We start from the raw sequence: 258,406 nt of genomic DNA on the forward strand, positions 1-258,406 counted from the left end.
CAGCAAAACATGACCAAACCATACTCACTGTAACTGTCCAGTGTTGAAGTCATTTATGCAACCTGGTAGATAACGTTGAGGAGTTAGTAATTTGACTGCTTTACTGAGTAAGTGGAAACACCAGTAAGGAGACCTCCTTCCCACAAACAAATCTCAGATGGCTTTCAAAAGATCGCATGTTATTTTAGAGCTTATAAATAATTTTGGGAGCCAGACTTTTATAAATGCATCTGAGAAGGAAACGAGCATAATTTTGAAACAGGAAATAGATTTGCAATAGTATTGTTAAGAAATTACATCCCCTTTTTTTTTTAGCTCCCTGTATCACCACGCTACAGAACAGCAGCACTTTCAGACTATGGCCTTTGTACAACAGTTTTGCATGTATACACATATATGAAAGATTTAAGCGGTAGAAAAATAATATACATTAGGAAACTCCAGGAAGAACCCTTTTATGCAATCAATATCAGGAAATAAATTCTGAATCTGCATATATATACCTGTGGAAAAGAGTTAGTACCTTATCCTTTTTAGTCACAAGGAAGAAAGTATACCTCCCCTTTTTATGAAGTAGGAAAAATAATATGGCAGCTGAGAACGAATAATTCTCATTATACATTCTGCCTTTTGTGTCATCTTTTTTCCCCCAAAAGACAAGAGAAGCTGCCTGAGACAAACTATTACGTTGTGGTTTGCACTCACTGCACTTCATTTCTGCAATAAGCCATGTACATGAGCAACAGCACATAGACTCAAATTGTACAAGTCTGGGTTTGATACTGCCCAGTGAGCAACTGACTCCTCTGTCCTTTGATTCCATGCCCATAGGTTTACATTTGATTTAAATTCATGGCATTAAAAAAATGGTTTGGAAACTTTCCAGCCAGGCAACCAGATGTTCTGAATCTTTAGAGTCTCCCAGGATTCCTGCAGCCTATATTTCACTTGTCCTTGTGATGAACGTCGTAGATGCTAAAAGATTGTTATTTATTCACGTTACCTGAAAACTTCTGGGTTTTTTCAGTCCTTTGGGGATGGCACTGGCAGAAGCAATGGATTTCTGGAGGTACATGTTTAGTATTCATTGTAGGTTACCTATATCAGAGATCAGCTTGCCAATTACAGTCCCCTATATCCTTTCACCAGCAGAAGATGAGTACAGATCATCAGCACGTTGAAGGGGTAGCACTTTCCTGTAGTGTAAAATACTATGGTGCATATGTGCAGGGCTACTTTCAGAAATGATGTAATCTGGTCTAAGATCATGCTGTTGTTAAAAGGACCGTTTGTGGCCACGTATTCCTGTCCCCTCCATTTTTCTGCTGCTGCAGTCATGCAGCTGAGCAGCCAGTAATATCAGAAAACTGGTCCTGCGGTCAGTCAGGTCTTTTTTGTAGGTTTAAGTTTCTGCCAAATTAACCAGGCTTAACTAGAGGATGTAAAACGGACTCTTTTTTTTATTATTTGGGGATGTCTCATTGCTTTTATGTTGAGTTTTCATTAATACTTTTGAAGTGCTGAAAAAAGGGGCCTGAATGTGTATTTCCGATTTATTTCCAGCAAGCAATTTCTGTTTAGATCAAATTTTAACATGGAAGCAGGGGAACAATTTATTTCTGCAGAAAAATATGCTCTGGATGTAGGGGTGGGCAGACCCTTGAGAGTGGTTGCTGCTGGGACGCAGGGTCAGAGTGGGGATCTTGTCCTCCTCCATTTGGCAGTGCTTAGAGACGTGGGTACTTTGAGGTGAGTTCCGTTGCGAGACTGTAAGAACGTCCTTTCCCTCCGATGGAGTCACAGGCAACAGCTCTGCACGTGGAGAACCTCGTGGAAATCGAGCCCCCTCTTGTGGTTTTTTCCACGCAGAAGGCATGGATCGATTCAACTTAATTTCTGAATAAAAATACAGGTATCTGCAGCTTTTCTCTGAAAGTTGATACTGTTACTGCTATTTCCTCTCTTCTTAGGGGATGACAGGTATTAGTCTCAGGCTAGAAAATGATAATCTGTAATAATTTTTATTTGCATTTTATACGCAACTTGATAGCCATTTTCACCAGAACATGGGGGATTAGGGGAAAGGGCTATTTCTATAATCTGATTTTTCTTCAGATTGAGGGAGGAAGAGCCCTAAATACTAAAGGATAAAATAAAAATACTCTCCTGGTTGAATGATAAAGTTTAGAAACAAATACAGGCATCTGGTTGTCTTACAGTGATCTGCATTTTATTTTGGGTTGAACCAAATTGCATTATACTAACAAATACCGAGTCAGTGTTTGTTAGCGGATGAAGAACAAATGCACTGAACTTAGAAAACTGTTGAATGTCTGGCTAAAACCAAGCCATGATTCCAGTAGGCGCTCTGGGAGTTACACAGCATTGGCTTGGTCAGCCCTCACCACTTGTTCTTGCAACCTCCCTGCCTCCTCTGCAATACTGGCATGGCCTTTCTGTGCTTTTCTTCAGTTCCATTTATGGTTCACAGTGCAGAACACAGAAATCCAGCTGCCTTGTTTCTTTACAGCGCCCATTCTGGCCATATGAACAGCTGTTCCGGTGCAACGTGAGTAGCAGCTCAAGAATGGGAGTAACTGACCTCCGACGGCATCTGTTCCAGCAACCTTAAACAGCTTTGACAAAAGTTGAGAAATCAGTTGTATAGAGTGTAGTCTGACAGTGCAACTGCCTTGGTTGAGGCAGGTAGCTTTAAGATAGTGTAGAGCTCAGCGGTCTTAAATGCTGTTTGCTGCATTCCTGTCCCTTCCCTCTGCCCGGGGTCAAACAATGAGTCCAGACCTCAGCTGTGACAAGGAATTTGGGACTACATCAGTTATGAAGAAGGAAGGTGAAAGGTTTTGGAGTGGGAAGCCAGCTTGCTGAAGCAGCGGGAAGCAGCTGTTAGGACTCAACATCAGCAGTGGAACAGCTAATGCCATTCAGAGGAGAAAAAAATGCTAAATAATGCTAGCTATTTTGATACAACTACATTTTCAGTGTTGAAGAGGAAATATTTTTATTCTATCTATGTTTCTCTGAAGAGAGAAGAGATGCACTGAAGCACGTGAATGCTAATCCATGATATAGTTTAAGCTCTGTCCTGACCTAGTAAATGTATCATCATGTAAACTCATTTGCAAGTAACAGTGTTTTCAGGATGTGATACATTGTGAGTGGTGGCATTTCTCCATTAGTGTCTACTTTCGATACTAATCAGAAATCTGGAAGGACCACAGTTAGTTGAACAAAATGCCTATTAAAGTATGAGCAAAACCCAGAGCTGGTACTATCCTACACTGAGATATCGCTGTGCTTTCTTTCTGAAAAGAAGGGTATTTGCTTATTAAAAGTACAATTTGAGGTGACCTTCTCATACAGAGATATGTATAATGACTTGCAAGGCATTAAAGAATTGATTCTGGAAGTACTGAAGAGAGAGCTTTGCTATCCAACAAAGCTCCTTTAAGAAGTACATACAGGAAAATACAGCCAAGCACTAACAACCTCATATACCAAATTGAGCGCTGACGGTAAGAGAGTGTTTATAGATGGGGTAGCCATTAATAATTGTGTAATGAAAGTCATTGAAGAGGTATGTCTGGGAAAGAAAACATTGATAATGTCAGTTTTCCGCCAGTACAACTGCCAGACTGACAAAGGGAGTGGGAACTTGTTTTTCCAGCTCAAGAAAAGCATGAGACCTTTGAATGGTTTTCATTAATGCTGAATGCGAACACCAACATTTCACACACATCAAAACTTGTAACTTCAGATCAAAGAACTGGTGCAGTATTATTGTAGTGTTACTTGTATTTCAGAATATGGCAGAGGAAGGAAATACACTATCAAATACATTTTTCTGAAGTGTATGAAATAGTAAACTTGCCTCAGTTGTAATTTGAAAGCTGTGAAGTGCTGCGATACACGACGTGGGGTAAGCAACCAGAGCTCATACCCTGCCTATTGCAAGGAAGTGCAGCAGTTAAATGTGGAACCTTCCCCACTTACTCTTCGCCATTCCAGGCATCCGCAACCTTTCCGCAGTAAAATTTGGTTGTGGCGATCAACTACGAATGCCACTTCTGACCTGCACTCGTTCCATTCAGAACTGCAGCTTGAATCACTGCCATTGTGACCAAACCCTTTTCAGTTCAGAATTTGTTGATGTTTTGTACTGTAGAGCGGCCAGGCTGATCTCTGGGATTAGGGCTTTGAACCAGGGTGGTGTTTGCTTTTCTAAGTGTGACATGATACCTCTATTTTTTTCTTTCAGAAAGCTAAAACCGCAACTGTCTAAGCCTAAGAGGGTTTGACAATCTGAGGGGTTGGTAGCCATTACGGAGTGCAGGAATTATCTGCGCCTAATGCTGGAGATAAAGTGACTTCAGGTTTGTAAGCAATTTCCTGACATTTATGCGTTTCAGTCAAAACAGTGGATATTTTAGGAGGCTGCTTAAAGGGGACAACTCACACTGCCCTGCTGGCAAACATGGGTCTGAAAATACAAAATCGTGATGTCTTGTTCTGCAAATAAATTCACTGGAAGCGCCGAGAGATTCCATACACAATTCCGAGATCAATTTCAAGTCTGCCAAGGAGGCTGTTCTGCCAAAATCCATATGAAGCACATAAACACAAGGCGCATTTTATGCATTAGTTGCATTCAGAAGAGTCATAAGCAAACAGCCCCTTAAAGATATGTATGACCTAAGTAATCTCACCGTGGGTTTCCACAGATTTTTATATTCATTTGTAGATGTCCATTATGGTCCTTAATGATCATCTTGGTAGTACCTGGGAATGGACAGACTTAACTGAAAGAATGTTTTCTTTGATTTCAGTTCTTAGACAGATACTGTCAACATATAGAGGAAAAGATATTGAATTTCATAGTATTAAATTCTTGGTCATAAAAATGGACACAATATTCTCAAGGTGCAGCATCACCAGTGTAAACAATTCTAATGTTTGGGATGCACTTTTTCCTCTGCAGCTACAAATGAGCATTTTATTTTCCTGAAGTGCGGCTTTATTATTTATGGTTTTACTATTCCTTTAAAAGCCAGGTTTACAAGTAGTTCAGCCCTTAATATCATTCAAATACAGAACCTTGCTTGAACAAAACTGTTAAAAAATCCTGAAGTTTGTATGAGCTGTTGAGATCTAGCTCCTAATCTGCACTGAATGTCAGCACGCTTCCTTCCTGGAGACGTAATTTTGCTTTGCTTCCAGCAGCTAACTCTTCTTTTATAGAAGAAACTGCTGAGAGGCTCCAGATGGCCTAATGGATAGGAGATGGGTGTCTGCTGAATTGCCACTGTCTATTTAAGGGTCACCATCTTCCACAACTATGTATTGCGTTCCAAGACACTTGCAAAATGCTTAGCATCTTTAACATCCTTTGCAAAATTCCCCAGTTGGAAAAATCACTCAGTTGGGTATTTAGGCTACCAGGGATTTAGAACTGACTTGCGACCTTCCAGAAATACATGCGTACACCTGCATGCACAGGAACATTCACTGAATCCGAGTCCTTCCACAGACCGACTAGGATTCCTGGCACTGCAGAGATGCCAGAAACGTCACTGTGTGAAGGAACCTGTTTCTGGGAAGTTTCCCTCTCAACCTTTTTCCAGCTCTGTGTCAAGGATGAATAAACAGCTCAGGACAGTTAGCTGAAACCATTCCATTCTGGAACGGCCTGCCTGTTCCAGAAGATGCTTCTTAACACGGAAAAAAGTGGCTGTTTTGTAACTGCTGGTTATAAAATAACTCCCAGGCAGCGTTACTTACAAAACAAGTTGGCTGAGGAGAGCAGTGAGCTGGGCTGGGTGGGGCGCTGGTATGACTGCTCATCCACCAGCTAAATAACATTCACACGTGTCCTGCCCTTCAGCCCAGCACATGCCCCTCACACCAGGGAGACTCGGAGGACCCCGGCGCCCTCTGCTGACCGACGGCCCCGAAAACAGCCAACGCCGTGACGTCGGACCGTCGGCCAGGCGTAACGCTGACGTTTTACGCACGGCGGTAGGAGAAGGGCTCCTGCAGGCCTGAGTTAGTCTAAAACGCGTACTAACGCCAAGCGTTCCTGACCAAGCCTTACGGAAGCTGACCGGTCATACCTATGGAATGGGCGCCCTATAACGCACTTGCGCAACTTGAAAATTTTTCAAATGTTAACAATGCTTCGTTGGCGGAAGCTCCTCAGTTGGACTCGTACCCGCACCTCGGCTCACGGGGCGGGGGGAGGCAACCACTCGAGAAACGTGACAGCTGTTCCTGTAACGTCACCCTCACACGTCACGGTTGGTGAGACAAGGAGAGTGCCTCCACCCGGGCCGGCCGCCGCGGCGCGCAGGCGCAGTGAGTGCGGCCGGGCCATCAGGCAGGCGCGTGCCACCCGCCCCCCCCCCGCGCTGCTCGTGCTCGGCGGCCGGCAAGCCTCTGCGTGACTTTCACGCGCTACGTGACCTCCTGACGTCAGGGCGGCGCGGCGCGGCGATTGGAGGACAGCGTTCCGCGCCCCGCGGCAGGGCTGCGGCCGGCTCCTCGCTGCGCAGGCGCGGCGGCTGCCGGCGGCGGTGACTGGGGCCCGCCGGTCCCGCGGCGGGGTGGCGGCGGCGGTGGCGGTGGCGCTCTTGTCGCCATCCCGTCCCAGCCCCGCTGCCATCATGAAGATCTGGACCTCGGAGCACGTTTTCGAGTAAGCGCGGGGCGGGAGCGGCGTGAGGGGGGAAGCGGGGCTGCGCGGGGAGGGGAGGGGAGAGCGGCCGTCCCTCCGGCGGGCCGCGGGGCGCTCCCCGCTCCCAGACCATCAGCCCTGTCCCGCAGCCCGGCCTGGCCGCTGCCGCTCGCCCGCCGCCGGTGACCTTCCCCCCGCACACGCCCTTGCCGCCCGCGGGTGTCTCGCCCGCTGCCGGGCGGGCGGTGTGCGGGGCGCCGGCCGGGGGTTGCCGCGGAGGGGCGGGCGGTCAGGCCGCAGGAGCCCCTCACAGAGCGTTGCGGGGTGCTCGGGCCCGGCTGCGCTGGCGGCCGCCTCAGCGAGGGGCCCCGTGGTGCTGTCCTCGCCCTCCAGCTGCAGGGCTGGCCAGAGCCTTGTGAGCCGCTTCACCCTGTGGGCTCGGGTGCGCCAGAACACCCGCGCTGGGAAATAATCCGAAGGAAGTATTTGTTAGGGGAAAGTAACAGCTTAATAAATTACACTGGTGTTACCGAAACCTGAAACAAATTGCAGTCTTTCAGCATTATGTCACAGGGAGAACGTTCTTATCCAATTATAATTCAGAAGGGAGTTAATCAGGGCTGCTGAGTTCATCAGCTGTAGCTTATGTTTAACCTACGTGTACCACTGTCCCACCCACGAAATAGATGTTTCTCTCTAGGGAAGGATGTTTGCACAGTTGAGAACTGGAAATTGAACCGCTTTAAAAATTTATATTGATTGACGCCTTGTGTTCAGTTTTAATAGAAATCCTATTAAAAACCAAAGGTGTACAACTTAAAACTGGCTGGATGGCTGAGCCCAGGGATTTGTGGTGAATGGAGTTAAATCCAGCTGGCAGCCGGTCATGAGTGGGGTTCCCCAGGGCTCAGCACTGGGGCTAGTTCTGTTTAATATCTTTATCAGTGATGTGGATGAGGGGATCAAGTGCACCCTCAGTCAGTTTGCAGATGACACCAAGCTGGGCAGGAGCGTTGATCTGCTCGAGAGCAGGAAGGCTCTGCAGAGGGACCTGGACAGGCTGGATGGATGAGACAAGGCCAGTTGTATGAGGTTTGACAAGGCCAAGCGCCGGGCCCTGCCCTTGGGTCACACCAACCCCAGGCAACGCTCCAGGCCTGGGGCAGAGGGGCTGGGAAGTGCCCGGCGGAGAAGGCCGTGGGGGTGCTGGCTGACAGCCGGCTGGGCATGAGCCAGCAGTGCCCAGGTGGCCATGGAGGCCACCAGCCCCCGGGCTTGTGTCAGCCCTGGTGTGGCCAGCAGGAGCCGGGCAGGGATGGTGCCCCTGTACTCGGCCCTGGGGAGGCCCCACCTCAAATGCTGGGCTCAGGTTTGGGCCCCTTGGGACAAGAAGGCCCTTGAGGGGCTGGAGTGTGTCCAGAGAAGGGCAGCGGAGCTTGGGAAGGGTCTGGAGCACAAGTGTGCTGGGGAGCGGCTGAGGGAGCTTGGGGGTTTAGCCTGGAGAAGAGGAGGCTGAGGGGAGACCTTACAACTCTCTACCTGAAAGGAGGCTCTAGTAAGGTGGGGGTTGGTCTCTTCTCCCAAGTACTAAGTGATGGGATGAGAAGAAATGGCCACAAGCTGTATCAGGGCAGGTTTAGATTGGATATTAGGAAAAAATGTCTTCACTGACAGAGTGGTCAGACATTGGCACAGGCTGCCCAGAGAGGTGGGGGAGTCACCATCCCTGGGGGTGTTCAGAAAACATGTAGACGTGGCACTTGGGGATATGATTTAGGAGGCCTGGAGGTGTTGCGCTGGCAGTTAGACCTGATGATCTTAGAGGTCTTTTCCAACCTTAATGATTCTATGATTCTATTCTATGATTCTATTAACTTTGTTGCTCGATTCTTTCTTGGCAGTCACCCCTGGGAAACGGTAACGACAGCTGCCATGCAGAAGTACCCAAATCCCATGAACCCCAGCGTGGTTGGCGTCGACGTCCTGGACAGACACGTAGACCCTAGTGGGAAGTTGCACAGCCACAGGCTCCTCAGTACAGAGTGGGGAATACCCTCCATTGTGAAATCTGTATGTATTGCAGTGCAGAGCTTGAAAAGGTTGCTGGAGGGAGGGGAAGTGGTTGTAATAAACGTGAATTATTTCATAACTTTAATGGTTGAAAGATATAAGCATTTTTATATCAGTTCAGCTCAACAGCCGCACACGTAGTGACTAACCGCTAGTCAAAAACTGCATAGATCTTGGATTGCTTCCACCTTAAAACTGAGATGTACCTCAACTGAATAAGTTTTATTTTAAGCTAAACCCGAATCCTGTTGACTCAGCGTCCTTTCAATACGATAACCACTACTTCTGCATCTATAGGCACTACAAAAATTGCAGTTGTTTAGCATAATTAATTCTGTATATGTTTGCCTGTCTTCTAGCTCATTGGGACCTGCAGAACAAAGACATATGTTCAGGAACACTCTGTTGTTGACCCAGTGAAAAAAACGATGGAGCTTAAATCCAGTAATGTAAGTAGCTGTGTTTATGCAATTGAAATAGATGACAGGTTATAATGATGCCTTGCAAATTTGAAAAGGAAAATAATCTCAAAAATTACTTGGAAATTGCATTAGAACAGTACAAGTTATAGGTTTAAGTAAAGTGTTTATAGTTGCCCGGTTCTGTTTTTCAGAAGCTACTAGTTTTTTGAAACTTGTCAGGACCAAAGTATCTGAACATACCAATGAGCAGGATAGCGGTGGCTTGGGGGGCGGGAGGGGGTGCAGGTGTTAATAAAAAACAGCCATTTAGTGTCCATTGTCATAACTTCCTAGTCATGTAACATTTTGCTCCTTGTACTCCTCCATCTGTCCGATTCCATTGTTGAAATGTTCTTAGAAATGTGGTCGTTTATATTGGTAAATGATCCAAAAACTTAAGGAAGAGAACTAGATCAGCAAATGCTGAACCCAGAGATTTCTTGATCTTGTTCTACAACCCTAATACTTGCAGGAAAAGTGTAATGTTTGAATCGGATGAAAGCGTTAGTTTTGAATCTGCAGTTTTATTTGCTACATTCCTTTAATATTTTCATCACAGGGTAATCTTGTCTTATATTCTACAGATTTCTTTTACAAACCTAGTGTCAGTAGATGAGAGGCTTGTCTATAAACCGCACCCTTACGAGCCAGACAAGTAAGTACCTCTTTGTTCTGAGATTGCTGTGAAGTACTGCTTTGAGAATTCCCATGGTTTCCCCTGAACAGAAGATGAGATTTACATCACCTTTGTTATGGTAGCTTGTCTAAAGAATTAAATGGACTGTCGTTTTCTGTAGTGACGCTGCTTCTGCAGAGCACTGCTGGGAAACGTACTGTCGTGCTGTGATGGAATCCAGTTCAGATCAGCTTATCTGTGACTGAGTTTGTGTACATCTTCAGTTACCAGCTCCTTATTTCCAATCTCTTCATCAGCTTGAGCTCAGAACCTGCACTGGAGGCTTGTTTATCTGCCTTTAGTCTAGAATTTTGAAGGTCTGGGTTTTGGTGTTTGGGGATTTTTTTTTAAGGCAACTTTAGAGTTTGCTGAGTCTGTACTCCTGGAACTAGTGATAGTTCTGGAGGATCTTTTTGCTCTTCTTGTATTGTGAGTCAGAAATGTTAAATCCCTGTTGTTGAAGGGGATGTCTTAATGCTATTTTCCCAGTATACCTTCACTCCAGGTCTGCTGTTCCCACTCTTAACTTGCCACTGCTAAAGATGGAAATAGTTGACCAAGTTGAACACTTGGATTTAGCTGGGACTCGTGGTGTTTGTTTTACAAGTAGAAGCATCAAGCAGTTAAGCACTGTGGAAGTGGGCTGTGTTTATGGGGCAAGAAGTTCTGTGTTACGCAGTGAGGCTGATGAGGGAATATACTTGTTGGGGAGGAACGAGTTTCTTACAGCAATGCATTCTTTTTTAAACTACTTGGAATAACTCTGTTTCCTGCTTTCTGTTTCAGAACCGTTTTGACACAAGAAGCAATAATATCTGTAAAAGGTGTCAGTCTCAGCAGTTACCTAGAAGGGCTAATGGCAAACACAATTTCCTCCAATGCCAATAAAGTAAGTATGACCCTTGTGGGAAGTGTGTGACCACTGACTAAATGACAAAGGGAATAAAAATCTCTATTTTACTTCTTGGCTTCATCAACAATCTTAGGAAGGGTCCGCGTAGTTCTACTGCCTTAACTGTAGAGGCTGAAGGCTCAGCTTGCTGAACTTCCTCTTTGTTTTCCTCTTGTGAATGGAGATAAATTATTACTGGCAAAGCTCTCTGAATTCTCACTGGGAAAACATCTCCACTCACTTAACAGTCTGGCGCTGTCAGTCTTTTGCTGCCTTCTTGATGCAGTCTTAGTTTTTGCTATTGAAAAGAGATATACTTCTAGACAGATCTGAAGTAGTAACGTGGGAGTAATGAAGTGGTGTTTTAGTTGAGAATGTGTCCTCTGGGAATCCAAAATTGTCTTGAGTTCAGCCTCAAGAATGATAAAACAATGTGGATAAAAAGTCTTTTGTGGCTCATAATGCAAGCACTGCTGACATAAGGAATTTTTTCATGAGATGTAAGGCAGTACTCTGGTTATTGACGTGAGAAATATTGGAGGGGCATGTATTGCTATACCTTTTCTTCCTTTTTCAGCTGTTGTGTCTTTAGTCATTTTCAGTAAGGCAGGGCTTAATCTATTTACTTGTTTGCTATGATTTATATGCTGATAAACTTTCCCTTAACTGTAGGGCCGTGAAGCATTGGAATGGGTAATTAATAGACTGAACGCTGAAATTGAAGAGCTCACAGCTTCAGCAAGAGGAACCATGAGGAATTCAATGGCAGCAGCAGCATTTGTAGAGAAATGATAGTAAATATACCCGTCTTACTAATGAGGTTTAACAATCCAAAGCTCCTCTCCAAACCTAAACATGTGTATCCTTTGTTATTTAAAGGCATACCTGCGTACTAGGCACGTTTCAAATTTAATTTGGAGAAAAGCTGATTTCTTACTAATGAGGCTGATGCGCAAAGCCTAGTTAATATATTGGTTCAGCTGGACCGAATTTCGGTTACAGATGAAGAAATAATTTTTGAGTATAGTTCCTGTATTTACATGAACACTAACTTATAATGTTTTCAGATATGAAATAGCCTCATTTAGCGATGAGGCTGCATATGGTGGAGGAGAGTGGCATGTTAGGTTAACTTCTGTGGAATTTTTACTTTTGTGTGACTTATGGACTACCTCCTTTGGGACCAAGCCCAAAATGAAGCAGAATGGTTTGTTCTGTTTGTCAATTTTTGATAGTTGCGTGATACAACTTGGTTTAATAGAACATTTATTACTTGACGCTTGAAACACAAAAGAATGTACAAAATATTTTCTTATAAGCTTTTCAACTTGTTTGGCTGAACTAATGTGGTACTCAAACTGTTTTTCAGTCAATATAGGGAAAACATACAGTGTCTCTTACCTACTAAGACCTAAATTCTGTTCCTAAATGCGACATTAGTGAGCTGGGTGTGCAGTAACTTAAAATTTTGTCTTAAACTTCTAGAATAAGATCTCCATGTCTAAAAGCCCATTAAGTAAAGGGGTACAATAAGCACAGAGCCTCAAAATCTTGCAAGCTGCTCGAGCATTGAAGAATGGTAGGTGTTCACTTCAAAATTTCAAAGCAGCGCTTAAAGGACTAAAAAAACCTTTGTGAAGTTGGCTAAAGAGATACGTAACCCTAAGAGGAAGTGATATTAAAGAATGCTGATGGTACACTCATTAACTTGATTGTGCTCCAAAAATAACCCATTACATCACCTGAATATTGTGTTGTCCTTTAATTTAAACATGGTGTTCTACGTTCCAGAAGGTCCTTTACCTCTTGAACTAATTTGCTCACGACACAAGGTTCTTAATTTTAAAACCTTGAGCATAAAAAGTTTTCTACAGTTTGTGTTTGTTTCTTGGTACTCGCTGTAGATTCCTGGTACTGTCATCAGTCATGAGCTGTGGGAACTTAACGGTCGGACCTTGACATCCTTCCTCCCGTCCTCCACCAGCCTGCTGGTGGCCCTGGTGACTCCAGCAGAGGCTGGCTGTCCCATGAGGCTCCTTCCGTGTGAAGGAAAAATGGAAGGACACAGCCCTGAATTAGCTGATGCTGTGTTTTGTGCCACAGGCTCTTCCTGGAATTTCGATTCTGAGCTTACAAGTAATTTCAAGACCCTCTCTTAGCCTTCAAGAACTGTAATGTCACCTGCTCCGGCACATTTTCCGTTGCATGCCATTTCTGTTATATCAGAATTGCCTGTTGGGTAGTGTCTGCTATGTAGAGAATCAGAGCTTATTTTCAGTGGTAACCACATGGGAACACAATCTTCTGTAAGATTTGTGTAGGGGGAAAAAACAAGTATATCTATAACTTCTAAAAATGTAACTATTCTAACTATTTTTCTAAAAATAAATGGTTTGAGACTACCTTAATAAACTGACATCACTGAGGTTTGTCATGCTTTTACAGGTTATTACAACTGAAACAGCATTTCAATTTTAAGTGTATGTGAAACTTCTGCAAAACTTCACCATCATTTCTGATAAAAATGCAATGCTTGAAACTGACTTTAAATGTTTGTTTAGCCATTAGCATCACTTGGCATCTTAGAGTCAATTTTTTTTCTTTTCCTGATTTATCTGCACTAAGGCCTGTATAGTACGAACTCACAGTTTGCCCTTGCACTGAAAAAAGTTTAATTTTTGCAAGCATTTGACAACTTCTTGAAAGATCATTACTTTCTTTGTTCTATTTTATTTATATGCCTGCATTCTCACATTCTGTCAGGGAGTATGGCTTTCTGTATGTTGTGCTTTTTAAATAAAATTTTATCTGAGTTCTGGCTAGTTCCTGAAACTCTTTGATCTCTTTGGATCACTGCTAGGCGAGTAACCTAAAATGAAGAGAGTGAAAGTGAAGAAAGACTCTGGAGTTAATAGCTCCTTTTACTGAAATGCATATCCTGAAATGCACGTTTGCAGCTGCTGTGGTCTTTCTTGTTTCTTAGTAAATGCTTTTCTGCAAATCTGACGCATTAACTATCAACCACATTTCAGTTGGTTGGAGCCTGTGGAAAGATGTTCAGTCTGCTTGGACTGAGATTTGTATGCTACAATTTCCGCGTTAAGGAATGTGTCTCCGCACGTGGAATCTTAATGCTCACTATTGTTGAGAGCAGAAGAGAACAAAGCGTCTGGGTCCGCACAGCCCCCTAACAGCGTGCCTGTTTACCCACAAGTCTCGCAGCAGGAGACGGTACCTAAAGATGCTTTGCTCAATGCATGCAGCAGTTACAGAATGTGCTGGGCCATCGCAGGAGAAGGAAGTAGATGCCTGTCCTGTGCTGGCTGGGCATACGTGCTAGAATGGTTTCTTAGCGAGCCGCTTCAGCCAGTCGTGTGTTCCCTGTGGATCAGCTCCTCCGTGCAGTGCAGGGCTGTGTCACGTCTGGCAATGCTGTGATGAAATTGGGTTCTATGGGTGAGTGGGCCAAGGTAGTGCAGAGGAGCTGTGTGCTCTGGTGGTTAGAAGGAATGGAGGAGGTACGTAAGAAAGGAGCTACAGCTGGAGGGACAAAACTGAAGGACTAGGAAGAAAGGAAAAAGGGAGAGGAGGGGGCGGGAAGGGGCAGGGGTGGAGGAATGTGATGTGAGCAAATGGGTGGTGTGGCCTCTGGTATCCACCCACCTGCTTCAGCTTGCCTAAATGGATCCATGTTTTACCTCAGCTGCAGATTTAGGCTTTTAAATCAGTAAAACTTCAAACTTGCCCATAAAACTTTGCTAAGAAGTAGAACAGAAGTGAGTAAACTTCAGATCCGAAGCTCAATGGCCTGGAGAATGTTTTAAGAGGGCACTGTTAAATCTTTTGTTCTCACCGCTCACCTGAAGTTTTCATTAATAAATCATGAGGTTTCCTTGCTGTTCATTGTCTTAATTATTTTGGATGACTTTCATGTTCCTGTGACCCTTAAGTACTCCAGCACAGCTACCAAGGATGTCTGCCAGGAGGAGGGGTGTGCTGCAAGTCTCCAAAGCATTCGTCTAAAGCAAGTTGCATCCAGAAATGCTATTACAGTTAATTTTAAACCAGAAGTTTAAATTGCAGTAGCTGGAAGCTGGAGATCTTGGTAAGCTTAATGCCCTCTTCTGTTGAGACTGAACTCTTGCATCATCTGCTGGTTCTAATGGAAACACAGGGCTCTTGAATTCCCAAATGTTTGTAGGGACATAGCCATATCCCTATGGAAAGATTCTTCTCAATGAAACTGCTTCCCTGATTTCTATCTAAAAGTTGAACCAAGGAATGCAAAAATTACTTTTCCTCAGGTTTGGTATAAGAATTGGTCATACCGGAGTGGGATTTTGGTGTTAACTTAGTAAAGCATTATTTTACTCTAAATTACACTCACCTTGTCTGTCGCTTCTTGATTTAAACAGGCTCGGGATGGCTAAAGCAGCAGGATAACAGATTAACTTGTTTTACATTAACCTCAAGGCATTCTAAGAAGAAAAGATCTATAGGGTTTTAAATTTTTCCAGTGCTGTGTAGTTGTCTAGCTTCCATGTACTCATCTGTGCTATAAATTCATTAAAGACTTGTGTCTGTGCACCTTGCTAATTGCCTACTACACTCGTGTCCTGCAAGGTACTGGTTTTGACAGTCTGAAATTATGATAGCTGCTACCATGGAAGAAAGCAAAATCCTAAATTCACTGTGACACGGAAACAACGTGTGTCTATACAAACACTAAAACAATACCCCTTTCTCCAGTCAGCAATAGAAATGAAGTACTTTTAAAAAGGCTTAATTTACCTGGGAAGTATTTCTTCTTGCTGACAATGGGTGTCAGCACCTGTTCAGGCATAGAGCAGTTAACTATATGTGTAAACCAGTTGTTTGTTTTGGAAAAAACAAAACAATTCTCACCACCATTTCCTACAACATTGCTGATCTGTCTGTTGTGGTCTATGTGTGCAGTTAAACCGTACAGTCTAGCGCATTTCCACTAAATGTCATATACGGTAAAACTAAAGCACCCTGTGTCTAGTAACTGCAACCTTTCAGAGCCCCCGGCATTGACAGATAGTTGGTTCAAAGGAAAGATCCGTATCCTGTCGAGGTTCACGTTTACAGACCTGAGGAGTGCTGATAAAGAGAGCCTGTGTGGAAGCACTGAGTCATTTTAGCACCCTTCTGTCTCTCAAGGTGAGGGTTGTTCTTTCACTTGCACGGGACCGGTTCATTTTTTTCTCAAATAATTTGATAGCTTTGCTTTATATGTTGCTATAAAATGGAATTATTCTGAAGGTGAGGTTACATGTTACAACTGAGCCGAACTAATTGCTTACCTTCAGTGAAAGGGAAGAGTCCCCTGCCTGTCTGCCTGACACCTTGTTCCTGGCTCTGCTGTCCTACTTCTCCCCTTGCACTGAAGACAGTGGTCTTCACACCCTTTGTTGAGCCAAGTCAACTTGTTGGGCCAAAAAAACATGAATATGAGATGTGATGTAATCTTTATGCAGCCAGCAGCAAGGTGAGACACTGCAAGAGGAGAACTGGAGGATCTCCTTATCTACAGGAAGCTGTTAGGTGGGCTGACGCGATCCTGCCTCTGCAATGTGTACAACAATAATTTCATGTTGCGTCTACTAGAAAGCGCGTTTGATGCTGTAAACAATGTATGCTATTATAACAGAAAATACAGTTTTGTAGAACAGTAACATTTTAAGTTAAAGTATTTCTTCTCAGGTACATATCACAAGACATTCAACACAAGACGCTTTTTTACATTTTCATTTTCTCCAGAAAGGTTTGACAGTCCTTTAAGCAAAACATTTTGAAACACTGAACTAAAAAAATAGTATCAGCTAGATAATATATGTGTAAAATCTACCTGAATATAGCAGCTAGAATATTATAAAGTGAACAACATATGTAGTAAATATTTTCCTAACCAGGTACCCAATCCTTTTTTCACCAAATTAAACAATTGCCCCTGCTGCAAATGTAAATACTCCTAGAGCCTGTTCAACTTTGTGGATAGTCTGGTAAGGAATCTGGTTAATAATATGGCAAGCAGCACCATTTGGGTGAGTACTTGTCAACCAGGTTTTCGGGACTATGCAGATATTATTTACCTGTGAGAAAAACTGCTTTGGTTTGTCTAGATTAAAGCTTATTTACATAAGGCAGCTGCAACAAAATCTAGCGAGGATGTTGTGAAATTCAGGTAAGGAAGTGTGTATCAGAACACGTACTTGGAATATATTTATATTTTACAGTCATGTCATATTCCGAATGGCCTAGCTGAAGTACTAAAGCACTTAACCTTCTTAGCCTGAGACGCTATACAGCTTCATTTCCTCTAACTGCCAGCTTTGCGGGACATTCAGCAAGGTGCATAACTGCCCTGCTCTTCCCGTGGAAGAAAAGATAGGACAAATGAAAGCAGGGTGCTACTGCACAGATGATGTCATTCCCCTGTCTGCAAAGTGAGATGCGCTAATAGCCCTTATTTACCCAGGCTCCGAAGTCTCCCCTGTCTTTCAAAGAAGCCTAAGCACCCAGAAGACTTAAAATGTCCAAAAACAGGCTCCAGCCATCGAGGTCACCTAGGTGTTTTTAAAATGTTTATTCAATATTATCAACTGTGTACAGAATGTTTTATATTACCATGAGAACATTTAAAAGGAATCACAGCTAACAAAAGTTACTAAACACATTAAAACAGGAAGAAATGCACGAGATTCTTAAAACACAAGTGTACCTGAATTCTGCTCTGCAGATCCTGGGTCCCTGCAGAAACTATTTATGCTAGATTTTGTAGAACGGACAGCTGAGAACTTGGATGACATGGCAAAATTATTTTTACTTTCAATCCAGGTGTCTAAAAGTTAAGAATTAATGTCTTCACCTGCTTTATCAACTCACCTTCAAAATGTTGTCCTGTAATAGGAAACAGCACAGACCAGCAGCTTAATATTAAGATGGGAGCTGATTTTGGTGTACGTGTTCTGGTGGTGCTCTGTGCTGAGTGCTGCACTCAGACGAGAGGAGATTTAATAGATGTCCCGTATTGTCATCAGCATGGCATGATTTCCAGTAGCTGTAGAACAGATTAGGGTCATCAGCAGAGGGAACAGCAGAGCTTTACCAGCACAGCCCAGTATGGCTTACACAGGCAGAGAAAGGAGATAAATCCACAGCTATCAAAGGTAGGAAGCATTATTACTGACCCGTACATTTTATACGCTAGCAGCCATAATTCCATGTTTCTTGACAGTGTTATTTCATAGGAAAATGTGCAATAACTTTGCATTTTAAATGAAGGCAGAAGGAACGCAGTGAAGGGATGATGGAATTTATAGTCTGTTGGAAATCGTGGATACTAGCTTTTTATTGTATTGTAATTTGCCTTTTGTACAATTTATTTGTTCTCCCCTGTACAATGCACTTGAGACTCTCTGAAGAATGATAAAGTCAGTCACAAAATGATAGTGGTGTTAGATAGCGGGGGGGGTTTTAGGGGTTAATTATTTTTGTTGTTTTATTAAGAATATAGGTCAGCAAGCAAACTTGTAATTTCATCACATGTTAAGAAAAATTAATTTGTTTTATCTATTGAGCTATAAATGTTGTATTGATAGAATTACATGAGCATGAGCTCTAAAATTACAGATGCATTACAAATAAATATTAAGTGCATTCAGGATCTATTTCAGGTCTCATCATTGGTACATAATCAGCTTTTTTTTGTCGTCTAGTAATTTTTGTGTTGTGCTAAATCCCCACGATTTTAATATTTGCATAGTAAGACATCAGTCCTGTCAACTTCAGTCCATGTTCAGCAGACACCTGCTTCAGTTAAGAGGTGACCTCAGTGGGAGTTCCACCCATGGTGATTACGTTAAATCCATTATACACGCATCTGGACATCAGTTGTGTAACACCACGGGCAGAGCTTGGGTGTATTCACCTGAGAAGCTGCAGCCTCCCCTTGGTGCGTATCGTTCACTTTCTCAGTCCATAAAATACTTCTGTGATGACTCTCTGAAAAACTTTATGTGCATTCTTGTGCCTGCGTCTGGAAAGACAACAGCAGGTTTCAAGTGCTCGTCACTTTGCAGCACAGCCTTGAGACCAGAGAAGGCAGCTGTAGATCAGCCTCTTGATCTGCTCATACTATAATTAGATGCACCTTTATGAACTGAAATATAAGCTGTTCTGTTCCCTTGTTAATTAGATGTCTGCCTTCTAGCCAAACATCTCTTTAGTATATTTTTGTTAAACAATTCAAACTAACCACAAACTCAAAACTACTGTTTTTACAGTACTGGTTTTATGTCCAGAGGTACAAAATAAAAGAAATAAAATAAGACCGCTCTTTATCTGAAAAACAAGTAGAACTGAGGTTGCTGAAACATCTGTTTCTTAGTGACAGGATCAGTTTTGCATACTGCTAGTTTCCAAAAACAAAGCCTGCACACGCTGCACAGAAAAATACTCATTTCTTTGCCATTTTTTGTTAGCACCATCTGGAAGACCCACATTTTTCAGTTAGGTGCTATGAATCAAAAGGAAATCATCCCTCATACCTTTATAGTCAGAGGCCCAGTTTGACTTGTGGTTGCCATTTACAACTGTGTACTTTTGTTTTTTTATTTCTCTCCATGATCAGTAAGCAGCCTAGTATGTGAGTATCCTATGGTATCTGGAAAACAACAAAACTATTTTAATTTCCATTCTATTACATAACTATTATTTTATTCCAGACCTTCAGGACAGGGAGATGGCATTTGACAGGAGGGTGTTCTTTGTCAGGCTATCATAGATCCTAAAGCCTGGTTAGAGAAGGAGAGACGTGCCAGGACAGAAGAGAGGCTGCTATTATACATATCATTCTGTACTTGTACTGTACTGGTCCTCTGTGAAGGAGCAATATTCTGTGAACCTTTATTACTAGAGTTTTCTGCACCGTAAGAGAAACCGCTGAGAGGCATAAAGATTAAAACTGTATGCTTAGTTACTTTCAAAAGGAATATTATTTGGGTTCATTGTCTTTCTGTTTTGTTTTGGTGTGTTATTAGAGATCTTTAGTTTAAAATACTGCTGATTTAACACCAGTCATGTTGTGGATTTACTTGGCTTTTCAGTGTCATCTCTTCAATCCACCTGGACCCACTTGGTCTCACTTTTTTGGGCTCCCTGGACCCCTCCAGTGTCAAGACTTCAGCCTCCCTGGAACGCTTTAATATCCCCTTTTCAGATTCTTTGGATTTATCCAGTCTGAGCTCTTCATCCTCTGTGGAATTCTCCAGTCTCACTTCTTCATCTTCTCTGGACCTTTCAAGTCTCACATCTTCAGCCTCTTCGGATTTCTCCAGTACCTCCTCTTCAATCTCCCTAGATCTCTCCAGTCTCAGCTCTTCATCCTCCTGGGACCACTCCAGTTTCACCTCTTCTATTTCACTGGACCTATCAAGTCTCTCTTCATCAGGGTCTCTGGATCTCTCTGGTGTCAGTTCTTCAATCTCCTTAGATCTCTCAAGTCTCACCTCTACACCCTCCCCAGATTTCTCCAGCCTTACCTCTTCGTCATCTCTAGACCTCTCCAGTCTCACTTCTTCACCCTCCCTAGATGTTTCCAGTCACACCTCCTCAGCTTCCTTGGACTTTTCCTGTACAATCCCTCCATCCTCACTAGGTGTCTCAGCGCACACCTCCTCAACCTCGTCGGAATCACTAGATCTCACTGATTTCAACTATTACACGTTTCAGGGCTCCTCTGAATTACCCTCATCGACCTCTGAGGATGTTTCTAATCTCACCTCTAAACCCATTCTGGATGTCTCTACTCTCACCTTTCAGGATGCTTCTTCCCTCACTTCCTCAGTTTCTCTGGACATTTCTAATCTCACAGCTTTAGTTCCCCCAGACCTATCCACTCTCACGTTTCTGGATGTTGCTAATCGCACCGCTTCAGCTTCTCTGGATCTCTGCATCTAACCCTCTCAGCATACCCCTTTGTCTCACTACAACCCCTCCACACCTTCCTAAGCTTTCCTCCTTTATGTGCTAGTTCCTAAGTTGTCTTTCTGAAAGTTCTTATCTGAGGAAAGTTTAGCTCTTTACAAATATATCCAAGCATCTAAACAGAACTGGGCATGAAAAGAGGTTGTACCAGTCTATAATGGTGCCTTGTTTAAAACTGCATAAACATCAATATACATTCTGAAATTTTCGTAGGGTCCAATTCCTGTCACTAATCTAATTTTCATTCTGTCTCAGCATGGTACCGCTCCCAAAGCTTTACCTTTTTTAATTCATGCTGAATATTTATCTTTCAAGATCAAAAAACAGTAGATAGAGCTAAATGTGCAAACGATTGCATCCAAGTTGTGTATCTCCATTACGGATTTAAAGCTGAGCTCATTGCACAGAATTGCTGGCAGAGGCATTTCACATGGAGGTACAGAGAGAAATGTGGTAGAAAAAGAAAACCGGGGGAAAAGGTGAGAGTCAGGGGTAGGGAGGGGAACCGGAGAAGGTGTGGGGCGGGAACAGAGGCACATGTCACTGGAAGAAAGGTGTCTATCCCTGCTAGCATAATTTTTTTCCTGCCAAGCCATATTTGTGGCCTAGGCTGCCCATGAGGCTTCAAATAATCTTACTGATAATTATTTTACCTATCAAATCATCAGATGTTACCACTAAAACAGCATTTGTATAGAACATCCCTTTAGCAATACACGTAAGTAGTGCGGTAACTCATGTTGCATCTGGTAGCAGAGAGGGGCTTCCTTAAATCTTTGGTGCTTTCTTGTATCTTTTTCTTATCATTATTACGGTTGGGTCTTTAGAAAACAAGTATGTTTCATTTCAATATTGTATCACTGGCACCCTTTCTGCATTAAAATGTGGCCTGTCATAACAATCACACTTAAATTTGTTTCGTTTTTACAAGTTGGAAAGCTTTCCTCCAATATGCCACATATGTCTAAAAATTAGGGGGACAAAAATGGCTCACACAAAAAATAAATAAGGAAATAAACATGAAATAAGAATTATTTTCTGCCACATTTATACTAGTTATTTCTTTAAAATTAAGTAGGAAGGATTTTAGTATATGGATTTTAGAGATGTCCCCCAAGTTCAATAGGAGCAAAGTTGTTTAGCAGTTAATTGAAAAAAATCACAAATCATTGGTCCAGATGGAAGGAACTAGTGTCCAAAAAAAGCATCCAAAAGCGTCCACCTACAAAATGTTATCACAAGTGACACTAACTAGAGTCTTCTTCAGTAATCTCAGCAGAGTGATCAAGTAGGCAAATTAAGGACAGGAAATTCTTTCCATCTTTCCCCTCTTTCTCCCTGTTTGGTGTTCCTAGTAATTACACTAATAGACAATTTTCTCTTACTGTCATACGCTATCCTGGAGACAGGCTCCAACACATCTGCTGCACAGCTGCTCTTTTTGCTCTGGTGGATCTATGGTGACATTATGATGTGTGGGTTGTTAATTGCAGTGGCTCTGGACTAAGTGAGATCTCTAATAAAGCTGAAAATTATGCTGTGCTTTAACAATGTACTGTAAGTGAAAACACTGCTGCGTAGTGATGTGAAATCCCTGTGTGATTTCCAGGGATTTGCACTTCAGCAGATACCAAAATCAGCTGGAAGACACAAGGCCTCTGTGCAAAGAGGACTGAAGTCACCAGCATTTCCTCAAGGCCTGTGCAGCTTCTGAAGGGTTCTTATATATTTTGTGATGTGGTTTGGCTCTGGACAGAAGGAATAGCGAGAAGAGGTATACATATGTACATGCAAGGATTTAATAAAAACCCAATCCATAATCTTCTTAAATCCTTAGTCCTAATTATTTCAATGAATATTAGATTAGGACCAAATTGATTCCTTATCAACCATGAGTCAAGTCTTCTTGTAACTTTTTGCTTATTATATATGGAAAATTGTCTGATTTTTCCCTCAAGCAGCAACAGGCGGCGATAGCTTCTAGTTTACTATGTTGTCATTTATTCATCTGTTTAGAGCAAATGATTGAACATCATTTCAGGTGTATGCACGAACAGCCTTACATCCAAAAGAATCCCGTGCCAAGGCATCCTGTCCGATGGGGTAAAACTCTGAATACGGCACACTTGGCCACACATGGGTTAAAACTCCAAACTGAAGGCAGTCCGTGTCAAGGCCAGGTAGGATGGGGCTCTGAGCAACCTGGCCTAGTGGAAGGTGTCCCTGCCCATGGCACGGGGTTGGACTAGATGATCTTTAAGGTCCCTTCCAGCCCAAACCATTCTGTGGTTCTATAAAAATCATTGGCTCCACGTGCTTGTGAACATTTTCTTCTTTACAGTCTTACCTAGAAAAGGCTAAGAACTGATGGCATAGGCAGGTAAAGACAACTGATGTAGCTGGAAAAAGCATGCTTTTAACCACTTGCTTGGACCTAATGTAAGTGCTATGTAACTAGCCGTTGCCTCACAGAAAAGTCAGGCTTTAATTTCTGTTCTTTAGGTAACTGACGTGTAGTGTTCGTGTTTCTGCCGAATTACCGGCCCTGAATCGACTAAGACCCCATATAACACACACGCTCTCCGGACACCCCCGAGGCAGGTCCCAGCTGGCCACGCCTGGAGGCGGAGCTGGGGCCTTCCCAAGCAGGGAAGGCCCCGAACGGCTCCCAGAGAGTTCCTACAGAGGGGAGGACACCAGGGGAAAGCGGCCGGTGTGGGGTGGTGCCGAGTCCCCCGCCGTGCCTGCGGGATGGCGGCCCGCCGCCCCCCGCCACCTTCCGCCTCCAGCGCCCGAGGGGAGGGGCCGCGAGCCGCGTGCCTTACTCAGCCCTCTGATTGGTCGCTGCCGAGGGGGTGGGGAGCGCTTGTGACTGGAGGGGCGACTGGGTAGTTGCCATTGGTCATCCTCCCTGAAGTAATTCGGATTTCAATTGGCTGAGGTATCACGTCTGCTTGTTGATTGGCTAGGGCGCGGCGCCGCGGCCTTTCCCGTTCCGGCGGCGCTGACCTTGCCCGGGAGCGGAGCCGCCCGTCCGCCGCAGCCGCAGCCATGGTGTCCTACTGGCGGCAGGCCGGCCTCAGGTACCCGCAGGGCGGCGGCGGGGTTCCTCCCGCGGCTTCCCTGCCGTAGCCGCAGCGGCCGGAGGCGAGGGCCTCGCAGAGCGGGCCGGCAGGGTCGGGATGCCTCGGGAGCGGGTGGAGAAGCTTTTGGGACGCGTTTCATTCTCACCCCCCCCCCCCCCCCCCCCCCTTTCTATCCCGTCTTCAGTTACATCCGGTACTCCCAGATCTGTGCCCAGGTTGTCAGGGCGGCGATGAAGCCGCAGTACAAAGCAGAGGCGGAGAGGGCGGCGATGGCCACTGTGAAAACTGTGAAACCCAAGAAAGAATAAATTGTAAGTAAACTAAACGGGCTGGGGCGCCTTACTGTGGCTTTTTATGCGAGGAGTGTTGGTTTCCCGTGGTGAGTCGGGTTAGTGACAGTCTGCGACACCCTGGCTCGTTTTGTGCTATGTGTGGAAAACGGGCCCTGATGTTCATGCGTGAAGCTGGAGGGATTGCTGGCTGCTCTGGTGCAAGGGTGTGCAGGTGCCTCTGCAGCCTGGTTACGTGGGGCAGAGGAAGCTGCGTAATCTCGTTAGCTCACTAAAATGAGATGTTCTGTCCATCAGGCCCTGCTTTGAACTATTGGGGGTTAGGTCGAAGCTGTGATGGACTTATGGATGGCCATATTGTGGACTCGTAATCCTAACTAATACTAACACTAAACAGCTGAGTTTCTGTAACGATGTTCATAAGTTTCCTATGTTTTACAGTACTAAGCAAAGACACGGTCTCTCTGAACTAGTCTCCCCTCATCAGCAGACTTACTTGTGTAAGGGTTATCTACTGTCGAAGATAGATGCTACTTGTACGTTTATTTGTGACATTCCATACATTACGAGCAACTGAAATCTAAGTAGGACAGCTTCTATTCCTGACCCGAGATTAAATAGTAATACCTTTTGTTTGAAGCATACCTTGTACGTATTCTTGAACTGAATAACTTGTATGTTAAATCTCTCATAGGAACTGATCCGTGGTGAATACCCTGAACAGCAAACTGCAAAGCTGCAGGCAAGCTCAAGACCCTGCAGTACGTCACCACATTAACTGTAAAACTTGCCTCTGTGTAAATCAGCATGGTAATAAATATAACTTCTGTTAAATGTATGTGTCAGTGCTGTTCCCCTTGAAACAAAGGACTCCATTTTGCAGAGACATTTATCTTTCACTTGTGTTAAAATAGAACACTTTTTTTTTTTTATCACTGTCTACCATTCAGGAGCAACATATCTTTATTTTTAGGGCAAATCTGTTGGATTTCATGCTAGTATTTCAGGTACATCAATGACAGATTTAATTGTTGTTTAAAACTTTTTTTGCCTACTTCATTTTGATGATTACTTTGGAAAAAAGTTTTCTTCACTAAAACCTATGTCAACAGAGAATATAAGCATATAATTTCGATAATTAAAAATACCTGTCAGTTCTCTCTGCTGTAAGTGTTAGACTGTTGGTTTTAAAATCCTCTGTGGTCATGGTGTTCATCGTCCATTTGTGCTTAGAACAAAACTACCTCAGTCAAAATCAATTTGAAATCAATTTGATAAGGCTTGGCATTAAGACCAAACTGGAAACAGAATATTTCACCATGGATGTGCTGTACGGGATATAATCTCCAAAGCTATCTGGAACACTGGGCAATGAATTGGGAGATACAATGTGGCTTCCTGTGAGAGGTGGGGAAGGAGGTTGTCCTTGTCATTGCTTTGTCACTTGACTAGGAGGTGAAGGGGCACACATTCCCTGGGAAACAGTAGGAACGGAGGTGATGCTCCATTAGAATCATAGAATCGTTTAGGTTGAAAAACCGTTAGGATCGTGTAGTCCAGCTATTAACCCAACACTGCCAGGTCCACCACTAAGCCATGTCCCTCAGCACCACATCGGCATGCCTTTTAAATACCTCTAGGAACGGTGACTGGTCCAATCCCTGGCACCCCCTCAGTGAAGAAATGTTCCCTAATACCCAACCTAAACCTCCCTGATGCAGCTTGAGGCTATTTCCTCTCATCCCATTCCTTGTTACCTGGGAGAAGAGACCAACAATCCACCTCACTACAATCCCCTTCCAGGCAGTTGTAGGAAGCAATAAGGTCTCCCCTCAGCCTCCTCTTCTCCAGGCTAAACCCCCCAGCTCCCTCAGCCGCTCCCCAGCACACTTGTGCTCCAGACCCTGCCCCAGCCCCGCTGCCCTTCTCTGGACACGCTCCAGCCCCTCAAGGCCCTTCTTGTCCCGAGGGGCCCAAACCTGAGCCCAGCATTCGAGGTGGGGCCTCCCCAGGGCCGAGCACAGGGGCCCCATCCCTGCCCGGCTCCTGCTGGCCACACCAGTGCTGACACAAGCCCGGGGGCTGGTGGCCTCCTTGGCCACCCGGGCACTGCTGGCTCATGCCCAGCCGGCTGTCAGCCAGCACCCCCAGGGCCTTCTCCGCCGGGCACTTCCCAGCCCCTCTGCCCCAGGCCTGGGGCGTTGCCTGGGGTTGGTGTGACCCAAGGGCAGGGCCCGGCACTTGGCCTTGTCAAACCTCATACAACTGGCCTTGTCTCATCCATCCAGCCTGTCCAGGTCCCTCTGCAGAGCCTTCCTGCCCTCGAGCAGATCAACGCTCCTGCCCAACTTGGTGTCACCTGCAAACTGACTGAGGGTGCACTTGATCCCCTCATCCACATCACTGATAAAGGTATTAAACAGAACTAGCCCCAGCACTGAGCCCCGGGGAAACCCGCTCGTGACCAGCTGCCAACTAGATTTAACTCCATTCACCTCAACTGGTTTTTACCCAGCCAACAGCATGCCCATCCAAGCCATGAGCAGCCAGTTTCTGCAGGAGAATGCTGTGGGAAACAGTGTCAAAGGCTTTTCTAAAGTCTAGGGACACAACATCCACTAAGCAGGTCACTGTGTCATAGGAGATAAGGTTAGTCAAGCAGGACCTGCCTTTTCTAAACCCGTGCTGACTGGGCCTCATCACCTGGTTGTCCTGTTTGCCCACTAGCTCTTGGCTGGGGCAGGGAAGTCATACTTTCACCTGTGTTAGTCGGGGGGGATGTTTGCATGGTCCTGCCACTCTGTGTCTTCACAGCGATGCTAACATTGTCCTCCTGCACGGGAAGGAATGCAGCAAGCTTAGAGACTTGGCTTCAGGTTTGTGCTCATCTAGACACTTCTGCTGTTGACGCAGACATGAGGCGTTACTTTCATCACAGTGTAATAAACTTTCTCTTCTAAAAGCGTAATAAAACAAACTCAATTTTCTGGATGTACTTTAAAGTTACCCCTTACAAGAATAAACTGATTTTTGTCTATTCAATGTTTCCAGTCTTAGTAGTGGGGAATGGCAAGAAACATTTTTTACTGAAGTGAATGTATGTTATTGATCTAGTGATTGCCATTGAACTTACATCTAACTAGCTGCAAACCATTGCATCCATTTTCCTCTACTGGATGATAGGAAGAAAATTTAGCATAGTTAGTGGGGGGGGGGGGGGGAAATAACCACACCAAAACTTTTACACAGTGGTCACAACTATGTATGTTAATATAACTCAACCTATAGTTTCAAATCGAAACAAACCACACACTGATAATGAATACAAGCTCTGCAATAATATAAGCCAGCAGTGTTAGAAAACTATTAAAGTACTTTAAAAAAAACACAAAATAAACAGTAAGAATGTACATATTCAGTCTTTTGTCCCATGCTGTTTCCCCTCCCCCTGCAACTTAAGGAACTGAATTTGTCTGCGGATCTAGCTCAGTTTGTGGAGTGTGTAATAAAATAGATACTGCCTTATAATCCCGATACATACACACACAGAGGCTGTGTATTACATTCAGTGTCTGGTGATAATAATCTAAAAGTGAATATATTTACAGAAAGGCTGTTATGAGACACCTTGTCTTCATAGTGGCTCATTTTTGAGAGAGATTCAGTGTCAACAGACGTTTAGGAGCGTAAAACATAGCTGCCATTAATTTCAAAAGCATTGTGTTGTCATATTGGCTGTATTGGATGTTATTGGTATAATATTGGATGTCAACAGACTTATCTGGAGAATGTTTTGATAGTACCAATGTTTTTACAGTCCTTCCTTCTCTGGGCTGGCTCCCACTCCTACCTCTTCATATTCCTCAACATCTGCAGTGGCATCCTGGTACTGCTGGTACTCGGACACAAGGTCATTGGTGTTACCTTCTGCTTCAGAAAACTCCATCTCATCCATACCTTCACCAGTATACCAATGGAGAAATGCTTTTCTTCTGAACATAGCTGAGAACTGTTCAGAAACCCTGATGAAGAGCTCCTGAATGGCTGTGTTATTGCCAATAAAGGTAGCCGCCATCTTCAGTCCTCGTGGAGGTATGTCACACACAGCCACCTTGACATTATTAGGGATCCACTCCACAAAGTAGGAACTATTCTTGGTCTGGACAGCCAGCAACTGCTCATCCACTTCTCTGGTAGACATTCGGCCTCTGAAGATGCACGCCACGGTCAAGTAACGGCCACGACGAGGGTCACAGGCCGCCATCATGTTGCGTGCATCAAACATTTGTTGAGTAAGCTCTGGCACTGAGAGGGCTCTGTACTGCTGGCTACCTCGAGCTGTCAGTGGAGCAAAGCCTGGCATAAAGAAATGCAGGCGAGGAAAGGGCACCATGTTAACAGCCAGCTTCCTCAGATCTGCATTCAGCTGACCAGGAAAACGGAGTGAGGTTGTGACACCGCTCATCGTTAGGGACACTAGGTGGTTGAGGTCACCGTAGGTGGGATTGGTGAGCTTTAAAGTTCTGAAACATATATCATATAGTGCTTCATTGTCAATGCAAAAGGTTTCATCTGTATTCTCTATTAGTTGATGGATGGAGAGGATGGCATTATACGGCTCTACGACGGTGTCGGATACTTTGGGTGAAGGCACAACACTGAAAGTGTTCATAATCCTGTCAGGATATTCTTCTCTAATTTTGTTGATGAGGAGCGTGCCCATACCTGAGCCTGTGCCACCACCAAGTGAATGGATGAGCTGGAACCCCTGAAGGCAGTCACAGCTCTCACACTCATTCCTGACCACATCCATGACGTTTTCAATCAGTTCAGCGCCTTCTGTGTAATGGCCCTTAGCCCAGTTGTTTCCAGCACCTGAATTACCTGTAAACAGAATTACAGAAAGAACAGCCGCAAAGTTAACAAGAGAATTTTTAAAGGCTAAAAAGATGGGAGTTAAAAGGCTGCTTTGGGACGGTTGATTCCAGTTAATTTGCTGACAGCACACGGTACATACCATGAATAAAATTGTCAGGTCGAAAGAGCGGGCCTATTTTGCTAGACCGTACACTGTCCATTGTACCAGGTTCCAGATCCACCAAGATAGAACGGGGCACATATTTATGGGCTAGGACAAAAGAAAATGAAAGTGAATGATTGCTGTTAGAAGTCATAGAGACAGGCTTGTAATCTACTCTGAAAAATCCAACCCACCTACAGTGATTTGGAGATATATTTTCTTTTTAAATTACTTATATTAACCTTCATGTTGGCTCTGCAAATTGCTCTGCCAACACCCTAGAAGTGCTGCGCACTTACAGTAAGCCTCATTGAAGTACACGTTAATTCGCTCAAGCTGCAGTGATGCATCCCCACGGTAGTTTCCAGCGATGTCGATCCCGTGTTCATCACTTATCACCTCCCAGAACTGCAAAAGGCAAGAGGTTCAATACACTCCCAAAGATTTACTTTTTTATTCAGCACAATGTGTTCAGCATCAGCTCTGCTGTGCTTGTGCCTGGATGCACATAAAGTGGGAGCTGTTGTGCCATTTATGTGTTAGATCAGGGTGGGGCTCCTTTCCCCCCTCCCCAAATAAGTTAAAGGGAAAAGTTTAGCAGATCATTTATGCTGCTTGGCCACCACCCATGCACTGATAGGAGGCAGCTCTCAATTTGTTCCCTTTGTAGTAGAGGAAAATTTATATTAGTTTGAATAACACAGGTACTAGTTTAGTATGAGCTTAACAAAAAAGTCGGGGAGGGGGAGGGTTGCTTTGAGGCCCGTCATGCACAAGCGGGACTGTGACATGGCAAAGCTGGCTCAGACAAACTTGTGCGGGAGCAATGCTTTCCACAAACAGCTGTTGGTCCTAAACGTCCTATCTTGACAGTCATATGGATGTCCTGTACTGGGGCTCTTATCTAGGCAGCAGCCACAGCAGTGTTAATATAGACGCACCCACCCACTATAATGACCAAGCAATTTTAATTTTAAAGGTCTTCTGGTTTAGCAGCCAGCCTCATTTTGAGTGTACAAGTACACCATTGCCAACATGTGCATAGTGCTTTTGTGTGTGTCTGTGTGCGTACTTTTCTACAGGTCCTATTAGACATAAGTAGCTCAAAGCCAACAGAAAAAAAAATAAACTTTTCATCTATCACACTGGCTGTGTCTGGGTCTAACGTGACATGCCGTGGCCATCCACAGCTTCATGTTCCAATAAAAGGAATCAAGGTGAGATTTGTGGGAGCAAGAAATGGAGGAAGAACACAACTGAACAATCCTTCAGCTATCATATGTCCTCAAAGACCTCCCTGACCCAAATTAACCCAGATATGTTTTTCTGACAACTACCTACTAATCAATAAAAAAAAAAAACAAAAAACAAAACAAAACAAATGGACATCACACAGCAAAAAGCAATGTTGGGTTTTTTTTTCCTCCTAGCACACAAAGTCAGCAATAAGCAACTTGTCTCTAAGTAACAGCATGGCAGTGCTTGAGCTACACGAAAGTACCCCAATTGCCACGACGACCCCTCGCAGGAGGCCAGTCGGGCACCTTGTGGCACTCTGAGAAAAACCTAATTGGTCACTGATGGCACAGGTCGTTCTGTGGACTAATACAATCCCATAGTAATGACTATAATGTGGCAGCGTTATTGCTGTATGGCTGAACTAAACCACTGGCATCACAACTTTGCGGCCCTGGCATTACTGGTTCCTTTACTTGTCCTGGTGTTTTTCAGACCAGAGTAGTGCCCCTGGGAATGTCAGTCCCAGCAGGAATGCTCTGGAGCACTTACCAGAACTAATCACTGTGCCATAGTTCTTGCAGATATTTCATTCTTTGACAGTCTTAACGCTAACCTTTGCATGAGGAGCAAGCCCATCTTATGACCTTCACAGCAAAATACTCACACTGCATGCCATGCATCCTAGCATTGAGTTAACAAAGTAATCGTTGCCCCAAAGTCCCCATCCGTTAACGATCTCTGACCTGCTGCTGCTGCTAGCACATACTACTAATGGCCAATACTGAAAAGAGACCTTACCTTAGCCCCAATTTGGTTCCCACACTGGCCAATCTGAAGATGCACAATTTCACGCATTTTGTGTAGCTTAGACCTGTTGGCAGCTACAACCTAACGCAGGCTTTCCAGCTGCAGTCCCCAGGACAAGCCCTCTTTCTGCTGCTCTATCAGCTACACCCAGTGCAGCCCGCCCCGAGGGGCCTTTTTATACTAGTGGGATTATCACTCAGCCAGCAAGGGGAGTAGCCAGCAACCCCGGCTGCCCATCAAAGCATTTCACGAGCAGGCAAAGTGCCCATTCCCTGTCTGTGTGCAGGGTGCAAGAGCACAGGTACATTACCGAGTGGCTTGGAAAAGAAAATCGTCACACGCACCCCCTTACAATTAATTCCAGTTCTCAGTGCAGCAAATAGTACGATTCACAAATATCTGTGCACATTGTATTTGTGGTTCGTTATTTTATACATAATCTATATACAACTATATACACATATATAGAGATTATAGCCAAAAAAATCTTATTAATTACATGTGCTTCTGCCACATAATTTAAATTTTAACGTCATATGAGTCATAAAGGACAACATCCATAATAAAAATGATAACTTTTGAGCAGCAGCCTGCTATAATCACAACATCCAGGACACCGCCAGGCACATTTGCAGTTCACTAACCAGCATCATTCTCAGTGACTAACTGCATGAAGGAGGGGGACAGGCTCAGTAACACAAAGAAAAAAACTTTTTAAAACAACTCACAGAATCCCAGAATGGCAGGGGATGGAAGGGACCTCTGGAGATCATCCCATCCCACCCCCTGCTGGAGCAGGCACACCCAGAGCAGGGGCACAGGACCGCGTCCAGGCGGGGGGTGAATGTCTCCAGGGAAGGGACCCCACAGCCTCTCTGGGCAGCCTGTGCCCCTGCTCGGGCACCCGCACAGGGAAGGGGTTTGTCCTCATATTGAGGTAGGTGGAACTTCCCGTGTTCCAGCTTGTGCCCGTTGCCCCTTGGCCTGGCGTTGGGCACCACTGAAAAGAGTCCGGCCCCATCATCCCGACACCCACCCTTTAGATATTTATAGGTATTGATGAGCTCCCCCCTCAGCCTTCTCTTCTCCAGGCTGAACAAGCCCAGGTCTCTCAGCCTTTCCTCATAAGGGAGACGCTCCAGTCCCCTGATCATCTCGGTAGCTCTCCGCTGGAGATGCTCAAGCAGTTCCATGTCCTTCTTGAACTGGGGAGCCCAGAACTGGCCGCAGCCCTGCAGCTGTGGCCTCACTGGGGCAGAGCAGAGCGGGAGGATAACCTCCCTCGCCCTGCTGGCCACACTCCTTTTCATGCAGCCCAGGACACCATTGGCCCCCTTGGCCCCAAGGGCACGGTGCTGGCTCAGGGTCACCTCGCTGCCCCCCAGCACCCCCAGGGCCTTCTCAGCAAAGCCGCTTTCCAGCAGGTCACCCCCAACCTGTACCGGTGTGGGGGGTTGATCCTCCCCAGGGGCAGGACCTTGCACTTGCTCTTGTTGAGTTTCATGAAGTTCCCCTGGGCCCAGCTCTGCAGCCTGTCCAGCTCTCGCTGGATGCCAGCACAGCCCTCTGGTGTATCAGCCGCTCCTCCCAGCTCGGCATCGTGAGTGAACTTGCTGAGCTTACGCTCTGTCCCTTTGCCCAGGTCACTGATGAATATGTTGAACAGGACTGGACCCAGCACAGAGCCCTGGGGAACACCACTAGTGACAGGCTCCATCCAGACTCTGCCCCATTGATGACGACCCTCTGCGTTCTGTTGTTGAGCCAGTTCTCTGTTCACCTCACTGTCCACTCATCCAGCCCACACTTCCTCAGCTTGTCTGTAAGGATGCTATGGGAGACAGTGTCGAATGCCTTACTGAAGTCAAGATAGACAACATCCACACTGCTCTCCCTTCATTGACCCAGCCAGTCATGGCACCTTAGAAGGCTATCAGGTTGGTCAAGCATGATCTTCCCTTAGTGAATCCTTGTTGACTACTTCTGATAACCTTCTTGTCCCCTACATGCCTGGAGATGTAGGATGAACTGCTCCACCACCTTTCCGGGGATGGAAGAGAGGCTGACTGGCCGGTAGTTTCCCAGGTCCTCCTTCTTGCCCTGTTTGAAGACTGGAGTGACGAGTGACATTTGCTTTTCTCAGGCACCTCTCTTGTCCTCCATGACCTTTCAAAGATGATGGAGAGTGGCTCAGCAAGAATATCCGCCAGCTCCCTCAGCACTCACAGGTGCACCCCCATCGGGGTCCATGGGTTTGCGAGGCTCCAGTTTGCATAGGTGATCTCTGACCCAATCCTTCTCAGCCAAGGGGAAGTCCTCCTTTCTCCAGATTTCCTCTCTCTTCTCTGGGGGCTGGGATGCCTGAGGGCCAGCCTTAGTAGCAAAGACCGAGGCAAAGGCGGCATTCACTAACTCCAACTTCTCTGCATCCTGTGTCACCAGGGCCCCTTCCTTGTTCAGCAGTGGGCCCACTGTATCCCCAGTCTTCCTTTTACTGCTGATGTATTTAAAGAAACCCTTCTTGTTATCTTTGACATCCCTTGCCAGATTTTGTCCCAAGTGGGCCTTGGCCTTCCTCGTCGCATCTCTGCATACCCTGACAACATTCCTATATTCCTCCCAAGTGGCCAGTCCCTTTTCCCACATATTGTGAACCTTCCATATATAAATATAACACTGCACTCTCAGTGATATATGTTCCTTAAATATTAATAAGAATCCATCAATTTCAGCCAATCTAAAATCTGAACCAACTTGTGACTCACTTGCACAGATGCTCACTCTCTCTTTCTCGCTCTTCCTTTCCTGCCATTAAGAAATACAGTATTTCTTACATTTCTTATTTTCTTTTATCTGAGATGTAGTATTTCAGAACTTGCCAGGAAAATGCTAGATGTGAAAACCCAGTTCTACTAAAGTTAACTGTAATGTTCACTGTGTGAAATGTTTCACTGCATTAAAAAAAACAATGCAAGGCTGAGCAGGACACAACAGTCGTGTTGCCTGCTGATAAACAGGACTAGTATCACTGAGCAACAGAAACCAGAATGGACTGTCTTCTGGAAGCTTATAGTAGTTTTATTACATGTCAGATGACTGTCAGTGCTTTGCAAGTGTTCCTTTTAAGGATCGGAAAAGGAACTACAATTAGGAAAGCACCTTAAATTATTTTGTATAAAAAGATGACAGTGGAAAGACTTGACTCATTGAAAGTAACTACTTCACCACTTTATGGGTTGCTAGAGATAAGGAATCTCTGAGCTTCCACACTGTTCCAAAAGAAAAATCAGTTTATTCCAGACTTCCCCACCATAGATGACTTCCACTTCTTCCACCAGCCAACGGAGGAGCAGACAACTGTTCCTAAGACAAAGTTTAGCACCAGAAGAGCCTTGCCAAAAAGTAGCTAGCAAACATTCTATCATCCTCTGCCAAGCTATGAGCTGTCCTCAGTAGGGAGCAATAAAGGCAAGAATTTAAATGTAGGGAGATTAATTTTGTTTCCTTAAAACACAATAGTTTTATCATTTTCAAAAAAAGGAAGAGTATTCTCTGAACAGTCTAGTTTATGCAACAAGACAATGTAACAGTTACGTTCCGTCACCACATTGTAGATATTTTCTACAATGCAGTGGGTATCTTCTACAATTTCCTAAGACAAAATTCTGGAAGGATTATTTGGACATTTACTTTGAAAACAAATTCCATTTTATTCATGCACATTTCACATTTGCTTTCTCCAGCTATGCTTAGCTACAAGTAATAGCGCAATTCTGAGTTGTATATTCAACTGCTGTGTTCTGAATGGGAGCTGCGTTGACATGATGTGTCGGAGAGCTACTAACATTAAAGAAATACTACTTAAAATATGCAATGTATTAATCTACGATAGCCACAACTTACAAAGAGACTGAAGATGCTAATTCACTCTCCAAAAAATTTGGCAAAATAATTTTAGCAACTAATATACTCCCTGAGAGCATCACGCAATCAAAGGGGGGAAAAAAAAAGGGGAAGCAAAAGAAATATGCAATCACTTTTCTCTTGCTAAAAATAGCTCCCTGGAATCATGTGCCTCCTCTGAAACATTTCCTTACAGTCTTACAAATTATGGCACATGACACAAAGCACCTGAGGCGGTAGCAGAGGTGGGTTTGTGCCTCTTTTCCCTCTCCTCCCCAGCCGCATTCCTGTGAACCTCCGAGTCTGTCTTTATACCAAACCTGGTACTTGAAAAGCCTGTTTCCCTGTAGATTTTTGTCTGCAGGCCTGAGAAACCTCAAGGCTGCTAACAGCCCGAGCGCGCTTCCCAGGCACAGCCATTGAACATGTGCTGTTGCAGATTAGTGGTGTGCGCGTCACCAAGGAGGAGGCAGTGGTGGGAGGGTTGGCTTCGAGGGGCTTTTGGCACCGCGGCGATTAGGAGCAGCCTGGCACCGCACACAGCTATTACCAGCCCGTCCCGCCTGTTATCAGGCCGCCTACTGCTTCCATTGCCTTCAGAGCGGGCCCTAGATACCAAAGCTCCCGGCGATGGGCGTAAGCTAAAGGCCACAGACAAGCTAGTTTTTTTGGTTACTGGGGGTTTTTTTTGTTTCTCTTTTTCTTGGTTGTTTTTTTTTTTTTTAATGCCACCACAGTACCCACTGGCAGCAAATATGCATGTTCAGGGAGGCATTCTGGGACACTTTTTTTTAAATACGGTTTGCTTGGGCGGACCTAGCTTTCCACAGTAGCAGACAAGATTGTTGGGAAGAAAGTTTGTTCAATTTGAGATAAGCCTGGATACAGGCCACCAGGTAAACTTAGAGACCTGTGAATGGCTACCAGATGAGCTGATATCTCAGCTAATCTGAGCTAGCTACATAATCCTTAGGAATGCTACCAAAACCCACTGCATTCAACAGGCAATAAAGACTACCTACCCCACATTTTCATTTCAGTTAGTAAGAAAAACTACTTCAAGATTGCCTCCCTCTGGCAGACGGTCCCAAGGAAACAAGGCAAGACTGCCCCCACACTAAGTCACCATCAGCGTAATGAGCCTGTATGTTTAAACAAGTAGGTTTTGGAGCAGAAACCCGAGTAGTTCGTTACCTTCCCCACACTGCAGACCTACGACCTGGCAAAAACTTGGGCCTTGCAGCACGTGAATTCATCTGCTGGGTAGCGCCCTTACTCGGGCCCTGCTGCCACAACCGCCGTTACCGTTGGGTTCGGATCATTGGATGAATTGCCAAGGCAGCCAACTGCACAGCAGGCAGGCTCCGGTCTTGCTCTCCTGTTACTTTTGTCACGTTGGTTCTCAGTGCCTTAGTTTAGTCATAATGGGGAGCTAAGAAAACCTCACGCCTTTTATAAGAAGTGCTGAGAGCTAAGGAAGAAAAGCTACGAGCGAAGAACTGGCTGTGGTTTACTAAACCTGTTTACCAAACATGAAAGCTCTAGCCAATGTATGGGAAAGAGACCAGCATCCCACTCACACTGATACTTAAACCTTCTGCAGGAAAATTAGAAACCTATTTTTACTCTTGACTAAATCTTGTATCAGGTAATAAAGAATCTTCAAATGTCCTGAACCCTAAAGAACAGCCTAAAAAATGGACACAGGCCTGTATTCCTTTGTAAATTGTGGCATAAAAAGGCTTGAGAAATTCAAAACTTGTGACTAGCAAAAAAACCTGACCAAGCAAGAAAACCAGCCCGCCTGCTCTGCGCAATCATGCAGTCGCTGGGTGCAGTCTTACACGATGCTGATGCGTTAGGCCAAAGGTAAAGAAACCTGTAACAGCACCACGCAGGGTCTGCATCTGCCCCAGATCCGAGTCCTCTTGTCACAACCCGTGTTGACAGCAACTGCATATATTGAATCATCACTATATCTTAATAGCTTTTTCCTTTTCCCTTCTTTTTTTTTTTTTTTTTTTTTTTTGGGGGGGGGGGGGGAATATTAAAAATTGCTTCATTTTTGAGTGTGTGGGGCGGAGATTTCACCCAGGGACACCGGCGGGACACCTGCGGCCCCTGCAGTGACCCGGCAGGGCGGCCGCCCGTGGAGTGGGTGCTGCAGCTCTCACGGCCCACGAGCAGGGAGCCGATGTAAGGGCTCTCCCTATATTTGCTCCTTATCCCCTAAGAGATTAACTAGGAACCCTTCGGAAGGACCGAGCGGCGTTCGGGCTGTGCCTGGCGTTACTGAGCCCGTGCTTCCAGCACGCACACGCTGATACACACGAAATAAGGAACTCGTGGGGGGGTCCCGGGTCCCCCGCCCGCCGCGGCGGAGCACGCCGGGTCCCGCAGCGCCCGGCCCCGCCGCTCCCCGCCCCCTCCCGCCGCCCTTAAATGCCGGCGGCGGGGCCGCGCCGCGGAGGACGGTGCTGCCGCCCCCAGCATGGCGGGCCCGCCCCAGCGCCTCGCCTCCCTCCTGCTGCTCTGGGGCTGCCTCTGCCCGCCCGCCCGCGCCGGCCTGTACTTCAGGGAAGGGCAGCACTGCTACAAGCCGGCCCTGCGCAAGGCTCCCGGGCTGAGGTGAGGGTCGCCCCGGCCCTCACGGGGGCTGCGGCGGGGAGGGAGGGGGGCCCTCGGGAGGGGCTGGGCAGGCGCGGCCGCAGCGCCCGCCTGCACGGGGGGGTTTGCAAACGGGGGGTGGGGGATGCCCCGGGGCGCGCAGCCCTGGCCCCCGCTCACTGGAGGGGAAGGGGCTCACCGGGCAGGGGGTTCCCCGGGCGGGGCGGGGGATCACCGGAGGGGGGGGGTCGGCGGGAGGGGGAACCACCGGAGAGGGGTTCCCAGGCGGGGGGGGGGGGGGGGGGGGGGTATCGCGGGAGGGGTCGCGGGGGCGGGGGAGGTTCCGCGCGCCGCAGCAGTGGTCACGAGACCCCGGCCCGGTCACGCTGCCCGCTGTCACGTGATCCGCGCCGCTCGCCGGACACTGGCAGCCTCGCTACGAAACTCCGCGAAATCTGCCTTTCTTTAAAAAAACAAATAAATATAGATCCTCCTCATTTGCCCGCAAATCGCTGCGGGGGGTGGGGGGGCAGCAAGGGAGCTAGCTCCTCTTCCCGCCCGCAGGACCTACCCCCGCCCGCACGAGTACCTGGACCTCTCCACGCTCCCCAAGAGCTGGGACTGGAGGAACGTGAACGGCGTCAACTATGTCAGCACCACTCGGAACCAGCACATCCCCCAGTACTGCGGGTCCTGCTGGGCCCACGGCAGCACCAGCGCCTTGGCAGGTACGCCGCGCTCAGGGCTGCCCGTGAGCCCACCACGCTCTCCGCCCTGGTCGCTTATGGTGTTCGCTAAGGAAAGGAGGTTTATCTTCAGCTTACAAAATACCTGGTGTAAAGAAGAGGTGCCAAATTACTGCAGTGACTAATGCAGCAAAAATTGAGGCTGAGGTGTCTGTGAATGCACCAGGAGCAGTGGGAATTCCCGAGCTGGCAGCTGAAGGCAAGGCTTCCACAGAGAAAGCAGAGTCAGGCTGTCCCCACCCTCTCCAAATTGTGCAAGCGGTGAGCACTGGCGTGGTTAAAAAGCTGTTTGCAGGAGGAATCCGTTCACACTCCTGCCAAACTGCTGTTCAGGGCCTGGAGTAAGAACTGGGCTCTCTGCCCCTCTTCTCGGAGGCGCGGTGATGGCAGCAGCAGCAGATGCAAATGCAGTTACTGTGTCTTGTTCCCTTTTGTGGTCCCTCAGCCAGCTGCACTACATCTACAGCAGCAAGGGGCTGCTCCGGCGGTGCCTGGATATGGGGAAATGAAAGAAGCTGCCTCTGGTGGGAAGGGCCAGCAGGGTATTCGCTTCAGGAGCCCTGTCATCAAATGAACTGACTGCTACAGCACACAGACAGATCTCGTTTCAGCAGATACCGATCAGCCCTTTTCTTGGGAAAAGGGAGGTAGGGGTTTGCTTCAGTTGGAGAGATATTGTCTCTAGAGAGAATACATGATGATTTGCATGCAACAGAAACATGCTGCACAAGTACTGTTTGCAGAGGGAGGCTGTAGAGTATTAACTGTGAAGGAGAAATGGAGGAAATTGTGGAGAATTGGGAAGACAACTTAGGTGTGAGCAGACAGCAGGAATTGTGAAGGATCTTGTGTTAAGCAGTACAGAATTACAGACACGTGGCACGTATGAAACCTGCCATGATGTAGTAAAGACAGATAAAATATAGCAACTTATTATGTAAGTTAATTGAAACTTCATTGTGTACGCAGGTATGCCCGTATATGCATCTTTGTACATATAAAAAGTTGATTTTCAAAATCAGTATTTTTACCCTACTGCTGTGAAGAGTCAAAGCCTTTAAACTCGTTGCAGGAAGACTAGGCTGGGATAACGCCTCCCTGTTCTGTCACGTATAGCTGAATGTTGTTATTACTAATAGGATTAAAAGTACTGCAGAGGCATCAGTTAAGACTGTTAATGCCCTATGAGAAGCAGTCTGTACTCACGGGGAACCTTTTCTGCCAAGCATGCCAGTTGTTTCTGACAAAATAAGGCAGCGGCGTGGTGATGCCTATCTGAGATGGCAGGATAACAGCGAGATGCTGATTTAACAGTGAGGATATACTTCTGCAAGCTTTTCCCAGCTTCATGTTTGTGAAGACTGTCTCACAGAGGCCTGGGCTGCATGGGCTTATGACTCTGAGTGGGCTTACACATAGACCTTTACCGCTGTGGAAGAGGCTGGTGAGAGCTGGTTTAACTACGTGTACTTGAAAACTCTAGTCTCAAAGCCATGAAACAGATCTGGAAGTTCTAAGAAGCTGTGACTTGAAATAAGAGGTCTAGGGCACTTCAGGACGTTAAACACATCTTACTAATCTGTATAGTTCTTGCTGAGTTTTTAATGGAAAAAAACTTCTAATGGAAGCCCACAATAACGGCTCAGCCTGGTGGTTTGAGTTAGGTCATGCTCTGTGCCTCACTGTTGACAGTAGAGGCTCTTCCAACCCCAAGTACTGTTGTCTGCAAACAGTTACAGGTTCAACGAAGGAGAGACAGTTTTAACACTAATGAAAACCAATTTCTTTATCCTTACAGATCGTATCAACATAAAGAGAAAAGGTGCATGGCCTTCTGCCTACCTCTCTGTTCAGAATGTGATTGATTGTGCTGATGCGGGATCCTGCGAAGGTGGAGACCACTCGGGTGTTTGGATGTATGCCCATAACCACGGCATTCCAGATGAGACCTGCAACAACTACCAAGCTAAGGATCAAAGTATGATGCCTATTTGCTTTGCTGTAAGGCTTCATCCCAGGTTTAGCAGATTTTAATATTTAAAAAAAGACAGGTTTTTTGGGTTGTCAGTCTGCTTCCTGCCTTTCAATGTAGTACCTGCTGTTTGACTGACAGAACAGGTTTTCTTTACAGGCCTGTGTGTGTCTTCCCACTCCAGCCAGACAGCATAGCATTAAAACACGCCCAGGCAAGTTCGCACAGCTAAGCTGTTTAAACTTAATCTCTGAAGTCTGTGATATACAATCTCTAATGTACTGAAATATTTAAAAGTGTCACCTCAAGCTAAACAAAGAACTGCAACCTCTGTCTGGTCATGTGCTTCTCCACAGATACAGAAACTATTCCAGTCACACGTCTGAAACAGTTCCTCATCAAAGCGCTTATGCTCATGAAGTAAAGAGTAGTAACTAGTGATTGTAGAGACTTTACACATGGTTTCAAGAAAGGAGTTTAGTTCACCAGACATAGTAATTAAGTTATTACTATCTGCCTCAAATAAGTTAAAAGGATAGTGTGATATCATTAGTTCACTTGAAGAAAAACATTCTCTTGCGGTGATAATTTCACTTTTGTTTTGCAGAGTGTAAGAAGTTCAACCAGTGTGGGACTTGCGTCACTTTTGGAGAATGCCATGTGATAAAGAACTACACTCTCTGGAAAGTTGCTGACTATGGGTCTGTCAGTGGAAGAGAAAAAATGATGGCAGAAATCTACACTAATGGTCCAATTAGGTAAAAAAGAAAAATCTTGAATGGCAAAAAAGTTTATTTACTAGTAATGTTGGGATTGAAATACTTGAAATTCATTCTAATGACTGAAGCGTACTTCTCTGCTCTAGCATATGTTAGCAGCTCTGCTAATATGCAGGCTTCAGCTTGCTTGTAAGAAGTTCTGAAGTCAAAATGCAAGAAAACTGATTGTTTAAAAACAAGCCCCTGCCCTGATCTTGTATAAAAATGTTTTCTGTTTTGTTACAGCTGTGGCATAATGGCTACCGACAAGTTGGATGCTTATACTGGGGGACTGTATACAGAGTACAACCCCTCGCCCGTGGTGAATCACATTGTATCTGTGGCTGGCTGGGGTGTAGAAAATGGAACAGAATACTGGATTGTTCGTAACTCGTGGGGTGAACCCTGGGTAAGGAAACATGGGAACAAAATGATGATAGAATGACTGTAGAGGAAAGGTGGGGTTTTTCACTTGCCAACAGGGAGAAGCTGCAAAGCTAGCAAAACTTTCTTTGAACTAGATTAGGAATTAAAAAAATGAAACCTGAAGACAAGGATATTCAGCCAAAGTTACTTGAGTAATGTTAACTCAATCCCAAATGCTACCCTCCTGTGGACGTGCAGCTCCTGGTATGGGCAACTGTAAACTACTGTTAGTTGTAGGCAAAAATCAAGTCACACACCTGGAATACGACTGGGATGTAAATTCACCAAAGCAGACTGCCCTGTGAACGTAGTGTTATCCTTCGTCTTGACTGAACTCCTAGATTTGCTTGGAAATCAATTGTATTTGGAAGACAGAACAGAGTCAATAGCATGCCTTCTCTCTAGTTATGTTTTCTAATTCACAATGCAAATTAACTCCTTACAGGGTGAAAGAGGGTGGCTGAGAATTGTGACAAGTGCATATAAAGGTGGAAGAGGAGCAGAGTACAATCTTGCTATTGAAGAGGACTGTGCATATGGAGATGCTGTACTTCCTTGATTCTAGATTGCACATCTTTCTGTTTAGGAACTACTTTGGAAGCTTCCCAGAACAACCTTTCCTCTGTCTTAAAGAAAAGTAGTCTAGAACTTTCACAGTTCAATGTCATGAGGCAGTTCTGCAAAATTAGCCCAGATAGCAACACACAATGTCTTCAAAGTAAAATAAATACAGAATTGCCTTTAGGTAATTAGATACAACTTAATTTTTTTTATGGGTAAATTACTTTTGTCTGCCTTGATGCACTGTATTTAAATCAGAGTCACAGAAACTGTATATGTAAATCTCTATTTTTAACACAAATTATGTAGACATACTGGGAAGGAAAATGTCTACTCAATATTTGGGTCTAGAGCTTATATTTGCTCAGTACTGTTGGATTTTAATATCACAATGATGCAGATAAAAAAAAGCAAAGTCTGGCCATGGTATATTAAAAAAACTAAATCCCCTGTTGTTTCCTGGGCCTCCAGGTAAAACAGTGTTAGAAGTCTCATACAATTCAGTGGCTTTTATCCAGTCAAGATGATGTAACAGGAATTACTTTGATCAAAGACACTTAATTAGTCTTTTCTTTGCTCAAATTCCTTGCTTTAATATGTAATTGGCTGTGCCATTTTTCCCCTAAAGAGGCAAAGTATAAATTGCCTCAAGCCAGAACTCTTCACTAATTTGAAGAAAGGTAGCAAATTCTTTTCCTCCAAACTAGGCCAGTTACTAAGTGGCAAATTAGTGCCGTATCAATGTTACTAACTGGTATTGTTAATTGCATTTAATAAATTATGTTTTTTCTCACATGACTGTATGCTTATTGATACATGTTTTCAGTCATCTACTGCTATACCTAACAGTCTCCTGTGGCAGCCTAGTACCAATAAAGATTAATTCTGCCAAGCTGCAGCAACATAAGTTCCATTGAGATATGAACATGGTAGAACAACAGTACTGATGGCGGCACCATGGCAGTTTTAACTAGTTAAAAAAGCATCTATGTGGTTAAGTACAGAGGAACTCAAGTGTTTAGAGGAAGTGATACCAAGCTTGAACACAGACGAAAGCAAAAGTATACTTTGTTTGAACAGCTGGCAAACTTGCAATGGGCACAGGAACAAACTGCTCTTGATCATCACTAAAAGACAGAGAGCTACATCTCAAATGAAGCTCTGTAGGGTAAGTTGTTTCTGTAGCTAATTCCACTCAGCGAGGGGCTACAAAAAACCAAACTTGTACACTAATTCTACTTAAAATATTAAGAAAAGTAGGTCTCATGCAGGTTTAAAGGGTGACAGCTGGACTGATTGAACTTCTTTGTGTATCTTAGTACAGCTTCTGCAGAAGCAAACTACCTTTTCAGGGTGTGCTTTAAGCCGACTGAGCTTACTGTAACACTTACGAACGCTCTAGTCACTGGAGTATGTCAGCAAGGGACCAGCTGAGGAAAGCAAAGATGCACTCCTTTTTAAAAGGAGTGAAGAATCTATACAATTGGCTGCTGTTTCCAGAATTACCATGGCAGTTTAGAGGTCCCATTCGTGAATCACTGACAGCACAGAACAAACTGATTTCCTTTCTAAATTTACATCCAGTTGGACTCAAACATCACTGTCTTTTAAAAAGCAGGTTTGTCAGAAAACAGGAGTGCTTGGAAAAGCACAATGGGCTTGTCTATACCCCTTGCTTTTAAACAAATAGTATTTGCCTGCACAAAGAGAAATCCAGGCCAAGGAACAGAAAGACTGGTCTTAATGAAACTTTGAAAGACGTCTCTGGAAAAGAAAAAAACCCTTTATTTAAAGGTAAATTAGAATCTTGGGTGTACCCCCACTGTTTGGCATCAACCAGGACAGATTAGAGGTAAGTATAAAAACCAAGCCACAACAAGCAGTAATGAAATTTCTGCACACATTCATATTTTTGGACAGCAGTAGAATTCTGACATGGTAATGAAACTTACCAGTGACATTTGATGCATCTATTTAACAAAAAAAAAAGATTCTGAAAGATAATACACAAAGGGATTCATCTGTTAATACAAAACTAACCATGGTTGTTACAACTCCACTTGTGTTACACCAGACAGGTTGTTGGGTGTTTTTTTTTATAGCAGTGATTACACAGGATATTTAGAATGCTAATATAATGCAAAGGTGAGAAAGAGGCGCTGCAGCTTCTCTGCAGCACAGAGCTAAATCACACAAATTCCTTTTTTACAACTTGCAACATCAAAACCTACAGCACTCAAGATACAGTCTTCAGAGAACGGTCTGCAAAGTGTTTTTACGAGGAACTACCTTTCCCATTCTTCAGGTTTGATATATTACACAAAGGATCAGTGACAAATTCTGCCCGCATTCTTCAAAATAAGTGTTTCTCTCCTGCTGGCCCCTTCAGAATAGTCAGATTTATACTGCTTTATGTAACAGAAAATCCTTCAGTATTGTTCCATCTTCCAAAGTACATTAACAGTCCTCTGATATGAAGCTCAAGGTCACTGTGCAAGTCAGTCAGATGGCCTTCAGCCCTTTCTTCCTTGTTTTGGGTTTGTTGGTTTTGTTTATGGGTTTTTGGCTTTTTTTTTTTTGCTGCTGTGTTGCCCAGTTATAGAACCTTACTGGTGGAGAGTATGGCAGTGGTCATGTGCTCTGCCTTCTTGATATTTTCCACTGCTTAATTCATCATAATAAAGTTAGATTTGCAATGAGCTTAAAAGAAAAAAAAATAATGTTCAGTACATTACTCTTAGGTTTATCTGTTTGCATGTGAATTTCTGCATTATGTAAACAATTACTATTTTAGGGTCTGGACAGATGTTTTTGTTTTAGGATAGGAATGTATTACGACAGACTACTTCCCTTCCTATCCTTTCTTTACTACAGCGCTGGTTCTCAAAAAGCTGATTTGTCTCCAAGTTCCTCACTACTACCCAGAGATTCTTGCTTAAAAGGAAAATTGCTAAACCCATGCCCCTAAAGGGGAAGTTATCTGTGAAAGTGTCTGGCAGGGACTCCTATTTTTAGCAATCCTCCTCCTAACCATTATTTGCAAGTTGTAACAAATATAAAAGGAAGCAGGTATGCAATGAGTAAGCATGACTTACCTATAAACTCAGTGACAGGATCATGTTCGCCTTCTGTTTTAATAGTTCCTGCAATACTTTCATTCTCCAGGATTGGAAGAAAGAGCTGTACAAAGTCTGATGTATATGGAGGAGCAATCACATCCAGCACCTGAAACAACAGACAAAAAGGGGTTATTCTGCCAGTTAGAGGGGTAGCAGGGACAATATTTAATTCACAACACTAGTCTTGAAAGCATACAAATAATTGCATTTAAGACCTCTCGTTCTCCATACAAGTAATTATGTATTCTTGTGGTACTCTACCCAGTACTTTAATACTTTCAGGAGTCAGTAGGACTAAGTCACATCCTAGCAAATACTGATATTACATACATTGCTCAAAATTTGATCTTGTATCTTAAAACATTTTTTCATCTCAGGCAAGCTGATTTAATATCCAAAGACATACAACTGATACTAAAGTTTATTTCTATATGATAGTAAACACAGTTTTTGCTGCTGACCTCTGTAACAAAATATCTGATGAGAGAGATATCTGTATCTAGCTTCTCCAGGCATTTGCGGATATAGCTGACAACAGGTAGGACATATCCTCGACTCAGTAAGTGCACCATTCTGTCCAAGAGAGTCTTCTTCAATTCCAGCTGATGGTGGGTGTCGGAGTGGAGGAGGGGGAAGAGAAGAAACCAACTGATTAGAACTTCCTTTTGAAAGCATGCAAGTTTTATTGCTCATTCTTACCGATTCAGTATCTTCTATGTTACTTTTTAACCATACCATATTCCTAAATTAAAGTCTTAAGTCCTGTGACAGCAAAAGCTGTTATCTTGAATAAGTGTAACTGATATGAAGGAACACAAATACTGAATCCTTTGATAATCACCTGCTCCATTACATCAAGTTGCGAATGTTCTGTTTCAAAGAGCTTGACAAGAAGTTGTAGAACTTGGGGATGAAGCAGCTGATGGCATGTACTGATCTGCAAACAATCAAGAAAGTTAGATCCTCAGAACTTCCATTTAGAACCAATGTGCCACTCTTTATTAGTCAAGTTTACATTGATGTTCAGTGCCAGATGTAAGTTCTTTCAGAAAAGCATTCCACTGTTTCCTTCTTTGATCCCTAAGCTTTCCTTAGAGTAAATAATGTTGAGATGACAAAATCAAATAATTAACTCTGGATAGAAACAGATTAATCTCTGACTGTTTACTGACTTACTGCAAGTGACAGGCATCCAGTGAATTAGAGGTACTGCCAGTTGCAAGCGTCAGAAGTCTTTTTACTCTCCAGCAAGATTTTATACACGCTTTTACCTCATCCAATAATGCCAGATGTACTGGAGTGTGATCAGTCTGCAGCTGGAAGTACCGTGGTTCTGACACTGTCCAATCCACCCACTTTAATACACCCATTGCCACCACTGGGAACCTACAGAAGAAGAGATCACTTTAGCACAGGAGCATTAAAAAGAAAAACAGAACAAAACAACCCAAAACCCAAAAAGGCCCACCCCCCCGAAAAACCAAACCAAACAACCCCAAAACAAACAAAAAACCTCCCAGTAAATGTAAAAAAAATAATCTTTCAGTATATTCTAATGGTTGCTAGTTTCAGTTTAACTTACAGCAGAATTCATAAAGCTCAAAAAATTTTGTCTGAAAAGTTGCCAGCACATCAAGGGCAGGGCAGGAAGATAAAGACACTCCCTGATCGGCAAAAAACATGCAACAAAGTTCTTGTACACTCCAATTTTGTTCTGTTTTATTCAATGTCGCTATTTCATACCTTTAAGAGAAGAAAGGGCATATCTCTTGCTAGGAAAGCTTTATGAGGAAAACAAAATATTCCTCCATCTTTTGCCAGTGGCAGAGAAAAGCATATTCTGTGACACAAGGAGGACAAATTGTCAGTGAAAGCCAGAATCTATGTCCTCATAAGAGAGATTCCAAAAAGTCAGACGTACAATTTTGAAAGCTACTTTCAGACCACATCTTCACACATTCTACAATGAGGATGTTCTCAGAAAGCAGCCCACAAAGGCCTTGCCACTTTAGCAGTACTGCGCCTCCTAAATAACACTTTCCTTCCAACAACTGAAGCTTGGGACCGGTCTCCCTCCTCACCTGATGCACTGATAAAGCGTGCTCAGTTCTGCAACCAACTCTGATGCTCCTTTGTTCTCATTGCAACATAGATTGTGAACAGTTTCAATGGCTTTTGAAGTTGACTTGAGTTCATCCTTGTTTATGCTGACTCTCTTGTTCTGGAAAATTGCAAAGCTTGAATATAAGAGTCATGAATACACAGGATGCCTTTGGTTATTTAAGGAAAGGAATTGTAACCTGTGATAAGCCTAAGATAACATCATGTTTCTCAAAATGTAGGCTCAAATGCAAGTTTCAGGAGAACTAAGTATCAATGAGCTGAAGTACGAGGACATTTGCTTTATTTAATTCCCTAAGAATTACTTTATCCACTTCATAGAATTAAATACCTTCTTCCTCTGAAAAAGCACGTACAGTTCTAGGAGCAGAGAACTGCTACTGATAATGTCTGGGGGGAGGCGAGGAGCAAAATACTCAGTGCACCCAGACTTCTGTAGTACAGGATCTACACTTTTAGTCATTTCAGTTGAAGCCAGCAATATTTCATATTAAAATAAGTCAATCAAGTTAAATATATTATTTTAAACTGAGTAACTTTCATGACCATACATTTTCTTCAGCACAGACTGGCCATTGTAGGTAAAAATAACGTTATTCACAGAACTGAACATTACCTTTTTCCACATCTCTACTACACTAGCTGCATATGCCAGTATGTGAATGTATTTATGTTTGTGGTCCTGGTTGATCTTAGCACCCGGCTTAAACAATGACTGCATGAAGAGGTCCAGAAAGGCAGGTACTCGAATCTGTGAAGAAAAGGAATGGTTTATTAGAGCCTGAGAATTATGAGAGGTGACCAAAAATGTAATTTTTGCATCTGATACACCTTGCATAGAATGAGATATAACACATTGCCCCTTGGGAGTAGGTTAGACAGTTTTCTGAAGAGACCCAAACTTCTGACACTATTAAAAAAAGAAAGAAAGAAAGAAAGAGTTACAGACTATATTGCTACATTATCTAAATGCCACCATTTGTTACCAGAACGCACGTTAGAATGAGGCTGTGAGAAATGTGAAATGTGCCATTTAGGCCTACTTACAACAAATTGCAAAACTGAGTTGGGTTTTTTAATTATTTTTTAATAAAAGAAGTTAATTAATTCCTTGCCATCTTTATCTCCTATTGAGAGGTTCTTTATTTAATTTAATTATATGTAAAAAGACAACTTAGAATGATTTAAAAAATTAATCCACAAACTGATGCAAAATAGAATACAAGTAGTAGGTTCACATTTAAACATTACTTAAAATTATAGAGGGATGAGTCTGAGTGCTAAGTTCTATTGTGTGTCGCTACAACACTTCGCACAACAAGACCTCATATTTCTAAATGCTGCTGTAACAGAAGTAAGTTTCAGAGGTTATAAAAAGGTAACTACTAACCAGTTCTACTGGAGGTGGGTCCATACTTGTAAACATTTTGAACAGGACAGTGATATCTGCTGGATTCAGAGCTCCTTTGGACAACATTGCGCCAAGAGCCTGACATGCTCGAGGATAGGAGGCTGCAGTACCCAATGCTAAAGTGATCTGACTAGCATCATGGCCTCTAGATGAAGAGCAAACATACATAGCAATTTATTTTCTTAATTTGGACATTTTAGTTTTAGCCTTCCTGAGTCAATAGGGCACATCCTATGGAATACAATGCCTACAGGCAGAACCCCTTATCCTGGGTTATTATAGAAATAGGACTCTATTTCCCTTGTTTGTTTCCAAAATGTTCATCGAACAACAAAAATATATAATTTTTAATAGGTAGAAACTTCAATTCTTTGCTCTTCTTATTTCAGGTCTCCCAGTACAGGACGTTGAACTTTTCTGTTGTTCTACACATTAAAGCTTGCTACAAGAACTGCTCTGTTTGAGCTAAGAATTCTCCTTTTGCTGGTTAAAGGAAATCAAGAACGAGCAAAAGACAGCAGTTTACAAAATCCAGTGATTTACAGCTCACTAATATAACTCCCACTTACTTCTCATGAGCATATCGCTGAACCTCCTGAGCAATCCGTCTGACAGCGGACCCTCCTTGCTCTTCTTGGGCTAATATGGACATCATAGATTGAGCAAAGAGGTACGTATGTTCTCCATGGCACACCATCTTCTGTGAAAGCACACATCAAAAACCTTATCAGTCAACAAGAAATAGGCAAGTATGCTCTGTGATTACATTGCCTAAATAGCAAAGACTTCACCAAAGTCTACTAATCAAAAGGAAAAAAAAAGCCACAAACAACTAAAGAATAAAACCAAAACCCAACAGCGAATAAGAAAGTACAGAAAAGCCCAGTACCACTATGCATCGATACCCTGCAAGAAGAAATGGCTAAATTGAGAACTTTGTTTCTTAAATGCCAAAATTGAGAGGAAATTCTGTCCTACTCACACTCAGTACTTTCTCGCCAATATTTTAAAAGTAAGAGAAGTACAAAGCCATCCAAAAATCATTATGCTACTTCACAACACAGAACATATGCTGGGCTGATTCAGATGGCAACTTTCACACTAACGTGGATGATAAAAGAATTATTTTAATTTGCTGGGGGACTGACTACACTGATCCTTACATCTTGCATTAAACATGAAAGACAATATTTCAACCCTCACCTTTTTACAATCCATTTAATAAATATAAGAAGTGTCATGTAAGCAACCCAAAGAATTCTTGGTCACAGAATGATCAAAAAGCATAGACTTCTATTTTTTAACGCAGATATATCTTCTCTTCAGAAGATTTTGTACGACTTGATGTCAAGATCCTCTACAATCCCACAATTTGTATATCCTAACCAGAAAACACTATTTTCTTTCCACATAAAACGGAAAACAAAACAAATCAAAAAACTTACAGCAAACTCAGGGAGGTTTTTTTCAAGGTTTTCTTCTCCTCCATCTAATATTGTTGCCAGAGATGTACGCAGGACTCTGGAAAATACTTCTAGTTGCTGACATGCTGTTGAAACACTGGTTATTTCCCCTTGGTACCCAGCATCAGATATAAGCTATAAAAATAAAAACATCACAGAAAATTTGTATTATTTATGTTTATAATTCATATATATTTATATTTATATTTCAGGTATTTCTGGGCTCCTCAGTTCAAGAAAGACAGGGAACTACTGGAGAGAGTCCAGCAGAGAGCTATGAAGATGATCAGGGGACTGGAGCATCTCCCTTATGAGGAAAGGCTGAGAGACCTGGGCTTGTTCAGCCTGGAGGGGAAAAGGCTGAGGGGGGATCTCATCAATGCCTGTAAATATCTAAAGGGTGGGTGTCAGGAGGATGGGGCCGGACTCTTTTCTGTGGTGCCCGACGCCAGGCCAAGGGGCAACGGGCACAAGCTGGAACACGGGAGGTTCCACCTACCTCAATATGAGGACAAACCCCTTCCCTGTGCGGGTGCCCGAGCAGGGGCACAGGCTGCCCAGAGAGGCTGTGGGGTCCCTTCCCTGGAGACATTCACCCCCCGCCTGGACGCGGTCCTGTGCCCCTGCTCTGGGTGTGCCTGCTCAAGCAGGGGGTGGGATGGGATGATCTCCAGAGGTCCCTTCCAACCCCAACCATTCTGTGATATCCTATCAAACCCAAAAACTGACTGAAATGTTCCACTGCACCAGAAATCCAGAATTTTCAAATATAGACCAAAGAAAAAAACCAAAACAAAAAAATAAACTGAACCCAAACCCCAACAAAAATCCCACAACAAAACAAAACAACAAAAAACTCAAAAAGCAGTACTTCAGATTGGGAAACTAAATGTACTACTTGCAACCTGTAACACAACTCCTCCCACCAATACACACTTTTACTGTTCTGACGTTTGAATAAGCAGTATTATGCGGGAATACATAAAAAGATACAGGCAAGACCACAGCCAATATTTGATGTCAGAACAATTAGCCCTTTATGGACATTATCATTTAATAGGCTTGAGTATACTACCTTCACAGTAAAATTAAGCATTAAACAGTCGGGATGGGCTTCTGCCAACTTGTAAAAGAGATCTCTCCATGTAGTATGTGCTATCATTTGCTCAAGCCAGGCTGGAGTCTGAAAAGATCAGAGCAATAGAGAGAAATGTAAGACTATCTAGTTGTCAAGATCATTAAATGTAAGCCTTTTACCTCTCAGGAGTCCTGTGAGTTGTTACACAGGACTTTACTACAAAGGAGGATGCAGTCAAAGTTTCTAAGTTCTCCAAGCCTCTGAGGACTCCAGTGAAATACAGTTAGTTTTCTGAAACCAGATGTTTCTTAACAAAACAGCTTTGAAGATACAATTTCCCTTCCCCCACCATCTGCTACTCCATCAGATGAAGGCATCTATGTAGGATCCACTCATGTAAAGATAGCAACACGGACTCCATGCACACCTCTCCTTCCTCTGTAAAGATGGAATCTGCTTTCCGAGGGTCAAAATGCTTGATAAGTAAGCTCTTTAAATGGTTTTCTACAGTCTCCTGAACTTGCACTGGCTCAACACCTGTGTAGAAGGAACAAAAAACTTGGCAGATGCAATCCAATCAAACATAGCAGCAACATCTTAAATTTTTCAGCAAGAACAGAAACTATGCAGAAATTTATCAACATGCAGAAGATGAGAGGACAGCCATCGGTTCTACTATCAAGACACACTGATACAGACAGATTTAGAGGTTCTCAATCTTTTTTCCTAAATGCACACTGTTTAGGATCACAGACAGGTTACACCAGTCCTTTTCCTCTTGCTCTCTTAATCAGTCACGCAAACAGCAAGGCCAGTCACCTCACAAGACCGTTACGGGGCACGATACCAAAATGCATATATCTTAAACACAAAGGGGATTACCAGGGTTGGTGCACAAACCCACCTTACTACAGACTAAAGTCCATCCTTTTAATATATTGGCTATTAGTAGCTTTGATAGTATACTACAAAACAACATACAAAGTGGTGATAAGTAGTTCTATGTTTCTGAGATCAGAATATAATACTTCTCATAAAGTTTATACTAGGTAAGGGACAAAGATACCACAAGTTAATGCTGAACATGTCTTGCAAGAGGCTGCCGAAGAATTCATAAGCAGACTAGTACTACAGAGTTCTTGTCTCAGAGAATAGAGGCATCCCTATGAGAACCTTCCATCTAACCACTGACCCACTGAAAGGGAATAGTTACTAGTAATAAGGTAATTATTATATAATTAATATTGACAAAACTACTGTTACAAAATACCATATATTGCTAATACCATGTATGTAACAGTACCCTTGCCCTTGTACATGAAAGCAAAAAGAAACTACAGTTTATGCAGTTGCTTCAACTATATTACCCTTTATAATACAGTTTATGGCCATTTCAAAATGTTCATCAGCAGATCACTTATGCTCTGAGCAGAATAAATGCATTATTCTAAAGAACTTTGTCACATACACATACAGGATGACAACTTTATAATAATCCACTTCCTGAGTACAATCACATTTGCCACCAATTCGGCTATTGCTGATAAAAGAATGACTACAGACCCAAACTATACTGTATCATTTATTGTACCTGTTTGAATGAGCCACTCTGCCAGCAAATTTACAGTCTGTGCCACTGCAGTGTAGTTTTCAGAAAGGAGCTGGATCACGTTCTCTGGAGACCCTCCTGCTTGGAAATACCTGATGAAAGGATTGGAAGAGAGCTATTTGAAAGTTATATGAAGAAAACAAAGCCAACTGAAGCCTAGATGAAGGGAAAACAATAGCACCACTTATCCGTTTTCACAGACACTTCCGTATAAAGCAGTAACACTGCATCTGTAACAGCGGCACCGTAACACACGTGAGGTCACACTCACCTCTTTAACGTGTTAAATATAGACGGCTCCATTATATAGTCTGGGGTTGAAAATTTCTTCAGGCATTCTTGCTGGACTTCAGCATCATCTTCTCCCTCTCCATCTTCATCATCTTGCTATTACAAGCACAGTCGGGTCAGCCAGCTCTCGTCCCGCTTCCCCCCGCACTCCCATATTTAGGCTGTTTTTCCCCACAGAACCTCACACCCCTCTGTTTACCACAGCAAGAGACCCGCTCCCCAGGCAAACACGGCTTCTTCACAGAGAAGGAGCAAAACCAAGCGCCGCCTTGCAGCTGTCTTCCTCCTCTTTTAACCCCCTGAAGCGCCAGGCCCCACCGCAGGGCAGGCTCCCCCGCCCGCCTTCCAGCCTCAGCTCGGAGCCGCAGACGCGGCTCCCCCCCGGCAGGGCCAGAGGGCCCGGCAGCTCCGCCGGGACCCACCGGAGACCAAGCGGCGTCCCCGGGCGGAGCCCTCCGCTCCCGGGCGTGGAGCGGCGGGAACGCTCCCCCCCGCAGGCCGCCTCAGGCCCGCCGCCTCCCTCCCGCCGCACGCCCCGGCAGCCCCGCGCCGCCGCGAAGGCAAGGCCTCCTCACCGCCCCTCCGTCCGCCTCGTTCCCCCACTCCGCCGCGCTGCCTTCGAAGTAATCAGCGTCCTCCATGGCTCCTCCCGTCCCGCCCCGAACCGAAGGAGCCGCGGCGATGGTCGCAACCAGGCCGCGACCGCCCCCGTGGGCGGAGCGGGGCGGAATGGCGGGCGGCGGGGGGGCGGTGCTGCCGCCAGCGCCGGCCCGGGTGAGGAGCGGGGCGGCCGGTGCGAGAGGCCCGTTACCCTTCCGCGGCCGCGGGGTGGTGGGGAACGTCCTTCCCCGGACCCGCGCCCCGCGCCGGGACCTGCTGACTGAAGCCGGCGGAGCGCGGCGCCGGGGCGGCCGGCACCTCCCGCCTCAGCGCTGCTCCTTGCTGGAGCAGGCGGTGGGGCCGTTCCGTGGTGAATTGGGGCTGAAACCACCCACGATAAAAATGAAATGCGGAAACGTACGCGCTGGCCCCGTGGCGGTGGCGCCCGAGGAGGTGGAGGTTCGCTCTCTCCCAGTTCAAGCAGTTCACCCCCGGTTAGTCACGGCCGGCGAGCCAAGGCAGAAAGCACAGACAGAGGGGAAAAATAATGAAGTCAGAGGGAAAAAGAAGCCAGTGGAAATTTAAAAGCGAACTTCCCCACCCTGCAAAACCTCCCAGCGCAGCAGTGGATGCTGCTCGCCTGCCTGCGGTTCTGCAACGGCAGCATCCTCGCACTTCCCCAAGCATGAGGAGGGTGTTGAGCTGCAGCAACAAGTTGATAGTAATGATCAAATGATACGGTAGAATTAAAAAAACTAATAAGTAGGAAAAAAAAGTTAAAGACTAGGAAAGATAACTTTGGTGGAATGGAAGTGGTAAGATTTTTAGGACCAGATTTTAGCGCTAAAGTTTTAGGAGCATCATTGTGCAACTCCGTGTACCCAAAATTTGCCGGAGAATAACAGTAAATAACACTTCGGCCGTTTCTCATGGCAAACAACTTTTTTTGGGGGGTTACTTTTAGCCTAAGACAAAATCCTTAAGTCTTTTATCTAAAGAAATCTTAATAAACCAACTGTAGCCCCTGTAAACAACACTCTTGGGATTACAGTTGGTTTCATATCTGGGCAGCAGAGGTCTGTGCCGTGAGTCAGGTTCCCTGTTCCCGAGGCTCTGAGGCCGTCTGTACCACACAGGGCAGCCGGTCACACAGGGTTTGCTCCCCTGAACGTGATGCGGGATCCCCAGAGCGGTGGTTGTGCTGACCTTGGGACCTTAGTACAGCCCTTCTTGGGGGTGCTGAGAGGGGACCCAAAGGAGACCGGCTGAGCTGGGGTGCTGAGCGAGGGTAACAGGCCAAGAGGGCCCCCAGCGAAGGAAGTTACAGGCGAGTGAAGAAGGGATAGGCCTAAAATGAAGAGTGACCATATAATCAGACCTTAGGCAAGGAGATAGGCATTACTGAAACGGAGACCATGTCAAAGAGAGAGAGTCCCTTTGTCTCTCTTCAGACTCCCCTTCTTCAGTTGTATGAGTTTAACTGTGAGGAAGGGGAGAGCGAGGGTGTGTTCTGGGATTTGGAGGGCAGCCAAGAGCATTGCTGATTCATTATTTAAAAGGTCCTTTATTCTCATTCAGTTTCTAACTGAAAAATAGTAGAAAGAAATTGCATAGCCTTCCATGCAGTCCATGAAATTGCTTGGTAGGAAAGGCCAAAAAAACCCTGTTCAGAAATAAGTTGTAGGATCTCCAAGAGACAGTCCTTGTTCAAGTGTGATCACTGTACTAGTTAAAGGGCTTACTGCACTTAAAATTTCTGTGTAGAAAAAATACACCACCACCTGAACTGCAGCACAGCACAAGTTGTGCTGTCATGTGCTGCCCTACAGTGGTGAAGCAACCCTTTCTGAAACATTTCTTCAACGTTTTTGTGAGCCCAGGAAAATGTTCTTTTTGCTCTATCAACAGAAAGGAAAAAAGACCTTTTTTTAGACCACAAGGCATAGATTGAAGTAGAGGCACAACAGACACATTCTCTACCCGTGCTAGCCGATTGCTTGATTACCTGCAGTCAGGAAGAGAGTAAGGTAACATTTCAACGCTTATGGAAGCACTGGCCATTTTTTATGTGGGGAAAGAACTGGGGGTGAAGTGACAGGCTGAGGCTGGAGGCCAATGGAAATATCCTGGAGAAAAAGTTTTTGGCTTATCTCCATTTAGTTAACTGGCAATTTCCATCTCGTAGACGTGAGAAAATAATAGCATGCTCAGAACAGAGAGTGTGATTAACCAGTCAGAACTCCTAAGAAAATACTGGACCTGAATTTAATCTATCCCAAACCAAGAAAGTATTTTCTGAGAGTCGAATACGAAACATCTATACACCTCCTGTGCTTCATCAGCTCTTTTCTTTTTTGGCTTGTAATGATGTACAGGCTTATAAGATGTAGGACAAGTTCTCTGAAGGTGATTTCAGAGTAACTATTATATTGCCCCAACAGAAGGTTCAGAAAATTTTAAATTGGAAAAAAAGCAAGTCCAAAACTTAACTAACATTCTAGTGAAACTGGATTGGAAAACCACAAAGCTGAGACTTTGTGAGGCTTAGGAGGAGATCCTAGTTCTTCACTGAAGGCTCAAAAAAATACACTTTGTATGACAGATATAGGCAGGAGAGGCATCCTTTCCATGACTGAAAGTAGCTGCGCATCTCCTAGGTAGGATGTTTGGATCGGCAGTCTGGAGAATTTCATTGTGCCTGGAGCTTATGGCCTGAAATAGTACGTCTTAGCTTCAGTAAGGCATTTTCAGAGCAGGTGAAAGATTAGTCTAGTAACAACAGTTGGACTTGTAGGACTTCAATGGTAATTATGCTACAAAACTTAGTGCTTAGTTGAGTAGAAAAAGGGAACAGTCCATGGCACCAACTGCCAGCGAGAGATGCAGTGGTATTAGACATTAAAGATACTAGTATTTTCAGCATCTGAATCTTAAAGCTAGAAGTTATTTTGTCTTTATATATTTATATCTCTTTATTTTGATTACAGTAACAGAGAGGAATTTTTAAAATGTTTATATATAAAGAATGAACAATACTCAAGGCATTTACTTTCAGCTTTCCTTGAGGAGAAAACTTGGGACCTGCAACAGAGCCAGACATTTGCTGAGTAGCCCTTTGCAGAATTGCAGTATCCAAATTTTCCCCACTTCAGGTCAATAAACAAGAGACAAAGTCAGATCTAAACCAACAGTTTCAAGGTATCATTTAAACTGTGATGAAACACTACCTCTACCACAAATTGATTTTGCAAACTAAACTTTTACAGCTTTGAATGGAAACAATGTTAGTTGTCTTGTGTTTGACTGTGTTCTCCCATATGGATTTGTGTTTTACAAAGGTTCAGTGAGATGTTCATAAATAAAAGCACTTAGGCTTACCTGAATGTCCCTGATTTTATTATCCAGCAAATGAATGCAACAATTTTTTTCCCTAAGTGCATATTTGACTATATTTTTGTGTGTAAAATATTCTTGAGTCACAATTCCCATCTAACAAGATTGTGATGAGAGCATATTAGAAGATAAAATTTTGAACCCCATAAATACGCTATATGAAGGCCAGCCTCGGAGACGCTGCTGCATGCTCTGAAAAGCAGTACAGGCACCCTAGAAAGAAGATGTGTGTGAAGAAGAGCCAGTTATACAGAAATGAGGAAAACTACCTTCTTTTTTCTCTTTTCCTTTCTTTCTTTCTTTCTTTCTTTCTTTCTTTCTTTCTTTCTTTCTTTCTTTCTTTCTTTCTTTCTTTCTTTCTTTCTTTCTTTCTTTCTTTCTTTCTTTCTTTCTTTCTTTCTTTCTTTCTTTCTTTCTTTCTTTCAACAGAATTGAAGATTGGTTTTGTAAAGGTTGGGAATGGCCCTTCTAAGGGAGTAAAGAATAAACCAAGTACCAAATGCTGAAGTTTCAATTCCACCCATCAAAATTTGTTGATTTTTGAGCAAATTACTTAACAACTCTGCTTCAAGATTTCCTACCTAAAGAAGGGCTGAATATAACAGCTGATGCAATAATCCAATTTCATTTGGTTCCTTCCTAGAATAAAAGAAAGATCCCAAACAGAAGAGCTGACTTCCAACAAAACTGTTTGCCTTTTATTCATGTTTTTTAAAAATATCTGCCCTGACATTGTCTATATGCTAATTACTTCTGCTTCTTGCCCTCTACAAATTGTTTTAGTATAAATTTGTATTTTGTAATTGTTAGCCCTTTACACATCAGCCAACACATTCAACTAGAGACAAGGTAACAACTTTCAAATCGAGTAGGAAATTACAGCAGCACCAAGTTAGCTTAATGAGTTTTGGCTCAAGAGTTCGTCCTTCTCAAGCAGAACCTCAGGATTAAGCATTTGTGTTTGTACCTTGAGATTCACAATTACTGATTTAACAGTGTGACTCCAGACATCAAACACCATGACGCTCTGCTAGGTAACTGAGAAGGGTTCTGAGATGAAACAAGGTGGGTTTTAGGTTGCTGACATAATGTCATTCTAGTCTCCTTCAAACATCACAGGTGGAACTATATATTCTGTGGATTGGTTAAAAGCATAGCCTCACAAGGCCCCAGGTACTTTTCAAGACGAGCGTATAGTAGAAACATTTTCTTGCTTCAAAGCAAGTTCCAGTTGCGTTGCATACTGATCACTGAACTTCTACTTTGCTGAAGTATCTCCCGGTTCTGTAATATATGAGGTAAGCGCATTTTTTTGCAGTTCCTTAGTTGGAGATACCCAGGCCTTTTAGATAAATACATTCTTTGACCTTGAAAGTTTGCGTAAGGATCCCAGACTGGGCCACTTACCTGGGAAAGGAAGAATTTCCCCCATAAATACATTTTTTCAATGCCCAAGGTGATGGATTTAGGAGTCTTGTTTATCTAGCTTTCCCTAGTTCCTTTGACCTTTCGGTGAGGTGGTCTCATCGCTTCCTTTCATAGCTGCTCTATCCTCTCTTATCAACCACGTACGTTATGAGTAGGTGGGGTGGGGGGTGAGGACAGAAGGCAGCTGAACCCAAAGGTAGCAGGTTTTGGGCCATGATGTTGGGCAGAACAATTGGTCGTAAGCTCCCCGGTTTTAGGTCACAAAGAGGTTAATGAGAGCCGTTGCTTGTGGCAGCAGTGGGCTTCCAGACTCTCTTACACAGACGAACCTTTGTAGCCCGGCAGTGTTTTGCCCTGTGGGAAACAGAACTCAAGGTTAGCACCAAAACTTTCATGAATTCTGTTACTTAATTTTGGATGTTGTGCCTTCAAGCAAAAAGAGAATGGAAGTTAAAAATACGGAGATACATATGAACCACCACACGCGCTTCAGGAGAGACACGCTGTCTCCTACGGCTCTAGCTTAAGACAAGTTTGAAATACCTTTCATTAATACTCCGAGGTGTTACACAGTCTCGTATTTGGTTCTATCACCCATCCCCTTCATTTGTGTTTTTGCGGAAGCTCTTCCGATCCTGCCAACAAAAAACTGGTAACGTAGTGACAACGAACTAGGACGGGCCCCTCCCCAAGCAGGCTCACGGTCACGAGCCTGACGCGGCACTGCATGTCCCTCATACAGCAGCCTCTGCCGGACCCCTGCGGGCACTCCAGTGTTTCAGTTGCGAGAATGATACAATTCCAAAGTCATATCAAATACCGGAAAGCTCCAAACAGAAACGCCATACTTCACTATTAATAATTCACGTAAAATTCACAGCCTGAAAACATTAGTTTGCGTAACAGAACAGAACCGAGAGAATTCCCAACATTACGACCTCCACCCTAAGCTTGATCTTTCTCCAAACTTGAGTAGCAGTATATTTAAAAAACCAAAAGTATTGGCCAACTCATTTAATAAAGCAATTGGGTAAATTAAAGTGAAGTCACACATTCACAATTTTGCATTTGCTTACATTTGTCTACTGGTACCCCGGCCTTAGAAAGCATGTTATGTTACATAAAAAACCCTAATGCCAGCATCTTCTCCCTCAAAAATGTATCATTCTCTCTGTATTTGGGAATGTTTAAAGGCTTTAGTTTGTCCTGAAATTAAAATTTTTGAGGCAGACTTCCCAAGTGAAAAAAATTAGGAAAACCTGTAAATTCTGGTTTGGTGTTTTTTTTTGGTTTTCTTAAAATTATCAACTACATACGTGGTCAGTTACCCCTTGTTGCAGAGGTAGCAGCGAGCACTTGCTGTTGTTAACCTAGAGAAGAACCCCGTATTTTTTCTACAGAACCAGGCTGTTTATAGGACGCAGAAGGTAGAAACCCCCTCCCCACCTTATCGTGTTTAATGCAGTGAGAGATTAGTTTGCCTCCCACCTCCTCCCAAGTTGCTTTTCCAAGTAGACTTGTGCCTTAAACTGCACCCATTTTGCTCAGCTCAGTACATTAAAAGTAGACAGGGTAAAAAGCAGTTTTAACTTTTAATAAGATGAGAATCAGGGTTGAGAACAATTAATTACGAAGCCAGTATCCCGGCTGAAATTTTGGCCATCTCTGCAGTACAGTAAAATACTCTGAAGCCGTTTACCTACCCAGCAACTGAAGCACGTCCACTCACAGTATTTAAGCTGACCTGTCATGACCAGGATTAAAATAGGTTCGCACTTGGAATTTCTATCTTGTCAGTCACCAGAGAAATCTTTTCAGTGTAACAGCTTTCATCAGCAGAGGTTCAGAAATCCCTTTTGTAGCTTATTTTATTTACAAAGACACCAAAGTTTGCCATAGAAGTGCAAGACTTTTTCCCAGTGGATGACTTTTCAGAAATATCAAGCTGAGGAAGAAGGGTACAGTTTTGGTTTTGGACTGCAAGCAGATGTTTGCTTGTAAATATTTTTACTGTTATACAAACTCAACATGCGTTTTAGGGGTGAGGACCTGTTCCTGCTTGAGCTTTCCACTGACAGTAACCTACGGCCCTGATCCTGCTTCTTAAAGTTCGTAGACATTTCATCATCTACTTCCATGGAAAAGGTCTTATGAGCGCCACCATTGTTAGAAATACACAGAGCATATCAGATACAGTTGGGGAAAGAAGAGAACTTACTCTCTTCCAGAATAAGAATAAGGTACATAATTTTATAACTTACAACAACATTATCAGTCATAGGCATTTGTATAGCACCGATCGCCGACAGTGTTATCGCTAAGGCACTGGACTGGTACTCGGCTGTCACGGGGTCTGTCGCCGTATATGTGGCCAATTTCCTGCGTAATCATGTTGATAGCTTTTGTGTTTCCTGGTACATAAGTTTTGACATTGGAAAATAGGCTGTAATACAAAACATCCTACATCTTTTACAGGAATACTGTGCCACGACCAACAACAAGGTGCTCAGATTCTAAGGTGATGAACATTAATATTTCTGTCCAGAGATTTACTGGTAAAAGAAAATGATCCTGCAGGTATCAACTATGTGCAACAGACTGCACCACAATCAGCCTCGGTTCCTCTGCAGTTCATGACATACTCTTAAGTTAAATCCTATCCTCCATGCCACGATTCAAAACAGTTTTTAGATAAATGAAGCCCTCAGGGCTCCTGTCTGTGACAACTGATCCAGCACGCCTTCGTATGCTTTTGCATCAAAGTCTGCTCCTAACAACTTACAGAGCTCCAGTTTCAGCCTCTAAGAGAGCAGTTTTTGATGCTTTCAGAAGCAACTGAATCTTGTAGTGGATTTACCTCTCCATATTATTTTAAAAAAAGCCCTCCAGGAGGTATCGCTATTCTGTAGCATCACACTGGCTGCTGAGCATGTGTACTGATGTACAAATTACTAAAAGTTCTTGGGTTGAAATAAGTTACTGCAAATGCACAGTAGCTGATTTTGAAACCACAACATCTCTACAATTTATTATTATTTTTTACAAAATACCCAAAGTGATCAGACCATATTGTAGGTTACTGGCTTGCCAAAGGTTATGTTTTAAAATCAAAACCATTTCTGAGTTACAGAAGTGCCAAAAACAATCTTGAACCAGGTTTGTTTGTTGTTTTTGTTGTTTGCTTTAAACCAACCCCCATCCAACAAAACAGTTGTATAACTTAAAACAGAAACAAGAGTTTGTGTTGGAAACGGTTTAAAAACCAACCCACCAAATCATGCTTGAGCAGAAGCCTTGTATGGCAAAGATTTAGCTTAGGGCAATTTAGTGCCAAGATATAGACCCTCGATGGGTTTATAATGGAAATACTGACACAACCTCAACTATAGTGATGCAAATGTGCCCTAAAACACTGTATTTGCTTTTATTAATAAAAGTGGTAGTGTTTACATTTGCAGGTATCTTACACTTCAGCATCACGATGAATACTGAGTAGAATGAGTTAAGTTTTGGCTGCAAGGTCAGAAGTTTCCAAACAAATGAATGAGACAGAAGTGAAAGTCCTCAATCATGAAAACAAGAAGTTCAAATAAATAAATAAAACAAGACTAGGAAATACGGGTAAGCATTAGGTTGGAATGGTTCAATTAACTGCAAATTATGGCCACTAAATTAGAGACAGAAGAAAACACAGTTACTTATTAAATAGCAAGCATTAAAGCTTTATGGTTTTGTATTTAAAAAAAGAAAGCTGTTAAAAATAAGACTCGCATTTACCAGGCCACCAAACTGCATGGACTAATAAAGAGACTAACAAAGGCAATACTGAGACGTTAAGACACACACACACTCCATACTTGTGCAACTCAACCATATTCAAAACAATTGCCTTTTTCCTCACTTAAGAAAAAAAAAAAGCATCCCCTAAACATTTCTGTTCATATAAAGCTTTAGGTTTCTTAAACTGCTGCTGTCTTACATAGCTCATTGTTGTTATGTCTCCTTCTCGTTATCAGAGGAAGAAGCTTATTTTTTGAAATTATTTTGCATGGAGGTGCTTTGTTTCTCTCAGATGAGAGATTACATTCCTCACAGCACCACAGGTTTTCCCCATTTATACATTTGGCGTTTACACCAACTCCTCCTAGGCTTAAAAAGATAAGGGTTGGCCCTAAATTGAAGATTTTGGCTCCTGCAACTAAAATTAAGGCTCACAATGAATCTCCTTTCCACTACGCGTGTCCCATTTTTACCTAGTGGAAACGCCAGCCCTTGACCTACAGGCACTGGATACATTCTTATATCGTAGGGGGCTATTTTCGGTCATGTTCTCCTACAGTTCTACAAAGCTCAGGTGGCAACTTTCTAAACCTGTGAACAGGAAAGATCATTTTTAAAAGACGAGTAGTAACCGCAGCCCAAACTTTTAGATGATTTAGTGTCTTCTGGAAGATCACTAGTAATTTTGATTTAAGAGAGACGGGACAGTAACTCCATTGAGTCCCTGCTTTTCACGTGGAAGCGGACGAGGTGATTAGTTTTCATTTAGAAGTTTAGCCACAAAAGCAATGAAAACTCACGATTCTGAACAGTTGCAGTTCTTAGTATTAAAAAGGCATCTGATACCTGAAGCAAATCTAGCTGCACAGACATCACTGACCACACCCTGATTTTAATTTAAACTGGACCTCTTCCCAAAACAGAAAGTTAACGCGGTCTCTTGGGTGGAGGGAAGCTAGTGTGAAAGGCAGAGAGGCAAGTATTTTGGTGTTTGTTTTTCATTTTCTCTCTTTTGTTTTCTGCTTAAAGTCACTGAAGTAAGATCCAGATCAGTTTAGGGGTGTAAATGAAGGGGGAACAGGGGTGTTTGAGTAATATAGGCTAACACTGTTCTAGATGTGTTATTACAGCTGTAATTTCTGACTCTGTACAAATTGTACACGTAGGTTTAGACACATGAAAAAGTAACACACTCACAGAGACATAAAACACCTAGGTATAAAATATAAAGCAGTGTAGTAGTTACTAAAATTACATGCTCTCTTATTGCTACAGTGATTTTTGCTCTTTTTCTTTTTACTGTACCACATGTTGTTCTAAGCATATAATTTGCATAAATTATTCAAGTTTAAGAAAAATCCACACATCTTCACTTTAAGCTACTTATAGTTAATATAAAACAAAAAAAGGTTCTAAAGTATCTCTTTATTAAAAGAGAAATAAAAATGTCATTTGAAACTGGAATTCAGTGGCCAAATCCACGGGCAGTGCACACCGTGTCGCTCTGGTAGCAGTACGCCCACGCGGCGGCGGCGGAGGTTGGCGGGGTGTTTGGCCCAGCCTAGCGATGGTCACCAGACCTGCATGATGCCCTACGTGTCTGTTATTGTTCTGGTTTTGTCTTTAGCAAAAAGGACTATGAATGACCAAAGACTAACATTGATAATTTGTAGCAAAATTTGGTTTATGTAGAAACAAGCCATGTTTTGCATTTGGATAGAGATTTAAATGAATTAAAGCTAAAAATTAAAAAGCATGATGCTGCAACATCTGGTCACTTGTTGAAGACCTCACTTTTAAAGTGGTTAAGTTTGCACAATTTGTACTTTTTTCTTTTTTTTTTTCCTTTTTTCTTTTTTTTTTTACTAAACAGTATTTTTCCTTCTTTTATAAACCAGAAAAACTAAACTACAGATAAATTTTCCCTACCTTGAGCTAATGCTGCAGATAGGGTTGACAAAGCTGTACAGCGCAATCAAACATACTTACATCTTAGCTCATTGTACAGGTACAGCCATAATCAAGGCACAAAGATCTTCTACAAGTTATTTCTTTTTCAATAAAGTTGTACAAAATAATACATTTTACAGTCTGTACAAGAATAATAATCCAGCAGTAAAATAAAAAATGAGGGGAGGGAAGAAGAAAAAGAAGGGGAGGACTGTGAGGACTACAGTCCAGATAATGATTTTTATAGCAGACGGGATCATCAGTGGACAAACTGAAAACAGTGTGTGGTTAACTCTTTCTGCAATCACAGGCCATACGCAGTTCAATTCGTAAATGTCCATGGTTGTCTTTAGACCACCAAGACTGGTTTTAAAAATACCCTTCTGAAAGGTAGCAGTTGGTTTTTGCACTGTCTAGGTCTGTTGTAGAATTGTCAGTATTTCCGTTCAAAGCCACATTACAGTCAGAGAACCAAACTCAAGTGTCTGTCTTCAAACTTGGTCTGTGACTTGGCACCTTCTTTAGTCTGATGCAGTGAATGATACAAAGTGGAGATCACGGGTTATATGATTATGCCCACAACAGTGCTAAATTACCTAAAGTTTTCTCTCCCCAATTTTTGTTTTATGTTTTAATTTTTTTAATCCCAATTCTTTCAGGTGCTCCACATTCAGGGCTTTTAATTAATTAGTTTTTATTTCTTTTTTTTTTTTTTTTCTTTTTTGTTAATAACAGTGTTAGGGAATCCTCATGGGAATGGCCTTTTAAGTGTTAGGGGCCATCTCAAACTGTCCGAGGGGTACAGAAGCAAGCTTAGAAGTGCTGCTATTGTCCAGCAAGGAGAAAAACTTGAGGGGTGCAAATCAATGGGAGATTCAAACAGTTCTCTTCCACCCTATGTGGGCAAGGGTGTTTTTTTCTCTTTTTTTTAATAAGGAATAAGGAGTCCAAAACACAGAAAAAAGTGCTCTCCATCACAACAACTCGTATTGGCGAAGGTGCATGCGCTGAATAATGTCCCGACAGTCATTGAAAACCCTCCGGATGTTCTCTGTATCCACTGCACATGTGAAGTGAGGATAGCAATAGTGCCTTCCATCTCCACTTGCTGTGCTGATTCTCTGTTAAAAGTAAGAGAGAGATACTGGGTTAAAATTAAACTGGCTGGGAAAAAAAACCCATGTTCTCAAAACCCAGATGAACGAAGGTCAAGATAGAGATGCGGGAGCTGTGTTTTCGCAGGGTGTAACTAAGCGGCAAAATGCCCACAAGTTTTTGCTCTCTCACCTAAGCCAGAAAATCTAAAATTATCAGAATTATATGGTGAGGCCACGGCATACTGGGGAATTTCAGACTCGAATGAGAACTCAGAAAGCGCTATTATTTATATGCGGCTTTGGTGAATTTAGCCACACAACTCCTAGGCAATTTGCCCATGAAGAAGGTGGGATTTTGCCTCCATGTACAAGGCTTTTATCGCTGCTTTACACTTACAGAAAGCCTCCCTCAAAATTTTATTTTGCTCCATTTTAAAATGAATCCACAGTTTGATTGCCATGCTCTCCATTACAAGTAATTGTAATAATATTTTAAAAACAAAAACCTGTGCCTATTATAGCTTCAGCTGAACAGTAATGGGAAAGATAATATGAAAAGAACATTAATATTTTACAGATGATGCATCTTTTGACTAGTCTTTATCTTTAGAAATTGTGCATGGAATAAAAATCTGGCCCCCTTAATAACAGCAGGACTTCACTCATCATTCTGTTTGACATTTCTTAATTCTCTCCAATTCTTTTGCTGTTTAATTATGTACTGTGTCAACAAACAAATATCTGAAGAGCAGCTAATGGCGGTAAAGCTCTTAAAGGTAACAGTGTTTATGCAGTGTGGATGCTAAATATAAACACAAAAAGTGACACTGTTTTGCAACAGTAGAAGGTGCGCAAGAGCTTATATTTGAGAAGAATCACGTAATAAACACTGAAAGAAAGGAAATACTTACAAGAAACTCGTCTCTAATAAAATACTTGGCCCTTGTAACTCTGGGATCCTCACCAGGCTCTGGTGTTGCTGATTAATAACAAAATAAGTATCTCATTAAAACAGATGTTTTTTGGTGATACGCCTGAAAATTGTAACTTATTCTGTTTTCCGCTCACATGATAGAAACATACTTTGCAAAACTGACTCTGAGATAAGACAAACCATAAGATACTATTTAAACCAGCAAGATTTCAGGAGAATACAGGAATATTACAGTGGCCATAGCGCCAGGCATTTGGCAGGTTAGAGAAATGACCACAGATATGACTGGGGGGAGAGTCCAGAGGATGTATTTGTGACAGGCTGTACTGTGGTCTACACCAGCAAAGTAATAGGATTTTAGCATGATGAAATGTATATAAAGTATTATATATTAAATATATAAAAGACAGGATTCTCTCATTATTAATACCTAAAACTTCATGTTACAGTTTGGCTGAAATACAATGAAGATTACACCTACTTCAGAGTTTGAGTCTCAGCTGAAATTACCAAAAACATTACAAATGTGATTAACAAGGCGGTGACAAATTGCTAATAAAACTTAAAAATCTTACCATCATCTGGTGTAGTGTAGCGAGCAAATTCTGGAAAGTAGTCTTCAATTTTAGATTTCCCTGCCAAAACTTTCTCTGCTAGCAAATCTTGTTTATTCAGGAAAAGAATTACTGAAATGGTCCGTAGCCACCTGTAGAAAAATTGGAACCAAACACACTGAGAAGGCACAGCTACCATCCTACGGCAAAGAGAAATTTAATCTAGCTCTGGAGGCAACACTCATATGACACATTATAGTTCTTCTGAAAGGTTCCTTTTATACCTGAATCCAAAGGTGCAGTTCCAGGCATACACACCCCGAGTTCGGCTTGGGTGCTTCTAACGTGGGCAACAAAAGCTGCCCACTTCCTCCTGCTAATCTAAATACTTCAAGCAGGTGAGCATATCAATTTTTTAGTGTGCTACTCTATCACTGCTCTAATTACTGCAGCCTCAATATGGCAACTACCAATTTGTAACTCTCCAGAGTTTTCTTCAATTAGATGAGTGTATTAGACATTAACGCCTAAGAGGTAGGCAGTTGTGATCAAAGACTAGCTTGGACTGTGTGGTGAGAAGCACGTAACACAGGCCGGGCTGCTGTCGTGGGTTAACCCTGGTGGGCAGCGAAGCTCCACACAGCCGCTCACTCACTTCCCCCTCAGTGGGATGGTGGAAGAGGAAAGGAAGAATAAAAGCAAGCAAATTTGGGGGACAACATAAAAAAAAAAAAGTAATAATTGTTTACTAAGTTAAGGATAAGTGGAAGAGAGAAGAAAGGAAAACAAACCAAGTGATGCAAAGGCAATCACTTACCACCTCCCGAGGGTAGACCAATACCCAGCAAGATAGCTAACCCTCCTAATGCTCCTCTCCTCCCTTTCATTGCTGAGCGTGACATTGTATGGTATGGAACACCTCTTTGGTTAGTTAGGGTCACCTGCCCGCTTGTGTCCCCTCCCAACCCACTGTGCACCCCCAGTCTATTCACTGGTCGGGGGCAGAGCAAGAAATAGAGATGGCCTTGATGCTCTGCAAACACTGCTCAGCATCAGCTACAACGCTAGCGTGTCATCAGTACTGTTTGGGTCAAAATCTAAACCACAGCACCATATGCACTGCGATGAAGAAAACCAACTCTATCCTAGCCAGGCCCAGTACTCAAGTCTTGGCTATAGTATAAGATTACTAATTTATGTGATACGAACAAGGAAACTTCAATTCACAGACCTGTTGTTCCAGATACTCTTGAAGAGGTTTAGTGCTTCTTGAAGCCGATTGGTCTGATTGTCCTCTCGTATAACCATGTTGTAGCTACTGCTCGCCACCACAAATATGATAGCAGTCACATCTAAATCAATAAACACCCAACAGTTAATACCAAACTGCAGAAGAAATACCCAGGAATCCCAAAGTTCAGTAAAAAGCTGCCAGACTTCCAGCTTCATGAAGAGAACAGGCTGGAATGCTGTTGCTTTCTCAGTACCAGAAGTAAAAAAACACTCTCATAGCTGGCGAATAATGCACAAACTCCCCACCAAAAATCCCTAATTAAACGAACAGAGGGAAGCCGAAGAAAATGGACAAGCTTTGTTAGGTTATCAGACTTGAATTCCTTTCCACCTACATTCTCCCTAAAGATATTCTATGCAGTTACAGAGGTTTACATGTCAAGAAAAATTCCTTCCCGTATGACTGTTCAGTTAATTCCTTATCAAGCTACATGGAAGAGAAGATGGCTTTTGCACACTGGGAAAATTGAGATTGGGCATTAAAATTTTGCCGAGAACTATTTCATAAAACAAATTCTAATCATACCATTAAAACACTGGATCCATTTTCGGCGTTCGTCTCGTTGCCCTCCAACATCAAACATACTACGAAAAAAACATAAATCAAGTTAGAATACATTCTGTGTTTGGTGTCCCCCCCAAAATGCAAACAAAAAACGTAAGGAATTTTAGGACTTCCATGTCGTAGAGGCTAAAAGGAATTGAGGACTCTGAAAACCTGAACAGGTAACAGTCCACCAACATGTGCACCCAGAGCTTTCATCACAAAATAGAATTGTGTTTACTTCCACTAACACCTACACTTGAAGGTAGGAAATTCTGGTGCACATACATTGCAGATTAATTTTCACCCTTACGAGCTAAGGCGTCAAAAAAAGGCCCTACCAACAAGTCATTTGCTGAAACAAGCGTCACAGATCTAAAGTCAGCAAGACCAGACTAAAGCTCAGCAGTTTTTGTTCAGGCCAAGCAATCTTTCCAACCTGGGACAGCAAACAGAATATGCATTTTCTGTTACTTAGATATGTACAAAGTTTTTTTAGTCAACTATTTCACTATATAAACTAGCAATGAATCAAATACTCAGGAAAGGCACTAGTATAAATAGATTTAAAACATTTTGTTCTTTGCAATTTAAAATAAAAGCAGAAAATTGCACACTAATTTGGATTTCATTTTAAAGCCAGACTACTAAATTAAAAAATGCTTTCTATCCAAAAATCAACTTGAGAAGTACAGTGGTCTCAATGACTATATGGTAGACTGGCCTCTGATTTACCCTGGTATTTGTCTGCACTGTACTTAAAATAAAGAAAAAAAAGAAAAAGATACTTACTGAAAATTTACTTTATCCACCTGAAACTTGGTTTCAAAAATTCCTGATGTCAAAACTCTGCATCTTAGAAGATCCTAGGGCACAAAGGAAAAGTCATTGATTCAACAGAGATACTTCATAATTCTTCATATTATCCAGCAACAGAAACAAGAACCTTTTACCGAGTGCTGACAGTGTGCGCTTACTGCAAAACCAGGGAACGGAGCATTACGAAGCTGCTTTTAAGGCTTTGATCTTGAACACGCGTGCACACATATGGGTGTGCTCAACTTTTAAAGTACGTGTATTTTCACAGGCAGGTTGTAAGTGCCAAGCCTGGAATAGGAGGAAACATTTACAGGCCACTTAAAGCAAATACAAGTGTTCAGGACAGTGCAGACCCATCCCTAAAGATTAGATGATGCATTCACAGATTTCAGTGGGATTGTGGCACAAAACAGGATCTTTAAACTACCACCAAATAATTCCCAACCCCAGAAGACAGATCTCTCCCCCAGCTGGTCAGTGATTGGTGATTAAAAGAAGTGTCTGGGTCTTGGAATTTTCCATTTTTTTCCTTCGAAGAACCAGGAGCTCAACCACTTAAATCTTTAAAAGAATTGGGCTTTACAAAGATAAAATTTGAAATTTCCTGTAGAGACAAAATCGATGATAAGAAGTTGCGAGCTACAAACAACTGAGATTGTTATAAGTGCGACAAAATCCTATTAAAACCAAAGTGTATTGGCTTTTATTTACAGTGTATCGCAAAGCAGTGACAGCCATACACAGTGCCTCGCGGGTACCTGATCTAGAAGAACCTGATTTGCATAGGCTGCAGACCCAGTACACGGTCCAAATACAACTAACTACAAAACACCACTCTGAGTTCAACTAAAGGTTTTTTAAGTTAGGACTTGAAGTTTTGGTGTTCTCTGCAATGGGTCTAAATAGCAGATAAATTGTAACACAGCAGACAAGTTCATGTAAGCGGAACAGACTGTAAAAAGAAATTATATGCACAATAAAAGCTCTGTTCTTACTACACAGGTATCAAACTGGTTAGTCCAAGTCAAAACCACATAAAATCCAAAGGTTAGACAACACTGTTAAATCATTAAACAAAATGGCTACATTTTAACATCAGTTTTCTGACAGTAAATTATTGTTGTCTGGCTATTTTAATACTCATATACAAATACGCATATATGGAAACGTTGTCCTAACTTGTGTTTCAAACACTGAAAATTCAAACACCCCAATAAACAGAAGGGAATTTGGAAAACTGGACTCTGGAGCACTGCATCTCTAGAAATCACAACTATGATGGAAAAAAAAAAAAAGAAACAAACAAACAAAAACCCACAAAAAAACCTCACCCACTTTTTTCCCCCTCCACCAAAAACAAAAAAAAAGAAGAAAGGATTTGATTCTTACACTCTGGAGTTCTTTCAGGAGAAACACGTAACATCCCAGAGGAGAATCCAAATGGGCCTGCTTTACAGTATACTTGTGGGGAGTTTCAATGCAGCCGGTGGTCCCAAACAAGCACCCTAAGCACTTGTGCTTACTGTTACTTATGAAAGAATGTAATTACTTTACTCAAGTAACTACTTAAATACTCACCTTACTCAAGTAACTACTCTAAGTAAATTAGTACTATATACTAAGTACAAGTAAATACAAGCTAAACTCTTGACACCCTTAGCCTCCAATATAAAACTACTTGATTTAAAGCTTCATATCTGAAGATTTGTTGCTCTAAATTTCAAACAGAATAAACCTCGTTTAATAGTTTCTTTCTTGAAAATACAATTACTTCAGTGATGACAAAGCCTCATTTATAAAAAAACTTATATTTTTAAAATGATGAAGGATAAATTTATCCTTGAAGAACTTTAAAGGATACAGACTGCTCTCATTAATACTGTCTGTGAAAGTTTTGAGGCATTGATATGTTTTTTGTTTATTTATCCAATGAAAGTACACTAGATGCTTAATGCATTATTTATGGGCAGAAAGTAAGGAATATATTGTGATTTTTAGGTTAGGTTCTAAGAAGATCCTCAGATTATCTGTAACAAATGAAAACTACAGTTCCTACTCTGATTAAAAAAATATCTTCTAAATAAGGCTAATTTACCAAATCTGACTGACAGTGGGAGCCAGCGGGGCTGAGAAGATACCAACCAACTTTGCATCAAAGAAAGTGCACGACAGTTATTCAGCAAAGAGGGCAAATCATTACAAATTGCTCATTCAAGTGGGTATTTGTGCTTTAGTGTCACAGAAGCACGATGTAAGTCTGGAATGTAGGCAAATTTTCATTTCGCAGTACATTTACATGTATAAGCATAATCTCGATCCAAATGACAAAGTCATTTTTACTGGAATACTCAGTATGTACAGGACCCGGTGACACCCGTACTAGCGCCGCCAACGGCAGTTAGACAATTAATGAGATAGTTATCCTCAAAGACGGAGGAGGGGGCAGATAAATTGTGTAATTTCTTAATGAAATTGCCCTTACCTGGTCAGACGGTGTATATTCATTTTGTTTGACTATGTCAATCTTGTCTAGGAAACTGGGGAGAGGAAAGAAAAAGATTAACTTTTCATTCTCAAATTAGACAAACAAACTAGCTGATGCTTTAGTAACTGATAGGTTCCCAGATAAGTTTTGCTATATTTTAATGCACTCAGATTCAGAGAGTGCTAAATACACTTAAATCGTTCAAGGTACGTGCGCTAGTACTTAAAACATGCATTTCCTCGCACCACCCAGCAGAGGGCCAAATCCACAGTTTTATTAACCGGGTCTGGTAATCTCATTGCACCCCCCTCCCACTCTGCTCCCTCTGCTAACAAACGTACAAGTAGTTTAATTTAGGTAATTTATTCATATAAATTGTACAATATACTCTGCTACTGCTAACAGTAGAGCAATGGCTCAAATAAATTGCCTACATGTAATTTTCCTGAAAGACTAGTTGTTTTTTTTTTAAGTTTATCGTCACTATAATTCTTCTAATAAATGAAATTCCTAAACCAATTTCATTACAAGTTCAGTTAAGTGAGAGGAAATACCAATTTTTCTGTCAACTGTTGCCACCAGTTTTTCAGTTTACTTTCTGGAGAAGCAGCAGTAGTAGGCGAAATGGGTATAAAAAGGTATATTTTATTCAAATTCATTAGGCATTACCTAAAGAGGATATCCTGGAGTCTTTAAAATGCTTTTACTGATTAACTGTAACCTCCTAATTATCTTTCACTTCAACCGAAAGAGCAAAAATCTCAAGGAACCCATTTGTTAAGTCTGTTTTATTGTGGTGTTACTATGAGACTCAAAGACGTAGTAAACCAGCAGCTTCAGGGTGCAGATTTTATGCTGCTTGCACCCCCAACCCCATTGCCCAACTCCAAACATGCAGCAGAGCTACACCGTGCTCAGACACCTTCCGTTTCGGTATTATTAGCAGATCTAGCAATGCTTCTACAGTTAACTTTACCTGTAACCCTAATGATTAATCATAGTCTTAAAACCAATATACTTTAAGCTTCCTTTTAAATTCTTTTGCATGAATTCTTTATGAAGCAGAAGTCACAAAGAGGAGGCGAGTTTTCCCTTCGATCCCCACACATAGGCAGGTACGCTGAAAGGGCATTAACTACGACTGCAGGCAGCAATTTAAAGGGGGGGGGGGAAGGTAGCCACGTCCCACATTCACAGACCAGAAACCAAACCCCCACTAAAATCAGCAAAGGTCTTAGCTCTCAGTTGCAGCCCCGCTTCCCAACTGACTTTCTAAAGCACCTAGTGAAAAGCAGGGGGAAGGAGGAAAAATAACATTAGGTTTTAACAGCGGCTTCAGTGTAATTCCCTTTTCACCGGGAACTAGATGACCATCTTGTTTCAGAGACAAATTAAAAGTAATTTTTGTTTCATCGGAATTGCAGAATTTTAAACACAATAAAATGTATCTTAGCAAACACGCTACTAAGACCATGAGACAAAGCGTAAAGATCAGTTTCCATCATGAAAGGTGACGGGGAGACAGATATGCGAAGGTAACATTGATGACGAACTGCGTTCTGCAATTTGCAAGCTGGATTTTTTTCCTCATCTCTTCCAAGCTGTCAAGTAATTTTATTTTTCTTTTTTTTAATCTAAAGGAAGAGAAGTACAGCTCTTTGCTCAGTCCACAGAGGGTGTTAAATACGTACAACAGTCACGAATTCCAACTAGTACAAGTGTTTCCACATTATACTCTCCCCTAAGACCACAGCTTCAGAATCATGTGGCAATTTCACAAGTTGGAGGGTGCTTGAAGAATGTTCAGAACGTAACATGTTCATAAAGATATAAAGGTGATTAGTACAGTGACCCAGCCTTTCTGTACTGAATTTATCTCAGCATAACATTTTATGCAAGGTTCTGCAAGAGGTGGAATTTTGGTTTTGTGATTTTTGTTTTGTTTTGTTTTTAAACACTCTGCTGATCAGCTTAATGGATTTTGGAAACAGACAATCAGAAAATAACAACAAGATATTGCTAAAACCTGGAACTGAAAGTACAAACCTCTTACTGTTGTTTATGCAGACTATTTTTAGGCCTATGATTTCCTTGAAAAACATCAGCGACATAGGAGCAGCAGTACTGTACTTGAGATGAATTCCAATAGCAATGTTCATGCCAGGTAAAACAAGTTCGAATGGAATAAACATTTCTTCTTCCCCCCAAAACAAGCTCCAACATTAAGTAACATCTGATACTCGTAACAATACTTGTTCAAGAGGGAAGTCTTTCACTGTGTGATAGTTACCAGAAAACGTACCCTGCTTCCAGTGGCATTTTAGGGAAAACGGAGCAAAGCAATAACGTTAAATGAAGATTTCCTCCTGTGCATGTGCTCTTTCATAAAAGCCTGCTCTAGCAACTTCAGAAAGGGCTAAAACACATCAAAAACCAGTTTGATTTTTTGCTCAAGCATAAAGAAAGGGGATTATTCTTTCAGTTGGTCAACTGAAAAATAAATGTGCCTGTAAGGAGAAAAGAGTAGCAGAAATTCGATCTAGTCTGATCCATCTAAAATAAGGAGCAACAGTGGGAGCATGAGAGTTCAGAAAAGATCAATACACTATGTTCAGAGACTCCTAAGTCAATGTTAGTCAAGACCAAATAATTTATCCAGTAAATTAAACAATATCAAGTCAGATGAGAACAAACCCTAATTCAAAATAAAAACAAATTCACCATCATTAATTTCTATTTTTAATTCTTGTTATGCTCTACCCAAAACATAAGTGAGGCCACTTCAGTACTACTTTGTGTGCTGAATTCACTGCTGTTATAGATCGTTCTAAGTCTACTGGAGATACGCCATCTACTATGTCAGCAATGAATTTCACAGGGAGAAAGAAAAGTGACCTTGGAGAAATAATTCAAATAAAACTGTCAAACCACGAAACCAAATTTTATACTGCGAGCAAGTCTTGCACCAAGTTAAAAGTTAATTTTTTTCTTCTGTAAAATTTTCCCAGAGATTATATGGGAAAGCTATTTTCCAGAAAGCAAATCATTCATTCAGCATCGCTGCCAATTCTTACTTAGGGCCAGATTCTGGACATGACTAAATAACGGGATCAGTTATTGCTCTGCAAAATACTGTCACTTAGTACAAGGTACTTCTGCCTATGTTATAGAACATCGATACTGCTATGACACATTAAAAAAAAACAAAACACAAAACTTTGGGTGATTTGTAGTCAGCAACACTGGAGAAGCATCTCCAGCACAGCAGCAGACGTATCCCTGAGACATTAAAATGAACGGCACTAATAAAAACTAAAAATTATCTGAAATAAAAAATACGCTTTATTTTTGGGTCCCTTTCTTCAGCTTGGGGAAAGAAAAACACAGGTGAAATGTTTTAAACAGAGCTTTGTGAAGAATGCTTTAATTTTAAGGGGTGCACTAAGGAGGCACACTTCATAGATACACACACGGCAGCTTTCCTTAGCTCTTGCAGGTCAAAGTAATTAAGTCATACGCGTATCCCCCATTCTTTCAAAATTTTTAATAAGCCTATTATGTCAAAACCACGTCCCAGTTTTCAGACCAAGATATATGCCAGTTAGTGATTTATTCTGGAGTTCCTTCATACAGACAGGGTGGTTTTATCCCTACGTGGGGGGAACTTCCTGAATGAACAATGCTGCTGCCAGACCGAGAACTGCAGCCTGCACTCGATTTTTCCCCACTGAAAGGTATATAACGCATTAAATCTTCCACCTCAAGAAACAACCCAACTTCATCGCCTTGGGAAGAACGGGGAGGGGGAGCTCAGACCGCCTTTCCTTGAGCATTTCCTGACAGTCTTTTCAATAAAGGGTAACTTGAAATTTTACTCTTTGTGATCTGACAAAATGGTTGGCAGACAAGATTTTTTTTTTCTCCCTTTTTGAAGAAGGGCTTTTGTTTTCAGTCTAGAACAGCACTGGAAAGGTCTCTTCAAACTGACAACACACCTATAGTTGAAGAGCTTTATTTCCATCAGAGGTGTTTCTTTTTTTGTCAAGTCATAACCTGAATTTGTATACAAAATGTCTCTCTCAAAAGACACATTAAGATCTCTCCTTTAGTGTCAGCAAGACACTGCAAATCAAGAATTCAAAATTACAACCCCAACTAAATACAACATTTGTTTATAACTTATCACCCTCAACAGTACTACTGGAACTGTGTATTTGTGAAGTTTCTTGCCTCTGAAAGCCTCAAGGTATTTTACAGACAGTAAATCACACTCATTACTCCTGCTTGCCTTCATTCATGCTGCATTTCCTGCCTCTACCATCGCATCCTGAAACACACACCTTACATTAACCCTATTTTAAAGGTAGGCACAGAGGGAGTAAGTTAATTGCCCAGAGTCCCCTGAGTCAGTGGAAATGGAATTTTCATTTCCTCTGAGTCATGTGTTTTTATCAAGATATTACTAAGAATTAACCAGAATACTACCAAGAATTAGCAAGTTTTTTACTAAGAATTAAAGTTGTATTTACCCTGATGACCTCTAAAACGGTCTTTACAAGTCAGGCTTTTATGTCCAAAAGAAGTTAATATTTGTTCACTGATCTTCGTAAAGACCAAACTGTGCAAACTCCCAGCAGTTTTTTATTTATCTATCTATACCCTATCAGGACTACAAAGCTAACTAAAGCTCCCTGAAGTAGTTTGAAGCTGAAATTTAACTCAACATTAATAGTGTTTATAAACAAAAGCATATTTTTTATTTCTCAGAACAGATCATGCTTTACTTCTACTTTACTCCCTTTTTAGTCCTTGCCATAATCTTTTATGTTATTCAGCAACAGCTTTCCAAAAGCTAAACAGTTAACTATTTGATAAATTCTTTCCTTAGCTATTTGGTCTATGCTGAAGCCAGAGTCACAGAATTAGTACAAAGATATAATACTCTCTTTAAAAGAGCATTTGAGCTGAGAAATAGAGAAGCAGGTAAAGTTACAGGAACGATGCAAATAAAATAAGCAAACATCGAATGCGCTAGTATTTATGGTATCCTGCAAACATGGACAGTATATAAAACCAAACTTGTAATGTTTTTCCTCAAAATGATGTTAAAAATTAAAATTGGGACATTAATAGACTTTGTTTTTAAAGATACCCGGATATTTTCCATGATTTGCAAAGGTGGAGTTTTTACTGTTAAGGTGGTCATATTAGGCATGCCACAAACATGTTACTGAACGATTTTAAAATATTCAAAAAGGTATGGCTCTTTTCCCCCTGAACAAAACTAGATAAGGGGAGCGAAAAAAAAAAAATCCATTAAAACCTTTGTAATTACTTTAACTACTTCACGAAGAAAATTAAGGGAAAAAAAAGCCTTTAGAGACAGGCACACAGAGACAGTACTGTTACAAATATTATTGGTATAACGACAAGAGCACTATATTGCATGTAAAAACATGTCACATACAAGGTACCTGTAATGAAATTCTGCATGTCAGTGCTAAGACATAAGGACCCCATTCAAAACTAGATTAATATTGGAAATGAACTTCAAAATGTATTATAAGACTTGAAGAGGAATAAGCCAGAAGACAGCTCTAGAAAACTTTCCCAAGATGCAAATATTTTTTATTTCCAATTTCAAGTCAACCGTTTATTATTATTTCCTTATCTAAGTAGCAAGTCACACAAAAAGATTTAAGAATAGTCTGAAGCTCATAATTTAATTACAGATAGTATTAATGCGTACATATCCCAGAAAAGTGATTTTGAGAGCAGCCCTAGCTGTAATTACAGAAGAACCTCGCAGCATTCCAGCCACTTGGAGGCGGAGGGGCACCATGGGTCTAATTTTGAAGCAAATAATGAGAAAGCTCAAAAGTATGACTCCATATATTTGGAATCATCTTGTGGTAATCAAGGTTACAGTTCCTTATATGGTGTGGAGAACATGAAGCACACAGAAAAAAATAGAATATTAAAACTATGGGGTATAAAGAACTGCAACTATTGCAAAAACCCCTGCACGTACCCCAGCAGCCAGCCAGCAGAGCCCCCTTATTTTTGTGTTGCCATGAAATACAAACCTTGCTCTAAAAACAAGGCTGGTTACGCACGCTGCTTCCTAAACTGCATAATTAAAAAAGCATAATCCGCCAGGAGGCCGTGAGGCATGAATGAATTTTAGACAAATCCAGCAGAAGGCACACCATCCCTTCACAAACTGCTAGCGACCGAAAAGAGAAATGGGCAAAAGGTAGAAGAAAAAGAAAAAAAAAATCATCTATTTAAAGAGGTTGTAGTTGTCTCTTTTTCGCCCCCCCCCCCCCCCGCCTGTCTAAAGTTAGTCTGGCTTAGAGGATGCACTAACTTTCCCAATCAGTTTTACATTACAGCACAAGTCCAGAAATAGCTCCCAGCCGCCTTGGCCTCTAGCACGGTTGCCATGACAATGGAACCACAGTGCTATAAATAGCTCATCAGCACCAAATCTTGTGAGACACATCTGGAATGGGGCCAGCCCAGCCCCGGCCTGACAAATAAAAATAGGCACAGGCAGTTTCAAAGGCTGGAAAGGTACAATGCGGCTCGGCTTGTGCGGAGCGGCGGGCAGAGAAATGGTTTTGATTGCTTGTTAGCACGAGATTTATTTGATAGGAGATTGGGAGAAGTATAAAAGTTACTTTATTGCATACTAAACAGTCTTTCGCTAAGGTCTATTTTTCTTTCTTTTCCCCTAGTCTGCAGCAAAACCATACCACTTTTGAAACTGTAACAATGCAGTCTTTTGCCCAGGAGACCATTAAAATAAGGAAAAACAGAAGAAAAGAGATCTTCAAAACTTCCCCCTCTAACTATTTCTGTACATTTTTGGCTCCACTGTATTTAAGTGCTCCTGCGAGCCTGACAGGCATCCTGGATGGGATCCTGCATGGGCTGGAGCACTTTGCTCCAGTTAAAACCATTCACGGGCTGCTCAGTGCCTCCACGAGCCTGGTACGAGAGGAGGTTCCCCAAGCCCCTCTGCCAGGCTGCGGCGACGGCCGCTCTCCTCCTCACCCTCAGCATCGTCGCTCTGGACCCTCAGCAGGGACACAGCTGCGGCCGCGGACTACGCCGAGGTTGCAAACCGGCTGTGTCTGCACCCCAGGCCAGACCCGACCGTGCCTTCAGAGGTGGAAGGCAGAATCAGTAGTCGCGGCATAACCCAGCCCACTTCCCAACGGCTCTGCTTGACAAAACTGCCTTTTGAGCAAGCATTTTCTTTCACTTAGTGGGTGAGAAAATGTCGTATTTTTAGCACAGACTCTTGATCAACCCATTCAATTACATCCAAATTATCTGTGTGGGAACAGAATGTTATGTCAAAAATGTTATTCAGTATATTTGTCAATATTACCCAACAGAAGACATTTGTATAATCAGGAGATTCAATATTTTCTACAGCATATGAAAGCAACAGTTCAGGAATCAGACTGAAGTTGTAAGACTCTGCTATTTCACAGGCACTGGAAATAGTAGTCAGCATGATATAACACAGCAAACACCACTCCCAAAATATAAAAGCTTAGTTGCTCTATCAAAAACCAATAGAGACTACAGATGGTAATCGAAAAACTGCAGCTATAATAAGCATTTAAGCCACAGTAAAATATCTTCCGTATGCCATAAAGGCACCGAGCACACGCTCCACGCAAACTGCACCATCAGCCCACAGGATTCCTTTAGGTCCCTACATGGATATTTTCATTTCTAAAAATTGTAGAGTAACTTCCATCCAGGCTTAAAGCTGTATGTAAACTTCCCTCCCCTTCCCCCTTCCTTTTACCACATCCAGTTTGCTCATTTGCCATCCGAACAATGCACATTTCGAAAAACAGCAGTTTTCACAAAAGTATTTTGGAAAATGTACTTTATAACATGCAACGCAGTGCAATTCAGGATTTATTAGTTTTTATAAAGATACACCAAGTTAGTTTAGGAGCCTATAATCAACTGCAAGTTTTGACTTAAATTATATAATAAAGAACTACATATATGTTTTTTCTTCCTTAAGAAAACAGTTCATAAATTATTTAGATATAGCCCTTTCTGGTTCATATAATGAACAAACTTCCTGGTTTTGTCTGGGACAACTGTGAGAGGGAGAGGGCTGTAAAGCACAAAACTCCACAAGGTAACCGAAACCTGGCCAACACTCCCGCCCCTCGCTGGACGGGCCTCCCCAGCACCCCCAGGACGCCTGTGCAGACAAAGCCTGCCAGATCCCCTCTGCCGTTAACTCTTCACCTTGACCTGATGCTGCTTACGGATCCCTCCTTCCTCCAGCGACAGCTTTGGAGGGATGCCTCCCCCAGGCAGATCGCCTGTGCTCCTTTATGCTTCCCTCTGACCAAGGGCACGTTTTATCCCAAACGTTACAGCCTGTGACCATACTCAATTACCAATTTTCAAATGAAAACCATCCCGCACAGCTTCCCCCCACCGATAACCGACACAAACCCCAAACCCTTGAGGCTGCTCCAGCTGCCTTCACTCCACATTCTTACTCTCGCAAGTACTTTGCGAGCTTGTATGAAGGTATTTTCACACTCTCGCAACTACCAAAACAGACTGATTAAAACCAACTCACTACTGCGTGCCTCCGAGGCTCACCCCACAATACAAGCCTGTATATGTCAAATAACTTCAGAACAGCCTCTCACCCTGCCCCAGAAAATTACTTCACCATGCCAGGAAGAAACACAAGCTGATCCAAGGCCAAGGTTGGGTACAGAAATCAAAGGTAACGGTATGGATGAGATCACTATGTCGTGATCTGATTCCAGGGCAAGCCCAAGGCAGGAACATGGTGTGAGTGAGTGGGGAGGCACATGGCGCAATCCTTATTAACGTTTTTTTTAAGTAGGCCGCGAAAGAAGCCAAAAAACCATGGGAAAAGGTGAAGCAATTAAATGTTCATGTAACAAAATCTTCTCACTTTACTTTCTCCCCCTCTTCTCCAATTTTTCTTCTTGAATTTTGGTGGGCCAAACACACAGAGACTCAGACCTAACTAATAATCCTGCCTCTTGCAAAACACTATTGAATCTATTGCTTAGAAATGGGATGTTGTCCCTGCTCTACACTTTAAAACGATTTTGTTTGCCTGCCTTCATTTTTACTTACCCCTACTAGTGAATCAGTGTCTAAAATAAAACAAGTATGTTAATCAGAAATCAAAATATCAGCCGCCTCTCAACAATTCATGCGTTACTGGAAGCAGAATAAAAGGCAAGTGGTACATTGGGCCTGGAGAGTTCCCCAGGAAGTCAAACCCGGGACACGAGGGTGGGAACTGGGCACGGTGAAGGGGAGGGCTGATGCAGCAGCCTGCGCTCCTGGGCTGGTCTGTGACCTACCTGCTGTGATTTCTGTCTTTCCTGATGCTTGAAATGGTTTTAACCTCCTGTGACTCTCAAAACGTGTCATCTTGACAAATCAAACTCCTAGGGACTCCATCAAGCTTGGTATCTTTCAGTTATTTCAGCGAAAGCTCTGCACACTAAAGACTAAAATTTTTAATTTTTACACAAGGGATGAAAAGCTGAAGTCTCATACTTTATTTTAAGAAAATAACCACTTGTTTCCATGGTCTTTACTATCTATAAAGCCATCAAACTGGACTAGTGAGAACTCAAGCATGGCTGGTTGTGAACTTCTCTCCCACCCTGCCCCCCTTAAACATCCATATTCTTAATATATTTTGTGACGTGCCTGTTTTCTGGAAGGTAGAAAAAGGTCTGTGTCTACGAACAAGGTCAGGGATTTTCCTGTTGTGTGGCTGGTGTTAACTGTATGCTAAAGGCACAGACCTTATGTACAGCAGAAGACACCAACCTAACTGCATCACTGACTGCATCACTCCTGTGCTGTGGGGACTGAACTTGGATTAATAAAAATTTAATATTGTTTCAAAATCTGTTTAAAACAATCAGGTGCAATAGGGATCTTCCTGGCCAGGTTTAAGAATATTTGCTGCTAACTCATGACTAAGGAGACTGTTTAAGCAAAGTCATTTAGGCAAAAATCAATATGAGCAATTTTTAATGGAATTAAAGAGTGCCTCTACAGAAAATAAATTTGTTTGAACCCCCCCAGGATCTTTCCATTTACATCAGCAAATGAATACTTGTTTCAATTTCAGATGTCATTTTTAATATGGCAACAACCTGTGCATTTTATATGTCCCCTACTGTAGGCTGCTCCGAGCAATTAGAACAGGTGAACCTAATGGACATCCTTCCATTGTGTTTCAACAAAGTATTTATATGAACCTTGTCCTCATAGTCTTTAGGCTCCCTCCAGTGCCATCAAATCATTAGAATTGCTTTCAGTTGATAAAGACCATCACGTACATATAATTTTTAAATTGCATTATTCTGACAAAATTAGTGACATCACTAATAAATAAAATAAAAAATACGTTAATAATATAAAATGCTAATAAAAGCATATTCCCTCAATGACTGGGACCAAAAAACAGAGCCAGAAATAAAAATAAAAAAAAAAAACAACCACAAAAAGCCAACAAAACCCCCCAAAAAACAACAAAACCCCGAACACACACACACACACACACACACACACACACACACACACACACACACACACACACACACACACAAAAACAACCGAAGAGCTAGATCTGACATAGGAATAAAACCACACTATCTGATAGCCACAAAACGCTTTATAAGCATGACTTATTGGTATTTGCACCATCCCTTTCAGATGATAGAAGAATTAATAAACTAATACTTTATATTAGTTTCCATAATTTGAAGAAACAGAGCTCTCTGCAAAAACAGACAAATCAAAGGTGCAGCCCGTTCCCACATTTTTCAGCCTGTGTGTGGCTTGTACAACCTAATCCCCAAACGCTGAGGACACAGAAACAGGCACTTCCCCAGCTGCTATCTGAAAAATGGGCAAGATCATTTTTAACAGAAATTTTAGAGATGGAGGTAGGTGGAGCTGGCACAAACCCACGTGGCAGAAAAGGAATTTTGATCCCAGGACTGAGATTCCGCAGGAACTAGGGAAGCAGAGATAGCCCAGGGAAGGAATCGGGCCCCAGCTGAGCCCAAAACAATGGGAGGACAACCGGCTGCTGGGTTTTGAGCAGGGTGGTGGGGAGGACTTCACTGCCTTATTTAAATACACTTGTACAAAGGTCTTCAGAGAAATAGTTCACGTGTATTTGACATGAAGAATATAAAGCCAACGCTGGAATTTTGCCCACTTAGGCTCCATCCCGGCTGAGATTTTTGTTCAGTATTTTAGAAAGTTAGGTTCTTTTGCAAAAAGGCAGTAATTTTGACTGTTATCCCGCTTGCAGGATGCTGAAATGTTTCATTTCTTTCACGCCAGTGTCACACGTGATGCTTGCTGCAGGCGCTCAGGACTAGAACGGCAGTCAGTGTCTTCACAGGACTACCTGTCAATACCTGTTTGGGAGCTGACAGTTCAAACAACGCACAGCAGCTCACGTTTCAGTTTTCGCTTTTCTCAGAGGCTTTCCCACTCCCTGGCCCTTTTTCTTTTCTTTTTTAAACTATTTTTCTGACTTAGGAAAAACAACTCTCGGCCTCTGTAAAAGGAGGCACACAACCTGGTATCTAGTATTAAAAGCATCTGCAAAGAGCACACCTCTCGTTCTGAAGTGAGTTATAATATAAAAGCTATCCATCCCTTTTCTTGAAAACATTTGCTTGATCACAAAATTTAATACCAGACATACTTTAAAAAAAATAATTTTAAAACAAGCAAGTGATACAGAGCTCTGGTAACAATTTTATACTGTTAATTTTGAGCACTACGGTGACACTAATATGTGAAATAACTGTGAAAAGTTTCACGTGCAAATATCTGTTTCTGTGTTCTTTTGCCATACAACAAAATGAAGAAGTCAAATTTAAATGCTTGCCTCTCCCTGGTACACATTACATTCAGGCAGATAAAAGGAACAAGAAATCAAGCTTGAAGCCAAGTTCAAAGGCAAACAATAAAGGTGAACATACTACTTCTGTGGGAAAGCCATTTGCAGGGAGTGACCATGTTTCTGAAGAAGTGCAGCCCTCTCTTACTCTTGTAGAAATTTAACACATCAAACAAAAAGAACTGTCAGTCATCCAGTTTCATGATTTTGCTTTTTGCTACTCTTAAAAGGAAAACCTAAAACAGAGCCTCCACCTTTGCTTACTCACGCGTTGTTTGCCATAACATCAATACATAGGCATTACTATGGAATATTTCCCCAAACCGCATTTGAATATTCAGTGCTTTTAAGCTTATGGTTAAAGTGGACACCTCACAGAATACTGTGGCTTTACAACGGTTCACAAATAGCACTAATTTAGCAGGTAACACGATACGCCGTTTTAGAATTTTTAAAATAAAAATATTTTGGCCCTTCCCCCTTTTGTCCCCACTGACCTGCTAACTTGACTCAACTTACAGAGAAGCAGAATTTTAACCATTATAAAATTATGAACTCCTTTAAATCTCATCTCTCAAAACAGTAGACTGGCTATAAAAGACCTTAAAATAGTATTAAAAGCTCTAATCATTCAGCTGTCTGTAAAACAGACAGCAGCATATACTTTATATTTGCAAAACATATTTTAACATTTGCAAAATTTATTTTTTAATGTGGACTTTTCTACACTGCGTGCTTTTAAGATTAAAGAAACAGAGAATTTAGAATCAAGTATGCACAGGAAAAGTAAAATCCCTGACAAGGCACAACCGTAGCCCGTTTCCTCTCTCAGCCAAGAGTCACGTCTGCTGGTTTCGGCAGAAAGAGGTTGGTTTTCCAACACAGTTCCCTGACTCACAGACGAGCAGTCAGGTGCTGCAAAACGTGGAACCGCGACAGGACTGGAGTAAGCGTGCGGAGATGTGTGTGGGTGATGGCATGTCATGTGTGAGAAAGAGTTGTTGGGTGAGCGCACAGGAAAAAGGAGGTGAAGGGGAATTTTGGAAGGACTTTAAAATCCCTCATTCTCTGACTAGCTTAAGACAATGTTAAAACAAGGAAGTGATAATGCAGCTGCTTCAGGTGGAATTAGTTCTTTTAAACCAACTTTATTGACTCTATTACCATTACAAAAAAATTTGTGATTACCTAAACAATTACTAAATACATTATTCATAGAACATAAATTACTTCAGCATGGTAACTTTGAAAACACTCAATAGCAGAATGGATAGCTCTACCTTGAAATGGAACCTTATACTCAGGAGAATATTAAGATTCAGGAGGTACTAAAGGTGACACATACACACCGCCCTTGCAGTCTCAGCATCCTTACTGGCCTCCTTGGCAGCAGACTGTATACAGGGACCAAGGACTGAGAAAGCCTGGGCAGGGAGTTGTCTTCCACAGCCCCATCCTCCTCTTCTAACCTGGGTCTCTGTGCTCCCAGGCAGTGCCAGAAACTTGACCACAAACCACCCTTCTACCAAGGTTGAAGAGAACCTCTGTGCTGAGGTAGACTCATAGAATCACAGAATGGTTTGGGCTGGAAGGGACCTTAAAGATCACCTTGTCCAACCCCCTGCCATGGGCAGGGACACCTTCCACTAGCCCAGGTTGCTCAAAGCCCCATCAAACCTGACTTTCAGGGGATGAAGCATCCACAATTTCTCTGGGAAACCTGTTCCAGCGCCTCACCACCCTCATAGTGAAGAAAACTATATAAAACTCTGTTAAAGTTAAATTACTGCCGTGATCTTTGGAAACCTTAACTTTAGCTCCTCTTTCCTCAGGGGATGGGGGGAAGGAGAAAGAAGAAAGAAAGATTCTAGCCGTTACGGTGGTGAAGCAAGTACAAAAATGGTGTGGTGAGCTCTGGCTGTGCAGGAAGCATGAAAGAAACGCACTGAGAGGTGGAGAAGAGTTTAATCTCAGCAGGCATTAATTCTGAAACTCCAGTGCTGCTGGTTTATGCTTTTTCATTTTATTATACTGAAAAGAAAGTATCACAAATCTATGAATAACAACTTATTTTTGCACCACAAGTGGGTGGACTCCCCCACACACACACTCAAATCACAACCAGGCAGTAGGGAATCAGAGGGAAAGAAAAGCCAAACTGAACAGCCCAAGGTGGGTATTCAAGTTCCAGAAAATTTCCAAATTCCACTGGATGACTAAAAGCCGTGAGATTCCAGTAGAGGACACACACATCTTGACCATCTCTTTGTCTGCAGGGGGCAGTGTCTCATGTTTGCATTTTAAATGGCTGAAACCCTAAACCTAAATTATTTATTAACAGATTAAAAATTTCCTCTTCTATGAAAGGAACATTTACACAGTCTCAGGAGAAGGACTGAACTAAAACAGACACTAAAAATCATAGGTAGAATTGCTGCAGTGGGGAAGATGAGAAGGGGTTTAAGAAGGTACTTCTCTCCTCAAATGTAGTGCATATTCCCACATCAACATACTCTAAGGGGTTACAAACCCCTCTGGAGCTTTGGCCGCCCTTACAAAGCCGTGCTCAACATCCAACTTATTATTTTGCACAAAGACATAAACGCAGCAAGCCTCTCATAATGTCTTACTGCAAAGAAGCACTAACGGATGTGGAGCACCCTTCAGTGTTGCAGTCTTGGTTCAAAAACGTGCCTAAAACTTAGTGGGCATCTGATATTGACAGCCACAGATCTGTGATAAATGTGCAACTCAAAGCCGTGCCAGGCAGCAGAGGCATGCAACAGCTCTAGTGGAATGAGTGTGACCCAGCTGTAGCCTGGACTGGCTCACCTATTGCTCTGATACCTGGAACTAGAAACGACGTGATTTAAGAGTGCTGAAGACAATTCCAGGATTTTCATTTGTTCTGCATTACTATAATTAGAGTTTCCGGATCATGGTTTACACTAAGAACAGCAACAGAGACTGCAAGGTGGAAGAGACTCAGATCAGATGGGTCAGAGAGGGAGAAAGTCTGGAAAGCTCACTCAATGGTTCTGGTGAAAAGGAGGTGTGTGCTTACATTCCTTACACCATAGCAGGTGCTTATACACACACGGTCTATGAATATTAGAACCATATGTGAAACACAGCTTTTATCACACTACGGTATTTTAACTCCACTTCCCCTACTCAGCAGCAAATTGTTAGATTCACCACAAAAAAAGAGTGCTGAGGCACAGCAACTGATACATTACACAGAGTTAATAATATGCAACTACTAAATATAGCCATTCTCTGTTTTCTTCTACATTTTCCAAGCCTAAGACATTTTCGCAGCATCTTGAGCACACTAGCTGCCCTGTATTGATTGTGATGCTCAAAACTAGTGACAGGTGCAGAGCTCTTAATATGGCACTTTCCCCTCACCCCATCCCACCCACGTTTAGATCCTATAGCTTCAGCTTGTAGAGCTACAGTTATTTTCTTTGTATAAATGCACATGCACAGGAAGTCCAAGGAACAGACTGCCAACAAGCAGATGAAAAAATTAAAAAAGATCTGAGACGCTAATAAACCATGCCAGAATTATACACTAAATGCATCTAAATACAGGTTTTAAGGGCACATCACTGGAGTACTTCTGCAGATAAGCATATCCCCCATTTTAATTAAAAATAAAGAAAAGTTTCCTCCTTTGAATGAATGCACTTCCATTTGTGAGACCTAGGTTTTATTAACACATCTTATGATCTTCTGTTTCTTTGCTTAAAGACAATAGAATGGGGGGAAGGAAAAAAAATAAAGGCCGATATAATTTACATTCGGGTCACTGACTTTCTTGATTGTGGCTCTGAACACCAAGCCTTTCAAATTTCCTTTTGAAAGGAAAACCAGCCACCCGAGCCCCACACTGCTCTGCAGTAGAACTTCCTCCTGTTGCCTACATCCATTTTTATCAGCGTAAGCTGCAGATATTTAGGGGAGTTACAGCCAAAAGGTATTCCAAGGAAGGAAAAAAAATCTTCAACTAACATTACAATTGAAAAATGTGATTTTTCTAATGTATTACTGATTCCTAAGTAAGCATGCAGGGAACCTGCCATACAGTTACATAGACATATATGTGTCTAACTCCGGAGAGTAAAAATCTGTTTGTTTTCTGCATGTCCAGCGTTAGTCCATCGTGATGCTTTGTGGTATGGATGTCAGGAATAAATGTGAAACAGTTCAGAATTTAAAAGATACACTATTTAAATGTGGATACTACAACCTGATTTGCCCTGTAATCCATATATGTATAAAAACAGCATACGCCTTTACACATTCTGGTAATTACAGAGTTTTGTTTCAAAAAACCGCCACGTTTCATACAATATAAACATAACAATTATCACTTTATCTCCCAATCTACACTGTGATTTCAATTATGCACAACAAAGGGACTGCTCATGAGAACTGAACTGAGAGGGTAGATCTCACCCCTCATAATAGTAACAAACCTGTGTTCATTAGTGTTTGTTTGTTTGTTTTAGAAGGTATTTGTTGAATTATTACAAACATCGTTTACAGACTGGTGAAAAAAAAATGTACTGGGTGCGGCACCGATCTTTCATTTGTAAGACTTGTCTTGAGGGAAATCAGTTTCATGTTCTTTTACAGCCACGTGACTTTATCAGAAAACAACAGTGCACAATTTTGGCATAATTAGCAGGACCTTCTTAAATACAGCCCAGAAGAAAGCTCTGATGGAAACAAACACACTTCACATTGTCAGAGCTGAAACGGAGGTACCAGCCTCTGCACAGAACAGCAGAAATCCTACCTATTTTTAGTTCACAATTCCAATAAGAAAACAGTTGGGAGTCTAATGAAAATATCTTGGTGACAAATTTAATGGACTGAAAACTAAAGTTACTATTTTTAAATAAAGTTCCTAATTATCTCTCAAAACAAGAAGCAATTAAGCAGCAGTGGAGCTACGGCTTCCCAAGCGTCTGGCAAGGCTTGGCTCCAATCAGTTTGAAACTGGGAAATGGCTCAACACCTTTCTGATCCTAAAAATTGGTAGAGGGCCAGGCTCAGGGTTTGGTTTTTTTAAATTTTTATTTTTATTTTAATGAAAGCAGTTCTGCCTTGACCTGTCCAGTCCTGCCTTGCCCTGTTTTTCCCTGCCCGTTCCCCAGTCACCCCCCTTCCGAGCAGCGAATGCCTCTGCGCAGCTGCACGATTCGCAAACTGTCAGCACGAGGAGAAGGTGGGAGGAAAACAGGAACGGAGCTCATAATGTCTGAAGAGAGCTGGTGAAAACAATAAATGATTACAAACTGCTTGGATCTTAGCGTAGTTCAGCTCTGTGGAGGAGACGCGGGCAATGAAGCACTCCAGAGGCAATGGTGAAGAGTCATGGGTCTCGCCTAGCAAAGAGCTCTGACAGAGCACAGAGGAATTAACAACACGGAGCATATCGATATTTGCAAATTCACTGAATGGGCCACATATAACATAATCAAGTGAGTTATAATCTGACACGTTCTTCTCCAAATAGCTCTTTAAAACCAGACATTTTAATTACCGGTTCCCTTGATAGCACACTGGGACCACAATGAGGATATGTTATACTTGTAACCTCACATAAGTGTATTCCACACTTCATGCCTTATTTTTGAAACAAACTTAACTTTTAACAATAGGGTAGAGAATTAGAGTTAGCATTGAAAATACACAGATATCACACTAGTATCTATATTTTAGTGGGACATAGGAGGATCCTAAAGTCTGGAATGCCCATCTGGGGAATGTATCATCTATGCTGGTAAGATAAGAGTTTTCTAAATCCATCTTCTCACCCCTTCTACAAAAGCACTTCTTCGATGACATTGCAATACTTCTTGGCATTAGTACCATGGAAGATTGAACAATAACGTCTTTCACTCATCTGATTTCATTTAGAACCTCACACTATCCAAAAACCACCCAGGAGTTTTTGCAGACGTGAGCTTCTATATTCTTCTTGGAGACAAGACATATCACACCACCAATTTACAAATGGGGAAACTAAGTTTCACCCCAGTCTGGCCTTCAATAAGAAAACACATGGATCCAAAGCAGTTCAGCTCCACAGAATGGAGGTGAAGTCCTCCAGCAGAAGTGGTTGGTGAAGAGAAGCCATTCAGGCTGAACCAAGAAAAGAACCAAGACTGTACACCTTCACTGTAAAACCTGTTCTTCATGGCACACACACTGATAGGCAGAGCTAATGAAAAGACCAAAATAAAATAGCAATCAGTAGAATCAAGCAAGACTGGTTCACTCGAGAGTCAATTTAATGAAGGAATATCCAGAGAACAGCCACACACTAATCTAAGAAGATGGCCTTGCCAGATATGGAGCTTCAAGGTGCCTAACTCTTCCACGCTGTCCCCGATTTTGTAACATCATAAATGAGTAACTAAAATCTAACTGAGATGCCTTAATAGCAAAAGTGGTGGACAGTGTGTTCCAGGCATGGTCTTCAGTAACTTTGCAAGTATTACCAACATTGGCAATACATGAACAAAAATGGGAAATGAATACAATTCACGGGGATTTTGCTATTTTCATTTATTTATAAAAATTACCTAGGTTTCAGAAGGTTTTTTGTTGTTTTTTTTTTAATTGTAAAACCACAAATCTCTTGGCAAAGATCACACAGTGCCTCCCGGCCACCTGAAGCGGGCTGGATGTGGCTCCCAGCAGCACCCTGCTCCTTTGGCAGACCCTCCTCCAGGACCCAAGGCTCTTTCCCTCCCCCAGCTGCAACAGCCTGGCTAAAAATAGCCCTCCACTAGCTTTTACTCCGGCTGCAGTTTACATAAGCCCTTTGGGGGCAGGGGAACCTTGCAGAGTACCCAAGGCACTTCACAGCCTTCACAGAAAATTTACTGGGCAGCCAGCACGTTTCAAGTGTAAATTACCATCCAGACACTGAAAACCCTCACTTGCATAATGAATACACTACAGTTTAGCTTTATTGGTGGATATGCTTCTTGGAGACTTAATGAGTGGACCACAATACAAATATAGTTAACACTGAATTATATTTAACTATAACAACTGATTTTAACATCTTTCAGCTATGAAATCAATGTATAATATACTACAGAGTAATCAGTTCAAATATGGTATTTCAAATCACAAAACCTATCAATGACATCCTGCCTAAAAAATTCTTCTTAATCACATGTAAAATTAGCTAGCAATTTCTCTCAGTTTATTTAGGACTTAGTCACATGCTATAAAAAAATACTTAGAATACTTTAATACTTAAAAAATTACTTAAAGAATAAAGAATGAAGAGTTCAGCTTCAATTTGATTAACTCGTTCACCTAATATGAGCTTGATCTATTTTTAATTTTCAGCCTGCCTCTCCTAAAGTAAGGATTTTATGACCATGTTCTCCGCATGCAAGCACATGGTCTCCATAAACTTTTGAGCCTGCTGGTAAATCTATACAAAGTGTACTGCAGACATCTTTGTCTGGGGTCTCTCAAAAATAATAAATTCAGCAATACCTGTGAATGCAGGCAAGCACCCAGACAAAAGAAATTTAAATTTAAGTCCCCAGTGCAGGAAAGGCTTCAGTGTATCATCAGAGAGTGGAGTACACAGAAGAGGGAAAGGAGGGAGAGAACGTGCAAGTCAATGGCATCGAGTGCTCCCTCTCCCTGGGACTGGCAGTGATGTATTTGCAGTGTTTCAGCCCAGAGAGCAATTGGGAATCAAACCTGGTGCTTTCACACTGTACCAGCAAAGGTACTGGCCTCATTTCGTCCTTGGATGAGAAATTTTCTGTTGCCGCCTATTTTTGCACACTGTTGCTCCTAATTCCTTCTTTAAAAGCAAGACTTTAATGAGGTTTTACAGTATCTTTTTAGGTCTTAGTTTGATAAAAGTATTCTCCTAATTGTCATCTTCTAATCTTGAAATGTTCCTTTTCTGCAGCAATACATCATGAGTGATAAGAGCTCTCATAAAAAACCAAAGCAACCAACCCATGCTCCAAAAGCCGTGGTGCTGGCTGAGGGCGAACATCAGAAACAGCAGGTCCAAGGTCAGGCAAAAAGTTCCAGCAGCTACTCACCCACCAAGGGGAATAGACTGCAAAATCCCACAAATACCAGTCACACCTGCTCCAGGTTCGTGCTCTCAGAGCGCCCGGAGCAGCACACCGTTTCAGCAAGCCACTTCCTGCTGGAGCAGCGTTTACTGAGGCTTCCAGAGCGGCAGCGAGACCTGGCGGGTCCCCCCTAGAAGCGCCCCACAACCAGCCAACACTGCACCCCGCATCAGCTGTCCTGGCACTCCCGCTACCAAATCCACCCCACGACCGCCAGTCTGGCTGTTACGCAGGTAACGCAACAATGATGCAATCGATGCTGCACTCTCATTTCCTCAAGCATTTATTTATAGCTTGCCTTGTATTTTGCGCCTGCAATCTTCCTCCTGCAGAAGGGATTCCTAGTGAAGGCTGCTCCAGCCTGTATGGAAGTCTTTTATTCTGCTTGTCTCTGTATCATATTGAATTGTTTTGTTGGAATCATGGCTCAAAACAAACCTCTTGGGGCTTTTTCTGTTTGCACAAAGGGAGGTTGCAAAAGCATGGGAGGAAAAAATTCACTCTCAGGAACTAATGCAAGTTTTCACAGTTGCTTTGATTAATTCTCAACACCTGACAGCTACAATTGTTACACCGCTACAGTAATCCAAGACTATTAAGTCCAATACTAACAATTCAAGATGATGTCTGCTCTGTTTTGTAATAAAGTTATGGGGATTTTACAGTAAAGCTGAGCACATTTTTTAAATTAATGGGTAAAACGTCAATAAATACAAAAATCAAGTACACCCTAAGTGCATGACAACCTCACAGAGTTTACATAAACACAACTCCCTCTTATTTTGACTTGTCATCCTCAGTAATTCATTGTAACACACAGACTGGCTGCTACCTGTGTCCACACAAACCAGAGGATTTAAGGATTACAGCGCATACAACAATCTACTATTATACTTTTTCAAATTTACCCAAAGTATGTGTATATTTTTGAGAACCAAGTTACATGAGAAGTTTTACCTGCAGCAAATAGAGTAATTTTTAGGGTGAATTTGTTGCACTTTCCCCTCCCATAAAAAAGTATATTCTGTGCCTAGTTAAAAAAAGAAGGGCAATACCATCCATGTACAGTGAAGGCAGGCCAAATAATCCCGAGCCTTCAGCAGTCACGTAGCTCTGCCAATTATCCGACATTCTGAACGTGTCAAACCTCATGAAACGTCGGGCCTGTCTTGCAGTAAATGCACCAATTGTGTGTTTATCAGCTTTGCACTGCTAGCCCACTCTGGCATTTACTACAATAGTGAGATCCCTTCGCTCCAGGACTGCGTGGCATCGCTTAAAGGATGAGAGGCTGCTAGGCAGAACACCAAAGGTTCCATGCAATCAGCGATATTTGTGAAACACGTTGTTAATGAATTAACTCACAGTAGGAGAAACTCCATCTACCTTAAAAGAGTTCCTATAAGGATGATCCAGGCTATTGAATTTTTCTTCATCTTTACAATCATGAAAGAAAAACAAAATGTGTGGTAATGCTGTTGGTAGCTGCATTTAATGGTTTTGTGTAAAAATACGACATACTAATGTCCTAAACAAAATACTTCGTGTCAAGTCTGTAACAACACTGATTAATCACTCAAAATGGATTGCACATACATGAAATCCTGTTTACTAATATATTAGTTGTTTGAAAAATACTCGTCATTTTAAATACTTCAAAAATGACTTACGAAGTCTCAAAACTTAATAAATAATCAACGAAATAATCAACAAAAATCAAGTTTACACATGTCCTTGAAGCAATCTGCCCCCATCCTCAAAACACATCTTTAAATTAATTGACCGTATGGAAAGGATTTCAAAGTCCCCCTTGATTAAAGCTGGAAACACTACTTTTCAAGGTGGCAACGCTAACTATTTTGCATAAGTAACCCCAAATAAGTTTAGCTTTAGGTGTACACCTGCATACAGATCAGTGTTATCTGCAGAACAAGAACCCTGCCAGAGTAGTTCACTAATTCTCCTTCTATTACAAACCTGTGCCTATCAACAGAGCAAGAGACCAATACGATATTCACAGCATCTCTTCCAAAACCCTCAGTGGACAAAAGATGTTTTTTAATATATTTCTAGCATATTCTCTCACCCTATTAGTTAACAGCCCAACAAAAACTTTGAGTATGGGAAAAGGAAAGAGTGGGAAGAAATGGGGAACCTGTTGCCATTAAAATGCAGAAATTAGTATAAGTTTAATTAAAGGTTTTAGCTTGTGTTCCAGCTCCTGCTGTATTGCAATTCAACTCTCTCCCTTCACCCACAAAATAAAATTCCATTGCATTTGGAATTGCAGAAGCATGGACAGGTATCAGAAATATGTTGCCTAAGAAGTCCAGATACTACTGTACCAGACAGACTTGAAAGCAATTACAAAAATATGCATCTGATTTTCTCTTTTTGAATCAGAAATCTCAGAGCTTATGCACATTTTGTCATTTATCAGTATTATTCCTTTATCTAAACATTTAAAATCATTTGGTGATGCAGCATAAGTTTCTTCATCAAACACCACAGTTTGCCATTTCTACTGCTAGTAACAAGGAATCTGTTATTCTCGTTAGTGAATTATTTTTAACTCTGTGTTAATTAACTCTATGGGTATAGGCAAACCATCCAGAAACTGGGCTACGTAACAACTTTGTTTGCCTGCAGAATTCTGAACTGTAGGCAAGTACGTTTAGTACAGAATTATCTCATGAAGCTGCATCATTCTGAAGTTTATACTGTAGTAGTTACTCACACATTCACATTCTTTGATAACCTCAACTTTGGTTTTAAAGCAGACTATTGAAGTAAAATATTGGGTAAGAGATACTGAGCAAACTAGCAACTGGACTCAACAGAGTATTCCCTCACCAGTTAAGTAAAATGTCGATAAGCTTGTATTTAGTCCTGCCTTCATGACACTGTCTTGATGTGCTTTTGCCATTGAGAACGAAACTCAGCTGTCAGAGGAAAACAGCAACCTACTGAACAAATCACATGGATGTCTACTTACGATCACAGAGGAAATTTACTATTTTATGAACAAATTTTATTTAAATAAAATGTTAACATTCATGCCAAAGTTTCCAAAATACTCTTGAGCAAGCACGTGCCTAACCTGAGCAAGTCTTGTGCATGTGAATTTGTTTCTGAGAAAAAAACCCCAGCTGTTATACAAGCAAATGATCCATTTGCATGTGAAAGCAAATGTAACACGCTGAGAAATGAACATCCATTTCCACTAAATCAGGCATCCATGAACACTTGCAGTAGGGTTTTTCCTTAAGTCTTGCAGGCAATAGCAAGTAATACACTTAAACTAAAAGGTAAAGTATGACTATTTGGATGCAGGACTTGGTCAAGAAACTGGGGAAGAAGGCCCAACCCAGCTTTTTCATGCTGTCAGATCAGGTCAGTCCTGCTTCCAGCTGAAGGCAAATCCCTAATATTTACAACTAGACACTGAAAGGAAGTCGCATCTGCGGGCAAAGACCAGAGAGAAACTGACACGTTAACAGATGTGTGGAACAACGGAGAAATAAAAGTGGCAAATGCATGAAGGTGATGGGTGCGGGGGGGTTACCAGCGGCAGAGCGAGTGAAAGTGGAGGCAGAAATCGGATTCCTGGAGCAAACAGCCAAACCCTTTCACCATAATTCAGAATGATGCGGTGGGCATCAAACAGACCTCAAAGCCTGTGGTATGACTTCTTAAATTATTCACATTTTGGACTTGTAAAGGTCTTTCTGCCACTATGGCTCATCACTTTTAGTATTTTCACTTATCAGTGCTCCTAATTTGCAATACTCGAGCAAGCTATTCCAGGACACCTTTTGTTTTATCTTGCTTCATACTGGGATGTAATTTATTTTGAAGGCAGAGAAGTTTATCTGGGGTTGAGTGTAGCTTGAAACGATGAATTTATGATTGGCTGTGACAACAGTGGGAACATGTGTTGGATTCATAATCCATTTATTGGCTAAATTTAGGTAATCTGGTTTTCACAGCACTTGCCAGCAGGCACATCCCTGCTATCAACAGTCAGCAAGAAAGGGCAGACACATCGAGTACTTAGGTATAATTCAGCTACTTATATATTTGGACTCATTTTGTTGGTAGTGACTTCACCGAAGTCATGCTAAGACAGGAGTTACTGAGCTTCCCATCATCTACAGCAACCTATTTCTGCACCTAACACCCCACTGGGTTGCAGAGAAAATATCACCTGGGCTGTACTTTTTATTTTTTATTAATTGAAATTTAACCTTGTTTAAAACATGATCCTTTATTCCCTCAGGCTGAAGAAGAATAGGGAGAAGACCCTAATTCAGTTATGTCTAAGTGCTCTGGAATAAAGTAAGGTGGGTTCTATAATCAAGACTAAGGACTAGAGGTTAGATGATCTGGGTCTATTCCTTGGCTTGCCAAAGAATTCACACAGCTGTAGGCAAGCTCATTAGTTTCAGATCAGTGAAAGGGGACATGGATATTATTCTTCCTCATGGGAATGTTTAACAATATGATTGTTAATGTCGGTAAGAAGCTCATTTATGCCAGGAATATAGGCCAGGGAAATTCCTGTCCTGTTGAATGTGAATACGCAGACATAGCTTGCAGAGCTGGAGGAGACAAGAGCTACTACTCTGCCAAAACCACATCAAGTGGAAAGTAAGTAAAAAGAAAGAAAGAAAAAGTAATAAATAACATGAATAAGAAACTACACTAACAGTAGTACCACTGATAAATCAGCCACTATTTAAAAAGGTGAGTCTTTCAGCAAACGCACTTTACTACACGTTCCATGAAGGGAACTTTGTCATGAAGTGAAATCAACATGGAAGAAAATCATTAAGTGCTCAGATCGGGGCTCTTAATTGCTCTCTACAAGTCAGCAAATCCAGAAATAAAACACACCATAAATCTTAATAAAAATATAAAAAATTTACAACCCATAACAAATTAGAAATTAAAAAACCAGTGTGTCCACATCTGCTGATCCTTTAGCAGCCCTGCACAGCAGTTGGTTAATAGCTGCGCTCCCCCCCTTTCTTTGCTAAGTATTTTAAAAACAAACATCTTAAAAAATACTTCTCATAAAACGCTTCTGGAGCAGCCTGGCACAGTTTCAAGCTATCAGAGTGGCTCTGCTGGTGCTGAAGTTCGAGAAATGCAACCCTGCACCTAGACCAGCCACCTCCCCGTGTTTCTCCTTCCCTGAAATGGCAGGCGGCAGGAGAAAATCCGGAGCGGCCGGCAGCAGGAAATAGCGTGAGAATGGGCTCCCTCATGCTACTTCCAGCCCTTCCTGATATCAGAGGGTGTGAAATGGGTTGCAAAGACTGTCTCTCACATTATTTCCTTTTCCACCCCAGCCAAAACCGGGAAGCACCAGCTAGGAGGTACGCAGAGAAAGCATAGCATACAACGAAGGGCAAAATCAAACTGGTGGCCAAGGCTATCTAAAGCAAAAATTCAAGGATCTGTGGGCACAGCGTAGTATAAGCAAGTCTAGAAAAAGCACTGAGAGGCTTGCGCACCCAGGCTTCGCTTTCGATTTGCTACATAGCTAATCCAAAGGCTACTGCCACCAAAGCAATTTCCTTCAGCACATCCACAGCCTTTGGGTCAGACCTTACAGTACGGGGCTGGCATCCTTCGTGCCCTCGTGCCACAAACAGCACATTCGTATGGGAGAGATCCTGCTGACTCTACGTGCTGTGTATTTGTGAGGCTTTAAGAACAGAGCTCCTCAATTGAAAACTAAGGTAAAAGTATTAGCAACAACAGTGCTTCAGAGAAATCATGTTTGTTTATATTTGACAGAAGACATATATTTGACAAGCAGGTCTTGGCACATTACAGTGGAAATGGCTCCTATATTCTTAACATTAAGTAATATATTCTAAATAAAATGCAATCCTGTGCCTTCAGGGAAGAAATATGATGGATGGTAAATCATTTATCACAATTTGGTGTTTTCTATATTCTAGACACTTCTGCTTTCTTCTGTTTATTATTAGACAAGAGCGGTATCACATGGCAGCTTCAGCAAAACATTCCTTCTCTTCTGTGTACATCCCCACAAGATCCAAGACCAATGAAATTTGGTCTCCTCATAGATAATGCTCCCTCCCCACAGCCCAAATACATTCCTCTCAGAGAGAAACTGGTGACAATCTCGCAGACCACGTTGTTCTAAAAGCAGACTTGAAACTAATTACTTAGTAAGTCCAGTTAAGAAAAGGGAAACAGGCTCCTTTCCTTTCTCTGCCTCTCAAGACTGTAAAATATGCCTAGGCAGGAAGTACAGTAAAGCTTATGATGAGCAGAGGCAGCTACTCTTTCAAAATGAGCAGGGTTCCTCCGAAGTGACATTTTCATTTAGCCAGTGAGCTTGAGGATAAAGGGCAGGATACCAGAAGGGCTCTCCAGCAGATGAGGTTACTGGCCAGGCCTCCCAGCTTCACACCTCCCCAAAATCACAACTGCAGTTACATGGAGAGCCAGGAGGGTACCTGTGGCTTTCGGTAGTCATCTTTTCTGAGCCAATGTAACTAGGAAGTTGGTGGAGCAACAGTAATAGTGCATGTTAATGTTAACTTCTTATGGGGAGACACTGAAGAATTGCAGCAAGTCTGCAGGCAGCATTGTAGAATTTTAAGTCACTGCTCAGAAGCAGGTGAAAAATAGCACTTCCAGACTCTAAACACCTACATTTGAGTTAGGTAAGACACAACACAGGAGAGCTCCTGACTCATCAGCTAGTTCCCTTCTGTCCTCAGCACAAACTCCGCAAGAGTTTAAGCCTCCATCTCCCTACCATCTTTCCTTTCAAGATGCTCCAGCATCCTGCAGCTATGCCATAGAGTCCTTAACTCTGAAATAACCCTCTGCTGGGCTGTAGCTAAGCTGCCTACATGGCGAACCAGCTTTTATCCATGAAAAGCAGGACTGGAAAAGCAGCAGAACAGAAGGGACCCCACTGCCACCACCCCACCATTAACAGAAGATGGAAATAAGAGGAGGGAGAGGACTCGTGCCAGTTCCCAGCAGACGGTGGGCAGGATGCTGCCTGGAACAGCTGCCCCACAGGCAGAGCACAAGCCCTGCAACGTGCCAGCTCCGAGGGCCGGCGACGCAACCAGCCCCTCGACTCTTCAAGATCCCTGAAGAAGCTCTGCATACATTTCATGCAGGTTTGGCAGAAACAGAAATGGATTTCATTTTGATATTAAGCCAAACAAAGCCCTGTAAGATATACACTTCTCACCGTTCCCTGCTACAGACAGACAAAATTGAGTTTTAAACATTCGGCAGAGTCTCCTTTGCAAAGCTTCCTATATATAACTGTGTCACTTCCAAGAGTGAAAAAACCTTTTTTGAAAAATGCCAAATGTTAAATGAGCCCACACCAAGACAAACTTTACACTAAGGAAGTCACACTTCAAAAAATGACAGTTTAAAAAAATTAAAAATTTTACAACCAACTATAAAAAGTTAATTTTGTGAACAAGAAGCATTGTTGAGAATTTCAAAGTAATTTGCTGACGAACAAATCCACTAATATTTAAGAATTTATTCAACTTTCAAGACCAAGAAGGGATTTTTGGAAGCTGGATTGATCTTGAAAGAGGAAAGCCACTTTTCTGCCTTCCATTTTAAGTACGCTTTTCTTGTTTTAAACAGGGACTTCAAAAGGGGAAAGCGCTGAGAACCCAAGACTCTTCTCTGAAATAACTGACAACTCCAACACAGTGTGCTCAACTTTCTCTTGTAACTTCTATTAGCCCTAAAGACAGCAGCCTGCACATTCAAATTAAAATAGTTTTCACTTGGTAAATCTCAGCTACATTTTATATTTTGCCTTTGCTACTTTTTTTTTTTTTTTTAGAGTGTGCTCACCAGGTAATATCAAGATATCAATCGTCAGATTTTAAAGGAAGTAATTTTTGTCAGGTCCCTTGAAAATTCAACAGGATAAAACCAAGTTCAGAATTTCAAAGTGACATTAACCTCCAAGAAAACATTTTGCCATTAAAAAACCTCTCACTTCGCATATTCTGTTATTAAAAACAATGTCACTGCACAGTGAATAAGTGCCAGAAAGGACCAGAACTACCAAACCTAACAATTAGAAAGTTCCTTCTGCAAGAAAATAATGTCATATATTTTACTATTAGATTGAATAAACATTAGAATTATGAAGTATTTTTAGAAGGAGGCAGCAATGGTATCTTAGGGGGGAAAAAAATAACCTGTAATTTGTCAGCAATGTAAAAGGTTTATTTTTAGCTCAACAGCCCATGATGTAGAATTAAGTGTTCCACTAGATGGAGCAGGATGGTAAAACCATCCTGAAGGCCATCCCCCTTGCTGACCCATGAAAACATCAACGTCCAGCAATCAGGGACGATAAGAATTTTAGCCGCCTTCTTGCGCATTCAGGGCAGAACAAAACTTGTTCCTCTTCCAAAAAAGGGCAACACAAAACCCCCTTAGTGCTTAACAATATTTACTACTTCTCATCATAGAAGTTGACTATTAACAAATGCTAACCAGAAACAAACAGATAACCAAACACTGTCAGAAACAAAACTAGTTTTTCCCCATTTCTATCAGCTTCACACTAGGAAGACATAATTTACTGGACAGTTGACAGAAAATTAAAACCTCAGAGTATTTTTTTTATTTTGTAGCAACTGAACTTGCAAAAAGATCCATGCCAAACGATCAAACATCAGCCACCTAATGCAAAAGACATCGCTACACATCAAACAAAGCTACACCAGAAACAATGGCAAATCTTCAAAGAGGCTCCTAAAGATCTGGAGCTGTGCAAGTCATAGTAAAATTATCTCCCTGGTCTCTTTTCAAACAAAGCTCACTGTTGATTTACCTTCAACTCTACCTAAACAAACAAAAAACCAACCTTACGAGTTTCATTTCACCAAATGATCTCTAAGAGATGCAGTAGCAGGCAAACTGCAGTTGTCCATCATCATGTGAATGACAAACCTGTATTTCCTGGACCTCTCTCCAAAAGAAGTAGAGAGAGTATAAACTACCAATGAACAGTTTTAACCATTAATATTCCAAATTTAAGTCCTGCAACTCTTGAGTACACACAACAAAAATACCAGGAATGGTCACAATTATCACAAACATCTTGTCATTAAAAAAACCAACTCTGAACCATCCTATATTGCTATATGTAATAAATAACTGCAAACATGCAGCAGTCTCATGAAAATACTAATTATCACAGCAGTATGAATAGCAGAAGAGAATGAATCATTTTCAGATATGTGCATAAAGGCACACAAGCAGAAGTCTTGGTGACTGATCACAGGCTGCTGCCCGTGATTGTTGCTGCCATCTCTTTGCTTTCAGATTAATAAACAAAAGCTACAAACACTGGCATGTTTCACATCGACATATTTTCCAATTCACTAAAACCTGCTGCAGTATCTGAAGCTGTCATTTGGAAAGGAACTGGTCTAAGTGGAAGCAGCAGGAAATTTGGTCTTTGAGACAATACAATCATCCGCTGCATCAAGGTGTCAGACTGTATTAAGTCCATGTGAAAGCATCTACAAGGTTTTCGATATATTGTCTCACTGAACGCCAGTTTTTCCTACCTCTCTGAACAGCTAATTAGCAAGAATTCACTACGTAGCATACACTCCTTTTCCAAGGTAAGGAATAGTTAGCATCAGGACCATCCAAATCACTCTAACATTCAATAAAAAAATTTGTATATCGCAGTCAGTATATAGAAGAATAGAAACAGTACTTACTACTGTGCACAGTCAATCAGTTGATATTCATTAGATCTCTCATAGCAGGCTTTCACACCTTCATCTTGCCAAAGTGTTTTTGTATGTTCATAAAACTCCTGAAAGAGTAAAAACCGTATTAGCAAAATGGTTTATATATGAAGAAAATTGGCAAACGGTAACATGTCGTTACTACTGTAATGAACAGTATATGGTAGCATAGTTAAACTCCAAACAGTTTGTAGAACCTAACTGCAAGTCCAGTGGGCTTTCTTAGTTGTTTTGACTTACGTTTTGTAACGCTTGAAGAACTGCTTCCCAATTGTTTTGATTGAGCCCAACCATCTATTGAAAGAAGGGTTAACTTCTCGTAAGTGACAATTCTGTTGCCATTTTTAATAATTGATACAATTTGGCAACATTTGTTCTTTAACTCACCATTCCACTGCATGCTATATTTATTTGGCTGTCAAGATTTCTTTTACTTCAGTGAAACACTACTTCTCAGTAATTCTTACATAAAGGTAGCAATGATGATTAGGTTTTACTTGACTTTGCAAGTTAGTAATGATCTTTGGGGACTATACTGACATCTGTATCTTACTTAACTCTGTATCACAAAGTATTTGCAGAACTTATTATTTTACAGTGTAAAAGGATATCGACCTACAGAAGAAATACAGTGATACAAAGATAGATCGTATTTTGATTGTGTCAACCTTAAAAACTGTGAGCCAAGATATGAAAGAAGGCCAAAAATGTAATGCTTCGTTTGTTGACCCTGTAACACCAGGATAAAACACAGCAGAAGCCCATTCTTTCTTGCACATAAATGATGCACTTCAGCTCCAACGGGGGCATGTGCGATGTGTAATTGTGTTTCTGGCCATCAGTCTAAGCACTCTGAATAGACTTAGAAAGAACAGCAGCAACGTAGTGACTTAAATACACACACCACTGTAGGCATTACTTTTATCAACGACGATGGACTTTTCTTGGCTATCTCTCAGAGCTTTTAAAGTGTTTCGGAGTAAATACTTTTATTCTGATTTTACGTGGCTCAGGTAACTTATTCCAAATCATCTTTTTTGCATCCAGGACAGCACGTGACATTTAAAATAGTCTATTTCTCTCCTCACCCCTTGCTTTACAGTAGAAGTATTTTGAAGAAAAATAATATATTCTTTTAAATAGCCATTTTACTGCTTCAACGTTCCTCCAATAACTTAGCTTTGGAATTGCTCCCTCCCTTGGTATATCAGTCTCCCGCATTCTTCTCTATCAGTGTAGTACAAAGAAAGGGGTCACATCCAAATGTGGCTGCCAAGGCTTCACTTGAGAATATCTTTCTAAAAAATTCACTTTCCTTCCAGAATGTTAACTAACACCTGAACTGTGCTAGAACAGTAGATGCTTTAAACGGCACGTTAAAGATGCATAATGGCATCTTAAAGTAAATTTAGTGATGCAGATTTTCAAACCATCCTCTTTTCGGCAGGTAGATGATGCATATGCAACTGTGTGGTATTACAATTGTGAATACCAATGATGGAAACAGCCTGTCAAATGTAAATTTGCTCTTGATTTATTGCTACTGAATATTCACTAGCTACACATACACACAAATGATAGTAAATACACACTACACATCTAAAAAAACTCTCAATGATAAAATTTTTTCTAACTTCTTTTGAAGAGGTTATAAAGTTTACATATAGTATTTGATGTATCTTTTCAGTTGTTCCCTGCTTTTATAAACTGCTCATGAACAAAAAGACCATAAGTAGGTAAGAAAATTTTACTTTGTTTTTAGTATTTGTAGATTATACAACCATTTGCTGTTAAAAGAAGTAAAAGATGAATCAAGATCTTAATTCCAGTCCCCATTTTTCTTTCTCCCATTGCTGGAATTATGTTCATGTGATGCATTCATTTTGAAGGTTTCCAATTTTTTGGCAGTTGGGGAACTGTCAATTACCTTCGATCTTCAACTGTATCACAGCATAGTGAGGAAATCTCTTTCCAAAGCAAAAAGGAGTGGGAACAGAAAGTAAAGGAGGGAGGGGGAATTATCTGAATCTCAATGTATTTGAGCCAAACCTGTTCTGGGGTGGCTTTATATATTTATTTTTAGAAGTAACAGCAGTCTAATACAGAACATCTTATGACTCATTCAACTCATTACTACAAAGCTGGGAAATGAAAAAATTGAATCAATTGTATGGTGTTTTTTGCTGAAACAGCAGCTGGTTCAAATGGACACATACTATTTAAATTTCCCATCTAATCAAGACAACTTACACCAGACTTCAGATAGTTAATTGAACTATTTGGCAGAGATATGGTTCTAAAATAGATGTCTACTTCAAACTGCGGTCAGCATCTGCCAAGCCAATTATCTCCAAATATACCCCAAAATACTCGCTTCATCCTGCATTACAGTAAGTAAAGAAATAGCTAGGCAAAAATAAGTTTACAGAAAATGCAATAGAACCTAAAGATTCTTCATCAGCTACGCATTTAAAGTGAAAAGAGGCAGTGGCTGAATGAAAAGAAGTCATAGCATAGTAAAACTCCACAAAAATGAGACACAAAAGTCCTTCCTCGCTACTGTTTCTCACTCAATCTATGACATTCTGGTGGGGAACGGATATAAAGCAATTATTTCAAACAACTTATGAACTCCATCCTACCTTGTGGAGAAACATTTGGAGTAATTTCTGCAATCAGACTCTAAAAATAGGATGAAAAGTAAATCCAGTTCCTGGCCCTAGCATAAACACATTGATAATAAAAAGCCTAGGATTCAGTTAACTAGAACAGTTATACAAACTGTTCAGAAGAGTCCTCCCTGTATATTAAGTTCTTAACTTCTAAGAAAATATGTGGATTACAGTAATGGGATAGGGATCAGTGTTTGTGCCTTGTCAGGCCAAATTAGCAATGAAATACTTAATATTGCCCTTATGTCTGTCCTGCTAATCTGAGCTATAACCACCAATACTTACACGATCTTTTCGGTATGGTTATTAACTGTCCATGTGGAATGGAAGAAGAATTTGAGTCCATATTCTTTGAATTTTTTATTGGCATTTCAAAAATCAGGATCTACAACAACTAATAAGTAACGGATTATTATACTAAAACACAGTGGTTTTTTGGGGGCTGGGTTTTTTGTGTTTCTTTTGGTCTTTTGTTGTTGTTTCGTTGGTTTTGTTTTGTTTTTAAAACTGAACTACATGACTTGGGATAACCAAATATGAAGACCTTTTATTAGTATTTTGCCTTTAGGCCACATCAAATATACCTTCACACATTTTGGGACTAATGCTGGCCCAGCTTACACAACTGTAACGTAGGAAGGTGTTCACCACAGAAGAGCTGGAACCAGGCTCATAGAGTTCCATTCTTCCTTTATTAGAAGCCTACTTATACTAGCGACTGATTTTGGAATTAAGACATAGTAGCTAGTTGCAAAAAAACAGATTCTCCCTCCTCCACAATACACCTACACTAACCACAATTCTGAAATAATATTTAAGAAAAAGAATAACATAAGAAATCCTCAGCATCCCATCTGAGTCATGGAATGTAGCCTGGGGCTACTCTCAGGGAAGGCAAGTAAAACCACAAGATTTGTTATGTATGTAGGTAAAACAGGGGCTTCAGAGGCCACTAGAAAAATCAAGTTAGCAACAGGGGTTTGTTTTTGGGGTTTTTTGTTTGGTTGGTTGGGTTTTTTTTTTAGTTAAATAGGTCTAATTTGTATGAGATCTCTAAAAATAACGAGTTAGGAAACAAATTAACCAAAAGTAGCAGGCAAATTTCCTGAAAAGAAATAGCCAGAAAACTAGTCCTTACATGTCTGGTTCTTGTTTCCATAACACTGATTCATTTGCTGGCACATTCTAATATAACAGACTCTACAGCAGCATCAACACAGGTTTCTCTTCCACTATAAAATGGAACTCCTAACAAAACAGCTAAAATAAACAAATAATACTAAACAGCAGTTTGGTTTGAGATGACATTCCACAATAAACAGGATTTAAATGTTAGGTTCCAAACAATCCATAGTATTTGCAAAGTATGGTTGTATTATCCGTTCTTTCCCTATGCATACTTAAAACTGAAAAAATATTCTAGTTATGTCATTTTCTATCAAAAAGAAAAATGCTGCAGTTACACAATACACACCCAAGATCCTGTTTAAACTATAGCTGAAGCTGTGTAAAGCAGCAAAAGTCAACATAAGTGATGACAGCATGGCATCACTAAGGAAGGTGAGAAGTGAACTCTTCCTAAGAGTTATGTCAAGATTGTAGCATTTATTTACCACCAGACCAGACTTTACACTTTTCAAAGCACTAACATAACCCTAAAGTGGGAGAAATCCTTATGCAGAACACTTGGGGCAAACAATGCCAGTATAACAGAACAAACTGACTTTGAATGTGTTCAGGCTGGGCAGGGGCACAGTTTGAATTCTGGGCACAGTCCCTGACTAACAGGCTCGGCTTCTGTGAAACTATAAAAAACTCAAGAGAAAATCCACTGTCTGGGTAAACCTTCTCTGGCCTTAGATAACCGAAGTATCAAGGACCATGACTTGCTGACTGCGAGGAAGCCTCATGTCTCATCATTCCATAACACCACAATACTTAAAAGTTGTATTTATGTGAAAAGAAATGTATTTCGGCATTAATGTTTTATTTATTAGCCAACACTTTCTCCCAAGCCAACAAGTCAATAGGGAACATTTGTAAATCGTTTGTATTCACTTACAGGAATCTACACAGACCTCCAGAGAAAGGAAACCCATCAGCAGAAATCATCATGTAGAAGGGATCCTTGGAACACAGTACTTTTCCAGAAAGATCTTAACTGACAATTCTGGATTAGAAAAGGGGCAATGCAGAGCCTAATCAAGTTAAAAACCTACATGTATGAGAAAATTTCAGCAAACTGAATGAATGGCAGCAGGTGAACAGTGGTTTTATTAAAAGCCAAACCAGAGAAAGTGTTAAAGAACTTGGAGGCTGAACATTTTGGTTGTTAAAAAAAATAATCCTCAAGAGACAAACTCCAGGCCTGGGAAAAAATAAAGGAACCAAGATCAGCTTTTGAGAGGCATTCTAAAAGGATAAAATATTAGTAGAAAATGAAAGAGAAAAACTGGACACACTGCCTACAAGGTTTTGTTCCCTCCAGATATATAAATACTCAAGAGACTGCTAAAAAATGTTTATGAAGCAATGTTTTATAGGCATTAGGATGCTGGCAGGGAAAAAACACTGGCACAGTTCTTGCCACTACGACACCATGTTCACAGAACCCTAGCACGGACCTGCAATGTTACCTTTTCTTTATAAAATATAATGTAGGGAGAACAGTTTATTTACTAATTCCAGCAAAAGCCAATGCCACTGGAAAAAAAACCTTACCTGTTAAAAGGCGTGTACAACCCTTACGCAATGTTGTGGTTAAAACTGGGATTCAATTCCTGGGCAAAGTTCACTGTCCCATGGAATTGCACATTTCATAATAAGAGTTTTAAATAGGTTATCCACTTACAAACCTAATGGTTAACAGTCAAACCAGCTTCTAACTGTAAAACTGAATCCTGGAGGACATTTGCTTCCCGTCGAGTTCAGCTTTTAAAAATACCATTGACTATTGCTTTCAAACCCCTTTACAAACCTACTCTGCAAGGTAGGGGCATAGGAACTTTACTTTCATGAGAGTCAGGCAGTTCTGCTGCATTCCACTAACGAACCGCATTAGAATGAGACAAGGTCACAGGGCGGCAGGGCAGCACAGTGCATTCCAAGACAAACTGCACAAGTTGATTTTCTTCTTCCAGGATAGGTAAACGCAGGACAAACTGATTTATTTTTCATTGCTCATAGCTGAAATCAAGTGATTACTATTGACTGTAAGGCTACTCAGAGAAGGGAACTGATGGCATCTTGTCATTCTCCCTGTGTTTGGGCAGGGATACTAGAACGTGTTAAATTTGTCAAATCAGACAGTTTAATAAGCCACTTACTTGAATAGGGAAACATCTGCATTCTTAATGGTGTGAACAAGTCTTAATTATTGCTTGCTATTTTAAGGAAAATATGCCGATGATATCACAAAGGAAACGCATACCTACAAATAGTTGAAGATATTCTCCAGTTACTGGCATGTGTCCAGAGCTGAATACAAAACTCTTTGGGAGAGGCCAGAGTACTCAGCACTTCCCATAACTGAGTCAGAAATATTTTCAGCAAGGATTCAGTCTCATTATCAATAGTTTTTTTGCTTGGAAAAGAAGAACGATGCTGAAATATTTTGGGTTTCTGCTTACAGTATCTTCACATTTCTAGTAACACAAATTAAAGTGGATGTGGCTGCAAAGAATGGACAATGGGAAGGGAGTTTTAGATATGAAATTCCTGTAAAGTTTGAACTGTCATTTTTCCCCTTTGTTGAGAGTTTCAAAACACCCCAGTATTTGAGAAATGTGCCAACACACAATTCCATACCCATAATCTACAAAGTGCCTTTGGTTAGAAGGCCTCATTAGCATAATATCACAGTATTTCCCCTTTATTTCTCCTTTCACAAGCAGTCTAATCGCCACAGCTTAATCTGTTGATACTAGAACACTGCTCAGATTTAATCCTTTCGCACAACTCCTATTTAAAGCACATCACACTCAATAGGAAGGAAGAACTCACTTTTGGTAAGAGCACTAAGATGGAAGTTGGCAGATGTGGACCCTACTCCCCATTTCATCAAGAGTCCTCTGCAATTTTAAACTGCATTATCAATGTTGTTCTGCTTCTTCAGAGTATACTCATACACAGAAAGAAGGCAATTCATTAATGGACTAAACTTACTGATAGCATAAAAGGCTCACAAGGAAGCCTTCTATACCATTCCAGCTCTCTCTTGGGGCAGCAGAGAGCGGTAATACAGGCATTTCAACCATCAGCTATTTTTGTAGACCTCTGGCTAAGAATGAAGGTTTAATAAAACTTGAAGAAATTTCCTTTGAGCCTTAAATTAGGGTTTGGAAAATGTCTTTCATACTACGTCATTTAGTTGCTTTTTATGTAATGAATATATAATAAACTTAAAACAAATAGCCAGACCAAATGACCGTATTACCTTATGCAGCGCTAAGGACAAACACCATTTCAAATAATGGGTTGAACCTGGGACCATACTGCAACTTTGCTGTCCCCCTTCAGGTTGGAAACAAAAAGCCTGTTTTTGCCAGAAAATTCCATCAGCAGAAAAGGGTAAAAGATAAAACAGTTCCTCCTCGTTCTGTATTCAGACAAATCCCAAGGACAGATCACTAATCACCTCACAATCTTTCTGAAGAAGCAGAATCTGTATTCACAGACTCACAATACAGTCTACATGAAGAAATCAAGCTCACAGACACTTAAAACAGACTAATTACAAGTTCTGTTTATTTGCTGGGAATTTTTTTTATTAAGAGTAAAAAGCTACGCGGTTTCCTAGGAGCTTAAGAAATCTTAAAATTTTACTGGAACACTGAAGAAAAGTCAACTCGCCTTTGGAGAATACATGAAAACCCTGACAACGTGCTGGTTCTCTGAACAGCAGGGCACCGCCAAGAGATGTTTGCATTTAGAAAACACAATACCCTGAACAGCCCCAGTCAGCCACGGGCACAACAGGTCTGCGGCAAGATCAAAACTCGGAGTCACACACAAAGCAAACACAAGTAAATACCTGTTCATCCACACACCTTCATTCCCACACAAGCTCTCGCCAACTTCCATCCGAGTTTGACAAGGGAAGAGGCCTCTGCTTGTGGATCGCTCTCAAGATTTTGGGACCTGACATGTTTTTACTTCTATCATAACTTCATAAACTAACGGCACACGCCCTGTTGCTCTACTCTGTGTAAAAGTCTCCCTGCCGGAAAGTCACAGATGACTGCACGTAAAGGGTAACTTTGCGCAACTTTGCCATACTACAATATATTTTATTTTGTACCGCAATAATGAAAAACAACTTTAAATTTAGCACTGAGGGACCCGTGTAAAAAGAGCCAAGGGTATTCCACAAAATCAAAACGTAAAATAGATCACAATATTTTTCACATTTCTCTTTTGAACTACTTCCACGTTCACCCAAGCTCATCCTTTACTCATCTGACATGATATAAATTAAGATTCCAAAGTCGTCATTTTTTAGAAGCATGTTTACCACATTTCCAAGCCCTTGTACATTACAGAATTTGTATGCCCAAAGGCACTTTTTGTTGTACGACCAAAAAGCATGACCACAGGGCAATCTGCACATTTACATGATGCTTAGCCTTCATACAGACTCTCACAGAAGCTCTTCTCAAGCCATTGCAATACCAGGCAGGCTCACAGGCAAAATTTTATTTCACCTATGTGTACACCATTTTGTGATAGTCTCTTACTGTGATTAAAACCAGAAAATGCTTAAGAATTCCTATATTAAATTTATGCCTATTTCCTGTTTAATTCAGCTGACAGCTCTTCTATTTCAACAGAAATTGAATTAATCTATTCTTGTTCTTTAAGACTGCTCTGAGGAAAACAAAGAAGATGTATCAAAAGAAATTAAGTCACGGTTTCTTCAAATGAATTCCTAAATGTGAACTTATGAACCTATAAATATGGTATGATGGGAATTTACCGGATGATAAAGCATTTGCATTTACTTCAAATGCTAATTAAAAAAAAATTATAAAGCAAAATATAGCGAGGGTTTTTTGTACCATAAAAGTGACTGCACTACAGAAAAGATGTGCAGATAATGTCATTGTCTAAAGTCCTGGATTGTAGATTCCCCAGTTTGAGGAAATATTTTATGGGATTTCAACAAAACAACATAACACCTCAGTGAGAGCACTGCAGAATTCAAAGGGCATGTTCCTTTTACTCTCTAGTCAATTTACTTCATGCACAGAACATGTTTTATTTTATTGCATATAACAAACTGAAGCATAAGAAGTGACAGCATCCCCATTTTCACTGCAGTTAGAAACTGCTGTTACTGGCAATAAAATCTGGATCACCAGAAGGTGGGACAAGAGTTGTTCCTGCAGATGCTGCCACATTTAAGAATCGAATCAGGTGTAGCAAAAAGTACTGCAGCAAACAAATCAAGAGACTAATCACTATATAGAAGAGCAATGCTGATCAGTAAAGCTGCTTATCTCTTATATTTCATCTCATTGCTGTTCACAGAAGTCAGAAGGGAGACTGGCTCCCTCCCCTTCATTTTTAAACACACATGTACTCATTATTTAGGCTATATTTAAAGTCAAGGTACCGTAACATTACTGTTCTTCTGAAGGACTGGCCTAAATATGTATGTAATTGTACCGAATACATGCTTAACAATTTAAAAAATTCTTCCTACAGAGATGCTGCTAGTTGAAAACTTTCTACTTCCTTCAGAAAAACAGATTCCCAAGCTTTTTCCTACAAATTAAAATTCGGGAAGAAAAGAAACTCTAAACCAAGGTGAAAACTAGGGGACTTAACCTATATTTGAGGTTAAGAAGGACAAATAGACAAATCAACAAAAATATGCAGCCTTCATTACTAGACAGCAAGATAAACCACATTTTATATTAAAGAAAAAATATGAACCGTGACTTAAAATTACCAATATCAAACACACTATGCATAATATTTAAATTGTTATTTCTCAAAGCTTCACGCATTAAATATGCTGATCTCCTGACACATACATTTTTGCTAAATAGATCAATATGGAAGAAACAGATGCAAGAAATTTCATAACTTAAAATGTTTTAAAATTAGTGTTACTTTCTTCACTTCATCACCAGCCAGGCAGTGCCACTTTCTTATTGGCTACATTTTCTTTTTGTCCATGAGCTTTTCTTTTAGATGGAGACCACAGTTCCACATAAATGAAGAAAAACAGCATATTAACTTTATTTAATAAGTAATTCTAGCTGGATGCATGAAGCACAGCAAAATCAAAGGCTTACCAAAATACATTTTTTAAAAAGAAGCTTTTTTAATGCAGCTGGTGAATTAAGTAATTGTTCCCAGTCACCACAGCATTCCGCTTTGTGGAAGCAACGAGTTTGTACTTTTCAAGGATATTTTTTCTTTTTTCCAGTTTTAATATGAAATGAACCTATTTTTAATGTGTATTGTCCAATTACTGAATGGTATAGAAAACTCAATGAACTAGAGTGATTTCTTTTTCTACAGGATGCTACACTTGGTTCCTTCACTTCGAGAAAGCTCAGTTTCCTGCCTAATCAGTGCTTTGATTGCTGGGAAACTTTAGCAGTCAAACCACATACAGCAAAAATATTTTTTTACTGAATTTAAATAGCTTTACACTTAGGTGTAAAAAGGAAGAACTTCCTATATGAACATTTATTTACTGTATATGCACACACTGTTCATACATCTTACTAAAGAATTACCTTAAAAAAAAAAAAAACACACACAAACAAAAAACAACCAAGTTCTCCTCTGTAAATAAAAAAAAGCTTTGCATAAATTATGTACGCTCCTAAAGAAATCCCAAAGACGTTATCGTTTCGTGGACCAAAAGACACAGGGCCAGTAAAATGCATGGTACTGAAAGCAGCTTGCACTGAATTCACCCACCAGCTGCTCCCGGCCACAGACACCCCCGAGCCACAACGCGCACACCCCGGAGTGCGAGAGCCTCTCCACGATGCGCTGCAGGCAGCTGCTCCCAGCACAGCTACGGCGGCCACCTGGGACCACCGGGGAGTTCCTGCACATCCGAAAGCTTGCCATTCCAGGTAACAACACCTACGACAACTGCTGTCAAAAAAGATGGCCACCAGGAACGCGCTTGGGAACCTCAAACCTAAGTTTTGTAATAGTATTTGCTTCTACTTATTAAAAAAACATCTAGTCACCGCGTAAGTGAGATACCACTTTATGCTCATACTCAATATATTTTCATTTCAATTATTCGTGAAAAAAGCTTTGTGTCAACATAATATTTCTTAGTGTGATGCAATGGGCTAGTGCACAGCCTAACTAAAACACGGGGCGCTGCATAAGTTGAAATAAAAAAAGAAAGAATTTGCTAGATATTGCTATACATTCATAAGAATAAAACATTCGTATCAGGCATCTACCCATGTGGACAAGAATCAGAGGTTTCAGGAGATTCAGTGCAAAAATTTACTAGTTATTTCTAGTTATACATGTTTTATTATGAGAAACTGAAATGAAGTCAAGAGGCTGTCTACCTCAGAGTCCCTATACTAAAAGGCGTCTCCAAAAGAACCCTTTAGTTAATCTGTATTGAAGCATTTATTTCTGCTATTAAAGCACAGGAAAACAGCTTTATTTAAGTCCTGTTAAACTCTGATCAGGTAAACTCAATTGGATTATCCAGAAGTCCATTTAGAAGGAGCTGCTCTGTGTAGATAAGATAATGGAGATTTAAAAAAGAGTTAAGTAAGATTATTTCAGAGGATGTAGTACTACATCACTCCGCTGATGCTGTCTGTAATACTCCCCGTTCCTTTTTGTTAACATTAACATTCTTGAGTTAAAAATATTTCACATATCCACATTTTCTCCCAGTTTTGCCCCTCAAAATGCTCAAATATATCTTCAAGGTACACATGACTATTTTAGAGACTAACAAGATATATAGAGCATTAAAAAAAGTGACATTGACGACAGTGAGGTGACTTGCTCAAAATAATAACGCAAGTCTGGACAAGAAAGACCAAGAGCCCTGAATTTTCTCGCTGTGATAGCTGCCCAGCTTCCATACAACATTATCTAGACACCTAAGAAACCAGGCTCCATCTCCCAGCTTCCCACAGCTATACCCACCAGAGAAAATGTTTTCCCTCCTTCCCCACCCCAATATCTGTGACATTTAAGACAGCCTCATGGGAAATGTCCCCCATTAGAGCAAATATGTTTGTGATTACATTATAAAGCTAGTGATGCTGTCAAACCAGAACAGCTCTCTTCTTCCATGATGTATTTAGACAGGAATAATACTATATCTATCATTATACACATCAGGGTGATTATCTACAGGGACAGATAATTTTGTTCTGTTGCCTACATAATTAAGGAATACTTTTGGCAGCAGAGATCCCAGTTCACATCTTTTCTTACTGAGACGATATTCTCTTATTGTCTTCTTGAAGGTTTTGGTGTCAAAATCATTTTCAGGACTCCCACCCGCACCCCTGACCCTGCTGCGCATTAACATGTCACACAATTTGTACCACCTCATTTGTACCACGCTGCCTATGGGCCACGTTGCAAACCAGCCTTCAAAACCGATCCCTGTTAAAAATAACCTCCCTGAAATAGAAGAGAGAAGGAGTAAGGGTTACCAGGGTTATTTTTGACCTGGATCAGTTCAATGGTCTGATTTAGGCTGGGGACCCAATGGAGGTTTTTTTGGTGCAAGTGAGGGTGGCACGTCATGGCGTGGAGGAGAGGGAAGGGATGGCTGTGGGCAGAGGGGATGCTAAGATGGCTTTGAGGCTGAAGCCAGCATGTGGTAAAGCTCAGCCTCAAAGACACTACTCAGAAACCATAATAAAACTATTCAGCAGCACTGGTAGTGGGAGATTCAAAATAAGTACAATGGAGCAGTGTAATAAAAAAAATAAACTGGGACCAAAAAACCTGCAGACAATTTCATCAACACCTTATAAAAAACTATCCCATCTCTTCCAAGCATCTATTTTCCTGGATCTAGAGAGCCATAGGCTGGAGTGATTCCCCAGTTATTTTGCATTTCAACAGCTAATATTCTGATCCTACCACTTTCTGAATCCTAGCTTTCTGAAGTTACCATGGTATTTTCAAGAGACATCTTCCTCAGCTGAGTCTAGATCAATTCAAAATAGGCAGCTGTAAATACTGTTCTGCTATTTTGAGTATTTCATTAAAACCAGAGAATTATAAAGGGACTGTGACCCAAAATAAATAGGTTTTATTTGGCAGCCTGGTTCAAACTGTCGATCATGGAAAGAGAAATGTTCATAGAACAAGAGCATTTCCTTTCCTCTTCTAAAAGTAAGAGAAAAAAGAAAGGGATGAGAAAAAGGGCACTATTCTAGCTGGTACTAGGGATGGAGAAAATATCCTAACCACCGTCTGGTATGCAGAACAGGAATAAAAATATCACCTCTATAACCCACCTAACCCAACATCACCCGATATTTGAAACAGATATACAGCTAGTCCGAATTATTGAAAATACTTATGAGTTTGACTTTCGACACTGAAAACATACACATGCAATTGCGTTGCGCTAAATGCATTAAAGGACTATAGTGATAGAAATGCCATTTGGAAGCCTCAACTATGAGCAATATTTGTTTTATTTTCCATTTTAACTGATGGAATAGTTGTTAAAACCTGAAATTTTGATTTGTGAGGTCTTTGTTCTTACACACCACATTGTCCCTGTAAAGCATGTATTAATCTGGTTACATGTAAAATTAAAGAGCGAGAGTTACTCTTACAAGAGTTTAGCTAGTGGGAGGTAACTAACAAAGCAGTTCTAACACAAACTTGGGCAAGCTCTCGAATTTACTGCTCAGGCAAACCTTTTCTACTTGTTTCATTAGAGCGCCTCAATGATGAGAATAGTTCATTTTATAATTTTTAAATCACAACTTTCTTTTTTTGAAAATATTATTTATCATTATATAATCTTTAAACACAAGCCCAGCAGCAGTCATTACATGCGTACCTTCAGATCTGTACCAACACATCAACACAGGAAGATGACTACCTCATTTCTAAGGCTTTAGCTAATGTGCATTCACAATTAGCTCAATTATTAATTGCTTCAGCTATTTCAACTGAACTCAGTTTGATTAACTTGGAGGTTTTCTTACTTCAACCTCCTTTTCCTTTGCTTGAAGTCATCATGCTGGCCAGCGACAACTTAATTTCATTACAAAAACCCAACCTGAATAAAGGGAATGATAATGGTCCTCCTTAAATTATAATTTTTCATTAAAAATTGATGCTGTAGTTTTTAGAAAAAAACAGAGTTCTGCTTTCAGTACTTCTCTATGGAAAGCATGATCTCTGTTATTCTCAGTGTTCAATCAAACTAGCAGGGTTAGACCATTTTTGCATGACTTAGTCATTTAATGTCCTGTCATTTTAGCAAGAATATGTTTCCCAGCGACACAAAGAAAATACTACACACAATATTTATCAGTGCTATTTGTATTAACAGTAGCTTACATGGACCTGATTAGACTTCTGTTATTTCCATTCTGCTCAGCTCTAAGACAAGGCTGTACAATAAGCCTAATAATAAGGATAGGTTTTACCCCCAAAAGCAGCAAAGTATTTTGCAAAACTAAATCAGAATAGCACTCCATTACCCATAGAGGTGTGTCCTCAAGCTATTTTTGAAGTCCACAATGAGCTAAAACAGAAAATCCTTCACATAAAAACATAAACTTAGTACTTGGATGTTTTGCCTAGAGTATTCCTCATTAGCAGTCTCCATGGGTTTTCAACATGGTTATGTTTCTAGCCTTCATCAATCCACTTCAGTCACGTAGTTTTGCGTTTCTTTCTGCAATTTTCATTTTAGAAATTGCCCACTGAAAACATACTGAAGACAAAACAAACGGGACTATGGGCTCTAAGAGCGACCCCTCTAGGTTCTTGCCAATGGTATTTCAGTATGGTGAAACAACATGGAAGGACTACATAAGGAACTACAAATTTGATCCGCTAAATATTGCAGTACTTCAAATCATCAGCATGGTTACGTGGACAGAATTCCTTTCAGTAAGTACTACCCTTTTCCTTTCCCCATATGCTACTATTTGTATTCAAGAAATCTAATTGCTTGATATCAAGTGTGCTGAATTAATAAATTCCACCATCCTAATTTTTCAGTTTTAAAGGAAATGTTTAATCTAGCATTGCACTGGACCGACATTATTTTCAACTTGAGTTGGTTTCTTCTTTAATTCAATACAATGCACTCTACACAAATGACACACATTTCCTGTAAGTCAAAAACTCCAAAGCAAACAGATGGAGACACCGATTAAGAAAAGAATTAGAATATCAGAATACAGAAGTTGCTCTCTGAATCCTAGATATGTAGAGCCAGACTCCTACACTACCATCACACTGTAAAGCTCCTACATTCTTCCTTTACTTTCTTCTGCCTTTCACATTACACTGAACCTTGCTGTTCGGTAACTTGAATTCTAGCTCCACTTGTACTACAGGTAATTATAAACACAGATTTTGGTGTGTACTTTAAATTTCATTCAAAACACTCCTTCACGTACAGAAGAATGATGAAGCCTCTTATGTGCTGAAGATGATCTCCTGTAGCTGGAGAAGAAATAACACAACCCCAGTGCTAAACTCTCTCCCGCTATGCACTGCCTTCTGGAGAGCTTGTTAAATTAATGTTTAGAAAAGGTGAATGGGCATTTAAAGGGAAGCAAAACAGCCTTGTATGGCACTAAGTACTCACAGCCCTCAAGTATTATCTTCTCGGTACGGGAGTGTTCTTTCTCCCTACCTTCATGTCCTTCCTATGGCAGAAAAGAACAGCACCAAATACTATACTGAGGAAAGTATGGCTTCATAACAGCTGAAACCTGATTCCCCATGAAGAAAATGGGAGAGACAGAAAGCAAGTTCTACAACTCAAAGTAGACAGCATTACATACTTCTAGCATTGCTAAAAATTCCCCTCCCTTCTTCTGCATTAATATGCTCTATAGGAAAAGGTTTAGCTGCCCGTTCATGAAATTCTCCCATCAGCGTACTGGAGGAGAAAGAAGACAATAAAGATTTCCTTAGATATAAAGCATAATTAGCATAAGGCTATCATTTCCACTTAGAGAAAATTATTTTTTCTTCAAAGCACTTTTAATTAATCTATAACAAAGCGAAAATTATTTTTGTAGAGGTACCCAAGGATCGTGTATTTTTGATACTATGCACCGAGAGCTGGCATCTAGAGACATTCTAGATCTTAACTTGATTTAAAATACGTAATTGAAATGCAGGTTCAGTTTTTCAGGTACCGAAGGACTATAACCTATATTCAGACAAACTCAGAAATATATTAACTTATATAATCACCGAGGGCCAACAATATTCCTTCAAAATTAGTGGCTAATGTATATCCAGTTTAAAACCTCAACCCTACAGACATTTACATATTAAATAGTTAGTCATGCCAATGAAGTTAGCCACTCGTCAGAGTTATGCACGCGCCTAAACCTCTGTAGACTCAGGGCTTAAAAATTTAACACAATACCTTTGCTCAGAGAAGAAAAACAAGTTTTATTGGAGCACTGTTATTTCTGAAGTTGTGTGCCATTCAACACATCAAAGACTTCACTGAACTTGAAATTATTTATGGACCTGCTAAGTATATTTCTGTTACCTTAGACATCAAGGGCTTGCTACCATGTATCTTACTAGACATAATACATACTGAATATTACCTGCTTTTTATAGAAAAATTAACATAACACATACAGACTTGGTTTATTCACTTACCACTACACAAGTACCCCTTGCTTTCAGGAGAAAGCAAAAAAATAACTTCAAAAAACCACTGCATTCCAGCCAAGATAGAAGAGACAAGGAAAGTCAAGTATTTCAGCACAAGGTAGGTCACAGGAACTTGTTACGGTATTGTTACAGATCACAACCTGAACTATCACAAAACAAAGGGCAGCAGGAGAGCTGCAGGCATGCAGCCAGTTCAAAAGCACACAGGGCGGAGTAAGGAGCCACTGTCTTTTCTCTCAAATATTCTCCTACAACTATCTTCAAAGCACAGATTTTTTTGCCCCCCTAGCAGGAGAGATCATCCATCAAGGGACCAAATATTCCTACGATTAACACTGACAAGTGTCAAAATTAAAGAGGTGTCAAGTTAAAAATCTCAAACCCTCTAATTTATTTAAGATTGTTTAAGCTAAAATGACCATACACAAAGTATGTGGTTTTGGTTATTTGTCTTTTTTTCTTTTAATAAAGGCCAAACAAAGCAGAGAAATTCCCAGAAGCAGCACCAGTTGCAAAAGGTAACTGTCATTGGTTTCATAGACTAGCTTGTTCAATAATGTTTATAAAGCAGAGTTACGAAAACCTCGCCGTGGTGCAAACTATCCCACATCTTACTACTATTTGCATTTGCACTTTCCTTTCAAGCACCTGCAACTGACTACTGCTGGAAATAAAATCCTGGTGTAAATGCATCGTGATTTTGATAGATCGTTGTAATTCCTACCCTCAGCCCTCCACAACGGTGCACAGAGAGAGAATACCAGGTCTGAAATACTCCTGTACTACTGCAAGTATAAGGTACTTTATGGTAATTAATATCTTTTCAGTGTTTAAGAATTCAGTGTATGCAAACTGTATTTTCATAGGCTTCTGCCACTAGCCTGGTTGAGATACAGCAGAATAACAACAGTGAGTGGGCACAAAGTTATATCATCAAATAATTATACTTTCTGCACTTACTCTAGGGCTGCTGGCATTTTGAATGATTAACTAGGACTGGGAGGGTTGGGGCAAGGACGAGGTATGTGGAGTCTTTGCAGAAAGCCTGGCTGACACAGCTGTCGGAGAACATGTCTGAATCAGCAAGAAAATGCTACTATTCTTCCGTAAGAGAAAAATACAGTATCGCTAAATGCCAGCTAAACATCAACCCACCGCTGTGCATACGTCCACTCCTTTTGGGCAGGGCAATTCCCGACAATATCCAAACATTACTGCCAGCACTGCCCATCTTAACCATAGCTGATTATTTTGGTAGAGCACAAGGAAGGAGACAAGGATCTCTGTGTTCATAAAGGATCAACCTGAATAGTCTAGCTGTGTTGCTATATACTTTCGTTGATTAGCACTGACCAAAGACACCTACTGTAGTAATTCCCAAAAGAGCAGCTCACTGTTTTTTGTAAATATTTACTACAGTGCTGTGAAATATAATCATTTGCAAAAAAGCACAACTGCAGCCAGCTCGAATTATTTACTTACCGGTGGGAAATCAAAGTCTATCTGGTTGGCTAAATTTAAGATGTAGTCGATTCGAAACTGGTTCTCTGGATTGGCTAGTTCAACTGGAGGTGCCAAATTGCCCATTGCTGTCACTATTGTCTGCAAAGAAAAAAAAATAAAGAAATTGCAGAGAACATCTAAACAGCTGACTTTAAATAGTTAAAAACAATAGCTCATCAGTTTACCTCTATAGCTTCTTTAATATTGTTTTTAATATCCTGAATTTTCATTTTCTTCTCCCTGTAATAAAAAATACATTAAATTTATAAGCCATAAAAGCAAAGTATCTTTTTGAAACAGAACACGAACCTGAAAAATATTCTACCAAAACTGTATTATCACGGTTGGCTAAAGCACTCTCAGTCACTGAATATTTTTGCAGACAGACTTGATTAACTATCTCATAACTTCTCTATTTAAACAGTAAACATGTATTTGTATCCAAAAGTCAGTATCTAATTATGCTTAACTAAAATCTTACTGCGGTCTTAGACTGGGACTAAGACTTTCCACAAAATCAAACAGATTTGATTCATTTGAATGCAAAATACTAGACATATGTGGTAGTTATTTAGAAAAGCATAAACTGGAAACAAATAGAGGAAAAAAACGGGTAGGTTATTAAAAGTGGAAACAAAGGAAAGGAGTCGAAAGAACCTCAAAGTACAAAAAAATTACACCACAAAAATGATGTCATAGCAGAAAAAGCTAGAGCAGAAAACTCAACCTGACAGAGACACTCAAACTAATAGTTCAAACATAAAATAAAATAAAATAAGCTAATGCAAATATGTGAAATTACCTTTTAACTACAAGCAGAAGAGTAGGCTAAAAAACCCACTTGGAATGCTTTATATGAGCACTATCATTTGGGATTAACAGCAGCCAAATTAAAAAGCATCGAGCTCAAGAAAGCTAGAGTGTAAACCATTGCCTCTACTATATTTGTGTTGTATTTTATGTCAGATCTGACAAGTTATTTTCAATGCTAAATAGCGCACTCAAATGAAATGCACAATCAACATTTGGCATAACCAGGAATTAGCATCCTAAAGGTATTACACTAGTATTGAGTCTGTAAACTGTAACGTAATTGTAACGCACTATGACAACATTTTCACGTTATTAATTTCTTGCTATACACAGCATAAAATTACTACTTTGAGGTAAACCAAGTTAGCCATGTAATTACTAAAAAAACCCACCTAAATTGTCTAAGTGACCTTTCAATCTTCATTTAACTGTTTTTACAGAATGCTTTCATTATCGGAATATTTATACCAACTATTTTAAATTTTTTTCATTTTGAAAACTAACATTTTCCAGCACAGTATCCCAGAGACTTGAAACTACCAACAGGACGCTTTCTTTTTTTACCCTTTAAAAGGTAGTGCTCACACTTTCAGTTTACAGACCACAGCTTGAAAACCTCATTTTACTGAGTTAATTAAGTACTCACATTGCACATGCTTTTTATCACTTTTTCCTTTCTATAATCATTCACAACCAACAACCAAAACGAAACTGAAAGTATATTCACCAATCAAGAATACAGAATAGCAGGAAAAAAAAAGGTACTGCTTAAATAACAAGGCAGACACAGACATCCAAGGATGGTGGGAATTCTGTCAAATGAAAGATGAATGCAATTTTTGTAAAAGACAGGGTCAGGGAAAACACCACCATGCCAGCCCCACCTTATGCTGCTTTTTAGATATAGATGTGGTGGCTCTTACTATATGTTCTACAGTTGTGAAAGCATGATTGCAATGCAAGTGCTGCTCTTGCAGATGGAAGGCAAACTGCAGCACCAAATCATTGTGTGCGGGATGACTTAGCTGTGCAGAGAACACGTCTGAATTGGCAGCAGAACTCTAACCAAACAGAAACATGATTATCCCTAAACATCAGCTCCTCAGCACTGACCACGGCATATATTCTCAAAACTATGGGGCAGAGCGAGGAAGGTCAGTGAAGCTTGATGCAGAAAGAAAATGAAATGATGAAAAATCAGATGTAAATTCTTGGTTTCCCTAGACTTCTTGATCTACCTACAGACCACCTTATTCCTGAAGACTACCAGGTTTTTTGCTTTAGGGATTAGGCACCGCAATGGGAACAAGGCAGCGAGCCAGGAAAGGCCAAAAGCACCAAACTAAGGAGAACAGACAGGAAAAGAGAGGAAAAACTGAGGCCTTTTCACACTCTTCCTTCCCACCTTCAATGCTTTCTATTGCCCCAGGTCTTAAGAAACCCTCTATTCCACAAACCAAGCCTTACAGTAGGTGTACAAATGCTGTATGTTTCAGCTAGTGCACATATGGTTGCAAAAACATCAGCCGCTGTTTTTTAAAAATTATGCTCATTTATTTAAAAAAATGTAAATAATGGTCTGAAAGCAGGATGTGTTTATCAATGACAGTGTAAGCAATTTGTCTGGCTTGATTTTGCCTCCAGTTTTCAGCTGGCTCTTGAACTTAATGAACATGTATCCAGATTCTGCCCCACTGGGCTCAGACGGACAATTGATAGACTGAAAGTTAAGCAAGATACCAGTATTTTTGAAGGATTAAGTAAAGAAACAATATTCAGACATTTTACTTTGTTTTGGAACATCATTAGAAAGACAGACGTTTAGAAGTCTTGTGGTTGGTTGTTGGGTTTTTTTTTAAACGCAAACTGTAGTTATATTTTCTCCCTGGAACACTTGCAGATAACCGTCTCAAAGCATCAGCCAAGTCTACATTTACCTGACTCTTCCATACCACAAAATAAAATACATCATTTTTATTATAGATTTCAGTCAAACTTTCACATTTACACCTCTTCGCTGATCCTGCTGCTACTAGCGGCCCTGCAAAGTGATAGTGATTGTGGAGTGAGGTAAAACTCCAGCAATTAACAAACTGCTTGATAACCATCATCATCTTTACAACGAGAATACTCATAGTTCCTATTTCGGGTTTTGTTGCCATGGCCCTATAGCATGCCTGGTAAACAAGGAATCTTATTACACAGCAATGAATGTATCATGTCATTTTGTGTTTTGTAATGTTTACTAAGCATAAATTTTCCATGACAATGAGACACTTCATTCTTCTGGAACTCAACATGTTCATCAATCACCCATCCAACAGCTTACAAACAACTGTAACTTCTCTCCAAACAAAAAGAAAGGTGAAACTCTTATTCAGGGACTAATGAAGCGCAGTAAACAAAAGCTAAGCCCCTCCTCTGCTGCCCCTTTGCTCTGCCAGAATTGTTTTTAAGAAATCCCAGCCAGGTTGCACCCCAAATTTCCAAAAAGTAATTGAACTTTGTTTTCTCAAACCATGAAGTCTGAATATTCAACTTAGAAACAGATTCTTGCTTTCTTCTTTCTTATTCCTGGGTGTTGGCACGATGACCAAAACTACGAAAGAAAAAAGCTGGGCTCCTAAAATTTTTACCTCTGGAACAGCCTGAGTAGATTGGGACAGGCTGTCCTGGCTAACGATTGACTGATGTCTCCGCAGGCCTGTTCTGTGTCTTTAGATGCCATGGGTTAATAAGGTCATATTTTTAATCTTGTTTAAAACTTTTGCTTAGGCTGTGTAGGGCAGGCCAAACAAAGCATTAAACTCTATTAGTTGAGGATTATAAGAAAAATCTCAAATCCTGCTGTTTTCAATATTTAAATGGGCCAAAGCAAAGCTGCACATAGCTTTCAGGAAAACTAATAAAGTCTATTTTAGGTACTATAAAAAAAGATGACATTTTAATTCAAATAACATGAAATTAGAATGACATAAAAGGTCAGGAAAATCAAATATTCCTTGAAAACAAACCTAATCAGTATTTAGTAAAGAACTTCTCCACCTCTGGCTGGCTGAGCTTTACTATTAAAACGGCAACTTCTTACTCAGACCATATCAAATTTTATGCAATGAACACTTTACCAAACAGATTATCAGAAAGCACACTAAATTAATTTTTATGTTCATTTCTGGTTTACCTTCCAGATAATGCAAATAACCATTACTTGGAACTTGGAAAAAATATTTAAAAAGAACATTCCAGAGGACCAAGGATTCAGCTCACCCAGTATAAGTATCTCACAGGTAGAAAAGTTAAAAAAAATTTGTTGCTCAAATGAGTGGTCAAAACAAAACAGAATTTGAAAAAAAAAAAAAAATCCTGTGTCCCCTTTATGCCATTAATCTAAATTCCTGAAAGCAAAGAAGTTTGACTTTCTCGCTCACTAGCAACAGGTTAAGAAGCCGTACGCCTTGTTGCAAACTTCTGTTCAACAGGCAGAGTTCAGACAAGACTGAAGAGAAAAATACAGAGAACTACCGAGTTTTAAATCAGAATGTAGTTTATTACTCCTTTTTTCCAGAAAAAAAAAATATTTTATGAACAGAAATGGAGTGAAATGTTTCTTCAAACCCTATAAACCCATAAGACAGCTAGAAAAAAATCCAAAACATGCAGAGTGCAAAGCAACAATAAAATGTACTTTTTTGCTTTAGAAGGAAAGATAGACATGATCATACAGCACTATCATTTTAACATATATCAATTATCTATGTTGGTTGGGAAGCTCCCCACATCTTCCCCAAATACCCTAATTATATAGGAAACTCCATGCTTTAAAAGTAGGAATATTTCAGGAACCAAACACTAGACACGTCATGAAGAACACTGAAGAGGTGAATCTAATGTTGTGGGATGCACCATCTGACTGAAAGTAAAAAGACTTTGATCAGATAACATGCAACAGAAAAAGGCTTTTAACGAGGGTAAATTACGATTGCCAATTAATCCCACTATGAAGATGGCCTAAAAAAGGAACATGCCCTGGAACATGAATACTTACAATGCGAACACAAGATGTAGGAACGTTCTTCGCATATTGCGGATATAAATGCTAGCTTTCATTTTTGCAAAACGTCATTTTCTTTCTCAATTTGTTTTTTAACACTATTTCCTGTCTGCGGCTTTAGCTTAATAAATAATGCCACATAATGGTTTGTAATTTAATAGTGTGTATACATTATTTCACCACAAGTGAGCCTGTCTAGAATTCTGCAGGGTATATAAGAGCATAGCAGAGCACACCACGCGACACAAGGACACCTACCTAAAATGGCTGGGGTTTTATTACATAATAACCCCCCAAAACCATGTTAAAATGTTCTTTATTAATTATGTTCCAAATTTTCTGTAGTTCTCAGGATGCCGTTGCCAATAATAAAAAAGCAGAAAGTTTCTCTTTAAATTTGTATTGCAAAATGTACGTGCCTGGAGAGTATATACAGACCATTTTAATAGGGCATATTAAAACGTAATCACATCATGTTAATACAGAGTGTTAGCCTTTGTCGTCTTTACAAGGTTGTAAACAGCCTGGCTTCTCTCACCTTCAAGTGATTGGTATAATGCATAAATTACCTTTATTTCTGAAGCACTGTCAAACTTTGCTCACTCTTGACCTTGCTGACATAACTCTATCTAGTGAAAAGCTTCTCTTGCCTGTGCAAAGCACTGCCAGTTAGGTGGATGAATTTGCAAGTACAACAACCAGAATAAATATCTTACAAAACATTTAATCTGCCTCTGGCTTTTTACAGGAGAAAACGACATTGTTGCATTTCAAATCAGGTGCATTGGTTTGCTTTCAGGTATTACCAACAAACATGAACGCGCAGGGAAGTACCCACGGGCTGCCCCCTTTCCGCTCACCTTCAAAAGCCCATCGCAATTACACATTGAAAGCAAATGAAAAGTTAATGTATCGTTTTCATTTTAACACACAAATCAGTTCTTTGACAGGCAGACATGCACTTCACAGGCACATGGGCTGTAAACATAGCTATTCATCTAAATATGGTGGCTTTGACACAGTGAAACATGCTCATGGATTTCATAAACATTCCATAAAGTCTGCATTAAAATTTGTTTACTGCACCTTATGGAAGTTAACAAAAATGCAAACAGCACTACCTGCCAATCCACCTCATAAAAACAGAGCAGTGCAGTCGAGATCTTCAGGCACAGAACCACAAGCAAGGAAATTCAATTACGATTTTGCTACCAATCCACATTACAAAAATTCTGTGGTACTTTACAATTCAACAATAAAATAAATTTGGTTTAGAAGCCTGGGTTATTTCTAACAGAGCAACATGGCAATTATCTCAAAATGTAACAGCTAGAACCGCAAAAAGGGCAGAGGCCAAGTTAGAGGCACTTGAAAACGGGGCAAAATAGGTGCCTAGAGTACTCAGAGTGAAGCTGAAATAATTCATCTTAGACCTATGACAAAGTACCAATTCTACAAACAAAACTGCTAAAATGCAATAGCGAAACCCACTGAGTATCTTTTGCAAATCAAACTCTTCATTTATATCATACCACAGACACACCTCAGTTAATTCTGCCAACTTCAAAGAGATTTTCTATTTTGTACTGTTCAAGAACAAAAGGACAAGCACACGCAGTACCACGGGGTAGGAGCTACCATGCATCGGCTGCACAGCAGTAACTCCGTGCAGCTTTCAACAGGAAATATGATTTAGTTGGGTCCTACTTGCAGCAGAATTGAAAGAGATTTTCTAACCACATGAATAGTTTGTTCTTGATAACTCTGTCCCCTTGTAAGATGAAACAGTTACCCAAAGGCATAGCTAGCTGACAAAATGTAATCCCACTGAAAGCAACAGACCCTTGCTGCTGCTCGATGCAGAAATGTAGTCTCCCCTCTTCAATATTATGCTCTTCCTCTTACACCACCACCTTCCCCCAACATTAACTTCACTTTGAAGATTCTTGGTTTTATTTCTCCGAGATTCTGGGTAACTACAAATTGTACCATACAGCTACCAAAGATCATTTACTGTGAGAAGAAATAATAATAATAGAAAAAGAATAGCTGTGAGGATAGCCTATTTGCTTTCTCTGTAAATAACAGCTTTTGGAAAAAGAAAAACCCAACAGGTGGAATAATTTTGTCATGATATACTCTGATTTAAAGACACGGTTAAAAATGAATTATGCTGCAGAGACCTAATTGTGACCTAAATGATTTCGGAGAACTTAGTTCAATTATCCTGGGAAGCATAATCCCTTTCTCACACACACGATACAATATATAGAACAGAAAATATACACAAGCTCCCTTTTAAATATTGGAAAAAGCACTACAAACTGCTTTACCATGGCTTGTTTTAATACAATATTTACCTCCATGAGTTACATGCACATCTTACTATGTGGCCATGAGTAGATGAACATATGATAAATATAAGCACAAAGAGATACCTTCTATTTACAGGATGACAGAATCATCCTCTAAGTTAAAAAGCAAGAAATTACTGAAGCATTGATTAAAAAAATGCATCATAGCTCTGTGAAAGCAGAGATTATGTTATTTTTTTTATCATTATTTACACTGAAGCATTAGGGGCTGGGGGTGTGACTTGTTTCTTATCTCAGGGAACAGTACCATAATGAAATGATTACAAAACTCTAAAAAAGGCATCCTAAATATAAACCTAATTAACTCAATGTTTATGTTTATTTTACTTGTGCTCACTGCCATATCCCAGGTGTAAAGGTTCAAGGGTAACTTTATTCAGCCTCCATGGGTATCTGATGCAAAGACTGGTTGCGGGCAGGTTTGGCTCCTGGTGAAGTCCAAGGAGCCTGGAGGTGGCTGGTCACACGCCTGACGGCTCTGTCCCAAGGGCTGCTCGGGCAGGCGGGAACAGCCCGGGCACGCGGTGCCCTGGTCATACCATCTGCCCAGGTGGATGTGGCACAGAGATGCTATTCTGGCTCTGAGCCACCTTGGGGCTCCCCTTCGGCTTTGCAAATTCCTACCTAAAACCAGTTTAACTGGTTTACAGTCCCTTTATACCTTTAAGTAGCTCAAAGAGACCACCACAGACCCAATATTAAGCAGCATAATTCTGCTTATGCAGCTTCATTTACCTCAGCTAATTAACTAGCAATAGTTTACGTAAGGAATGAAAATAGAAGTGTTCACAAAGAGCTCTGATGTACGAGGTTGACAAAGGCCCTTTAATTCATACCATGCAATTAAACACCTCTGTAAATCGCAAACTTGGTCTCTAGTTCTTCAGGCATGCACACAGAGTGTGCATAACACACCAGTTTAATTTTCTTGCTCCAAGTACATTCAGGTAATGAAGCATATTACATTAAAAAATGTCCTCAAAAGTTCGGTATTCTCTCTACATATTTGATACAGCAAGTAGCAAGGCTAGAGTCTTCACAGCACACTTTGTGATTCTTTTCTGGTACAGAAGGACACCTCTCGCAACCAGCAGGAATAGGAGGATTCAAGTCAAACTTGCTGAATCACCTTGCCTTGTACAATTCGCTATTTTGAGATACCCATTTCAAACCGCTGTCAGGAAGCACATTTTTATTTATTTAAGCACTGTGAATGTGGTCATTATTAACACAGAAAAAAAAGGAAATATGCATGCCATCACCTTTTCGAAACATTTATGTCCAGCTGTGCAATTGCACTGAAATGCAGCACACGACACCTCTCAGGACATGCTCTCTGCTGTTTCAAGCTGTCTGCTTTTACAGCCATCCTTCACAGCAGATCCAATCTACTAGAGTCTCCTGAGTTACCCGATTGGGTCTATTGATCTATTCTTGTCCAGGAAAAAAACTACCATTGTGTGAGTACTTAATGACCAGACACTGCAGCATACGTGGATCAACAGCACCTTCTGTTAGAACTGGGATATTTGCTGTGTTGTTCATCGCTTCATCCTTGGTACTGCAGAGACTTTGCTCTAAAATACAGGCAGGTAATGGCAACGTTACTGGGGGTCTTGTTCTCGCCTTAGTTTTCAGACACTTTCAAAGCACTTTTGTCTAAATTCTGAAATACCGATTTGATGAGCACCTTATGAGTTTCATTTGCTCTGACACTGCTTTCTAAATGTCTGTATTCCAGTAATTTCTTCAACCAGCATTGGGTATGAAGCTTTCCAAAGACAGCAATCACGCTCCAGAGCTCTTCAGGGGTTCGTGTACAAGAATGAGAGGAAGAGCTCCTATAATGGCTTATGACCTCAATGCTACTTAAAACTAAAAAAGTCGACAGCTGGCTAAGTGCCAATGTTAAATGGAAAGAAGCCCTAAAATAAAAATGGCTGGAACACTGGATGCCAAGTAAGTGTACACAGAGCCCAGCCCAAGCAGAACGCAATGCGGTCGGGAAGACAGTAACAAGACAGGTGGAAGATGGTCAGTCCTGAAAATCCCTTGATTTTTTCAGTGATTATGATCTCCACTATCACCTGAAACACTTCTGGCATGTGATATTGCACACAGGTCATCCAGAAGATGCTTGCCTCTAACAGTAACAAAACCCAAGGTTTTTAATCCAAACCCCTGCACGTTAGCAGGAAAGACACAGACGTCAGAAGGACAGCAGCACAACAGAAACAGAAAAAGGGGAAGGCTCAAATTCAGACAATGTAGTCTCCTACCAGAAACAAGGTAGAGCCTACAAAACATGTTTCTACAAGAATTAACTGCAACTTTTGTCTGAATTACTTACTTTTATTCTCACTCTACCTTTCTAATCTCTTCAATTAATACGATTAAAGGGCATTAAAATATGCAAAGAGCTTCAAATGTCATAACAGAGCTTTCCAGTTTCACCAAGAGAACAACTGAACTAACTCCTTTTTTGCTTACTGGGGACATTGGTTGTTAAAAATAATGTTTGTGCAATCAAGGTTTGCTAACATAACATCTGGGAAAATTATTACAATATTCAAATGCACATGTGCTCATAGACACTCAAATTTAAGTGCAGTTGGATCACAAAAATGCTTACAGGTACACCTGACCAGGGCAAATAAAACGTGTCATTGAGTTGTCTGATCAGCAACAGTTAACAACAGGTACCTGCAAAGAGCTATTTGCTACCAATTCGTAGTTAAAAAAATGTTTGAGAGTTAGGACAGAAAATTCAAAATACATATTCCACCACGAAATATTCACTCAACTATTAATTTCAATCTAAATCTCAGCTCCAAATATTGATGAAGGAATGAAACAAAGAAGGCTTTCCCCTCACTGTGAAATGACCTGCAACACAACCACATTTTCCTGAAAATTTTGCTTTTGCTTTGCTCAAGAATCTTTCGCCATTTTTCCTGTTACTTTTTAAGAAGTCAATTAAATTACCAGTGACACAAACCTCTACATTTTCTAAATACTGCAAGATTTAGTATTGACAGCCTGTAAGTTCAGAATAACAGTCAGTCATTCAGGCAGTGAACGTAGACTTTCAGCACCCAAACAGGGGGGACAATTTGGAAAGGAACACAGGAATTGTTTATTAAACTGTGCAGCTGTCACTGAAAGCTGACCTTAGATTTCAGCGAGATAATAATGTTAAATGTTTTGTTTACCACATGTTTCTTACAGCAGCTTTAGACTGTGTTCACCGAATCAACTATTTTCTTTACAGCTGTAAATATGAAATTTTTACCACTGACAAAGTCTGAATCAAGGAAGACTTGCACAGTTATCTCCAAGGATGAAGAGCTGTCAGGTACATGCAATTTTAGTTATAAGCCTTAAAGAATTGCCTAAACGCTTACAAACTCAGCATTAGCAGCAGAAATTCAACAGCCACTGATGAACTTAGCTTTTGGAAAGTTCAAGTTCACAGTCATTCTTAAGAGTGTGCTGTCATATCTCAATGATGATTTCCATTATACATTTTATTAAAATTAGATTTTAACAGAAAGCCAGTTTTGTGTAAAACATTATAGACTTCATGTTTCCATGTAAACAATTAGCACAACATTCCCACTGAAATCCCCAGAAAAAGAAGCCTTGTGAAATTTGTGAAGTAGTTAGGTATCAAGGGTTGTAGTTGTGTATTTATACTTCCAGGGAGTGCATGAATTTACTATGACTGTGTACGTAAACTGCATTTTTAGAACACAGAGTAACTAACTATTGGAATGAGAAAACCTGTCCCTTAAAGATGCAGGCTAGTGCACAGGGAGGCAGGTGTAACACAGCACGTAACAAAGCAAGGTGCTGACAACTTTGGCTCTAATCCATCAAAGCACTTAAGCACATGTTTAATTTTAAGCACATGAGTAATTCTATCAACTTTAATAGGGCTACTCATGGTTTAAGTACTGTGATGGATGGGGGCCAGAATGTGCAGAACCTTTAAGAATGCTGCATGGCCCAAGTTATATGAAGAAAAACCAGCATTCTTCCACTAAACAATTAAGTTATAAAAGCTTTGGAAGCAAAATTTACAGTAAGTTGAACACAGCTCTGCTTATATAAACACAGAGCTGCAAGTTATTCCACAGTCTTTGAAGATAAAATGATGCGAGTTTTCATGTGCAAGATGTCCACATATCTTTGTGTTATGGCTGTATGTCACCTGTGTCCATCAAGCTTTCCTTTGAAACAGGTGGGGATCACAGTTACACAGCCTTATACGGGGGGGGGGAAAAAAAACAACCAAAACATAGCTACTAGTTACACTTCTTAAATAAGATACGACTAGATGCAGTTTGGAAACATTAGTGCTGCAGCCTCTCAGACATAACTTGTCTGTACAGACACCAGTGTAATATAGTTTCAGCAACTCCTCTGTAACATCGATTATTTTGGATACTCAAAGCTGTATGCATGCCTCTTTCATATACATATAATGTGTGGCAAATTCAGATAATTTTAAGTAAAAATATGATTTCTTTAAAGTATTTTATACAGGCAATGTTAAGGATGTTTTTTAAAAAAAGAAAAAAAAACAAAAACAACAAACCAAAACACCTGCTCTGCAAATTTCTAGCTAGGACAGCCTCTGTAAATCAGAGGTGACTTACCTGATCTCTAAACTACTCACTAGAAAATTCTGGATCTTGTTTTATCTGAACATGGCTCCAAAAATCATTACCAAGTTTTAGAAAGCAGTTTTCTAAAAAAGGAAGAGAACGGAACAATTTGCAAAATCCTTTACAGCCATTTTCCAGGAGTTCAAATCAGTCTCACTAAATAGTAACACACAAGTTTTATCCCTACACTTGTAGAGTAAGTCAGAAAAGCTCCAGAAAAGTTTTGCTTATATAGCCATATTGTTCCAAACATACAGTGAATTTTAACAGCTTCTAATGTAATATCAAGTAATACCTGCTTTGAAACAAACAATGGAGAAGTCATCAAAGTCAATTCAATGATCCCTGCACCCAGGGGCCAACTCTCCCCCCCATACCAAAGGTAACAGTACAGCTTTTGTCTGCTTACTACCAAATCCACAGCAAATAACAAATGTGGAAGGGAAACCCATGGCTAACTGGGAAACAAATGTCTTCTGCCAAACATTAAGAATTCTGATCTTTTTCCTCGCTTTAGAGTGGAATAAGGTTGAAGCTGTTAATTATTTGTCTTTCCTTCCCCATCATACCACATAAATATACCATATGATATAAACCCAAGGCAGCTAGGTAACTTGTTTTACTTGTCTTGCACTGTAAGTTAGGAGGACTCAAAACTTCTTTTCAAGTGCAGGGAAAAGGAAGGCCATGCAAGACCACCACTTGCAGGTCTGTCTTGATTCTAATGCTGTCTCAGACCTTTAAACTAAAATTTATTCCCTCCCTGATTGCTACCACTCAAAATTTGATACCGTATAGTTTTTGCTCTGACTGTTCCTACTAGAACCTAAAATTAACACAGCTATTTCACTCCTTGATTTCTCAACAAGTATAATTGAGAACAAATGTGTGTTTAGGTTTGGATTTTACTTTTTTCCTTTTTTTCCTTCTTGTTCCTTTTTTTTGGTTGTGCTTTTTTTTTTTTAACTTGCTGGTGAACACACAGCAAAGAGAACACAAAATAAATAGCTTTTGAGTGGATTATGTTTTTGGAGATATCTTCAGCAAGGGAATTATATACTACTTATTACATGGAATTTATAGAAAATGAAGTACACTACTAGCAGACTTTAAAATTCCCTTAAATACCATTAAAAGGGAATGCTTCGAATCTATGTCACGGCAGAGTCTCTAATTTTTCCCAGAATTCTCTGCTTATTAAAATACCGTGTCTAGCATGGTACATCAACACGTTTTGTGGTGCTACTACTGTTAACAGTTTTAATAGCAATTCTGACAATTTCTAACTTAAAAAGCTTTTTAAGTTATCACAATAGAGTTTTTTATGATTACTTTTGTACAATAAATGAGTTTGTCTTCTAGTACTTCTACTTCACCTGTGTACCTCTATCACAGCAGTACTGTGTGAGAGCACAAGCTTATTATCCTTGCAGGTAAGGGAATGGAGGCAAAGTGACTACATCTCCAAAAGCCAATTCAGAATAACTATGACAGAAGTAAGCTTTTCTCCAAAAAACATTCAGGAGATCAGCGCATCATACTAGGCTCCCATATATCAGGAGCCAAAAAACTAACCGAAACAAACAAACCACCACACACCACCCCTCAAAAAAACCTCTTCTATGAATGAATTCCCCAGCATCAAACACAGCTCTCAACTAAGCTTGTCTTTATTTCAGGTTAGTACATCCAATGCTTCCACAACATTTTCCCATCTTTAAAATAAGGAATGTACTTCACCTTGTGAATTTCCCTGTGCTCTCAGAGCTTCCATCAGGTTAATCAGGGCTCTGCTATTCTAGATTCAAACAGACAGCTTGATTCTGTTCCAATCTGGAATTCAAAGCAGCTTCTTCTTTATTCAGGATGGTTTTAAAATATTTTTTTCCAGAGTCCCAAACATTGTTAAATGATCTTCCCTTGCATCTAGCGTAAGTGTCAGTGAGCAGGTAATCCTCAACAGAGCAAGTACACCAACGATCACTAGAAACAAAACACCTAGCTCCGTTACCCCTAAACACTGCGGTATATTCTTACAGCTCACATGAAGCTTCACAGATTAACACCCAACCTCATGCTTATAAAGGACAGGTTTCTTAATGCCAGAGTCACACAACTTCTTGTTCATTTCTATGTAGTAAGCACCAGCTGTAGCACAACAAAAGACAATGAGAATTAAAACAAGCGAAGTTCAGTATGAGTTATTTCCATTAAAAGAGCAGTTGTGTCACAAAAATCAGAACTCCCGCATACTGAGTTCCAAGTAACCTGACTGCATTGCTATTTATATTGCATCTCCCGTATCACTAAAATTACTACTACATTTTTACTGAGATGAGACTGTGCCAAAACTCGAGGTTGCACGAGACACGGGCTGCATTGCTTACCATAGCTGGAAAGTGCCCAGACCAGCTACGACAATGCAATACTGCTGTGGGGACTGGGGACTGCACAAGACTTGCAACAGGGAATCCAGCAGAGAGAGTCTTGCACAAGTCTTAGCATCGTTCTAATAAAAAAATAAAATTCAGTAGCCAAAAGCTTGTTGGTCTAAACCAACATATGGTTTTTCTTATGAAAGGTTCCCCCGCCCCCGGTTCGCTGGGTGACATTCAGCCATCTGCAGACAGTAACTGCAGCAGCGAAGCTGTTCTAACACCTCCCGTAACCTCAGTTGAACAACGCTTTCCTCCAGAGGAACAGAAAACTTTACCCTCTAGATTAGCACGTTCCAATCCTAAAGGTCTGAGGTACAATAATGTTGGTTCAGTTACAGCAAAGGGTCATTCATATCAAGTTAACACTCCCTGTACATAAAAGAAGAAAGGTATAGTTTGTATCTGTTAAGTGAACAGCCGAAGTATTCACGTCTCCTGCACAGCTCATGGGAAACTTTTGTGATTATCAGTCTTAACCAAAGAGCTCAAGGAAGCACAGACTCTCCTGACACAAAAGGATGTAAGTTTTAAAATCTGATTTCTAATATTTTAAAATCTCCTATTGTTACAAACAATACCTATGTATCCTGAAACTGTAAAATTACAGGAGGAAGAGTTTCCATTTCACCGTACTTATGCAATTGCCAGCATTTGTGGACAACCAGTTTCACATTCTGAAAAAGTTTTCTGTTTTAGTTCCTCGCACAGTAGGATGAGTGAAAAATCACTTAAAGAAATTACGATTTTAAGAAATGCAGTCTCTAAGTACAGCCAAATTAAACTTTAAACTCATCAAAATTAAATTAGAATTGTAGCTGTTAGCACGCTTTCCTCTCGTGCTCAGTAAAGTTCCAATGTATTTACACACAGATACCTCGACACACTTATACAAGCAAAGTTACTCTCTTAACAGCCCAAGAACACACACAGAAATTGTTTAATTATAATCAAGTTTCCATGCAAAGAGAAGAACCATGCTGAATTTCAAAGTCAGCACTGGAAAGAGTAAGCATAAGGCCAAAGTGGAAAGAATCAAATTTGTGCATAAAGAAATTCTCCAGGAGCAACCTGACACCAAAGCCAAACCGGTCTCAAAGGCTACACTGGTAACAAGCCTGAACTCTGATCTTTTAGAACTATTTACCTCTGATGGTCTGGATTTTTTATTTCTGCAGGGTTTATGCAAGTGCCTTTATAAACCATTTCCCATACCTATGCTTTAGGGAAAAAAAAAAAATATATTTTTGCAATACATAGTTGTGTATCTAATTGCAAGCCCATGCAGAACTGCCACTTCGCCCCTGTCAATTCAGCAGAAGAGGTCTAGAAAAAATATGGCAGAGCATGCCACTCCATGTTAACACTGTAACCACCTCTGTTCGCAACCACCTGTATAAACGGTGTACTTAAACAGGTTAAAGCAACACTTCAGCTGGTTTTAATTGTTACTCAGCACTCCTCTCCCCCCACCTGGGAGGAGATAGGAGAGGAGCCACCAGGTGCTGCCAGCACCGGGAGACCCTCACAGGGCAGCTGACAGACTCTGGACTGCTTCGCTGATGGGCGGACGACTCACCCCATGGGAACCACCCCCCAACAAATCAAATACATAAATAGTTCCTGACAGTAACACAATGGTTTTTCTGAAAGCAGATTAGCAAGTAGTATGGCCCAGAGTTCAGTGTGTATCAGGCAATAGCTGCCTTTGAAGTATCACACTGATTTCTATGATTATATTTAATATGATATGAAATATTTTAATTTCTTTTTCCAGTTATTAAAAGTTTTGCACTACCAGAAGTGAAAATGATATAAGAAAAATATTTGGAAATAAACATGAAATATTACCAGGCAACAACAACAAAAAATACTCTCACTTCCTTCCAAGCACAGACAGAGTCATCATCACACTAAACCCATCAGTGAAATTCTTCAGTCAGCATCAGGGACTATTGTTTCAGGCAACAGGTTCCACCTGCCTGTTCTTCTTGCTGGCCTGACTTTGCAAGACACTGTCAACTAAAAGGCATCAAAAACATGTGTTTTATTTCTAGCCATCTAGGGCTCTGTTTACAGAAAAGTTGGAGTCAATTTACTGAAAGCAGCGCAAGTTTCTGTCCTGCTTCTTCTGAAATAATTTTGCTCTGGATTAAGTCAGTCTACATAAAACTGTACTAGAAGTTAACTGATGAAGTGTTTTAGTAACCAAATCCCATACATGTAACAAAATAGGGTGGGAAAATCCCCAATCCTTCCTCTTCAGTACAGAGAAGTTGTGGAAATGAATCTGACAACACAATACACATTTCCCTTCCATTACACCAATTCACTTAAACTGCGAAGTATGAGAACAATACTTTCACAGTTCAGTATTACAGTTTAACTGTGTCACAAGAAGCTATTTTTAGTTACAAAAGCTTAAGTGAATACAGTACACAGCAATGGTTTTTAGGCACACAGTTAGGACCGACTCCTGAACTCCTCCTAAGTTAGCCCTAAACAGATAGGTAGATACAAAAACCCTCTCTTCTCAGCTTGTTTCATGGCCCTACAAAATCTGCGTCTGTGCTAGGCAGTTGAATCTTACAAGATAGTATTTTCTGAGCCTTTTTTTTTTTTTTTTTTTTTAAGTTGGCAGAGTAGTTTTTCCACACATTTCCTTTTATGCAGGTTACTTCCCAACAAACACCAAGAGGCTGAGTCTTCACTCCTTGTGGAGTTATTTATATCCAAACAGAGCACAAAGTAGATACAGAGCATCTATAACCCGATTCATTGCCTACTTAGTTCCCGTTTATGCAAACTTAAGCCTGAACATATGAGGTATAAAAGAAGAGACTTCAGCAACTGCTCAGGTTAACAAATAGGTTGTTGAAAATACAAACCACCAAGACGAAAGTCTTTCCCATTTAAAGTATCAATGTTAAACCCCCAAAGATTTCAGAACATTTTTTTTTTAAATCTGCTTAGGAAATGCTGGAAGCAAAGAACATTCCCCACAGGCCACGATCTACTATGATCCTGGACTTCCAGGGAACCCCACCTTTAGTACCAGGAGGGTTCATTTAACCAGGACACCATTTAGAACCAGGAAGGTTCACTGATGTTTTGGACAAACATTCAGCGCCTTCTCCAATGCAACACCAATTAACTGGAAGAATTCCAAGCGGCTCTCACTGAGCAGTCTCGAAGTCACAATGGATGCAGTGAGAAACTTTCACTTTGCTGTACTCAACATCTACATGTACTTGGACTCAACCAGTAAGAAGAATGACCTTTTACTGTGCTTAAAATTGGAAATTAATTATACCTGAATAAGCACATTTATTATCATTTCCCCTGATAAAAGGGAAGTTATACTGCTGTAATTTAAATCAAACTATGACAATGGCACAATTATGTCCTGGCCCTGACCTGACATTTCTAAATGGTAACAAAAAAGTACAAGATACAGTTCATACCGACGGTTTATAATAAATGAGAATGTTAGGCCAAAAGTTACATGAGAAATAATCTGCTGATACTTAGCACATCAGTTAGAATATATAGCACTCTGCTATAATTTTCCAATTACTTTCAGAACATATGGTCCTTTAAATATTAATAATATTGTTTAAATGAGAAACTTACACACAGCTGAAGAAAATCTCAATACAGTGTGTATATTGCTATAACACCGCAAATTACTTGAACAGTATTGCTTGGGCACAATTATTGATCCAACCAGCTGCTACCTTGGCTGCAAGAAAAACATATCAAAAGCACTGAGAAGCTGGAGATACCTTGGCTCTACCTGAATCTGATCGACCTCGGTGGTGTCCCAGCTAAGGCGGAGGTATTAACCACACAGCACAACTAACCTGCAAGACTTGCATTCTATTCATAGACAATAAAATAAAATGAAAAAAGGAAGACAAGAAACTTCAAAGGAAAAAGCGGACTTTTTAGATTATTCAAGTACTAATCTTTTTAAAGAAATGGAAAAACATACTGAATGTGACTTAACTTCAAAACTTGTTATGAATCTTGCTTCTTGGAGTTCCTGAAGGGCCAGTGGCAGAAGCTGGCAAGAGACCTGAAGACCAATCACTGCGAATCTTTCTCTTACACTTTTTCTGTAATCCTCCACAAATGCCATTTCTGACACATGATACTGGACTACACAAACCATTGGTCTAACCTAGTGTGGCATGGATTCTTAGAAATTCTCTTCCTAGAAATTTCAGCAGACCAAGATGCCACTATGTTACAGAAAATGTGTGCTTAGTACCACTAATTTGATCAAAAAATTAATCTGGCAAATCATCAGTATCTGTAAAGTTCTAAAATATGTTATTTATCAGATACATAAAACAGACTATATGAAACATTTCTGTATTTAAATAGGAGAAGGAAGCTCCTTCTCAGCCAAGGGGTCAAACACAAGGTGGGGTGGAAAGGGAGAGGAGGAGAGAGAACAAGAGACGAAATAAGGCCTGTCTCCCTCTCTCTCCCCCTCCCCTTAAAAACAATAATAATAATAATAATAATAATTTTAAAATAACAACCGGCCTCAATAAAGAGCCAAAACATTTGTCTCTGGCTTGTACTTTTATATACCTGACCATTCAGAGCAGTCCAACGGCAATTTACTGAATGTTGCCAACCTTGTCAAGGGTATTGCTGTAATCTGGCTGCTGCAGCAGCGCAGTACAGCTCTTTCACTCAGTCACGGACAGCCACAGTTCTCACCTGTTTGTCAGCTTCCTGGAACAGCAGTTCTCAAACTGTTTTGTTCCTCCCTATTTCTGTTACAAGAACAGGCTGGATTGTACCTGGGGAAGGTACACTGTTAGAAAGTTGCTGAGATGCAGCAGGGAGACACAGCTTAGGGGAGCCGGCGCTGCTCTGGGGAAGCTGCGAGCCAGAGGGAAGGCTGGATGAGCAGGAGCCACCCTGCCAGCAAACGCTCAGCCTGTCGTGGGTCCCGCAGAGAGGCACGGGGACAGGCGCTGTGACTCCTGCTGCGCTCCTGGCCCTGGCAGACTGTGCTCCTTACAGATATATTCCCAGCTACTAGAAGAAGAAAGGGAAGAATGTACCCCAGCGTAGTAATCACTAACAGCAAGACAGACAGGGCTTTCTTCTGAAACGTTTAACATACAGAATTACAAAACCTCTTTCTCCACAAAAAGTTTAACAGAGAAACCAAGTTTATTCCCACAAGCTACAAGAGCATATTTTGAACACATGCAAATAACATGCAGAAGTGCCCTAAGAATCTGTTACCTGGGAAGCAGATAACATCACAGATCTACCTACAGCATAACGATATTCACTGGCATCTCCTTGTGTGCTCTCACGCAGGAATTAAGCAAGACTCTTCAGGAGTTTAGACCTCCCGTAGAACACAACATAACCAGCTGCATATGCCGCGCATTCCAAATACACTTATGAAATGTTTAAGTCATGTGTTTTAGTAGGTTATTAATACTTGGTGTTGGCAGAAAAAAGCTACATTTCTCTAAAAACATGAATCACGTAAACCTGGTCATAAACATTTTTATGAGTGTGGTTTTTTTATAAAGCACTGTAGTGACATTAGCTAGTCAATCCTCAACCTTTCTTAAGGGGTAGATTAAATATAAAAGTACATCCAAGGTGTGGCATCATATCAGTTTACTCTTAGTGGCAGTTGCACTTACATAATTAGAGCAAATTCTGCATCAACTTCATCACATGAAACCAGAAGCCTATGACAATGCTGTATTTTAGCAAGAGATACTGAGGAAAAAAAATCCCAGTGGACAACTTACAGTGAGAGTTGTGTAACTACACAGTAAGTCACTAGAGGGGAAAAAAAATAACCATTTTCACACTACATGATAATTATGCAATCTGCAAGTTATGAAGGTAGTAAAAACATTCTGTCTTGAGCACCATGCCTCAGAGAATACTTCAAATATTTGCCTGACCTAACTATGCATTTATCATTTCTGCATTAGCAATAGATGAAAAAGGAGCGCGGAGAGAATAACTGGGTAATAATTTCACCTTGGGCAATCAACATCCAGCATTAATATTCAGGAAATGCCCCAAGTCTCAATCATTAATGATTAAGTATCACCACGCCCTGGAATACTTTACTATGTATCTGTATTGACATCATGAGATCCAAACTTCAAACGTAATTGCCTGCCATTTTAAAGATCTTCTCGGAATTAAAGGATGCTGGCTACAACAGCATATATGAACTCCACCTCTGTGCTAAGGCAACAAACAACTGAAAGCTGGAGTCTCAACTTCCAACTCTTCAATGCTTTGAAGACATTTTAGGAGGACATTTTTAAATATAAGCAATCACCTTCTAGAAGCCTAAATTTAGAAAATTTAAACCTTAGACTAAGAGGGACTCCTTGCATGTAATGAGAAGCAATCCTTTACCATTTCACCTCACTTAGCATCATATATCCGGTACACAACTTTCCAAAATATTTACAGCCGCACTCCTGAGCTTACACAACCCAGCTTTTAGTGAACATGAAACACATTCAAATTGCTCTAGGAATCAAAAATACCCCTTGACAGCCAGCATTGCACAGGAGCCCCACGTTATAGTTCAGTGACAACTGCTTCAGCAGGCACCCAACGAATCCTTTATGCCACGAGCTGCTGGTGGGTACCTGCAGGTCCTTCATGGCTCCTCCCGCACCAGCTCAAGACACTGCCCCTGTAGACAAGAGGGGAGCCTGGACCCACACCTCGGACTGTACTCACACCCAGCTAACCTCTACAACACGCAAATGGCTGTTCAGTCCTTACACAGGCTGTGGTGAGGTCCTGAAAGAGGCAGTTTCTGAATGGGGTTTTAAGCCATCCTTCCAGCAGCGAGGGAAGCATGTGATGGCAGGTGATGCACTGCACCTGCCAAGCCCCTGCACATGCACCAGCTGCAAGGGGTCCTAAAAGATGCCTTCTACCACATCTTAATTTGTTAGATTTCCTCAACAGAATTAACAGAGAATTGAGAAGTCCAGCGACATTCAGACACGATTCCACTGTAATAACTTTTATACCTTCAAATGAAGCTTCTAAAAAGTCTAATCCAAGAAGTAGAGATTCCAAAGTTTAAATGTTTATCACCATATTATTTTTAAAGATACTGAAGAAAAATCTGAAACAAGTCATGTATTTACTTTCATTTTGCAAAAAAAGGACATTTATTTTTATGACAAAGATGTTCTCCATAAAGTAACTGGGTGTCCTTTTTTGTTGAAACAAAAGCTAAACAAAGAGAGAAAAGCAACAAGCGAAGTGTGAATACTACCAAACCAGATGGCACATTTGCTTAAAAACCTAAAGTTTAAGGCAGCGCAGTCATATTGAGTACCATTCCATATACAGCTACTATACAAAGGGTTAATGTACAGTATGTAGCAGTTAATTGTCACAGATAACAATAGTTAGAGTTCAGTAAATTAGAAGGATTATAGTGCAGTTTTATTACTACCTCCAACACTTTTACTGATGTGCTCATTACTTTTTTTTTATAGCATACTGCTCTTGAGCAACCAGTTTATAATATTTACCCTTTTAAAACTAGGTATACAGAGAATACATATATGTAAAAAAAGGGCAACTAAGTTTACATGGCAATACTGGTGCAACTGCTAACACAACACATACATATATACAGTAATTACACACATCTTGCATGGACAAATCTATTTCTAAGCCTGGAGGCAAAAAGGCAGCTGCCAAAATCCACGCATTTTATGCATTACAAAAAAGCATGAACTAGGACTGGTCTTTTTCTCTTAGAAGATGAGGATAAAAATACCACCACTACAAACAGTTTTTGTATACACATCACACACACAGACACACACAGAGACTACTTTTCTGTCTCTAAATTACCTCTATTAGCTTCAGTATGTCAAAAGAAATTTGCATCCAACACAAATAAACCTTGGATGTTGAAAGTGGTAGAAATACTACATAACACTGGCATGTTTCTTCATTATGTTTTAACCATTTCCAAGTGTAGTTCTTTTGTATGCCTTCATTACTTCAATCTATCCTTAAACCTAGAATTATCTAGTATTCTTTTTATTCCCCACATTAAAAGCAACAAATAACCTACCACCAGCTGACTTAAATTCACTGCAACTGCAGTTGGTGAATAACGTACCACCCCTCTCAAACATACGGCAAAACCCCCCTCTTCTCAGGCATGCACTCCTTTGGGTCTGTGATGCAGACAGTGAACATACAGACTGGAATTCAAAGTGTATACATTCTCTCAGTAACAGCTTAAAGTATCGTATTACCTCTAAAACATCTTACACTCCTGCAGAAGCAGGATAGCAGGAAGTCGCCTTGCAATGATAAGCTGTGAATCTGCACACGGAGCATTCATTTTTGTGTTTATCTGCATCACACAGAAAATGCCTCCTATATTATACTCCTTATTCTTGTTCATTTTATCCTGAACAATGGCAAAATGGAAGCCTCTTGACAAAACTCCCTATTGGGACATCCAGTGTGTAAACACAGACTTAGCACAAAACACTCTGCATATAAAAGCCTCGCTATGTCTGAAGCATGTCCAACATGTGTATGCCTTCCATGGACACTGGATGCGTAATTCAGAACACATCCTAGTTTGTGTATAAATCCAACCAGGGGCTTGACATATCCCCATTTCTGACACATTTGCAGTACATCCCTTTTTTAATACTCTCACCCAGAGGTGGAACAAGTATGTTTCTAAGACCACCACCTTCAAAACAAAAAAACCTGAGCAGGAAGGAAAGCACTAAATATTGACTGGGACCAGCAGTCCTCCAAACCAAAACTTGTGGGATAGTTTAATGGCACACAACTCGGTAATTCCAGACAGACCGTGACTGAGGCAAAGTGAGCATTCACAGTGTCAGAACCTGCTTTAGAACTACTTACTGCTTTTTAGGAGTTAGCTACAGAATTTAAGACCACCTTTTCATATAGGCAGTCATTGGCAATGGTGTCCTGAATTAAAACGAACTCAAATTAAGGCAATCTTAAATCAGATACTTTCTAACTTATTTTTGTCCTCAGTAATGTTGTTTTAGTCATTCTACATGTAATAGTTTTCTTTTGAACTAAAACAAAGCTATCATAGAAGTGTAACAATCTAAACCCAGAATAATTTTCCCAACTCAGATTTCATTTTCATTCTGATATCCTTTGGTACGGTAGCTTGCTGCTCAGACCACATTTCACACAGGAGAAAGAATATAAAAATAAGCTCTATTTACTGCTTTATAAGCAATATATTTATATAAAAATATATCTTTATAATTATATTTATATATTAAAAGATTGTAATTATCTATTTAGAATGCTTTATAAGCATTACCAAGTAATAAAGGACCTACATAAAATCTATCATACTTCTAGTTTGGAAGGCCTTCCAGGTGATAACTATTTTAATGAAATGCAACACACTGCAGGCACAACAGCATGAAATGAATAGATAGTGATAGCTATGTATCAGCAGACACACAAACATCTTCTAAAACCTTCCAGTTTATCTGCAGCCCAACTAGAAACACAGGAAGTCAACAGAGGTTAGAGAAAGAAATATATATACTAAAGTAACTCCCTGCCCTCTTGGGACTAAATCCTGCCCTCTGCTCTAGGAAGCATAAACAATTCTGCTTCACTCACTTGAAAGGAGAAAATTAGTCTTTAATAATCACAGAATCAATAAGGTTGGAAAAGACCACTAAGATCATCAAGTCCAACTGCCAACCCAACACCCCCAGACCTCCTAAACCATGCCCTGATTTGCCACATCTACAGTTTTTGAACACCCCCAGGGATGGTGACTCCCCCATCTCTCTGGGCTGCCTGTTCCAAACACTGACCACTCTGTCAGTGAAGACATTTTTCCTAATATCCAATCTAAACCTGCCCTGGTGAAATTTAACGCCATTTCCTCTACTCCTACCACTCGTTACTTGGGAGAAGAGACCAACCCCCACCTCACTAGAGCCTCCTTTCAGGCAGCTGTAGGAAGCGAGAAGGGCTCCCCTCAGCCCCCTCTTCCCCAGGCTAAACCCCCCAGCCCCCTCAGCCGCCCCCCAGCACACTTGTGCTCCAGACCCTGCCCCAGCTCTGTGGCCCTTCTCTGGACACGCTCCAGCCCCTCAAGGGCCTTCTTGTCCCGAGGGGCCCAAACCTGAGCCCAGCATTCGAGGTGGGGCCTCCCCAGGGCCGAGCACAGGGGCCCCATCCCTGCCCGGCTCCTGCTGGCCACACCAGTGCTGACACAAGCCCGGGGGCTGGTGGCCTCCTTGGCCACCCGGGCACTGCTGGCTCATGCCCAGCCGGCTGTCAGCCAGCACCCCCACGGCCTTCTCCGCCGGGCACTTCCCAGCCCCTCTGCCCCAGGCCTGGAGCGTTGCCTGGGGTTGGTGTGACCCAAGGGCAGGGCCCGGCGCTTGGCCTTGTTAAACCTCATACAACTGGCCTTGTCTCATCCATCCAGCCTGTCCAGGTCCCTCTGCAGAGCCTTCCTGCCCTCGAGCAGATCAACGCTCCTGCCCAGCTTGGTGTCATCTGCAAACTGACTGAGGGTGCACTTGATCCCCTCATCCAGATCATTGATAAAGATATTAAACAAGACTGCCCCACAATTATGATTGCTTGATTAGTGCTTGGAAAATAGAAAGCACTACTTAAGTGCTAAATATTATTAGCTTTTTCAGGACATCAGCTCCAAACTCACCACCCCCCAGTTTTTCCTCTCATAATTCTTTTCATTCATGGCACCAGAAGACATCGTATTTTCAGCAACAACTACTCACTTTTTTTTTTTAATGCTGCTGGATGTGCAGAACTACTGTTGAGGTTGCTTGGCAACTAGTGAGACATATCAGAAAGAGAGATAAGGTCCAGAATGAATGGAATTGAAGAGAGCTATATTTGGTTTCATTAAGAGATACTAATGCACTCAAACTATACCAATTTGAATTATCCACACTAAGGTGAAGTTTTGCTATTTCTTTCAAAATACAGATATCCATAATCACGGAGTCCCACTAAACCCATTAAGCCACTTCCTCAGGCGCATCTGCATCTGACTGTACAGAAGAGACTTGTGCCTGGGTTACCAGTTTGGTGCAGCAAGGAACAATCAGGTAACACAGACGTTTAGTATTTTGAAGAATTTTAGGCCAGAGAGGATAGATGAATACTTCGGTCTGACTTTCAGTGTACCATAAGCCACTGTGCTTCTCCATCAGCAAGCTGAAATTTCAAATGAAACAATCTCCTGAAGGACACAATTTGAAACAAGATGAGATTGAGCACCCAAGATTCCTGCAATGGCAGAGAACTGTGTGCAAAAGTCTGCCCTAGTAATTCAAGGAGGTCAAAAAGCCTTACGCAGCAGAAAATGGAGACACACCTAACAGTTCCTACTGGAAGAGTTTCTTTCTTATCTCAGGCTCTTGAATTAACTTTATCTGAATCACGCGAGTAAGGATCAACCAGTCTGGCACAAAAGAGGATCTTCTAACATTACCTCAGACCCTGCCCAGTCTTTGATGCTTCAGAAGGAAGTGAAAACAGTGACAAAACACAACTAGCAAACTATCTACAAGGAAAAAACAAAACCAAAAGTCAAGCCCTGTGTTTCCCCACCTCTCTGACGCCTGCAGGCAAACACAGGACTCCAAGGTTTCGAGGCTTCAAATACCAGCATGGAACTGCAAATACCAAAATGACGTTCAGAGTAATAAAAGCAAAAACAAAAGTCCATAGCTGAGAAGGAAGGAGGTAATTTGCAGCACGTGAAGCCGGCTTTGTGCTTTCCAAGGCCAGAGTGGCCACCACAACCATGCACACTTGCATCAGGAAAGCTGGATCTCCAGAAGCTGGACTGTTTGAAAATAAACCTGTTCATCCCTGAGAGAGCTCAAATGAGGCTTCCCCATCCCCAACAAGTTATTTCAATTAAAGTATTTCTAATGCTAAGGAAGTGAACCTCACGCCTGCCTTCATTTTTGTATCTTTCTCACATAGCATGGCAATGAAATCACATTTCGACACCCTGCTTCTGAACCTTGTATAACTCCTGTGGCCTCTCTTTTAAATTCTTCCCAGTAATTCCACATCCTTCATGAAGTGAAGACACCAGCATGGGATATACTATTTTAATATCACTCTTATCACTGCTGGAAGTCCACTTTATTACTTATGTTTCCCTTTCCCTTTTTTACGGCATCCAAGCCTACATTTGTCTTTTTGCCACCAAAACAAAAAAAACCCACACCATACTAAGGTAATTAACTAATTGAGTTTCAAGTCCTTTTCCAATTTTACTGATACAACCTACATTCTGACTCCCGTGATACTATCTCACATTCAGCTACATTAAAACAAATTTCTGAAGTACAACTTTAAAACATGTTATTCAGGCGACCCTAAAAGAGTGACCTGACCTTCCCAGAATTAACTACACAGCCAGTTCACAGAGAGGGGCTTCAGGTTGAATTGGGCCAGCAATCTAAGGAATAATTTTATATATGTAACCACTCTTTCCCTGGAGGCTTTCCAAGAAATGGTCCCACTCATTGCCTCTATTAACCACTGCACTGAGAGATCTATCAGTAAGCCAGCTTTTACATTCCTTTAATATACGCACTGTTAATTTCATACAGTGCAATTTTTAAGATTAAAATATGTGATATTACATCAAATACCAAACCAGTTGATTTTATCAATCAGATCTACTATCTTACCAAAAAGGCACAGGTTCATGCAACAAGATCTCACTATACCTGAAGCTAAGCTGACCATCAATAACGTCCTTCCCATACACCCTTGTTGCAAGAAACCATAATAACAATAAAATAAAACGCAAATATTTGATGCCAAACATCTGGGCAATTACATTAGGCAATGGAATTGTTCCCCTTTTTCTGATAATAATAAAGAAATTGACAGCGCTTCCCATAGCTTCTCACATAGTTCCTTTGGGATTCTTGTCCATTACTTATTAAAAATAAATTGATAAATATTTATGAAAAATATCCATATTCTAACAGATTATCCTGATATTTGCCCTTCTCACAGATGCTAAACTTCCTCTTCTGCTTGCAGCATTGTACAGGATGGATACGTACTTTTTTGGTAAAGAATAAAACGTATACAGAATATTTTTGCTTACTCTACCTAACTATTTATCATTTTACGTTCTTCATTCAGTAATCTACACCCAAACAACACTATCGAAAATAAAGTTAATAAAATTACTGTTTTCATATTGCCCAAAATTATCAGAATGGAATCTGTTCATTTTAATTAACTAAATAGAGGTCTCAGGTGATTGCAGTTAATCCCAGAGAGAAGTAAATTTTTAAAATTTACTCTGGGACTGAACTGGGTTAATCTTCTATTTCCATCTAAGGGCAGTATTATCTAGTAGGCCTTTTTGTTTTGTTTTATTTTAAAATAATGTGTGCGTATTAAATATTACTTATGGCCATCACCTAAGACTATCAATTCTGTCTACTTTCCCTTCTCCTTCCCTCCTTCCCCCTTTCAGAGAGCTCTTTTTATGTTTTCCAAAATATGAATAGAATTGTGAGGAAAAGAGCCACACAGTATGTTGCCTACATTATTTCAGAGAGTTTTTTCTGACTCCCTATGATTGTGCAAAATAAACAGAAATGCTTTACTAAAGTCAGTCTTTTTTACTTTTTTCTAGCCCCTTATTTTCCAGTGGTGTCAAAAAGATATTGAGGTAACAGAACGCTATGAAGTTCTTCAGTGATAAACCTAAGGAAAGTAAATATATGATTGCATAAGATGCAATCACATAAAATGAAGACTGTCCAATTAAGTGAAGGCAAAATACAGAGGCAGTAACAGAACATCCCGAGTTCCCACGGCCTGGTGAAATTACACTCCAGCAACACAGTTCCCTCCCGTTCTCAGTTCAAAAAACCTAAAAGGCAAAATAGTTACATTTGCAATTTTTAAGTGTCTTACATGTAAGTTATGGAACGTATTTTTATCTACAGTGTTCAGCTTAAGCAGAACGTGTTCCTACGAGTAACTATTCTGAAACAACATTAATCATTTTTAGATACGAAAAGTAAAAGGTTGCATCTAATTTACAGGCATCTATTTTAGTATGCTTCAAAACCCAGCTCTGAAAATTCAGTAACTGCCTACACTATAGAGATTTAACAACAAAATCCCCCAAACAACCCTATAAGGCACATCTTCCAGAAAGTTGTGTAACGGGCTTGCTGCAAAATACATTGAGACAAAGTATCAGAGAACTTAAAAATCTTACTGACTCTGACCTCTGCCACTATGTCAAATACTTGGAAGCACAGAAAGTATAGGCCAGGACAGGAGAACCAGAGCCGCTCTTCCTGACCTGCGCATGGGCTTGGGGCTTGTAGAGTAGGTTGGGTCAGAGTATCATTAGCTTTCCCAAGAACCGTGAGTACTTAACTGAGACTTTCTCCTTTCAGTTTTCTCACCCATCTAAAGAAAAAAAAAAAATTTCAACTTTGCATTGTGCTTACAGTTTTTTTCATGAATAATGCAGTGCTGTGATGACAGTGTCATTTCAGAAAACAAACAAAAAAAGGTATTTAATAAAATCTTTTCAGCAAATGGCTATGTCCTTATGATTATTTTCTTTTGTTTATTAGAAAAGGTACTACAACTCTAAGTTTTCATCTTTTTCTTAAATGGTCTTAAACTGTTAAAAGCAACACAAAATATGTGAAGCTATGCCGATCACTGTTATGCAATTAAAGTGAAAGTCATGAAACCGATTTTTTTTTTTCCACAGTAATGCCACATTACATCAAATCTAGCTAGCATATTTATTTTTAAGATATTTAAATTATCAGGGTTAAAAAAGGTATTACACAGAGTTTTCTGAACTTACTGTGCTAAGGGTCCCATTATGCATTTTTCTATTAAAAAAAAATTAAGCAAGACATGAGCAAGGCATCCTTTCTCATTACAAACTTAAGAAACCTACTTCACTGCTAGCCATTTCCTTGCAACATTCTCTAATTTATATTATATAGATGACTGTATTGGCAAAACAGAATAAAAATGTCTTAACTTGAAGGAAACAAAAGTGTACCTATGAACCTAGACCTACAGATGAGAAGAGAGCATTTAAATCACAGTGATTAAGAAGACAATAGTAAATCTCCCGGCTAGCTGTGAAGTTGCCGTTCAAGGCTAAATGTAACATCTGCTGGGACTACACTAAACCTCCGAAGGAAATACTGCATACCTCTGCCTGCTCCATTAGTTCACCCACCACTCTTGGGAGTCTACAAGGGTGCAGCTGGGAGAGATGATTATTTTCTGGTGCCTTAACTAAAAAGACAAGTGAACACAATGACTTATTAAATAGCCCTTTGGAGAATACAGTCAGCAACAGGTAGCTAATAGAGTAGGTCACAAGCTTTCTCATACCTTTGTAATAGCAAACCCTTAAAACAGAACATCTCATCAAAACAGTCGACTACTCCATTCCTCAAAAAGCAGATAATTTTGCCTCATAGCTGTCAAAAACATACCTCAATATATTGCTCATTCTAAGTAAGCAAGCTCATCTGTAAACAAGTAATTCTAATTAACTGCATGTTTACATTAGAGTACAGTTGTAGAAAGAACTACTAAAAGCTGGTGCAGCTACATTTGCACTGTATCCTGAATGCTTTTGCATTTACTAGGAACTCAAGATTCTATTGTCAAAGTAAAATGGAGGGCATATTATTTTCAACATCAGGATTCAAGTGTCATTAAAAACAACCAACCCTCATCAGTGGCAATTCCTTCATTTCAACTTGAGAGCTTTGAATGACCAAGATTAAGCTGAGCGATTTCTGTATCTCAGCTATTCATCAGAGATGGGACTTGGGCAACCCTAATACACATATAATATATCTAAAAATAAAGATAGAGATAAATTTGCCTGCTGGATTTTACTTCAGAGCATTAGCTATGCCTGCCTGCCTTGATCTAGGAGACACTCGGGAAGGATGCTTACAAAACTGGATCAAGAGCAGGGTTTTTCATTTTCAAAAAAATCCCTCAGAACCCCACAAGCCTGCTCCCCCAGCCCAAGAGAAGAGAAACAACAGGACACATCTTCGCTCTTACTCAACCTACCCCAGACACACTCCTATCTAGATTGTTAGACGGAGCTGAGAGAGGCACAGCATTTATTAATTATAAATTATATCTTATGGTCCAAACACACTAAGGTTTTAGCATAATGAAAGTGAAAAAATGTCCCCAGCTGGAATGACTGGCAACAGATAAAACACAGCTATGTAACAAAGTAATGGGAATCTTCAAGGAGTGCAATAATGTGAAAGTATAGTTTTAATACCAAAAAGGTAACTTTCCATGAGCTTAAGATGATAAAAAGTATTCTGTTCATATATAAAGTAATTCAAGCATCCATCTGGAGACATTAGTAAAACCATTTTTTACTGGGAAAATCAGAGTACTGCCCAGTCCGCCCATCCAAAATATAAGGGACAAGAAGAAATCCAGTGAGATACTGTTGTAGAAAATTCTTCACATAGTACTGATTCTGCAACACTGGCTAGAGAAACGGTAATCACACTGTGGGTCTAATTCTTGAGAAGAATTGGAGAAAACCTGATACACTCAACTTTTTTTCAGAAAGGACACTGAAGTGTGGAATATAGATATCGTCCATACAGAATTATATTTTTTAAGTTATCTAAAGTTTTTTGGGGGTATTTAATATAGTTTGTGATTTATTAAATAACAAGTTAAATAGAATATGATACATTGGCTTATACTAGTAGATGTTTGCTTAAGATAAGAAAACAGAGCAAAAACACCACTTCTACTTTAACTCATGAATGTGCAGAGTAAAAATATTTCAAAAAAGGTCTGGAGTGAACTGAGGAAGAGTAGGACTCCTTTTAGCTGTTTTCTCTCAGTATCACCCTCTCTCAGATACTTTTGTCCAACTTCAACCAAACTTGAAGAGTTGCCATTGCAAAGATTAATTTCCAGAAATGAAAATCAGATGCTGAGTAAAAGAGAGACCAAAATTAGTGCTCCAGTGAGGAAAAGCAGGAAGAGTTCATGTAGATCTACACCAGCCACAGCATGTGTTGACTTTGTCCAGGTAGCAGGAAAAGCAGAAAAAAGGAAGATAAAGGACAGGACGATCCAGGGGTCAGTGTTGCAGGGAACATCAGGCCCATGGGCTAGAACAAGGGCTGCATGGGCTGGAGGAAACAGGAGATACCTGGAAAACTACATGTCCTGTGGGGAGAAACTGCAGATGCTGTAGGGGACCGGGAGGGACTATTGCACAGAAGATTTGGGAGACACAGAACAAGTTTCAGAAATCAGACTTCATTAGCTCAGCTACCCATAGAACAGTTTATTTTCTGTTTTAAGAAGGTAAAAGAAAACTTGCAAATTTTGTAAAACAGGGTTTAATATTTTTTTAACAAAACTAATGGGTAAAATCCCGTATCTACCACCAAAAGTCAAAATCCTCCCAAATCCATTCACAATGTTTTCCACATAGTCAGTGTTTAGCTCCCTTCTCTCTTTTGCTTCTCAGATTACATCACCCATGCTTATTCCACTATTCATAGTTATCACCCTCCAAGCTCTCTACAACTCTAACTATAAAGCTTTCTACTAAGTGGATAGCTGCCTATGCATACTTAAAAAGCTTTTGTGAAATTTAAACCTCAAAACAAATAAAACTACTGCCATATTTTTGGCCAGTCCCTTTACATGCCAAATCATGTCTGCAATGTAAGCAAGTTTAGCTTAAGGGACGAATTTACTACCGGGTTTTTTGTATTTTTTTTAAAATCAGAAGATTTAACTGAATTTAACTGAAAGCACAAATGTCAAGTCGTGAGGCCAGGAACGGTAATTCAGAGGACAGAGAGCTCTCAACATGCAACAATATAGAACTGGTTGTTTAAATACTGCTTTGCTAGGAGAATTCAACATTTCCCACCAACCAGTAAATGCAGATAAGATGTATGCTCTGCTATGAGCAACACCCTGGTTCCCATGCAATTATAAAAATAAATCAAATTTTATGTTCAGTTCTCACTTTCTTTCTTTTACCTAAGTAAGAGTTTCTTGAAAAAGCAAACACAAAAAACAGGCAGTTGGAAATAAAGCATAATGTAAAAATGAAAGTCTATGCTTTCTTTGAATACTGTGTTGTCACCTCTCCACTTATGGTTAGCCTGAGCCTACCACGAGCATCTAAAACCAGACAGCTTTTAAACTTTTAGATTCCTTCATGCATTGCTTTTCTGTAATACATCATTTTGCACCCTGAAAAAAAAATTCATTTCACTTGCGCATGGAAATATTTTAACGGCTTGATTTCAGAATGCCTCTTAGCAAGGTAAAGGAGTTACTCCATTGACCATTAGAATATTCAGCACCACGGTATGTTAATACTCTTTGCCAAATAAGGCCCAGTGTAGGTATTATAAACTATCAGAGTTTTCTGAAAACTCATCTTACAGTATTTAAAAATCACACCTGAGTAGTAAATATAAATGCAAAACGTTTGCACATGTTCCTAATGGAGAATGTCTCATATATTAGGACAAGATACCACAAGACAGTTGAAAACCCCCAAAACTGGAAACTTTTTTCTTTTTGTCTTTATAACATAATGGAATATTAAAGCTGCTTCACTGAGTTCTGGTTTACTTTTCCAGAGAATGGAATTTTCCCCTTTGTAGAAATTAAAGTATTTCTGAAGAAAAGATTATTTCAAGCACATAAATACAACACTAAACATCCTAACAATTAAGGAATATCTTGTTTGCTTAGGTTGTTCAATGTCACCTGATATTACCTCCCATTTCTTTCAAGTTGATGGAAGCTATATTTAAATTGCATAATCATTTTGCATAAACTTTTACAAGCTATATGCAGTATTCAGTTCTTAATCACAGTATTTATTTGCTGTTGGCATACTCTTCTCTTTTGACAAAACTCAATTACACAACTATGTCAGTTCTTAGGACAAGACCTAGAACAGACCAAAATACATATCCTGTTCCCCTCTCCGCCCACACCTTCACTTCACGTTCCACGGCACAGATCTTGATCAAAACCTGTAACTAGTTTTTCAGTTGGAATGGAACTTTTCATAGTCTCAAACAGAAGCGTACAAACAAATTTTCCAGCACAGCAACATCTCGTCTGTGTTCTGGAACAGGAGATGAGAGGAAAAAAAAAAAAAGGCCCTCTGCCTCAATCTGCAGAAGTGTCCTGACACACACTGTGATGGAAACAAAGACAGACAGACAGAAAGGAGGGGAAGGGAAATCACACACACCAACCACCACCTCCCCCTCCAATTTTGTTGTTACTCAAACACCAGGAAAAATTATTTTTGTTGCCAGTAGAGTAAAATACAATGAAGTCAGTTTGTTTCTTGGCAAGGAACCGATATGACCATTCTAAAAACATGGTACCGGTATACAAACCTAAAGGAACTGTAAAAACAGAGCAACAACATTTATGTATACAAACTAATATTAGCATTTAGGAGGGAATTCATTATTTTAAAATATTTAGTTATAAATATTATGCTTTTTCTTCACTCATAACATTAACTTCCCTTTCATAAAATCACACACATAAAAAGACCAAAGTTAGAAAACAAAGTACAGTATCAGAGAGCAGAAGAGTAAAGTTACCGACACAGAAGTCACTTCAGTCACGAGAGAGATTGGCACTGACTAATGTGACTAGACAACATCATTTACTGGTTTACGTGAAATTATGGTAGTACTGCAGTTCCACTTTTGGTGGATAAGATGTATAAAGAAAAGATTAGACAGCATCAATTACTATTTTCCTTCCTCATAAACTACCAAATCTAGGCGAGAAAAGAGAAGAAGTTCCAAACCTTTAAGAGTGTGACTTGGCCTTCCTACTTCCCCACTAAGACCAAATAATTTTTAAAAATACAAGACAAATGCAAAAATATTTGTCATCTAAGTCTTGAAAATGAAGCTATTCAGTTCTGCTTCTGCCATCATCAACAGATTTAGCAGACACACAAACTCCTATTCAACACTTCAACATAACCAGTTTCAGAAAAAAAGTCATCATTATACAACATCATTTGGGAAACTGAGGCTGAGAAGCATTATCTGAAATTCCCTATTACCTCAAGACTTCCTAAATAATAAATACTATCCAAACTTACTAATCACAAAGGCACATTCCCCTTATTTGCCAATCTTTGTCGTGGATTTTATAAGTCACATTTCAACAATTTATTTCTATGTAAATATTTCTGCTTGTCAGTTTTTCCCATGACACTTCAAAATTGTCTATCGCCCTTGCCAATTTCCCACTTTCTAAAATCGTGTGTGACAATGACCCTCTCCCTAGAGTCTGTGAGCTGAACCCACAGTGATCACAGAGGCGAAAGATGACTTTAAAAAGTCAGTGAAAGGCCACCGTCTTAGAAGCAAAGAACCCCAGCCTCCAGATAACATGGAAACAACTGGGTTGGGTTTTTTCCCCCTCTTCAACCTGAACTATACATTTACATTAATTCTTCCAACTACATTCCTTACTCCTCCTCTCCTCCCTTTCCAATTTTTAATCCTTTCTGGTTCATAAAAGTTGGCATCTGAACTTCTGCGGTCAAAAAGAGACTGTTTCAGCTCTGCTTTATCAGTGGATGTTCACACAAATGCAGTATGCAACAGCAGAGACCTATGCCTCTACAATAGCCTCAGGAAAAGACAGCTGAAGTGTTGAGGAGGGAGGAAAGGGAAAGAAGGGAAGTCACAGGCTTCTTGATATTACAAGCCAAATTTAAACACTTTCTGCATCACAAGGGGCTCTGCTGTTGGCAGTAATGCAAAGAGTAGAAAATTTGGTTGATACAGAGTCTTAACTACGCTTAAAATGCAGCTCTTCGATGTTAAAGATGAGGCACGCTGGAAGAATGCTGTGGGGAAGCCACACTCCCATTACTTATGACATCGCTGTAGGAAGATGTCAGTTGAGAGCATGGCCAACTGAAGCCATCCTGCAAGAGCTGGAAGCAGGCTAAGCCCTTCCAAAAACTCCATCCAGAAAAATCTGTGCTGTAGACTACGCCTTGCTTCTCCAATATTCTACTCCGCTTACCAATGCTACAGTGCCGTTACTTCCCGCATGCCACCTTCATAACAGGAACAACAACAACAACAAAAAGTATTTCTGTCTCTAACTCAACTACAGATTATAAAAAGAACACTGAAAAAATTTGAAAAGGTCTTTAGTTAACTTGGCTAGAACTTTAACCACCTTCAAGTTCACCTTATCATTCTTAACTATTAAGCATATTAATTACCTGGAACTCTTAATTCTGTACAGTTCCTCAAATAATTAAGTAGCTAAAGCAATCAAGGACTGGAATCCCAGAGGAAATTCTAGTTTTGTAGAACTACACAGATTTCACCTTGTTAAATGCTACAACTCCACGTGAGGCCAGTTCACCTAAGTGCACTTGACAACTGCCCCTTCGTCTGTTTAGGAGCAGAATCCTAAAAACAAAACAAGTAAAAAGATCGCCACACTCACTGAAGGAAGCTAGTGCATTTAGCACTAGATATGCTGTTTAGTTACCAGAAATTAAGAACAGTGAGTAACACTGAAGAAAAACGTTTGATTCCCTTTTTCGTAGCACATTAGACACCTTTTGTAACAGGTGTCCTCTTTCTGCTTCAAATGTCAATTATCAGAGGGCAACCAAATCAAAGGCGAAGAAGTTTTAGACAGGACTTTAAACTGGATTTCTCTTAAACCACGAGTAAGCCACATCAACAGAAATAATTCAGAACTACAGTTATGTACACGGACACCAATATTAAAATACATTTCCTCATCTCCAGCATACTACAGTTTTCACAACCTCTCTGCTATTACTCATCATATCAACTGTGGTGTTCTATTCAAACAAGTTTATGTTCTAGAATGACTGATAAGAACAGTAAAAGAAGTAATGCTTTACTTTTCATACTCTTCAGAAAAAAACCCTCCATGCTATCTCTCTCGTTAGCTGAATCCCCCATCATTTTTCCACAAGGTAAGTGGGGCAAAAAGGGAATGAATCAGGCAAAAGGGACAGCAAGGAAAGCAGGACAATGCAGGGAGCAGTTAGTTGAAGTTTGAAGAAAATACAAGTTACTTAAGGACTAACGTGCAACTTGCAAGAGCTTCAAAACACTGAAAACCAGCCTTCTCCCACATGTAAAGTGTATGTTACGATCTACTGATTATTTGTGGCAACAAAAACCTAAACCTAGATGCACTGTAACTTATTTCTTCTACATTTTATATATACCACTTTCAAATGTGAATTTTATGCACCAGACAGTTCCAATACATACCACTCACAAAAGGACAAGCACAAAGGACTGACTGCAAGACAATATGCCGTGGGGTGGACAACTTATGGCTCCTGAGATGCAGGCAGCTCCCCAGCAATTCAACTTTGGCTCCCGCACTGGTGTATGCTATGTGATTGGCAGCAGGGCTGTGCTGGCACAGGGCTGCTAGGTAATCCAAATCCCTCGCTATGAGAAGGCAGAAGCCAGCAGAGGCTCCTGAGGCCAAATTTGCCATGTTGCCCTAGAATCCAGCTGCACGCTCAGCTCAGCCCGAACCTACAACGCAGGAGTGAGACAGTCGAGGAACACGGTGCTGCTGCAAATCCCAGCATGTGTCCCAGTCCCTCCCCAGCTCTGCAGGCTTTGTGTAACAGACCTCTGGGCTCCCAGCTTCCGCATAAATTTGGGTATGCAGCTTGCAGGGTTCAGAAGGTTATCCACCCATGTAATACACCATTCATTACACAGCAGCAGCATCTCTTTAAGAGCATCTGCATGCTTAGAAAACTTAGAACTGTGTTGGTTAAATGGATTCATACTTACAAAGGTGCCAGGGATCTCCGACTTCCACCTTCATTGATCAACTTTTTACTTAGCACCTAATGCTGAGAGCTGCTACATCAAAGTCAACTTACGCAAATCTTTTAAGTCACACAAGTCTTTTAAGAGGTCTTTAGTAACAAGAGCAGCCAAAATGACAGAGACAACTCAGTAACAGGACACAAGATTGGGCTCTTATGAAAGAGAGTTGTCTTGGATAACGAAAATATTCCCTACAAAGAGGAGCTAAAAACCTGTAGCACTGAATGTAATGTATTATTAATTAGTCTGAACTTTCTTCCGAAAGACTGCGTACCTTACCCTGAACTAACATTTAAGAATTAGGAAGAAATATTGTCCAGGCTCCTTGGCTAAACTTTTAGCTCAGACATTTTTACTACAGAACTACTGAAAGACTAGTAAAAGCTTAATCTTCCCAAAAAGGTAGGATTCACAAAATAGATGACACCACTAGAAGCTAGAGGATGCCAAATCAAAAATATTACGTTTGAACACAAGACAGACAAAACTAATACTATAATCTAAAGAAATTAAACACAGATAATAAGTTCTGAAATTCCAACACCTTCATTCAATTAGGATTAATTTAGCAGGTTTTGGTATACACACACAGAGACGCAAGCATAACCTAACATGCAGAAGAATCTCTTCCTACTCCCTAGCAAGGTCAGATGAAAAGTTAGCAAACACAAATCCTTCTCAGGCAAAATAACAGCTTTCCTTCTTAATCTTAATGCCCTTCCCCTCCCCACAACTATCAAATAATTGAACAGATTTTAACCAAGAAAAGCTTTTAGAAACATTATTTAACACAAACCTCTGGACAAGCAAACACAACACAAGAGAGAAGAAAATCTGACCCACTACCCCCAAAATTCATAGTACAATCTCATTATCCAAGGAAATAGAAACAAAAGCCTTACTTGCTCTAAATAAAGAAAATTGCGTTCATTTTGTACACTAACAGGAGGAGCATTTACAGCAGTATGAATCAATGTGCTACAGCAGAGGTAAATCAGTGTCAGCCATGTTGTGAAAGAAACTGCAGTTAAAAAAAATCCAACCACAAAACTTAAGCCTTAATCAAATCAGCTATACTGAACCTTGATATAAATAATTTTATACTGTTAGCTCTTACTTATTATTGGTCCATGACTTCAAGTTAATGCCTATTAAACTCATCTAAAAATACGCATCCAAATTCTAGAGATTGTGAAGCAGTAGCAAGAAGAAAACAATACCAAGATACAAAACAGCAGCAATGACTACCATGCAGCACACAGACATAAGGTAGGTTGTAAAGTGAAAAAAACAAATGTACTTACTCAGCATTAAATCCATTCACATGCAAGATCCTCATCTGTTTGACTATTGTGCTTTTACCGGATTCACCAGCACCTAGAAAATGAAAGTAAATCAATTTCAGAAGGAAGCATGAGTGATGAAGGGACACGCTAGAATTTTTTCTTCGGGTTAAAATTGAGAAAGTTGGTTTTCTCAGTGCAAGAGTGAAAAGCGAAAGAAAAAGAAGTAATTGCCACTGGAAACTTCAGTTGTAGCTAAAAATAAATGCCCAGCTCAAGTCATGTGTCAGATCTGAATCTTGGATCACTTCACTGTCCATTTTTCCAGTGTCAACGTTAAAAGCAAATTGCAGGGTTTGGAAGGAAAACATTTTATAGAGAACAAGATAGGCAATGTCAAAATCTGCTTGCCTTGTCACTACTATCTGATGGAGAGAAAGACTGACTGAAGCCCATATTAAACTGAAGCATTTTTCTTAGATCCTTAAAATATTTAAGTTTGGCTACAGTTATCATCACCCAGTCAAAAGACTGTAACTTAAATCACAAGAAGTAAAATACATAGGTACTCACATCTGAAAAAGGAAGGCATCCCCTTTAAGCCTCCACCCACAAAGCTACAGAAACCACCTCCTCTAATTTGTGTCTTCTAAGCAACCTCCCACCCTCTCTACATGTTCCAGATCAATCCCATATGCAACGAGACGCAAAGACCACCTTCTACGGCTGCATGCTCCAAATAGTCCCCTCGCAGGTCTCCTCTGATTCCCTTATATACCTGCAGTACAAAAAAACCCCACTCCACTCCAGTTTCCATAAGTAGATGTATGCTATTTCTGCCGTGCTGCACGGATGCCAGTGCACAGGGCAACCCATCTGCCTATAGTACCCGTTTTTCCATGCATGCTAAAAGGACTCGAACAGCAGCGTTCAACTGAGCTCCTCCACGCTGCCAGATCGGTAGCTTTCTATATAAAGCAAACACATTTTCACAAGAGTAGTATCATAACCTGGCAAAATTTAGAAAGACTCCCCTTCGCATATCCTGGCTACTCGTTTATTCCTCTCATTAGCCTATGCCTCAACAACAGAAAACATATGTCTGTGGCAGAATGGGCACAGAGGTACCGTTTGTATTTATAGGATGCCAGGTCTCTGCTAGCACACACTGACAGCACAAGCCTCCATTTTGAGCCTCATGTTCAAAACTGTATTTTAGCAGCTATATTTCAAAGTTCATTTTCTGACAGATGCATTCCCCTCTGCTTTCTCCCTTCCTTTCCTTCTCCCCTCATGAATTCCTAATTGTCCTGATCTTCTCCCCATAAAACCTGCTTGCATGTTTTACCACCTTAATACCAGAGCCTAACTCCTTTCTCCTCGTTCACGCATGTTTTGTAAGCATTTAGAGAGCAGCTTCTATCTGCAACTCTTTATGCAAGCACCGTTCCTCCCCTGAACTACTATTTTATAACATACACACTCTGTCTCTTCAGGCATACTGCATCATGCAACAGAGGCAGGCAGCAACACTAATCAAGAATGAGTAACTCTGGTTAAGAGAGAGACTAGGTCCACCTCACAACTGAATTATTCACAATAGCAGTACATGCCGTAGTCCTATTTCCATTCAGAATAACTAGTAACAAAATTTCAGCTGTAACTCTAAATCACATCTCCTATTTATAAGCATCGGGAGCCAAAATCTTTACATCACTTAGGCCAAGAACGGGGAGGAGACAGTTATTGGTTTTGCTATCAACACATAGAGTTCAGTATTGACATATCTGGGTTCTCTGGATCAAATACACCACCAGTGAACCAAAATGAAGTATTACATCTAAATTTCTGAATAAGTCTATATCTATATTTGGCTACTCATTTCGGCCCTATTCCTACCAATAATTATGCACACATTTAACTTCACCACCAAGGAGAGTTCCATTAATTTCAGTGAGCCTGCCGTGGCAGAAGGGACAAGTACGTGCACAGCGGTGGGGCCTACAAAGAGTAGCATAAACCCCTGAGCGTATTTAGCAGCTCTCTGTTGTTATTTGAATATGATGTGAAAATATTAGGAATCTTCCCAAAGCACTTTTTTTTTTTTAATTTCACGTGTCTTATAAAGTAAACGTTACATAATAATAGGGACATGAGCTTTTTTATTTTTTAACAGTCAGTTGTGTTATACTGTCCACAATTCATGACTGTTAGAAACTGCAACAGCTGAACTATCGCTTTAAAACACGCACACAGATGACCTTACAGCCATTCCTAAACACCTGCAAATTTTTATTTACAGGTATGTACACCATTTGTCAGGCACCAAAATTGAAGAAAGCAGAAAGAAAATGCAGGCGAACCCATCGTGTTTCTGTTTGCTGAAATTCTGCCTCTGATGAAAGTAACCCATCTGATGACAAATGGTTTCTATGGATCTATGTAACATTCAGACTGAAACCTGGAAGGCCAAGACATTCCACAAGAGCTGAAGTCCAAATTATCCTGGTAGAAGGTTTCTGCTGGAGCCCTGGCAAGCTCCTCAGTGTTGCAGGTGCTGCTGTAGTCCCAACCACTCTCCATTTATGTTAAGCCTCTTTCTTCAACTTAGTTTTTGAAAGATTTTACTGGTAAGGGTACAATTCCAAATTCACAACCTTCAAAAATTCCGCCCACCCCCAATTACAGTTGTTTCACACCAGAACTGAGTCGGCTCACCGAGGCCTAGCCTCTGCTCCGCGCTAAAAACCCTGCATAACACGCACAAGCAGTCCCTCGGCGTGAGCAACAACCGAGACCTCAGAACCGTGCCTTATTTTAAAACACTACTTTCAAATAATTTGAAATAACGAGTCTGACAAACATTTTCTCGTTCTCTCCCATAACGACTTTTGGACCATCCCCTTCCTTGAAGCCACGACCTGCATTTCTAAAGGTATCTCCTGAAAAACATGATACACATAGGTAACCGAAATGAACCGCTGAAATAATACCTGAAACCGAGCTACGAACGCTCCCCTCCCTCCCAACGCGCGGTACCTTCGCTAATGGTGCGAGAGAAGGAGCCCGAGGAGCTGCCGAGGGACGCAGGGCGAGCCCAAAACCCGCGGGCCGCCCGCTCCCCGCCCGGCCCTGGCGCGGGGCTCCCTCATCCCCAACGCCGCCGCCGCGCTTCCCTCCGGGACCGACATCCTCCCTCCGTTTCCCCCAAACGATTCCCCGACTTCCTCCCTTCCTCTTCCTCCTCCTCTCGCCGGCCTGCCCGCACGTTCCTCGGGCAGCCCTGCCTCAGCCCCCGGCAAGGGGAGCACACCGGGGCCGGCGGAGCCCCGGCCCCCTCCCGCGGCCGGCCCCCGGCTCCCGCCAGGCCGCGGTGACCGGCCTCGCTCGCCGCTCGGCTCGCCCGGGGCAGGCCCGCGGCCCCTGTCAGCGCCCTGCCCTGTTTATCTCCCAGGTTCCCCCTCGGGCCCGCGGCTCCCGCGCCCCTCGCCGGCGGCCGGCCCGGCATCCCCGGCCACCACCTCACGCTCGGCCCCGAGGCCCCACTCCCCGCCTCGGCCTGCCTCCCCTTTCTGCCCCGGCGGCGGGGCGCTGCCTCCCGCGGGCGGCGGGCGGCCCCGAGCCGCAGCCCCCCGTACCTGCGGGGCCTGCCCCGGGCCCCCCGACTTGGTGCCCGACGCCTCCTTGTCGCCGCCGCCGCCAGGCCGAGGAAGCCCGGCGGGCTCCTCCGCACCGCACCGTTCCCCTCCGCGCCCCCGGGCCCACCGCCCCGGCCATTAGCGGATCCCGGCGGCGCGGCGGGCTTGCCCGCCGCCCCCCGGCCCCGCCGAACGGGTGGGGCCCTGCGGCTCCGCTTCAACACCACCCCCCCACCCCCCCCCCAAAACCCCCGGGCCCCACCTCTCCCTCGGGCCTCCCCGTGCCCGGGCAGGGGGCCGGTACACGGCCCCGCCGCCCTCCCCGCTGCCCTCCCCCCGGCGGGGAGGAGACGGTCGCCAGCCCCCGGCCCGCTGCCCCGGCGCCGCGCTGCCCGCGGCCCCCTTACCCAGCAGGAGGAGCCGGTGCGTGGCCCTATAGACCTGCTTGTCCTTCTGCAGCTGCTTTTCGATCTTCTTGTTGGCCTCCCGCTGCGCCTTCTCCTCGTTGCGCTGATCCTCCGTCTTGCTGTTCCCTAAACAGCCCATCTTGGGGAGGGGGAAGCAGGGGACGCGGGGCGAGGGGACTGGAGGCGGCCGGGGCTGCCGGGGGGAGGGAGGGAGGGAGGGAGGGAGGCACTCTCCCGGGCTCCCTTCTTCTTCCTCCTCCTCCTCCTCCTCCCCCCCTACTCGCTGCTGTGGCGGCCGCTGCCCAGAGCCAGAGACATGGAGCGAGCCGAGCGCGGAGCCAGCCAAGGGGGGGCCGATGGCGATGACTTTGCTGCCGCTCCGCCGGGCCTCCTCCCCGGCAGCTGCAGCTGCCTCTCCGCCCCCGCCCCCCCGCGCAGCCCCGCGCCGATCCCCTCAGCGCACCTTTCCCCGCAGGGGGGTGGCGGCAGGGCCCGATGCGGAGCGATCCGCGGGGATCTCCGCGCCCCCGGCCGGGCCGACGGCTCCTCTAGAGGGAACAGAAATGCCCCCCCCCGCGCCGCACGCACAGGAACAAATCCAGCTTCAGTGCCACCCCCAAAAAAAAAAAAAAAATTAATCCTCTTTAGATCCAAAGGCACGGGCTCCAGGCGCGGAAACCTCCCCAAATCCTCGGCGGGGAGGATCGGGAAACGTCTCTTCCTCGCCTCTCCCCCCGCGCCGAGGGGTCAGGCCAGCCCCGGCTCTCGGCGGAGGTCGGGTCCCCGTCCCTCGCCGGGCGCCGCAGCTCCTCGCCCTCCGGCCGCCGCGGGTCCTTCCTCCCTCACCGGGGCGGGGTGTACAATCCAAGCCCCCCCTTATTTTTTTCCTCTTTTTTTTTTTTTTTTTTTCCTCTCTTTGCTGCTGCTTTTTCACATTAGGTTTCCAGGCGGCTGAATCCTCTCGGCTTCTCCAGCGAACGGGGGGGGGTGGGGGAGAAAAAAAAAAAAAAGGCAGCCCGTTTGGTCTCTACCCCCAAGCAAAACGTGTCCCTCACGGGAGGATTTTTCCCCGTCTTATTTTTCCTGCTCTCTCCCGCATGTTTTTTCTTCCCCCCCCTCTTTTTTTTTTTTCCTCCTCCTTCCCCCTATTGAGCCGCACCGAGGCGGCGGAGCGGTGGGGTGGGGCAAGCGAGGCCCACACTGAACCCTGGGAGCGGGGCCGCTCACATGACGGCCCGCGTCAGCCCGCGCCGCCGCCGGCGCCCTCTTCGAACCGGCCCCGCCGCTCCCGCCCCGCGGTGGCGCAGCCGCCCCGGCCCCGCCGCTCCCGCACCCGGCCCGGCCCCGCTCCCGCCCCGCCGCTCCCGCACCCGGTCCGGCCCCGCCGCTCCCGCACCTGGTCCGGCCCCGCTCCCGCCCCGCGGTGGCGCAGCTACCCTGGCCTCGCCGCTCCCGCACCCGGCCCGGCCCCGCTCCCGGAGCCCCCGGGGATAACCTGGGAGTCCTCGGCGGTGCTGGAACTAACGGCATCGCAGCCACTCGAACGAGTGGGCTACCGCGCTGGCTCTGAGGGCGAGTGGTCTTTAGGAAGGGTTTTTCGGGATGAAAGCGGGCGAGAAAATATTTGCCGGAGTTGGGGGTTAAATGCATAGTATTCTAAATAAGTTGTAACAGTCGCACCCTGGGGCGCTTTATACTACACTTGAAAAATAATTATTGCAGAAGTTACTGTACCAAAGACTTACGTATATACGTATACATTTTCTCAACTGATGAACTTTGAATATCCGCCTAGTGACCTACAGAACAATCCTGCAGACTCTGATGCACATGAATCAATTTTTCCCACTGTGGGTATTTCTGGGCAAATACATTTCCCGAGCACTGGGCAGCTACCCCGCACACAACACGGCCGGCGGGGCGCTGGGTTCAGGTGAGCCCTCCCCAGGGCTGCAGCCAGGGCCCCGGGTGGGACAGAGGGAAAGAAGCTACCAAATGATGCTGGGTGGATCGGAGGAGCACAACTTGATGAATTCAATTGCTTCTACGTATGGGCTTACCAGCTATCTAGCTCCATTTTATTTTCTAAGGTATTTTTTTGAAACTTCATTATACAAATGACACAGTATTTTTTGTGCACAAGCTTATCAGCTGCGTCTGTAAAACAGAGATTGGCGCTTTGCTCTTTGTAAAACCTGGTTCCCTAAAATACACGGGTATTTTTTCTCTACCTTCCCGAGATTAGTGAAATTCCCTTTGTTTTACATGAATTATTTATCCTCACCTGCAAAATTCAGTATCTACAATGCTATTCCCATGAACACACCTTCTTACGTCACCCAGTTACTATATTTAGAACCACCTACAGTAAAATAATTATGTGAGTAGAGCAAACAACTGGAAGGTCACAGTGTCATCAGCCACATCCATTTAGCTGCCCTTGCTGAAAGAGGGGTGGACCTTGGGAGCAACAGGGAACAATGCCACCAAATCCTGGTCTTTGAGGAGTTTTTGGCACTCTCAGTCTATTTTTAAATGGCACAGCTTTGGGGTATGCAGCGCCTAAGAGCTTTGGAGTCAGTGGAGAGACCCTTACAGGTGGTGTTTTAGGCCAAGGCAGTTTTAACATGCCTTAGAGAGTCTTGGCTCAGCAATGCCCAGATTCAGCTGAAGCAAAGATTATTCCTTGTGTCCTTTATAGGTCTTTTATTTATTTGTAGCATTTCCATGAAATACACATTATTCAAATACATTTTAACTGTGGTGTATACATGGTATAAAGGGCTCAATAAAACAGAATTCAGACCAAAAATTATAAAACCTCATAGCTTTTCACGGTCGCAGGTGTGAAGAGAATGCAGAAATGCCAGTATCTGCCACCTCACACAGCAGGGAATACCTGCCCCAGCCTCCAGGCTTTGCTTCCCTCCACGTCCCCAGCTGGATGGGAAGGGAGCCTGTCTCAGGCTCCAAACACGAAGGAATACGCCAACAAGATAAAAATTATTGCTGGAGACGTACAAAAGGCTAAAATCTTGGTGAACCGTGAGCAGTGTTAGCGTAGGGACAGGGGAGCAGTAAATATGCCAAAGCATCTGCTGACAAGAAGTTGTTGCTGTGTAAATGCCGTTGTCCAGCAGCGCACACCCATCCCTGTCCCAAAAGCAAATCGGGACGGGCTCTGCGAGCTTGAACTCTAAGAGCCGCCAGCCACCGCGCTGGGGCACAGGAATTGCTGCCCTCCTGGAATATCCACCCGGTGCCTCAGCCTTTTTAGGTTGAACAAAGCATGGGGTAGTTGAAAAGACAAAACACGCTCAGCTAATGCACAAAACTCCCAGTTGCTTACAGCAGAATTAACAATTAGCTCTTTGTATTACAAGTGTTATTAAAGTGTGAAAAAAAAGCTATAGAAAACAAAAAGGAAACTCCCAAATTGTTAAACCTTTCAGCACGTACAGACTTTTTGGTCTTTCTGAAATACGACAGGACACAAGGCTTAAGGCACCAACTGTACTTCACAAACCCACCGAATTGCCGTGATTTTTTTCTAGCGCTGTCCTGATTGGAAGAGCGAGCATACCAACACATTAGCCATTCTCGTTCTTTTTTATTTGTTTAAATAACATAATGCTGCTGATGTGTCTTTAGAGTGAATTGTGTTTCATATTGCAACTAATCGCATTAGCTTCCAGCTTGTAAAATCCCATGAACTTCAGTTTCATGGGACTCCTGCCACCAGAAGGGTAAGTGCAGGCAAAATCTGACCCCCAACTCACCATAAAATTAAAGCTCCCTTCTGAAGAACCTGCAGCCTTAGAAACAAATAAATGCAAAGATAAGATAACTATATGTATGGGCATAGTGACTCTGTGATAAAAGTCTAACTATTTGAGGCTTGAAAATACTCAAAATAAGGTGTTAAAGGACTCTGCTGCAGGTTAAGCAGAACCATTTTCCAAAAATGCAAGGTACCACAAACGTGAAAGTGGCTGTAAGAGATGTTAGAAGACTTATGTCTCTCAACTCAATCCTGCCCTGTTTAAATTAATGGGAGAGAAGAGTTTACACACAGAAGATTGTGAGCATTGCACACTTAGAGATGAAATTCAAATTCACTGATATTCCTTCTGTGTCTGAATGTAACAGCCAACAGCGTCAGATTCTGCTGCATTTTTTTCTTTCAGTCTAAAGTAAGTGCAAAGACTCTGAGAAACCAACATGCATCTTGGCTTAAGGATTTCAGAAAAAGAGCAGGGGGTCTGGCAGCGTGAAACAATATTCTGCTGTTTCACAAGGAGAGGCAGCAAGATAATTCAAAGTGAATAATATGTCAATGGAATACTTGTGGGGGATGTGTAGAGGAGAGTTTCACGTATCTGTAATCCATTTCAGTCCACTTGATAACTTTAGTTAATGGCTTGTCAGTCCCACTGGCCTAACTTCTATTACATTCTAATGAAAATCATCAGATCTCTTAATTTTTTTGGAAAGAGGAATTTCATTGCAATTCTTTTCTCCATTTTCCCTCCACAGCTTTTGCCCCCAAAACTACTGCTTGGTGTCTATGACTGAGGGAAGATTTGTAACGATAGCTCGATCCTGTAAATAAGCATGTACTCTACTCAGTCGAGCAGTCCTACTGAAGTGCATCATTTATGCAGACTTTACTCTTCCCAGCTAGGACAACTATATTAGCCTGATTTACAAATGGTTAAAAAGATTTAGATATAAAGTAGGAGAGTATCGATAACAGTGCAAGTGAGAGAGAACTTGTTGAAAAGCACATGTCTCTTAAGCTTCCCCCACCTTATACACATAAATTTCCCTCCTTTTAAGATTTACATATATACCTGTTGATAGAATCACTCAAAAGGACCTCAAGAAAAATAGTATCTTTTTTCTATTTTAATATGTATATGAGACAGACAATTGCATATATTTTAATGCATTTTCCTTGTGGTAGTCTCCCTTACTGTGCATGAAGATATTCATACCTGCATAGGTAAGAGACAAGGAAATACTGTTGTAAAATTCACCAACATTGGCTGGACGACATAAAAGCAAGATCTGTTTTTGGAGTTACTATTTTCTTAAGAGTATATCTTGAGCCTGTTGAAAAAATGCTTCTGAGACACATACTTCATGACATCCCATTCTTTTCTGTTTCTAACTGAATGGATAAAACTTGCTGCTTACAATTCTGATGTTGCATCAGTTTCACTCTCAGTCGGTCAGAGCTAGGCTCTGAATTCACTCAAGTTACTCTTTTTTTTCCACAGGTGATTCCGAGACTCACACTAGTATGTCCATCTTATGCCACAGATGCCTTCCAAACCCTCCAAGTGACAAACACCCTTATTTCCTATTGCAAACAATTCACATTTCTTAGTAAGTTGAAGGTACCGAGTACTTTGGATGCCCCAGCCTCCAGGAAAAAGAAACGGTTCATTAGTTTTCAGATGGGACAGGGTACAGTTCCTCACGGGCTCACGCTGTCCACAGTGAACATGACCTCGTAAACTTTTGGCTGTGAACCGTGGGGGTGGAGTTGTGACCAAACCAATGTGCTCATTTGGAAGGGAAGATACAGATGACATCACACTTGAGCATCCCTTAGCAACCGGACTGAAATGGCACTGCAGCTTTTGAGGAGGTTGTCAGCCTTCCTTGCCACTGGAATAGCCTGTATTTTGGTTCCTACCATGGCTGAGGAGACACAGCAGAGAAGACAAAATTTGTAGCTCAGAAAGTAAAAGTGATAGCGGCGATCTAACTGTATCATTTCCTTTGTTTCTGTTTATAGGAAATAGACTATTTTCAGCCAGTCTTTTTCATGGAAGGATACAGAGCTCAGTTAATCTGGGGAACACATGAAACAAATGGTTCTTACAGCAACACCTTTCTCTCTGATTTATTTCAGACTCTTTCCACTTGAAAAACTAGACTGTAAACTTTGTAACATTCCTGTCTCTGATATCAGGATGAACTGAAAGAGAGCTCGGCTTGCATGTGTGGGAAAAAAAGACCCAACAGAAAAATACTCTGATTTAAAGCTGTCAAGGAGTGGATCAGTGAACAATGAACTATGGGTCATTTCACTACAAACCTGAAAATGCAGTTAGAGCCATGCATCTCAGTTGTGTCCTCTCCCTATTCCCCACATCTGTGAGACAGTTCCACCCCTAAAAGTTTTGGTCAGAGCTGCTAATCATGTCAGGGCGAACTCTCAAGGGGAAGAGAGTTTAATCTTTTCTTTCACTGAGAATCTGCAACCCTGTAATACCCCCACAGCTGAATATATGCTACCGTAGGATAATGTCTATACACTGCTTTCTTTTAATAATAAAATCTATGCATTCTTCTCCACTCTGTGATTCACTTGAAATTTATTATCTTTGCAAGAAATTAAGATTTTAGAGGTGCTTCCCCCCCTCTAAAGATTTCAAGGGTTTTGAAGTACTGGCAAAAAATAAACAATGAATGAATTTATATTAGAAAGGTGCAGAAGAAGTTCCCCCTGTGCATAGCACCTTTGAGGATTAAAATCTTATGCAGAAATAAGAAGTAGCTGTGAATTTTTGTTAAGGAGCCTACACTACCCAACACTTCATTCTGCCGTCCTCCAAATTCCCAGTGCCGTGGCTGAGCAGTTCAGACTTCCCTCTTTTAAAAGCAGCGATTGCCCCCGGGACAGATTGATTCTTTCAGGTAAAGGACATTTTTTAATAGCACACACTATATTTTTGTGTATTGACACCTCTCTGGTATGAAGTCTGTTAAAAGTTTTAGCTTCAGAAATACAGAACTGTGGGCCTTCATCCTGGGCCACAGAAGGGATTGGTAGTTGAGTATCAAACCTATCAATCTCAATTTATTTAATCCCCAGTGAACTTAGTCTTTTAGTTAGTTATATATAAGGATCAATTAAGGTTCTGATTAGGCTTAAATCAGTGGTTTTTTAACCTGTTTTGAACATGAAAAAGGCTCCCATGGCCTCTTGCAATGACTCGGGTCTGCTGCTCACGCTTTCCTTAGATGGAGGCATCCTCCACAAGCTATCGTCCTGCAGAATCCTTTGGACTCTTGGAAGAACAAAACTTGGTGATAAAAAGGGAGACGGTTTCAAAGTCTCCAAATTACCCTTTGACCTGCTGAACAAGGAACCCTTGAGTAATCTCAAGCCCGTTTAAAGGAGAAACAAATAAATTAAAGCCAAACAATAATCTAAAAAGGAAAACCAAAGCAAACAGATTGGAATTGAGCAAGAATCCAATGTGGGCGTTTTTTTCAGCTGTTTCCTTTGTGGTGGCCAGAACAAAAATTACTTTAAAAACATTAAATGGTAAACAAGGTAGGAAATTAAGCCATTATATATCAAACCCAGGGAGGGCAAAGCAGGGTCATCAAGTAAAACGACAAGTTTGTCTGTCATATGGGAAAGAGTGAGCCTGTCCGGATGCAGTGAAACAAGCATCGTCAGGAAGAAATTAATGCACCACCAATGTATTCAATAAAGAACAAACACAAAATACTTAAGTACAGATACTCCAAAACAAACAGAATGAAAAGGAGATACTTCCCTCTCTGGCAAAGAAGGAGAATTTTTTCCATATAGAAAGTCTAAACTAGAGAGGGATTTTTGTTGTTTTTTTTTTTAAATAAAAACAAGCCCAAATTCTACTAATAGAATTAACCAAGAAAGACCTTCCTTAAAACCAAAGAAAAAGAAAAACCCTTTGCCTCCCTCCCTTTGGTTCGAGGCTTTTCCTCAGAAACATTAAAAGAGACTTTTGAGAACTCATGGAATTATGGAAATAACACACTGAGTAAGAGCTTTTCACCTAGTAGCTTCTCGTATTTTCTTGCAAGTTTTTTTCCTGATACTCCTTCTGACTACTCATGCATTTTGCACTGCACTTTATTAACAAAAAAACCCTCTTATGTAACAGAAGAAGCAGCACATCCTAGCTCTCTGCATAACACACATGGAATGCCGATTACAACAACAAAAAAAAATTGGAACAAGTCTTTTCTCAGATTTAGTTTCAGTATTCATTCACTGCAAGCCTACCTCCAACTGCAAACTTTTTTAGAAAGAACTATTCTGCTTTAATCCTTGTTACGCTTGGGTCACAAAACCCACGGAGGCAGTAGCAGCAGAGGCTGTGTTTTCTAAATACCAGGTTATAGTTAGCTCCTGCAAAGAAGCACGAAACTCCCAAGCCTTTCTCCTGCTGAGGGGGTCAGCAGAGGAGGAGAGGCTCCCAGCTTCACCTCCCCAGCACACAAGGCAGCCAAGCAGCCCGGCACCAGCCGCGGTTCCCGCTGGAGCAGGGTGGGAACTGGGGCTGAGCGTAGCTTAGGCGTAGCCTGACCCAGCCTGCTCTCCAGCAGCACGGTGAGCTATCCCTCCGCACTAATATTATTTCTTACTGACACTGCATTCTCATTTTATGGCGCATAACAGGAAGGGGAATAAGAGGATTGTTAAAATAGTTCTTGCTAAGTTGTCACACAGGTTTTAATGTGCTGTAAACATTCCTCTCCTTTTACATTTTTTAAAATAGAATGATGTTCAGGCTTTCACGGTCAAAATAACTTTACATTTTAGTGCTAGCAAACCACAATACTCGCAATACCAGAAGCCATTATTAGAGACGATCTGCAAGGAAAACAGAACTGTGATTTTGCTCCTCTGTCTCTGCATTGCTAAAGGCCTGAAAGTGTTCCCTTTCAGACAGGGTATTTTCTCCCATCTTTTTCTTTAGATGGAAAAACGTTAAGCCTAGATCCTAAAATTACATACAGACACAATTACAGAATAGGGGTCTTTTATACCCTACTTTTCCCAGAAGAATCCATCCATCTGGCAAACTAACAGCATCATTACTTCTTAAGTGCCTTGATTTTAAATTAGAGTGCCCTGCACACTTCAGGACAAATGCAGAATTTAGACACTTTCTCAGTGTTCCAAATAAGTCTTTCTGGTAGGATTTGGGGTTTTTTTGTGTGTCTTAGATTTTAGAAATGTATATAAAACAATCGATTATCTCCAAGTCTTTAAGTGTGCAATCAAATGTTTCCCTTGTTGCTCTATCTCAAAGCCAGGAAAGACATCCATTGCCAGGGCTGTGGGAACCAGGCAGGAGCTGGGGTCCAGGTTGGGTCAGAACCTGTGGTCCAGCACTGGGATTTTGCCTCTGCCACATTAAAAACAGCAGAGGTGAAGGATTATCCCCTCCTAAGGACCCAGCCCAGGGGGATGCTCGGGCCTGTTTGAACACTCATGAAATGTCAATGGAGAAGAGATGAATGTGGGGATCAAACAGGGGAACAGGATCCAGGAGACCTGATCTACTGCAGATGGTTTGATCCAGCACAGCCACCGATCCGTGCCTGACCTTGGACAAGCCACTTCCCCTTTTTGTGCCTCTTTTTCCAACTATCTTTTATCTGCGTCTCTCGTATAGGTTGTAAGCTGTTTACTTCCGACATGTCTGCACAGTATCGAGAACCAAGGGGCCCTGATCTCACTGGTGACCTTTAAGCCTTTCTGCTACACATTTCATCATAAAATAATTATTCAAAAAGGAAGCAATTTTTTTCAGCAGTCTGTCTTCCTTTTCTTAACACGTCTTGAACTCAGACATTCTCAGCAACATTAGATGAAAAAATAGGCTCTGTTCAAAATCTTAACACTGTTTTCCTTAAATGAAAACACTGAGAAAGCTGCTAGTATTCTGTTGAGTCCTCCCACAGGCTCTCCAGCAAAACCAGGGAAAGCTAGAATCAGCGTGCTTGCTACATTCAAAGTACCAGACAAAGATACTTTTTATTTTGAAAATGGAAAAAAAAAAATCCCTGCACACTTCTCAATCTCTCTTTGTACACCATAAAGCACCAAACAAGGCAGAAACCCGGTGCTGTGTTCTTTTGCAGGTCACCTCCAGGTTTGCTTTATGCTCTCTGGTGTTACAATAACGAATTTGTTTTTCCATTGCTCTGTGCTCGCTCTCTTGTCTAAGAGTGACCTATTCGCTTCTGAAGCAATCGGCTTTTTACAGCTTAGTCTACGCTATGTAAACAGAGAGCAAGCAGCGCGGCCGAGCCCCCGGTCCAAGGAGCCGAGGAGCACACTCCACCCCGGGACCTGAACCAGCCTCGGAGGCTGCTTCCCGCTCTCCGGGCGCCAGCCCCGAGCGACTGAGCTCCCCACAAGCCCGGCGTGAACGAAGACTGCAACGCTGCACGTGGAGAGCCCCCCTTCCCCTTGCTCTGTGGGATCATAGCTGTGTCGGCAAAGGGCTTTGATGGAAAGCCACCTTGCCTGCAGGATGGCCAAGGATCCAGGGATGCTGCAAGGGGAGGGGATCCAACGGCTTTTACACCCCTGCCACCACCGCTGCCTCCTTCAAGCTGCGGCTCCTCTGCCAGCCCGTAAACAAGAGTAGTGGCCGGTAACCTGCCCTGCCCTCAGCCAGCAGCCCTGGGGTGATGGCACAGGGACGCCCGTTCCCCCCACCTGCCCCGTGCCGTGGGGCGCTTGGAGGATGCCGAGTCCCTCCTGGCACCGGCAACCCCAGGCTGAAGGCAGGGCCCTCCTGCACAGCTGCATTTCACACTCTATATATAAAATACACAGACGTACATTTATTCTGAAAAATTCTTTCTATGAATTGGTGTTACTGAGGGATATATATACTAACTCCATACATGTGAGAGTTAAGGAAGATTTGTCCAAGGAACTACTTCCAGAGGAAGTGCTGGGCAGCCACATTATTTGTTTTGTTTAAAACGATTTCAGGCTTGATAATGTCTCTTTATCAAAACTACACATGTGCTGAGCATGCACAGTGCTGTGTGTTGTGAGGCATATAGGAAGGGGTGGATTTAATTTATTTCTTTATTATGAATATTGTGGTGCTGTAAGGAGAATCCTGGTCGACAGTGTGAAATAAAGCCAAACTTTCAGAAGACATTTTGGGGCCTGAAGTTCCTGTGCTGCCTTTTCAAATTCAGTCTTAAATTCTGTATTCCCAGTCCTCTGTTCTGTCTGGACCATCAAATGAATGGATATGTGTATTATTACAGAGCTGAGCAAGTACCTCATAACATTTGCCATTAATATTAATTTGAAAGAAAAATGGAGTTTAAGCTTCCTGGTTTTGCTTTCCTTGAGTGAGGAAACTAGTGACGGAGTTAATAAATTCAGAGTTCTGGCAGGCAAAAGGGACCAAGGCAATTGTGACACACCAAAAATAGTTCTCCATCAAAACGGTAACGCCGTTTTATTTTGTGAACACCATCTTGGCTGTAAGGTTTATTTACATTTATTTGGTGTCACTCCCTCCACAGTGGATCAAAGCGTTCCTGTTGCTGGAGAGACTCTGTGCCCAGCTGAACAACGATGGCCACAAAGCAGAAACAGAGCCACTATGATCTACCAGCACAGACCATCGGCCAACTTTCAGCCTAGAAATAAGAAGAATTAATTCTTCTCCACCCTAAAGGCTGGTTTGGAGAGAAGAATGGGGGTTAGAAAGAAGGGACTTCAGACTCTCTATGGAAAGGGACTGCATCAGCCCACGCTGGCCAAGCTAACCAGAGGGAAGGCATGAAGAGCTGATGGGCATAGGGAGATTGACCCAATCTAAGACACACGAGCTATAAGATCAAACTGCAGCAAAGACTTGCAAGAAAGCTATCTTTCAGCGATCTGTATATACTTAGTACTGTTTAAGAGTAAAGTTAAAAAGGCTAAGAAATTCCTTGCCTAAGGATGAATAAAGAAATTCCCATTACCGGAGAGTTGAAACTGAGATTACATTATGAAATTAAGAACGTGAAGATCTGAAGCACTGCTTTCACTGGCTAAGAAAATGGACTGCAGCACCTCACTGCCCCAAAGGGTGTCCTACAGGAGGTCTCTTTATAGAAGCATCAGTGGGAAACCTGTAAGCAGGAGCAAACAACTCAGGTGAGAGGTAGTAGCAGCACATAGACTCACTGGCTAGATCCAAACACTCCGAACTGGTCTGCATGCAGAGAAGAAGATGGGGCAAGACATGACAGTAATAATCTACCATGACTTGAGACCTCCTGCCCTAGTAACAATTATGTAATTGTTACCATCTCTTAATACCTGAGTAAGAAACCTTTTTATTGCATCAAGTTCTCATGTCTAGACAGATACACATCGTGAATGAATCACTACTGACTAGCTTTGAAGACCCGAGCTGAAGAGCACTCCATGGTTTAAGCCACTATCTGGACACATCAACAGTTATGGAACAATTTTCTGGAGACAGTTCTTTGAGCACATTACCCTAGGGTATATTGGCTGTGAGAAACTCTGGTTTTCCAGCAGTATCCTTAAAGGACTATGAAGGAAAGCAATATAGGCTTAGCAAAGGAACCTCTTAATCATAAAGACTTAAGTCTTAAAAAAACCCCTCCACCCCCGAAAAAAATCAATGAAAAACTAACAAAAACACATAAGGAACAAATACATGGAAAAAAACAAACAGGCCTGAATTCAGCTCTTGGCCTGATTATGCCATTTCTAGCAGCAATGAGTCTGCCTCTGCTCTCTCTAGAAAGTTTTGCTTCTTTGTGAGGGCACGTCTCTTCCCTAACTAATTTGAACTCCTCTTCTGCCCATTTGCTTTGGTTTCAAAGGTTCTTTGTTTTGTTCCTTTCCCAAACTGCTAATCAGCTTCTCTGCAAAATGGTCACTGTCTTATGAAATTCTGTTCCTCAGCTATTCTGAATGATTCCCAGCTTTCTCATTTGTCCTTTTGGAGGCGTTCCTCTCCTTGGTGAGGACATTGGGCATCTCCAACACAGGCCTATATTTTAATTCAGCACAGACATTACAGCACAGGGCGAAGGATTCGGTGAAGGTTAAGGTGTTCTCAAAACCGCAGTTTGACTCACATATGCCCCCAAACAATCATACATTAGCAATTATAATGATCTTTAATTAAAAAAAGAAATATGTTGCTGTTCTTACAGATAAGGATCTATAGAAATACTTGTATAGGTGCCATGAAAGTCTATTTTTCAAACTACATTTCAGTGAGGGAATATTTAACTACCTTACCTACATTACTTGAATCCTACTCTAAAATGAACCTCTTTGAAGTTTTCTTATTAAAAAAGCTTTAAAAATTAAGCAGTTTGAATTATTTTTCTATGAACCATATAATCTTCTTAAGTACTAAAAAGTTAACTTCAGCTCAAGTCGTTCCACTTGGAAAAAGGCAATGAAAAAGCAGTATATTCATGCATCTCGCCCTACATTTTCTGTAAATGTAACATCTAACCCCCAATTGTTATAATTTTTCATGGTAAAGCTTTTTGAGTGTTTATAGCTAACAGACTTTGGCTTTTATACTGGAAAGTCTGATACATAAATGTCACTTTCATTTATATCCGCAGTTATAACAAAGTCATTAATGCAGCTGATTCCTAAGAAACCTTGTATTTTAGGAACTTGTCCTAGCTCTAGTACCACATAATGTAAACATGTCTAATGCAGAGCATAAGAAAATTATACCTTGGAGATGCTACACTTTTTAAATCAGGGGTAGAAGCTAAATACGCACACTATTCTTGATATGAACATCAGTTGTCAGGGTGTTATGTTTTATTTCCAGACAACCACAATCACTTCACTACATTTTGTAGCTGCACACAAATTATTTTGTAGAGCATAGTTATCAAATGTTTGGTGCAGACGGACTGAAGAAATGACGCTGGGTTGCAGCTCGGACCCTAAGGTCCCACAAGACAAGAATTTGGGTTTGGATGGCACAGCACTGAAATTACTCTTCAGAGATTCCATTGCTGTCAAAACCAGAACCCCCAAAAAACTCCCCTCCTGGTTTTTAATCACCCTCAAACCCAAATATTGGAAGCAGGTTAAGATCTATGAACTAACAGATCTGGCCTCTTGCCACGTGCCGTATTAAGATGCCATATTTAGCTCCTCACTCCCTAATACTCAGGCATTTAACCTGTTCCCTCCAGCCCTTTCATCCACTTCCAGTATACGGCTAACCAACATGGCTTTCACCCCTCTATTTCTTTCTTCCTTTTCTGTTAGCTGTTTTACATACAATTCGTGCTGCTATCCCATGGCACTGGGAAAAGTGACTTATGTTGTGCTCCCTCTACTGTCTGATGGGCTTTGCAGCAGCACAGCAATATGTTGTGAGGAAACTCCAATTTCTTCTTGGCAGAAAGGTCTATTAGTTACTACAATGTGAGAAGTTACTCTGTTACACCTACGAAAACACATACTTAGAATAATAAGGTCCTAAACATATAGACCTTTAACTAGCATAGCACTTATCCAGAACTCCATAAATTATGGACATTTTGTCTTGCTCTCCTGGGACCGCCCAGTGTGAAATGTGGGAGCCTCATGACGCAACTACGGCAGCTAGGATAAAACGCTTTAGAAGAGCCAAGCAGCCACAACTCCCATCAAAAGCAGTGTAAGCCACAAATACTGAGGTTCCTCCCCGCCATAAAAGACCAGGCCCTTTCAGTTTTGATTATTAGACCAGACACATCTTCGGTAAGAGAACAGGACGCTGAGTTCCAAGTTTTGACCCCGGGATTTGTGCTATGCTTAGTTAGACCCATGGCTTTTGCTTGACATGGCCCCTCGTTCCTTATTTGTGGTGGAAAAAGCATCTTTGTGTTTTACACTGGCAGTAAGCATCCGTAAAGCAGGGAGAGGAGGAAGAACGGGAAAAGACCTGGTGACCCTTCTGCGTTTCCTTTTCATGAACATGGATGCTTCCCTCTGCTTTTTGCAAGACAGATAAAAGCGATGAAGACAACTGTAAATTACAACTAGAAACTCCTATCAAGGACTATGAAGTGTGGAACAGAGAATGAGCCTTGGAGTCAGAACCGTCTGCAGACCAGCGAAGCACCACAGCTGCTCACTGCTGGAGGGCTAGACTGCTGGAACACTTCATCTATGTTTTGATGTGGCTCACACTGATGGACAGCAGCAAGTAGTATCCTCTCAGTTCAATGAGGAGCATCAACTGAACAAACGATAGCATACATCTGTGTGTTTTCAGATACGATCTGACCAAAGGGCCACTATGGACGTGCCGAATAAACTACATGCACAAATACCACTGGTCTGCTTGTCCAGGCTCCTAGATGAGAAGCCTACCTATGCCAAATCGATGCATTAAGTCGAACACATCCCGAAGGTATCTGATTCACCGTGCATATGATACATGAAGACTGCCCTCATATTTACATGCAATGCCATAACAGGGTGATATCTGTGGAGGAGATGAAACAAACCCAAAACTGCCAAGCAGTGAAACCTCTTCTCAATAGTCTTGAAGGACATCTTGTGTGGCTTGCACGTAGAGCAAACAGGTAAGGGTCTCCTGCCAGAGTCCCTGAAGAAGTGTAGGGAAGACCACTGGTAGAGAGTAAAGAACACAAATGGATGGGACGGCTGAACAACGCTACCCAGCTTTGATTTTTGGCCGTCCTCATGGAAAGCGGGCCAGCCAATTTCTAAAGATCTGTTGCAATTTGCCTGTTACATGATCCTTGATGCTGCTCCTGAACCTGCTGCCTCTGGGAGGAACCCTGTTGCAGAACTCCTTGTGCAAGGTTAGTTTCCAGGTGATGACAGAGGTTTAAGGATATGTCTTTTCTGTTGAGGAGGATATTTTCAGGGCTAAGGGCATGGAGAAGGTCTTTGGACAGCTGATTACCTAAACAATTCTCTTGAAGCCTGAAGGGATTCAGTAAGTAAGCAAGTACTTTGTCCCCCTACTTGCTGGAGTGCTCAGCGCCCACAGTCTGGTGCTGTATCTATCCTTCCCATGGGTGATTCAGCAGCAAAGAATATCTACTGTTTTTTAACAATGCAGTGGTCTGCAGACTTGACTTATGACTCAACATAGAATATATTGGGTGCAGAGCTTTTAAAGAAATGATCAAAAGATTATGCCTTGCATTTAAAAAAAAAAAGAAATATTTCTTTTAAGAGACAAGCATATGAGAATAAAATGGATGAAGTGGAAGATACCTTTATGCTCTCTTTAGAAATGACAATTTTGGTTAATTACTTTCAGAAATACTTAATTAATATTTAGAATATTATGGATTAAGTGAAAGGTTTACACTGGATTCTGTCTGAAATGTCTAAAAAATAAGCCTTTAAGTCTTTGTTTATGTTGGCAAGTGACCTGGCTGAGTATAAAAGCCAAATGTATGATTGACTACCTCACATATTTTACAACTGCTACACTAAATAGGTATTTCAGAATTTACATCCTTACAGAAGAATCCTTAAATAGACTTTCTTACGGGGCTTAAAATAAACATACTTTAGGACATATTTCCTGTTTTGTTACTGTATTTAACTATACTTTCAGAATTAATCTACTTCTCCTTAAACAGAGATCCAAAAATTTAACTTTGAGAGTATGGAGATCACAGAAATCTCTCTTTTTGTTTTTAATGCACTGAAATTGTTTAATGAATACTCACAAATCTTTATAAAAATCAAAGCAGTGAACACTTACTAACATACTAGTAGTATGAGTATATTTAGCCCTTAGACACAAAAGGTATGCCTGCATATTGACCTGAATGGAAAAACTTCCGCAAGTAAAATTCAAATAATAATTAAACCCAGGTTCATTGATTAGTTTTTGCTGTTACTTTCTTCTGCCTCCTTTTAGATACTGAAAAAGAGGATAGCAACCTTCATTTTCCTCTACCTCCTCTAGCATTGTGCGGGGCAAAATCACTATGCAAACTCATGCAAGAGCATGCAAACTGATTTTTTTTTTAATATTAAATATTCATCACCAACTTTCAGCATTGATCAGCAGCTTTCATCCTACCTGTAGTTAGAATGGTGTATCAAACCTGGCACTGTGAAGACCCTGAATTTAAAACAAGTGAGATAGCTTAAAGAAACTGTTATGGGTTACCGTACTCGGGTTTCCTGAGTTTCTAGGTGAGCAAACCAACCATCCTACTACTGCTCATGATTCCCTTTTATTTTCAGCGTCATCGCCAGCTGATTGCACACACCAGTTGCACACCTTCTTAATCCTTCACAGGAGCTTTGCAACAGCTTTATAACTTTCTTATTGTTTCTTAATAGGAACACTGATGTCCCTCCTCCCCCCCGCAACTGCTCAGCTGCATTTTTCATTTACAGATGGAAAATAGAGCCTGTTTCTGCAGCGAAGGAAAAAGAGGATACAGTCTTAAAAGCCCTTGGCAGTGAAAGGAATCTCCCCCAGCACTTATTTTAAGAGGTGAGGGTCTGTTATTGCACAACTGGTTAGAGCTAGAGAAGTCAGCAGCGTCCCGCAGGAGCCCATTTCTGCAACAAACTGAAGAATCATATTTTAATCAGTCAGTCACGGCTTCTACTTTAATTTGATGCACTTGAAGGTACTTATAGCCCTGGGAACTAAATTCTGCTTGGTAAACAAACCTTTTTTTCTGCACATTTTTTCGGTATTGTGTGGTACGACTTCTTTGTACACAAGTATTGGGAAGGAACCAGATTAAGTTGATACTGGGTTGGTGAAATCCACTGGGGCATAGTTTTCAAAAGCAACTGGAGACCAGATTTCAAAAGGTACCTGTGTATCTAAAGATGCAGGTAGACATCCAAAAGGGCTTCCAGCTGGATCCATTTGCCATACCTACCACAGTATTTGAAAAAGAATCCCATTAGGAATTTTGCTGTGCATTTAGACAACTAAATGCCTCTAAATATTCCGTGTTATATGACTTAGAATCTACATTTCATTTTTAAAAGATGGCGCGAGCGACTCAGAGACATAAGGCTAGAGTCACACCAGTCGTTGCAGGAATACGTGTTCCCACTCCCTGTGCTGCAGTGGCCCCCAGCCGCGCGGGGCTGCCGGCGTCCCCGGCATGCTTTTTGGAGTTGTACTTCAGGCTGCGGAGCCTGGATTCAAAGAGGGGAGGCTGAGTATTTATGACGGCTCCTCCTTCTGTTTGTGTATTTCAAACAAGCACCCACAAATGGATACTTGGGAAGATATTTAATTGGGAAGCTGACAGGCTATGCATGCATAATACTAATGCACAGCAAATGCTAATGCTGTATATTTAATATATCTAATTAGAAAAGCACCTGCCAGCAGGCACATAAATCTCGTCGTTATTTCAAAGTACTATTTCTGAAAGTTCACTGATTGTAGTTGGTATTCTGTTGGTTATTTAGCTTTTCATTTCCTCCTTTTGTACCTGGAACTAACATTTTCACTTGAATCCCTCTGAACGGTAAGCTGTGCCTTCCTTTCCTCAAACGATCACTACAAATCTTCTAACTAACATAGTGCAGAATACATCTTGTGATTCATGGGTATTTTTGCATTTTCCAGCGCATGATTCTAATAAAAATTTTATCTATATGATTATATCTGAGCTCAAAATAAGGATTTACCCACCACTGCAAGCACACAGAGTCCATCCAGAGCGGATTCGGTGTTCCCCCAACCATCCGGGGAGCACCCGCTAAAGTTCACACCCGGGCCAGACGCGTGTATGTAATTCTACAGAAATCTCCTTTATTCACAAGTATTCTTCTGTTGTAGCTATTATCTCCCGTGAAAATGTTCTGTCTGTGGCCCTCATCATTTTCAGAATAAAGAATCCAAAATCAGTTGCAAAACCTGTAAATCAACAAGCTGGATGTATAAATCTAGCCCATATAGTATCCAGCCAAAACCCCACAAACTGCTCTGGACTTTTTTATTTTCTTTCTTTTTGCCAGCTATCTTTTGCAAAGCTGCCATCTTCTGCTTTCTTGCAAATTCATGGTTTTCAGGGGGTTCTTGTTTCTGCTGCCTTCTCAGATTACAATTTCTTTTGTGTTAATTAAGCTGAAAAATTGAAAGAATGTCGCTGACTCTACAAAGAACACAAAACAGGCTTGCTCGAAAAGCTAAAAATAGATTGTTCTGTTCGGAAGACAGACGACTCAGTCTTCAAACTATTTGTACAATGCGAATTAATTGCAGATGGCCAATTCATTTATTTAGACCTCTGTGACAGAAATGAAAGTGCTACTGCGACTGATTACGTGCATAAAGCTCCCTTCAGGTAGCTGGGTCTAGACAAAAAACGGAGGTAGCATATTGTTATTTTCTGGAAGGCAATTTGTCAAAAAGTTCTCTGATCTGGCTCTCTCTCCCCAGCCTCCCGGCCCCCCTCCCAACAGCTTGGATTTAAGACGTGAGACTGATGTGCACAAACTAAAAGTTACAACGGCCTCCTCACATTTACTTCTAGCATTCACAGTATATGTTGTAAATCAGTTACTTTCCTGCGATTAAAATTACATTTTATTATGATGTAAATGTTGTAACAAAACCCACCCAGATTAACTTATTTAAAATTAATGCTCTATATCTTTTTTATGCCTCAGTATTTGTTTTAAATAGTATTTTAATTTTTCCTTCCTAGTCTTTTCGCTTAAAAGCATAAGAAAGTTTAATTAAAAAAAAAAAATGTTATTGATTTAATGGCAGAGAATTCAGGAAAATCTAAATGGAAGCTGATATTCCATTCTCGCTTTTATTGTTAGATAAACGGGAGGTTTCCAAAAATATCATCAATTAGACTAGGGTCTATAAACTGTAGCTGTGAAATAAAAATATCGTTGAACTAGATAAATTGTTTGGGATACAGAATGATCTGTACCAGAACTTTACAGCAGAACAGCATGAGGCCTCCTTTGTGCTAGAAAACTAGGAACGTTGTCATTTGGGAGTCTAAATAATGCCAAGAAAAAGAAACTAAATATCAGAGTCCCTTTTCTCCAACTGCAGTGTCTCCCCTTTGCAATTTTACTACTTTGCAGTCTCTAAATCCTTGTTTGCAGTCTTGCTGGCTTGAAAAATGTGCAAAAGTTGATCCACACAGGGTCTGAGCTAACAGGGCTGTAAGAAAACCTCCCAAGAAGTTTCAGGTGCTATGATATCTGGCATGACGATAGCATCACAGATACTACATTTTTCTGTTACTTTTTTTTTAAAATAACATAATGTTACTGTCTGTGTTTCAAAGTATTTATATCGTAAAGTCTTTCAATCAAGACTGGTGTTTTCTAAAGGCAATAAATCTTATAAGCCAAATATACAGCTTGATGCAGAAACGAATTAAGTTTTCTGCCCAGACAAATTATCATAATATATGAAAATTAAAATACCACTCCTCTCCACTGCTCAGGCTCCTTCTGAAATACTTCTGATGAAGTTACTTAAGCTTATTGGTTATCATAGATTTAAAAGGGGGCAGGCATCTTCCTCTATCCTATATCTTAAGCTATATTCTTTTGCTGCAACTTCATCTAAACTCCCACCAAGGTCAGGGGAAACAAACTGTTTTCAAGCAATACAAAAATACAATACATGCAGTTAAGCTACAGCATCTTCCTTCTGGTTTTATGGACTATAAAAAAAAGTCTAAATGGAGCTAGAAGCTTCCTAACAAGAAACAAATCCTTTCCCAAGGAAAGAAACTTTGTAGGATGCCTCTTAAAGATGCCCCCGTCCTGCATACTTCAAAATGTTTTCATATTTTTCCTGGAAGTACAGGATACCGAGGCAGAGCAGAGGATAATAAAGCTGCTAAATAACAAAGGTCACCTGCCTTCAACTACATCTATAAAAAAAGGTTGAGATATCCCATCAGTTCAATCCAGGCAGAGTTTTACAGAGGCTAAGGGGATGGGGAGGGGGACACTCTGCAACGTTGCTATGTACAACCCACTCCTGCTCATATAATGAAGTTATACACGCCCCCATTTAATTTTGGTGGAAAACTGAAATTCTTTCAGCCACATGTGTAGAGGAGGAATCTGCTGTGTTTTTCAAGACAACTAGTAAGGAAAATGCTATTGGGGAAACACCACCAGGCAGCAGCCAGCATACACCAACCAACCGTGTCCTAATGATGAGATGCTTGAAAAGGAAGAGCAAAGCTGATTTTTTTTATTTTCCACTGTGGATTTTTTTTTTATTTATACTCTGTGGTGGGGCAGACTCCATGGGGATCATGTCCTTACACAGGCACATCTACCTCCTCTCAAAAGAAACATCTTTGTTTACTTCAACTATTTTTGTTAGGCCTAGTTTTTGCCGGTTCTAAAGAGTTCTGCCTTACTTGTAAAGTAAACACCAACACCTTTGACAGAAGCACCACCTTTGAGTGCCCACAGAGTGTCTTAAAGGGGACATAAATATGTATGTTCACTGCTTGCTGAGGTGAATCATGTCAGCCAAGGTCTTCCTAATAAATAAAATGCTTTCAAAGCATTATCAATTAAAGGGCAGGAGTGGGAAACTTTTGCAACAGAACCAGAGCAGGGTCTGGGCCTGTGATATAAACCAGTATCAAACGTCAGGGCTGCAAAAGAGGATGGTTGGACCCAAATAGTGCAGTCAAGGGCTGGGTCTCCTCTCAGTGCTTTCTAGCCCTGGTAGGATTTGCAAAACCTCCAGCATACAGACACGGTACCCCTTGCAGAGCTGGAAGAGCATTTTTACAGACACGGCTAGAGCCTGACATAACACAAATAACCAAAGCACCGGCCCATAGGGTGATGTCACTTTGGGTGCATGTGCTCCATTGAAGACCAGGCTAAGAGGGTTGGAAGTTCAAGACAACGCACAAAATGTGGGAAAAGGCATGTGGAATACCCCCCACCAACACACAAACTGTCTGCCATGCAACTAAATACCCAAGAGATGAACAACACTGTCCTTACTCTGGTAAGATAAGAGCAAAAAAGCAAGGAAAGTAAATTAATTGTTGGAATTACAGTCTATATGTTATTATGTGAACATGTTTCTCTGATTGCAAAGGCTGTTACGCGTTTGTAATGAGAAGAAGAGTGGTTAAGTGTCTGTAATTTATTCATTTCTTGCCAGGACACCACAAGAAGGTACAGCTTGCCTGGAAACCGACAGCGCAAAAGAAGGCACGCTGAGCCACTTTTCAGCAGTGACACCTCCGTTATAAAACCATAAAGTGGTTTTTTTGTTGTTGTTGAAGTAGCCTTTAACGGGTAAAGATGAAAATTCGGTGTCTGTGTTGTCATTCTGATGCTCGGGGTCGGGGGGAGAAGAAGAGAGAGCAAGATGGCAAGACAGAGAGTACTAAAATAGTGCTTCAGCATTTTATTCCAAGTTTGTAAGATTTTGGGCTAGCAGGAACTTTAGTACACCTTCTCTCTAGCATTTTATGTTCTTAAATAATTTTTAAACCCAGAGGAGCACTAGAGCTTAGCATCTTTGCAGTTGACAGCACAAACAGGAGAAGTGTCAGCCCAGCACTCCTCCTCTGATCAGATTTGTCCCTTCTCCGGTGCCCCACGTTGGCTTATTGAAGCATCTCTGTGACTCCTGAAGGAGAATGAAGTCAGAGAGTTTAGACTAGTTCTTGCATATCTACAGCCCCAGCAGAAACTTGTCTCTCTGGATGTAATTAGAGCTCAAGGAGTAGCCTGTCTTTTAAACCAAGATGACAGAAATCCGTTTCTACTATTTAAAAAAAGAGAGAGAGAGAGAGAGAGAGAGAGAAACCTTCTTTGTACCGACTGCAAGATTTCTCAAGTATTGAAAATCAGGATATTCCACTGTTATTCAGGGTGACTGAGGAGCTGCAGCATTCATGTTCTCAAAGGTCGCTGTCTTGTTTTTATTTCCCCATCAGGTTGCATGAAAGGAGCACTTTCTTTCATTTTGTTGAAAATCCAAACCATCAAATAAATATCAACATGGTTAAACTAAAATAAATCCATCATCCTGTAAATTTTTAAATAAATCAATATACTGTTATGTTTTGAAATGGTATAAGACAAATTTCTCCCCCTCTATAATTCAAAACCAGCCTTAACCAATTACTTCAAACTTTTCCCCAGACGAGACACATCTCCTTTGGCTCAACGTTTCACATGAGAATTTTCAAGCCAAAAAAGAGTTTCTTCCACAGACAGAATTGGAAATGAGAGATTAAAATCACCCTAATGATAGGTACTGGGCTATGCCTTTCAACTATGGATCCATGCCCATATCTCTATAATTGTGACAATATTTTTCCAAGGAGAGTATCATGTTGTATGTAACACTGAAACTTCCTGGTCTCTACTGCTTCTCTGCTGCATGGTTACCATCTTATTTTTATAAGCATTCCATTCTGGGGCTGGCCCTTCAGCTTTGGCAGAGCCAGGCAGCTTCTGCTTTAAAGCGGCTATTTTGCAACTAGCTGCTGCTTGCTGCATCTTTTTTTCCCAGCCAGCAAGTACCTGTAATGTTTTCCTCTCCAGCCACTGACAAAATGGCACATTCTCACAGGTGCTGCCCCTAAAACAGGGCACGTGGTGGGAATAACCAGCAGAGACCTGGACAACGCGAGGAATTGCCAGGGTGGGTTTCGCTTCTGGTTTCTTTTGGGAAGGGCTGCGAAATGGATGGTTTTAAACAAGTTCATAAAAAAAAAAAAATTCTAGATCACATCCTGCTCATGCTGGCACTTCTGCTGCTGAACTAGCCAGGCTTGCACCAAAGGAAAGTTTTCATTGCCACCCCAAATCAATGGATAAACACCAGGGGAGCCACAAAGAGCACCACCAGGCACTTCTGAACACTTGCTGGCTCAAAAATAGTGGTCAGCAGGGCAATGGCAGCAAACTTTGCTTAATATTTTAAGTAAAGTAACTACTGTGTGATTTAACTTTACTTGGGCTGTTCTGTAGTGAGTATCTAGACCTTTACAAATAATAATTAATGTTCTATTTTTTCCTTAAAAGCAAACAAACAAAAACCCCAAATGAGTGGATTTAGAGCACCCAAAAAGCTAAGCAGGGGACGTCTGCCTGTCCTGGGCTGCCAGGGCAGGAGCCTTTTTCATACAACTATTTGCCCACAGGACAAAGGAGCTACCTTGTCCTAGAGGTAGACATGGTGGTTTCCTTCCCATTTTGCTCAGCCTTTTAATTGCTGTAGGTTAGAGTCACACACACACACAGAGGTGAACACCAACCAAGAGAAAAATTCAACCATGGTCACGGTCCCAGAAGCACCTCAGCCTCCTGATGCACCCAAGAGCCCTCAGCAAATTTTGGCTGATCCTTACTCCAGATCAGACATCTGTACCAAGGCAGTACATCATGGATTTTTAGCAGAAGTTACTCGCTGCTCTGGCAGGCAGTAATTAGATTACGAGAATTACAGAAATGACAGGCTGGTTGTCTACTCGCTGTATAGGCAGCCTGCAACGGCTTGGATAAGAGTAAAGCATTCAGATTAGTGTAGGGATGAGCTCAGTGTAAATCCAAATAATACGTATTAATAAATAACGCCTCTGAACCGGCACATTTACTGCTGCAACGCTCATCCTTATCCTCTACTGGCTATCCTGCCAAACTACCAATGCAAAATGTCCTGTGTATGGGGCCCTCTGGTCATTTGCTTTTCTAGAGCATCTCAGCATCATGCCTTCCCCCGTGCCATATCCCTGCTTCACTCTTCCATTAGAAAATTCTGAATAGGTGGGAAAACACTGGGAACCTGCCTGCATAGGGGCTGCAGGCATACCTTGCAGCAGCAACCGCAGCGACAGTGTTCCAGATACTGGCATACAAATGAACGAAACAAGCATTCAGCTTTGCTTATAAAATTCCCATATTCAGCACTGCCACAACACATAGCTTTAAAAATTAGAGCAGGGTTTTCCCATATATGGGAAAGCTGACCTGCGGCTGTTGTACCAGCGCTGGCCCGCTCCCCGGGCAGTGCACAGAAGAGGAGCCGGAGCCTTACAAACCCTGCCTGCCGCTTCGCCTGCGCTCGGTAGAAAGTACGGGTGCTCCCTTGAGCGGTCTGGGCTGACGCTGCTTTGCGAGAAGCCTGTAGCTGCATTATTTCTGTACTGGAGTTCACTTGCCAGCTTGACTGAACCCGTAACAATAAAGCTAGTATGTTTTTCCGATCCTTCTATCTAAAGTTGCGTTTGTACACGCATTACTTATGCGCCTACAGCAGGGCTGACACCGAAGTCTAAGCATCTACATCCCCCTCTGGGCTCTGAGCTTTACCCCTGTCGGAGGCTCCCTAGGGCCTGTCGGGCTCGGGAGCTCCGCTCGAGACCCCTGCATCAGGTCGAGGGACCCTGTTGGGCCGAGTTTTAACGCTCATGCGTGGCACGTGAAAGCCCGAGAGTGGCCGAAGGTAGGACAAGCGCTAACAGACGTCTCCCTGGGGCTGCGTGAAAGCCTTTGAGCAAGCACGTTGCTGCTGACCTCGCGGCTGCGGAGCCCCCGACGGAGGGCGGAGGACCGTGCGCAGGGGCTCCCTCCGAACCTCTGGCGGCAGCTGTCGGTGTTCTTTTGGAATATTCCATTGTTTTGAATGTATAGAAAGTGCAGAGAAACCAGCGCCAGCAACCGCGGCGGAGCAGCCAGGGCCACTGCCGGCAGCTGGAGAGTTTTCACTGGGAACAGTTTCTTCCACGGGTTTGGTAACGCACGTTGCATTTAGTACTTTTGACTTAATCAAACAGCCTATCTGCTCACAAAATTGTAAGTCTGGGTAGCTGTATGAGCAGCAGTGTGTATTTATAAATGCCTTTTTTATAAAAGCAGGATGAGCGGGGCTGGGACTATCCAGCTGCAGCTCTGGTTATGCCAGACAGCTGCTCTGTCAAAACTGCTGGGAGAAACCCTGTTTCTTTGCAGGGGATGCCCTTTGATACTCAGCAGGAGTCTGTTTTGGCAGCTATATGCTGCCTAAGGGAGAGATCTTTGAGAGGTGATTTTTTTAAGATACCAGTGGTATGCACTGGATACCTGGCCACGTACTTCTGACTGCGAGGGATCTGCAGGGGAGGCGGGGGGGGAGGAATCTGGGTAGGCACTATTAATCACTACATAATCATGACTACTTTTTTTTTTTTTTAACAGTTGTTAAAATCAACTCAATCACTCACACATGACTCTCGAGCTTCCCAACACACATTTTATGTTCTGCAGGTTTCAGACCTGCACCGGGGAAACCGGGGCTGGGGGCTGCCCTGTGGGAAGGAGACCCACCGGCGGCTCGCCATCGATCAAATGAGCTGTGTGGCAGGGGTTCGAGCTGCAGGGCCCGTGAGCAAGAGCGAAGACTTCAACAATTAGAACTAGTATCTCAGTATAGTGACAGAACCAGCACAATCTGACAGAAGAAATTAAAATTGTAGGTTGGTAATCTCTCGCAGTTTTATTATTAACATGGAAACAAACTATTTGGGTAACTGAAAGTCTTGCGTCACTTTAGGAAATGTTAATTATATCAGTGGTTTTACTGTAATAAGTTTATTTTTCCTTTCCAGTTTTCTAAAGCCTTAGGAATATTTCAGAGGGAATCCTTCCCAAATATGCAAACAGCGAGTCAATACTCTTGAGTTTTTTTGCCAAGCTTCCTTTTCCCTACATCTCTCACTCAAGAAAATGATTAAAAATACATTCAAATAAATACAAAGGGACTAGGGGACTAGAGTTTAGCAGGTCTAGTATTGCCAAATATTTATAGATAATCTACATCATTGCTAAACTAGTCATATATTTACTCATCCAGCGTGGCCTCCTCATGGTAATGTGCTCCCTTGTAACAAGAAGTAATTTAAATGCCTGCTCCTGCTGTTGCACACAGGAAAGAGAAGTGCAGAAGCTGGGAGAGCACGAGCAGATCTCCAGTGAGCCCCTGGCAGGGGCCGTTCCAGCAAGCTCCCAGTCTTCTGGTTTGAGGCACTCTTCGGTGGGTTTTACTATTCAAATTGTGTCAAGAATAAGTTGGGCTCCTGTTCTCTCACCAACGACCCTCAGCATTTTCCTTGTTTTAATTAACTAACTTTCCCTGAGGAAAAAAATACTAAGGATCAATAACAAATGTCGTAATTAGTATCTCACTAATTGCATTCCTAATTGCATTCCTTCTTTTATTTAGAAATGCCATGCTGCAGCTTCTCAGAATATTAGCTTGCCTTGTGCTCATTTTCTAGTATCTAGAAAAATGCTAAAAAAAAAAAGATCTATTTTCACCAATATTTAGGAATTTTAATTTTATTTTTACAGTTAAAAATAAAATTATTTGGTATTACTTTCTCCCACCATTTAAGATTTCTAAATTTCTAATCATGGTTGCTACTATCAAATTCCCTACTTTTCCTTTAAATATAGATGTTGCAACTGCAGCTTTAATGCTACAGTTGCAGTTCACATTTAGGACAAAGCTGACTCCTTAACACTGAACCAGTATAAATGTACAAAATAATCTCCAAATACATATAAAGCAGTTTCATGCATCTCATGCCTTTTAGTACTGAGTCTATAGTAACACTGACAAAATTAAGTCTACTAATCTGATAATCATGTAATACTATTTACATGAAAAATTGGACCAACTCTGAATTAATCTAAAAAAACTGCATCAGAATTATGAAAAACATTAACTATATCCATCTTACTCATCTATTTATAAATTTGTAACTATAATATCAGGAAGAAACATCCAATAATTTAAATTAACAACTTTTATTTATGCCATCTTGAACTCAATGCAGTAAATATAAGGAAAGGGGGGCAGGTTCCAAGGGAAAATGCAAGTATTGAAGAGGTTGATTATAAACTCCCCCCCCCCCCCCCCATGCCTTACTGTGATAACATGCAATAGGAAGTGTTTACCAGGAAAAATGGTAATTAACTAATTTTTAGAGATCTTTTGCTTTGCAATTACTGTCTTAATTTTTGGTAACAAAATTCAATTCTGCTGTTAAGCTTCATGGGAACAGTGTTGAATTCCCTATCACGCATCCAAAAATTCTACTTCTGTAAAAATCATTTTGAAAAAACAAGGAATGCAAGACCTCAGCTGTGACTTTCCAGAGATATTCTACCTTTACTTTGTCAAAAAATTACTAATATTTTACATGCTCTCAAATCTCTCTAATATATTCTTTCTATAAAACAGTTTATCTGACATTTTAATAAAGTTACCCCTTTCAAACAAAAAGGGAAGTTATCACTGCACTCTAGATTCTGATACTTACATATTTTTTATTATTTTAGAGGGTAGTAAAAATACCCATGAGTGTTTAAGTACTTACTTTGCATGTTTGCACCCTATGTACAATATCCTCACCATCATACCACGGGCAGGAGGGGGGTTAAATTTTATAACTTACAAGTAACAACCACAGGATTGATTTCTTTAAAGCTCAGGCAAACGAAAAAATACAACTGTGGAAACCTGTTATCTAAAACAACCCAGTCCGAGGAGTTAATCTTAGCTAGCTGCTATCGATGACCAACACGAGGAGACGCGCCACCTGCATTCTCCAAGTTGGGAAAACATAACAAAATATTAAAGCAGTTATGAGCAGGAGCAAAGCAACTCAAAAGGCAATGCTAACAGTTTAACAACTAACAAGTTAGCAGAGCCCTATGTAGAACTACAGGAATCGCATATGCTATAGGCAGACACATTTATACTACAGTAGTGAGAAAATTCTTTCACTTTTTAACTTTCACTCCTGTACCACCAATGCAATTTGGAATTAGACATATATAGTTCAAGAATCCATTAACACAATCAAAACCGATAAATTACTAACCAATGCATCACTATTTCTGAGAATCAAAATCTTTTTTAGCTATGCTGGACAGTAAAACAAAACACTTTTTAAATAACTCTTAAGCCCCTTTGCAAGATTTATCACCTCAGTTTAATTTCTATGCAGACTCCCAAGGGATTAATTTCAACTACATTTGAGCTGTTTTCTCCCAGTTCTGACTTAATAAATTATGGAGGGCAACAAATATTAAGTATGTAAAAAGGTAACAATTTAAAAATGACGATTCCTGGAAAAAACACTCTTTAAGTGTTAAATTCCCTAAAGAATAGAAACAGGCAAGATGTGTTTCAGACATCTGACTATTAGTCAACTATTGTTAAAGTGATCCAATTATTAAATAGGCAAGAATTATTTATTTTACTTATATAAACTATCCTTCTATGCTGGATCTGGAATAAATTAACACATCCACATGTTTCTTTGCTTACTATGCCAAGAAGAATGACTAATATTTTTCTATAATAATATTTTGATAAGAAAATGAACGTTCAGTTTAGATTCATAACAGGAGTTTCTGCATCATTTTTATGTGCTGAATCAAATACGAAATGATCAAATTAGAAGGATATGAGCAACCTAATTTAAAAACAAAACAGCTTTGCTCAAATACAAAAGGAATTTTTTTTTTGGCTACTCTATCAGATGAAAGCGTATTTGTGCTTTCAGAAATATAGCGGTTAAAGGATTTAGACAGGCTTCATATGAAGTATATTTAAACATCAAAACTAATTTAAAATGATCTAGAGAAACAAGCTGTGGAATGTCCAATCCTTAAAAAAAAAAAAAGTAATTAAATGCTCAAGGCTTAGCTTGCTAAATACAATTAAGGACATTCACCTCCTTTCTCACTTTGCCAGAGAAAACGCCCTCCCCCTTCACCTCCAGCCACGGCAGAAGCACTTGCAACCACCTTGGAGGCTAACACCGGACCTGAAGAAAGGTGGGCAGCCATCAACCTGCCTTTTAGAACCAATGATTTCCAGATGCATCAGTAATGTCTCGATACAGAAACTCGCGTAATCTCATTTATTGTGTTTGTTTTTCGTGGTTATTAGCCGAGGAGCACACAAACAGACGGGTTCCATGGGCAGGTCAGGTTATCCTGCGCAGCCCTGCTCAGGGCGCGGAGGAGGCTGGGCACAGTCCGCAGGGCTGTGCCAGTCCCGGCTGCCAACCCTGCCTGGACGTTTCCTCCACCCAAAGCCAGTAAAGATAACTAACCAGAGAGGAGACATTACAAACGCACCCCTGAAACACCCGGTGCCTTTAACCTGGGCGATAAAAAGCCAGGTGGAAAGTTTTAGCTACTTAGTTAAAAAAAAAAATTCTGATTAAAATTGTAACTGCCTCTGAACTACAGGACCTTTAGTTTGCCCCTATCCTGTGGTGGGCAGCTTCAGGAACCAAGTCTGCCTGTCTGTCACCAACAATTTTTTCTGCCTCAGTTATCTAGTCCAGTCAAAACAAGCTAAGCTTATAGCCAGAGCTGCAAAAAGATCCCTAAAGAGATTTCTGCAAGCCCTCCTAAGCATCTCCCCTGCACCCCTACCCAGCCCACCCCCAGCAGCCTCTCCTCCTCCCTGACCCCCACCCAGCCCTGCCCAGAGCCCTCATCATCTTCAGCCCCACTAAAAAGGACCAGCCAACCCTTTACTCCCCAGAACCAGCTACTCAAGGTCTCTCCATCCTTTCCTATCGCACAGTTTGCTGCTCCCTCCCTTTGCCATCCCGCGGTCCCCTGAAGAAAAGCCTGCACCTTCTTATCTGCAGGGAGCCCCGGTGCTCCCCGACACCCCGGGGCTGGCCGCTGCCCCTGAGCCACAGCCCTGCACCTCTGCAGAAGGTTTGTCATCCGTCTGCCTGGTGGGTTTGCTGCTGCCAGGGCTGAGGGGCCGGAGCAGGACGACAAGACTGAAGTCTGCACTCCTAGAAGCGACATGAGGGTCTTAAAAACCAAAGCATGAACTTCATCATTAAAAAAAAAAAAGAAATCACCAAAAAAACCCACACCAAAAAGGTGAAAAGGAGGGAAAAAAAAAGTCAGAAACAACCCCAAGGACCTTCTAACTGGTCTGTCCCAGGACTATGCGAGACACTCAGCAGAAGAGGATTTTGCCCCCCTTCTCTGGCACGAAGTTTCAGCAAACAAACAAACAAACGAAAAAAAAAAAAATCCATAAAACCGTCAAAAAGTAACCAAAGCTCATCCTCTGCAGTGTGCAGGGTGCTGCTTTAATGTTTTCAATCTGCAGAGGGCTTTGCTTTGAGATTTCTTGCTGGGGAAGGAACAGGGAGCAGGGCAGAAGCGGCTCAGAAGGGAAAAGTTCCCAAGAGGGTTTCAGAAGTTGCTGCACATTTATTTCACCAGATGCTATTTTTAACCCCGCTGTTACTATTTTTACCCATGTCAGTGTTTTCCATTTGCTGAACTCTGTCCCCATGCAGGCACGGTTCTGTTCCTTCCCAACACCCACCGCTTCCCCATCCCACCCCGGCTCCCATCCACAGCGGCCCCCCACACCCCCCGGCCCCCCGCCTTGGCCCCCGCTCCCCTCGCCCTCCTGCACCCACAGCCTGCTCGCTCCCCCGCTCCTCCCTCCAGCGCTTGCATTTCATTTCAGGCTGAGCTTCTGGATGTCTTTAAAGAGCATCAGAAAAGCCTGTACTCCCCTCCTCCTGCCCCTCCTTCGTATGCAGATATATAGATATAGATACAGATATATACATAAAAGCTGCATGCAGTGCAAAGTCCAAAGGCGATCACCCTGCAAATCTCCTGCTTCAACTTCATTCCTCTCCAAGCACATTCCTGCCAAGGGGGAGGGGGGGAAAAGGCAAAAAGAAAAAGCAAACAAACGCCACTGTTGCTAAGTTTTGCACTTTATACCCTTTTATATTTACAATCCTCTCTTGGCTAAAAATAGCAACACATGATCCATTTATAACTGGCCGGACATGCCCCGAAGCCGCTGGCGGGGCCCTGGCTGATGAAAGGAGCTCTTTGCGTTCCTTCTACCTGAGCTCATCTCCCGCTTAAAGGGCTCAGACAGCTCTGCTTCCACAAAGCACACATTGAAATGACGGCTGCTTCCAGGGGAGATCAGGATAAGGGACAGGGAAAAAAAAGGAAAAGGAAAAAGAAAAAGAAGGAAAAGTCACCCATGCAGGCAGCCCCATGCCCTTCTTGGCATGCTTGAAAAATGTACAATTAGGGAGGCGGCACGGAAAGCGGAGGTGGTCGGGTCTGGCAGGCAGCCCCAGCGCAGGGCAGGACCTGGCCTGGCATACAGCAAAGGGGGGCTCCAGAGGCAGCTCCAGCTTGGCTCCGTCTGCGATCAACACGTTAATCCACTCTAGGGGAGCGGTGGGAGCGACTGCAGACCTGGACCCAGGGGCAGGTCTGAAGGTTGCTCTGCAAATGACTTTAGAGTTGTACTTGGAGGTGGATGCTGGAAATGAATCTAGACTTGGCTTTAGTAGTGGCTCTAGAAATGATGCTGGAAGCGGCTCCTGGTTTGACTCCAGACAACTCTAGACGTGGTTCCTGCGTTTGGGAGTGGAGAGGGGCTGGAGCCAGCTCGAGGGCGATGCTAGAGTCAGCTCTAGGAGTTGGTCTACAACTGGCACCACAGCTGGCAAAGACATAAATACGCAGTGTTATCTGCAATAATTATCCATGCAGGAGATTTTAACAATGTGAGATTCATTCCTTCACTGTTACTAATGCCTTCTGAATCTGATGTGAAAAATTTCCATCAGCACCTGCGCAGGACTCTCAAACTGCACGTGCAGCAGAAAAAGCTGCAGGACTAAAATGAAGTCCCCAGGGCGAGGCGCAGCACCCGGTTCAGTGGAAGGCACACCTTCCCTCTTAGGGAAACCAGGTGCCACACCAATGCCACCGCCCATCTAATACCGACACGCTTCGGTGTTTTAAAATTTCCTCTGTTGGAAGCACAGGCTTCCTCGCTTTATTCTCTTGTTACTGAAACAAAGAATCCTGGTTCAGAGGCAGGATGACAGTTTCTGCATCACCGAGCAGCGGCAACAAAAACACCACCACCAGCAAACAACAGTATTTTGGTGCAATTTATCACAAATGTGCAAATCCCAGCCACTTAAAAATACAGGGTCAGACCCTCCCAAAGTTATGAGACTTTAAAGGAAAATATACCTTCCAGTTATGAGTCTTTGGGGTACCCTTGAAACGTTTCTCAATACTCTTAAGATCGAGAAAATGTGGTTTGTTTGGACTGATAGCAGAAGTTCAGTGCCAGTGCTCCACAGATTGTAGCTCTGAGGAAAAAAGTAATAACCACGGTGGGACCCAGAGAAAAAATTATTCTAACAGTTGGCAACATGATTACCTACATTTATTCCTCCTAATAGCCCCGTTTCAGTTGCTTTTCTGATATTCTTGATTTTGGCTTCTCAGCGGGAAATCACATCACCTCATACCTTGCCTGCACAAGGTTTTAGACTGTATTTTTCCCTCCGTAGCTCTACCACGTATACACTCACATCGCTTTGTTTATACAGGAACAAAAAGAGTCTATGTGTACTGGTGCCTTTCCAAAATTTCACCTATCACCGAAACAGACGTGCAGCAAGCTGGTCAGGCTTTTCTTGGAGCCGTGTTCATTGCATGCATTATAAAATTTTTATTGTAATATACAGATTCCTACCAATTTCCACTAGCTTTTAGATGCCTGCTACAGGTAGCGGTTCACACTAACCACCTCCCATGATCTGACATTAGCAATCAAGTGCCATTTTCAGGCTGCTTTCAGAAAGGCTAGAAACAAAAAATCACTGAAAACCATAATCCTGAAAGTCATTAATATGAGAATGCAGTGATGGTTCTGCAAATGCCTTTCTAGGAGGAGATACTTTAAGCAGGGAAATGGAAACTTTGCTGTGACACTGCTGTCAGTGTGGTAACTGTGCTTGCAAGAAATTATCCTGTCTTTCACTCTTCATTGAGTTGCTGCAGAATGACAGCCAAGCACGCATTCGGAAGACGCGGGAAGATGCAAGCATCCCTGGACAAACCTGCCATGAGAAACCTGTCCTGTTGTGGCTGCTGTGCAAAATACTTTTCTGACCAAGAGAGTTCAGCCCAAGGGCTGCCAGTACTTTCTAGCCAGGCAGAGCGCGGAAATCCCTGCAAAAGGCCTGAGTCTGCCATGGAAGCGCTATGCCCCTGGGTTTCAAAAGCAGAAGCAAGACAGAGACAAAAAAGTACAACTTCGTCCAAGCTATGAATAAATGCTTGTGCAGTAACGTTACAAAAATTGATATTATTATTAAGGCAAAGTGTAGCTCGAGGAACTTTTTTTTTTTTTTTTCAACTGAGTTGCAAATAATAACCCATTGCAGATGTAAAAACCGTAGCCAGAGGACAGTGGCAGCCATACCCCAGAGCTGGGGGGGCATGGCCCCAGCTTCCCTGGGCAGGCTGGCTGTTCGGGAGAGGCTTGTCCGGTGCACCCAGAGACCCAGGGTTTTGCCCAAAAGGACCCAGCTGGGTTGGGCAGCTACAAAATGCAACAAGTCTTCCAGTACTGACATATTTCTTGTGAATGCATCTCTAAAGGGTTATTTTGCTGTGGAGCTCCCTGAGCCCGTAGGTCCTTATCCCGCCTGGTGAAGGCTCCTGGATTACAGCCTCCCGGGCACCCCTGCGCAACATGCCTTTGCAAAGCCAGCTGCCTGCATCGCCTTCTCCAGCCAGGAGCTCCTCTCCCTCCCAGCCCACTCCTCGGGCTGAGCCCTAAGTCTCCATTTTCAACTGCTTCCCAGCCACACAAGCCGGCAAACTCCCTCAGGCCTTTCCTCTGCTCCTTCACTTCCCTGGCTCCTTCCCATTTTCACCCTCTTCCTTTCTTAACCTGAAACCCACCCTCAGTCCTTGCAGCTTTGGCCCCCTCTTCTGTCAGGAAAAACAAACTCCCAGATCATGTTCCCCGTGGAGGTTTGCCAGCTATTCATTAAGTGGAAATGCCACTTTTCTTTTTTTCCTTCTTTCCCCCCCACCCCCGCTTTTTGGAGAGCGAAGGTAGAGCAGGTGCAACGAGAACAAAAAGAACAACAAGAACCATGCAAGTTGTTCCTGCAATACTGCAATACAGGGCATGATGTCTGGCGGCGGCCTCTGCAGCAGAACTGCGTGGGCTCCAGCACAGGTGTCACGGCCACTTCTGGTGCCAAGAGTGCCTGGCTTGGGGTTCACTGTATTAAAGAGTAGTGTTATAGAGATCTCATCACTTAATGCTTACAAATAGCCAGCTCCAGCCCGGCAGAAACAAAAGGGAAGAGAAAATGGAGCATGTTTATCTCTTAGGCAAATATATTGCAGTTCTTAATAACATGCATCCACCCTGGAAGATGTTCTTGAGACCGTTTCTGCCCTGAAACACTTCCATGTTTCCGCCAAAGCTCCGGACTGCAGAGTGTCCCTTTAGATTTGCTATTGCTGCTTCCAAATGTCACAGTCCAGCATCCCCTGCTAAGACACAGCTGGGCATTTCACCTTCAGAAAAAGACTAGAAATCTAGCATCTCTAGCTGCGGTCATGTAGGATTGTGGGACAGGATTAGGGATTCAAGGTATATGAAACCATGACCACAGTGGTGCATTTAACTGCATGCCAGGGTTCAAGTGGCAGGGGCACATCCAGGGAGAAGAATCCCAAGTGCTGTGCAGGGTACAGGGACAAGCAGGCAGGCTGGTCCCCAGGAACCAAAAGTGGGTGTGATAGCAGCTTTGTATGAGGCCATATTTATTCTGGGATAATTCCTTCTGGAATGGAGTCATCTGGCTCCTTAAATGGATTAGAATGTAATAAAATAGAAATAAAGTTGTATACATGGATAAGCCCTCTATACTGAAAAAATAAATTATGCTGGGGAAAGAGAGACAATTAAGAGATAACAGCTTTCCCGTGAATACAAAGCTCACCACCTTTCATACCTGCGCGCAGACACGTAGCATGCAGTATTCCACACGCTGCCCTTGCCCTTTGGTCCATAACACCTAAGGAGTCTGCTGGGTGTCTCACCTGGGGAGGGGGGAAGGCTACCTGCAATAATTAGGAGCATCTTGCCCCAGCCTATAGCGGGGAGCACCGAGGCAGCTGCAATAGGGACTGAATCAAGCAACTCAAGTCTTGACAGCACTGCTCCAGAGCGGTAACACTTCCAGTGAAAGAAAAGCAGTCATTTTTGCTTCGTGCAAATCAAAATGAGGCTGAGGTCACCTAACGAAGGAGTTGTGTGGAACTCCACGCGTGTAGCGGAAAGCAGCGCTCGGGCCAAAGGCTTTAAAACTTCCTTGTTTGAGAGGCCAAAAAAAGCCCAAGTGATGCTGGCCTACTGGACCTCCAGATGGCCACTGACCTTTATGTTTGTTTATTTTAAAGATGTGTCACAATTTTATTTTTCTCATAAGTCAAACAACTGAATGATTTCTAAATTCTCTTCCTTCTGACCTCTTATTTTCTTCCTGCTTTATTCTAGAAATACTCATTCAAGACTCAAATATTAAGAGTGGGTATGGCCCAAATGTTGCAATTCTTCATTCCACAGATTGCTATCACTATTGCAGTTGCTATTCCCTCTGGACCTGGAGAAATCCACACAAAAAGACACTACAAAAGACACATTTGAATAGTATATGGAAGGAATATAAAATAGAGACTTTGAAGTATCTTTACAAAAATAATCCTTAAGAATTAGGAAGCAAGGGCATTATTTTTACAAGGGGAGTGTTATAATTGATGCCTTCTGCTCTCAGCCATGCCTTGAAAGTTCGTTTTGTGGATCTATGTAATTATTAGTTGCTATGATTTCATTACCCCCGTGGAATCATTCTCTCGGGCTAAATTCGCTTCTCCAGACACACCAGTATCACTCAGAGAGTCTGCTTTTGAAAAAGAATGAGTTGACCTGCTTTGATCATACATGCTGGGAGACAAAAGAGGTGGAGAGCTTAACAGAAGGGAATTGTAGAGAACAGAGGAAATCACACAGCCGGCTTTGTCAGACAGCTAAAATAGATGCTGCAATTTTGGAAGCGACTGTGGCTTTATTGCTCAGAAGTTGAAGAGCGGGCTTGCAACCTGGGATCCCTCCAGCAGCTACCAAGGAGAGCTGGAATTGTGCTGGTAAAACCGCAGACCAGCAAGCCCAGGGGCTACAGGCTCCCTTGCACAACCATAATGATGCCGGTATTTTTAGGATGGTGTAACACCTCTAACAGACCACAGCTGCTTTATAATGTTAGACAGTTGACACCATTACATAGAGTATACTGGTCCACAGCCTACCAGACATGGTTATCCCAGTACCAAATGAATGCCACGTCTAAATCCAGAAAATTCTTTGTTAATGAGTCACACCAGAGAAGTTTGTGCTGTGTTATCGCCACAGCCTAAACTAAGAAAGGGCGAAGGGCCCTGAAAAACAGTTTATAAAGCTATGCACTGGGCTCTGCGGGCACTGAGCATCCCAAACTGCAAATTGGCATCCTGCAGGACCTGGCCCATCGCTGACCTGAAAGCTCCCCTGCCCAGGACTCCTCCCATCACTTCCAACCAACTGGTCCTGACGACACCCTCCTTACCACAGAGTAATTAAAGAGACTCTAAAACCTGCACGCTTTCCTTCATGCTATTATTAATTTAAATAGTCTCACAGATTTGTGTGAGCACTCAAAATTACACCAAAATAATTTATATGCCCTTACCGGGCTGAACATGCTAAAAAAAAAATATCGAGCCCCAGCAAATAAACCCCCAGTGTCGTGTGGGAGAGACACTGTCAGACCTTTAAAGTGTCGCAGCACTTGAGGGCGCTGCTGCAATAAATTTAACTCACCCTGAAAACCTCTACTTGGTTTTATTATTAATTTAAGTCCACCGTTAAAATATCAGTGACCCGTGTTGACACTTACATTATTAATGTTACACAGAGGCCCTACTGTTTTGGTAAACAATGTTTGGTAAACAATGTTAGTTAGGACTAACATTTAACATTCAAGGTTAGCACCTAGTTATCCTTTCAAATATTCGCACAAAGTGGTAAAGTGGAAGGACACCAAGAAAACACTTTAACTGAGAAACGTTTTTTCAGTATAATTTATTTGGTTTGGGTGGAATGAGAAGGTGTGAGAAATCATATCTGTTCATGGAGCTTAAAAAAAAAAATAGTTGGAGATGAAGACGCAAACACCACTTTCTTTCAAAGGAGATACGGGAGTTGCTGCAGTCCGTTATGGGCAGACTGATTACACTGTTTTGCTCCATTTTCCCTGGCCTTTGATAGCATCCTCCCCGCAAAGGCTTCTTGGCCCTCACAAATAAACCCACATCCCTCCTGCACCTTCCATCTGCTACATCCTCTGCTGCATCCTTCCCACCTTCCTTCTCGCGGGAGCTGGGTCCTGCAGGATGCCCGTGTGCAGTTTGGGATGGTCAGTGCCAGATCCAAGATCCACCCGTATCAGCAATCGCTGCCTTCAGATTCTACCCCAAGCGCACATCTGCCTCCAGTGTTGGGTTGTGGACACCTACATTCTCTGGGTTATGCTAATGTTGCAGTTTTTTCCTGAATTAATGTACCTAGTCCCCCAGGATTTTTTCTGCTCCAATGTGAAACAGGCTGGAGGAAAAACCATGTTTTGACTGAAGTTACAGCTTGCCAGCCTGAGAAAACTCGCTGTTCAGAAGTTCTGCCAATGCAATGTTTGCAATTGATAACATCATTTTTTTATCGCAGGACTTCTGCATTTTGTTCTCTTTCTCAATTTTGAGCAATATGCTCGATATTTTTCATTGTAGTGGTTTATTAATTATGTGGTGGTCTCAAAAACAAATATATATATTGGGGGAGAAATTTTACATTTCAACTTCTGATTAATACTGACTGCTTAACAGAGAAAGAGTATAGGGAAACTGTGAAGACTGAAGAGAGCTTTCACAACTTTTTTTTATATATATTTCTGCAGCACTGCATTTCCCTATCATTTTATTCAACAGTTGTCCGTGTACTTAAGAATTTAATACTAAAAAACATTCTTGTCCGTGTTTCAGAAAATGCCTGACCTTAATTTTGAGAAAGCAGAAATATCCTAAAGCAGGTGTGCTTGACAACACATCCTAAAGCATACGGACTGTTTTGCTAAAGATTAGACACAACTACACCATCAGTCCTATAAATATGCTTTAGTGTAAGGACTACTGCTCATATGTTAAAAAATCAGCTGCAAGGGTAAAAAGGCAGGGACAAAGTTAATAAATGAAAGAAATCAAAGAAGGATGCCCTAAAATCCACATTTGTCAAGAAAAGATAAGAAAACAAAGAATAGAGCACGAAGTAACTCAGTACTTCATCTGCAAATGAACGACTCCTTTCTTCTATAGTGTTCTGTGATTAGTTGTGAGTTAAGCTTTAAAAAGTAATAACAAAGAGTGCACACCCAATTTTAACAGTTCTTCTAGTTGTGACATGATATGGATCTCCGTGGTTATAGCTGGAAACCAGAGGAGCACATTTCACCCTTGAGTTTTGGCTTGCCGAAGCCCTCAAGAAGGCTCAACGTGACTTGAGACAGCGGGAGACCGACAGCCGAGCTGCTCCCTGGGATCAGTTACCTACCAAGGGATCTCCATTTGGTGGGGGCGGAAATCTTTCAATCTTGTATCTTTTCCTGCCAAACCAGCATAGCTGGAATCTTCCGTTAACAGCCAGCATAGTAATTTGCTGAGCTTCAGACTTAGCATTTTACCAAGACATATGAAAACTTCATACATCTGCTAAGGTCAAACCTTCTAGGAACAATTCCAATAAGATGCTTCATGTTTCCTGCTCCATGCAAAAAAAAAAAAAAAAAACCAACCAAAAACAAACCAATCTCATGTATAATTGACCTTGACAGATATTGAGAACATTTGGCACCTATTAAAACCCCTTTAAGATGAGACCCTCTAGGCTATAAAAAGAAATGTAAATGTGAACTTTATACCACACTTAGTTCACTGGAAACACCACCATGGTAGGTTCAGTCAGTTATTTTCCATTGAAAAGTTACCTTAAAATATGTCCATAACTAACTTTTTTAATGTTTATTGAGCAAGTAGGAGCCTTCTGTTTCATCCTACACACCTGCTTTTTACAGACAAGCTATTAAAAGAAATACCTGACAAAGCAATCTGCATAGCATTGTCATTGTCCATCTGTCTGGTCCACAGATACACACAGGGGACAGCTGGAGAAATACAGACATCCACCTAATTAACTTTTGCACTGAGAATTATTCCTACTTATGACTTACAAGATCATTAGAACCTCTACCAGACCACATCTAGGAAGCAGAGACAAAGCCAGGAACTATTAACAGCGAGAAGCTGTCTTGGTTGACACAGGGGCTGCTGTCATTAGAGCCACAACCCACTGAAGTGTCAACAAACAAATCTTTAATCGAAGGACAGAAGAAGAAAATATATCAGAGGTTTTAGAGGTCCAAGAACACCACTCCCACTTGAGAAATCGAAAGGTCCAGCTTGGAAATAGGGCCAGCCAGCATTTGGCTCTCCTTTACTAATTGAAACCTAAGTGTTTAGCTGTTACTTGAGTTAGCCCAAGGAAAAGCCCTCTTCCCCCAACACTGTCCTCACTGGCATGATCAGCTCCTGCGTGTGAGGGTCTCTCCCAGAACTCACTGTGCTGAGACACTTTGTTTTCCATAAGCATCTGGGTCAGATGTGACATAATCTCTCTCTGGAGGGAATTTTGGGAAGTGCTGGAAAACGGCTGCTTCCCAAGTGACAGAAGCAGGATTTTCTTCAGGCACAGTGGGATGCAGGTGGAGGGTAAAGCTAAAAAGTAAACAGAAATCTCATCTAGTAATGCAGCATGGACAAAATCCTAATGACCAAGACACGCACTCTTCTCGCAACATCTTCACAGGAGAACTCAACTGAACCAAATCGCCCCCACAGACGTAAGACATTCATGCGCTCCCAGTTCTGTTCCCATGGGGAGCTGGCAGGGATCCCTCCCACCCCACAGGCACAGCTTTAGCACTTCAGCTACACAAAAATCCCACTTTCTGTCCTGAAACACAATAGCTCCAACAGCATCTCCCAGGCCTCCAGCGTGAAAGGATGAGCCATTTCTGTACTCCAACATAAAACGTGCTCGACTCCGAGTGCACAAACACAAAGAGCTATTCTTGCTCAGAATCAGGTCTTGCCCAGTGCCTTTTGCTGTCGTCGCTCTCGCGCCGGAGCACGCTACCCCGTCCCAGGCTATTCACCGAAACGTAGTGTGTGAATCACGAACTGGGCGATAGATGCCCGTCCTCAAAAGGACAGACGTTGCAATGCTGAGGGGCAAGGCTTGAGGTTGGTTCAGGGTCTTTCACTTGATGAAATTTAAAAAAATAATAAAATATGGAACAGTCCTTCTGGTTTTAGCATTAAAAAAATCCTGCCTAGCAGATGGACTGCCTGAGCGTACTGATGGCTCAGGACAGATGTGCCAGGATGGACACACAGCTATGAGAAAAATATTGGACTGAACTGCAAACTCTCCATCTCAAAAGCAGCAGACAGATCCTGCAATCCAAAAAGACCTAGAAATGGCACAGGTTTAAGCTTAATAGGCAGCTGTTGACCATGCCAATGATATTAGGTGAATAACTGTTCAAAAATCTTAGAATTTCTCTGGAATAAATTAAATCCAACTATTTAGAAACTGATATTCTGAAAACTAAGTAAGGGCTTTCTAGCAGTCAAAAAAGTTTCATCATCATGTGAATTGCCAAATACCAATTCAATATAACAAAAATCACTAGTTTGTACAAAATTCTTGTAAATAATAATGGTTATTTGTAATTATTAATAAAGATTATTTGAAGCCTGGGGATTAAATCAAAAAAACAACCAAACAAGACAAACTACAACATAGCTGTTTCTAGGCATTGTACTGGCTACCAGTGGAACAAGACCAATTCTCACTTTTCTTGTGATCACCAACAGTCATGGTTTCTCAGTATTCCAGTCTGATACAATTATTCCTGCCACTCACTCGGCAAAACCATCTGTACTGAGAACTGTATCCTTACCCTGTGCGGGGGTCCCATACTCTCCAGGTTCTTCAACACCTGCTTTCCTTAGTGTTAAGCACGACAAAAAAAAAAACAAACAAAAAAAAAACCCACACCAAAAACCACAGGCCATATGTCTGTCAGGTTACTGAATGCTTTCTATTCTGAACAAACCTTGACAGGTGTCCTCCAACATTTTCCAGGGTCGCATGGATGAACATCTAATTCCCCAGTGAAAGGCAATTACCAAGACAGATCTGCTGCAACTGTTTAAACATTTAGGGTTTAGGATTATATGGAGCCATACAACTTGTCTTTGTCAAAGGTGTTTAGGTGTTGAGTTTTTTTGAAAACAAAACAAAACAAGAGTTTCTTGTTCTCAGCTTTTCCATTTGGCCTTCTCTCATATCTCGTCTACCAACTCCCCCGCTATTGCAGAGAGTCGAAGTCCAGTCCCTTGATCACTTCCCCAGCTGTTCTCAGAAACTCCGAGTTTTTGAGGCGTCTTGATTTATTTTTTTGTCCAGATGGCTTTAAATTTCTAAGAAGGTGCCTGTGATCCTAAGGCTTGCACTATATCCTGGTGGGCTTTTCATGGTTTACGTTTGTCCGTGACAGAGAACTCAACCAGATGCTCCTGAGAGTCTGCTCGCGCCTTGCTAAAGCAGCCACCACAAAGGAGGTCGCTTGCTAGTCTGCAGCGTGGCTGGTTTGTATAAGAGAGTCCTCTTCACCCCTCCAAGGAAGTTTCACATGAATAAATGACTCTGTTGGACTTGGAAGCAAGTTCTCCAAATTAAAACAGCATTCTCAGATTATTATTTTAGAATGACAGAAACTTTACCAGTCGGAGGCGAAGCCTTATGAGTGTAGTATCTCCAGAGGCAGAGAACTGGGATTTCTGCTCTTGATGCAAAGACATATTTCAGTTGTTTCAAGACACATTTGCCATAGTTTAACCCTTACCTTAATACATAAGCCTGCATGAAAATTCTGTTCTGTGAGCAAAATATACCAGAAAATATTCATATTTTGAATCTGATTCTAAAGATGCAACTCCAAAACGCAAACGCAGTACGCTAGGAAACTGTTTTGACTGTGCAAATAAATATTTAAAAAATAGTTTCTGGAAGCCTAGCAAAAGTTGGGCTTGAAATCTCTCAGTGGAATTACATTTTCGCTCAAGCACCACCACATAGTTTGGAAGCCACAGAAAATATCTATTAAGACTGTTGCTAATTTAGAGAAAAAAATGACCCCATCTGGAACAGCGTCTGCAGTGCTGTTCATTGCACAAGAAAAATATTATTGTACTGCAGCGTGTGAAGCTTTGTAACAAAGATGATGCAAGGTCAAAAGAATCTAACTTACAAAGAAAGGTTGAGGTTAAGGTCTTGCTTTTACTGTAAAAGTCCAAAAGGAAGTTTAACATGAAGGAAGGAGTGGGAAAAGATGAACTGAACTGACAGCTAACAAACTTTTTTCCCCCTGTGAACAATAAAGGCTTCCAGCTCCAGGAGGATGTCTTCCAATAATGCAAATTGAAGTAAGTAAATTAAGAGACCTTAGGAAGCGTTATTTTGAACATAAAGAAGTATAAGCATAGCGAGAGCAGCATCAGTGGAGATTGCTTAAGTAAGGCTTGAGTAAATACAGAGGCCCCAAAGAGAACCTAAGGGAAACTACATCCCAAGTTAGAAACTTCAGTGCCTTAAACAACAGAGAGGATGAGTCAGGTATTTATGAACAATAGCTCAAAGTCAGGGTGAGTAAGGGCATACCAAAACTACCTGATGGGAAGCATGTAACAAAGCGGTTTTTGCATTAGGCATTTGCCCGTGCAGCGGTGTCAGGTCTTGGTCAGCCCTTGGGCACGTGTGGTAGGAGACACAGTTACCAAGAAAACTTCACCAAAGCAAGAGAAGTGCCAGTGAATTCAGCAGTCTCCATGATTAGGAAACAGCTGAGTGAAATGCAGAGGACCTGAAGCGCAGTTTAAGGCATCAGAAAGGGAATTAGGCACTTACCCCCTTTAGCTGAGTCAGTTCTGAGATAAGACGATGATAAAGGACAACAGAAAACCCAGCAGTGCCAAAAAGTTCACTGGGTGCCGGTTTTGTACTGAGGACAGCAGGAGGGAAGGGAGCAAGCTGAGAACTGAGAGTCCAGAGAGAAGCGGCTGTAGAAAAAGAGGTTCTGATAGGGCGTTTGTTAAAATAAAAATGAGATGAGTTTTTAGGAAGCAGCCTGTTAGTGATAAGGGTCCAGAAATGCCAACGTATTTTTCTGAAAGCAGATCTGACGTACTGCAGCTGTGGGAAGCGTGCTAGGGAACAGAGCAGCGGGCAAACCAACAGGGACAAGACGACAGAGGAGACAAGACAGAGACCAGCTCGTCACGGACAACACCCACTGAGATCAGCAGTGGTTCAGGCAAGATCACCCTTCTCATAGCACTACAAGCTGTAGACCACAGATAACTCAAGCCCCGTGTTTCTAATGGCACACAGCACACGCTGAGAAGCAGGCTGGTGACCACCCCAGCTAACAGCCCCAGGGGGGAGAACTGGGGGACACCAGAAGCTGTCAGGGGTGGCAAGAGCAGACACAGCTTCCCCCCTCTCTTCTCTCCAGTGCAATACTCTGCTCACTTCATTCATCCAGCCTGTGACCTGTGAACGGGGACACGGAGTTCAGCATACGTGGCTTATGGGTCAGTGCTCAAGCTGACGATGCTTAAAGGTTTTAATAAGGACCAGCTGAAGAGCCTTTAAGAAAATCTTGGTAAAAACTGAGAGAAACTGTTCCTGGTGGGACAGCATTGAATTTTCTAATGTTGCACACATAAAAATCTGAATTATAGTTTGGTATTAAAGTTGGCATAAGGATAAAGTCCTCCATTCACATATGGCTTGCTCATACCTCCATCATTCCTCCACAGCCAAAGCAACACGTCACAGTGCACTGTCACATATGCACGTGGATCAGCCAGGCATCAGCTAAGAAATAAACACGCATCAGTAACGATACGCTGCACCTCCGCCTCCAAAAGCCGTGCCATTCACACCTAAACCCATGAGCAAATTTCTCCTCAACTGCACCATGTTAGCCATAGGCATCTATCGATAAATCATCCTCTGAAGAAACTACAGATGAATACTGCCCATCCTCAAGCAATAGCAGCAGGGTAGTGCCATGGTGCAACAGAGATGTACTGGGGTGCCTGAAGAGACGACCGCAGCTCCCCGCGCCACCTCCCTGGCTCTTGGCTAACGCTGCCTGCTGTCACTGCATTGACTGCGATTTCCTGAATTCTCAATTTCAACTTCAGATGAAATTACTCCAGTGGTATTTCTAAGAAGGAGGTGGTCTGTACTGGGTGAGATCAGTGGGAAGCGAAGATCCTAAGCATTCGAATACTACGCCAAGCCTGTTGTAGAGTAATCCAGATTTCAGCCAAATTAAATGACTCGCAGTTATACAGAACCACAAACATCTGTTTCTAAGAGGTGTCCAGATCATTGCAGCTAATTCTACATCTCTGTTACGTTCCCTGCCATATGCTGGAGGATAATCTCGGCAAGCAATAGGGATTTTCATCTCAAATCCTAACAAATCTGGTCTGCAAGGCTTCATGGTTTTTCTTATGTCACTTACTAGATAATACCTCTCAGCTGCTCCTCTCTGCTCTTTCCATGCCTTGAATCTATTCTTTCACAACACCCAAAGGCTCCTTCAACCTGCCTAGTAACAACTAACAATTTATCCACACCATCCTAGAAAAAATGCCCTCCCTTGCCAAGGGTAAATGCAAAATTTATCTCCTGGATAAACTCACACTCGGGCTGGAGTGCATTCTGCAGCAAAGCAGGATTCTTGCCCCTTTGCCACAAGGCTGGGAATCCCAGCGGTACTGCCAGAGTCATAACAGTTAAAACAAAATGCTATGTCACCTTTTTTAAAAAAAACAGATGGCTCTCAGGCACGTAAGAAGCCACCTCCTGTCCCCTCCCCACCTAACGCTGCCACCTGCAAGAGGTCTAAGGCAGGAAAGTCACACGCACTGGGCAGGGCTCTGAAAGTTGTCCATCACTGACGGGAGCAGCCTTCTGCCCTCATTCAAGCTCCTGGTTAGGGCTACGTGCCTGTGCATGTAGCAAACAGCACATAGAGAACAAAGGGAAAAGATCTGGTTTTATAAGCAACTTCATTAGCTGAAAATCAGGGATTTCTTTGCCACTTGGCAAAATCAAGGTGCCTACCTGAATGTGTGATGGCACTTCTGTGGCCGTAACAAACGTGTAGATACACAAACAGAATTTGATCTTCGGTGTTAAGCAACAATAACAACAAAAGTGGAGGTGACTGCAGTACCGACAAAAGGCAAGAGGCAGACTGCTCGGGGCCTGAACTGACTCCCTTCTCCAAGACATATGCAGAGGCATCATGAATCTGTCGCATTGCCTCAACCTGGTGGCATCCCTTCTCTGCACACAGCGACAGAGAATCTCACTCAAGCTTTGGCCTCTTTGCTCCCTAGCAAGGCCTTATCTGCGCTGGGCTTTCTGACAGACCTACCAGTTGCTTCAGCCCCAGGGGCATCTCCTGATGCCAGCTGGGAAGAGGAGCAGCTGTCAGCAAGAGCTGCTGGTGTTTCCACCCCACACGTCCCCTCCTCCAGATCAACAACAGCAGTGGACTTGAAACGATCTTGAACGAACCGTGGCAGGCCAACCTCAGGGTGGGGAGAGCAGTGAGGATTTAGCAGTCCTGTCTCCTGCCAGCCCTCAAAGAAGCGAGCGGTGCGATGAGAAGTTCCTGCAACCCTATGGCTTCCACCGAAGCCATGAGTGGTGCTGCTGCTGGTGAGGAGGGACGTGCGGGTGGGATATTTTTATCTCCTCTTCATTCCCATCCCTGTCAATCCAAAACAAACTTCAACTAGTTAGAAGTGGGAAAGATGGTTCACCATGAGAAAAGGATTCCCTGGCTCGATTTGTGTGTCACCGCTGGATGTGTGGATACGTGCCACTGTGGTGGCACAGCTGCATCAGTCCTGTTTCCCAGCCTTCAGTAACCTTTCCAGACTAAAATAGCAGACCTACTGCTTGATTTTTAGCAGCTGAAGAGCAGCAGTAAACCACATAAGTATTATGTAAAATGATCTTTTTCTAAGTATATGTTTATTGTGCACAGAAGAAGTGGATTTAATTACAAACAACTGGAAGTTTTTAACAGTCTGGATTGCCCCCTACTCCCTTTCTAAAAACTAAGGTTTGGCAGCAGCTGCTGGGTTTCATTGCAAGTCTTCTAAGTATTTCCTTGGAAAGACTTTACACTTGGTCCCAGGCAAGAAGTCAAAATCAACATTTAAAAAGCATGCCCTGCATAATTTCCAGGATTCAGCAGCATTAAGGTATACTTATAGAGGCCAGGAGGAGAACTGCTTTTTGTGCTTTTTGACTTCATGCATAAAGCTGGTCTTCAGACAAGGAAGTTTATATTCCAAATAATATTTTTAACTACATGCGGTCAAGTACATAACTTATCAGGCCTTTCCTCATCCCCCTCCCAAAATAAGCCTGAATGGTCAATATCTTTGCAGTATTTAGTTTTTGCTTAGACCTCTACTAGAGCAACAGAGTCTCAAACCTCATACAGAATTACTCGATGGCAGAAAAAGTTTCAAATAACATTTTCTCCTTTATACAGTAAAACTACAATTTGGGCCTGATAGCGATATTTAGGCTAAACTGGCTGGTTCTGCACTAAAGTGAATTAAGCCCGATTTCACGGTGTGTCACCGTGCCTTGCCCAGGGGACGGCAGCACACAGGTGACTCACTGTTCCCGCGGGCTCCAAGAGGGGACGGCTGACACTGCCCTCGCTCGTGTGAATAATCCCATTGAAACCACCGGCACTGCGATGGAGTCTGTGGGACTGAAACTCCTGGTTTGATCAAAAGGCCAAGAATGAAATTTCACCCATTTCATCTATTTGCTAATCAAACAGGCCTGTGCAAATTGCTTCTGCCTTCCCAAAAGCACTGCACATGGCGCTTCTGGATATGCATGTTTAAGGACTATCCACTAAAATTTTATCTCAATTTTTGTTTTGGGGAAAAACAGACAAGAAGGAGCGTTTTCCTTGTGGATATTAAAGTGTTTTTAAAAACAAATACTTATTCTTCTGCAGTATCTGCAAATGGAGTCCTGTATCACTCACCACCTAAAACCACGAACCACTACCGACAAGGGATTAGACTTCACAGAAGCTGAGAGAAACGAGAGCACAGGTAGTGTTAAGGAATCAGGCTTAGTCTTTCAGCTTTTACAGCCTAAAAGGTATTTGTTATATGTTTTTAATCACCAGAGAAAAATCAGGTCTATCAAATTGTGAATTTCCTGTGTGGAGATAAGGTGGGGAAAGCATCAAGAGAGTATTTTATGCAGTATTTTTCTTCCATGCAGGCAATTTTAAACTGGTATTTATGAAAAACAAAATCTGAATGCAGATTTTTAGCTCACAATAACATGCCCTTCTCCTCAGTGTCTCCATTTCCTCCCCTTGTAAAGTCCCAGTCCCACAAATCCCCCAGCGCTCGAGAAAACCTCCCGGCTAACCAGCAATCCTGAGATTTTTGCATAGAAAACAACCAGGAAAAAATGCAAAACCCAACAAAATTACTTGTTGAAAAGTTTTCTTTGGTAGGGGGTGGGGAGAGGAAGAGGAAGAAGTTGTGGTGTAACGCGTGATGAGGGTGTCACTGAGAAAGAGAAGGACAAGCCCTATAAAGTGCCTTCCCCCCCCCCCCCCATTTCCGCAGCAGCATCTCCCCGTCAGAGCTGCTGATGAGGCACAGTCCGAGCTCGGCGCCCTGCCACCCCAGGGGAACCAGGGCCGCTCTCCAGGCACTGCCATGGGGCGGTCACGCTCTTGTAACAGCTTGGGGATAGACAAGCAAGACAGCTGCTGGTTTCCACTACAGCTGTCTGTGCTCCAGGCTACATGGACTCAAAGCTGTTCGTTATCTCCACCAAGAAGCCAGCAGAGCTCAAACTCTGAGAAAGTAAGCGATGGGACTGCACAGCTGTCAGTGTCCCAGTTAAACTGCCATAAGCAAAATTAGAGAGTCGGAAATGACTAAGATAAAGCAGCCACCTTGCTTCGATGCCTGAAACTTGTCTCCTACAGCACAAGGCAATATTAGAGGCTCAGAGTAACACTAAGCATATCTTCCTTGGAGATGGCAATCGTGCTCTCTGAATGGTTCCCAAGCGAGCATGTACCACAGGCATCAGTTAGGGCACCCACCCATATACTGAAATCAAACCTAGAGCTACTCCTCACTTGCTCAACGGACAGCTGTGAGCCTAGTTGCTGCACTTCCTCATGGCTCCTTTCATCATGCAAAGGAAGATGGAGGTGAAGATGGAGCCCCTTCAGTCTCAACAGGGATGAAGAACACAGCCTGATCCCTGGGGTACCCGGCTATTTTTACCTTGACAAAGAGAGAAAGAAAACTTAGAGTAACAGTGAAAACATATTTCTTTTGATTTGCAATGATGAGAAAACAGAGCTGGGCTCTCCACAAACAAGTGACAACTAGTCCATGATGAAAAGCTTTAAAACTTCTTATAAACAGTACAGATGGAGGCTGGAGAATCCCTTCCACCAGCCTTTGGTTCCTGCACATGCTGGCATACAACACACATTCATCAGCAGCAAGACCACAATCAGAATTGTTTCAGTATATGAGGGTAATCTAAAATCTCTGCAAAACGGCAGGAACAATTTATAGTTCAGGCTCGCATTTCTGGCTGCCTCGACTACCCCATAACCTGCACCAAACAGCCTAAGGGAGCAGCGCACGGGCACCGCACCTTACAAGCTCCTCTGCAACACAACCTGCTCTTCAGCGGTCCATAACAGCACTTGGTTGAGATACCACTGAATTTCAAAATCCAAAGAATGTTCCCAAAATGCAAGCCTTAGATTTTTAAAGGCAATTTATTTGGGGTTAGTGTTTATGTAATTTAATGCGGAGGAAGCCTGAGGTAGGCACAGATGTGAGAACTGCTAGGGACGCAGGGGTGGGATCGCAGCACAGGACAGCCCAGGGCAGAAGGATCCAGTGACAGCTCAGAAAGCTCTCCGGTCACGTCTGAAATAGTGCTTTAACACAAAACCCTCTTCCATGAAGACCCATAGAAAACCACTTTTCCAGTCACACTGCCAGAATTCCACCTTACACACCTTCAGCTGATGGGGGAAGCTGCAGGGGACGGTTCCACGAGCAGCTCCCACAGCTCTTTCCCGCAGGCGCTGCGCTAAATGCCATCCCCACGCAGGGCACGCACACAGGATGGGTGAGGGGTTGGGCCCTCCGTTCATTTGTTTTTCCACTGACCCTGATATACTTTCTTGAGGTCAAAGTCATGAAGTCGCGGCAGCATTGCTATGCGCAAACAAACCTGTGTGAAGCTGTGCTGGGGTAGAAATGTGCGGATTTGGTTTCTGAAAATAGTGCTGAATACACTGGCAGCCTAGTGGCAAGCTCAGCCTTCTGGGATAGAGACATACCAGGGGATGGGAGGCACCCGGTTGGTTTGGTTGGTGTGTTGTCTATGATTTTAATATGCAAATCCCCCCTTGCAAGAAGATTTAATTGGGCTTAGGATGGGAAAAAGGCAAAGGAATAGTCCTTCAAGTTGGAGGACTCGCCCCCGCCCCCCCCCCCCCCCCCCCCTTCTTCCAATTTGAATCAGAGTTTAGCTGCATTTTCCCAGGAATTTCAGGACTCCCTCCCTCTTCCAACACGCTGCAGTGGAGGCTAAAGCGGCTAAACAGAGCAAGACTGTAGATTGTAAAACTGCATGTTATTTCTTATTAGGAACCGGCCCATCCTCCTCAGCATCCACTTCTTTCGGTGGGCAAAATAAACAGGAGCCACTTTCTCACATCTGTTTAACACCCTCTGCCTCCCCACCACTCCTTGTTCCTCAATACAGAGAATATTAATCTTTATTTTTTTCCCCCTTTAGTGACATGTGAATCTTATAGAACACTGCTCTGAGACAGATACTGTGGATTTTCTTTGCAGAGGGAACATGTTAGAGGAAGTAAAGAAAACTTCAGCTGAGCTATTTATAAAGCATATGGTGGCTTGTTCCTCAAATGCTTCATTGACCAGGAGAACAATAAGAATAAGTCATGGAGCTCAAATTCCCGTCTTGAGACACAGCCTTCAGGTCCGAATATCTGAAGTGTTATGGATTTATATGCCTGGTAACCGGCCTTTCTTATGGCAGGTATCTGAGTTGCCCTCACTCTGTGAAACTGCCAAGCTTCTTTTTTCTTGCCTTTTCTAAGTTATAGCAATTAGAAGGAAATTCAATGAAATCATGCATATTTGTGAACAAGTGCACTCCCAAATTTAAGCGAGCCAGGGAAGAACTGCATGCAATTAGAACTGACTACGCTCTTCAAGGTTTTTCCTCAATGAATGTGAACACACCTTATGAAGATGGGTGGGTATCCATAGCACATAAAATGGTCATTAAGAAACTATTCACATTTCTTTTGGGGTGACTGTTAATCCTTTTTTTCTGATGCTGCAGGTTTGATCAAGCTAGGATTGCTGGCTAACATACTTTTCAGCATCTTGCTAGACTCCCGTGCACAAGTGGAGCTCCAGAAGCCAACGTATTGTCTCTATGAGGCTGCTCAAGGACAGACAGCACTGGAAAAGCACAAAATTTGGTGCAGAGGTGGCCCACATTTGCATGTAAGCTCACCTCGGCATAGAGCAACAGGGATTAGCTCATGGAAATACCATGAAGCCCACCCTTTAGATTGAAATGCTATAGCCAGGATGGATACGCCAGTATCTCTCTCTCTTCTACTATAAAGTCCAACCCTGATGAACAGTGTTTTGAAGTGATTAGTTATTTATGAGGAACACTCAAAAGGCCTAAGCCCTTCCCCTGCAAAGGGCAAAAATATTCAGTGATTTCTGGAAAAGTATCTTAGGGTTACAGGAGATGCCAAAAGAGAACATGAACAAATCACCAGACAGTACAAATTCTTTTAGCAATAAAATTTGAAAGTGTTAAAAATTCAAATATCAGCCACGTAGTTTCAGCAGAGTTACTGGCAAACTAACAGGCTAACACACACACAAGCCCTTCTAGATTTGCACGGCAATTTTTGCAGGAATAATGACAAGCATGACCATGAGGGTGTAGTGTATATTTGGAGTCAAGGTGGGATAGCATTCTACACGTCTCTTTTGAGTGCCTCTCATCCCTCCTTCCCAAAGAAGCTATATGAAGAATGAGGGTTAATAGGGTATTATTAGATTCTTCTAATAGAAAAAAAAATTGGTAAACATCAGGTGTGAAAACCAGAGTGGTCATAGCTGGAGGCTACTTCCCTAACCCTGGCTGCAGGGTTTTCACCCAACCCAAGGAAGAAAAACAAAGTGTCTCTGAGAAACCCTTGCACAAAAGACAGTTCAATTTAAGACGTTCCAGTGCAAAAAGGAGCCGACAGTTGCACAGAAGCAATCAAGACATTTTGTCTGCTCTGGAGAGAGATGATGCTGACTGAGCAACAGGATGACAAGCTTCTGCCAGCCCTGTTGCACCTAAACCAGCAGCAGTTTGAGCCTACCATGCCAGCCACTAGTTAAAAACATACCAGCACAAGCGAGACCTTAGTTTCACCATTTAATAATTGATACTGTGCTCAGCAGGTAACCTCTCTGTAACTATGAATAGAGGCTATACATAGATATTTCCACAAGTTTGCTCTTCCCTTTCAAGTCAGGCCATGCACTCACCCCTGAAAACCCTTTTCCCCAACCTCTTCCCAGTTCCAAAGAAAAACTTCCTAGGCCTCAGCTGCTCTAATAACAAACCTCTGACTCCAGCCAACCTGTGTGCCAGGTGAGTCTTAACTTCTTTCAGGCAAGAAATGTGGTGATTTTGCTCGCAACTTGTGATGCCAGTAGGTGCAACAGCCATCCTTTCTACAGGTGGAAGGGAAAAGCTGCTACCTTCCTTCAGAATAACAGAGATGGAACAAACAGCTAAAATGCAACAGCCAAAAAGAGAACACCACTGGGGTGGATATTTAGCTTTAAAAAAATAAAAAGTCTGATAACTCTGAAATTAGGTCCATGGCTACACACGAATGCAGCCTCTCTAGAGTGATGGATGATGATCTTCATCCCATCAGGCATTTAATGAGAAAAAATACAGGTTACCACTAACACAGAGATTGCCTGCATGCTGGGGAAGGGGAGAGATGATGTACATTTATGCTGCCGTATGGCTGCACAGCTGTGGTTGGTCCCAGGGATCAGGGGATCCCCCAGATTTCTCACCCACTTCCCACAAAGAAAGCATGCTTATACATGCACAGAGCACCCCGTCAGCAGTAGCTGTAACTGTGAAAGTAATTATTTTGCAGTTTAGATCAGCCACCCATTAGCAGCCCTTCATCGTAACACTTTTACAGCAATGCTGCTGTAGGTTTCCTGACACCTTCCATTGCCAGGCCCTGTCTGAAGCAGCTCAAACTTTGCCAAACTTCAAATATGCTGGCTGAAGCTCTCCATGCCATGGGTCTGCCTGAGGCTAATGGTTATTTTGTTTATGTGTAGGTGGTACAAGGAAAAAGTCAAGCTCAGGAGCTCTCAAGGAAAAAAACAAACCCCAAACAAACAAAAAAAACCCCAACAACCCCCTCCCAAAACAAAACAAAGAAAAAAAGCAGGGAATGATGACTAGCTTGCCAGTCTCCTTTCTATGGAATTTTAAAATGAGAGCAGGAGAGAAACCACTTTAGTAAGTGATCTAAAGCATAGAGGTGCCAGTGCTGGAGACACTGCATTGCTCTGAGGATCAGCAAACGTTTACCAAATCACATCACAGGTCCTGGAGCCAGCGTTGCTTGCATACTGGACAAAACTTGTTAAAGTCTGCAAAGCTTTCCAGGTATTTTTGTTCAGGGTGAACATGCTCCAGACCCAGATCTCTGGTTACCAACTGAACAGGCAGCACTCGATGCCATAGAGCTCATTTTGTATCCAGCCGTGGGAACCAAGCAGAACTCATCTTGCAGAGGCTCTTTGTCATAAAGGAAGACCCATAATTAGCATACCACCTCCTGATGTCCACAGCAGGATCGTCATGATTGCACTGGGAAGTCCTGGGCACATGGAAACCACAGAGATTCCCATGTCCAAGTATTCTTGTAGTATTTGGTAATTACTGGGAAGCCTATTGGAAAATATCATAATTCCTTCACCACTAATGACAGTCCATCTGGAGCACAACCGCGTACTGCTGCCCTGAGAGCTGCTATCGCAGGGCACAGGGGGCACGTTGTTCGGCAGAGGAGCCCCGTTACAGGAGACTCACATCACAAGCATCCCCTAGGACTGAACCCAGGATTTTTTTGGTGTTCCTATTCCTGCTTTTCTTAAAGGGGAAATTAAATACCAACTTGGTTGGTCCTGTTCTCAAGAATTAGGAATTGCCAGAGTAAAGGCTCCCTCTACATTTTTAGTCTATTCTGTTCTGTACATCTTTTACGCAATCCTTCTAAGGCAGCTCATACGCTTTTTTGCGGGGCTTATGCCCCCTCTCGCTCACAATAGATGGGGCACAAGAAACAAATCGGTTGTAAGTGAATGAAACTATTGTCAACAAGGACAAGTGCCTATGACATGGAATTTAGGCACATGTTCAAGCTCCTGACCATCTTTATAACTGGGTGTCTTCTGCTCCCCACCCACCTGATCCTTGAGAGAAGCAGCATCAGGATAGCCACCTTGCTGTAAGCGAGCAATACAGGGGATGGCACCAAGAGAAAGGTTATCTTGTGGGATTAAATGCTGCCCTGGAGAACCAGGACAGCTTCATTCTGTTGCAGAGCTACCACAGCCAACCAAGCAGCACGCAGCTTCCACAGCAGGCGCCCATCTGTGCTTCTCGCTCCCTGGATTGCGCTTAAAAGCGTCTAAAGCTCACCTTGCAAAAGTGCTAACTGTTCACAACCATAAGGCCCATGCTCTGAACATATGAGTTTTTTTTAAAAAAAGCTGAATACTGTGGAGAAATAGGCAAAGACTGAGCATTTAAAATCGGTGGTAGCTTCGGACAATTTTAGCTTTAGTCTTTCGCAGCATTTCCCTCTCCAGCATCCACGAAAGAACGATACCACCTCATTTCACAGCAGTGCCATGCACTGGCATTTATGAAGCATTCAGTCCCTGCAGTGATCAGTACTACAGAAAAGCCCATGCGGAGTTCAACAGTTCTTTATTCAGTACAGGGTACGGCTGCTGTGTCGTAAATAGGGCACAGGGTGACACATTGTATGAGGAGGATAAGAATATTGAATAGCTGCTCATTCACTGCACAACATCCATCTTGTGCCCTGAATGAAGTACAAGCCCTGTGGAAAAAAAATACAATGTAAACCATACAAGACAGTCTTTAATTATATGGTCTGGAGGGGCTTACCATGCAGCATACACACAGAGAGGGTGACTGTGGTTAGTCTTCACGCTGATATTTCCTAGCTTTTTAAAGTATGTTTTTCTTCCTGTATAATATATTCCCCCTATAAAAACTTCAAATTTGCATGCCCTATATTCATATTTGTACCAATATAAATATTTCTGTTAGAAGCACTTTTACTTAAGCACTGATGTAGGTAAGATTCAGAATGGCCATTATTTAACATATTGTAGTTTACTATGAACAGCTAAGATGACAATTGCATATATCTACACTGGTGTACTGACATCCACATTTCCTTTTCAATATGGGAATAAGCTACACATACTTTTTACATGGGTAAGAGTTCAGCCTGAGAGAGTGAGAAAACTAAGTACACAAAGATTGGTAAAGCACCGAGAGGAGACCAGCACAACACATACACCGGGAGAGCTGAGCAACAGTTTCAGAGTAGGTTCTTGTAGGAAAATACTAACTGATCAAAAGCATTACAACTCCTCAGACAGGGCTACAATTCTTTGTTTTCATATAATATTTGTTGTAAGATTAAAAAAAAAAACAACAATTTAAGTTGAAATATACTTTAAAGTCTTAAAGTGATAGAGGAAGACACACATTATTGTCACAAACGAGAAAGCAGATACAGAATGGAATTTTTTTATGGCAAAGTTTAAAATCTTTTCCCCCACAAGCACACACTTTCAGTTTTAGAGCCAGGGTTGTTCTCAAACAAAAAACAACCCCCCACACACTGAAAATCATCCTCCAATACCCAGTAGTAACCCTGAACTCACACTATGTTGCCAACATAACGTTGACTGTAATCTTGAAGTTGTGACTTGTACAGTACACTAAACAAAATACAATGAGATTACACCTGATTGTGCATTTTCCTTCCACAAAAACAGAGCAAAAAACCTGCTCTCCTGCAAGTACGAGGTCAGATGATTGCTTCAAAAATAGAGCAGATGTAAGAACTTTGCTCTACTGAAATTAAGAGAAGTTTCAGGGATCAGAAATTTACCTTATACATTTGTGGAATGAAAAAGGACTGAAAAAATATTGAGGCGACCTAAAATCAAGTAACAGGACAAACAGATATCCACTGAGTAACTACACCCGTGCACTGTACAGCCTTGAGCACTCTGATAAAGGAGGAACTTGTCCTTCCAAAAGAGGAACTACAACATGGGAACATCAAGCACCAGTCGTGCTTAAGAGCACTAATCTAACACCCTGTGTTAACAGACTAGAGCTTACCGCTGTAAGGTATGTTGTATACACAACAGCATCGAAACACACGCAGGCACAGACACCTGTGACTGTGTGTGCTCCTGTATTCGGTATGAATGCGATATGAGGAAACACTCCAGATTTGCAGCGCAGCTTTTCAGCCTTACGTCATACGTCAAAAATAGTTTAGTCTTGGGGATGGAGCAGACCTGAAGCTTCAGTGCAGGCTTCATTTAAATTCTGTTACCCTCAAAGTAAGAGCAGCCACCTGTGTCCCCTTTGCTGTCTGTGCCAGCAATACGCTCCTGCAGGAGCGCCTCAGCCTAAAAGGTTGGGAGCACAAGTAAGAAACCATGAGCACCTGGTGCAGCTTTTGCCATCGAGCCTTCAACCCCAAGCGAGGAGACACTCCTGCTCTGCACTTCTTCAGTCTTTTCTTTCCCCACCCTAAATCCATTCTTTGGAAGGAGACTCAGTTGCAGCTTTAAATCCCAGCTAGATGCTCCTCTCCCGCTCATTCAATTTTACTGTCCTGCACTATTTGCATGCACAATCCATAAGCATCTAGGTGAAGTTTCAGCAGAGACACACGCAGCTGTGGCAGTAATACCTGCAGATGTACATAAAGTACAACGAAATATACCCCTAAACCTCTTATTCCAGTTTAGAAATAGAAAATTCACAAAGTAACAGTGAGAGCGGGGTGCAGGGGAGAAGCAGCAAGGGAAGGAAGCTAACTGGAAGACTGACAGTCCCTGCGCAAGGAGCAGGGAAATGGGTCTCTTAGGCATCCCAAGATTTACAAGAGGGCCAAGAAGTGACTTCCTGCTATTCAAGTCCAGGCTGAAATATAATAAACCACTGCCAGCATAACACTGACTCACATCCATCAGATTTATAAATCAGTACTTCGACAAAGAATGCTCTCTCTACAGTTGGCTTCACCACAGATAATTTTAAACGGCTAAGATATGTTGTTTAACCCACTCAATGTTTAATGCTGTTTCTGCAAAAACCGCTTCTGTGGCACAACATGTTAGAAGCAATATTAAAAAGCAGGCACCTAAAATATTGCCTACTGCAAATACAGAAGCCTATCAGATAGCCTTTACGACTTAAAGGCTTGCAGATGAATACCAACATTAGCCATTATTTAGTCTACAAAGAAAAAGCAATTCTCTCAGCTCCTTCCGCAAGCACCTGTTCACTACAGAACAAACTCAAAATATGTTAAAATAAAAACACCAAACAAACTGTAAAATACCTACAGCATAGCCTGTGCTTGAAAGGAAAGCCACAGTGGTTAGACTTGTGATTTCTTACCAATACAGTCACAGCGCAAAAGCTTTAGTCTTTACATATGTGTTGCTCACCCCCCTTCCCATAAGAAGCAAGCACACCTTTATGAACACACATCAGTATAGCTACAACCACATCAAAAGCGGCTGCACTTCTAGAATAAAAACTTTCACCACTAAGACTCAGAAAATTATGTCCAATATTGCTTTCTAAAGCTCCTCAAAAGTCAGCTCCTCTATTACAGGTTACAAACACATGCCGAAAAAATCAGGGCCAAATCTTGCCATTTATCACGTGTGGTACCACACACGCCTCAGGGTGTAGGATGCTCTTAAGTTATTCATTTAAAAATACTCTCCATTATTCCAAGATGTTCAGAGTTTAGCAATGCGCTTGTGCAGGACAATCTGCGCTCCACCTGCAGCGTGCTGGGGGAAGGGGGAGTAGAAGCATTTCCGAACCCCCTTGACTTACCTGGAGGCCGATACGTGACTTCCTGCAGCCGCGTGCGTTGGGGTCACGTAACGGACAAGCTCAGACACCACATGAGCAGGTAAAGGGAAGGTGTCTTTCCACAGGGAGGGAGCCGGGTGCCGGAGCTGTCCCCACGCCGCAGCACCCCCCGCACAGCCCGGGGGAGCTGCCGCGCAGCGAGCAGGTGCCGGTGCAGGGACCGCAAGGGAGCACAGCCCTCAGCCTCACAGCCCGCAACTTCCCGCGCGTGTACTTTGAGAGGCGGCAGCAAATTAACGCACGTATAAAAACTCAGGCTTTCGGTGTACAGAAGAATCGCACCAGCTTAAAGACTTCTCCTTCTGGGCTCCCAGTAACGGGCTTCATGTCAATAACTGGTCGGGGCGGGGGGGGTGAGGCGGACACACCGCCTTCGCGGGGACCCAGCGAGTACCTTCGCGGGGACGAAGGAGGATGAGGAGGGGTGCCGTCTCCCCCCGGTTGGCTACGAGTCCCCAGCACAGGGCCAGCCGCCCTCCCGGCCGGGCACAGCACCCCCGAGACCCCCCCCCCCCCACACGCACACGGGGGCGCGGCGACCCCACCCCACCCCCGCCCGTGGGCGGCGGGGCTGGAGGCGCCGGGGCGCGGCCGCCCCCCCGAGCCCGGCCCGGCCCACCCGCGGCCGCCGTGCCCCGGCGCTGCCAGCGGCTTCCGGGCGGCCCCGCACCTGCCGGGCCGTGCGGGGCCGCTCCCGCCCCGCTCCCGCCTCTGCTCACCGAGCAGCAGCAGCCGGTGCGTCTGCTTGTACTCCCGCTTCTCCGCCTTCAGCGTCTTGTCGATGCTTTTGCTCCTCTTCTTGTCCGCCCGCTCCTTGGCCATCAGGTCCTGCCGCAGCCGGTGCCGCACCTGCGGGTCTCCGTGCTCCCCCGCCGCCGCGGCGAGGGGGGGGATGTCCGCCTGGCCGCCGTAGGGCGCGGAGGGGTGCGCGGCGGCCAGGCGGGAGCGCAGGCTGTAGCACAGCCCCATGGTGCCGGAGCTGCCCGCCCTACCGCGCCGCGGGCATGCTCTCCGCCGGGCCGGGCAGGGCGAGGCGGCGGCGCCCGGCGGCCTCTTAAAGCGTGGCGGCTGCGGAGCGGCGTCCGTCCCGTCCCGAGCCGAGCCGTCCCGTCCCTCCCGCCCCTCCGTCCCTCCCTCCGCCGGTCCCCGCGCCGCGGCCGGCGGGCGGCCACACGTGATGCGGACATGTTTACCGTATTCTCTGGAAAGCGGCCCCCGCCGCAGCCTCCCGGCGGTGGCGGGGTGGGGTGGGGTAGGGACACCCCCCCCACACACACACACACACCTGGGGCTCTCCTCCGGCCCCACTGCGGGGTGAAGGTAGCGCCGTCCCGCCGTGCCCGGGGTCGGCTGGGGCTCTGCGGGCTCCCTTCCCCGAGGGGAGCCACCGGCCAGCGCATCCCTGCGCACACGGCACGGGACGGGGCAGCCGGGAGAGCCGTCGGGTCAGCTCTTCCCATCTCCGGCACCCCAAACCACCGTGGCTAGCGCCGGTCTGATATTTCACCCTGAGGGCCTCGGTGAGGCTCTCACCCCAGCATGGGATCCAGGTCGGGAGTCGGGGCGACATCCCAGCAGCCAGGATGTGGTGGGGATGCTGCGGCAGGTGGGAAGAGCCCAGGTCCACGGGAGAGCTCACATCCAGTCTGGACACTGCGGCTGAGCTCCTCCGCCACATCTCAGCCCGCTGGAAATAAGGACGTGACACTGAGACGTGTGCCATTTCGTGCCCCAGGTTTTTTCGCTTCCTGCCACGCACACTCGTATTTGTCAGTGGCTTCTCGTTACTTTCTACCAACACCACCGTCCTGTGGAGAAGTTAACGACAGTGCTTGCTCTCTCACTCTCCTCCTCTCTTCTGGAGGCACCACATCTGCTCCCTCGCAACAAACTTCAAATTCACCTCCTCAGTTAATGTCAGCTTACCTGGCTTGGGGTGATGATGCTGGTTGTGGTAACATCCCCCTCTCTGGCAGCACGCTCCATGCATGGTACTGCCAACTTTGTCATACTGTATTTTATACTCATCTCCAGCCAGCTCTGAACATTCACTTGTAATATGACTAATACTCCCTGGGGCCTGGCCACACATCCTGCACTCTGGAGCTATACCTCTCCAACCAGCTATCTGTGCTGTAGCCTGTCTTCTGCAAATAGCAGGTGTGGTTCCCACTGAAATCTCGGTTTCTCCTTTCTGTGCAAGTTAGATGCCTTCTTGATACAAATTTGTCTTGCAAAATCTTCTGCGAGTCAGTGTCAGCAGAAGGATAGATCTGTTAAGAGGGCTGCAGCGACCCTCTCTTCCCTCTTCCGTAACACCATCCAAAAGGCTGAGCAGGTCAAACCCTATATGGAACCTTTCGAGCGTTTCTGTTGCTGACTCAGCAGGACAGATTTGACAGGGCAGGAACTGCCCTGCAGGAGTGACAGAGCTGCCCACGGAGGTCACTGTTAACCAGGTGAGCTGACAAGCTCTCTTTTTTGTACCTTTTGTTACTCCTAGCCTTGGGAACCAGGCTAAAATCAACCCGTTTGGCTTTGCGCTGAAGCAGAAGAGGAGGAGCAGTGCTCCTGGCAGGCAATGGTGGTGTTTCGGTGAGGCTCATCCTGAGCCCTGTCCTGCAGGAGGGAGCTCGGGCTTCTCTGCAAACTGGCTCCCTGGCATCCTGTTCCCAGAGTGGTTCCAGGAACAACCGGCAATGGTAAGTGGGGATGCACGAGCAAAGCTCAGGAAATGTGTTTGAATGGTCTGTGAGTTCGGGCTCAGGCAGAGACATGAGCAAATGCTTCACAGTGGGAGCATGCCTGGAAAGACTTGCAGCTATTCTGTAAGGAGAGACTGTGCATGCGTGTCCCTCGTAGGAAGGATGTTAGTTATTTCAACAAGTTTATTTTCTGTTTGACTCACTTTCAGTCAGGTCTGGTAACTGATGGCCAGGTTCTTACCTCTTCACTCCTGCGAGTTATGCTGTGGGAAGTCAGCGGGTCTCTTCCTGGAGAAAGGCATCACCTGAGCAAAGGGAGAGAACATGTCCTTCTTCCCATTTATTGTGTTGCCTATGCACCACTCAAGGCACCTAATCAATACGCTGCTGCGTGGATTTTACAGCGATTAGTAAGTGTACAAATTAAATCATTGTACAGGAGACAAGTTCACTTTACACATCGCTGTGAGCCCAGGCTTCAGCAACAGTTGCTGCCTGTTGCAGGAATTAATCCACCTCACGTCAGGCTGGAGGTGCCCACATGACTCACTCTCTGCCTCCACTGCTGCAATGCCTTTTCCTCTGGGACTGAGAGTTCGTCCTTCTGATGAACACATCCCTGAGAATGTAATATACCAAGAAAATGTAAAGGTCAGCCTAGAGGATTATTAACAGGGGTTTTCTTTTATTTCCTGTGCTTTTTGGCGCGACATGGAACAAGAGGAAGGTTTTACTTACAGACAGGACAGTTCTGTGAAGCACACCATGTTGTGGGGATTTACCGATGTACCACCTGCAAAAGGAAAGCAAACTCGTAAAGGTTGAGAGCTAAAAAAAAAATCCAGTCAAACCCAAAAGGTAAAATGTGAAGCTAGAAAGCAGCATTCGGCCTGTGAATTTGTCCCCCTGGCTCTGTAGGTAGACGGGCAGAGTTCTCCTGCTTGTACAGTTCATAGCAAGACAAGTTTAAGATCAGCCCGTCTTGGTTTTGTTACTTGGAAAACCTTTCTAGCACAGGTGACAAGTTCTGCAAAGCACACTAAGCCTATCTTTGCTGTAACGGCCATCGTCTCCCAGGTATGATCTGAAGTAGAAATCTGAAAACGAAGTAGGATTTCAAAGTGGAAGACAAGCTTTCCCTCATCCTGTTATTCTAAACCCCTAGAATAACTCGTAAAATTAACAATTACTGTTTCAGGAAATCAGAAATTTCACACCCTGGTGTAGTCCTGGCTATGGCCCTGCCTATAGTTACAGTATAGATGCAGTTACTCAAATCCCAGCTGTTAACACTATCAGAAGCATGGTTCATCAGCTTCCCAGCTTACACCAGTTTTAGTTGGTGGCAAAAAGTGACAGCAAGGATAAGGTCACATATTTAGTCTGAGCAAAGAATGCATGGCACAGAGTGACAGCTGTTTGAAATCGCACACAGTTTCAACGATAGCAGAGGAAATTACCTTGAAGAACAAACCATCTTCTGCCACATATGAATATTGTTCATCTGCATTATACTTGCAGCATTTATGCTGTAGGACAGATTCAGGCTTAAAAAGCACAGATTAGGTGGGTTTCACAAAATGCAGTTAAAGAATGTGTTTCCGAAGGGCACTGGTCATGCCCACAGCCACAGACTACATATCTACCCCACTCCACCTGTGCACGACAAACTGCATAGCTCGTGGCGATGCGTTCAGCTTTATTCAAACTCCTTAAGCAGCAAGCATCACAAGAAGGAGACTGCCCATGCATATTGAAGTGAGAGCTTGTAAATCTCAGCTGCCCGCTGGGACGAGGCACGGCTGTACCAGCCCAGGAGGAGTTCTTCACATCAGGGACATAAGAGGGCTTTCTGAGGCACAGAGCCTGCAGCAGTGTCATGGCTGTAGAGTTTGCTGCTCCTCCGTACACCTCCTCTACCGCTCCTGCTCCTCTGGCAGCCAAGCAGGGTGGGGGAGACTGAAGACCCTGTCTCTTCCTGACTCCCAGCAGGGAAGGAAGGGAATAGAGAGTTGTCCTGCCCTGAGCTGCAGATCTCTCTATATTTTTAATTCTGTTGTTTCTACCATCTGCAATGGGGTGGCAGGAAGTGGAGAGGTTAAAAAGCATTGTGGGCCATCTGGGAATGTAAAAAAAATACCAAGGAAGAGAGGGAGAGAGGCAATAACTGTGAGACTGCAGTGTTAAAAGAAGAGACAAAGACACATAAGCAACAAAATTTTGATCAACGACAGGAAATATGTGAGCAAGAGACATGTAAATGAGTCAAATTTGTATTTATTTATGCCTTGGGAGGGAAAATAATTGATTGAACTCAAACTCCCACCCCTATTACTGTAAGTGATCTATATACATGCAATGTTCACTTCTTGTTGCAAAACACTCATGTGTCAGACCCGCTCATGAGCTCCTGGCGCTGCCCTCCCACAGGCAGTCCGCTCTCCAGTGCGCTGATCTGCACTCAGCTTTTCCAGTGTAGGTGGCTGCAGCCTGGCACCTCTGTTAACGGCATCTCAAGTAAAGGAGTTAACTTTTTAAATGGGCCCCACGACTGCTGTTCGCAGTGTGGCTGGAGCACCCCTGAAAAATAAATCATGCCACCCAGTTGCAAAACAAGGCTTTTAGGGCATAAGGAGAGGAATCTGGGTTTGTGGAGTTTGCTCAGTGACTATATGATTGAACACCCACTGAACACTGCGAGTGTTTTCCATTAATTTTAGCTGAAGCAGGTTCTATCTGGTCTCTGCTTCTGGTCCTTTGCTTCAGGCCAATACTTATTTTACTGCCATTCCTCTGTTTCCTACACTGAAGCCTAGATTTAAAAGGGTGACTAAGCACCTAATTTCAATCTTGGTTTCCTAAATCCTTGTTTAAGTATCAGTCTAAGCTGTTAACTTTTCGTCTTCTTTCAGAAAGTTTGAAAGCCAGGAGTTCCTGATACCTATAACCACAAAGCCACCATCAGTGACCTTGTCACGTGTCTTGACTTAAAAGCCAGTTTATCTGTAAAATAAACATGATACACAGATAAGGCACAATGGGTAGAATTAGCTACATTTGAATTGTATTTCAGATACAAAATGACAAAAGTTATTAGTGCTTCTAGTCATGGGAAGGTGTTCTGAAGACATGGTCAGCAAATGCAGCATTACTGCTCCTAGAGCAGGCTTCCAGCTTCCCACCCTGGGGCTCACGAGGATGTAGGCTGAGCAAAGCCACCTTCATCTAGTCCATTCCATATATAGAGAGGGCAAAGGCTTTGTGTGGGGAGACTGGAGCATATAGCTATGGCTGTGGGAGGGGATGACATCCTGGTGTAAATGTCAGTTCTGACTGATACCCTTCCAGTCCATCTTTGGCTCCCATAAGCTGCAGGGTGAAGTCCTGCACTCCAGGAGCTAAGCTGTGCACTTCGCTGTGGGTGGTTGAATAGAAAAGCATCCAACTTATTAATATCCTGATTGATTTTATGCAGATGTTAGTTATCCTGAAGCAATCTCCACGAGATCCTTCATCACCTCATCCAGCATTTGTCTTCTCTGTGGTCCTGACAATGCAGTGAGGGATGGAAGACTGGCCGTGGCAAGAAGAAGGGCAGTGCATCCAGAGGTGGAGTGGGACTTGGGTAGCTGTATCTGAGAGTGCTGCATTATGGGGTCAAACTGACATTGTGGGCACAAATTAAAGTGTGACTATTTGCTCCTGGATTCATTCCTCTTGCCAAATTTCATAAGACACTCATGTAGGTGTCTTTTAGAAGTAACAATAGCCTGTGCTCTGGGGATACGAACTGCTCCCTGACAGGTAGGCTTCGCTGGGCACAGAACCGCTGGTGCCACCATCCAAATGCCAAAGTACAAACTTTTCACACTGTGGAATACATTAAAATTTGCTACCTTTTCCCTTGACTACCTTTATGGTTGGTTTCCTCCTGACTATCTTAGTTTTCAGCATCATCCTCAATTTTCCTTCAGCAATATAAAAATACTGTCTTTTTTTTAACCACTGAAGACCATACAGTGCCTTTCTAGGTCCTACAGCTGTCACCTGAAAAAATATTTATGGTTTCAGGTGAGAAAAGAGTAAAGCACATTGTCAAATTCCTTCCATTCAGAAATCACAGAACCAGATGACCTACCTAATTCCACCGATTTTACTTTATAGACATGTCTAGCATTAACCTGCCATGTAAGAGGTGTCCCAGGTTGGGCTAGAGAGCCACCGGGATTGCACTTGTGAAAACAGTAAAGCAATATTTTGATAAAGCAGCCTATTTCCATTTCTTAACTGCTTTTCCTACAGCCTGCAGATACTTCCTGCTTCCCCCCATCCCGCTCCAGCAGATAAAGTGACACATTTGTGAGACCATTGTGGCACCTTTAGCAAACCGGGGTTGTCATGGGACTCCCTGCGTAAACAGAGCAGGTTTTCAAGGATAATACACTGCATAAATGAGCGGTCTTGTTCTGTCAACAAAAGTCTGTGTATTTATACAGACCCTCGAATGTGTTTTTGAAAATACTTGGGCGGATATTTTTAGCTGTGAGAGCCTCTCCAGCCTCCCCTAAAACACCGATACTGTTCTCAGCACCATTCTCCCCCTCTCCCAGGCACGCGGCAGTCGTCTGATGGTGAAGCTCCCACCAAGGGATGTTTCTGCAGAAGCAGAGCCCTGAGCAGCGACACAGCCTCTTGTTATTCAGGCTGCACTGACATCTGTTGGCTCTTATCAACCAAGGTAGGAAAAAACAAACCCGGCTGGTTTCATACGCCAAGACAGCACTCGCGGGCAGAAACAAATAACCGAGCGAGCAATCCTGCAACAACACTGGCTTGCATCCAGGAGCGACAAGTAATTCATAGACGGTACTGTCCAGTGGGCAGGTCAAGTAAGTTTAAAAGCTCAGGGTCTCCTGTACAGTTGGTGAGGTACCATGTTCCCTGTGAACCACGCAATTCCCAGCGATCATCCTTCCAGTTCTGCGGCTTTCCTTGTACCCTGAAACAGCACAAGCCTTGCCTTTCTGAAGAAGGCTCAAGCCAGCTCGAAGAAGCTGTGTGCTTCGCTGCAAGCATGTTGTTCAGTCCATGTGACTAATTAAACCAGTAGGACATGAACACTCATTTCTGAATCAGTGTCTGAAAAGATCACACAACCTTTTGGAAAAAACAAGTAAGAACTGAGCAAAGCGTTTCACTTGAACCAGCAAAGTCTTACTCAGATGTACAATTTTGATAACATAACTGTATGTTCAGCGTAATAAGCAAAGAACAACTGGATGTCCTGGGCCTTAGCCAGCATCCTGCCTTGGTTAAAAGCTCTGTCCTGCACATACTGTACTCATATGTCAATGCTCTTATTCACAGAATTAACATAAGCCTTAACTGAAGTGGTTAACAGTGCTACCCACTTCTCCGTCAGGCTTCGTGATGAAGCAATTGCAGGCCTCTGTTTTTTTAAGTGACTAATGCCAAAAGTGTGGCAAGGTCCAGGTCTGACTGTGCAGCCCAAGGGGTTTTTTGAGAAATGCTGTGCAAACAGGGTGCCCAGCTGATCTGGGCACCGATGTGACCGCGGCGCTTTGTGAGAAAGAGCAAACAAGTAACACGGAGGTATTGTGAGCACGGGAAGTTACACAGACAAGGACTTTTAGGATAGTATGGAGCAGAGGAGCAGACCTGAGAGAGATGGAGACTACTACAAATTTCCCTTTTCCAGAAATCCTTCTCACTGCTATTCCTCACAAATATTTGTTCAATTCTTGGGTCAACAGCATTTCATTTTGGCCTCAGAAAGTATAATCTCATTTTTAAAAGTCAAATCTGCCCTTTGATTTTAAAGCCAGTTTGTGCTGTTCATTTTTAAAAATAATTTAAAACAGAATTAGCTTATTTTACATCTTTATAAATCTCTCCTGGTTGGCTCCAGCGTAAGTAGGTTGTTAAATTCTACCAGTAAAGATTTCATAATTTCTCTGAGTGCTGCAGTTTAATAGTTCCCATGGAAGCACTGGGCCAGGCTGACTCTGTCTGCTAGACCTCGTTGTTCTCATGCAGCTTTAAAGGAGAAAATGGCAGAGAAACAAGGGATCTACTTTCTTGGTTAAAAAAAAGCACTGAACATGAAAGCGTTGCTGGCCACACAGGACAGGGGAGGTGGAGAAGGCTGGTATCTCCACCGCCGGCAAGCCCCAAAGCAGCCTGGCAGCTCCGCCACGGAACAGTTCTGTGCCAAGGCACTCAAGAGCCAAGGTAAAGAGTGGGAGCTGCCAGGACCATGGAGGCTGAGCGAACCCAGGGCTCTCAGGAAGGTACTGCAGTGGCATGCCTCAAAGAAATGGGAAGGAGCAGCTCTGCAGGGGAGTTTAAGCTGCCAGTTACGCCTTCTCTTTATATACTCACACTGCCTGAACACCTGCCTGTTGCCTCTTGTTAGAAAACAGGCATCGATTCACTGTGGCTGCAGTTGGAGTCATAATTCTGATTATTTGTGCACTGCTTCCAGGGCAAGATACTGTCGGTGATCGGGAGGAGAAGAGTGGAAATAGCTCCCAGAGCACAACAGCTGCATCTGCTCTGCATCACACACCGTCACTTGACCCCGGCTCTGGGAACCGCGTCAGAGTTTCCCCAGACACAGACCTTCTGATAAGTCAATCAATCATAGGAGCGAAGTAACAGATTTTGCTCTTCTATTCTTCGCTTGCAGTAGTGCAGCTTACACTACTAGTTAATGAAATCTGAAACTACATGAGGGCTGCAGAATGAGGAAAGCACAGTGTTCTCTCAGGGGGCAGTTACATGTGCACACAGAGTGTTTTTTAAATGTTTTCCTCTGCTACATCACTGTGAAACTGGTTTAGCTGGCAGCAGAAATGGCCCATGGTGGGAAAGGCCATCCTTCCCACAGCGTGAAGCTGTGGCCCATGCAGAGAGCTCGAATCCTCTAGATGTCACCACTGCAACGGGCTTGCAGGTGTCTGGTCCTGCAGTAACACATCCCTGAAAGTGCCCACCAAGAACAAAAGCAGAGTCTTTGAGCCTTTGAGATGGCCAGCTTTAAAGCCATTTTTTAGTTGCTAATGAGGCCCCAGTGCATTAACACCAGCCTCATTAAATGCTAAAAAAAGAACAAACCCACTTAATTTCTTTTTCACCATTTAGGCTCTTACTTCACTGCTTGCTTTCTCACATCTGGTTTCTAATCAGTCCAGGTGTCTGCATCTTCTCCTGCCTAGCTAATGCTGCGGTGCTCAGATTGCAGGCACAGAAGGGGAATGCTCAGTAATTTACCACCTTTCCTCTTCTGGTGCAACAAAAAAAACACCCAACCTTGGAAAAATACAGTGTTCCTTTTGTCCTCCTCACACGATGTATTTTGTTGTTCTCTCACTCGCTGTAGTATTTTTTTAACTTCCCAACGATTTCTGAAGAGTAAGAATTGGTTAACTCTTTGCCTGGGTAGAGCCAAACCACATCTGGTTGGAACATCCGTGCAAACTACATGGGCAGACAGCTGCCCTTCGCTCAGGAGGGTCCTTCTGCGCCAAGCTGAAGACCCGCAGTATCCACTGAACCAAATGGAAAAGCCCCAAGTGAAACAGAGAACAACTGCGTCAAGAAAAAAAAACTTCAAGCCTTTCATTTATAAAGCCCTCCTGGAAGTGCAAAGCATTCATGATCCCCCTTGCTGTTATTGCTGTCGAAAAAATAGAAGAGAATGGAACAATGAAGGCAACGAAGCCTTTTCATGTTAAGAAACTGTTTCATCTGGCAAAAAAGACACCAAAGGCTGTACTGTATTACACTGGCAGCAACGGGGACAGAGGCTACAAGAGGGAAAAGACAAAAATCTATCATTTTCTGGGTGTGAAAGCAAGTCCTGCCAAAGGGTTCTTGCTTTCTGAGCTGCACGCCAGAATTTTAGTATTCTACACCAAGGAGATTTTTTTGCCAAACCTGTACCTACATTATGAATTCAGCCGTCTTTTGTACAGCTAACTGGGAAACATGAAAGTAAGATTTTTAAAACATGCTATTTTCTCCAGAATTTGCCTTTACCAGAAAACAAAAAATCCCAAGGTTTTTTTTTTTTTTTAAGAATAGATTTTTATCTATTTCTTAAGCAATTTGTTCAAATTTCTACCGCAGCACCTCAGTGACGCTAGAACATACCCAGGACACGCAAAGATGACACCTTGCTGAGAACTTACACAACTTCCAAGTTCACAGTGGTTGTGCCTTCCTTATAGTACCCCATTTCCCACTTATCTATAGCCATAAAAATCAACCCATAAACCCCCGTAGCGTTTTCCTTTTAACCTCTCGAGAACCTTTAACCTGTTTCCACAGATTAAATGAAATACTTTGTGCTATTACACTGGGAGAGCCCAGCGCGCCTGGCTGGAGGTGGGGCACGGGCAGCTTTCCTTCACCTTATACCAAGGTGGAGGTGCCAGAGCCTTGTCCCTCTCAGCACATTAGTTCCTGCTAGTTTCTAGAAACCTCCCCATAGGAAAGGGCAAACATTTGTATTTTGGATTATAACATCTTCTTATCGCTTTAATAATTTCTTTGTTTATATGATACAAGAGACACTGTTTTCTGTTCCATTTAAAAATGTGCTTTTCCTTTCAATGATGTCAGTCATGTCTTAAGTGGTGTTTGTTGCTGAACAGCAAAGGAAGTTTTGATGAGCTTTATTAATTTTTGCTGATGACATTTACTTGCACTCCCATTATGAAATAATTCTTTCTACAGCCAGCGCCGGAGTAGGTATCTGTGGTCTTTCCAGCAAGATTTTAGGTGCAGAATGCAATGTTAACTATCATTCAGCCTTCACATGTCACAGAGAGGTTTATAGGACTGAATTAAATTCCACTGAGAGTAGAAATAACTTGGAGATGAAATACGTAAACAGCCGAGAGCGTGTAGCCTGCAGAGCATCGTTCCTTAATTGACTCACGCTAAGGGTTTCAGAAAGGCTTGTTCCTCTGCAGGACTGATACTCCACAGAGACAAACTCCCTTTTGACAGAGCGTGTAATTAAGGCACCGTTCCCTGAACTAATTCCCGTTCCAGTGTGGGAGCAGCACGCAGCTGCCCAGGGCTGGAGGAAGCCCTGGGAATCGCTGTGACTCAGGGTACGGTCCAGCCACCTGCGTTATTTCAACTGAACATACGCATCCATTTGCTGACTAGTACAAACATGTTTCAGCATTCTGGCTAGCCTCTGGGATGGGAGCTCTGGTTCACCCTATGAGATTAATTTCCTTTAAAGCAAACAATAACGTAAAAGGAGACTGCACACAAGTACCAGCCTCAAAACAGCTTGTAATTGCTTTTTTGGCAAGTTATTGTAACAAGCTCAGTGTTTTCAGAGCTGCAAAGTTCATTCATAGATAAACTTGGCAACAAAAACCACAGACCCACCATATAATCTCTGTTGGATTATCTACTAAAAAATCATTAGCCAAAGATTAAAAGGAAAATTCACAGATATATTTCAGCTTTCACAGTTTAAGTAGTAAATGGCTTCAGTAAATAATTAACATGACAGAAAGGATTTGCTGAGTGAGGCAACAGCACCAGTATCCTGATGTCAACTGAACTGGGTTCTGCCTTGCTAGGTAATCCTGCTCTGAGTATTACTAAGGATATAAACTCAGGCGAAGTACTGTGCTGATGTACCCCTACTATTGCCCGTCTCCAAGCTGGTTTGCTCAGAGCTGGGTTGGTGTCTCCATGCAACACTGGCCTGTGTGAGCTCAGAGTTCACACTGGGAACTACAGCTGGTACAAACCGCTTCTGCTCCGCTGAAGTGGGTGCAGCGGTATGGGATGAATAGGTGGAAATTTGGAACATTTAATACTGTTTGCCAAAAGCATACGAGTTAATTTTGGGACATAATCATGTCCATAGACAGCTGTTTTCTGTTTTGCTCCAAACACTCATGCCCATGCATCAATGCCTTTCTCTGGAATAAACTTTCTGGTGGGTAATCCAGGCAGCTCTGTGTGGCCTCTGATGCTGACAGGACAAGGGGTGATGGTTTTAAACTAAAAGAGGGTAGATTTAGACTGGATATAACGAAAAAATTTTTTACAGTGAGGGTGGTGAAACACTGGCCCAGGTTGCCCAGAGAGGTGGTCGATGCCCCACCCCTGGAAACATTCAAGGTCAGGCTGGACGGGGGGCCCTGAGCAACCTGATCTAGATGAAGATGTCCCTGCTCACTGCAGGGGGTCGGACTGCATGGCCTCTAAAGGCCCCTTCCAACCCAAACCGTTCCGTGATTGGGTTGCTGCTTAGGATTTTCTTCAAAGTCTCTTCACTTGGCCTGTCAAGCAACTTGAAGAACACTTCTTTCTGACTAGTTATGTGCATCTGGAAAGAAACCAAACAAAGAAAGTCTAATTTAGAAAGAATGATCCAACAGCCACATTTCAGAATACTTGTTCAGCAATAAAGACTCTGGATTAAAGCGAAACATAAGGGATCAATAGTTCCCATTTCAGAGAAAATGAAGATTATTGGACAGAAAACAAATCTCAGCATTTGGTTTGATGATTAGAAATGTATACATTAAAAGTACCTGCAAAGCAATCAGTTAACACAGTTTGTGCTTTCCATTTGGGAGAGCTGCAGGGGATGACAACAGAAACAGATCACTGTCAGGTTGCTCCCCCTTTTCAAGCAATGTAAACAATTGCTGCTAGCCCAGATTTTGTGGAAGCCTTACAGGTTGCTACGCCAACCACAGAAGCGACATGAAAATCATCGCGAATCATTTAACTTCTGGGTTGATCTTTCAGAATGGTTTTGCCGTTTACCTTGATAGCAAGTAAGACAATTTATTCAGGGCTAGAATAATGCAGCAAGGTGATGGGAAGAGCGGGCAAAACTTATTCCTAAAGTAATCACACAAAGTTCAACGAAGATGAAGCAGGATTGAAATTGAACCATGTATTTAAAATGTAACCAAATGTTACTAGAGATGAGAAGCAAAGACAGAAAAAGATGTTTAGATCTCTTGATCTAGTTCTTGAGATTTAGAAATATGATTTTTAGGAGCTACATTCACTTAAGAAAAATCCCAGCAGCATTGCATTGTGTGGGAAGCCAGCATGGTCTGAACAAAAGCTCTGGGCAGATCTGGAAGGAGAGAGAACTAGATACAGGGCAGCCTCAAACTCTCCAGTGCTCAGTAACTCTCTGACATATTTATTTGTCAGAATCTTGGAAGACAGTATTTTTTTCAGAAGAATCTTCTTGTAGATGACAACTTCAGAGAAAAAGAGAAGGAGAGGGAGGGAGAGAACGATGATGCTTGGAAAGGAAGGGTTGCTATAAAAATGTCATGCTGTTGGCACAGGGACACTCGTTGCACTTCACCTTCAACAGCAGTTGGATTTCTTTTTTAATAAAGGATTTCTTCTCCTTAAAACAGCCTTACTCATAAAATATACATGGTTAAAATTTTAGTATATCATATATAACTTCATTTATCCTCCTGAAACTTCAGCATTCATATGGTTCTTGTACCTGAGGGCAACCTAGCATGGAAAGCTCTCCTGGAAAAGGATAACTTTTTCCATTGTTCTATTACAATAAATTTCACAAACTTACTTTAAATTCTAATAGCTTAGTATTTATTTATCTGATATGAACTTGTTTTCCTGTGCTTCTTATTTTTAGGAACTGGGTTTGAAGAACAGTCTGTTCAATATACCCTTGGTTATTCTTTGCACTTAAAGAAAATAGTAGCTTAGTAAACTTTGCAAATAATAGTACAACTTTGTACATTAAATAATTGGACAACATGAATATATGACCTAATTTATGAATGTTGCTTTTTTTGGCATAACTTACCAATCACTGAATGTAGCACCCTGGAACTGCGTTACGAGCTTGGCAATACCTACTACACTGAAGAGGTAGCTGAAATATATGCTTCTCTGTTTCATTAATAATCCAAACTCTTTACAGACCCTCACCTTGAAGGAAAAAAATAGCAATAAAAATTTGTTGTTACAAAATGTACTGGTTCTTGTTTTATTTTAAACTGGCATTTTGTCAGTTTTGTATCTGAAGAAAGAAAATTAGTATTTCGGGGGTTTTTGTGTGCTATTGATTTATTTAAAATACAGGGTTTGTTCATTAAAGGTTATTAGCCCAATTCTGCTTTCATTGGCTATGCAAAAGCACTCTGATTTCAATAAAAGGTGTTTTACATTTTGGAAGAAGAAAACCCAGGAAAAACTGACTCTTTTCACTTTAAAAGTAAACCAAACCCTCTCTTATTATCTTAAAATCAAAGCTTACATGTTTCTTATTAATAGAATTGAAAATAAGTTTGCTTTCATATTAGCCTCTTGCTACTTCCAAATCTTCAGCCTTATGTTATCAGAGCATTTCCCCTTCAAAACGCACCAGCAATCCATAGCTCCAGTCTGAACGTGACCCAAAGATCAGGCAGTCTAAATCACAAAACTCATGGCAATCCTTCTAACGAGTCAGGTTCACTATGTTGATTACTTAGCTTTTATTACTACTGACACAGTGGGCAATTAGAAGATGCTGTCACCCCCACTTTTAACTGGAAGCTAATGTGAGCAGCTGGGGTGACTTGCTCTAGACCGCGGTACTGCAAGGAGCTGGGACATCTCAGGCTGGAGCCATCACCAACGGGCCACTCTACTCTTCCCTTATCCTTGGCATTGTCTTCAAATTGCAGGCACGCCAGGGAAAGGGTCTAGGACATTCTGATTATGACAAGAGGAAAAAAAACCCAGTATAATTTTCATTAAGAGGTAAAATGTTAAAGTTATAATAAAAACTAAGTAGTAGAGAAGTCAAGTTCACGTTCATGGCTGTCTCACAAAGGCATGGTATGGCTTATGGAAAGAGATGGAGAGGAGAGATGGCTTTGAAATAAAATACCTCATTCCCAATATCAACAGTATTGCCAAATAGACATAGGATTTCTTTTAATTCCATCATCCCTCTCAGTTAAAGTCACACCTTATTTCAGAGCTATATCACCCTGATACAATGGACTTCTTTGCCTATCTCATCTCCCTGCTGATCTTCCCAGAGTTTCCAAGACCTACAGCTGACACAGTGAGAGGCAGAAGACCTCTGTCAAATTCCTGATAAGCCATACTGCATAATTACACGTTAGCTACTAATCCACTCAGTTAAGCATTGTGCACTGGACCTATATAAATATATTATCTCCTGTGTTCTTACAGACCTTCTTGATACAGCCTAAGGAGCCCAGCTCTGGCTGTGTCGTCATTATTTCGTTAGCCGTGCATTTTGCTCACCCGCTGCCTCTGCAGTGGCAACAGACGGGAGAGCTTCCTCTCCACCAGGTATGCCATGGTTTTCTGCTGTGGTTTGATCTGAACTGTGCTTGAGAAGGCAACATGCTCTTGGCTGCCCTCGGGTAGCGTATCTAGATGGTGCAGCCTATTACATCCTCGGAGCAAGATACTTGCTTCATCATGTGCTTTGTTTTATATAATATACTTTTTTTTTTTTTTTCTGTTGGTACAACAAACCCAGTATCTGCTGCTTCAGGAGCACCCACACCTCAGTCAGAGCACTTGGTTTTAGCAGTTGCTCTTTCCTTACGAGCCAAGTGGCATTTCAGATCACTTACCACTGCCTGCTGCCTAACGGTAAGGGCATTTTTCACACCAGTTGGTTACTTGATAGTAAAAGCCTCAGAGACTCATTTATTGGAGCAAAGTGCTGTCACTGATAGCCTTGTTCCAACATCCCTCAAGTAAAAGGACTTTGGGTACTGATCCTACTTTTTCATCTCATGGGATTTTTACCTGGACAGGGTCCAGATGTAACAGCTCAGTGACAACTCTAGTCACTACTGAAGCTGTTTCTGTAACGATCTGATTCACAAGGTGTTTAAGCACAAACTGGAGCTCCACTGAAGTCCTAGAATTGCTCGTAGAGTCAAATGCATTTTCCTGACTGCAGATAACATCAGTGTGTTCTTCAGAAGTTTCTTGAAACTCCTTGAACCAAAATAAGATTCTACTTCTGTCATTCTCTTTTTATTGCGACATAAAAAACCCCTTATGCTGTCCTGACCAAAGCCGAGGGCAAATTAATTGGGGGGTGGCAAGGAACTAAACATTTCGTGTTACTGCTTGCATGCCACGGAGCAGGATTTATTGTAACTCAGGCTCACGTTACTAAAGCATGAGAACAGAAATGAGAAGCATAAGCCTACACTAAGCATGTCTTTGGGGACTTGAAAATAGGGACATATCAGTTCATAAACAGATCTTTTTGTTCTTATCTACCAGACTGCAGTTGGCAAAACTGGTTTTGTGATGTTGCAATTGTAAGGTGTGATACCAAAGCATGGCTCTATTTCTGAAATGCGGTGCAAAGAAATGGTGTATTAAATACATCAAACCATATGCAGTGTTTGCTATTAAAAAATAAAACAAAAAAGGTACTAAATTGCACCGTGCATTAGGCTATCTGATCTTTTCTCTTAGAGAATTATAATAATATTCCTGAAAGGACTGATTGAATCTTTCCTTGGAAGAGAGAATAAATGTTTTACTGGAGCAACTTTATTGCACATTTGATTACTATGATGCAATTTGCTTTGTTTTAAAGCACACCATTGCTTTTTTTCCTGTATTACTGCAATTATATTTCCAGGTGGGAGAAGTAAAAGATATTTCAAGTTAATTATTCAAAAGAATACATGGAAAATTATGAAGCTGTACATTTTTCAGCACTGCTTTCTGCTCGGCAGGCTCAGCAGAGTCACTGCTGGCAATATCCTCTGCCTCCTGATTCCTGAGTTTGGAACGTTTCTTAGTAGCATCACAGTTACAAGAATTTGCAAAAAAAAACCTGACAAAGCCCTAAGTTCCCAAAACACCATCTCATTCTGAAGACGAGGAACTGGAGGAGGAAGAGGAGAACAATGAAAAGGTACATGTAGTATTCCACTACCTGAATTAAACACATACAAAAATGCAATTGGGATAAAGTTTGTTTGCAGCATATATAGGAGGTAAAGAAACAGTTCCAAGAAAGGTTTTGCTTCCTCTACTTCATCGTGGAGCCTAAGTGATCTCCCAGAAAAGGTTCTCCCGCACCAGCTGTGAATGTGTGATACAGCATTTAGAGACTCAGATGTACCTTGACCTTTCTGGAGACTCTTGTGCGCTGTTCTGCATGTCATCATGGCCAGACTGGATCACATTTGCCCTAATAAGAACATGCACCAAAGACATTGTAAGCCTTGTTTAGAAATAGCTTGGTTTTCACATTACTCTTCACACTGATGTTTGCCTCCTGCTTTTTATGGGATTGCTCATAGGAAAAAATTCCAGGAGTGTTGGTGAAACTGTACTGTTACTCTCAGCTAATAACATTGGTACGGGATGGTGTGTAGCAGTGTTACAGGAATATGATATCCTGGTGTGATATTTAGCGCAGGAGTGCAGGCAAGAAGTCTTAATGTCACCAACTGAGAGAAGCCTGGAGTAGGATGATGTGCTACGACTGACCAAGACTGAAGAGAATAAAGTCGACTAGCAGTACCTCCTATCAACACAAACGTGTTCAGAGAAATTGAGAACTATTGTTTTTCCTTTCCTGCTTTTCCCATCTGAGTTTCTTAACAAACAAATCCAATATTCAGAAAACTAACACCTTGATAGCCGTGCCAGCACGCAGGAACTGTGAGTCATTAGAAAGCAGTTCCAGCTTCCTGTACCAGTGCACTAGAAACCTCTGTGGGAAGATGAGGTTGCACTTACAATATTCCTGTATTTCAGTTTTAGGCAGCTCATTTTGCAAGTGGAAGCTGGCAGGACGCTCCCTTCTTACCATGTGTACGCAGCATTTCCTGCACAGCTTCTGCCAACATCGGCAAAGTACACAGCCCTTCGTTATCGGGTACGGTACTCTGAGAGTGATAATTACATGACTAAGTTTGACGCAGAACAAAGGACAGTTGCCACCTAATCCAATCCTAAAGATGGAGGCGGTTTTGTTGTAAATTCACAGCCTTGGGGAACAGAGAATCCTGAAGGCAGCTTGTCTGCCGTTCATGGATCAGTGCTGGTCAGCCGTACACATGCTACAGAGGGACTTATTTCCCTTACTATTACCAACACAAGCAAACACAAATGATTCTTTCTTAAGGTTGGGTTTTTTTGTGGGGGGCAAGGGGAGAAGGACGCACATCTCATTTCATGGCAGGTGCTATATCCATTCACTTTTTCACTATCGCTAGGCAATATGTGGTTGAAAGAGGAAGTTCTAGTATCAGACAAGGTCTTGAAATAAAACTCCACTTGGCTGTCATTTGCAAGAACTTTATGATGATGAAGAGCACACAGATAAGACAGGCTCATCTGGCCAGTTAAGTCTGTCTATCCTGACTTTGCAACACAATAACTTGCTATGATTTTATAACGTTTGCAGGTAATTTTAATGTCCCTTCCAGTGTCACACCTGCTTCCTACTGAAACGGGACAGTAATGGTGTTTGGAACAGAAAATGAAAGGCACCGGGATGGAGCATGCAACCTCTGTAAGTGTGCTGCAGACCATGACCAGAAAGGCCAAGAAACATGTTTAAAAGGGCACTGGGCCCTGATCCCCTAAAAGGACTACCTGTCCTACCCCATTCCTTACAGACACACCAACTCAGGCCTTTGGATGCCCATTTGTTTGGTACAGACACACACGTTTTTCCTTTGAAGCTGATTAATCCTTAATTTTGCTTTGCACAAGGGAACCAAGAGGGGTAACATAGCACATAGCTTTTCTGATACACCTGATTTTGAGGCCTATTGAAATTTAAATGGCAGCATTTCTTCCATTGCGTGTTTCTGTGGCTTTGCATGTTCGGAGCACAGCACATTACAGCTATTTGACTTTTGTTCTGCTGATTTGGTCCTGCATCATTTGGATGGCTCGTGACCAGAAGCCTTTTGCCTTGCGTAGTTCCCCATTCCTTCCTGCTTATGGGAACATCCTGCTCGTCCTAAGTTTCTTTGCAGGGCTAAATATCTCCCCAGAGGAATTCTTCCCCACAATCCCACAATCAGTTCTCATCAGCTTTGGCTTAAAACCATACTGACTGCCAAGCATGCCTCTTGGCAAGAAGGTTGGAATTCCACATTTTCTCATTCCCGAGTTAGGTGAGCCAGCCATTGGGAGAAAAAGAAAACTGTATTTTTATTCTTGTGCTGTATTGTACTCTCCCTCAACTTGTGACACCCAGCTCCATCTTAGGCATGATATGAGGGACAAACAAAAGCTACTTGGCAAAGGCATCCACGAAATACATGCACAGTTTGGTGTGTATGTTTTCGACCTCTGAGGGCAGGCCACTTGCAAAGCCCAGTTCTCGTTGTCACAGCTTTGGAGCTTGTTCCAGGCCCTGGAACAGTTTATCGTAGTACAAGAATTTGGCTTTGTAAGAGAGCCCAGCTTGGTGAATCTGGAGTCCCGGAGTCTGCACGGGAGAATGCTGTAATGTTGGGAACATTTGCCATTTGATTTGTCGAAGACACTTCAATGCAAGACGTGGAGTTTGGAGGTGACCGTGCTCTACAGCCAAGTTAAACTTTCTTCTTGCTATGCTAACTTAATTAACTGTTAGGGAAAACAGTCAGTTGTTACTGAAGAGAAGTGCAGCAATTAGACTTTGCCCCCCATTTTCTGACCACAAAGTTCCGTGCAGCACTGACACAAAGCAGCTCTTCCCTCCAAAGTCTTTGCAACCTGACTCCCTAATTTACACATATGTAAGACATAGCCACTGACTCCTCTCTAAAGCATGCTACGTTTTTGACATCTTTAGACAGAAATCTAGATCCTTACTAACGATTAGCAAACAAGGAAAGGTGCTGCTTTTATACAACTACGGGTTCTGTGGAAAAAAATGAGGTGCAAATGTGGTTTAACTGCAGATCCTCTGTGCATTCACAGTCTGGCCGTTGCTAAGGCAACATGTGATTGAGAGACGTACGAAGGATAAACAAGAATCTCTCCAAGATGCGATATTGAAAGAGAACGGTAAGGAAACAACCCAAGTTCATCCCAGAGCGGTTCTCTGATCTTCTCTTTAGGAATACAGTGAAGCATTTAGTCTGGCTAAACCAAAGCTGGAACCTGTTATCAAAATACTCTAAGGATAGTTTTACTAAATACCAGTTGTGCAAACATGAGCATTTGATTTGCGTAGACAGCTACCTGGCTTGTCCATGCAGTTGCACATGTGCTTTTGCAAACAGCTCAGCCATGTGTTAGCTTCAGTGTTGGAACGAGAACAGACTTCTCGGGTATCACGAGCTTCATAACAACAAGCAGGGCAGAGACGGGATGTTACATCGATGCTCACAGTAGAGACCTTCCAGCCATTCTGTGAGCAACACAGAATATCTTTAAGGACCACACACAATTCCTGAAGCAGAAGTTTCTGCTGCCAAGAGCATACCTTTGCTTCCACCAATCGTTCAGCTCACTCTGGTTGCTGTTTTGAGCCGGTGGGTTTCGGACAGACAAGTGGAGGCCTGCCACGTGTAGTAGAAAAGAGCATGTTCCGTGTATTCAGGAGCAGCAACTGCTTTATGGGACTGCCAGTCTCCTCTGCATTTTCGGCCGCCGTTGCTAGGTGACAATGTTTAAGGCAAGATAAGTCACCTACTAAGAGAGGCGTTTGCAGCCACAGGCAGGGATAATTATAAAAAAGGTGTCAAAACGGTATGGTGATAGCACCATGCCCAACAGATTTGTTTTCTTCTTATTACAGAAGACGACAAACCACATAATCTTCTTTTGGAAATCCTTGGCTCTCTGGTTAAGGGAATGCTAGTTAAATACTGGAGCTATTTCTGTGCTGCCAAGATTTTAATTCTCAGCTTCAACAGCAGCTTAGTGGCGTACGAAATACTCCATGCTGCGCTCTTTCGGTTCCGTACTTTGTGGCTCCATATCAGCTAAGCAGAAAAATCAAACTATTAGTGTCCTTTAGCACAGATTTTTAGACGGAATAAACTGTCATATCTCTATTGAATTTGGGGGGGGGGGGGGGGGGGAAGGCGTGGGGGGAAGTTTCTTCAACTTTGGTTTAATTTACACTATCGCCCCAGCCTGAACAAGCTGCTGCAGAAATCTGCGCTGCGCCATGCCCCTGTTGAACCTGCAGGCTGGTGTGAGGGCTCTGGGAGCGCAGCGACTCTTTTACCCTGCCGCAAGGTAGGAGCCTTATTTTAATAACTGAAAGATTGCTGGAACAATGTCATAGGAGGTCCAAGCAGTACCAAGCTCTGCTGGATATCAGGCCATGGTGTTTACCAAGAGAAGGAAGTCCTTGCAGCTGTAGCAGGATTTGCACTGACTGGGTTTTTTTTGAAAACACAGTTGCACTAACTTTCATTCATCTATTTTGTTTCATTTTCTGTTTTAAAAAGAGAGCTGGAACATATTTGCCGGTTGGCTAGAAATGATATAAATGACTTCTGGTTCAGTCAGTAGGCTAAATAATCCATTATTTGCATGGGATAAACAGGGTGTAAAAGATTCTTTAGAACAAAAATCCTATTTAGATCTTTGTGACAGCAAATGGAGGAGAGAGGAGATTTATGAAAGAAATAGTGTTTTCTTTGCTGTCTTAGTGCTTAGTTCTTAGTTCACTTTGCTTTAGGCCCTCTCCCCCTAGGATCCCTATTACACAACTCCAGAAACATTATTCCTTGAAATTGCCACTGGCTCAAATTCTTTAGTTATTGCTGTTACTGCAGTGCTACGAGGAGGATCTTCCCACATCGCAATACTGCACGCGTTCCAGGATGGGAATAGGCTACGGGTCATCCAGTTCTCACTGGGCTCCTGTTCCTAAAAACAGCCCCAGAGAGTGGTAAACACTGTTTCGTTCCCTAGCACAGGAAAGCACAGAACAGCATTTTAGACGCTGTAAGTTTTGACTGTCCTCACCTTTCTCAGTACTTCTCGCTTAGTGTCACATTTAGGATTGCTTTACATCTGAAAGCATTTTGCACTGATCTTGAAGAACCACGCAATTATTTTGGGGCTAATGGCAATGGAGATGACAGTGTATTGCCATCTGTTCGTCTGCTGGGGTCAACATCAGCCGCCACCACCCACAAGACGGATCATATTTGAGAGCGTTACTCAGGAGCACTTGAATGATGGGTTACTCAGCCGTGTCAAATATTTTGTCAGCTACCGTTTTTCCAAATTTGGATTGGAGGTGAGAAAACATAACAAGAGGAGGAGTCTTCCTGGGAAGTGGATACCAGCAACAGTGTGCTGAGGCATTAAAACACCAGCAGTAAACTCAGTTAAAGAGAAGCCAACTTCTGATGCCGTAAGTGTACACAACAGCAGCAACATACAGATGTCTTGTCTTCCCTTGCTCCCTCCCTGTATGGTATCAGGGATATCAGACACTGCAGGTGCACACTGCCCTCAGAGGGTTGCACAACACAGCAGGAGGAGGATTACAGTATCTGGGGGTTCCCTTCAGTTATCAGGGCTGTCACCCTCTTGTACAGAAAAGCAGAATATTCCTTTTAATGTTTCACTCAGTAAATAACAACATTGGTTTCCGACTTCTCTAAGCACAGGTCTCATCAATATGGCAAAATTTTGTCTGTATAGTTATACGGCTGTATTTATACAAGTAAACTCCAAGTAGAGACACTATAATTGCAGGAGTCTTTTTTTTTTTTCTTAAGTGTCTCTTAAAACTGTTCTCAAGCTGCACAAGCCAAGTCAGGATAATTTTCTAAAGGACAGTACATTGTAACGTACAAAGCATGCCTTCTTGTTTACTTGGCTCGCTGCGTTCTTGCAGACGCGCCTTGCTGCTGCCATCTATGTTATACAGCACCATATGGATTTCTATGTGCTGCTCCATGTATTTCGGGCAATCTTTCTGCTGTGGCGCCAGAGGAGGAAAGCAGTGGCTGAAGTCTGGCCAAGGCATTGCTGTTTCCTGGCCACTGTCATGGCCTTCCAGTATTTGCCGTGTCTTGGCCCTGCTCCTGCTCTCTGCAAAGCTTTGTGCAGTGCAATTTTTAGGTTTAGAAAACTGAGACTGTAGAAAAGACCTAAGAAAGAACTGGGCAAAGCGTGGCAGAGAAGGGCTGGAGAGTTACTGCCCTTCCAATCCTGCAAGAGGAGAGCACCTACATGGCAAAGCAAGAGCAGGAGGTGGGATCGCAGTCACTAGTGCCCCTCGCTGTTCCTTGAGCTCCCGCAGGATGCTCATTCAAGAGCAGTGGTAGGCTGGTGAGAGGGCCCCACCAGCAAGCGGATGCAAACAGCCCTCCAAGCCTCAGGTCACCAGGGCTGTTTCCTCAGGGTTGGTTTTTATCTGCCCAACAGCCAGAAGAGCAATCAACTGTGTGCTGCACGATAATCACCAAAACCCAGTCATGCCCTTCAGGCAGCCTCCCCTCCCTTTCTCCTCTGCATCCTAAGCCCCCATGATTACAGAGGGGCTAATGCCTCATGGTAGAAAATCACCATCCAAATCAAAAGTTTCCAAAGCCAACGGCTAATGTGCCCTCATACAAAAAAATGAATCAACGACACAGTATTACGCTCCTGACAACTTTATGGCCACAATTAAAAAGTCTCTTTGCACAGCACGTTCTGCTGGAAGCAAAGGACACATGGTGCATTTTGGAAACCTGTAACCCAAGTGTATAAAATAGCGATCACTGCTGTAAACCACTTTCCCATCAGTGGCCTTTCTTTCTCTCTACAAAGCAAAATGAAAAGCGTGGGACTGAGTTCTGACTGTAGCACAGCTGACACCCTAAGTCCTCTCCTTGCCTACAGGCAGCCCAGACACCAGCATTCAACCACCGCTCCACAGAGCCCAGAGTGGCAGAAAGTGGCAGCCACTGCAATGAAATAATTAAACCAAGGAAGAATAAAGGGGGAAGGGATATCCCAGAGCTCAGTTAGCAATCAGCAGAGTTCAGCTAGTGCCAACTAATGATAAGAAGGGACCAGAAAGCATCTTGGAAGAGACCCCGATGATCTCCTTCTGTTATATCCCTAAATCGCTAGTTGCTAAGCACCAAACCACACTCAGAGTATGCAGCTGTAAACATCCGTCTTCCATTACAAAGGCTCCTGTTGACTTTTCCCAGGGCCGAAGTCAACTCACATAGCATCTCCCATCACTTGTCACCAGCATTAGAGTCCTGTGAAGGTAGGTGCGTGTTTATGGGCAGCTCTGCATGTCTCGGACACATCTTTTTCCTTTAGCGAAATGTCTGTGTTCCCACACTACAAGTACCGAAACTGGTTTGAGGCATCGTGTGTGATGAGTGTTACCCCTCTGCTAATAGCTTACCCACCAAGGGGCTCTCACTGGCCCGTCCATTGCAACCTGGTTGAATAGCTTTACCTGCCTGATGTTGCAGAGAGACCCGAAACCACCTACTGCGATCCTACAGCCCAAGCTAAACTGTGACATAATTTTCTGGCTCTTCTCTCTTTCCAGATGACTTCTGCTTTCTGCCTCCCTCCAGTGGCAAGTGCTCAAGGACAAGAGTAAAGCTCGAGTGAGAACACGGGCACAAGGCAATGTGGAGATCAGTCATGATTTAGACCTGGCTGCTCTCAGCCACTGCAGTCCTGCACGTAACGCGGTGCCAGGGAGCTAGTACAGGTGGAGGGAAAGGATCTTTTGATACTGACTGAGGAGGCTGCGGAAGAGAAAGGCAAATACTACCAGCTCAGCCAGGACTAACTCAGAGACTGCTGTTCTGCACAGCAGATGCATGGACTCTTCCATCTTCCATTCTCTCTCATAACATGTTTTTAGGCTAATTTTACATATTTTTGTGATTTTGTGTGGGCTTTTTTTTTTTATTTATCCTGGATAACTCACCACATCATTTCCAGGGGAAAAAAAAAATCAAGAACTGACCAGTTTTCTTGAGACGTTACCTTACATTTGACAGCTGTATTTTCAACATACAGTCTTAGCCTGAAGAAACTGGGAGGCACTCCCATTTCTCTTGACAGCTCGCTCTACCATCTAATGGCTTTTCTCCCTCTAAATGATAAGGTAACGCAGAGTTGTCGAGCTCTTCTCCCAGACCACAATCCTAGTATTAATAACTCAGTAGGCTGCCTGTGTCTTTCTTACTTTGGAAACAGAAAAATCACCATCTAATTATGTGAAGCCATAATATCAGAAAATGGGCTACCAAAGAATGCCCAATGATACATCAAAACAATAGACTACACAAAAATTTTGAGGACTTTTTAGGTATAGTTCATGCTGCACAGGAAGTTTCCAAACAGCACTTTTCTCTATACGGGATGTCTACAATGAGTAGATAAAAATGTTTATGACATTTAAGCCATCTTTAAAAGCAGCATGCAAATCTTTGAATTCCTTTTGCTTGATGGTGATGCTGTCTTGGGATCACAATTCTGTAACTCTGAAAGGTGGAAGGGCTTGGCAAGCACGTTGTGACAATCAGGAGTATATTTATGCATTTAGAAAACAGCAGAATTTAAAAAAGGAAAACCTACTTCTGAGGACTGTTGGGGAACATCATCTGAGCCCTTCTACTCCTACTCCTGTGATTTACCACAATTTGTGCAACTTACTACAGGTCTGGTTCTTCCCTCTCTCCTCCTCCTACTCTGTCTTATTGGTAAAATCCTACCTGCTTGCTTCTTAGAGTGTAGCTGGCTCATCCCCGCTCCCATTTGTCCCTCTGACCTATCCCCACGCCGCAAGCTCTTAAGCTGGCATGGCAGCTGCTACCCCAGAGGTGCCTGTGCTCACCAGCGCGGTGTTTTTCTGCTGGGAGACACCTGTCTGTTCTGTCCAAAGGGACTGTGGTTTCTCCAGTGTTTTGCATCTAAGGGCGAATGACTCGGTGATCAGCTCGAAGCCATCTGCACATTAAGGCTTTAGTTGATACCCTAACTGCACTGGTGCCAACAGCTAGCAACAACTCGCTGCATGAGCATAAACTGGGATTGATCCCTGTATTTTCTGTCACAGGCTCTCCAAAAAGCCCTGGCAATAGGACGGTAGGTTCTGTAGACATACCAGTGTGAAAGCCTCACAATAAACAGAGCTCATTAGAGTCCTCCACTGGAGATGTCCCTCTACAGATGAAGAGAAGCCAAAGTAGCAGAACTTCCCTTGAAGAGCGAGGCGAAGAGTGTTATATCTGCATAGTGACCCTGATCCATGGCCCAGCAGGGATGGAACTGGGCTGTCCTGACCTGTGTTTATCTGCCTGGGTGCTACACCACCATTTCTTGGTGGAGCACCACTAGGGACAGCACGTGGGCCTTCCATCTTGGAATAAAGAGGTACATTTTGATTTTACAGTTAAGACAGAGTGAAGCCTTCTCACTGCCTTTCTAGGTGAATAAAGATTAACCAAACATTTCACATTATCTGCTGCAGCATCTCACAGATGTTTCCTTGCAGAAACCCTAAGCAGAATACCAAATGTTTCAACATCACATACAAAGCTGGTCCAGAGCCAAGCCTTTACGATGCTGTTTTGTGTTTGCCTATAGTATTGCATGTGCCTGTCAAATCCGCTTCCTGTTTTGGATATTAGATCTTGGGATGGAGAGCTTCCAAATACCAGCCAGGTCCAAAGTAAGCCATGCTCCGCAAAAATAAAAACAATATCAGAAGAAGTATAAATACTCAGATGAATAATTGCCTCTATTATTTCCTGGCTTGCAAGCTTACATGTGTTCATAGGAGGGGGGCAATTTTAAAAGACATATGCTAAATTCCTGCTGTCCAAAGACATGAAAGTCTCTATTGCTCTCACAGCCTTTATATCTTACATGTCAAAGCGATATCCAAGAAAATATGCATCTAAGACCAATCCTGTCCCTTACGGTATTCATACAATGGGCTTTGGATTAGGTTTGCGAGTTTGTCCACTGTTAAGTCTGCTGAAGACAAAGGGAATGCTGTTTTGCTCTCACCGGCAGTATTTCCAACAGATACAAAGAGCAGCTAAATGTTATGAAATGGCTTGTGAAGTACAATTCAGAAAGAAGCGTGTTGGTGGGATACCCAGTCTTGTGAGAAAGTGTGTGACAGTCCGATGGGGAAGAAATTCACGTGTGTGAATGCGAATGCCCGTAACAAGCAACTGGTATTTTAACCATCAGACCTAGAGCCCATGTCTCCTTGGCTTTAGTCTTAATCTTACATCTTTGGGAAAAATACTTTCAGATTTGCAGTCAGATTATTTATTAGGATTGGTTTGACAGGAAGTAAATACATTTGTAAAATATAGTAACAATATATCAATATAAGTATTTAGTTAAAAATTAGAATAAAAATGAACATTTCTTATTTTTTAGGTAATTTGTAAATAAAATCTGAGTTTTCTGATCATTTCTGTAGCACTGAAGTTGCAGACTCTATACCGCAGAGTTGTCATGAAGAGAGCGTTTGCAAGATGCCTGTTTGGGGTTGGACTAGATGACCTCTAAAGGTCCCTTCCAACCCAAACCATTCTATGATTCTAAGATACTGAATTCAGATAAAGTGCACCCTTAATTTAGAGCAGTTATTGCCTTAGTTTTGTTTTCAACCAGTAGGATGAAACTAATCAAAATAAGAGAGAAGAAATGTGGGAGTTTGAAGCAAACCGCTAGCCCTGTGATCCCACCAGAGGAAGAGCAGCATCTCCAAGATGCAGGTAGAACAGCAGCATCACGTTGTGTCTCTGTCCCTGTTCTCTCCTTGGGCTCTGCATCAAAATGATGGCAAAAAGAAATGGTGGCAACCCTGGCTGAACCGCACCTCCGGGAAGTTAAAAGCCGAGAGGCATTACCAGTAGGAAAGGGGATATGTAAAAGTGGAAACAACACATCCTGCCAGAGACATGTCTCTGCACACAGCCATGACCTGCAGGAACAAAACCCTGCTGCTCTCCGATCGCTGCACCGAGAGCTTCCCTTATGTAAGGGGAGTGTGTGTGCCTTAGCAAGACGCGTATGATTTTACACTCCGTCCCCCCCAAACACGACCATTGCCCAGCATACTTCGACGTATGTGGAAAATTATTTTCTTCCCAGATGTTCCCATGCAGAGCTCAATAACTGCCTTAAACTATATTAAAATTACATTTAAAATACTAATAAAGATAACAAAACCATTAACTGTATGTTCCATTATGCTATAGTTAACTTTTTAGTACAAGTTAAGCATATGCACTAGGATGTCCAACAGCACAGGCATAATTTACAGGCACAGTTCCTCTGGATTTTGAGGAGAATTGTCTAAGTCATGTACACAACTCTGAACTTCCCTGTTTTCAAATTGTTTCAGTGTGTTGAACTGGTGGTTAACACCTCTTTGAGGTTGAGCGTGAAGAGGAGGACGACCCAGGGCACGCAGGAAGGCGCGGGTGAGATAGTTGCCACTTGGCAAGAGCATTCTGTTGTCTCTGTCTAAAATTATCACCACCTATTAATTTTTTTCTGATAGGTTCAGGGATGCTCGAAAGAACACATCTGAGCCATGATGCTGAAGTAGTAAGGGGAGGTGAAGCAGCAGAAAAGATGGATGCTGAAGACAGGATCAAAGGCAAGATGCCAGAGATGAATTCTTCACCTGCTTCCTCTGCTCAGTTTCCCAGCCCAGAGAACTGTTCATTAGCTGCAGCAGATCATAGCCTTTCCCCATCAACTCAGAAGAGTGAAGAAGCAGGCAGGCCGCTAAATGAAGTTCCTGTTACGATCACTGCCAGTGAACTGTTCCTGAACAGGCAAGAGAAAACTAAAAGCGAACCCACCTGTTACAATAAGCATGGGATCGGTGCAAGACATCTTAAAAAGAAAAACAAAACACTTAGTAGTTTCCAGGCCTCCAAGAAGGACTTGACTCACATGTGGACAAAGATGATGGTGTAAATCAGCTGGGCTAAATCAGCATTACTGCATTGACAGAGCGCGCGTGCCAGTTGTGAGTGCACCTGCCTCTCGGGATTACAGCCTCTGCCAGGGCGACCCGCGGTGCCACGTGCAGGAGCTGATGCTCCTTTTCACGCAACACGTTGTCTCTGTGGCCTTTTAAAGAAAATTAAAGTTTTGACAAAGTAATCTGGCAACTGTTTAGTGCCTGTTTGATGTGTAGGTGTAAAGACAGCCTTGCAACTTACTGACCAGGTGCAATTTAGATGATTTAGCTTGTATATATATATATATAAAAATCAGCCTAGTACGAATCAAGTATCCCGGATGGGATTATCAGCGACTGAGTGAGCAAAAGCTTTTGTGAAAGGCTTGGTTAACACGCTGTTCCCACCTCGCACCTGCAGTTCTTCAGAGGGTCCATTATGCCATCCCCTGGCATGACTCATTTAATCATCTGGGTTAAAAATGCTGTTTAGCAGTCTCACACCCTTCTTCCTAGAAAGCAAAAATTATTCGTTTGAACTCCCACGCCCCCGCCGTGGTTCGGGCTATTTCATGACAATGACCTGGAGGAGTCAGAGAAGTATTATCGGTCTGCCTTGTGCTTTGCTTTGCCCAATGCTACGGTGTCCAAGGCAGAAAGACTTCGCTATTTCACAATCATTCTGAATCACAGGATTTCTGCTTCAGTTCTCACTTTGGTTCTGCCTCAGTTTTTTCTGTTTTGTTTTTTTTTTTTTCCTTTTTCTTTTTTCTGGGTAATTTTATCTGTTCCAAGACAAACAAAATCCTTCTGCATGACAGCTATTATTTATACACAGGTAGGTTTTTCTTACTGCTGCTGAAGTTTTTCTTAGTATTGAAGTGAGTAACTCTGCAAACAAGACATTTTTAAAGTACAATGGATGTCCTTTAGGACCAATGTTAGAGTGGATTAGCAAGGATATGACTTAAAATATTTTGTTCATTAACTGTAGACAATTCATTGACTTGAAAATGACAACTAAATTGAGTAAAAAGGGAAAACATTTATCCACCCTAGGTTTCACTGGCTTTCAGAGCAAGACTTGTTCTCCAGAGTTGCAAACCATTAAGAATGTCTGTTGGAACCATCCCCTATACTTAAAAGATCTGCATATCCCTCTGAGAATAATTATACTCCAAAATTCCAGCTAATTCCCCCCCCCGCCCCCAAGATAACAGCAGTTGTCAAATATTTTCAGGGCTTGGGTTTTTTTCCTGGACCACTAAACTGTATGTGCCATCAATGCAGAGGAACCATTCGTTCTGCCAGATATCGTTGGGATTGAGAAGGCGGCTGGCTACGTGCACTTTGATCTCATCCAGCTGCTTGCTTTGTTATTTCACAGGTCATTCCTGAAAGTAAATTTTTGTACATACAGAGAGTAATTTTTTTTTCTTAACTCTGATGGATGTTTGCAGTTAAATTAAGGGTTCCTGAATGTATTTTGTCTTAATTTTTGTTATAAATCCAAGATTTTCTTTTTTTTTTTTTCTTGAAGGAACAGGGCCTCAGCATCCAAACTTTGATTTGAAGGTGAATTTAAGATCTGTCCCTCAGCTTTGTAAAAGGCTAAATCACACACCTGAGCACCGTTATCCCTACCTCTCATACTACATCACAGAGAGGCCTGAGTAAGAGATACACTTTATTCCCTTTAGTTGACTGCTTTGCTTTACCACTAGGGACATGATGGGAGCTTCCTTCAATCCGCAGCCACTCTTTGTCTGCTTGATTTTTGATTCAGCCTTTACAAAGAGGCTGAATCTGTTACTTTTAAGTAGTCACATTTTTTTTTTCTTCAAAATGAAATTCTCCAAAATACTCCAGAGAATCCTAGGCTCTGCTCGTTTCCAGGAGGTTTAACAGAAACCTTGTAGCTCAGCTTTGGTACTTGGTCAAATGCATCTATTTTGGTTTGTCAGACTATCAGATCAAGCGTGGCTCCAGCTCAGTCCAGTCCTAGGCAACATTCTGATGGAGATAAAATTGCATCAACCCTTATTTCAGGGGTAAGCACAGCAGTGACATTCAGCTTTTATAACAGAGTATGAAAACTGCAAGCCCAGTCCTACCCGCAATGGAGCCCCCAGCACAGTCCTGCCATGGTTTAGCCCAGGACATCTGCCATTTACAGAAACTACACCAGAAATTCTTTGCAGAAAACAAAACCAACGTCTGAATGCTGTCGCCTGACCCCTATATAACAACCACGTTTCTTACTGCTATGGTAAGCATCCCCCTTTCCTTCATGGAGGACCAGTCCAATTCTAAATAATTCCTCCATGAATATTTCAGACACATGGTCTCATTTCTGTAAGCCTCCCCTATGCTAAATTCTCTCTGGTGCCTGGAACAGCCGCTTATTCCTCCAGCTTGGGCCTTTGAGATGTAAATAGTGTAATCCGACTTCAAGAGGCAAGGAAATATTAGCAGAATTTAATGTAAATATTGTATAAATCATCCCAAAATAGCATGGCCATGGGATGAGCCAAAGACACTAACTGAAAGTTAAACAGACTAAGTAAATATAGACTAAATATATTCCCCTCCTGGAATTGCCGCTGGAATGAATCCAGAGAGGAAATAGGTTAAAATGCAGTCTTGTGGCAGTGATATTAAAAAGCCATTGGCTCATTTGGTGACATTTATAACAAATTTTATCCTCCATACATTTTTAACACATGCTGAGTTAAATATTATCAAATCTATAAAAAGATTATGGAAAAAAATGACTGGTTTCATATGGGTGGACACTGCCTGGAACTCTGTGGGTTTTGTATAAGAGACATGTTTGAAAGAAAACATGAAAGGGAAAGGGGGGGGGGGGAACACAAACCCCCAAAACCCCCCGCAGTACAGTTTTCAAAAACTGCTCCTTGCCCATTTGGAGCCTAGAAGTCATCACACATAGAGGCAACAGAATTTCCAGGGCACGAACCACAATTGGGACCAAGGAATGAGATGTATTAATTCCATCCCTTACACGTGCAAATGGAGAAAAATCCATTTGTCTAGTGTGGCTTTGTGCAGCTTCTGACTCAGTGTAGTGCAAGTATAAAAGGACTCTTTTCTTGTAGGGATGCTTTTACAGCAGGCCCCCAGCCACTGCTGTAGCAAACGTGATTAATAGTAGTTTTGTGCACGGGTACTAGAAGATGAACAGATGCCCTGACTCACCTGGGATACAGGTGCTCGTCTTCATGACCCAGAGACTATTTTTCAGAAAGATGCTTTGTCCAAATTACAGACAGGACGGCATTTCCATGCCTCCCGCTCTCGCACTGCACCCAAAGAACGCAGTAACCCCCAGACACCCAGCGTGGCTCAGCTACCCAGCAGAATTCACACCAGAAGCTACAGGGGAAGTCCAACACACCCAATGGGAACCAAGATGAGTCTGAACTGACACAACCTTCAGCTTCTCTGGCTGGATCTGTATTGATATGATTTATACGCTAACATTTTCATTATGAAAGGCTGGAGAGACTCCAAGAAGGTGAGCAACTCCTGTTGTACAATCTCTTTTCGCACAGACTGCTGAAACAGCTGTGGCAAATTAACTAAAATTTCCTTTCTTTGTGGAAATACCCTCAGCCTCCAGGGCAGGAGAGTAAAATGACTTTGAAATGTGGAATGGGGGAACTGCGTTATCCTCATACTGATCTGTACTATGTGGCTGCTTACACCATCAGTCCATGGCAGAGGAAGGCAACCAACCAGCCCCTGGAGGTCTCCGTCAGACTGACAAGGAGTAGTTCCAAGGTAAGGGGCTCCTCTGACCCAAGCGTGACACACAACTATGAGTTCAAAATTCAACAGCTAAAAGACAACACAGGAGACAGTCCTTTAAACTTCCTGTTAACTGCAGGCTGTTCAGTCCTACGTATCAAGCAACAGGGAGGAAAGTTTTAGAAAAAAGGCAAGGGAGAATGAGAAACGGGGATGCAGTGAGTCCCACGTAAGCTTCTCTCTGCCTTCCAACAATACAGATTTTGTTTGCTTTAGTAAATGCTGTCCCAGATGCAGGTGGAGGCATTTGCAAACACTCAACAAACAAGTTTACCAGAGAGGGCTTATCCTCATTGGCAGTCAGACCACAGCATCCTCCAGACTAGCTCTTTTCTCTGTATTTCTGGTAAGGGACCAGGCTAATTCACCTCCTCAAGCTACATGTAGCCCTCGTGCTATAAAGGCTGCGCTTAGAGCACCCTGTCAGACTCTTCTCCAAGTCATCATTTGCCACAAGTTCTCAGCAGAGGCCTTTGATGCCTGTTACTCAAGCAGCAACTCCCTGACAAATCACTACACCCTTCACCCAGTAAGTGCTGTCCAAGAACACGATACACATAACACACAAGTGCAGGACCCCTGCGTGATTTGAAGATGGGCACACAGCACATCTCTGGTATTTGTGCATGGCACTGCTCTTGCTCCTCTACCAGAGCTCTTGCAGGTACATTGGTCCCGTACTCGACCTGGCTAACACATGGCATCCAGCGGTGTACGAGACGCTGTGAGGTGCTGCACCGGTGCATCAGAGGGAGCACACGTCTCTACGGCACCTTGTAAATGCTCTCCCAGGGTCAGTACTGCCCAGCAAGAGTTAATCCCTAAGCAGTGTTTTGGGTAGTTCCATCTTTCCTCTAGGGATTGAGCCCTCAGTAAAATTCTGGTGACATGCCTGTCCCCAGTTCCCAATTCAGAGAGCATTTAGTACTACCAAAATGTGGTAAAATACACTTAGCTTAATTTGCTCCAAACAAAATGCAGCACAGCCCTGTGGTAAGCATTACAAGTTGAAGATAAATCAAAACATCACAGACAAGTCTTTCCCTGACCGAGCACATTGGTCTGGGACAATCTGTAAAGCACCAACTCCTCTTCACTTTAACGAGAGAACCAGCTCCCTTATCCTTACCCTCCCTTCCCAAGCCTGCTGCACAAAGCGAACTACTGCCCGGAGGACATTGCTGTCACCAAGATAAAGAGCAGCACTGGTCTGCTGTGGACCATCAGCCCCCAGAGCCAGGTGGTCACAGCGGAGGAGTTTGCTGACTCACCTACTGCCTACCTCAGCCTCTACGGGGCCATCCTCAGGTATCGGCAGCCCAGCTCCAAGGAGGACATGAGGAAATTTCCTGGGGTTGTATTAGCTTGTGCCTAATTGTCGAGCTCCTCTTAAAAGTGCTGGGCGCACAGCTGTAGTAATTTAAGCTCTAATTCCTAGAAAACAATGTAGAGAGGCGCCTCCCTGGCTTTATCCTGCATGACCCTGCTCCATGTCCTGTGGTTGCCCAGGAGGCGGCCAAGGAACGGGAGGGCATCTGGGAACCCAGAGCGTGGCAGCCCCCAAGTTTTAGTTCTCTGCTTAGATACCAAGGTGACCTTCAGCAGCTCACTGAGCCCTGTGCTGCTTCGTTATCTTTGAGGGGCTGGCCTGGGGTCCCTGGCAGCGTGGAGGTCACAGGCCCTCACGGAGATTTACAAAACGATGCAGGTGCACGCTGCCCACTGTAGCAGCATTTCTAGTTAAAGTTGCTTAAGTAGTGCCAGAGGATGCTTCAGGTGTAGTCACCCACATCCACTGAGGTCAACCTCTGGTGTCTGGAACTGTTTCCCATGAATAACCATGCTTCTTTGTCACACGGAGGGCACTGCAAAGCTAAACGTGGTGGTAACTGTGGAGCACTTGGTGAGGATGGCCACAGAGGCAGTAAGAACATCTCACAGCTTTTGCAACGTGCTCCTTTCAGGCTGCACAGTGACGAGCAGAAGTGGAAAGCAGCTGCAGAGACCAAATCCCAGCTTTGCTGCTCGATGCAGGCTTATTTCTTTGGTAACCATCTCACATATTAAATTCTGACGTTGAGTCTCTGCTAATTCTAAGGCAGTTTTGGAATTGCCCCTTTTGCAGATCGCCTTCAGGTCTCATACCAAGATGCCTCAGGGCACACCCTGCAGCAGAAGCTAGAATTTCCCTTTCCCTGAAAGTAGGTAAGTAAATCCAGGTGACAGAAGCTGGTCTTGGAGGAACTGAAATTCTGCTCGCTGGGGGCTGTGAGCTTAATGGGAACGATGCCAGCGCAAGCTCTGTGAAACACAGAGGACAGTCAGTAATTTATTTGGTAATTACAGCTCACAAATCACTGCCTTGTGTAGGTGCTCTCTGCTGTAGAGAATAGACCTCTTATCTAAACAGAAGGAAATAATAATGTACATCAGGAATAGCAAGAGATTTTATTATGGAATGGAAATAAAAAAGCCTTCATTTTTATTTTTTATCTCAGAAACAGAGGAAGCATCAGACCTTTTCACTATTAGGTGTTGGATTGATTTATTTTACTCTGCTTAAGCAAACTTAAGCCAGTTTTCAGTTTTTTATTTCCTAAATATTTATCCTGTTTGCTTTTCAGGTATTTTGTACGAGATTTAATTAAAGACGTACTTAAATAAAGGCTTCTGTTAAGTGCCTTCCAAATTAAATCCAGCAGAATGATATGCTTTGAGACACAGCAAAATCAAAGAATGTGATGATCAGTCATCAAAAACTAATTTTCTCTTTATCTGGGCTTGTTGCATTCAGTGAATAATGTTAGGATTTAGCCTTATGCCACAAAACTGTAGGCTACTTTTTACATAAATATCTGCCTCATGTTGGCAAAACACTAAATTTCAAAATTAGAATTGATTAATTTGAAGAGTTTCTACAGGATGGAGATTGAAGACTTGATTTCAGAGCACTGAAATGAGAGCATCTTGCTGTTAGCTCTGGTGGTCGGACTGAGTCTGTAACAACGATAACTCTTCATGAACACATTTCCCACAACAGTTTTTGGTACCAGTGTTTTAGACAGAGTCTAAATGACCAAAGGCAGAGCAAGCTTGTTCATGGGTGGTTGTCCCAAAACTGTGATCATGTGGAACAGGGAACCAAAACGGCAAGGGAGAAGCAAATCTAGGAAATAATGAAGTTCTGTTTTCTTTATTTAAAAAAAAAAAGTTACATTTTGCCTAAGAATCAAATATAGCCACAAAACCAAAATGAAAAATGTTGTTTCTTTTCCCTTCTGTGTTAAGCTTTCCCTAAGGTCTTTAATCAAAAAGACTCATGCCTAAACCAGATGTGTACCTCACTGTTGGAACCCCATCTAAAACCTAGCGCCAGTTCTCTCCGGAGATCACCTCTGACACAGGGAAAGGTGTAATTCATCACAGCTCAGCTTGACTTTATCTGCAGAGCAGCCAAAAGTGTGTGCAGGGTGGGATTTTTCACCAGCAATACTCTGGCTGAGACAAGACGTGTTTCCAGGGGCTGATGTTTGCACCACCGGGCAGGGCCCGGCACCGATTAAAACTTGGTTGCTCCATCCCCAGGTCTGCCCCCGACATTACATAAATGGGCAAGTCATCTTCCACAGGCG

The 258,406-nt window shown here is 42.2% G+C and overlaps 6 protein-coding genes across 11 annotated transcripts; 3 read left to right on the top strand and 3 right to left on the bottom strand.

Moving 5' to 3' along the window:
- The first annotated feature begins 6,525 nt into the window (after positions 1-6,525).
- Positions 6,526-13,609, top strand: PRELID3B (PRELI domain containing 3B). Its single transcript, XM_075108654.1, is given in 8 exon segments — positions 6,526-6,709; positions 8,590-8,758; positions 9,118-9,207; positions 9,804-9,874; positions 10,682-10,784; positions 11,460-11,526; positions 11,529-11,581; positions 12,692-13,609. Coding segments are annotated over 8 exon segments (840 nt in total). The 5' UTR covers positions 6,526-6,677; the 3' UTR covers positions 12,947-13,609.
- A 10,116-nt stretch (positions 13,610-23,725) lies between these two features.
- ATP5F1E (ATP synthase F1 subunit epsilon) lies at positions 23,726-25,008 on the top strand. Its single transcript, XM_075108761.1, has 3 exons — positions 23,726-23,881; positions 24,069-24,195; positions 24,869-25,008. Exons 1-2 carry the CDS (start codon positions 23,850-23,852, stop codon positions 24,190-24,192), a joined length of 156 nt encoding a protein of 51 aa, XP_074964862.1. The 5' UTR covers positions 23,726-23,849; the 3' UTR covers positions 24,193-24,195; positions 24,869-25,008.
- Positions 25,009-27,420: 2,412 nt separating this feature from the next.
- On the bottom strand, positions 27,421-31,518 carry TUBB1 (tubulin beta 1 class VI). Its single transcript, XM_075108760.1, has 4 exons — positions 31,232-31,518; positions 29,494-29,602; positions 29,192-29,302; positions 27,421-29,058 (listed from the first exon to the last, which is right to left on the bottom strand). Exons 1-4 carry the CDS (start codon positions 31,286-31,288, stop codon positions 27,986-27,988), a joined length of 1,350 nt encoding a protein of 449 aa, XP_074964861.1. The 5' UTR covers positions 31,289-31,518; the 3' UTR covers positions 27,421-27,985.
- A 5,997-nt stretch (positions 31,519-37,515) lies between these two features.
- On the top strand, positions 37,516-43,008 carry CTSZ (cathepsin Z). Its single transcript, XM_075108769.1, has 6 exons — positions 37,516-37,771; positions 38,315-38,478; positions 40,295-40,474; positions 41,076-41,226; positions 41,473-41,635; positions 42,098-43,008. The coding sequence occupies exons 1-6, from the start codon at positions 37,635-37,637 to the stop codon at positions 42,209-42,211; spliced, it is 909 nt and encodes a 302-aa protein (XP_074964870.1). The 5' UTR covers positions 37,516-37,634; the 3' UTR covers positions 42,212-43,008.
- Positions 43,009-43,978: 970 nt separating this feature from the next.
- On the bottom strand, positions 43,979-54,345 carry NELFCD (negative elongation factor complex member C/D). Of its 2 annotated transcripts, XM_075108762.1 has the most exons (15): positions 53,881-54,345; positions 53,286-53,401; positions 52,997-53,106; positions 51,833-51,942; positions 51,403-51,510; positions 50,310-50,462; positions 49,434-49,564; positions 48,844-49,009; positions 48,070-48,204; positions 47,414-47,553; positions 46,604-46,718; positions 46,174-46,269; positions 45,794-45,934; positions 45,309-45,438; positions 43,979-44,913 (listed from the first exon to the last, which is right to left on the bottom strand). In XM_075108762.1, the coding sequence occupies exons 1-15, from the start codon at positions 53,944-53,946 to the stop codon at positions 44,879-44,881; spliced, it is 1,752 nt and encodes a 583-aa protein (XP_074964863.1). In that variant the 5' UTR covers positions 53,947-54,345; the 3' UTR covers positions 43,979-44,878. The 2 variants fall into 2 exon arrangements, with proteins under 2 accessions (XP_074964863.1, XP_074964864.1); XM_075108763.1 differs by lacking the exon at positions 43,979-44,913 and having other exon boundaries at positions 45,232-45,438; positions 53,881-54,049.
- A 10,802-nt stretch (positions 54,346-65,147) lies between these two features.
- On the bottom strand, positions 65,148-222,375 carry GNAS (GNAS complex locus). Of its 5 annotated transcripts, none has more exons than XM_075108768.1 (12): positions 221,999-222,375; positions 158,847-158,919; positions 120,345-120,399; positions 120,139-120,258; positions 102,083-102,180; positions 72,180-72,234; positions 69,671-69,744; positions 68,861-68,919; positions 68,273-68,393; positions 67,063-67,193; positions 66,465-66,532; positions 65,148-65,577 (listed from the first exon to the last, which is right to left on the bottom strand). In XM_075108768.1, exons 1-12 carry the CDS (start codon positions 222,246-222,248, stop codon positions 65,431-65,433), a joined length of 1,251 nt encoding a protein of 416 aa, XP_074964869.1. In that variant the 5' UTR covers positions 222,249-222,375; the 3' UTR covers positions 65,148-65,430. The 5 variants fall into 5 exon arrangements, with proteins under 5 accessions (XP_074964869.1, XP_074964865.1, XP_074964868.1 ...); XM_075108764.1 differs by lacking the exon at positions 221,999-222,375 and adding an exon at positions 162,871-163,576; XM_075108767.1 differs by lacking the exon at positions 221,999-222,375 and adding an exon at positions 162,726-162,807.
- Positions 222,376-258,406: the final 36,031 nt, after the last annotated feature.

Source organism: Phalacrocorax aristotelis, chromosome 13 (assembly GCF_949628215.1).
Source record: "Phalacrocorax aristotelis chromosome 13, bGulAri2.1, whole genome shotgun sequence".
Lineage (NCBI taxonomy): Eukaryota > Metazoa > Chordata > Aves > Suliformes > Phalacrocoracidae > Phalacrocorax > Phalacrocorax aristotelis.

Excerpts from the sequence above, each read along its gene's own strand:
- NELFCD (XM_075108763.1), bottom strand. The coding sequence starts at position 53,946 with ATGGAGGACGCTGATTACTTCGAAGGCAGCGCGGCGGAGTGGGGGAAC. Across the intron at positions 51,511-51,832 it reads TCTTTACAGAGGAAGGAGAG|ACTCCAGCCTGGCTTGAGCA; the intron begins GTGTGCATGGAG and ends TGATCTTTTCAG. Across the intron at positions 47,554-48,069 it reads TAGTAGAGATGTGGAAAAAG|AACAAGAGAGTCAGCATAAA; the intron begins GTAATGTTCAGT and ends GCAATTTTCCAG.
- ATP5F1E (XM_075108761.1), top strand. The coding sequence starts at position 23,850 with ATGGTGTCCTACTGGCGGCAGGCCGGCCTCAG. Across the intron at positions 23,882-24,068 it reads TGGCGGCAGGCCGGCCTCAG|TTACATCCGGTACTCCCAGA; the intron begins GTACCCGCAGGG and ends TCCCGTCTTCAG.
- TUBB1 (XM_075108760.1), bottom strand. The coding sequence starts at position 31,288 with ATGCGTGAAATTGTGCATCTTCAGATTGGCCAGTGTGGGAACCAAATT. Across the intron at positions 29,303-29,493 it reads GTACTTCAATGAGGCTTACT|CCCATAAATATGTGCCCCGT; the intron begins GTAAGTGCGCAG and ends CTTTTGTCCTAG. Across the intron at positions 29,059-29,191 it reads ACCTGACAATTTTATTCATG|GTAATTCAGGTGCTGGAAAC; the intron begins GTATGTACCGTG and ends TTCTGTTTACAG.
- GNAS (XM_075108768.1), bottom strand. The coding sequence starts at position 222,248 with ATGGGGCTGTGCTACAGCCTGCGCTCCCGCCTGGCCGCCGCGCACCCC. Across the intron at positions 120,400-158,846 it reads GTGAATGGATTTAATGCTGA|GGAGAAGAAAATGAAAATTC; the intron begins GTAAGTACATTT and ends TTTTTATTACAG. Across the intron at positions 67,194-68,272 it reads AAGAGTATCTGGAACAACAG|GTGGCTACGGACCATTTCAG; the intron begins GTCTGTGAATTG and ends ATTTTTCTACAG.
- CTSZ (XM_075108769.1), top strand. The coding sequence starts at position 37,635 with ATGGCGGGCCCGCCCCAGCGCCTCGCCTCCCTCCTGCTGCTCTGGGGC. Across the intron at positions 37,772-38,314 it reads CGCAAGGCTCCCGGGCTGAG|GACCTACCCCCGCCCGCACG; the intron begins GTGAGGGTCGCC and ends TCCCGCCCGCAG. Across the intron at positions 41,227-41,472 it reads TACACTAATGGTCCAATTAG|CTGTGGCATAATGGCTACCG; the intron begins GTAAAAAAGAAA and ends GTTTTGTTACAG.